The 232,681-nt window shown below is 42.0% G+C and overlaps 3 protein-coding genes and 4 non-coding genes across 12 annotated transcripts; all 7 read right to left on the bottom strand.

Moving 5' to 3' along the window:
• Window positions 1-26,307: 26,307 nt before the first annotated feature.
• On the bottom strand, window positions 26,308-195,854 carry DYM (dymeclin). Of its 5 annotated transcripts, none has more exons than XM_077936496.1 (20): window positions 195,543-195,853; window positions 183,316-183,382; window positions 182,287-182,477; window positions 169,138-169,179; window positions 166,584-166,636; window positions 165,003-165,096; window positions 162,453-162,586; window positions 157,031-157,103; window positions 151,422-151,547; window positions 149,125-149,267; window positions 128,183-128,365; window positions 127,658-127,836; window positions 126,702-126,827; window positions 124,103-124,216; window positions 123,446-123,540; window positions 103,306-103,470; window positions 84,201-84,303; window positions 64,311-64,493; window positions 58,640-58,753; window positions 26,308-28,764 (listed from the first exon to the last, which is right to left on the bottom strand). In XM_077936496.1, the coding sequence occupies exons 3-20, from the start codon at window positions 182,424-182,426 to the stop codon at window positions 28,615-28,617; spliced, it is 2,217 nt and encodes a 738-aa protein (XP_077792622.1). In that variant the 5' UTR covers window positions 182,427-182,477; window positions 183,316-183,382; window positions 195,543-195,853; the 3' UTR covers window positions 26,308-28,614. The 5 variants fall into 5 exon arrangements, with proteins under 5 accessions (XP_077792622.1, XP_077792623.1, XP_077792625.1 ...); XM_077936498.1 differs by lacking the exon at window positions 26,308-28,764 and adding an exon at window positions 35,853-36,049 and having other exon boundaries at window positions 195,543-195,854; XM_077936497.1 differs by lacking the exon at window positions 169,138-169,179.
• Window positions 195,855-200,727: 4,873 nt separating this feature from the next.
• Window positions 200,728-205,372, bottom strand: C11H18orf32 (chromosome 11 C18orf32 homolog). Its single transcript, XM_028749001.2, has 3 exons — window positions 205,264-205,372; window positions 202,342-202,581; window positions 200,728-201,615 (listed from the first exon to the last, which is right to left on the bottom strand). Exons 2-3 carry the CDS (start codon window positions 202,540-202,542, stop codon window positions 201,541-201,543), a joined length of 276 nt encoding a protein of 91 aa, XP_028604834.1. The 5' UTR covers window positions 202,543-202,581; window positions 205,264-205,372; the 3' UTR covers window positions 200,728-201,540.
• A 4,295-nt stretch (window positions 205,373-209,667) lies between these two features.
• On the bottom strand, window positions 209,668-215,190 carry RPL17 (ribosomal protein L17). 2 transcript variants are annotated; one of them, XM_028748999.2, is made up of 7 exons: window positions 215,122-215,190; window positions 213,635-213,687; window positions 213,506-213,546; window positions 212,303-212,437; window positions 211,605-211,703; window positions 210,649-210,840; window positions 209,668-209,758 (listed from the first exon to the last, which is right to left on the bottom strand). In XM_028748999.2, exons 2-7 carry the CDS (start codon window positions 213,672-213,674, stop codon window positions 209,711-209,713), a joined length of 555 nt encoding a protein of 184 aa, XP_028604832.1. In that variant the 5' UTR covers window positions 213,675-213,687; window positions 215,122-215,190; the 3' UTR covers window positions 209,668-209,710. The 2 variants fall into 2 exon arrangements, with proteins under 2 accessions (XP_028604832.1, XP_028604833.1); XM_028749000.2 differs by having other exon boundaries at window positions 215,127-215,150.
• On the bottom strand, window positions 210,970-211,036 carry LOC114606938 (small nucleolar RNA SNORD58). Its single transcript, XR_003709012.2, has one exon. It is a non-coding gene; the product is annotated as a small nucleolar RNA SNORD58 (small nucleolar RNA).
• Window positions 211,771-211,837, bottom strand: LOC114606939 (small nucleolar RNA SNORD58). The gene has a single exon (XR_003709013.2). It is a non-coding gene; the product is annotated as a small nucleolar RNA SNORD58 (small nucleolar RNA).
• On the bottom strand, window positions 212,595-212,662 carry LOC114606940 (small nucleolar RNA SNORD58). The gene has a single exon (XR_003709014.1). It is a non-coding gene; the product is annotated as a small nucleolar RNA SNORD58 (small nucleolar RNA).
• On the bottom strand, window positions 213,773-213,841 carry LOC114606941 (small nucleolar RNA SNORD58). The gene has a single exon (XR_003709015.2). It is a non-coding gene; the product is annotated as a small nucleolar RNA SNORD58 (small nucleolar RNA).
• Window positions 215,191-232,681: the final 17,491 nt, after the last annotated feature.

Below are 232,681 nucleotides of genomic sequence, written 5' to 3'. Positions count from 1 at the left end.
AGAGAAGAAACTAATTTTTTCTTAATTTTAATTTTAAAAACTTCTCCCATTAGATTCACAAAATGTTTAGGGGTATGCATACCCCTGCGTACCCCCAGAAAAAAATCACTGAGTAAACCCAAAGCGGAGTCCCTAAGAGGGTTGAATAGCACCTTGCACACCTTTTTTCTGGCAACTCCTACAGCCAAGCTGCTTCCAAATGTATCGCTCTTTTCCTTTGGACCACATCAGCCAGGCTGGGGGGGTGTGAGTGTCTTGTCACCTGGGACATACATGCTGTCCAGGCTTGCACCCAGGGGAAATTATAGTCATACCTCATGATGAATATGCGTCAGGTTAAGCATTTTCGGGTTGCGCTCCGCAGCGACCCAGAAGTAACAGAACGCGTTACTTCCGAGTTTCGTCGCTCACACATGCGCAGACACTCAAAATGACGTCACGCGCATGTGCGGAAGCGGTGACCCGTGCATGCGCAGTCGCGTGTTACATTCGCTTCAGGATGTGAACGGGGCTCCGGAACGGATCCCGTTCGCATCTAGAGGTACCACTGTATAATTGGTTGCTGCAAACACAAGTTTGACTTTCACCTCCAGAGTTGCACTCCACTGTCTCTTGAGACAGGCGGGTGCCAACATCAAAAATGTAATATCACTTAGGCCTGCTGTGATTGATAGTTCCTAACTTGAATGAAGAACAGCCCAAACCCGACTGAATAACAGTTCAAACATAAGCATAAGCACAATTTAAATCTGTAAGATTGTCTTCTGAGTAAATATGGATCAGGTTGTTAACTGTTTTAGGAGGCTGTTTTGACTAGCAGCGATGGGAAGCTGTAGTTTGTGGCTTGGCACACCTGCTTGAGCTGTCTGGAGTCACCTGTATTTCAAGGCCACTCATTAATTTCTGCTGATTTGCTTGGGACTAACCACTTTCTGGATCATGAAGGTTAATTTTGACGTACCTCAAAGGTGGTGTTGATGCATGGAAGATCCTACTTGCAGGAAGCAGGCAGGACTTCATTATTTTGGCCTCTTCCGGACCTATAAATGTCAATGATTTGAATGAATGGATTCTGCCAGGAGATTTGTCTCAATATAGCTCCTCAACAAGGCAACTGTCAGCTTACCTCCACCAGGCTCTGGCCTCTTCCACCTTTTAGGTTTCGAGGCATCCTTGGAGTTGGTCTTGAAGACAAAGCAACATACATCAGGAGAGCTAATTTTATTCAATTGGTTCCTGTCTCAGAACGGTGCCAGGAGGAAACGTGTCTCCTTTAAAGCTGTCTCTGTTACCGGCTTGTTTGCCGGAATGACTCGGATGGTAATTATACTGCTCTAATATTGACATATTTAAATCGCATCCAAGCAAAACAAATTAATCCCACCCCCCCTACCTTCTTGGCTTTCACGTTTCTGTGGGGACCTTTCATTTAGTTATCTGCAGCATGGCAAACACATCTTCCAATCCTTGTTTACTGTACAGGGTGTCCACATGTTTTGTGCGCAAAGTATGTTAGCAGCAGAGAGGGGGGATGTGATCGGCTGTGCATGAAGGGCATCGTGTGGTCCCCACTGGTATACATGGGCAAGACTGGGCAGATACTAAACCTGCCTGCCGCACAGGGATATGTTGTTTCATAGGAGCCAACTCCTAAGGGCTGAGGTCTCTTTGCTCCCCCAATAAAATAATTGATGAGGCCTGGGGGGCCCAAAGTTGATGGGCATTTCCATTCAAATGGTGTGTGTGTGTGTGTGTGTGTGTGTGTGTGTGTGTGTGTCGCATCTTGTGATTGAATATTCAGGGTGGGGCTTACCAGCCCCCCACCAATATTTTATTCAAGCTGTCACCCCTGCTGTGTTTACTTGTCTAGCTCTAATAATCTGTGTTCTGCTTGTGCCTATATTATTATTAATAATAATTATTAGTATCCCACCCATCTGACTGGGTTGCCCCAGCCACTCTGGGCAGCTTCCAGTATACAGTGGTACCTCGGTTCTCGAATGTCTCCATTGACGAACGTTTCGGAACCTGAACACCGAAAACCCAGAAGTAAATGCTTCCGTTTTCTAACGCGCCTCTGAAGTCGGATGGCTTCCACTGCGTGTTTTTCAATTTTCTCCATTGAAATTGCAGGCAGCCCTTTGCGCCTTGGTTTTCAAACATTTCGGAACTCGAATGGTCTTCCGGAATGGATTACGTTTGAGAACCAAGGTACCACTGTATATAAAAACATAGTAAAACCTTAAACCTTAAAAGCTTCCCTATGCAGGCTATATAGACTAGGCAACCTCCAGATAAGCATAATATGAGTGGCAAGCCAGTTTGTAGAATCACAGAATCATAAAATTGTAGACTTGGAAGGGACCCGGAGGATCATCGAGTCCCAGGAATATATATAACTGTCCATTACAGGGATTCTACCTGCAATCTTGCTGTTATCAGCTCCACACTTTAACCAGCTATCCAATTCTTGGAAGTCCACTCATTATGTTTTGGTTATAAGACTTACAACTTTTTCCCCAAGGGAACCTGGGTTTGAGTATTTACAGCAGAATGAGAACATAAGAAGAGCCTGCTGCAGGAGCCAATGGCCCATCTAGTTCAACATCCTGTTTTCACACAGGCCAGCCAGATGCCTATGGGAAACCAGCGATCAGAACCTGAGCACAAAAGCATCCTCCTCATTTGTGATTATGCGTTCAGAGGCATTATGCCACAGACTGTGGAGGTAGAGCATGGCCAGTGTGGTTGGTAGCTGCTGATAGCCTTAGCATCCCTTCTTCTTCCAGGCTATAGGTGGAGGGTTTACTCTAAATTGAGAAGGTGGGCAATCCAGATTGCCTGGGTGGGACTCTGAAGGCTCAGTCCAGGTCCTGGCAAAGAATGATGGCTGTCCTTGCAGCGGCTCCCTGCTGTACCTTGTGATCTAGCTGGCGATGGAAATTCCCAGTGTTTTGATGTTGGACCGTTTCTGGACCTTGCCTCTTTTGTTGTGACTTCAGACTGTGACCAGACGTTGCTTTTCGGATTGTCCCTGGCAGTGGATTTGGGATTGCCAGATTCAGTTTAATCTAAAGGACAACAGCAGCTAAATTTTGCATGATAGTTCCTGAGATCAAGGAGTGGGTTTCTGTCTGTGCCTGGATACCATTAGGTGCCATTTTGAATCAAGATGGCAGACTGAACCATTGAAAACTGCACTGGTTTTTGGCTTTTTTTGGATTCTTGGGTATGAGGCTGCTAGTGAGTATGAAATATATCACAAACATAGCAGAAGCTTACCAGTTTGTTCTCAGACAGCTTGGTGGTGGTGGTGGTGTCTTACTTTCTCCAAGATCAATTTGTTTTTATCGAATAAGATGCTCGCCTCTTCTAGCTGCCCTGAAACTGCAACAACGAAAGGAAAAAGCCACTTTTAAAAGCCAGGGGATAAAGGAGGAAATGATTAGGAAAAACAGGACTCTGGTGGGAAGAATGAAAAAGCAGGTATCAGGGGCAGCATTAGGTGAAACTGGGGACTTCATTCAGCTTTACAAGAATTCAGTGGGTCAGTTTGTAAATTGCCTCCAGTCTGAGGAATGTGAAAGCTTTGCTCCTGAATTTTGTGCTGCATATGCCTGCCAATGAGGCAGAAACACACTTTTGTTTCTGGCTTGGAAACTGCTGCTATGGATCTCCAGTAATAAAGGAAGCAATAATAATAATATGGATAGCCATGATGGGCATCTTCAAATATCTCAAGGGCTGTCCCACGGAAGATGGAGCAAGCTTGTTTCTCCTGCTCTGGAGGGTAGGACTCAAACCAATGGCTTCATGTTACAAGAGATTCTGACTAAACATCAGGAAGAAATTTCTCCCTCGGGAGCTGGCAGATTCTCCTTCCTTGGAGGTTTCTAAGCAGAGATTGGATGGCCATCTGTCATGGATGCTTTAGTTGAGATTCCTGCATTGCAGGGGGTTGGACTAGATGACCCTCGGTGCCCCTTCCAACTCTACGATTCGAATATTCAGCATTTCCACAGTGGTTTTGTAACGCTGAAAGCACTTCACACCCGTTTATTTCATGGTTCTTCCTTAGGACAATCCCATGAGGTGGGTCGGTGTTCCCCATATTGTTGGTGTGGGTCTGAGACAAAGAGATGGAAGGCCTACCTGAGTACGTGGCTGAAGTGAGAGTCAAAAATGGGGATTTCCCTGATTCACCTTTAGCCTGATCTCCAATACGTGACACCAGCAGTGCTCCTGGCAATCTGCCTGTGATGTTCCCCCAGGAAAGCGTTAAGCGAGAAGGAAAGAACCTTTTGCTTTCTGTTCCTTTGAATGCTGCATCTGTGTGCTAAATAATCAGCCTTAACAGTTAAGGGCTGAGCCTTAACTCTGCGTGCTGTGGGTGGGTGAACAGCGGCAGAAACCACAAGGCTTATCACATCCCAAGCTGATCCGTTCTCCCTTTGGCTAAGATACCAGGAGTACAATAAACATTGGGCAGAATTCAGTGGCTCAGTAGAAAAGCCCTTCAGGCAGAGTGAGCCGGGCAGATCTCTAAATCAAAGTGGCAACTTCTCTCCCCCACCCCAATCCTCAAGAGTCCTTGCTGCTCAAGACAAGTGGCGAATTTCAGGAAAGATTTACAGCACAATCCTATACATCGGGTGAGAAAGCTTTTTCCAGCTGGAGGGCTGCGTTCCTACTGCATGCCTGTGGTGGGCAGGGTCAGAGGCATAAATGGGATGGGGGGGGGGGGAGAGCAACTGATAGGATCCTTAAGCTACATTCCAGCCACAACAAAGCCAGAGGTTTCTACTCTCATGGATCTCTCCATTCTCCACCTAGTCAAAAGAGAGCTGCCCAAGAGGGCTGGTTAGGATCATGAGCTGGGGAATGGCGGTGGTGCCTTTGGGTCAGCGTAGCCTAGAGAGGGACATGGGTGGTGCTGTGGGTTAAGCCACAGAGTCTAGGACTTGCCGATCAGAAGGTCGGCAGTTCGAATCCCTGCGACGGGGTGAGCTCCCGTTGCTCGGTCCCTGCTCCTGCCAACCTAGCAGTTCAAAAGCACGTCAAAGTGCAAGTAGATAAATTGGTATTGCTCCAGCGGGAAGGTAAATGGCGTTTCCGTGCGCTGCTCTGGTTTGCTGGAAGCGGCTTAGTCATGCTGGTCCCATGACCCGGAAGCTGTGCGCCGGCTCCCTCGGCCAATAAAGTGAGATGAGTGCCGCAACCCCAGAGTCGGTCATGACTGGACCTAATGGTCAGGGGTCCCTTTACCTTTAGCCTAGAGAGAGAGACCTGGCCGGCTGCGTTTGGGCTCTGGGCCTGCCTCTCATGTCTATCCTATTGCGTTCAATGGTCCTCACTCCAAAGTAAGTGGATATAGGAGCCTTGGGGGATGCTCACATTGCGCTCCCACTGCTAATTTCTGAAGCCGCATTCCACATGACCCTAACCGCAATCCATATTGATCCTGCAGTTCCTTGGCAAATACTGCTGCTGCATGCATTTTTTCCCCAAGCCAGTTTCAGTCTTCTTAGAAAACTGGAAGTGGGGTCAGTGGTAATCTGAACATACCCTAACAGCCATTGTTCAGGCGCAGATAAATGCAGAAGTGCAGACGGAAGCTTAATGAATAGGAGTTCTGGCGGCAGAGGGATGTCGCAGGGGCATGGAAACCAAAAAGGCCATATGCATCAGGTGAAGATGTCTCCAACCCACCTCTGATGTGAATAACTTTGTACAAATACGGCTCAAGATGCAATTGGAGGGGGTGGGGAATGGCCTCACTTCATTTAAACCCACTAAGGGCAACAGATCCTTGGTTTCTTCCAGTGATAAAGCTGGTGGAACTAGATTCTCATCTGATTGTTATTATTATTTCTTATTTATTGAATTTCTATCCTATACTATTTCTTATTTATTGAATTTCTATACTGCCTTCATCCAAAGATCACAAGGCAGTTTGCAACATCTGATCCATTTTACTACTGATCTTTTGGGTGCCAACAGTGCTGAATTAACCAGTATACAGATTAAGCATGCATTTAAGGCACCAGCAAAGCAGGGGTGGGCGCACACACAGAGAGCTTTCTTTTTTAAAGAAATTGACATTTGACAGTAGTAATCACGGGGAAAACCATAACTTCATTAGACTTCTTGACCCTCCACTGCACACTCTTCCCCTGTTTTTCTGTTCTCTTTTTATTGCTTATCTCCACCGAAACCAGAGGATGTCCTCAGGGGCGTATCTATGGGTGGGCCAAGGGCACAGGCCTGGGCGGGCCCCCTTCAAAAATCACACCTCTCCTTGATGATACAGCTCTTTGCCAAGGGTGCAAGGGAGCCCAGGTATGCCTCTGGTTGCCTACTAACGGCAGTCAAAATAATGCAAGGAAATAAGATCCTGTCATGTGTTGCAGTAAATCTGTTTGTTTGTTTGTTGTTTGTTTGTTTGTTTATACATGTTATTTTATGGTTTAATATTGTTTTTCTTTTGAAATTCCTGGGGAGGAGCACCATAATCTTTTCAGTGCTTAGGGCCTATAATGACATTCATTTGGGTCCTAGGCTAAGAGAGACTTCCTAAAGAACCCCAAGATATGAGAGTTTACTCTGATGGACTTGTCCATCCTTTCCCAAGGGTCTCAGAAAGCCTTTTAAAAAAAGAGTTGTGTGCAATTTATTTTATATTGCACCTTATTTTGTTGAGGTACTGCGCTGACAAAACAGGCAGGATTTCAAACTGGAGCATCCTAGCATTCAAGTCACACAAAAAAGTCAATAAAGAGGCACACCTGGTTGGGGCTAAAAGGAGGGTGCCAGGTTGGGGAAGGCTGTCCTTGATTTAAAATGTTCTCCGTGCAAGCCTCTGTCCCTTTCCTCCCTACTCCGTTTTCCTAACTGAATGAACAGCTTGCTTCCCTTTCTGAACTCGGGTTCTGATTCCGTCTCTGGCCTGACTGCCCTTCGAGGCAGTTCCCGTTACGCTCGAGCCCTAGACTTATGGGGGCCAGGGAGAAAGTACGTGACTTATCTGAGCTGACCGAGAGTGAGAGCCAGCGACAAGGGAGCCAGTAATAAAGGCTGGGAATCATTCCCATAGCACAACCAGGAAGAAAATGCAGACTTCCTGTCTCCTGGTCCTGTGGCTTACAGATGCCAATCTTCTCCAGCCTCTACAAACAGCAAGAATGGGACAAATGACCAATGTGAAGGGGGGGGGGCAGGGAGAATTGTACACAATTTCCCAGGATATAGGGATTGTGTGCGCGCGCACACACACACACACACACACACACACACACACACAGAGCCACACACACAGATCTAACCCTGAACATATTCCCTTGATAACGCCCCATGTTCTCTGTTCCTTTTGCTGTGCGTACAAGATAGTTATTCATTGTGTCTCATCGTTCTGCCAACAAACATACAGCAAAGCACAGACTTTTTGTCCTTACCTTTAAAGTGCTTTGTGTCCTTGCTCTAGCCTCTACTGTTTGCTTTCACTCCTGCCTGCGCCAGGGCTGGTGTTAGGGGTTGGCCTCCCTGGGTGCCTCTCAAAGCTCGCATCACCCCAGTGGGTCCACTTCCAACCCCAGAGCCCCCTGGCCATGTAGAGGAACATCGGAAGCTGCCTCGTAGTGAGTCAGACCATCGCTCCATCTAGCTCAGCAATGTCCACACTGACAGGCAGCGACTCTCTGGGGTCTCAGGCAGGAATAATAATAATAATTTATTATTTCTACCCCGCCCATCTGGCTGGGTTTCCCCAGCCACTCTTGGCGGCTTCAAGAAAATATTAAAATACAGTAATGCATCAAACATTAAAAGCTTCCCTAAACAGGGCTGCCTTCAGATGTCTTCTAAAAGTCTGGTGGTGGTTGTTCTCTTTGACATCTGGTGGGAGGGCGTTCCACAGGGCGGGTACCACCACCGAGAAGGCCCTCTGCCTGGTTCCCTGTAACTTGGCTTCTCGCAGGGAGGGAACCGCCAGAAGGCCTTCGGAGCTGGACCTCAGTGTCTGGGCTGAAAGATGGAGGTGGAGACGTTCCTTCAGGTATACTGGACTGAGGCCATTTAGGGCTTTAAAGGTCAGCACTAACACTTTGGATTGTGCTCGGAAAATGAGCCTTTTCCAATCCTAGCTGGAGATGCTGCTGGGGATCGAAGCTTGGAGCTTGTGCATGCAAAGCAGATGCTTCGTCACGTCCCCAGATGTGCAGGAACACCTTCTCCTTGCCATTGCTGCCAGCTTGCCTGCCTTCTCCAAGACAGAGAGCAGTGGCAGGAGCAAGAACCATAGAATTATAGGATTGTAGAGTTGGAAAGGATCATCTAGCCAAACCCCCTGCAATGCAGGAATCTCAGCTACAGCATCCATGACAGATGGCCATCCAACCTCTGCTTAAAAGCCTCCATTGAAGGAGAGTCTACAACCTCCCAAGGGAGGCAGTTCCGTTGCCGAACAGCCCTTTAGATATTTGGAGATTGCTGAAATATTTCCTCCCCATCTCCTCTTTCCCAGGCTAATCATAATACTCAAAACCCGTTATTTTTGTGAAGTCTCTAGAGCGGTGTTTCCCAAACTTGGTTCTCCAGCAGTTTTTGGACTTCAACTCCCAGCATCCCTAGCTAGAAAGAGCAGTGGTCAGGGATGATGGGAATTGTAGTCCAAAAACCAGTGGAAAGCCAAGTTTGGGAAACAGTGCTCTAGAGGTACAACCTCATTTAGTCTTCACCCCCAAACAAGAGAAAACTGCATGTGAAACTGCATTTCCTTGTCAGTCCTGCTTCCTGTCCCATCCCTCCCCCTTGAGCTACTGTTTTTTATTGCTATTAGGTAGGACCTGCAATAAAAAGTTGCAGCATGGAGTGCCCCTTGTTCAGGTTTCAGCCAGCCAGCTCTGCCCCGCATTCCATTCCACCTCCACCTGATATTCCAGTTTCTCTCCTGATAAGTCAGCATGCTCAGTCCTTACTCCTCTGTGTGGGGAGGGGAGCTTATTTATTTACTAAATATATGTCCCACCCTTCTTCCCTAAGGATCCCAGGGAGGCAAACAACAAGTGATAAAACTATTATTATTATTATTATTATTATTATTATTATTATTATTATTATTATTTTCCAATTGAGATGCAGACTAGGAAAGATCTCACCTTAAAAGGCTTGTTGGGAAAGGTAGATCTTAAATATCCCCCCAAATTCAGCCAAGGCAGTGCCTGTCTAATATTCAAGGGGAGGTCATTCCAAAGGGCAGGAGCCACAACACTAAAGGCCCAATTCCTACACTGTGCAGAATGGACTTCCTGATAAGATGCTCTCTTTCCCTTAGGGTCCCCCCCCCTCATATATTTTTTTCCACCAGACTTTCTCAGGGTGCATATTATGGAAAGCTATGTGCTGGAGGAGACTCTGGAGAGTCCCATGGACTGCAAGAAGATCAAACCTATCCATTCTGAAGGAAATCAGCCCTGAGTGCTCACTGGAAGGACAGATCCTGAAGCTGAGGCTCCAATACTTTGGCCACCTCATGAGAAGAGAAGACTCCCTGGAAAAGACCCTGATGTTGGGAAAGATGGAGGGCACAAGGAGAAGGGGGCGACAGAGGACGAGATGGTTGGACAGTGTTCTTGAAGCTACTAACATGAGTTTGACCAAACTGTGGGAGGCAGTGGAAGACAGGAGTGCCTGGTGTGTCCTGCTCCATGGAGTCAGACACAATTAACGACTAAACAACAACAATGGCTAAATGCAGCTTTGTGGCTTGTTCCCTCACCCCTTGTGTGAAGGGAAGAGCAAAGTAGGGTCACTGGCGCATTGAGCTCATTGACACCCCAACTTTAAGCAGGGGACTCATTGCTCAAAAGCAGCCAATGTGTCTGAAGTGTTTCAAGTGTTCTGCGGTGCTCTGAGCACTAAGTACCATGGTGAATTGTGACTGTTGTTCCCTCTCACCTGTGCCCTTGGCAGCGGAGGCCTTTGTGGTGACGTTGACTTGTTAATTGTTTCATAAATGCCTTTTCTGAGCTGGAAACAGTAACAAGTGAGACCGAGACATGGGTTGGCGCTGCCTTTCGGAGCAGGGCCTATAAAGGCGGATTCCTAGGCCTCACCTGCCTTGTGTTCCTCGCTGTTACCTGAGCAGCTGCCCAGCGCTTGAAAGCACTTGAAACCGATAGCTAATAATAGTGCTTGTGAGCTGGAAATTCCCTGTGGGGAGCTTCTTCATATGGCTGGCATTGCACAGGCTTGCCAAACTGGCACCTTTAATCACCGGTTACTGTTTTTTTATACCAGGTCTAGCCCTGCAAAAGACATGCCATTATAAGCCAGGGTGACTATAAATGTTCCCGGACAATTGATTCAGTGTTAAACGGTGGAGTCGCCTGTCCTTTACTTTATTGAAGAGCTTTTAAATGGCTGTTTGGAAAAAAAGGGGAAATAATCAATGACATCATCTGTCAGTGTCAAGGCAGAGACTGACCCAGTTTAGGGTGTGTTTAGACAACTCAGAACATGCCCCATTTACTTTGTTAGATTCTAGATCAGACCATGGTGCGATGCCGAGTCCAGGATTTAGGGAGAATCTCACAGTGGACCCAAACAGACAAACAACAATTTTATTTTATTTTATTTTATTTTATTTTGTTCCTTCTTGTGTGTGTGTGTAGAGAGAGAGAGAGTGGTACCTCAGGTTACATACGCTTCAGGTTACAGCCTCCGCTAACCCAGAAATACTGCTTCAGGTTAAGAACTTTGCTTCAGGATGAGAACAGAAATTGTGCTCTGGCGGCACGGCAGCAGCAGGAGGCCCCATTAGCTAAAGTGGTGCTTCAGGTTAAGAACAGTTTCAGGTTAAGTACGGACCTCCGGATCGAATTAAGTACTTAACCCGAGGTACCACTGTATGCAGAACATTCATCTTTTGCTCTGTTATTTCGACATTAGCAGGTAGCCCGTGTGGTAGTTATTTCCTTTTATAGCCTCTCTGTGTTAAGAAGGACGAATGTCTCCAAATGGGTTAATCTAATTTGCTTTGCAGGAATACAGCCCACTGCAAGGAGGGGGAATGGATGGTAGGAAGAGGGGACAAAACACAGCACTATTAAAATCGGAAACTTCAACCAAAGTTGCCCAAAGGATATGGAAACTCATCTGGGCTTTGAAGATGCTCATGGGTCCCCGTGACTGTTGGCAAGGCTGCTTTTACGAGCTTCCTGACTGTGAGCTATTTAAGCCCCCTTCAGAATTGGGGGGGGGGGGGCAGCAGGAAAGTGCACCAAAGCTTCTCCTTGCAACACACTTTTAGGAGACTGATGGAGTAACCCACTCGCTCCATGGAGATTTTGGTTAAGAACCGTTTTGTCCCTTACAGAACACAGGAGAAATCTCAGGGACGGAACGCCCCCTGCCATAGCCTTTCATTAATATTTCTTAGGCTGTTGTTTTGAGTATTTTACAGGGGGTTGCCAGGGTTTTTGTTGTTCCTTCTGATATGCTTCATATGATCTTATTAATTTATTTTATACTACTTTGAGAGGAGCTACTGAGCTGCAGTCCAGTCCAGTCCCAGGACTGCAGTGCCATGTGCACTGGGAGTTGTTAGGAAACCCCATTTGCATCCCAGAGCTATAATTCCCCTAGTTCCCTGGGAAGAGGGATTGATTATTAAACCGCTCTGGGAATTGTAGCTCTGTGAGGAGAATGGGGGCCTCCTAACAACTCTCAGCGCCCTTCACAAACTATGGTTCCCAGGTTTCTATGGCTGTTTAAAGTGGAATGATACTGCTTTAAATGCATAGTGCAGTTGTACCCTAAGCTTACACAGTTAAGAAAGTTAATCAGGAGTGGAGTTTATTGCAAAAGGACCATGAGCTCAGTTCTGCTCTTGTACTGAAGACAAATTCCTAGGCTCAGCATATGCTCAGAGACACGTCTCTTTTTAATTTTTAACTGTATGTATTTTGCACCTGGCACCAGTTGGTAGATTTTGGGGTTCTAGTAAAACAATAAAGTAGGTCCAACATGCCTGAAGCTTGGAAGATTGGATTGTAGACTACTTCTGGTGCACTATAGCCTTTCTCTCTTATAGTGAATTAAAAAGATAAAGGTAAAGGACCCCAGACAGTTAAGTCCAGTCGTGACTGACTCTGGGGTTGCGGCGCTCATCTCGCTTTACTGGACGAGGGAGCCGACATTTGTCCGCAGTTTTTCCTGGGCATGTGGCTAGCATGACTAAGCTGCTTCCGGCGAAACCAGAGCAGCACACAGAAACGCCGTTTACCTTCCCACCGGAGCGGTACCTATTTATCTACTTGCACTTTGACGTGCTTTCGAACTGCTAGGTTGGCAGGAGCAGGGACTGAGCAACGGGAGCTCACCCCATTGCGAGGATTCGAACTGCTGACCTTCTGATCAGCAAGCCCTAGGCTCAGTGGTTTAGACCACAGCGCCACCCTATAGTGACTTAGTGGGCTATAATATTTCTCAGTAACAAACTGTTAAGATCACATAAAAATACATAATGTTAGTTAAAATATTTCAGAGAGTGAAATAAATGGCTCTAAGGTTCTGATCTACCTCTAGCAATGTGACCTCCAAGAGAGATGCACAACACTTACTATTTGCATTAGAGGGCACTTCCAGCTGGAAGACAGAGTCTTCCTTCGAAATTTGCACTTCTCTGGATTTTGCAGAATTCATGCTTCATTTGCAAAAGGTTGCACACTCAGTGTCCCTGGCATCTTCAGGCAGGACTGGGTAAGACCTGCTACCCTGGAAAGCTTCTGCCAGCCAGTGAATGCCAGGCTTCCCCAATCTGATGCTTTCCTGCTGTTCTGAACTGCAACCTCCATCAGCCTCAGGCAGCATGGCCAGCATGATGGGAACTGTAGTCCGGGGTTGGAAAGATGTGCACCTCTGGACACACAGGCCCCAGCCAGCATTGCCAGTGGTCGGTGGGATGGGAGTTGCAGTTGGACAACATGTGGAAGGCCACAACTTCCCCCCATCCTTGCTGTAGTCCAAAACTTATGGAGAGCACCAGGTAAATGACCCAGTGGCCTGACTCAGTGTGAATCTGTATGCTAACCCATTGATTTCAGATGTGCAATAAGGAGCTAATGTCCCAAACTACCGTAAGTGAGATGTCTTCAAACACTAATCAAAACAGGGCACCATCTAGTGGCTATTGCAGCCAGCTGAAGATGGTGATGGGACGACCCTGCTGCCCAGAGTAGCACCCAATTCATCAGAAGCACAGGTGTGTTTTTTATTTTAAAAAAGGTCACAATAGATTTGTTAGACCCCGCTCCAACTCAAGCTAGCTGCGAATAAACCTCACTGAAGACACTGGGATAAGTAAATCACAAGTCAATTAGATACCATTTCTTTTAAAAATTCTTTTTAAAGAAAAAAGATATTTATTGTCATTTTCACAAATTTTATAAAACATAAAAATCACAAAAAACAAAAACAAAAATACATACAAAAAAGCAAAAAACCACATGTATAACTTCATTCCCTTATGTTCATGAAACTTACTTTCCCGACCTCCTCATACCTCTCCTTACTGCATTCCATTCTCTAATTAATTCTCTTCAACAAATCCTTCCCTTAGTTTCTATTAAATTTTTGAGCTTTCTTTTCATATATACATAATAATTACAGCTAGCAACCCCTTAATTTCAGAATCAACATCGTCTTAACATTCAGCAATTTTACAGTATTTCTTAAGATAGTCTTTAAATTTCTTCCAATCTTCTTCCGCCATCTCTTTCCCCTGGTCTCGGATTCTGCCAGTCATCTCTGCCAGTCCCATATAGTCTATAACTTTCATCTGCCATTCTTCCATGGTGGGTAGTTCTTCTGTCTTCCAATACTTTGTGATAAGTATTCTTGCTGCTGTTGTAGCATACATAAAAAATGTTCTGTCCTTCTTTAACACCAATTGGCCGACCATACCCAGGAGAAAGGCCTCTGGTTTCTTCAAGAAGGTATATTTAAATACCTTTTTCATTTAATTATAAATCATCTCCCAGAAAGCCTTAATCCTTGGGCACGTCCACCAAAGGTGAAAGAATGTACCTTCAGTCTCTTTACATTTCCAACACTTATTATCAGGCAAGTGGTAAATTTTTGCAAGCTTGACTGGGGTCATGTACCACCTATAAATCATTTTCATAATATTTTCTTTTAAGGCATTACATGCCGTAAATTTTATACCGGTGGTCCATAACCGTTCCCAGTCTTCAAACATGATGTTATGACCAATATCTTGTGCCCACTTAATCATAGCTGATTTAACTGTTTCATCCTGTGTGTTCCATTCCAACAGCAAGTTATACATTTTTGACAAGTTCTTAGTTTTGGACTCTAACAGTTCTGTCTCCAGTTTCGATTTTTCCACCTGGAAACCATTTTTCCTATCAGACCTAAAAACCTCCATTATTTGATAATAGTGAAGCCAGTCTCGCGCTTTATCTTTCAATTTTTCATAACTCTGCAATTTCAATTTATCCCCCTCTTGTTCCACAATTTCACAATATTTCGGCCATTTCGACTCCATATTGAGTTTTTTCATGGCCTTCGCCTCCATTGGAGATAACCACCTGGGCGTTTTGTTTTCAAGCAAATCTTTATATTTAATCCAAACATTATACAGTGCTTTCCTGACAATATGATTTTTAAAGGCTTTGTGAGCTTTAACCTTGTCATACCACAAATATGCATGCCACCCAAAAGTGTTGTTGAACCCTTCTAAATCCAAAATATCTGTATTCTCAAGAAGTAGCCAATCTTTCAACCAGCAAAAAGCTGCTGATTCATAGTAGAGTTTAAAGTCTGGCAGGGCAAATCCCCCCCCTTTCTTTTGCATCAGTTAATATCTTAAATTTTATTCTGGGCTTTTTGCCCTGCCAGACAAATTTAGAAATGTCTTTTTGCCACTTCTTGAAACAATCCATCTTGTCCACAATTTGCAGTGTTTGGAACAAAAACAACATTCTAGGCAATACATTCATTTTTATAGCTGCAATTCGATCCAACAAGGAAAGCTTCAACTTCGACCAGATTTCTAAGTCTTTTTTCACTTCTGTCCAACATTTTTCATAATTGTCTTTAAACAAATTCAAATTTTTAGCTGTCATATTAATCCCCAAATATTTCACTTTCTTAACCACAGTTAAACCTGTCACATTCTGAAACCTCTCCCTTTCAATAGGTTTTAAATTTTTCTCCAAAACCTTAGTTTTAGTTTTGTTCAATTTAAATCCTGCCACTTGACCAAAATCTTGAATTAGTTCTAAAGCCCTTTTTGTACTAGATCTTTTAAAAATTCTCAGTGGTGACCAGCCTTTGTCTTTTAAGGTGACGCTGGACTTTTTGTCAGTCTTGTGGCAATAAGTTTCACGTGCTATTGAAGGCTTGCATATTATTTTATTTGTTCCTTGCCTGTTAGCTGATTAATCAGATGTTTAACTCAGTTTAAGCACATGTGCATATGATGAGAACAGAAATCATAGGTATCTTTTTGGGTGTGCAAATGTGAGAACATAATTTAATAAGCCAAAGCTACCTACTTATGTGTAATAAAAATAATTAAGGTCTCATATATATAATAAATGTTCATAAATGTACCAAGCAAACACGTACATAAATATATAAACCACACGTCTGGAGCAGCACAGGAAGACAGTTCTGAAACCATTTTGACTCCCCAAACTGACCAAATGTTTCTCTGCAAGAAGGGAGGGGGTCAGGGAGCCTTTCCATTGTCTCAGGAATTAAGTGATCACCATCTCAAAGGAATGGCTAGACTACCAGAAAAGGCAATCAGATAAGGCATTATCAGATAACCTGGCAGACAGGAAAAACAACAACATTCAAATTTCTGTTGTAGACCGCCTTTTCTGTGATGTAGGTATGATGTATCTGGGAGGTGGTCTTGGGCTACACCCTTTCTGTGATCTATGTGTGAGGTTTCTGAGGGTGGTCTTGGACTCCAGGGCGGGCAATTTAAAATGTCTATATAAGGGCAGGCACACCTTTGTTCTGGGTCCTCCTCCTTTCTCCTGCGTGTGAGGGGAGCACCCTGTTGCAACAGTTCAATAAAGATCAGGCTTACTAGCTGCTTTGCTTCTCAATAATCTCTGGTTGGCCTCTGTTATTTTCTCCTACCGATGGAGAACCTACTAAGGACTCTATAAGGGCTCTTGTGTCCCCCATAAGGGAATAAGGGCAGATTCTGTTGGAAGTAAAGGTCATATTTAACATTTTAAGTCCCTATTGGGGTAACATAAAATCCCAAAATAATTAAATAATTAAATAAGCCCTTGTAGGTGGACTGAGCAGCAGAGGCAGCTGCTCAGCTGGGCAGCCAATTGTCAGTTATTTAATGTGTAATAATTTGATTTTCTGGCCGAGGTGTGAAAATAATTTGCCCAGTCTTGGGTTCTCTGTGGCTTGGGGCGGAGAATTGCATCTTCATCTCAGGCAACAAAATGTCTTTAGATGGTCCTGCGCAACAGATCAGTCACCCAAAGCTTTAAAAAATATATATATAAAGCACGCTGTGTTCAAAATCCTCTCATTTGCAAATTCCTGTTTAGAGACAGCATATACCTGATGCCAGGTAGAAGCGGTTTCCTTGTCACCAGACCTTGATGGGGGCTAATAAACTGAAGCTCAATCCAGATAAGGCAGAGACACGATTGGGTAATGGTCCAGGGAAGTGGAACTTAAGCCTGCTCTGAATGGGATCTCACTCCCCAAAGGACCACGTTTTCAAGTGTGCGCATCCATGTATGCACTACATTGCTACTGGTGTTCAGATGATATCAACAGCTCTGCAGCACAACTCACCACAGCACCCTTGCCAGGGGGAGACGACCTAGCCATAGTGATATAAAGTAATATCCAGGCGTGATTACTGTAATTCATTGTGTGTGGGGCTTTCCTTATGTGTTCAGAAACTACAACAGCTACAAAATGTAGCTGCTGGATTGTTGAGCAAGACCGGTCACTGTAAATGCAGTCTTAATCACTGTCATATGTAAGCTGCATACAGGAGACTCAATACAAAGAAACTAAAACCAAGTCAAAACTATAAAATCAGAGTTCAATTAAAAAGGCTGTTGGACAGCTCAGTTGACAGAGCATGAGACTCTTAAGCTTAAGGTCATGGGTTTGAGCAAAAGAGTTGTTGTTTAGTCGTTTAGTCGTGTCCGACTCTTCATGACCCCGTGGACCAGAGCACGCCAGGCATTCCTGTCTTCCACTGCCTCCTGCAGTTTGGTCAAACTCATGCTGGTAGCTTCGAGTACACTGTCCAACCATCTCATCCTCTGTCGTCCCCTTCTCCTTGTGCCCTCCATCTTTCCCAACATCAGGGTCTTTTCCAGGGAGTCTTCTCTTCTCATGAGGTGGCCAAAGTATTGGAGTCTCAGCTTCAGGATCTGTCCTTCCAGTGAGCACTCAGGGCTGATTTCCTTAAGAATGGATAGGTTTGATCTTCTTGCAGTCCATGGGACTCTCAAGAGTCTCCTCCAGCACCATAATTCAAAAGAGTACTGCATTACAATTCTGTGATTATAAGACTGTTCTCCACTCAAATATTCCTGCGTTCCAGGGGGCTGGACTAGGTAACTCTTGTGGTCCCTTCCAACCCTACAATTCGTTTACAAAAGGTCTTCAGTAAGCACCAGAAGTTCAACAGAGAGGGGGACTTGTCTGACCTCAACTGGGAAAGAGTTCCACAAAATGGGACCTCCAATACTGAACACAGCTCCTTGTGGATACAAGCTAAGGGGGAACACTAGCAGTGACTCTCCTGAAGACCTCGGTGACTGGGATCAGGGCAAGTTGTTCAGAGCCATGTATACGTGCATATACATTCACACACCAAAGTATCATGTATCAGTAAAACACCTTGAGGCAAACATGGAAAGATGGAAATTTGTCGTACCACTAATTTCCTTTTGAAGGTGCTGTCATTTCCGATACAATTCACCCTCCCTAAGCAGTTACGAGTAACTCTGGGGATGAAAAAATGAGCAAGAGAAGGACACGGGGAGCAATGTCCTCCAGCAGTATCTGGCAAACTGGGCTTCAGGTCCCTTAACTAAATTGAGAGCCAGGGCAGAATGTTGGACTGAGACCTGGGAAACCAGGGTTCTAATCCCCGTTTGGTCAGCAAGCTCACTGGGTGATCTTGGGTCAGTCCACTGCTTCGAAGCCTAATCTACCTCACAGGGGTGTTGTGGGGATTAAATGAAGTGGTGGAGGGAAACCAGGTACACCACTTTGATCTCCTTGATCTAGTTGGGTCAGAGGTCTCAAAGAAGGTGTTTAAATTATTGATGTATACAACAACAACACCCAGAATCTTACACGCACAGAACTAGAAAGACAAGTCCATTGAAAGAAGAATAGCTCCTAAAATTAATGGACTATTCAGAACTTGCAAAGTTAACGGCAAAAATAAGCGATCAATATGATGGATAATTTACAGAAGAGTGGAGGTCTTTTTCGGATTATTTTGGGGGGGAAATATCACAATCAGATTCAATAAAGACAGGATATTAATGCAATAAAACAGGGAGTCAGCAAACTTTTTCAGCGGGGGCCAGTCCACTGTCCCTCAGATCTTGTGGGGGGCCGGACTATTTTTTTTTTTGGGGGGGGAATGAACGAATTCCTATGCCCCACAAATAACCCAGAGATGCATTTTAAATAAAAGCACACATTCTACTCATGTAAAAACACGCTGATTCCTGGACTGTCCGCAGGCTGGATTTAGAAGGCGATTGGGCCGGATCTGGCCCCCAGACCTTAGTTTGCCTACCGCTGGAACAATAATAATAAAATGAACAACATAAAACCATAATGCATAACTGGACCTCGATTCTGTGTTCTGGCCCCATGAAGCAGCAGCAGCCCTGAATTGGTGGAGTCAAAAAGGCAGCAACCTAAATGCCTTATGAAAACACAACGAGGAGCCATCATGCCTTTATAGAGTCATTATATTCCCACCATTTATTCAACCTACTTTGCAAAAACCTCCCACAGAGCTAGGGCCTATTTATAGCCTCTCCCTTTCCCCACAATATTATGTATATTTAAAACTTGGTTGGCGCTCAAGGCAGACATTCCATAAATAGTTACTGTTTACCCACCTACTTTGACAACCTCTTGTTCTGTACACAGAAGGATTCCAAAAACACTTTATTTGGGATACAGACAAAATGGAGACAGTGATTCCTGAACAAGATCAGCTGAAGACATTTGTACAAATTGTTTTGGGGTTGTGATGTTGTCGGCAGGCGTCAAACCTAAAAGATTGTTTCCCCTTGAGCGGTAATAAATAAATAGATTAAAACTTTGGGGTTTAGTTAAAAAAAAAAGTGGGAGGAGGGAGGGAGCATGATAAATGTTTATAAAATTATTCCTGGTATAGTGGGGCGCCCCTTCATGGATCACTGCCTTGCCGTGGCGAAGGGGCTTGAAGAAACTCAGAGAAGCTATGAACTATGCCAAGCAGGGCACACAAGACGAACAGGTCATAGTGGAGAGTTTTGACCAAACGTGATCCACCTGGAGGAGGAACCGGCAAGCAACTCCAGTATCCTTGCCAAGAAAACTCCATGGACAAAGACAACAGGCATATAAAAGTTATGACGCTGGAAGATGAGCCCCTCAGGTCGGAAGGCGTCCAACATGCTACTGGGGAAGAGCGGAGGGCAAGTACAAGTAGATCCAGAGCTGATGAAGTGGCTGGGCCAAAGCCGAAAGGACGCTCAGTTGCGGATATGCCTGGAAGCGAAAGGAAAGTCCAATGCTGTAAAGAAAAATATTGCATAGGAACCTGGAATGTAAGAACCATGAACCTGGGTAAGTTGGAGGTGGTCAAAAATGAGATGGCAAGAATAAATATTGACATCCTGGGCATCAGTGAACTAAAATGGACGGGAATGGGCGAATTCAGTTCGGATGACCATCACATCTACTACTGTGGGCAAGAAACCCGTAAAAGAAATGGAGTGGCCCTCATAGTCAACAAAAGAGTGGTGAAAGCTGTACTGGGATGCAATCTCAAAAATGATAGAATGATCTCGATACGAATCCAAGGCAGACCTTTTAACATCACAGTAATCCAAGTTTATGCCCCAACTACTGGTGCTGAAGAAACTGAAATTGACCAATTCTATGAAGACTTACAACACCTTATAGAAGTGACACCAAAGAAGGATGTTCTTCTCATTATAGGGGACTGGAATGCTAAAGTAGGGAATCAAGAGATAAAAGGAACAACTGGCAAGTTTGGCCTTGGAGATCAAAACGAAGCAGGGCAAAGGCTAATAGAGTTCTGTCAAGAGAACAAGCTGGTCATCACAAACACGCTTTTCCAACAACACAAGAGACGACTCTACACATGGACATCACCAGATGGGCAGCATCGAAATCAGATTGATTATATTCTCTGCAGCCAAAGATGGAGAAGCTCTATACAGTCAGCAAAAACAAGACCTGGAGCTGACTGTGGCTCAGATCATCAGCTTCTTATAGCAAAATTCAAGCTTAAACTGAAGAAAGTAGGAAAAACCACTGGGCCGGTAAGATACAATCTAAGTCAAATCCCTTATGAATACACAGTGGAAGTGACGAACAGGTTTAAGGATTTAGATTTGGTGGACAGAGTGCCTGAAGAACTATGGATGGAGGCTCGTAACATTGTATAGGAGGCAGCAACGAAAACCATCCCAATGAAAAGGAAATGCAAGAAAGCAAAGTGGCTGTCCAACGAGGCCTTACAAATAGCGGAGGAGAGAAGGCAAGCAAAATGCGAGGGAGATAGTGAAAGATACAGGAAATTGAATGCAGATTTCCAAAGAACAGCAAGGAGAGACAAGAAGGCCTTCTTAAACGAGCAATGCAAACAAATAGAGGAAAACAACAGAATGGGAAGAACCAGAGATCTGTTCAAGAAAATTGGAGATATGAAAGGAACATTTCGTACAAAGATTACCATAATAAAAGACAAAAGTGGAAAGGACCTAACAGAAGCAGAAGACATCAAGAAGAGGTGGCAAGAATACACAGAGGAACTATACCAGAAAGAAATGGATGCCTCGTACACCCCAGGCAGTGTGGTTGCTGACCTTGAGCCAGACATCCTGGAAAGTGAAGTCAAATGGGCCTTAGAAAGCACTGCAAATAACAAGGCCAGTGGAAGTGATGGTATTCCAGCTGAACTATTTAAAATTTTAAAAGATGATGCTGTTAAGGTGCTACACTCAATATGCCAGCAAATATGGAAAACTCAGCAGTGGCCAGAAGATTGGAGAAGATCAGTCTACATCCCAATCCCAAAGAAGGGCAGTGCCAAAGAATGCTCCAACTACCGCACAATTGCACTCATTTCACACGCTAGCAAGGTTATGCTTAAAATTCTACAAGGAAGGCTCAAGCAGTATGTGGATCGAGAACTCCCAGAAGTGCAAGCTGGATTTAGAAGAGGCAGAGGAACCAGAGACCAAATTGCAAACATGCGCTGGATTATGGAGAAAGCTAGAGAGTTCCAGAAAGACATCTACTTCTGCTTCATTGACTATGCAAAAGCCTTTGACTGTGTCGACCACAGCAAACTATGGCAAGTTCTTAAAGAAATGGGAGTGCCTGATCACCTCATCTGTCTCCTGAGAAATCTCTATGTGGGACAAGAAGCTACAGTTAGAACTGGATATGGAACAACTGATTGGTTCAAAATTGGGAAAGGAGTACGACAAGGCTGTATTTTGTCTCCCTGCTTATTTAATTTATATGCAGAATACATCATGCGAAAGGCTGGGCTGGATGAATCCCAAGCTGGAATTAAGATTGCCGGAAGAAATATCAACAACCTCAGATATGCAGATGACACAACCTTGATGGCAGAAAGTGAGGAGGAATTAAAGAACCTTTTAATGAGGGTGAAAGAGGAGAGCGCAAAATATGGTCTGAAGCTCAATATCAAAAAAACGAAGATCATGGCCACTGGTCCCATCACCTCCTGGCAAATAGAAGGGGAAGAAATGGAGGCAGTGAGAGATTTTACTTTCTTGGGCTCCATGATCACTGCAGATGGTGACAGCAGCCACGAAATTAAAAGACGCCTGCTTCTTGGGAGAAGGGCAATGACAGGCCTAGACAGCATCTTGAGAAGTAGAGATGTCACCTTGCCAACAAAGGTCCTTATAGTTAAAGCCATGGTCTTCCCAGTAGTGATGTATGGAAGTGAGAGCTGGACCATAAAGAAGGCTGATCGCCGAAGAATTGATGCTTTTGAATTATGGTGCTGGAGAAGACTCTTGAGAGTCCCATGGACGGCAAGAAGATCAAATGCATCCATTCTTAAGGAAATCAGACCTGAGTGCTCACTGGAAGGACAGATCGTGAAGCTGAGGCTCCAGTACTTTGGCCACCTCATGAGAAGAGAAGACTCCCTGGAGAAGACACTGATGCTGGGAAAGATGGAGGGCACAAGGAGAAGGGGGCGACAGAGGACGAGATGGTTGGATAGTGTTTTCGAGGTTACCAGCATGAGGTTGACCAAACTGCGGGAGGTAGTGGAGGACAGAGGTGCCTGGCGTGCTCTGGTCCATGGGGTCACGAAGAGTCGGACACGACTAAACGACTAAACAACAACAAATAGTGGGGCGTGGAGAAGAGATAAACATTCCTCTCTCACAATCCTAGAATTTAGGGGGTCACCCAGACAAGTGGAAAAATCCAGTGGATAGTTCCTTCGTGCAATGAAACAACTTTTTGTGGAGTTCCCTAAAATGGGCTCCAGTTCAGATGAATTAGGAAACTTCATTAAGAATACATCTATCAACATAGCTAAGCAGAAGTTCAATGCTCAGAGGCAGTAGACCTCTCAGTACCCTATACAATGTACAAACAAGAGAATCACAGAATCTTAGAATTGTAATCGGAAGAGACCCAGATAATTATTTCTGCTTGTGAACCTCTGGTCCATGCCTTGTGAACTCTCAGAGGTGTCTGGATTCAGATTACTGGATTATGATTCAGCAAAGATACTCTTAGGCTCTTTAAATCTAAGGGTGTTTTAATCAGTTACTTAAAAACATGAATTTTGTGACATTTTGAATGTCTACAATATTAAAAGTAATGCCAATACAACTTCCATAGGTGCTCTAACTTTAGCAGAGGGACCCTAATGTCCAGTTACATTCAACTAAATCCCATTTGCTTCCCAGAAAACATTCAGAAGGGCTTTCATTTAGATTACCTTGCACAGTGCATCGCTAAAAAGTAGATCCAATGCTGACTTTTTCTGAGTCAGCTCTCTGTGTTAAGTCCCAATACGTTATTTTTTGTTTTGCATAACTAGCTAATTTTGTGCATTCATCTGCTGAGCTGAGCTGAGCTTTTCAAAGGGCTCTCTTTGGATGAAGCAGCTCCACTCTTGGCCTAGCTGGCTCAGTTTTAGAAAATCTTCATAAAACACCAACGCTTTGTAACACTGCGGTCCAATGTTATCTGGGAAAAGCAAACCACTTGGAAGACAAAAATAAGATGCCTGAACTTAGCTGGTGACTCGAATCCAGCTAAAGTTAAGTCTTGATTAACTCCAATTGCAACCAATTGGTTCCATGGGTTTCAACTGAACTAACAGTGCAGTCCCATAGATTATACTAATAAGTGAGTCCCATTGGATTTAGTGGGACTCACTTCCAGGTATGTATAGGATTGCAGTGACAACTAATTTTTGCCGGATCGGAACCAGTGAGGTATACTTCTAAGCTTTTTAGTCACACGAAAGGTTCTGAATACTGATAACAACTGGTTTACTTCTCACTGAGCAAATGGGAGAATGTCTTACTGTCAGAGCTGCCCCTGGTCCCAGCTCACAAAGGACCAACGCCAGTTCCTCTTTATATACAGAAGTCTTTATTGAAGTTCATAATTGGTTTGACAGCCGTGGCGCGCAGCCCTACGTCTGAAACCCTAGACCGTCGAAGCTCCGTCTGAGTCTCCTCCCCCCAGACACCAGTTTAAGACCCTGGCTTTTCTCCACCTCTTCCTCTGCTCCCTTTCCCTCTGGGTCCGCTTGTCCGCCGAGGTCTTGCCCTTCCTCGACTCTTCTGAGGCTGAATCCCCTGAGTCTTCCCCCTCCCTCCGGCGAGCTTTAGGACCTGGTTCCCAATCCGTGCTTTCTGCTGTCCCGCTCGCCTGTACATTTGAACTTGGCGCACGCGCCCAGCCTGCCACCTTCCTTCTGACCGTTATACTGCTCCTGTCGCTGCTTCCCTCTTCGGGTATGCCAGCTGGGCTTGACTCCGCCTCCCTGCTTGCCGGAGGAGACGCTGACTCTGACCTATGGGGCTCTTCCCCCTCACTACGCTCTGGCGGGGAAGCTGGCCCTGATTTCCAGCTACTGCTTTGGGAGTCTCCGCTGGCCCCCTGCTTCTGGTGTGTCCTCCCTGGGACCCCCCTTGCCCTGGCCATCGACGCCCCCTTCTGGGAATCTTCTGATTCACTGGAGAGGCTTATGGAATCTCTCGGGTCACTGTCATTCTGCCCTCCGCTGCCCTCAGATTCTTCCCCTTTGCTCTCCATTTCCTCTCTCCCCTGCGCCTCTGCTCCTGAGCCCCTGACACTTACGTACCCTCTGTCTTCAAAAATAGGCTAGAAATTCACTATTAAAAGAGAAAGCTGAAAAATCATGGAAAAGGGTATGCCTCTGCAGAATCTCCCCTCCCTTTCACCATGGCTATGGTCCTGACTCATAGACACATGCAAAAACACCCCGCTTTGGGTTTCTGATCTGACCAAATGCAAATATTGAAATATGGTTATTTCAGAGTTATTTATTTTAACATCCTGGGCTTTACCTAAATGGTGCCCATGTAACTCTACCAAACCAGAGAGGTGGAGCTGGCGAGTCTGACGTTACTGAGCTGGATAGAACACTGGCCTAAATGTTGCAAGTCTCTCCTTGTGACGTTCTCCAAGCCGAAAATACAGCCCAGCGCTCCCAAGTGATAGGCGGAACACCGGCACTTCTTACTACATAAAACAGAAGAACTGGCAGAAAGCATACAGATGTTTCTAGTTTAAAATCTCCAGCTTTCAGTGAAAGTTGTTTCCTTCTTTGAAAAAAGCTTTTGTTTCAGTAAATGCAATTTTGGAAAAATGAATGGGTGATATGATAGCCATGTTCAAATATATAAGAGGATGTCATATAGAGGAGGGAGAAAGGTTGTTTTCTGCTGCTCCAGAGAAGCAGACACGGAGCAATGGATCCAAACTACAAGAAAGAAGATTCCACCTAAACATTAGGAAGAACTTCCTGACAGTAAGAGCTGTTCGACAGTGGAATTTGCTGCCAAGGAGTGTGGTGGAGTCTCCTTCTTTGGAGGTCTTTAAGCAGAGGCTTGACAACCATATGTCAGGAGTGCTTGATGGTGTTTCCTGCTTGGCAGGGGGTTGGACTCGATGGCCCTGGTGGTCTATTCCAACTCTATGATTCTATGAAAGCGCCCCCCCGACTGTCGAGTTTCCTCTCCCCTCCCTGGAAATGTCTTGGCAATAGGTGAAAATAGGAAGACGCCGATTCTTGAACCTTGAGTGGGTAGGCCAGCTTTCCTCAACCCCCAGTTATTGTTGGACTACAAAGCCCATCATTCCTAGCTAGCAGGACCAACTGAAAAGCAAGAGGGGAGAAGCTGGTGGCCGCACTTCATAAAATCACAGAGTTGCTCAGTGAAAGAAACCCTCTGCTTGAGGATTTTTCTATCTACTAAGCCGCTTTCTGAGCAAAAGCAGAATATAGAAACAAGTCATTTGCACCCTTGGCTCCATTGCTGGGAAACTCCCCATCTTCTCCCTGGGAAACCTTGCTGGGCCCATCATTGTATGCATTTCATTATCAGGTAAATTATATACTGTTTTTGGAGGCCTTTCAGAGATGTCGATTGCCAAGCATGATTTATTACTTTCTGCTGTGACAGGAAGAGCTTTAGTTTTTCCTGACGGGGCTGATGTATCATTGCTAGTGTACTGTTGCTATTACATTGTTTCCAGATTTTAACTGATGCTTTGTTGCTGTTTGGATTGTTTTAATACTTTGTTGTTGCTCCTCTCTGTTTTGGGTAACTTGTAGAAGAAGGTTACACATTACATACATAGCCATTTTCTGGCACTGAACAGGAGCCCTGATTTTGAAATATGATTTCGATAGCGTTTGCCAAAGTGATAAATATTACAGGGAAAAGGGAAGAACTACAGAAAACGCAAAACACTGCAATGCATGGTGCTTTTCCATCCTTTTTATTACTACATGGTAACTTTTCCACACCAAGTACTGAAAAGGATTTCCAAAGATGGTAGTTTATAGATCTGGAGGACACAAAGGAGTATTGATGGATGTACCAGACTGCAGTCTCCAGGACATCAATAGACCTTCATAGTGCCTAAAAGAGTCAACCACACAAGGATTAAGTTCAGTATAAAACCATCTCCTGTCTTGGGCCTATTCTGCTGTTTCAGCAATGAATCATGGCTCCTCCAGTTCTAGGCTTGCTGACCCATATTTAAAATCTGAAAAGAAAGCTCAAGAGTAAAAATGCTTCTTGTCTTGTGACATTCAGCAGCTCAGTGTCATCAGGATGGGACAGCCTGAACTGCAATAACTTGCTTTCTTAATTGACCCTTGCAGACGGCACAAAGGAAACCCTTGTAATTTGGTTATATGATTGATTCCCTCCCAATCTGAAGACCTAGGCAGCCAGCAGGTCCTGCTAGGGATGTAATGGCGAGGATTTCCTGACTACTTTCAATAAGCGACAAGGCCAGAAAAATTAAGAGCGTTCAACGACTTTCAGCATTAGATATCTCACTGTAGTTTGATCCAACTGTTCCAGGCAATCCTCAGAATTTGTTAACTTAGAAGAACACTTTCAAAACATTGGCTTTTCCCAAGATGTGCAGTCGTGCAGTCAACAGTCCTTTATTTAAAGGTTGCAAAAAACATTACAAAGAATTCACCTTCCTTTGACTAATAATATCAAAAACAAAGAAAAGCCCAAGCACAGCATAAAATCATATTTACTCCAGTTTTCAATCACCTTCCAATTTTCTTAATGTCACACTGAAAACGTTGATAATTCAGTCTTCATATTGCCTCTTCCCCAAATCTGTGTCTGTGCAAAGTCCTATGAACTCAGATGCTATGCATTTCTTTCTACATCTGCAATTTTAAATAAATATGACAAGGATTTTAAGTTCCAATTGTGCAGAATGCCATACAGGACCTTGCTTAAGGTGGAAGGACACACGATTCTAACATTTGTCAGGAGGTTGTTGTTTTTTTTTTTTTAAAAAAAGAGCAAAACATTCCACATAAAAAAGAGGTGTGTCACCATCTCCCTCCAATACATAATAAAGTGTGCCACATTTACCATGCTGGGCAAGGTAATATACTAATGTATGTCATCAGTTCCTTTTTCTCTGAAGCCTGGCATGCCGTTCTGTGCATTTGAAGGTAATCACCATAAGCCCACATTCCATGTGAAAAGTTTACATTAAACATTTCCCTCTATTCTCCCCCATTTGCTGGCAAACACAGCATTTGCCCATTCCCTTTAAACCAGGGAGAATGAAAAAGTATATTGTAGGACACTCTTTTTAAACATTCAGAGATGTACGCATAACTGCACATCTCTGGCAAAAACCTGAAAGTACAGTAGGCACACCTCTGTTCTGCTGAATTTTGATCGCTTTCCTGCACCCTTCCAAGGAGTCCATGAAAATGTGTGAAATACAACACCAAAACTCTAGAAATGAATGGGCATGATCCGGTGGGAGAATCACCTGCACAACCCTTATGGAGATGGATACATTTTTTATATTTATTTTTTGCAGACGGCACTCCTTGTGGGCTGCTCTTAATTCTGTTAAACTTTCATTAAGTATTAGTAGCCAGAAAGACAAACTTTTAGTGCCTTATCAAAATCACGCTGAAAATCCTCCCTCATTGTAGGGGTCAACCTTATCAAAATCAAGGATTTATCCTTCCTGCCTCAATATGAAATAGCATTAATGCTGTAATATTTTTAAATTGCATCAGTCAGACGTTTCAGTTCTATACAACGTTAAAGGGGGGAGATTGTTCTGATGATCAGATGAGAAGCCCATAGCAACAACAAAAAAGTAATAATAATAAAAAAAGTGAAGCACAACCAGAAAGCTTGAAGGAAACCAGCTTGCAAATGCTGACTTCTCAAATCAAAATACTTCCCCCCACTTTCCCATTTTACATTTTTGTTCTTAAGTTTTTTAAAAAGCTGCTCATTGCTAACATCTTGCTTTATCACACCCCCCCCAAGCTCAGAGCCGCTGGAAAAAAATCTCTTGGGTTTTTTTGTTTGTTTTTGTTTTTTTACAAATATATAAATAAAAGCATACAATCTTGTGAGAGTTCCCCTATTATTCTGGTTCCTAATAAGCCCCCTGAAAATGGCAATGGGGCAGTACATTAGTAACAAACTTCCTGTTCCATAGGTTGAAGGGATGCATTCTGGGAAGAGGTGGGCGGGCCATGTGTATGTCTCCCCTTCAGCCAGAATCCATAGTAAAGAGCTGGATGTCTTGTGGGCTCCAGTAAAGTGCCACAGCAGAATTGTACACCAGGGACCAGACGTAAGGGATGAAGAACTCCTCAGGTTGCTCCTCTTCCACGTATTTAAACTTCAGCTCTGGGAATTTCTGGAAAGGAAAGGACAAGCAGAGAATGAATGAAAGCCTGAGGGAGACCCGAGAAGTCGAATCATTTCTTGGTGAATGCAACACGCGAGAAAGGAATTAATTCTTCGGGCCTAAAAGGAGCAAGTCGAGGAAGCCGGCAAGCTATTTGCTTTCTTGGAACACAGATCGGCTGCTCGATTCCAAGGTTCTTATGTTTTGTATCTACCCAATGTTCAGAATGCACATTCCAGTGGGAGAATGGCAATTATGCTGCCCTTTGTTCCTCGTAATACTTTCCCATAAAAGTTTATGGGGGGAGGTGGGAGGAGGAGGAGGAGGAGGAGGAGGAGGAGGAGGAGGAGGAGGCTGGCCTTGGGTCTTCTGCGTTGCTTCCGTTCTGCCCAGCCAGCTCCTTCCCTCCCTCTTGTCCTGTAAGCGTTGTCCAAAATGTATCAGTTGCAGAAGCACTCAATACCGCTGCTTGTATTAGCCTTTCGGAAGAAACGCATCAAGAATCTTCCTGCCTTGCTCCTCGCTGGGTCTGGGACCAGCAGTCACTTTCTACAGTCCCTCCCCCTTGGTATTTATTCTGCAGCCACAGCCAAAACCAGGCTTCCTCAACCTGGTATCCTCCAGATATCTGAACTACAAATCCCATCACTCCTGGCCAAGAGCCATGCAAGAGCCACACATGTTATTTCATGTTGGGATGCCCTTAAAGGGGAAAAACAAAAATTAATGAGCCCCCCCTTCCTTTCCTTTTTTTTTTTTTACTGACTTCTAAATACTGCCTGTGTCAAGGGCTTGGCGGGAGTTCAGACAAAAGCCACATTTCAGCCATCAGTTCGAGCGAAGATAAAACACGTCCCACTTCGTTATTTATAATGATGTGGGCAAGGCTAAGTACAAACTGCCGCACTGTGACAGAAGCAGAGTGAGGCTGGCAAATAACAACGGGCAGTGAGAGAAGGCAAAGGCCCAATGGAGAGAGTCAAGACTTGGTCTCCTGGGGGCTGGATCCCATATTATGGAGCGGTCTTAGGCCAGCCGCTTCCTCTCACAAGTCCTCCAATTTATTGTGCTTCAATGAATTAGTTTTTCCCTTTTTGTTATTGCGAACTGCCTTGAGGTGTTCTTTTTTTTAAATGAAGGGAGGTATTGAATTTTCTAAAAAATAATTAAATCCTATCTCCTATCTCCACCTTGTGCCGCCTTCTGCAGTTGCTGTGAGGGTGGGTGACACAGCGCTTGACAGACAAAAGCCTGCCATGCTGCGCCAGAGTTGCTTTTGAGTAAACATGCACAGGGGCCAGGATGTAAAAGTCAAGACCCAAAGACCAGCATGCAATCTGGAACTGCTGACTATATAAAAGAGGCTATCTATGGGCACTTCTAAGTTCCATAAATTCCAATGGGAAAGATTTAGTCACATGCTGGATCGTTCCCTAAATAATGAAGCAAAATAATAAAAATGTCTTCCTGTCAGATGAATACACATGAATACATTGTGGACGAACGGTATGCGCACACGTGTGTTTGTGTCATGACTAAATTAAGTCCCACTGGTTTCAACAGTCTAATTGTGACAAAATCTGGATCTAACTCTCAGATGACCTTCTGAGCAGGCTATCTGTTCTGATCCCCAAGAGGCCACCTTATATATTTCCAGGCAATTATCCTCTTTGTATTGATCAAGCCAGGTGCCAATGTTGGCATCTTGAGACAATGGAAGAGGGCACCATTAGGGATAAAGTCAAAGTGCTGGTGAGTTTCAGTGCCTGCTGTGACTCTAGAGACCAATACAGGGGCTCCCCCAGCAAGAAAGGCAACCCATAGTGCTCATATCATACTTAACGCCAATAAGGTTGAGCTTATAACTTGTAACTGCTGTTTCCTGTGATGTTTTTGCAGCATTAGCAGCACCCAAGTGACCTCTCCGGGACACAAGCCTGGGCAGGATACGTAGGAGTCCTGGGCTGCCCAGGCAACAAGACCTCACTGCAGGCAATTCAGTTTCACTGTCACATGAACTAAACCTGGAGGGAAAGCCCTCTTCTTGTGCCGCCTTTTCTCCAAAATGAAACTGCTCAGTCCAGTCTAAGCCTGCTCACCCCATGCCCTTGTAATGCTAACCTTATTTGCCTAAACAACCACAAGAAGTCCTGTCCCCCCTTCCCGAGAAAAGCTGAGTCTGAGCTGGTGGCTGGAACAGGACTATGTAGCTAGACGGGTCCAAAGTTTACCAGACTGTCTGAGCCACCGAGTCTGCGATAGAATGCAAAACCACGGGAAGTCCCCATGAACAGATGCAAGAGCTGCAGTTTCACTGCTACTTTCGTGCATAACCCCCATAGGCGCCCAAATGATCATGCAGATAGCAGGAGACGATCATAACCCTTTGCTCCAGAGGGTTTAATGCTACTCAGAATCAGAAGGCCACTGCAGTACATTAAAGATCAGCTTACAGCCTCCACCAAGGACCTCCTGTGCTTTGCAGTGCCCTCCTGCTTATCAGTATTTATATATTTAAAATATTTCTCTGCCATCCTTCCACCATTCAGCCTTCAAGACAGCTAGTGTAGAAATGCAGTTCAGGGGGAAGAAAATACAAAACAGATCAGAACAAAAACTAGACTGAAGTTAATTTTTTTAAAACTTCACTGGATTAAAAGAGAAGCTCATTTCAATCAATCAATCAATCAATCAATCAATCAATCTAACCTGATGCTGAAAAGAAAAGGAATAAAAGAAAAGAGGAGTAGGTCAACATCTCTGGGAAGAGAACAGCACAACTTGGGAGCCATGACTGAGAAGCCACACATCAAACCTCAAAAGGTGGGAGCATCAGAGCAGGGTGTCAGATGACCACCATAGCCAATGGGCAGATAGATATGGGAGAAAGTGGTTTCCAGGTAGCTTGGCCCTAGGCTGTTCAAGACTTTATAGGTCAACACCATCTCTTCAAATTGTGTCTGAAAACCAACTGGGAGCCACTGGAGATTTCTGAGCCATGGAGTGATATGTTCCTAGCACAAAAGCCATCCTTGTTGTGTCACATTGTGCTGGAGGTCTGATTCATCTAAGTTCAGGCTAGATCCTTCAGTGTAGCGGCACCTGTCTTGTGAAGCATACTGTCCACTGATGTTAGATAATGGCCAATGTTGCTCACCTTTCGCCAGATGCCAAAAATATAACTACTACTACTACTACTACTACTACTACTACTACTTATTTTTACCCCGCCCATCTGGCTGGGCTTCCCCAGCCACTCTGGGCAGCTTCCAACAAAATATTAAAATACAGTAATGCATCAAACAGAAGCTTCCCTAAACATATATATTCCCTAAAGATATATTTCTACAGGCTTTCCCCCAGCTAGCATTGGATTTCTCTTTGAAAAACTTTTTATCAGCTTTGGTTTGTTGTTATTCATTGTTGTTATATACTATTATGATGTTTGGGACAGTTTGGTGGTCTAGAAATCTTTCAAATACAGTGGTACCTTGGGCTATAGACGCTTCAGGTTACAGACGCTTCAGGTTACAGACTCCACTAACCCAGAAATAGTACCTTGGGTTAAGAACTTTGCTTCAGGATGAGAACAGAAATTGTGCGGCGGTGGTGCGGCAGGCCCCATTAGCTAAAGTGGTACCTCAGGTTAAGAACAGTTTCAGGTTAAGAATGGACCTCCAGAATGAATTAAGTTCTTAACCTGAGGTACCACTGTAGATAAAATACAATGAAAGCAGTGAGTTCCAGTTAAGAACTCAGGTGCTGAATTTTTAATCAGATGGTGCTTCCAAACTGGTTTTTAGAGGCAGTTCCACATACAATCCATTGCAGTAATCTAACCTGGAAGTTACCAAGGCATTGGATAATTATGGCAAGATCATCTTTTTGCAGAAACAGACATAATAGTCTGGCCATGGCTGTTAAGTCGAAGGGGGGCTTAAATATGAGGCCAACGTCTAAAAACAGAAGACGGTGCTAATGAATTTGCGAGGGACAGCTGGAACATGCTCCCTCACCATGCCTCTCATGTGCCAATGTGCCTGTATGCTTGATGTTAGTGAGAAAGGGGTTGTACGTGCACAGGACTCGGACAGGGAAGCTTGACTATAAAGGTAAAGGTAAAGGTACCCCTGCCCGTACGGGCCAGTCTTGCCAGACTCTAGGGTTGTGCGCTCATCTCACTCTATAGGCCGGGAGCCAGCGCTGTCCGCAGACACTTCCGGGTCACGTGGCCAGCGTGACAAGCTGCATCTGGTGAGCCAGCGCAGCACACGGAACGCTGTTTACCTTCCCGCTGGTAAGCGGTCCCTATTTATCTACTTGCACCCGAGGGTGCTTTCGAACTGCTAGGTTGGCAGGCGCTGGGACCGAACGACGGGAGCGCACCCCGCCGCGGGGATTCGAACCGCCGACCATACGATCGGCAAGTCCTAGGCGCTGAGGTTTTACCCACAGCGCCACCCGCTTGACTATAGTTACTTACTAATCCTGAATATGCAGTGGTCAGTGGTCACAATCCTGCCACTTCTGTGTTCAGGAGGAACACATGAAGGGTAGTTGGATTGTGTTCATCCCCATGGGGGATAAAGTGGTCATAAAAGCCGATGCATCTTGTAGCTTTTTTTTTTGATATTCACATTTAAAAACGTATACTTTGAACATGACAAACTTGTGTGTACAGACCCATGTGTGTTGTGCTTTTGGCTAAAGCTCCCTACTGAGCTTTGCACTTAGTGGCAAACACGTTACTGGGGATCACAAGGAGACGGTTGCTGTGCTGGTATCCTGTTTATAGGCTTCCCTGGTGCACTTGGTTGGTCACAGTGGTAGCAGAAAACTGGACTAGGTAGGCCTTTGGTATTCCTATGTTCTTATGAGTTTATTACTGATCCTTATGTGGAATGGTCCCAAGATCCCATGTCTTTGATTTCCACTGTCCCGCTTTCTTTCAACTCTGAACACAGTGAATCTCAGTACAACATACAAGATGTGTTCACTGCTTTCAAGATGCTTATGCCCTTCTCTGCTACAACAGACAAATAATTCATGCTTTTATAAGGAGAAAGTTTAAGTGCCCTGGACAAACCTGTAATATTTTATTTACTTTCAATGGTTTCAATTTGTGCAAAACTAACTGAAAGCAATAAACTCAAACTTTTGCAAACAGCAAGCTGTTCCTTTGAAGGCTCATTCTCTTGCCCAGGCTGTCTGCAGTGGTGCTTGCCATTGTCTTTTCTGGAGTATTAGGCAAGTTGGAGATCCCCCTGAGCCTCACAAGTACACCCCCCTTTTCTGGTTCCACTGGCACTGTTTGCATTGCTTTCCTTTTGCTGCCGACAGAAAGTCGCCGCGACCTGCATCAGCTGAAAATGGGGATGTGATTCGGTTGAAGTGTCCACATGGTATGCAGCTGCAGAGTCTGCCTGATAGTATCTTTATGCCTTTTTTTGGACTTACAGAAGAGACATCAACTGTGGAAAAACTCACAGTCAAGAGAGACAAAGCAGACCAGTGGAAATTTACAGGGCAAAGCAAGTTCTGTCCCCTTTCATCTGCAGGCATGCCTTGACTATAAAGCTCATTAGAGCTTTAATGCTAAATGAGTTTAAAGAGCCAGCCTCGTGGCCATTTCTCACATATACACGGTACTCTCTCGTAGTGCTCCCTAGAAGTTGCTTATGGCTCATAATGGTGCTCAGTGTGCCAGCCTGAGCTGTAGGTAGTTTTGGCACCATATCCTAGCATGGGAAGAAGCACAGCTTAGTAACAGAGCTAATCTTTGCATGCAGACTGTTTCAGACTGTGCAAAACTCATGCTATGGTGGAAAGGGCTATAAAATCAAGAACTCTCAAGCTGAAATCCTATTAGCTGGATCACAGCAGCTGAGATCAATGGAACATGATCACAAATCCCAGACAAGAGATTATTTAGGTAATATGCAGTTCCCTCAATGTTCAGCAGCAACTTCATGAGAACTCCTAGGACTATATCCTAAAACCCCACATGAGAATTTGCCAATTGTGATAGTTACTGGCCTGGCTTTTGAACTCGGCACCCAGTTCACAGGACTACGACTAGTCTGGGAATGCAAATAAACAAGTCTTCTCCAAAGTGTGACAAGCCATCTCATGAAAGCTATATGGAGGTAGTCCAACTAAAGAAACAAATTGCAGATCTGCTGCTTATTTGTGTGGATAACAGTATCAAATCTTGTAAGAAATTTAACACCACGCATCTCTCCTACAAAACGCACACACATATGGGAAAGTGTATTTCATTTATGTATCAAGTAAGGAACTGGTTTTAAGAAAATGTCCTGTACCAAACTGACTTGGTTTGGTTCTTTTAGTCCCACAGCAGAAACATCAGGAATTGGAACAGTATTTAAGACCTTACCCCATCAAACAGATCCCTGGTTAAAAATAATAATCAGTTAATTATACAAGGCCACCTTCAACTATAGTAGAGGATATGATGATAATTTGCAAGGTATGACTCAGTTTCTCTGCTAGTATGAGAAGTAGAAGCAATTACCCATATACAGCGGCAAGGACACTTTTGCCAACTAACCCCAAACCAGAGGGGAAAAGGACAAAGGAGGGAAGAAGACAATAGATAATTTCCACTCCCATTTAATATCAGCCAAACCCCTTTTGTATATTTTAGGAATTAATATTGGATAAGTATGTGATGCAGCTATTTATAGCAATGGACATGCTTTAGTTATATTTGTCAAGTTACAGACATGAAACAATTGGAAAGGAGTCTAGTGCTATGAACTTGCCCCCCCCCTTTTTTTACAGTGTGCCGTCTAAATTATGTCTTTGGGCTGCATTTTCAAGATGGCAGAGAAGACATTAACAAGAGAGGCAGACTGCGGGTGAAAAAACACATAAGGCTTAGCTTGTTACATCCATGTTGGTCTTATAGAACTAAAGTCAAGAGTAGTTTAAGATGAAAGGTCACAATTGCTGCAATTCAATGGACACTTGGGAGAAGCCCCATGGCATGCAATGAGATTTACTTCTGTTTAGCCAGGCACAGGATCAGACTGTTGATAGAAAAGGTAACACATGCTTTTTAGTGCCATTTATTTCAATGGGAGAGTTAAAGCACATTACTTTCCTTTGTCCCACTGAAACTGATAGGAGTAAAAAGTGTTTCAGTTTGGCTGGAACATGCTGAAATGAAACGCCTCATTCAGCTCTTCTTCAGACAAGAAATAGATGAGAATAATCATAACAGAGAATAGTGTGCTGCTTGTTTCATCTCTGAAGGGCAACAAAAAACGATCTGCAAAAAGAAAATCACTCTTATATCTGCTCCAACTCACAAGGCGGAGATATGTACATAAAACACAATTCCATTTACTAGATCATGAGCAAATGAACTTTAAAAATGAACAAAATTCTGCAGGATGCGGACTGGGAAGACATACAAGGCCGTCCAATAATAGAGATCACCTTTGCTACTCTGTGTGCCCTTCATATTCTGGGACAAAGATGGATAAAAGCCCTTTCTAAACAAAAGCATGGAAAGTAGAATTACGTGCTTATGTAACGGAGACTAAAGTGTACACAATCTGGGAAATGGAGAAAGAGGTGTTAACACCGTACAATATTCATTTGGGTCCATGGGGGCAACTCCCTGAAATAAATAGGTCCTTTGTCTTTTTATGTAGGGAATTACGTGGGCATGAGGAATGATTTCATAATGGGATTAGACAGACAAGGGAGGGTTATGCACTACGTGACAGAAATGGTTGACGAGGAAACTGTTTCAAGGCAGACATATTGGGAAACAACTGAGGAAAATGACAAGATCCCTCTAAACAAGCAAGCAATAAACTACTGACTAAAAAACAACCACCATAAAACGGTTCTACTTCCTGACCTTGCTAAAGCATTTGTGACCCCATTTAAGCATACAAAGTGATTGACTGCTCAGACAGATAAGTAAAATCCCTTTGTATGTTTCTGAGTTTGGGGAATTAAAAACTGAAAAACAGAATAATCCCCAGACCTGCATTAACGCAGTCATTGCATATTGTCATCTTGCCCTGCCATACAAAAGGAGATGAGCCTATTAGGGAGCTACTGGGGACAACCCTCACTGACACGAAATGGACATCAATTGCTTCCTGGTGAGGGATTTGAAGAGGACACATCAGCTGGAGGCTATTTTTGGACATGCCATGAAAGCATTGCATGAGCTTTAGAGCTAAAACATCTTCTTATTTCATTTAAATATGAAAAACTTTACAAGGTAGATGATGATTAGTGCCTTAACCTGCACATTAAGCACCTGAAGCGCCAAAGAGAGCAATGGCAAAACAAATTCTCTGCCTGCACCAAGTCCCAATTTCAATCACTGGTGTCTCTTAAGTTTAAAGGACCACAGGGAGCAGAGGAGGAAAAGACCTGTGCCTGAGACCCTGGAGAACCTCAGAGTAGACACCCTATGCTCATAGAATCACAGAATTATAGAACTGGAAGGTAACCCCAAGGCTCATATAATCCAACTCCCTGCAGTCACAGCCAAAACATCCCTGACGCATACTCATCCAAGGTCTGTACTTTCCCAGAAATACCACATGCTATAAACTTGAGCACAAATATTTTGCCCAAAATGGCACCAAAAAGCCAGCACATTTTGCTTGCTCAAGTGACAGTACAGTGAACAAGCCCCATGAAAACCAAGCATGGGCATTTTTGCCTCCCGCCTTTCCTTTGCAAAACAAAGTTCTATGACAATGGGCTGACTTTCTCCCATAGAACTATTACTAAGTAAAACTCTTAACCATTTTGTTGAGATGAACCTCCACTTCATTGCTTGTAAACTTGGCTGGTGACCCCTTTGTCAGCCCAATCCATTCCTTCTGTGCACACATGAAGTTCCACCAAGAACTGTATATGAAACAGTCTTTGGGACTGGATGATGGAATAGTCCTGGGATGCATGGAGCTCCATCCATGGTACTTGAATACGGACAGTTATAGATTGTTGTATGTTGTATGAAAATTATTATTTCAGAAATTTGAATTCATCCCAATGACCATCTCTCTATAAACCTCTCAACTCAATGCCTAAAATAACTTCATTAAAAAACAGGAACATTTACAATAATATTTACATTACCAAATAAAGTTATTTTAGGTTCTGGAGACATGTCTGGCATTAAATGCTACTGATCAACTGTTTTAAAATAGTTTTCCCTTTTTGGGACATTATTAAATATCCATATTCACTTTCTGTTATGTAACAATTTAAATTTCTCTTCCATTTGTTTTAAAAGAAAAAAGTAGTTGCTCGTGATTTAGCAAGAAAATATAATTTTACTTGTAAGGTAAAAAGTAGAGGGCCCTATAATCCAACTATCAACATTTGATTCTACGCATTGGTAGGAATATTTAACTTTTAAGTTGCATAAAAGTCTCACCTAAAATACTGAAAAATAAATGGTTAAAAAACTTCCACTTTAACTACCAAGTCATCATAGGAAATTTCATAGTTATCAGTCATGAAACTGTTTTTGTATCCAAATAAAAAGATTCCATAGGTTCTATTTTTCACCACTGCTTATTTGTTCACTACAAAATATTAGTGTTAAAAGGGGTTAAGCCTAGGCTAAAAAATGATTCATGCTGTTTAGAGAGCAAAATGTTTCAATATTGTTACATAGCTCATCTCTGGAGGCCGAGTAAATCAAGTATCTCATTCCAACATATTCTTGTCCCACCATAGCACTCTTAATGATTTACAGCAATCAAAAAGAGAAACCAATTTCACTGCATAATAATACTGGGACTAAGGATATGTCTGTATTACATACTGAAGCCAGTTTTTAAATTCATTGGTAAACTGTTTAGATGATTTCCTCTGGGAGAACCTTTATCGCTGTAGTCTTATGAGAATTCTAAAAATGCTCACCCAGATCTCTAGCCTCGTCTGGAACAATAATGCTAAGATCCCTTATTTGAAAATCATAGTGTTTAAATAGGCTTAAAGCCAGTTACAACTAGTAGTGTAGACTTGCCCCAGCTAACTATAGAAGTGAGAGGAGGCCACTTGGTAATCTACTTGAAACCTTCAGACATAAATTGAATTATGCATACATAAAATGACAACATGTTACACTGGGATCCAGGCTTTAAAACATTTTTAACAGCAGAAAGTTCCTGATTGGATCTAGGAATTGTGTAAACAGATACTGAAGAAACTGCTATCGAAGATCCACAGCATATTGAAGTCAAGCAGTGTTAGAAGCACAGATATACAAGCCAGTCGCCCACCTTAAACCTAGGTTATGGGCGCAACAACGGAATGTCTAGGCACTCTTTTTTATAACAAGAACCCAGTTTAAATCTGAAATCTTAGGCTCAGTACTGTGCCCAGAGCTCAGAAACGGCTCACGCTAATGAAATTCCCTGTCACAACTTGCACCTTGAACGATGGGCCTTCCGAATACTGAGGTCAAGGTATGCAAAATGGAAATTGGTCCTAATTAACACACACTCCTTCCGCCATCCCCACTGCAATCTCCTTTCATATTCTCTGCCTCAAGAACCAGAAGATTTATGAAAATTTCCATGTTACAACGGAAATGGGGAAAGACGTGGTGGTGGTGGTGTTCATTCTTATTTGTCCCCACCATTCTCTGAGTTGTACAGTATGAACCAGCACTTGGCTTCGGCGTAGCCAGGGATGGTTCCAGTTTCACCACATTTAAACTGCAGAGATTAAGCAGACGGGGCTCCTAAAAGGTGAAAAACCCCTTCCTTGTTTAAAAATAGACTTCTGCGTTTTTGGTTTCACAAAAATCCTTTTCATGCGGAGAGTGGCAAAAGGAATGGCAGCGTGAGTCAGCCTGCATGCTTTTCTAAAAAAGAGGCTCCAGACATGCTTTCACCCAGAACTGGTGCAAAGCAATGATATCATTGCAAAAAGGCCTAAGGAGCCAGAAAGGACAAAGCTGTGGGCAAGTGGGGGTCACACCCAGCACACCAATGCCCATTACCACATCTGGTCTGTTTCAGGAGCTGGAAGGCAATGGGGTCTCTCTCTCTCTCTCTCTCTCTCCACATCTGCCCAGCCACCTCCAGAGCAAAAGCCCCAAATATCTTTCCCAAGCCCATCCCTCCCAACAGACTGGTGCCTAACAGAAACAGAACTCCATGGAACCCGCTTTAAACTTTTTTCTGCATAGATGCAGCCAAAACCGTTCATCAACCCCTGTCCTGTGACCTCTTCTGTACGGTGCCTGAAGGCATGTAACCCGCCCCTCTCTTTTTGCTTATGGAAATGGCGTAGCTTGGCAAAACAAGTGTCCAGCAGTGGCAATAAGTTTCTTAATAAAGTTCTTGATTTTGTACGTTTTAGTCTGAGAAAGCCAGACCTGTAAATATTACAAAATGATAACAATCGCTTAAGAACAAGAGACAGACTTACTGTCACCAGCTGTTAACTTTCTGATCAGGGCAGCCTAGGAAGTGGGTCCTTATCTGTCTTAGTTCAGGACATGCTGACTAACACCCCTATTGAAGCAGCAGACCTTTGGCTCCACAATCTTTGTGTATTGGAAAATGTACGTGGCTGCCTGACATTACTCCCTTCTTAAGTAACTGAAGGTCTCAGAAGTGTTCAGAGAACTGTAATCCGGGTGGAGAAGGCCAGACACTGAAATGGGAGGAAAATCAAATTCATATCCCTGTTCAGAGAAATGAAGATGTATTGCAACAGCAAAGTCTCTGAAAGTTCAACTGTTCCAGGACAGAAAAAGGAAGAAAGAAAAGTGGAGACAGGCGAATAGTGATGGAGTAAGAACATGCATCACACCCTGGGTGGAACGGGTTTAGTTATTTGCTTAAAGATGACTGCATCTTTCCAGAGCCACAGTGTGGAGAGTCATGGGATGCTAACAAGGTTGCTTACGGGTGGCTTGCTCTACCTCTGTATCTCCCCATTCACGGCCTACTGAAAGCCCAGATAAGGGAAGCTCAGCTGCCTTTAGCAACTCCATTATATCTTTCTATGGCTTTCTGGCGCGGCTGATCAGGAGTGCTGGATCACAACTGAATAACTTGAGAGGCGTTCATGAGATAGCTTGAATGCCTCTGCTCATTCCTATGGCTACTGGGAGTTTGCAGCCCAAGATGTAGCTAGTTAATTAAAATCAGTATGTGAAGTTCAGTCCCCTCAAACTGGTCCCCCCCCCCAATACCTGCATCTTAAGAGTTGCCAGGTCAGAGCAGTACAGTGAATGCAGTATTCCCCCATCAGGGTCCATACTTCTGGGTTAGCAGCACTATGTCCCTGTGACTCCCTGCCCTACAATCTTCAGGTTCCCAGCCCTCCCTTGTCTGCTCATTTCCTTCACACCACTCGTGTACAGCCATTTGTTTGAAGTTTTGCCCTCATCAGAGGCTCTTCAGTTCTTCTACTTCATGACTCCACCATGCATTTGTTTCGTTCAGATCCTTGCTTTCCCTTTTATTTAGCTCCAATGGGAACCATTGCTGCTGTCCAGGATGCTGGACAAGATTTCCTTTTGTCTGATGCAGCAGGGCTCTTCTTCTCTACCCGATATCTTGATCACAACACCTCAATTCCATACCTCCCGCCTCCTGCAAGCCTCATTCTTCTATCTTTCCTTCAGGCACCTCAGTTTTAGTAGGCAGTCTGCTCCCTTTCTGCTACTAGGACTCCTTGCCCCTTGGCTTGCCAGGACATATGCCCAGTCTTCAATTTCTCTCTGTGTGGTCTTAGTCTGAGCCAAACTGACAATGTTCTCTCCCCTTTCAAAAGCTGGGCTGCAATATTGCTTAGCTCCCTGAGCAATTGAGCATCTCATGCCAACTCACAAGCACAATCAATCGGCACCAGATGCGCCACCACAAGAACAATATCAATTATTATTGCATTTGTATCCTGACCTTACTACAAAGAGCTCAGAGTAGCACACATGGGGTTCTGTGATGTTATTATCCTCACATACACAAAGTGGTGTGCTGAGCAGATGGAAAATACAAGACAACAAGCAACTTTAAACCATGATTTCCCTACTGCATTTATGGAAGTTCAAATCATGATGCAAGTGCTTAATTATGGTTAATACAAAAAAAAGTTTGCTATGGTGTCTAAATTGATATTTGATTCTCCACACTAGGGTTTCCCAAACTTGGCTCTCCAGCTGTTTTTGGACTACAATTCACATCATCCCTGACCGCTGGACCTGCTAACTATAGATGATGGGAGTTGTACTCCAACAACAGCCAGAGACCTAAGTTTGGGAAACCCTGCACTACACCAATCTGGCTTTCTTCCTAGGGAAGGGAAGACAGATTTTTCCTTTATCTTCCTGGGATCAGCTCTGAGGAAATGGACAGCTTTTTTTTCTTGGTACTTCAGACCTTGATCAGTGTGCATTTGAGGCTGCTACAAAAGATTCTGGGAATGTTTGGATTATGCTGCTATGAAGTAGACCAGTGACAAATAACTTTCTATTAAGTTTCTGTATGACCCAGGTCCTGCAGCCTCTGAGATGACTCAGTGTCTGGCCATGAAAAGGGACTCGATGTGGGCAAGCCTAAACGAAACTGAATGCCAACAAGACTGAAGTAATGATGAGCTCTCTGTATGTTTTGCTCTCCCTTTCCAAGCAGTGAAAAGATCACGATAAGTTCATGGTCAGTTGTTTTTGGAAAACGATGCACTGGGATTTTCTTTGCCATTTGAAGACAGTTTGGAAACTTCAGCTGGTGCAGATTTCAGCGGCTGGGTTGCTCACCAGGGCAAGATGGTTTGAGCATGTAAGCCAACCCTGGCCTGGCTACACTGGCTGCCAATTAGTTTCTGGGCCCAACTCAAAGTGCTGGTTTTGACCTATAAAGCCTTAAACAACAGAGGACCATATTACCACTCCCCGTATGAACCAACCTGGGCCTTGCAATCATCATCTGAGGCCCTTCTTGTGTGGCTCCACTGCAAGAGGTCCGAAGGGTGGCAACACAAGTACGGACCTTTTCTGTGGTGGCTCTCCACTTGTGGAATGCTCTCCCCAGGAAGTCTTGCCTGGTGCTTTCCTTACATATCTTTAGAAAAACATACTTCTTCTCCCAGGCCTGTGTGTGTGCGTGGAGTGGGGTGTCACTGTTTTTGTTAGTTACTATGGTATGCATTTTTGTGTTTTTATATTGTAGAAATTTAAAAGACAAAGACAAACACACACACACACACACTTTTTACAAATCAGGAAGGTTGGGAAAGAAGAATAGGGATGCATCAGTGAGGCCATGCAAATCTGAAATCAGAATCAAGAATAGGTCTCCAGAATTCAGCTAACGCCGAGAACATTAGATTACTTTTGCTGCATGCTATGAGCTTCTAGCATTCATCACAGGCAATACCACTCCTTTCTCAGCTACAAACTATGAGTATGATCTTTCAGGACAATGACATGCATCCCAAGTGGCTGAACAGATGTTACAGGTTGCAAGTTTGCTAGCCTACTGCAGAGAGGCATCACAACCAATAATGCTCACTTTCCACTGGTTATTCACAGTTGTAAGCATGGTAGTCATTGTTCTTACAATTCAAGATGGTGGTATAACCAGCTGAATAATTAGACAATGAGGACTGCATGCCATGATCCAAGGAAGAGAGTTTCAGGCAATGCAAATCCATTCTGTGAAGCACCGAAAGCCTAGTTACAATATACCATGTGGAGCAGTCTTTCAACTGAGCTATATTCAGCAAATCACTTCACTAGGTTCCATTTCTGTATTCTTTGCTGTTATCCAAGACTGAAAGATCTACTGTAGACCTTGCCAGCATAACACTCTGTATATCTTGCTGGTTTAGTGATTTGCTTGCCTTGCTGGTTCACCAGACTGCTTGTCTACCTGCTGGCCCAATAACCTCGGATTCCCTCCTGCTTTGACATGCCTTGCCCAATCTGCAGGACCCAGCCCTAGAAGGATTACACTCACTTTGACCCCATAAGGAACTTTACAAGGACTGTCACCCGACTGGAGAAGTCTTAACTGAATAATTGATTAATCAGTCAAATCTGCCTATGAATAAAAATAGGAAAGGGAAAAAAGGCATTCGTTATTTGTTCTTAGATGATGCCAGCATGTGTCATAGCAGCCTCCATCTTAAAAGGCTGAATCCGCCCTTCTAGGGGTAGAGAGAAGGGAGAAAGTCAGCACCTGCCTTGTTTTGTAAGTGGCTTGTCTGAAAAATAACTAAAAACTGCTGCCTGATTAATTTGGGGGCACATTTTAAGTAATTAAACCACTAATTGCGACTCCACAAATCCAGGGCAGAACACTTGGCATTACACAGTGTCCTCACTCAAGATCCCCATGAAAAGTGTCTGAGGGAAGGTTGCACTGAGATTTGGGGCAGGCAGCAGAAATAGGAGACAACTGCATTCTTTCTGCCTGTTTCATAGGCCATCATAACGAGACACTCCACAATTCTCCCCAAGTCCCTTGGCATGAACAAATGTCTACGTCCGGAGGTACGGTTATGGCAGTAGAAAGCACAACTAATGGCTGGTACTGAAGCAAATTAAAATCTATGGCTCTCCAGATCTAAACCTTTGTGCAATTGACTCCCATTCCTGATTGCATTGCTTAAGAAAGAAAATTTCCCACTGGATTCTGCCTTCTTTAAAAAATACAAAGGGAGGGGTTATTGTGATATATGGCAAGACCTATGGGCCATATCACCTATGCAGCTTTGCAAGGAAATAGGAGGAAACCTCAGTCCTTTGATGGCTGAGGATGTTTCCCTTCCTTAAAGACATAAGTCTATCACTTAAAAGCCCTCAAAAGAAAAGGTCATGTGGCTCTACTTCCTTTGCCCTGGTGTGCTCGAGGTTCGAAGTTCTACCTCAATCAAGTCTGGCCACTTTGGAATAGTTCCAATCTGTTACCAAGCCAACGGTACTTTCTGATTCTCATGTTATTAAAGGGGGGAAATACCTAAATTACCTTTGAAAAGAGACATGGTTTGAATGATCAGGTGGCTGTACTGAGCGAGAATACTTTTGTGAAACCTACAGACCCAAGTTATTATCTACACAAAACATAACACGGCAAGCAGTTACCTTTAATAATTTTGAAATTGAGACACCATGTTCCAAGCCTGAACAAAATTCAATACCCTAAAACCATTCCTCATTTTGTGCATTTACCTTTCATTCCACTGTAATTTACAGTGACATTGTTATTGCTTTTTCGCCATAATTTCCCTTGAATCGCTGCATGATCAAAAGTACTTGCTTAATAAAACCCAGGGCTGGAGAACCAAGTTTTTCTAAATTGCAATAGGCTGAACTAATTTTTATAATGTGTAGAACCTAAATCCATTTGCTCAAAATTGTTGCATGTTCCCCTGTGTTCTGAAAAAGTCAGATAACGACCCGCTTGTCATTATGCAAGATCGAAAGAAGGGTTTAGTGACACTTAAAATCACCCCCTCCTAAAAAGTTGCTCGACCAATCAATGCAAGACAATGTAGAATTATTTAATACTCTGTAGAAAGGCTGGAAGTGGTGATATTGGGGGTGTGCTATCATCCCTCAGAAAGATCTTGAGAAGAATGAATTCAAGTAAGCATCTAAAAGAGGAAATGTAGTACTGTAATGGTGACTTCAACTATTATCATAGAGACTGGCTATATGTGTGTTCCAGTCATGACAAAGGGGTGAAAATTCTAGACACCCTGAATGACTGTGTCCTAGGGCAGGTGTTCTTGGAATCAACCAGAGGGACAAGGATTGCTGGACTTAATTTTGAGTGGCATCTAGAACCTGGTGCAAGACGTTAAGTGAGAGCAGATACCATAGTGCTATTAAGCTAAACATACATGGATGAATCCAAATTAAAATTGAATGCGTGTTTTGTTCTTACACCTGAGAAGTTTTACTTCTAGTGCATAGAAGAGCCTGCCATGCTTCTGTAGGGGTCGTTGCTCTTGGGCTTGCCTCCTGGTTGGAAAAAGGAAGGCTGAGAGCAAAACCCATGCACAAATGCAATAGGCAGTCTCTTCTGATGGAGGACTGTTCCATTGTATTTCTGCATTTGGAGTGACTATGTGGTTTAATCACCTCAAAGCAGAGTAAAAGTCACTCACCCACAGCAGAAATACCATGGACAACCTTGGTACTTTGGGCTCACCAAATCCCTCAAGTGTGTTCAGAAGTAATTAATTTTAATATAAAATTTAATAACAACAACAACAACAACAGAACATGGCCCCATGCAGGAATTATAGGGTGATTTGGGTACAAAACAATGAATTTACTGGCTGACTTGGTATCTGAGCTGCCAGATACATAATGATGATCTTTAAAAATGGAGCTATTTACATGAAGCCTCACAAGGGTGTTGTGTAAATAAGGGCAGTTAAAAGCAAAATGAACCCCAAGATTTATAGAAATTTTATAATAATAAAATCCAATACTAACAGAAAGCAAGCTAAACTGAAACCACTTTCAACTTGACAAAGCTGAGGTATAAAGGTGGGGTTGGAAGAAGGCGGTGTGACCTTTTTGTGCTTTTGATGAAAGCTTCTCATCTCCAGGAATTCTGCTATTAATTTCCCCCCTTCAAATAAAGGGAAGAAGCTATATTAATAAGGCTTGTAATTTTGTTTTTAACAGCTGTGGCGGCTTTGAAAACATGATTTTATAGAATTCTTGACAATGTCAGTGATTAACTGTTTCTCAGGAAGACCGAATCACTTATTTAGCCTTTATTTGAAATGGCTTCATCCCTGTAGGGTCTAGACAATGAGCAAGGCCACTAGTTTGGCACCAGACAAGGACTGCTCTTGTGAGACTCTGTAAATCTCAGAAACTGCAAACTAGACAGCCAAACATCCCCAGCAGGTCACAGGGTAGCTGATTGCAGAAGCGAATGTTAGGAAGATGGGCTGAAGTATACAGAGGATGAGATTCTTAAACTATCCACTGAGTCATCCCTAATAAACAAGAGACAACAACTACATGGCTGTAAAGTAGATTGATTTTTGGATCATATCACATACCAGATGAAAACTAATTAAGGGTGGTGTGTGTTTTTTTGCAAAATTTGGGGAATTCATGTGAGCTGGCATTATGAAAATGATAAGATACAAGCTAAATTTGGAACCCCTAATACTACTATTAGTTACATTAAGGAAGAAGCTAGAAGTTGTTCCTGTAAGTAGTTGGCAAAACACACAAAATTGACAAAAAAGTTATTTAAAAAAACAGATGGGGAGATTGGGTTAAAATGTTTGGGATTTATTAATAATGGAGAAGTTAATGCAATAAATTAGGACACAGGGAGAAGTCAAATAAAGACAAAACTGCAGCCCTCTCTAGGTGTTACTCACATGAAAAAGATCCACATCACATGGCAATGGGCCCACCCATTTCGCCCTGCCCTCAAAGTTGCCCCTGCTGCCACCATCTTGTGGCAAATGTTCTTAAGTGGACAAGTACTCGATGCATGGAGGCTTCTCAGACAATTAGGGGTCTAAACTGCAAATTTGTAAGTATATACTTCAAAGACCTTAGGTATATATACAGGTCATGCAGCACCTATTCCAACAGTCTCATGTCCATGCTGTGCTTTAAGACAATAAAAGATGCACATCTTTTAATCCAGGCATTTTGTATTTCAAAATATATCTCTCATGAGCAAATACTGCCACATTATAAACGGTGCAGATCTGCATAAAATCAGCCTGGTGCAAATTTATACATGTGTGTGCTCCTGAAGAAAACCACTCTCTTTATATATTTAGTACTACGAAACAGTTCCCAAATAGAAAATATTGTGTATGGAATTGGACATTAATGCATAGAATTCATTAGAAATGGGTTTATGCTCTTTATACTCTTCACCTAGACCTTGGCTGTCCGATACCTGATGCCCGTTTAAATTTGTTGATTTCCCCCCCTTATGTATTTTTTAACTGTAATTTTATGTTGTGAACCACTTTGAGATCTATGGGTATGTATGCAATATGCAAATGTAATAAATAATAACCACCATCACCTCAGCTAATACCATTTTTATAAAAGCAGTGGTTTTTAGAAAATTCGAGACTCATGTTTGTAAATCTTTTTTTTAATGCATTTCATAATTAATTATATCTTATATCCGTTTTTACATGGATATCCTAGTGGTCAGGACCAGGTCTACGCCTGCTTTAGGTTAGCAGTGCTGCAGAATAAGGGGCATCCAGACCCTTTTACTGGATCCCTTGTAAAACAGCATTATCAGATTCAGCGTAACTGAGAATATCTGTAGGCTAAAAAGCAACCACGGATCTCTTTTTCCCCCACTCTCCAAATGATGAAAATGACAATGGTTACTGAATGTACATCTCCCAGCAACCTGTGTCCCTGTCAGAGAGACAAATGCCTCTTTGAGAGACCAGATGTCCCTGGGCATCACCTAGTAGCAGACATTCCAGTAGGCTACCTGAATGATTTCCCTCTCACCTGGTCATTACAAGAACTTTAAGAACCTGTGTGCGAGCTTGTTTTCTTTTATTCCTCCCTCCACATCCTTTTGTCTCTGTGTGTCATGTCTTTTAAATTGTAAAGCTGAGGGCACGGATGGTCCTACCACTGATTTTTGTAAGCCACTTAAAGCTTCTTTGGCTGAAGAGTGAGGTAAAAATTACTAAATCAATCACACAGCTACAACAAATTGTCTCGCCTCATCCCACAAACATATAAACAAGACTACCTGCTTTAAAATAGTGTGCAGTCATCCTCCCCTTGCCCCCAATAACCCTCTATGTGCATAATCTGATCTATAGCGACAAAATTTTGTTTAGACTGTTAAACAGAGTGTATTAGCAGGTGAAAGATTTTCAGCTTTGAAGAAGAAATATGTAAGAAAGAAAGGATTCCCAGTTTCAGGGATGAAACTGTTGGGGACATGGAATTATCAATTGGTTTATATCATGAGAATACAGATATTCAAACAAATGTCCTAAATCCTTACAATCTAAACAGAAAAGGTTTTCTTTTCAGACGATGTCAGAAAGAAACTTAGAGCAAGACTAAGCCAGCTAATGTACTCTTGCAGTTTCTGAAGCTAGCAATAAACCAGATTTCGTCAGTGAGGTTTGGCAATACGAGGAATCCTGTAACCAATTTCATTTCCTGATAAATGAATGGTCCACTGGGGAAAGTCAGCCAGAGAGTTTTGGAACTGCTGAGGGCTCAGACGTTGCTGAAGGACTCCTTGAAGGAGCCAGACTGTCTATTGCTTATCACTGCTGAGCCAAAGAGTACCATGCAAAACACTGCAACTGCCAGACTCCATTTAGAGCTCTTACTGAAGGACAATGCAATAGCACTTCACACACGTGTGGTAGCTCTTTAAGAATGCAAAGAGGATGTAACACACTTCCTATAGTGTTGTTCTAAGTCAATGCACTGGAAATGCATGACTGTACAAAACAACACTCTTAGGTGGCTTTATTGCTCATTATTCATTTTAAAAAATAAGCCCCGTATTTTGGGAGCAGGTTCTGAGATGGTACATTTGGATATATGTTTTGCTAGAGAAAAGATGTCCAAAGTTATCGATTTTGAAGCAACAGATAACTGGATTGCTTGGTAGGTTGCTACTTTAATTCCAAAATCCACAAAGATTCTCAAACAACAAAACCTCACCTTCAAAAAGAATAATTGATATATCAGTTTCTGTATGTATGTGTATGAGCCTGATGACCCCTGAAAAGGAGAATATATAAAGTAAAAACAATAAACATCCTATAAAATTCAGGCCCTTCATAACACAAGTACGTTTGGGCTTTGTATGCTAGATTACTAGTTGAATCTGCAGTCAATTAGCTGCACCCTCAAGTTAGAAAAATTCCCAAATTCCCAAGTATAAACTGTTCTACTTATAAAAAGGCACATCCAATAAAACTGTGTGCACAATTCATATAGAACACATTTTTTTCCAGGATCTTTGGTTATTCCTCCAGCCATGTAACAAATATAATTAGGGTGTAACTATTTAGGAGTAAGATCAACAGAAGAATACTGCTGGCTTCCACCACTTGGTTTAACTGGTGTCAGTTTACACACGAATTCATGGCTCATTTCTGATGTACTTAGTACATAGTGCTGGACTGATATATGAGAATTGCCATGGCAGTTCCAGATCTACAGGATTTGGTCAACAGCAAGTAGCCAAGACAGATGTCCTAGAAATTTTATAAGCAGGTTATGACGGTGTTATCAATCACTTGTTGTAAAAGCCTGGAATTTGGTAGTCGAGGTATGGGATCTCTGAACATGCATGCTCCCCTTTTAGCTATCATGGCTAGCAGCCACAGAGAGACCTACCCACCTTGTATTCAACCACAACTTTTTCCAAATGCATTGCTGCTACCTGCCACCACCATTAATTGCGTACTATGTTGATGGCACATTATGCGAAGAAGTCCTTATTTATCTTAAACTGCTGCTTATCAGTTTCTTTTAATGGATTTCCCCATTTCCCTCCCATATTTTTTTCTGCATTCTAACCTACAAAAACAACAAAGAACCCCATGGCACTTTATAAACACATATATTGCAGCTTAAGCTCTTGTAAGCCAAATGTTCTTCATTAGATGTGACAAAACTAATGCCAAAACCTCATCTTTAAGGTGCTTTGGCTGCAAAGAATTGACATGGTTACCCCTCTCAAAACTACTTCGCAACCGTCTTTTCTCTCTCTCCTAAGGTAAAACGGATCCAACTATTTAATTCTTTTTAAGAAAGATGGTCTTGCTTCAGGATCAAACTCCTGTACCCTGAAAACAATTAGTGGTAGCTCATAACCTTTAAGAGCTGCAGTTCTTTAAAATGCTAAGCAATGACGCCTCACATTCTTGGACACTGGACAGGAACAGGGTTGAAGATCTATTTACTCTTGGTCTACAAAGAAAATGTTTTATGGAGGGGGCTCCTTGCCTTGCAAGTTGGAAAGCCAGATAATTGTCTTCCATTGGAGAACTCTGTGGCATGCTTACAGTAAAAACCTGATATTATCTCAAGGAGTTTCAGTGGCAGAAATTCAAGTGCGTCTTGCTAATGCACATTTTCCTGTGTTGCAATCGTGAAGTGATGTTTGCACTCCTTTTCAGTGGGAGAGCCAGAAAAGCATTAGGGCATTTTATAGCTTTAATGCCAAAATGGCATGCAGAATAAAATTGCTCCTTCTTTCTTGCATAGGTCAGCAATGCTAGTAAGTTGTCTTAATTCTTCTCCTACCGAGATGTTCCCCCCCCCCCCTTGACATCGCCTTACCATAAGACAAATCCCACAGTGGGCCCTTCAACCAAATGGAGGTAGAAATGCTGTTTTAAACTCTAGAACTAACTGACAGCTACAGTATAAAAGCAAACCTCAGGTGCTTGAGTTCTCATGTTTAGCCATATTTGAAAAATGAATTTCCTACAGCCCTTCTACGGATTCTACCCCTTCCCTGAAGTCTACATTAATATATGTTGATTTTCAGACTCAGACGATACCTGGGGTGAGGTGGAGTGCATGTCCTCCTTTTCAAATTTTGAGAGTAATATATAACTAAGGTTGCAGTTACAACATGAATGAGCTCTCTTTGGGAGAGTCACACAGAGGTTGTGGATGCCATGATAAACACCATTGCTGTAACATCAAGCAATCCTTTGACCAATATTGTATTTTAACGTAACCAAGACCTTATGTGGAAAAAGGACTTATCTTCATAAGAACAAAATAAACTAATCCTTGGAATGAGAAACAATTAAATAATTCCTTTCAGAGGTTTACTGGAGAAGGTATTTTACTGGGTGTGTTGGTGGCATTTAAAAATTTCAAGAAATCAGAAAAAAAGCTATTATTTTAGTCTATGAACGTTCTAAGTATAAAAAAAGCTATTATTTTAGTCTATGAACGTTCTAAGGGACGCGGGTGGCGCTGTGGGTAAAACCTCAGCGCCTAGGACTTGCCGATCGTCAGGTCGGCAGTTCGAATCCCCGCGGCAGGGTGCGCTCTCGTTGCTCGGTCCCAGCGCCTGCCAACCTAGCAGTTCGAAAGCACCCCCGGGTGCAAGTAGATAAATAGGGACCGTTTACTAGCGGGAAGGTAAATGGCGTTTCCGTGTGCTGCGCTGGCTCGCCAGATGCAGCTTGTCACGCTGGCCATGTGACCCAGAAGTGTCTGCGGACAGCACTGGCCCCCGGCCTCTTAAGCGAGTTGGGCGCGCAACCCCAGAGTCGGACACGACTGGCCTGTACGGGCAGGGGTACCTTTACCTTTTTATGAACGTTCTATAACACCTAGTCAATGTAGACTTAAAAAAATATGTTCAGATTTCAGCTTTGTGGACTGCTGCATGGAAATAATGTTTAATTATTTGTTCTCTTAACCAACAACTTCCTATCAACATATGAAGCTACTTTGTACAGGGTGAGGCCCCCAGTCCATCTACTGCAATATTGTCTACTCCAGGATTGGGGAGCCATTGTTCTTCTGAGGGAAAGTGCATGGAGGACAGTGGGTGAGACCAAAGTCCTGAATGGGTGGGGCCAAAGCATACACACACTGTTGTGTCTCCATTCCTCCCACCCTCTCACAAGTTTTTCTCCATACTGCACTGTGAGAAAGGGACTCTTCCTTCTCGTCTTGCAGCTTGGAAAGACAGCTGGTGGGGCTGGCTCAGTGGAGTGCTCAGGTCTTGCTGCACTAGCTCAAGTCCCTTCACTTCTTCAGCAGCAGCATGGAAGGGGACGGGGATGGCAAACCATTGGCTACTGGGTAGGCAAAGCTGAACCCCTGACTGGCTTCTGTACTGGCTGCTGAGGAAGTGGCTGCTCTCAGCTTGGCTACATGAGATTTAAGCACGAAAGTTATGGTGCTGATGATTGCTTTGTGGTGGACAGAACAGTTTCCAGGGTGGTAAAGGTGATCTTCTCAATAGTAATTCAAATTCATTCTCAACAGCAACGGCTCTTAAGGAATCTTCCTCTCAGAATGTTTGTTTGAAGAATTCCAGAGGTAAAGATTCAGAGTTAGATTTTAGGGGCAAATGCCCACCAAATAGTACCTTGGGTGCCACTTTTATTGCCATTCCAGCTGAGGTGTCCAATGCAGTGCTTTTCTATGCTCTGTTGGACCATTTTCGGTTCATGTGCACAGGACTCCAGCAATAATAATAATAATAATAATAATAATAATAATAATAATAATAATAATAATTTATTTATACCCCACCCTTCCCGGTTCAGGGCAGCTAACAACAAATTTAAAACACTTACTTGATGCTACAAAAAAGGCATAAAATACGGTATAAAGCACAAATAACAATAAAATCAAGAATCAAAAATCAATTTATGATGCAATTGGTGCCCTGCTTCTCTTGTCACCTGCCCATTTTATTTACTTCATACTGCTTGATTTTAAGAAAAAGACAACCCCAAAGCAGCTTGAGAGAGGCAAGCATCGCCCACTGAGAAGCCATAGCTCCTAATAAAATATATGTGTCCCAATTAACTAATTTTCCTGATGGCATCAATTTGACTGTTGCTTTCTGAGAAAATTCTCTCTTGGAGCTGGCATGACTCCTGTATCTTGGGATCAAGAATTTGTTAGTTGTCACTATAATGCTACTTCCATTTGCTATTCATCTCTTTAGCACATCAAAGAAATGGTTTCTTATAAAATACAGGTACACTTTGAAGCCATCAAGCAGGGAAACCAGGCTGTGCATACGTACACATACACACAAACACACAGAGATCAGCATTTTGGATTGTTGGAGACAAAAAGAATCTGCAAAGGAATGGGCTAGAAAAGCACCATTCCTCCCCCACCCCTGGCTTTTAGCCCTATTTTTAAAGAGCAGGCTTTAGTGCTCTGTTAAGCAGAACAAGTTTCAATAAATACTACATACTTCATGCCATGCTGGCAAGGGGCAAGGTAAGAACATATTGGCAAGCATGTTAGAGACATGAAAGAGAAAAGGAAGGAGTAAAAAGCTAGGCAACACACTGCGAAATAAAACTGGGAAATTCAACAGAGGAAAACCATTTGTAAAATAAATGTTTTCTCTTCAAATGGCTTACCAGTGGGAAGTTTCCTTCAAAAGCATTTAAATGTGATCTCTTAAATGTTGCTCATTCTATGAACTCAAATGTCAGCTTCCAGTTAATAACGTCTGGCATTCAGAACAGGTTTTCCCACTTAAAAAAAAAAGTGCAGCTATCTTCTGGCTAACTTCCCTGAAAACCCTGAGATAACTTCCAGACTCCAGACACAGTCTCACTCCTCTCAGGCTCTTAATCCTCAAACTACAGATAATTTCACCCAAAGGGAGGGAGAGAGGAAAAAAAAGACTGTGAACTTGGGGCTGGGGGTGGGGTAGACACTGAAGTCAATTTTCAGTTATCACTCTGATCTTTAAATTACTCTTAATAATAATCTTCTGCAATAAAACAAGGAGCCTGTAATGTGGGCTGCCTGTCTGCAAAGGAGACAGCTCTATCTCTGAATGCTGCGGCTTCCACCTCAAGACCCAGGCGCATTAGCTTCATTTATCTCCTTCCACAGGGTGAGGGAGAAATCCAAGACCTGGTTATTTCAACACCTGCTACTTTATCTCCCACAGCTTCTGCTGGAATCTTCTAAGAAGGCTAATTACCCAGTTTGGACTTTCCCTACCCTGCATAGCGCATGGCCAGGAGCAGACACTTTAAAGCAACAGCTAATTATAATCACGTTTATCTTGAGCAGCAGTCAGGTGAAGATGCGAAGGGAGTTTCCAATTCTCAGACACTTGACTGTCAAACACGTCCTCCACCCTCTTCCTCCCCAATGTGTGCCATGATGCGTCTCTACGCAGGGTTCACTTTGACACCAGATTCCTTCGACAGAACGCCACAACGCTTTGACTGGATCCAAACCAAGAGTTGACCTACTAGCCTAGCACTAAACCTACTAGCCTACTGGCATCTAATCTTCCTCTATGTAGCCTGGGGCCTGCCTACTCCACAAAGTGTGTGACAAACACACATCACATGTGCTCATTGGGAAAGCAAACAAACATCTGACAAATGTATTTAGCTACATCTGCAGTATAAACGCTCTCTTCTCAATTATCCAAACAGCAGAAAATCCTTGTTATCTTAATTCACAGTGTGTTTCCGTGTGGGAGGTTAGTCTGTTTTTCTGAACTGCCAATTGTTGAAGGATTCTGTTCATTCTGATGCAACGTTTTGTGGTCCTTGGTGAGATTCCGCAGAACATACACGTAGAGATATTGGGGATCAGCCCTCTATCTAACTTTTTAGGAATAGGCCAGTGAGTACAATTCTAGATTCATGTTGGGATATAATGATGGCTCCATCTCCAAAAATGTCAAGTGAAAAATCGAATTAACATTCTAGAAGGCCTTCTGTTCTTATAACTGGGTTTCTAACACAGTTCTGCCTTTAGATCTGAGGGTTTTATTATGTTATTTTCATTCTGTAAAATGACCCACATAGTTTCTGAAGGACTTTTTATTCAAATTTGAGAAGGAAAAAAAACTTTCAGGGGTGACAGGAAGTAAAAGAGCATTGGGGAACCTCAGGCCCACAGGTCTACTGAGACCTACCAGGCCTTTCCATCTGTCCCATGTGTAGTTTTCACTAAGCGACATCCACCTGCACATCATCTGATATCAGGTGCAGGGCCATATTATATATGAAGAAAGGTACAGTTTGGTGCCTTTTGAATTTAGAACCCTTTTCCTGAGTTGTACCAAACCAAGTTTTGTGCAGAATAGACCCACTGAAACTGATGGAGCTAAATCAGTCATGTCCATTAAGCTCAAGTGGTATTCAACGAAGTTTTACTCCAGAGCAGACCCAGGAAAAATAATAAGCATGTCTATGTTAGATAAACGCATTGCAGTGGGTCTGCTCTGAGTAAAGCTCAGTTGAACAACATACAAAGGCTCTATGCTGAGTATGACAATCATGGGATACAACACTCTGTCACCAAACTTAAGACACACCCAATTACAGCTTGAGTTAGAAGTGCATTTAGAGTGTGCACTTGAGTCTTTACTTCTTGGCGTTGCTCAAATTCAAGCCCAGCTGCAAGGAAGAATCTGGGAGTATACCCTAAAATATGCTCCTAATACTTCCTTTAATGTTGAATAACCTGGTATCAGGTGAATAACTGGTGAGTCTTGGTGCTGTCAAAATGGGCAGTGGGGGAGTATTACATTTTAAATCTAGGTACCCACCTCTGAAATAAAAGGTAGCAAGCTCCAAAAGTGCTTGCGTACCTTTCTTTTGAAAGTGTGGTATAAAGGTTCCCTATCCAAAAAAACTAAAGTACCGAGTTCTTGCTACAAAGTGCTGCAACCTTAAAGGACTTGATAGCTTACATACCGGAAAACAGAAGGAAATTGGAGACATTGTAGAAGTGATGGGGCCACAAATTTTAACTAGAATTATGGGATCAGAGGTGGACCATGAAATTATTTTATTTAACAAAATTTATATACCACTTGGTTGTAATAAAGCTCTAAGTGGTTTACAAGAATTATTGAGCAATTAAGAAACACCCCTCATTTACCTGGGAAGCCAGTTCACCATCTCAGGCCACTGGACACACTGGTCCAATGGATGAGTTGAATGCATTTGTGCAAAATCCAATTTAGGTAAAAGTAAAGGGACCCCTGACTATTAGGTCCAGTCGTGACCAACTCTGGGGTTGCGGCGCTCATCTCGCTTTATTGGCTGAGGGAGCCGGCGTACAGCTTCCGGGTCATGTGACCAGCATGACTAAGCTGCTTCTGGCGAACCAGAGCAGCGCACGGAAACACCATTTACCTTCCCGCCAGTATTTATCTACTTGCACTTTGACGTGCTTTTGAACTGCTAGGTTGGCAGGAGCAGGGACCGAGGAACGGGAGCTCAGCCCGTCGCGGGGATTCAAACTGCCGACCTTCTGATCAGCAAGTCCTAGACTCTGTGGTTTAACCCACAGTGCCACCTGCGTCCCCAAAATCCAATTTACAATGTCTCAATGTGACAGATGTCCTAGAGAAAACTGACCACAGAATCTGGATCAACCATATTGACATGGATACACCTTGCTGAAAAATGCCAGCTGCAGAGAAGGAAGGCACGTTCTCATTTCCTCACCAAGTGTAGGGGAAAGAGTGAACTATTTGGTCTGGGCTGCTATTTTACATTCCAGTGTGTTTTTAATTTATTTGAGTTCGTTTCCATGCCTCTGAGCTGCAAAACAGGGAAGGTCAAAATGTATATAAATACAACCCACAAATTGCTGAAGAGGGCAGAGACCATCCTGCTGTCTCTTAGTGCAGACCCAGGTCATTGAGCCCGCGCTTCCACAAGAGCTGTCCACCATGAACCACCATTGGCAGGACTGGCAGCAACAGCAGCAAATATGTTCTATGCTTATAATATTTTATTCTCTTGCTAATTATGCTGTTTTAAATATGCTTTTAAAAATGACTTCCTTTAGTAATGTTTTCTTTTGAAAGGTTTAAGAGAAAACTTTTTTTTGTTAACTTTGATGCATCAAATGTGCATTCTGTAGTTTACCTCCTTTGTAACATTTTATTTTGAAATATTTAAAATAATATTTTAGTTTCCTGTTACTTTGTTGGCCTAAATGTATACTTTAATGTTTGACTTTCTTTAGTAATTTTTATTCTGGATTGTTCTATTTGACGTTTTAATGTGTTGTAAACTGCTTTGATGTATTTTTTCTTACATATATAAAGTGGCATAGGAATGAAATGAACAAATAAAGAAATAAAATGAAAAACTATATACAGTGGTACCCTGGTTTTAGAACAGCTTAGTTTATGAACAACTTGGAAATAGAACGCTTGAAACCCAGACGGAGGTGTTCCAGTTTGTGAACTTGCCTTGGAAGCAGAACATGTTCCGCTTCCTGTTGAGTGTGTTCCGTTTGTAAATTGAGACCCCCGCTGCTAATCAGAGGCTTCCTGTTGAGTCTTGTCAGCTGTTGAGTCCTGAGCACCCACACAACACAGAGGTGATTTTTGGAGCTTTTGTTTTTGCTATTTTTTGTGTTTTTGTTTGTGTGGCTTTTTCGGTTTTTTTACTGTGACTTGTTCTTCGTTTTATGGGACTGACTGGTGAGTGTGGCTTGTGACTTTGTTTTTGTGACTTGTTTTTGTGCCTGTGTGGAACACAATTCAGCTACTGATTGATTGATTGATTTTGTGCCTGCAGAAATGAATAAAAGCCTCCCATCCAAACAATGACTATCATCAGTGCACGTAAGAAATATATATATTTTACATTTTTATCATCTACATAAATTCTACAGTATAGTACACTGATTATTGCTTTCATTTTATGGATCAATGGTCTTGTTAGATAGTAAAATTCATGTTAAATTGCTGTTTTAGGGGTTGTTTTTAAAAGTCTGGAACGGATTAATCCATTTTGCATTACTTTCTATGGGAAAACATGCCTTGGTTTTAGAACACTTTGGTTTTGGAACAGACCTCCAGAACGAATTAAGTTTGGGAACCAAGGTACCACTGTAGCTGCAAGACATCTCTAGTAGCAACATGTGCGTATAATTCATTAGGGTTCTTAAAGAAGCACACGGCCACAGAAATGATAATTTCTACACCAATGTTATATAGCCATTCGTTCTTTTTCACAGTATGCTTGCACATTCCATTGTAGATTTAATAATCCATACAAACACCCGGAACTCAAATATAGTAGAACTCTACAGCAGGCAATGCTGTAACCTAAAGAAAGAAAATTATCCTTAAAGCGCTGTTTTGTGGCATGCTACACATTGACTGGTTTTGCTAGCACTCACCCTGAGCCTGTCTTTGGGCAGAGCAACAGCTCCTTGCTTGATGATTTCCAGAACTCTCTCTACAGACAGCTCAGCCCCAGCCTGCTCAATTCTGGAGCTAAAGAAGCTGATCACCTGGAATGGAACAGGGAAATATATTATATATATACACACACATATACTTCTGTCTGTAAATAAGTGAAAGCACAGGTTAATTAAACAATGTCAGGGTATCTGTCAACTAGATTTTTTTTTAAGGATATAGAAACCTACCCAGTTGATTTATGACAGTGAGTCATTTCTTAATTGAGATTCTTCAATTGTCAGGTATAAATGCTAGATTAATAACAGTATTTAGCATTTGTATTCCAGGTAATTTAGGCACTATTATTTCCACATCTTCAGCTTGTTCCTATAAGCTATGATCCTATATACCATGATCCAAAAATGTACATATGCATACTTCAGCAATACTGCATAGCAGCTAAAAGACCGCAAAGTTCAGCGAATTTTCAGCTTCTGCTCCAATCTGCCACATGGCTTTTTTTGACTACTGAAGCAGGAACAAAGTTTCCTAAGAAAACAGGAAATCGCAGGAGTAATGATTGCTTTGGGTTTTTATTTAATCTTCATGATAATTCTCAGAACCATGAAGACTACATTGGCTAGTTTATCTTACACACCAAGGCCTATACGATAATGTTTTGCAATATCACATAAAGGAAGGTAGATCTAGAAATGCCGCTGACACATCTCTAAACATGCAATCGTGAGAAGTTAGGTAGACCTATCTTAAGAAGAGAAACAATGCACATGTCATTGAAGGCAGTTAACATTCCTTTGATAATCGTAGCCAAGGACTAGGAAATGGTTTACTGCATGGCAATAATGTTCTTGGGATGCTTTTGCAATGCAGAGCTAGGCACCCAACTGAAGCTGTTAAGCTTAATTAGGCCCTTACAACCTATTAGTAAAACAAAAGAGAGCTGATGGTTTGATTACTCCAGGATTCAAATGAGACATACTGTTGCTGCAGGCAAGTACAGGAATTCTCTTTTGGAGTAGGGAGACCTGCCAGGCTTGCAAAGAAGACTTTTCAGAATATGCTTAAAGTAGAAAGTGAACAAAATTCAACAGAAAAGCATCCCTTCCTGTAAAGAAATAACTGCTCTGCTGATCCTAATTACTGTCGACTGCAAATCCTAAGCAAATATCTTGTAAAGGTTTTAATTACCACAAACCTTAACCTTAGCAGATCTATCCTTTTGGTAGACCTGTGAGCCAGTACTTCCGTTCTGAGCATCCTCAGAGCTGTTTCCTTGAAGGCCACACCTCCAACAAATTCAAAGCACATAGGTGGGTGAGGCCACCTAGTTTCTTTTCACCACCTCCATTCTCTTTCTTCCCCCTACCTCTCTCCTTCCCATTAAGAGTGCTTAAAGCATTTCACATACATTATCATAGTAATCCAACAATGTATTTGCAAGGTATGTCAGTTTATCCTCATGCTGTGGTGAGAGGGAGGCTGAGTCAGAGAGCAGCTTGCCTAAAACCACCTACTGAGTTTATGGCAAATGTAAGATTTGAACAGTGGACTTTTCATTCATCAATGCTATACAAGCTCTCACTATTATCATCTTTTTGGTGGCAGGTAAAAGTGATGTTTATTAGTGCACTACCAAAGTTTCCTGTGGCTGTTTTGGGGTTGTTTTGTTCTGTTTTTATGGTAGAATGTAGCTGCGTTTAAATTTTCAATGTGTTGGAAGTTTCTTAGAATAATAAATAAAAATAACAATACAAGCCCATGAAAAAGAAGGTAGAGGGTAGACCCACATACACAGATTTGCAGTGTTCAGTGTATCGGTCATGGGAAAGCTACTCTCTAATGGTATCAGATGCTCAGGAATCGCAAGTAACTCCTTATTTTAATGCAACAAGTCTTATTAAGTCCTCATAAATTAACAAATCTGTGTTCGCAGTAAGTTAACATCCTGCCTACAAAGACATCCTTAAGAGTCAACAGCTAGCAACTGCAGCAAACAGCTGTAGTCATTCTTAACTTGTTTGATTTCCTCCCACTTTTTGAAATGCTTTTCAAGTTCCTTATAAGAATTACCCATCTTGCGGGAAGATCCTCAATACAACAAAAATAATAAGTAACCAATTTTGTGTAACATTTAGGATATCAGTACACCATTAACAATTACCAGTAAGAAAGTGCATATCACATCCCTCAAAATGGGAATCCATTCACTTCTGGAACAGGCTTGAGCAGTAAATGAAAACAGAAATCATTCTATTCCTGGTTGCTAAGTGAACCATATGTTTTCTATCTGCACAAAATCAGAGTTGAAGCTCAGTCCCACAAATCCAGGCAGAATTATTCGTATATTATGCAAATAATGTACGAATACCCAAGTTTATGAATATGAGCAGCACAGCATACCTCATTTGTGTAGTTATTTTTTTCCTCTGTACCAGCCAAACTTCCAGGGACAGTTATAGGGTAATGTGCAATCTTCCAGCTGCCCCCTCTTTTACAGCACCAGGGAATACTGACACCCACTTCAACTAGAGAAAAGTGATAGCTCAGACGGTAGAGCATGAGACTCTTAATCTCAAGGTCTTGGGTTCGAGCCCCATTTTGGGCAAAAAGGTTGGACTAGATGATCCTTGCAGTCCCTTTCCAACTCTACAATTCTATGATTCTATATCAGTAAATGTTTTATAGGATGTATGGGAAAGCAGAACAGCTGATGTTCTGGCTTTTTCTTAATTGTTTTAAAGTTATATATTCTGCAAATCTGGTATGATTATTTTAATACATACACACACAAACACACACACACACACACACACACACACACACACACACTTATTTTGATGTAAAACACGCCTGTAGATGGAAAGGCTGGTGGAAAATATCTTAAATAAATATGTTTGAAAAGATTGGAATGGCTTTTGTTTCTTTTTCAAACAGAAATGTCTGGCAAAATATTTCTATAAAATCAGTTTATCAAATAATGGCTGTAATGACATTTGACAGACTGCCTTACTGAAATATTTTAGCTAGACAGTTATTAATAAATTGTGATTTCCAGTGTTTAGTGTAGATCCAGCCTTTTCCAGTTATTGTTATATTTTTGGTTGGCTCTCAGATTCTGCTTTTTTGAGGGCTTTCAGACTTTTTTTTGGCATGTGTTATACAAGTTATCTGACGTTTATTGCACAAATAAGAATGGATGTATTTGTTCCAATAAACTGATGATAATATACCATCATTGCAATTGATGATGATTATTTTCCTATATAGGCTTAGATTGGGGGATTGGATAAAGCATTAGTGATTCATTGGCTGATAATGAATGTTTTAATTAGACATTTTTTAGCTTTTTAAAATATGCTGTTTCAGGTGCCCCTTTTTGGCAGAGAATGCAATGTATAACTGATTAAAACAAGCAAATAAATAAATAAATAAATCTATCTCTCCTGCAGTAATCAGAGTGCCTGCTCTGCCACCTCCTGTCTTGTCTGGTGTCTCTGCAAGAGGAAAAGCAGATATTCTTACCACAGCAGCCTTCAAGAAAAGTATGATATATTTAAAAACCTCCTTTTCCATTGCAGCTGCTGTTCTGTGCCACCTGATAGTTCCACAAGGGCTCATGAGAATAGAATTAGAGGTAAAGGTAAAGGTACCCCTGCCCGTACGGGCCAGTCTTGCCAGACTCTAGGGTTGTGCGCTCATCTCACTCTATAGGCCGGGAGCCAGCGCTGTCTGCAGACACTTCCGAGTCACGTGGCCAGCGTGACAAGCTGCATCTGGCGAGCCAGCGCAGTACACAGAACGCCGTTTACCTTCCCGCTGGTAAGCGGTCCCTATTTATCTACTTGCACCCGAGGGTGCTTTCGAACTGCTAGGTTGGCAGGCGCTGGGACCGAACGACGGGAGCGCACCCCGCCGTGGGGATTCGAACCGCCGACCTTGCGATTGGCAAGTCCTAGTCGCTGAGGTTTTACCCACAGCGCCACCCGCGTCCCTAGAATTAGAAGTTCAGTATAAAAAAACAAAGGCAACTTAAAAACATTTTAAAACTTTAGTGTTGAACTGTTGAACAGCTGACCTGATCAATTCAGAAACACAATAGTTCACCATAGGACTATCTAAATGGGAAGGTCGGGTGGAAGGCTAATAAATTTCATTGCCATCACTCCTTCTGTACACTTTCCAGGAGGGACAGCTGACAACCTGCAGGGGACGAGTTTGGTTCTGAGGCTCCCAGTTGCTTATTTCTAACCTACAGTCAAACTAAACATGACACTGCGATATCTCTGACTGCAGATCTGTAATAAAAGCTGTGGAAGGACCCTCTAAATTCAATGTGCACTACAGCACATATTATTATTTTTTAAAACAAAACAAAAAACAAACCACCTCTCCCTCTTTTCCTGATGGGTATCACTCCCCATGCTGCTGTTTGGCTCTCAGATGAAAAACTTACAGGTACTATCCTACCTCCACAGTCCTTATCAGATTCAGGAGCTCATCTATTAGGGATTATATTTTGGATAGCATTGCCAGTCCAGTTTGATAAGCTGCTTTGTCACTTTCTCAGCTGCTCAGCTGTTTGCACCTTGTGCATCTTAGTAATTAATTCTGGCAAGCCACTAGGTCCCTGAACTTTGACACAAAGAGCTCAGATCTTATACAGTGGTACCTTGGGTTAAGAACTTAATTCGTTCTGGAGGTCCGCTCTTAACCTGAAACTGTTCTTAACCTGAGGTACCAATTTAGCTAATGGGGCCTCCTGCTGCCACTGCCCGATTTCTGTTCTCATCCTGAAGCAAAGTTCTTAACCCGAGGTACTATTTCTGGGTTAGCGGAGTCTGTAACCCGAAGCGTCTGTAACCTGAAGCGCCTGTAACCCGAGGTACCACTGTAAATGTTTCTCTGGACAGATCTAAGATCTCTGGATCTCTAAAAAATAAATTCTCGTAATCGCACATCTGTCTAGTGGTAAAATCTGTGTGCTATGCTTTACTACCATAGTATAGGTAGCATCAGACAGAGAGATGAGACAGCAGGGGTAACTATTGCCTTGGCTACCTGGTCCTCATAACAAGTATGTATGACCTTGAATCTGAATAGCATATTTTCTTCTCCCCCTCCAACCTTTTGTGGGTGTTTGGATATAATGCTGCAGGCATTTATCTGTTTTTTTAATTTCTGTACAATTCCCACAGGATTTAGATGCTTTATACATAAATGACCACTTTCCCCCTGTGCGTATGATGTGAGAACCACATGAATCTGTGCAAAAATGAAATAAAAATACCAATAGCTTTCCACAATGAATGTAACAATTGTAAAAGCAAAATCCACATCTACAAAAAGGAGTTTAAGAACCCAGCAGTTCAAAAGCACGTCAAAGGTCAAGTAGATAAATAGGTACCGCTCCAGCGGGAAGGTAAACGGCGTTTCCGTTTGCTGCTCTGGTTCGCCAGAGGCGGCTTAGTCATGCTGGCCACATGACCTGCGGGGAAGCTGTACACCGGCTCCCTCGGCCAATAAAGGGAGATGAGCACCGCAACCCCAGATTCGTCCGCGACTGGACCTAACAGTCAGGGCTCCCTTTACCTTTTACTATAAAGGGCATTGTAGAAGATCAGTTCGTAAGAGTTTATTTTTACTTACCAGATCTATATTCTGCATTACATCCTGGAAAGAGGGATGAGTTCGAAATTGCTCAAAGAGATCCCGCTTATAAAGCAGTGCATATACTAAGTTAGGGTTATGATGTAGTGAGTTTGTCAAGCAAGAGTTGATTATCTCTAACATCATTCGAATGACTTCTTCAATCACATTCAGGTCCTGTGCCTATAAGAAACAAGCAGAATAGAAAAAAAACATTATCCAGGCACGGTTTTCCAATGGTGATTATCCACAGGCAAACAGACTGTATTTAATCTCGTAGATTCTAAGTAAGTAGTGGCACCTTTTAGCAGACCAATTTACATTGATGTAATTAGCACCTTTACTTATTTTATATGCTTCATTCTGTGGGTCTAATATGGCAATACATCTCAGCCCAACTAGTCTATCCGGCAGCAGTGCTGAAAATTTTCCATTTCAAAAGGTGGATCTTCATACTTCAATGAAGTGTATTATTTTACCATTAAAAAAGAAAAAACCACTATGCTCTGTCATGAAAAACTTTAGTGCCAGCTAGGGCAGACAGTATTGTCTGGGTTCCAGGAAACTCTGTGGCTCCTGGGAAGCTTATCAGTGTTCCTCAGTGATAAGATCAGTAAGGGCAGACAAACTAAAATGGTCAGAAGCAGCTTGATAAAAGTACATGTTATTATTTTATGTAAACCACTGTAGGGATCTTTCTGGGTCAAAGTTGAGGAGAAATATCAAATAAATATCTGGATAAGAATAGTCTAGACATGCTGATCCACAATCTTGTAGCCCATCATCATCATCATCCCACTCTTCTTCATTCAAGGATCAATGGGTGGTTCACAACATAAAAATGAGAACACAAAATATATAGTAAAACAAGAACAAAAACAAGCCAATATCCAACGACCCCCGACTCCTATAAACACACTTTAAAGGCCTTAGCATGTTTAATCAGACAAAGGCCTGGTTACAGAGAAATGTTTTCACCTAGTGCCGAAAGAAATGTAATGAAGGCACAGGGAGAGCATTCAACAAATGGGGAGCCACCACAGAAAAGGCCCGTTCTCATGTTGCCACCCTCTGGGACTCTGCTGGTACAGAACACTGTTGTAGGATGACAGACAGTACCTCAGCATGCAGTCATAGAACACAGATAAAGTTATTTGCCTAACACCTCCTCTCCCGTATCATCTGCCCCAGGCCCTGTGGGATGACATGCAAGAGACGTTTCTTTGGCTCCCTGACTGTGAATTCTGCTTCTGGAAGTTTTAGTGGCAGAGACTCTGATGAGTTTCTGCTGCCAAGCAAAAACATTCTTATTTTTCGAGGCATTTGGGGTGAACCAATGAGGCCACTTTCTGCTTTCAGTATTTTCGGGCTGTTGTTTTCTGTGTTTTAATAATTATTTTATGACATTCTGGAAACCATATTAGGATCACTATAATGGCACCACTTTGGAAATTATGCAGATGGTGTAGGTGCCTCTACATTTTTAATCCCATGTATTCAAGATGACTCAAATTACACTGAGGCTATAAGAATGTGCATGGAAATGTTGTAAGCTTTCTCAGCGGAGAGGAACAATAGGAAGTTATAAGTAATTTCCTTCTTAAATGAAAAGGTAGAGGACTTGTGGAGCCACGAATTCATGTCATTTGTGGTATGAACACCCATTCCTCAAAGCCTCCTCCCCTTGCAGAATTCTAATAAATCTTGGTCAATGGTTATTTAATAACAGGTCTGCATGATACTCTTAACCTCAGAATGGATCATAATACCAAGTAACAGACAAAATAGAATTCTCTCAGAACACAGGAAGAACACTCTGTTTTATGGTCTTATTTACAAGGCTGAGCTATACCCCAATACAGATACCATGAAATAACTCTCCAAGTTCTTCAATGCAAAAACTTACTTGGGGTAAATTTAAACAATGGGCTTCTGGGGAAGGGGATGGGGTTACACAAACAAAGAGTCAAAGACAGTAAGTGGATGAAAGGTGAAATACATGAAGGAAAAACTGCATTTCATTGCTCTCTATACATCAGGCACCTCTACATCTAGACATGGCGTCAGGACAGATATAAACAAGGTTATGAAAACATTTCATGTACATCACCTTGTGTAATAACTTGTGCCGCAGCTTGAAAACAATTGAAACAGATTTTTTTCTCTTTCTCTAAGACAAGACAATGGTTCAAATGAGAAATGCTTTAAAAGCTTTTTTCTCCAATGTAACAGCTGCTCTCCATGCAGAAAGATATATAATTAAACTGGTATTTTTGCACCACATAGTTTGGGCTTTTGTAACAGTTGGGAACCCCTCCCCAAACTACTGAACCTTTTAACTCTGAAATAATTGAGACCAGTGCTGATAAATATCCCAAGATACGGTAATTTTTTTTTAGCTGGCAGCCATTCTTGGAGGCAATTACTGATTTTTAAGACAACACAATAGGCCAGAAGTATGCAGGCAAGATTCTCAAAAATAATCTTTTTCCAGATCATACACCCCAGAAGTTCACAGGCTGTTTTAGGACATATGTATGTGTATATATATATATTTACATACATACAGGGATGCCACCAGCATTTCCTGGGCTCAGTACGTTGTAATGAGTACACTGTACTCCTGCATCCTACTCCTCCCTTACCATCTATTGTCAAGAGCTGCTGCGTATGTACATACATATATTCACTCTGCCTAGCCTACCTCACAAGGTTGTTGCAAATAGAAAAGGTGAAGTGGAGGAAAAACATACACAACCTTGAGCTGTACACTATGAGTCACAGTAGTGTGCCACAAAAACAAAGTCTTGTGAGGCCAAAGCACTTATTCAGCCTTCTTGCTTTATTTCTTCAGAATTCATTGTTTTGGTCTTATCAAATCAAAGGGCAAACTCAGAATAGGCACTCACATAGCAAGAAACAGAGAGGCCAAAATGTTGGCTTCTGCGACAGCTTGTAATTCTTACATACACCTTTACTTTTTGAGAGCATAAAAGTGTGCTTACAATTTTAACCCGGGGAAAAATGGGCCACAGCTATCAGAAATCACATCCAGATATTCTTAAACTACTTGTTCCGGAGCAGCAAGACTAATGGTTCACATCCAGTGTTCAATTTCTCGCCCAACTTCGTTTAGCAGTGCATATAATTTAAAAAATTGTGACATTCTGTTCAACTTCTAAGGAAACTTGGTCTAGTTAGTAAGTATAAGATAGTTTCCTTTATTTTGGGTTATTACGAGAGAAGCATATGTATTTTGTTTGCAGTAATTCTGGGAAGTTTCCAAGAATTTCCAGAATTTCCTGCATTTTTAACAAGAAACTAAAACCTTCCAATAAAAGTGATGTGGGGGAGGAAAGAAGAAAAAGGAAGTGCGCAGAAAGCTGAATTCAGGTCCAAAGCCAACTTTTCAGTGATAAGAGCTCCGTTGTGCGTATGTAACAGATTTGTTGACACACGTACATAATGCTTCCAGACCACACTGAGCTGCCTTAAAGACAGGACATTAAAATAACCATCATCCCCTTTGACCCCATTTGTTTTGCAACTATGAGTAGGACCTGCCTCCTTAATCTGTATCAATTTTAGTGGACCATCAACACACATTCTTTCTGATGAGCCTAGAAGAGTAAGGACTAACGGCCACCAGCCAATGCCTTTGGACAATATTGCCCCATACCAATTCTATTTACAATGACCACATCAAAGCAACTCATCAAAGGAATGTTAGACTAGCCCTCCTGGATCAGACCAAAGGTTCATCTTGCCCAGTAAAGATTGTGGCCAACCAAGTATCTCTGGAAGGTCCACAAGAGGGACATAATGGCAATACTCCTACATGGCGTTTGTTTTCCATCAGCTGGTATTCAGTGGCATTTCTGCATCCAACTGCAGGTATCATGTTTCAACAGACGAAAAGTGTCAAGGAAACTGAGGAGTGAGAACTAATTCTGACACAATATATTCCTCTTCACAACCGCTTTGGGAATGGTTCCTATGAAAGAATACACCTGGAAAACATTACATTATAAGTAGAGAGACATACACACATAGACTGTTCCAGGAACGAACTATGAGCAGGATACTGAATTCCTGCCATCGCCTATTAGAGACCTTCCCTGGGAAATCCACGTAGATTTTCAATTCCAAGATCATATTTTCCACATGGGAACGATTCTAAAGCTGATTGCGTGGAAGCAAATGTTTGAAGAGGCCTTGGGATGCGAAACTATATCTACATGCATATGTCTATGTGTATATATCTAGGCTCCGGCATACACGAATCAGCAAGATGGCGGTGATGGCAATGGTTGTGGCAGGTTTGCAGACCCCATTAAGGTTTGGCAGTACCCACTTCAAACCTCTTAGTGGCTACAAGGATTTATATACACATCAGCTGCCAGAGCAAGTTCAACTAATGTAGGACAGGAGGACTGCACTGCAGAAAAGAAAAAGAAAGACTATCCAAACTTAAATATGTACTTAAAAGATTTTTGAGTGATTAGTGCTGCAGAAGGGAAATAATTCAACATGACTTGATGGAATTCTACTTCTCCATGGGCAATCTCAATTTTCAAGCATTTAAAAAAAGCAGAATTACAACAGAATGCGTTTTTTTAAAGATCATATGTGAATCCTTAATTCCATGTGGAGATGGAAGAATATGAGACAGCGTTCTGCAGAATACGCTGAAGGCCAGTTCAATTCTCAGCAGCAATGGGATTGGGGGGCGGGTGCATGTTTGATGTGCTTGGTACATAAGGACCAGCAATTCTAACACTCCCCTGCCAGATATGATCTGCATTAACAGTGTAGACAAACCACACACAAATGAGAAGTTGGGGAGCAAAAGCATGTTTTATGAAACTAGCAGAACTTGCCTACGCGTGTCAACTCAAAAGTAGCTCCTATTAAGTAAATGTGTGGAGGTCGAGGCCTTTAAAAGTTTGTTGTATTCTGGGGCCCAGGGAGAGGGGACAGGGAAATTCAAGTATTCTCTCTAATTCATGCTTTACCATTTCCAGCAATTAGGAATAAAACTTCTCCGAGCAGCAATATTTTTTTCCTGACTCAGGCCTGGAAAGTTTACAGGAAAGCTTTTCTTTTCTCTCCCCTGCCCCCATGACCCCTGAATTTTTGAATTTTATTGATATTGATGCTGCATTTTATGTTGTATTTTATGCTGTTTTATGCTGTTTTTAAGTCGCATTTTAATCAATGTTTTATATTTGCTGTTAGTTGCCCTGAGCCCGGTTTTTAAACCGGGAAGGGCGGGGTATAAATAAAATTTTATTATTATTATTATTATTATTATTATTATTATTATTATTATTATTAAAAATAAATTTAAAAAGACCATGAACAATCAGGTTAGTTACTTCCAAAACACTGTTCAATCAAACATGAGAAAGGTAATAATGACAAGTAAAGAAGTGAAAAGTGTTTAAGTTGTGTGCAAAAACTGTTTCAATATCATCTTCTAAAAATACAATATAGGGGTTAAATTAGAAAAATCATCTACTTACCATTGCTCAGCCAGTGCACACAATCCAACACAGACTGAAGTACTCACATACCCACTGATATGAATGGACTTAAGCACTCTAAACTTTGCAATGGATTGTGGCCAATGACTTTATTGGGACTGGGAGTATTCTATATACTGGTATATGCATTTCTTGAAGAAAATGTTATCTGGCCATCACTTAAAGAGCTCAATAAACTGCAAAGTATTTACTACTTAATAATACCGTAGTTTTAATCATTTTTATTCTTCATTTTAAATTGGCTATATTAGCAATACATCAGTATAGGTCTTGGTTGTTTTAGAATGAATTCTACTTAAATGTGACGATATTTTGGGTATCCTCGCCCCTCCCCAAATGTATCAAGTCGTAAATAAAATAAAATGATATTTAGACATACAGCATTTTAAGGCTGCAATTGTAGAGACACAAACAGAGCAAGATATTGTACAAAATTGAATGAATGGCACAGTTTTAAACTTATAATATCTAGCTTTGAAGGCATAAGTACTTATCTTTAGGACTGTCCCTCTATTTTACCATTTGTCATTTCGTGTATACATGGACAAAAAAAATATCCACACACAGCATTTACGCCTTCCCTTAAAGGTTTCTCTCAATAGTCCGGTTGAAGGTACAAACAGGAAGGGAAAGTTAGGGCAGATTTGGGAGAGCTGTGATAGCAGGGACACACAACTATTGTTTTAGATTAAGTGTTGTTGTTTATGACATTCCATCTTATTTTAAAAGCTTATTATCCGCAAGATTCGGGATAAGAGCTGAATGAAAATTCAGGCTATTCAACTTCCCGAGTCTAGAGTTAGAAACGAAGACTGGATAAACTGCAGAAAAAATGTTTTGACCCCCCCCTAAAGGAAAGATATAAGAACAGTTCTGATACATCCTTTCCTTTATAGCCATATTTGACACTTTGGAAAAGGAATCAGGTATCTATCCTAATCTATCTATCAGGTGTCTATCAGGTATCTATCCTAGGGAGTTATCAGGTATCTGTCTATCAGGTATCTATCCTAGGGACGCGTGGCGCTGTGGGTTAAACCACAGAGCCTAGGACTTGCCAATCAGAAGGTTGGCGGTTCAAATCCCCACAACGGGGTAAGCTCCCATTGCTCGGTCCCTGCTCCTGCCAACCTAGCATGTCAAAGTGCAAGTAGATAAATAGGTACCGCTCTGACAGGAAGGTAAATGGCGTTTCCGTGCGCTGCTCTGATTCACCAGAAGCGGCTTAGTCATGCTGGCCACATGACCCAGAAGCTGTACGCCGGCTCCCTCGGCCAATAAAGCAAGATGAGCGCCGCAACCCCAGAGTCGGTCATGACTGGACCTAATGGTCAGGGGTCCCCTTACCTTTACCTTATCTATCCTAATGCAATCTGGCTGGGATCCCAACCCCCACCCCACCCCAACAACCCTTTCCCACAAATACACACTGGGGGAAAATGTGTTGCACTTGTGATGGTAAAGTCTCTATTATTGTCTAAGTCAGCCTTCCCCAACCTAGTGCCCTCCAGGTGGCACTATAACAACAACTCCCATCACCTCAATCAGCACAACAAATAATATTTGAAAACAATCTGAACAAACCATGGATAAACTGATCAGAGTTTAGTTCAGGATGACATACTAAACTGTGGTTAATCAAAAATGGAAGTGAAAACTTCTGATCTCCTTGTGGCTGCGTTGAAAGAATGAGCACAGAAGTCCAAGTCTCGCTGCAGCTCATTCCTGTCTGATAAACTACAATATATTGTGATGTTTTAATGTAGCCATTGACTTGAACTAGCCAGGTAATGATGTGAATGCAGACTACTAGTATTATTAAATTGTAAAAGGTGAAATAAAATATGCTGGAAATGACATTGTTTAAGAATAGGATTCAAGGTATGTCTAGACACCAGCTGATTTGAAGAAGAAGAAGAAGAAGAGTTTGGATTTGATATCCCGCCTTTCACTCCCCTTCAGGAGTCTCAAAGCGGCTAACAATCTCCTTTCCCTTCCTCCCCCACAACAAACACCCTGTGAGGTGAGTGAGGCTAAGGGACTTCAGAGAAGTGTGACTGGCCCAAGGTCACCCAGCAGCTGCATGTGGAGGAGCGGGGAAGCGAACCCAGTTCACCAGATTACGTGACTACCGCTCTTAACCACTACACCACAATGGCTCTCGTATAAAACACTTACTGTACACAAGAGCCTGGAAGAGGACACCTGATGCAATGGATACGAACCATGGAGTATCTCTGAACATCTAGCAATGTACATTTTCCATTAATACTTTACAGATCCATGCTGAATAAAGTCAAGATTTCCCAAGCAACAGTAATTTGAACAAACCACAACACCTTTCCAATCATACACACAAGCAAAGAAATTTCACTTGGTTTTACTGATCTAATTTCAAACACATCAACCTACTACGCCAGTCTTTATTTGTAGAGCCGGATTTTCACAGTTGCTCCCCCCCCCCTTTCTTAGATCCTGCACAGTCCAGCAAAGTCATCAGCATCTATAATGGTGCCAGTCCAACTGTGAGCAATTTTGCGTATTAAAAATATCCCAAATATCCTCAATTGTGAGAGAGGGAGTTGCAACATAGAAAAAATTGTTGGCAGCAAGAATGGCCTACCTCCTTCTGGCAAAAGACCCCAAGACCATTCAACTAATGTGCACTCAAGTAGTGTCCTTTGAAAGGTCATGGCAGACTGTCACAGGAAAGATTATTTATTTTCATGTAGGATGTGCTGGACTTCAGATTTTAAGATTTTTTTCCTACCTTGCCCTATGCTGCAAGCCCTTCAAAGGAGCTGAGCCAATGGGCAGCCAGAGACTTGTGGTACTTTGGACGCATGCCAGGCCCTCCAATGCCACAAAAGAGCTCGCAAGTGACTAGTTCCCAATCATTTATTTATTGCATTCATATCCCACTTCTTTCTCCAAGGAGCTCAAGGTGGCATACATGGTTCTCCCCCTCCTCATTTAATCCCCAGAGCAACCCTGTGCTGAGAGTAAGTGACTGGCTTCATGACCAAGTGAGCTTCATGGCCAAGTGAGGATGTGAACCCTGGTCTTTCCAGGTCCTAGTCTGACACTCTAACCACTACACCAAAAGGCCCTCTGTGACATCCAAGACATTAAGGCAGGCATAGGCAAACTCCGGCCCTCCAGATGTTTTGGAACTACAATTCCCATCACCCCTAGCTAACAGGACCAGTGTTCAGGGATGATGGGAATTGTAGTCTCAAAACATCTGGAGGGCCGGAGTTTGCCTATGCCTGCATTAAGGCAATAGCATCAAGTGAAAGAAATTACAAAAATGAGAAGAAATCTAAAGTTTGGGTGGGGGAGTGCAAGAGTATAAAGAGGTTCAAAGACACTCGTGGTCTGTCATACTGATGGCTACTCAGGTGTTTATAATTTGCTGCACAGGGAAAATAAATGAAATGCTAAGGACTTACAATGGGGGATGTCGTGGAGACCTTGCCCTACCTTAGCAGACATGCTTTTTAAAGTGGCAACAGAGTTGAGCTCTGTGGTTTTTGTACATGTGAGAGAAAACCATCACACTGCATTTTGCATACCCACACTGGAGCCACTTAATTACCCTAAAAAAAAATAATCATGTCAGTCTGGGATGGTTGTTAACTCCAAAGTTAAAAGCAACAACTCAAGGCTAAGATTTCTGAAGAACCTTAATTAACAAACTGTAATAAGAAAGAGCCAAGAGAAAAAGAGAGATGAACTGTACAATGCAAAACACACAAAGAGACTGGACTTCATATTTCAGGAAAATCCAATTAAGTTTTTTTCTCCCTCAGGGCAGTGTAACATGAGTTGCTCTATGACTCCGATACACAAGCAAGCAGAAAGAACAGTGTGGGAACTGGAAAAACTCATGATCATGACCACTTCTTTATTTCCCCCAGGCTGTGAGTATGTTGGCAAAAGTAGCAAGCCTGTGGCCTACCCCACCCCAACGCAAGGAAAAGAGAAAAGTTAAAAATGCTAGAAACCAGTTTTAAGTTCTTGAAGTTAAAAGTCAATCTAGTTCCTCTAGAAACAATATTATCACAGTGTGAGAGGAAGACATTCTTATGGAGGCACAACCTACTCTGTGATCATCCCCCAACCTTGCAGGCCAGCTCTTGTGTGGTATTTGGATTAGGGGAGGCCAGAATGTATACTGTGGCCGGTTACTGCTGCGTGCTAAAGAAACACTGAAATAACTATTCTTTTATTGTGATTTGAGTCTCCTCTTCATACACTGAAGCACGTGGTGCAAGTCTGCACAGCTCTGTTGCATCGCTTGTCCTTTAGTCTATCCTCCAGATGAGAAAGAGTTCCATTAATTGAACTGCTCTTCTTACTAGGATAAAGTCTGAGAATGCAAGCTCTAGAACATGGGTTCCACCAAACATGGCTTTTGTTCCTGGCAAAGCTCTGACCAGATTTGGATTTCTCATAATTTCCTGCAACAGTTCCTATCCTTTCTAATCTGTTTGTCTGTTCAACATACATATGTGGACACTTGGCAACATCATAGGAAGTTATTAGCAGCTGATACTATTTATACTGCTAAAGGAAGCTGTACCTTGTCCTTTTCATATACACTAAAGTTCTGGAGTGTTTACCCAGGGAATGGCCGTGGTAGAAGAGTTCAGGCATTGCAGCTAACTAAGGGTGAAGCCAGCAAGGTGAACTAATGGTAACTAACTTGGGTGTGTGCTGGAACATGCATCATAGAGAGGGTTTGTGTACTCATCACTCAGCTGGGCTGTCAACAGCATATTGCACCAATGCTCACTCACATGTCTTCCAGGAACAATTCAAAGTGTTGCTGTTGTTTATTTTAAAAATATATATAAAGCCCGAAAAGGCTAAGAAGGCCCAGAAATTTTAAAGATTCATCACATTCTTGTGCTTACATGTGGGTTATTGGGAATATATTAGACCTGAAATGACACCCATTGTCTTCAAGCGGTAGACTCGTAATCTGGTGAACCGGGTTCGATTCCCCGCTCCTCCACATGCAGCTGCTGGGTGACCTTGGGTCAGTCACACTTCTTTGAAGTCTCTCAGCCCCACTCACCTCACAGAGTGTTTGTTATGGGGGAGGAAGGGAAAGGAAAATGTTAGCCGCTTTGAGACTCCTTCGGGTAGTGATAAAGCAGGATATCAAATCCAAACTCTTCTCTTCTTCAAGGGCTTGATTCAAGGTGCCAGTGATGACTTATATAAATGGGGATCACCTCTATGCGCCATCACAAGCTTTAAGAAATACCTTCTTATATTTACCATCTATATGCCAAGCTGGGACAGCAAGGGTATGAACCTCAGGATCCCTTCCAGGTCTACATTTCTACGATTCTCTGAGGAATTCCACTCGAGACTCACCAAGCCAAGCAAGTGAAAGGAATCTTTTATTCAAAAAGATAACCAAGATCACAGTAAGATTAATGTTTTTTTCTTGGGGTTTTATGACTAACGTAGTTTCTTACCTGAATCTCTTGGGATGGGGGAGTAAATTAATTAAAATAAATCCAATGTTTCCTGCACACTTAGAAAAGTTACAAAAAAGCACACGTTTTGCTGGCATGTGAGAAAACATATAGCATGAAGCCACTGAAACATGTCTGAATAACATGATCAAAATGAAAGAGTTAAGGAACAGAACTGATGTATCTGCCATGGTAATTCTTTGTGCAGGCTGTATAATTCAGAATGCCACTTAAATCCACTGTCTGGAAAAGTAGCCAATGTGGGAAATGGTTCCCTATGGCCATCGCCTCATTATAAATTTGTTATTAATAAAGTAGTAGACGTCTTTGCTGTCTGTGGGCATGATTCTTTAGAGCCCCAGCCAGCACCATCAATGGCAAGGGATGATGGGAATTGAAGTCCAATAATAAGTGGGGGGCACGCAAATGGACAGAGCTGCGCCTTGAGAAGCAAAAGGGGAAGAGCAATCACAGATACAGAATTTAAAAAGAAACTCAAACAAAGTTTTTTAAAATTCTAAGTTTACAAAGACTTTTCAGGCACTGTAGCTGAAACTGCAGCAGTGAAACAGGCAATCTCCTAGGCTCTGACAGGAATACCTGGCTCTGAAGAAGGACCACCTTGGCTCTTTCTCAGTCTAGGCCAGGGGTCAGCAACCCGCGGCTCCAGAGCCGCATGTGGCTCTTTTACACCTTTGCCGCGGCTCCAGGGCGGATACTAGCGAGGGGAGGAGGCGCATTGTGCTCCCCGACACTCCCCACTGTGGCGGGCACTGTACTGGCTGTGACGTCGCATAAGGACGGTGCGTGCGTTAGTCACGCACCATCCCGACGTCACCTTCCTGCCCGCCCGCTACATTGTAAGGGGCATGTACGCTGGTCACTGCATTGAAAGGGGGCATGTATGCTGGTCACTGTTTTGAAGGGGAGTGAAGAACACACACACACAAAAAGGTAACTTGTTAATTTAACTTTTATTTCTATGAGGAGGAGTAATTCTGAGGGGTCAAACAAAGAAATAATAAAAAAGTGACAAAAAAGTTATTTTTATAATGACGAGTTTTGCGGCTCCCAGTTTTTTTTTCTTCGGAAACGGGTCCAAGTGGCTCTTTTTGTCTTAAAGGTTGCAGACCCCTGGTCTAGGCAAAGCAGGGAGGTGGACAACAACCCAGGGAATGGCAGCTGAGCTTGCCCCCCCCCATTCAAAAATTCATCCAGCCCAGGACTTAGTGGCGAGTTGGTGAGCAGCAGTGTCAGGCCTGGGAGGGGGGCTTCTGAGTCCTAGGGCACTCACCCAGTGCCCAACCTCATTGGCTGCTGTTGCCAGGCCTGTATTATCTCCATCTAGCATTTCTCCTCTTCTTCCACCTTTTACATTTTCAGCATTATCCTTGTCCTTTACTTCTCTTTCTTTAACCCAACCCTTCAGGCCCATTCCACATGTAGGCTGCTCCCTCTGGCTGCAGAAGTTCACATGCTTCATGCCAGCAGCATTGCTAGAAACTGACATCAGTGTGGGAGAAGCCCTACTAATGATTCAGAATGGGAGAACATGCCACTTCCTCCTCAGGGATAAATAAATACAACCAGCTCCAATGGCTAGCTGGAGCTGCAAACAAAATCATTTTCAATCGCGTATTCTTCACGAGCTTGCAAAACTTGAGATGCAGATGCAAATGCAGAACTCTCTTTTCAAAATGTGAATGTTCATTCATACAGCAATGGATGGAAGTTTCTTCAACAACTCTTGAAGCAAGAAGCTAGAAAATATGTTTGCTAAGAAGTGTAAAAGTTCAAGATAAATTTGTGGGGAAAGAGGCACCAAAGCCCATTCACAGTATTTCAAGGGAATACTTTGTATATTTGTGGCTTACAAATTTAAGCCTAAACTGATACCCCAAACAATATAGAAGTGGGCAATAGGCAGTGAACAGCAGGACATCTAAAGGATGCACTTTCTCTCAGCAGAGGGGTCTGTGCAAATTCTGCACCAACTACATTGATTTTCAAGTGTCAGGTGCCTGGAACAAGCAAGCACAGCTACAGGCACACCCACAGTACCAGTACACTTCATTAAACCTGCATCTACTACTATTTAAAGCTACCTCGGTAGTGGCGCCTGCCCTGTGGAACACCCTCCCAGCAGATGTCAAGGCAATAAGCAACTATCTTACCTTTAAAAGACATCTGAAGGTGTCTGAATGTTTGATGCTGTATTGTATTTTTAATATTCGGTTGGAAGCCGCCCAGAGTGGCTGGAGAAACCCAGCCAGATGGGCGGGGTATAAATAATATATTATTATTATTATTATTATTATTATTATTATTATTATTATTATTACTACTACTACTACTACTACTACCTGTAGACAATCATTGCTCCTAATTAGACTGGCACAAGAGGATAGGACAACTCTGCTAGTAGGTACCAGGTTACCGAAACACTGAGTATTGAAGCATTTTCTGAAAGGCTGTGTTTGCAAGATGTAAAAATGTAAAACGAAAACTGGTAACAGAATGGGAACACCTATGCTTCCTGGAGGACTATACTGGAGGACTGCCTACTTATTTTGAACATGTGACAAAAAGGATGAAGGTAAAATAAAATAAATAAATACTCCTCAAATTCAACTGTGTATCTCAATAACTTACACCTATTTTAATGGACACAAGGTTGGGGCAATACATGCTGCAATGGAGACTTGTGTGCGTTCAGGACACTATTCTGCACTTCAAGGTCAAACCCCAGCTTTATCCCCACCCACTACACTCATTTTCATGGGGTCAAAAAAGATGCACCAAAAAGATGTAATGTGATTTCTCCTTTCAACACTGAGGTAAAGGTAAAGGGACCCCTGACCATTAGGTCCAGTCGTGACCGACTCTGGGGTTGCGGCGCTCATCTCGCTTTATTGGCTGAGGGAGCCGGCGTACAGCTTCCGGGTCATGTGGCCAGCATGACTAAGCCACTTCTGCAGCGCACGGAAACGCCGTTTACCTTCCCACCGAAGAGGTACCTATTGATCTACTTGCACTTTGACGTTCTTTCGAACTGCTAGGTTGGCAGGAGCAGGGACCGAGCAACAGGAGCTCACCCCGTCATGGGGATTCGAACCGCTGCCCTTCTGATCGGCAAGTTCTAGGCTCTGTGGTTTAACCCACAGCGCCACCCGCGTCCCAACACTGAGGTATCTAAATGAAATATAGCCTGTGTATTTACAGTGTGATTTTCTATGAAGTTTGAACATCTGCTGAATCTTTGCACCTGGTTTTTCTTATTGGGAGCACGAAGAGACCAAGCAACATGCACCCTCTGAAGCAAGGCCTCTCATACACTGTGCTTAATTACTTACATTATAAATCAGGTGAAAATACTGGAGTTATTATTCAGGCACAAATCTTGTGGGCTATTACTCATCCAACCTCCCCTCCACCCAATAAAATATTAGAAAAATTGACCCCAAACCTTTGCTTCTCAACCACAAGTGGCTACTTAAAGCTATTTGTGTAGCTGGTAGACTGTGAGAAAATGAAAATCATTCCGGTTTCACTTTTAGTGAACAAATAGTGTCTGGTCCACAAAACCACTGTCTCAAACTGTCACGTATGGATAGTCTCAGCTGAGACATCATGGGTAAGTTAAGATGGGACTTCTAGAAAACACCACCGAGACAAACCGACTGATAATGCTTTATCTTAACAGATGCAAAGAAGATGTGGTTGTCCCCAAACCAGAGAATGCTGCTGTCTGTCTGCCTCCCTTCCTTGTTTTGCAGCAGACTCTAGAAAAGCACGTATTTTGCACATCATGCCTGGAAAACTACTAAGGTGGACTCGCTTCAGACTGTTTGGAGTCTCTTCTTCAGCTAAGCACAAGTTCAGGAATAAATGTTGCCACAATACAATTTGGGCCTCTGATTTGTCAGGTGAAATAAACAAAAAAATTAGGAGAACCCCTCTATAGACATTATATAAGAGATATGTGTTAACACACATTTAGACATGAAAAGAAAAAGCGAAATACATTGATACTGAAATAACTTTGCAGTCATTTTTATGCACACTACCTATCAGGGATGTGCAATTCCTGCGCAATGAGAGACTCAATTTTATTCAGGTTATATTATGCAAATTGTTAAATTCTGTGCAGACCTGTTTAACAACGCACAGCTCATTTAGCATAAATATATAGCATGCTTTTTCTTCTCAAAAAGTGATTTTTTTAAAAAAAAAAAACAGGAAAGGGGACAAAGATTCAGGAGTCCTGGAAAGGGGCATAAAGTAGGGTATAGAAATTCTCCTATACAGGAAACAGGAAATTTTGCCCAAGCCTTCTCCTTGACTATGAGGAAGGGTTTCACCACAGCTAAGTGGTAGAGCACATGTTCTGAAGTTCCTAAACCATCACCCCCATCAACTCCATGGAAAAGATTTAAGGAATAGCCTCTCAGTTATGGTTAACAATATTTGGCTAGATGGACCATTGGTCTAAAACTGTACAAGGCAGGTCTGCACATCGGCCAAGCCAAATGGATTATCTGACTATGTACTATGGACGGCTGTTTGTTTGACAACCCCCTCCACCACCCATTCTTGAAGTCCTTAAGGTAAAGGTACCCCTGCCCGTACGGGCCAGTTGTATCCGACTCTAAGGTTGTGCGCCCATCTCACTTAAGAGGCCGGGGGCCAGCGCTGTCCGAAGACACTTCCAGGTCATGTGGCCAGCATGACAAGCTGCATCTGGCGAGCCAGCGCAGTACACAGAAACGCCATTTACCTTCCCACTAGTAAGCAGTCCCTATTTATCTACTTGCACCCGGGGGTGCTTTCAAACTGCTAGGTTGGCAGGCGCTGGGACCGAGCAACGGGAGTGTACCCCGCCGCGGGGATTCGAACCGCTGACCTGACGATCCGCAAGTCCTAGGCCCTGAGGTTTTACCCACAGCGCCACCCACGTCCCGCGTCTTGAAGTCCCTAGCAGGCAACAAATACTGGAAAATTATCGTCCTGCTAGTAAGCTCTCAAAAGAACTGCCTACATTCTGTTAAAATGTTCTCTTGAAATTGTGATGTTTAGGAATTTCCACCAAACCAATCCCATTCCACCCTGAAGTAAACCACTGTTACAGCCTGATTCCATACATCTTTACTCAAATGTTCCACTGGGATCAAGAGGGCTTACTCTCTGGTAGGTGTTCCTTGGACTGTGGACTTGGTAAATCCAGACCAGAGTTTGTATTATGTGGTCTAGAAACCTAAGCATACTGAAAACTGTAAGCTCAAAAAGGAGAGCATTCATTCCCGAAATCCATGCTTTTATAGTATTGTTAGTTTGCTTAAAAGATGGCTAACTTTTATGCTATCATTCAGAAACACACCACACATGTCAAACCATGTAAGCGGAAATTAAATATGACTTCTAAAACACAAGTTGCTTTAAGGAACTAAAATAATGTAAGGGAGTAATTTAGCATCTACCAATGCATAAAGACAGTAAGATTACTGGTTTTTTGCTTATTTGCAGGAGGAATGAAATGAAGGGCTATTTATATAGTACTTACTGCTTTGGCTATAATCAAATGTAATAACAAGATAGAACCAAAACAATCTTTTTGTTGAAACCACCTTTGTAATACTACTTTTTAATAACCGACCTAATGGCCAAATTAGAAGGACCCCAACTGAAGCCATTCATCCCACATAAAACAAACATTTCTTTTTCTTCTTAGCTTTGTTTTACTAGCTATATTATTTCCAGATGATGTTGGGGGGGGGGTATAGTTTTTCAAGAGTTAGATGCTTAAACTGGCAGCTGCTTTCTATTTACCATAGACAAATATAAGATGAATCAAAACTGGGGCCTTCCTTGACTCCTTTATGGCGCATTAGCTGAGAAAGAAAGGGAAAGAGAGAAGCATCTCACCCAGCAACTACATAACAGGGTTATTTAGATTATTAATCAAGGGGAGGATACTGAATTACATCAAGAGTTCTGGGCCTGCCAATCAGATTTGCACAGTATATAAGAAAAAAATCAGTCCTCTGGCAGGAAGGAAATTAACTGTGGACTCTAAGAGATATTGTTTAACTTTGTTCACCATTTTAACATGTCCACTTTAGTTTGAGAGGTGGATAAATTTCTCACACCTCAGTTAATACTGAAACCTATTTTATTGGGGTGAAACTTCATGATAAAGCTTTGGATTTTCAGATATAAGAGTACATACCTCTGCACCCCTAGAAGAAGCCTCATGTTATGGTCATGTGATGTTCATTATTGGGCAGTCATATGATCTAAGTGAGACCTAGCTCATTTTGCTAGTTGTGGAACCTCTTTAGTGGGGCAAAAGACAAGGAGTGTACACTTGTGGTATCTATGAAGGTATGGGGATCATGGGCCATGCCCAGCTTTTAAAGCAGGGAATATATAGGAACTGAAATTCAGCAGGGGCTTTCCTTTAAAAAAAATAATCTTGTTATGTGAATTCAATAACTTAATTACAACTCGACAAGCTAAACTTAATAACGGAAAACAAAATTATTATTATACAATCGGAAAGCATGTATATTGTATAACTATTTTTTAAAACTTCCAAAAAAATCAGCAATAGGACACCAAATCTTCATGAACTTTTAAAGTTTTTCCTACCCTAACAATCCAATCCTATGTGTGACTCAGTTTTGTTGCTTGCGTCCTCTGGTATTAGGAGAGGGCTTAAAGAGATATTCCACTGACATTGTGTTTTGAAGGGGCTTTGCCTTTTTATTTGATTATATTTGCTGCTGTGTTGTTTTAAAATTTACTGTTTTTAACTGATTTTGCTCTCAGTCCCTTTGAGTTTTTCCAAAAGAAAACGTAGTATACACCTTTAAAAAATACAGTTGTACTTTGGATCCCGAACGCCTTGGTACTCAGACGTTTTGGCTCCTGAACGCCGCAAACACGGAAGTGATTGTTCTGGTTTGCGAACGTTCTTTGGGGAACGTCCAATGGGGCTTCCGCGGCTTCTGATTGGTTGCACGAGCTTCCTGCAGCCAATCAGAAGCCACACTTTGGATTCCAAACGTTTTGGAAGTTGAATGGACTTCCGGAACAGATTCCGTTCGACTTCCAAGGTACGACTGTAAATAAAAACAGAAGACCCGTCAATGAGAGCTATTTCCAGAGCAGCCTGCATAGGACTGTAGCCTAAGGAGGAAGTTCCACTGTGCTCAGATGGACCAACCTCTCAGTAGTAATGCTTATACTAAAAGATCACAACATGGCAAAAGGAATTCTGTAGTTATGCTAGTGGTTATGTTATGGCTTATTTATATACTGCTTTTTGGCCAAAAGGACCTCAGAGCTCTCTCAATCCACTGACAGACAGTGTGGTGTAGTGGTTGCAGCCTTTCTCAAACTTGGGTCCCCAGGTGTTGTTGGACTACAACTCCCATCATCCTCGACTACTGGTCCTGCTAGCTATGGATGATGGGAGCTGTTGTCCAACATTTAGGGACCTAAATTTGAGAAAGTCTTGGTTAGAGTGTTGACTAGAACTTGGGAGACCCAGAGCCGGATTCACCTTTTGAGTCCTGTTAGCAGAAGCCCTGTGCTTTCCTCCCATTTCTCGCCTACCCCTGGCAACTGACAACAATAATTCAAATTAAACATTGTTGAAGGGCAATAAATGAAAACCAATTACATGCATATGTATGTGAACAAATACACAGTAATAGTATAATCTATTTCATACAGTTGATCGCACTACTTTATGTTAATTGACTCTGGCTTATCGCTGTTGCTTTATAACTGCTTTTACATACCCCACTTTGAGCATCTATTTATTATCTATTTAATTTAAGCACTTCCATAAACCGAATAATATTCTTAAAAATTCTAAGTGGTCTACAGTCGAAAAAACAAATATATAATTCAAACGAAAACACAACCTATTGCCAAAGAAGCAGCAATATTTTAAAAACAACATAAAAGCATATAGAACAAAAATTCAGACAATTCAAACATTCAAAGCAGGATCTAGTTTTATATTTTATATGTCAGGGAAACCCTAGGCACTGGGTTTTGAGACACTGCCCTGTTCTGTAGGGTTTGGTGTTGTGAGTAAAAATTCCCCAGGTGATCTCACTGATCTTAAAGGTCTAAAAAGTGAAGTACATACTTTAAAAATTATGTATATTTTAAAAATTAAAAATATATACCGGTAGTACTTCAACTATGTTATCTTATATACAAACCCATATTTCAAGAAAGGGTTAATACTAATGTGGCTTACATAGGACTCCTCTGTGAGTTTATGGCTGAACTGAGATTTGAATTGGAGACTCCACAGATTATAATTTAAATTCTTAACTCAATATTCCAGCTCTCATCAGCATTCTGGTAATGGCAGGTCTGTACAACAAACATTTGGCATACCCAGAGAAAGTGAATGGCAAACAGAATATGGGTATTATCTGACAATGTTCTCAACCGATAAAATCTTCCTGTGTAAGAGGTTACTCCAAATTGCTTTTGCTATGTGTGGATGGATGCGGGCTAAAAGGCAGCCAACCCAAATTCTGCCCCCCACCCCCTCCCTCATAATGGCAATCAAACTCAAATGTTCAAGAATTGCAAGCTGTCAGACTAAAGTAAATGTCTTAGCTACGAATAGATGTGGTTTTTATTTTGCCATTTGCAAGTGCATTTTTTTAAATTTTCTCAGTGAGTTTCAGACATGATGTCACCAGCAGAGCTTCCTATACTTTGGTGTTGATGGTTGCCAGGTTGTCACACACTTTGATAGACTTCTGCTGGGTTAGGAGATGCTATTTTGACCTGTTCCCTTAATCACTAAGTTTGGTACTCACATAATCCGGAAGCGGAGAGTCATCTGAAGCAAGGGAACTTCTCAAGGATTGTGTGGCTTGCTCCAAAACCTTGTTGTGCTTTTTTGACAACAATGAAAACAAACTGGGGAAGAAGAGGAAGAAAATAAGATTTGCATGTTTATGTCAATTTCTAAAAAGGGTTGTATAAAACAAGACTGCCGATTCAGAAGTGACTCTATCAAATTGTATTGTACATAGGCAACTTTTAAAAAAAGTTTATGAATTGAAAATGGAATTCAGTAACAGACTGGCTTATTTTCATAATGGAACATTTTTTAAATATTTCACAAAACTGACATTGTGTTTTGACAACCAAAAAGAGTAAGTAAGTAACCACTAAGAGCTGATGTAGATGTAACATAATGCTGGCTCATAGCTACAGCTATTTAAAATGCAATTTCAAAGTAGATTTATATGTTTATATTTCATGGGAATATGATATTTACGATGTAAAGATCTAAAGCAAGTACTTTTTGTCAGAGGAAACAGGGAAGAATCCCTTGAGTCATCTTTAAGATAACACTATCAAGCAACTGTCACCAGTTATTGATTATTTTAAAAATTGTATACCATCTTCCCATAACATATTCATGGTGGTTCATAACAGAAATAAAAATACACAAGCATAATCACAAAAACATCAATAGTTAAAACAATTCAAAACTAAAGTGAGCACAGCAACAGCCTACAAAGATAGCTCTGCAGAAAAATTCAATGGAATAAAACTGAGTGCTGATGGGGCCAGGCAGACTTCCTTTTGGGAGATGGTTCCACACCCTGGGTGCCGCAGCTCAAAAGGCCCTGTCTTGGGTACCCATCTGCCATATTTCAGGTGGCAGGTGGGCGCAAGGCAGGGCCACATAAGAGAAGCAAAGTTGTCAAGCAGACTCAAATGAAGGAAGGCAATTTTCCAGGTCCCAGGCCATTTAGGGCTTTAAAGTTCAAAAACTACACCTTGAACTAAGCCCAGAAACAAACTGGCAACCAGTGAAGCTGGTACAAAAGGGGTGTAAAATAATCTGACAAACTGGTTCCATTTCGATCTCTGGCTGCCACTTTTGGAACCAATTGTTGCTCTTGGATTGTCTTCAGAAGACTGTTCCATGTGCAATGCATTAGAGCAGCATAATCTGGAGGTGACTAGAATATGAATGACAGAGGCCAGGTCTGTTTGTTTGTTTTTTTTAAAGGGTGCAGTTGGATTATAAAATGCTGGTAAAAAGCATTGCTGACCATCACTGCTACAAGACCCTCCAAGGTGCCGAGCTGGATCCAAGAGTTTCACTTGCATCACTATGAATACCATCAACCCTACTTACACACCCAAGAAATACAGCACACTTCTGCACACAGTCTTACTCAGGCGGCACTTTATCAAACCACACTCTTTAGAATATTCCTGAATACCGCAGAGACTTGAATGGAAGCTCTGAGATTGTTCTCTAATTTTTGATTTATAGATTGTTGATTCTCTTTCTTACGATCTATATATCACAATATAGCTCCAAAAGACAGAGATATGTTTTATTTAGTCCTTTGTTCACTGTAGTTTAAATAAAGATCTAACATTTAAAAAACCCCAGGCCTAATAATATCCTCAAACCACAAATGCAATTCCCACATGCACCATTGTGAAATGTGCACAGCATTTCAGGGGCTTAACACTGACATTATAATTTATGGGCTATTCATTTCTACAAATCCTTCATGTTATTCAGTAGTGACTGATCACAGAAGTCGGCCTTTCTAGCAATTAATTTTCTAGATATAGTGAGTTCTAGAGATAAATAAGCACCTATTCCTTAACCAGTATGTTTTGCAATTAAAGAAAAGTAAAAAGTCGCGACCTGGGAGGGAGCGCGGAGAACCAGCTCCTGGTTTTCTGGGCGTTGCGGAGGTCCGGGGAGCCGCTAGGGCGCAGCGAACCCGAAAAACCCTTAGGGGGGCACCCTTGGGAGATAGGCCCCCAGCAGCGTGGAGGCGGTCGTGTCACCTCTCCGCACCGACAGGGCGTGAAGACGGAGACCGCTAGCGCAATTGGGGAAAGTTCCGACTCCGCAGCGCGACGCCTCAAGCTCCAGCCAGGAGAGGCGACGGGCCTCCTAAAGAGAAGAAAGGCATCCGCAGTGTGTGGTAGCGTTCACACAGAACGCGTTTCTATTGGAAGCGTAAAGCTAATAGCGGAGCTGCGTGCTGCCCGGTACTTTTTTAGAAGTGTGTATGGGAGTTCACTTGGCGATGGAACTAAGATGGCGCAGATGGAAGTCGGCGGTATGAGGAGGCTTTTTGCAAAGTCTGTCTGAGTGAGTGAACTTTAAGTTATGAAATATGAAGTGAGGTTTACCTGCCTAAAAGAAACCCTAAGAACTATAAAACCACAAAAACAATACAGACGCTAAAGACGTTTGGAGCCTTAACGGATAATAGAGAGTGACTAAGCAGTGGGGGGTAATAGCCAGCTCCTCTGTGTCGTTTACGCTGTTCTTAGCCGCTGTATGCTCTTTGGATTTTAAACTGTTCAAACTGCTTCCCACTTTTATATTTTTCGTAACGGATATAACGAACCTTTGGGTGCTTTTTGGCTGCCCCTGAAAGGAATATAGACCGGTTGTTGAGAACTCTGAGGTGCGGACGGATATAACGAACTTTTGGGTGCTTTTTGGCTGCCCCTGAAAGGAATACAGACTCTGAGGAGCGGACGGATTATTTCAGGAGAGTGGTGGTGGTAAGAGATAAGGAGGAAGCCTCTGCTACCTCTCCTTTTCCTTTTCTTTTCTACCCCTTCCCCTCCCTGTCTGGAGGATTTCCCACCGGCGATTGGATTTGGACTAGAAAGTGGAGAATATATCTTTAAGGCTTGATTGCGGATAGAAAGCTTTACCGCCCCGTGACTCAGGGCTAGCGGGGGAAAGTGGACTGGCGAAAGGGATTTGAAAGATAACGCCGGGACTCAAGGCGGAACCACTCCGCTCCACATCGCCCGTGCCTCCTCCCGGTACCCCTCTCCGAATTTGGACTTTGGAACTTTGGTAGAGACTTTGGCATAGAACCTAGCTCCGGGGGTGCTTGGGGATCTGCGTCTGGGCACAATCCCGAAGAGTCTGGCTATATTTAGAGGGTGAAAACTGCTTTATCTTTGCTTTATTTTTCTGCTCTATTTCTTCTTTGTTTTCGCCTATAATTGCTGACATTTGCTGAAATTTAAGGGAGGGACTTAAGGGGTGAGAAAGCAGGAGAGGGAGGGGAAAGAAATTGGGTGGGATAAATCGGGAATGGCGGGGAAGGATGGAAAGGATGGGAAGAAGGGGGGTGGGACTCCGGGGGAGAGGAAATGGTCCCGCCAGGAAGAAATTAAAGATCTAGACAATCTGTGGGCGAGAATAAAGGAGGAATTTAAACAAAATATATTATGCATGGAAAATAAGCTAGGAGAGGTACAAGAGAGAATTGATAAAAGGATAGAAGGAGCAGTTGGGGAACTCTCGGCTAAAATCCAAGACCTCTCTGTTAAGTCCAGAATAATTGAAGAATCTAACAAGAAATTACAGAAAGAGATGAGGGATCAGAGGAAAGAGACAATGAAGATGAAAGAAGAGTTAAGAGAATTAAGCAGCTCACAAGATAGGATTTGGGACAATCTAGCCATGGCAGAGATGCGACAAAAGCAGCTACATCTGAAATTCAGGGGAGTAGTAGAGGAAAGAAATGAAGATATAAGAGGAAAAATGATTAGAGAACTCTCTAAATGGCTAGATATAAGTGAGGAAGAGTTGGCTCTTTCTATAGAGAATGTTTTCAGGATGTCAAGACCTAAACATTTTAGAACTAACAAATTCTTGGGAGATTGTTTGGTGATTTTTAACTCAGTGGAAATGAAAAACCTAATCTTAAGGAAGAGCTACCATAATAGACTAAGAATTGATGGAAGACCCATTATTATTTACAAAGAAATTCCGGTCAGGTTATTACGTAAAAGAGAGGGATATAAACAGGTGGTAGCTGTTCTGAAGAGAAATGGGATACAATTTAGATGGGAGTTCCCGGAAGGGATTGCTTTCTATTATAAGGACAAGAAATTTAGATTGATGGACACACAGGAGGCCGAGAAGTTTTTGAGAAGGTACGAGAAAGATTTGGGAAGGCCAGAGAATAGGCCTAGGAGCAGGGAGGAAGAGGAGGAGGAGGCGGGAGGAGGAGGAAAGGAGAGAGGGTGGGAGGTGGAGGAGAGGTTGGAGGGAACAGATGAGGAAGATGATGAGGCCGTGGTGGGAGCGGGGACGGCAGAGGAGGGGGAGCTCTCAGGTAATAGAGGCAGTAGAGTCTAGTTCGGGACTCCGGTCAGAGAAACCGTAACAGACGAAGGAAAACAATAACACACAAATTAAATTTTTTATCCTGGAATGTGAATGGGTTGAATGAGAAAGTCAAAAGGAATAAAATTGAGAGAGTATTGAAAAACAAAAATTATGATGTAATTTGCTTCCAGGAAACCCATATTGCGAAGAAACATAAACATATCTTGATGAACAAAAAACTAGGAGTAGAGTTTATTAATTCGGAGGTAAATAAAAAAAAAGGAGTAGTGATATACGTAAAAGAGAAGTGGGATCCCGTACAAATCTGTAAAGATGAAGAAGGAAGAATTTTAGGGATCCAGCTAAATTTCCGGGGGGGGGGGGAATCAATGTTGTGATGGTCTACGCCCCGAATAAAAACAGAGCAGAGTTTTTTGAGAAACTTGAAAGTATTTTATTAGAACTAGAAACGCATAAATTAATCTTGCTTGGGGACATGAATGGTGTCCCAGTACCGGAGCTGGATAGGAACGAAAAGAGAGGGAAGTTAAACAGAGGAAAACTGCCGAAATATTTTAATGACCTAGAGGAAAACCTAGATTTAATCGATGTCTGGAGGTGTAAAAATCCTACTTCTAAACAATTCACTCATTACTCAGAACCACACCAAAGTTGGGGCAGAATTGACCAAATTTGGATGACGAGAAACCTTACTTTAAGGGTAAAGAGATGCGAAATCTTACCCAGGACACTTTCAGACCATTGCGCGTTGGTTATGGAAATTGAAAGTGGGTCCAAGGGACAATATAGGTGGAGGCTGGATGAAAATCTATTGGATATTGACGATGTGAAAGAAAAGGTTAAAGGCACCTTGAAAGATTATTTTGATTTGAATTTGAAGGGGGAACCCACCATAGATATGGTATGGGATGCCAGTAAGACGGTCATGAGGGGTATCTTAATTCAACAAAATAATTATAGGAGGAAACTAAGAGAACAAAAGAAAGAAGAAATCCTTACACAATTGAGAAATTATGAGAGGAAATTGACCACAAATCCAGCAGATGATGAGGCCATCCGTGCCACAAAGGTGCTACAGGCCCAATACTCAGCCATATTAAACCAAGAAACAGACTGGAGAATCAAATATATGAAGCAGAGGTATTTTGAATCGGCAAACAAAATGGGGAAGCTACTCGCGTGGCAGTTGAGAAAGAGGAAAAAGCAAAATGTGATAAGTAAAATAATAATGGAAGATAACATCATAGAAGACCCAGATGAAATAGAAAAAAGGTTTGTTCAATTTTTTGAAAAGTTGTATGAGAGAGGAACGGAAGACAGACTAGAAATTGAAAGATACTTGGAGCAGGATAGAGGAATATACATTCCGGAAGAGGACAGAACACAATTAAATAAGGAAATTACCGTAAATGAAGTTATGGAGGCCATTAATAGGATGAAAAATGGAAAGGCCCCTGGGCCGGATGGTCTGCCCTCAAAATACTATAAAATACTGGGGGAACTCCTTGCTCCGGTGCTTAGAGACGTTATTAATAACATTCTCCAGGGAGGGAAAATTCCCGGTTCCTGGAAGGAGGCATATATAACTCTGGTTCCAAAATCAGAAACTGAGAAAACAGATATAAAAAATTATAGGCCAATCTCTTTGCTTAATAACGATTATAAGATCTTTGCCGATATAATGGCAAGTAGACTTAAGAAGCTATTAATGAAATACATACATAAGGATCAAGCGGGATTCCTTCCTAATCGATACCAGAAAGATAACGTTCGCCATATATTAAATATCATTGAATATCTAGATACAAGGATAGACATCCCAGCAGCACTAATCTTTATAGACGCCGAAAAGGCTTTCGATAACGTCTCCTGGGAGTTCTTATCACTATGTTTGGAAAAGGCAGGTATAGAAGGCCCCTACATGAAAGGTATCAAAGCAATATACTCGGAACAACAGGCCATGCTGATTATAAACAACAACCTGACCAAACCATTTAAGATCGGGAAAGGTACAAGGCAGGGTTGTCCTTTATCCCCCCTGTTATTTATAATGATTTTGGAAGTTATCGCAAACAGAATAAGAGATGCAGGGAGTGTGAAGGGGATAAGAATCGGAAAGAAGGAATTTAAGCTAAAGGCATACGCCGATGACCTAGTCCTATCCTTAGAAGAACCAGTGGACAGTGCATGTAAGATGATAGAATTATTAGAGGAATTTGGCAGACTGTCAGGATTTAGATTAAACAGGAAGAAAACAAAAATTTTAACAAAGAATCTGGCCAATGAGGATAAAACCCAACTGGAACAAAGGACTGGTATAAAAATTGTGAATAAGGTAAAATACTTGGGAATTTGGCTATCTCCGAAAAATATAAATTTGGTTGAAGATAATTACGACAAGATTTGGCAGGAAATTAAAAAAGATCTGGACACCTGGCAGAGGCTGAAGCTGTCATGGACGGGGAGGATGGCGGCGATTAAAATGTGTATCCTTCCAAGGTTACTGTTTTTGTTCCAAAATATCCCGATAATTAAGGGCACCACCCGTTTTAGGAACTGGCAAAAAATTATGACTAAGTTTATATGGCAGGGGAAGAGAGCCAGGATAAAGTTTAAATACTTGACAGACGCAAAAGAGAGAGGGGGTTTCGCGGTACCGAATATAAGGCTATATCACGAGGCAGCTTGTTTAAGCTGGTTAAAGGATTGGGCCACCCTTAAAAATACTGATCTATTGGATTTGGAGGGTTTTGATATTAGGTTTGGGTGGCACGCTTACCTGTGGCAGGAGAAAGGTGAGGTTCACAGAGGGTTTTCTAGTCATATAATTAGAGGTTCACTACTGGAGGTGTGGAATAGATACAAAAAACTGATTGAAAAAGGGACCCCCTGGTGGCTCTCCCCAGTGGATATCATTAAAATAAAAAAACCAAACATGACGGGTGAAAGATGGACCTATGAGGATCTTTTAATTAAGACAGAAGAAGGTTGGAAGGTGAAGTCTTATGACGAGTTGAAAGATAAGATAAAAGAATGGTTACACTTTCACCAGATCAATGCACTGTGGGGGGAGCACAAGAGACAGGGGATGAGGGATAAAAAATCAAGATTTCAGGTGGAAATTTTAGAGAGTAATGATAAACACCTCTCCAAATTATATAGACAATTATTAGAATGGGATACTAGAGAGGACTTGGTGAAGGGCGTGATGGTAAAGTGGGATAGAGACCTTGGACACAATATCGATTACAACAAATGGCAGACACTTTGGAGGAAGGGTATGAAATTTACAGCGTGTGCAACCCTCCGAGAAAACCTAGAGAAAATGATGTACCGCTGGTACCTGACCCCAGCAAAGTTAGGAAAGATGTATAAAACTGTGGATAATAATTGCTGGAGATGCAAAGATAAGATCGGGACCTTTTTCCATATCTGGTGGACCTGTGAGGCAGTGAAGGAATTCTGGGGAAAGATTTATGACGAACTGAAAAAAATCCTAAAATACAACTTCCCCAAAACACCCGAGCTGTTTCTTTTAGGCATGATTGGCGAGGAGATAAAAAAATCAGACCAAACCTTTTTCCAATATGCGATAGCTGCAGCGAGGATCTTAATTGCACAAAAATGGAAATCCCCTGATATGCCTACGACCGGAGAGTGGCAAGTGAAATTATATCAATATATAGAATTAGCGAGATTAACACAGAAAATAAGGCAAAATAATACTACGAAACTTAAAGATGAATGGAAGAAATTTTTAATTTATGTTGAGAACAATATTGGCATTAGTAACACAACAGCAGAAGATAATTAACACCTTCGATGTATAATATTAATGTAAGTTCTACTGCAAAGATTATATAATGATTATGTAATCCTAGACCAAGTTGAACGGAAGTTTGTCTTTTACCGTTTTTCCGTTCTTTTTTTCTTTTCTTTCTTTTTCTCTTTATTTCTGAAGGCGTCTTTTTTTTGTAATCTTTTTTTTCTTTTTTTCTACTTTTTAATTGTATGTATATATGTATTTGATATTTGATGTGTAACGCGAATCTTTTTTCTAATAAATAAATAAAAAAATTAAAAAAAAAGAAAGAAAAAGAAAAGTAAAACAATCTATTTAACTTATGTCCTCCCCAAAGTCACAAGAAACAGTTATTGCAACACATGTTCTATAAACATAAAACTATTAAAGAGTAAGTCACAATATTACTAAGTCAACGCTAAACAACATTTGAGACCCAGAGAGGCTTGAACCTCCAACTTGAGGGCAACATGAGCACCTGCACCAGGATAAGACAGGAGATTGTCTCTAAGAGGCTTTAGATATGATCCATTGAGAGCTCTCATGGCAGGCTCTCTGTGGGTGCTAAACAGCAAAGGGTACCCTTGGCTCAGCTACAAGCTCACCATGCTCTACTATGACACTTTCAGGAGCTGGATTGGTCAGGTTTAAAGGCTGAAGTTTTTTCTTCATAGCAAAAACCTGGTCAGTTTCTGTTTTGTGTCCTGACACTTCCAAGATGCGCAAGGGAGATGTAACATTCCCAAATTGCCTATCCATGGTTAGGAGATCCAGAGTATGCCAGGGGTTCACCCATCCTTCTTCCTTTTCTTTTCAAAGTTAACCATGGGGCAGCTTTTTACCTCCTTCAAACAGCTAACCATGGTCAGTCTTTACACTGAAGAAATAGGCAGGTGGTTAGCTAAACAAAAAGCCACCTGCAGTGGCCACAATCAATTCAGATCATTTGCTGCTCTGTATGAGAAGAGAAAAGTGCCAAGAGAATGCAGCAAAAAAATATTTCAACCCTATATGCACCCAATGATTAAAAAAACATGCTGGTTGACGCTCTTTTATATTGGTTCACGCTCCACCAAGCCAGGAAATTGGATGCTAAGGCTGACATGCCCCATGATCAGTAATGAAGTTGTGCAACGTCACAAATCGTGCTTACTTGCAACTTACCCTCAATACATCCACTCTCAGGCTCAAATCCAGACAGTGTTGGTGAAATGTCTGGGACCAGCAAAAAAAAACCCTTGTTGTCCTGTATTGCTTTGTTAGAGTCTTCCCAATGGTTTGGGAAACAGAGCAAACAAAAGCGGGGGGGGGGGGGCTCTTTGGTGAGGGGTTACAGTAAGGGGGCGGCACATATGCCATTGTGTGGTCTTGTCCACTGAGAAAATTTCTCAAGTTTACAAATATGTCCACACACCCAAAAAGCTTGGCAAATTCTCATTTAACCACTGTACTATACTATCATATTCCATAACTAAAGGAATAGGCATTGCACATGGCATCCAGTATCTGTTCCCTATGCAAACACTGTAGTCCTGGCAAAATGCTCACTTCAAAAATGAATCTGTACACCCCTGCATTATTTCTTCAGTAGGTGCTGCCATACTTTAATAGAGCAGGAACACCATAATAACTTTCCAACTGCTGCTCAGAATTTCACCAAACCAATGAATGACTGTCATCCTCAACAAGCCTACACCAATAGCTTTAACTGAAATCGGAAGGAAATATACGACTTGCTTAACAAGTGGTGTAAAAAGGGTTAAAGTGCACTTTCCAACATGATGGAGATATGGCATTTTTTTACTGGGTCAGTTTGATATTTGTCACATTTGTAGTAGACCCCACTAGGCAGCTCATGTATGCCAAGTTTCAGCTCAACAGATTTTTGCTGTTGTTGGTATTTGCCTTGTGCCCCTTTGATAAAATTCAAGCTGGTCAGAAAGACCAAAACAGCATCCTGATTCGTGTTAGAACGGCTGTGCAAGTTTTTCCATCTTTAAAACCACCATGATCTTTAAAACAAAATATCTGGTGCCCAAGCAGCAGACTAATTAGATTTACATTGTTTTCAATTTATCTGGAAATTAACCTCAGTTCCATAGACGAAACCTGATACAGCCTTTGAAAAACTGAAATAAATCACTGAACAAAAAACAGTTTCTCTTTTGCAAACTAAATTAACCTATGTAAAAGTTTATCATAATTTTCAAGAACAACACATCAATAGGAATCCAAGGTGGATTTAGGTGTCAGTGTTGACCTACAATGATAAACAAAATTGGGCTCTGGATCATACACATATGTATCATGGTCTTGAAAGTTAATGGCCCGTAGATGCCCCATTACTGACTCTTTGCTTAATTCACAATAGTATACAAGGATAATGCCCCCATCAAACTATATTTTGTATGCCTCTGTTGTTTGAGGCTCATGTTCATGTAAAGCAACCTTACCAGGTTGAAAATCAAACTGGTTAGAAGGGGAACAAATTTCACAGCTTCAATTTACTGTGCATAAACCAAACTTAAACACCAACAATGAAAACTATATGGAAAAACATCATGGAGTCCAATACATTTGGGTGTGGGGATTTTTATTCCAGCTTTTTAGGTTAACATCTTATCTGAAAGAAGGCTAAGACCCAGCCCTGACTATGTATTTCAATAATGTGATGTAGATGAATCACTGCACTGGAGAAGCAGGAGGCGGCACCTAAAACGAGATTGTGGAGGCTGAAGAAATTTATGGGCACTGGGAACTAGGGATAGCCAACAGAACAAAGTATTAGGAAAACAGGACACCTATCGTGAAAGGAAAGAGGGAGAGACTGTGCCGGGTTCAATGTTTAAGGGAAGAAACAGATAAAGGAGCTATGGCGGAGATTTGAAAAGTCAAGAAGGGGGAAGGAGGTCTTTCCTCTGCTGGGACTGGTGGATGCTAGAAATAGTCAAAAGTATGCTGAAGATCTCTGTAGTGTCATACCCCTTTCTGAGGCTGAAGCTGTCCTAATCTTTTACTAGACCCCAGGTGTATTTGAGATGTCATCTCTTTTACATTTACTTGTACCCTTTTAGGAGAATTCACTGAGTGAAGGGGGCTTCTGCGATGGGGTGCAACAGGGGTATGTATGTATGTATGTATGTATGTGTATCAAGTAGCAATTGACGTCAAGTTCATCTGGCAAATTTAGTCCCCATGAACAAGCGGCTAACCTCAGTGGCTGATGAGACCCTACAAACTAAAAAGTAATTCAGGGAATAAGCAAGCAGGGGCTGCATACTAGTCTTTTGTCATGGCCAAAGAAGGCTCTTTTAGAAGGTTTGCTCTTTAAGATACACTAGTAAGGTCAAAGAGCACACATTTATACTGCAGTATTAGTATTTATTCTTTACAAATAAGACTATCTTTCTAGAGCAGATAGGGTGTCATTTTATCCCTTTCTAAAGCAGGGCATGCAAAACCAAACTCCATTTGAAGGACTTAAGTCATGCAGTACAGATCTGCCCTGCTGCACCAGGTGAAGATTCTTGCTAGCTACTATGCAATACAGTTGATAAACCGAAAAACATTCAACAGTGTTTCTCACCCAACTAGCATGAATCCGCTACTCTAAATCCCACAAGAAAGGTCTTATTTCAAAGTCTACTGGATTAGTCACTCTATTAACTAGCTGTTCTTTTCCTCTCGCACTCATCTTTCTCTGTGGCAGGATTCTTCTCTTTGTTTTTAACATGTACAATATAGAAACGCAAAAATTCCGAAGCAAGGTCTACTAGTTCACATAAATGCTAACTATCTAATTCCCCTCTCACTAGTACTGTTATGATTATGCATACTTCTTAAACCACCGTGAGAGAATACATTCCAAAACACTGTACTCTAGGATGAACGTTAAGTCACCTGTAATGTAAGGAGCCTTAGCAAATTTAAAATAATGCAATGTCTTACAATACTGAAGCTGGGCAGAATATGGACTGCTCCTGCCATATTTTGTGCAAAATCTATGGTGGAAACAAGAGGCTGTGTGTGCAAAATAATAATCTGAAGAAAATGTAGTTAGTGATTGACACCAGAGTTCATAATTTCTTGGCATGGACTATAGCGCTCAATAAAATGTGATGCTCAATTTTATCATACAAGGTGATTATTATGATTCCTGACATAGTATTCTGCTTAGATTTTAATCCAAGCCAAAAATATATACTCTTCTCTCCCCCAGATACCGACAGCAGGTAGAGGTGAATTACAGGTCTCTCAGTTATCTCTTGCTCTCCTTTCACCCATCCCTGGTGCCTGGAATGCTGCAACAGCTGCAATCCAGACAACATGGGGAAGGGGGCGAGGGAGAGATTCTGATTATGTCATCAGTGGTGATCAGGTTCTACCTGGCTTAGCTCCACCTCTCAGTCACAGCACTGTTTCGGCTGATGCTGCCCTCTCCTAAGTCTACCCACAAATCCACCCCATACCCAACCCCTATCCTAGCCATTATGTGCAGGACTCTAGTTCTGAAGACCTCCATATGCCTTGTGCCCAACCTAGCCCAGGTTGCCTTAATAAAGCATGGACAGTGGATTAGAAGGTGCAAAGGTGCTCAAAATGTGCAAGCCTTTCCTTGTGGCAGCTGTCCCAACACAACTGCATTTCAAATGGATACTTCTTGTAATATGAATACTTTGGTTTATTAGTGCTTTTTAAAACCACATTATTCTTTGTTGAGTCTATTGCGTTAGAAAGTCTAGCTTTTATTTTGAGAATCATGTGAACCTTCACAAATGATTGAATTCTGCTGTCATGTTGGCAATCCAAACGTTTTGCTGTATACCATTTTTTCCCTTAATAAAGAGATCAGAATTTCATTTCATATTAAAATGTTTAGTTTAAGGACATTAGTGAACACAATCCACAAAGGTTCCTACATGCCTGAGCTTCACTTCTCACTGCAAAGAGTTTACATGACAACTAGCCTGCTCATAACTAAGTGGAGTTTAGATTTTGTTTAAAAAAATTAAATTTGCCTCTCTGCAAAACTTCTGGATTGAATAGCTTTTTAAATATATATATGAAATGAATATGTTAATGGAGACTGCCAACCCACAAATATAATCCTGGGCAATGTATTGAAAATAAGAGTTTCTGAACTGACACCAGTCTTTGTTACACTCTTTAACATGCAGACTTGAATTAGTTTCAATTTTCAGAAAAGCATTGTTTTTCGGAAAATATTCATGTTAACTTGGAACAAAAGAGCTATTGGTTTAAAAATAGGAAGCACTGCCAGAAGATACTTTATGGCTCACTTGAAATCCCTCACACACAAACTCTGTTTGTGCTTCAGCAGCTGGTGCTTAAGAACCTTAGGTCTATGGCTTGGTTCGCACTTAATACTAATCTATGTTTTGTTAAGTCTAACCAACCATGCTTTGTTTGAACGTGCAAATCCATGCAGTGGAAGAACTGTGGGTTGTTTCCGCCAACAGAACACCATGTGAAGCCATGTTTGTGTTGGCTTACACTGTTTGTTTTAATAATTGTTTATCATTATGTTCAAACCAAGCAATCTTGCTTAACCATCGTTTGTTTGGCCATCCCAGCCTTGTTGGCTCTTCTGTTGGCTCACGGTTTGCAGAACAAACTACAAATTAGTGTTATATGAGTATGCAGTATCAGCTTTCCATTCAGTCTGGTGCCCTCCAGGTGTTTCAGACTACAACCCCTACTAGTCCCAGCCAGCACAACCTGCCACAATGAAGGATATTTTGCTGGTTAATAATAAACATCAAAAGTGGTAGAATCAAATTCAGTAATCAATGCAAGCTGATCAACAAGTAATAAAGTATATTAAAATAAACAAGGCTGGGGGAATTTAATTGAATTAGTTCTAGCTTTGCTTTGCTTGTTTCTTCTTTTTGTTACCTACCACAAGTCTTTGGGATGGGGGGGTATAAATCAATTCTGTATGCAAAAGGGATTTTTTTGCACAGAATCATCATTTCTAGCCTGCTCAAAATGCCCAAGATTTGCAATATGTTTATAACATTTCTATACCACTTTACACAATTAATAATAATATAATAATAAATTTTTATTTATATCCCACCCTCCCCAGCCGAAGCTGGGCTCAGGGCGGCTAACAACAATCAAAATAGTCCGACATTCTAAAAACATTCATTATAAAATTAATTAAATCAAATTAAATCAAATTAAAATCAAATTAAAATTAAAATTAAAAAAACAAACAAACCTCTAAGTGGATTTATAAAAGTGCCTGAAGTGAGTAGATGGCCAGACAAATGATGCTCAGCACATATTTTAAAACAAGCCCCTTTTAGGGAAAATGCTGTGGACCCAAAGCGCAAGATTAGTAACATCATTTAAAAAAATGCAACCTTGCCTCATACCTTGCCTTTGGCATGATCATGTTTGAATTACTCAAAGAATTTTTTTTGAGAGACTGAATCTGTTGTGTATTAGGGAAGTCGCATTGTGAAAGTAATTTGATGCCATTGCTTTCTTTCTGGTAGTACCTACAAGGCACTGCGAAAGCAAATTTCAGTATCCGGCCTCAGGCAAATACTGCAGTGCAGAATGAAGACTGCAAGCTAAAGATAGGAAGCAGAATATTGTAACTCATAGCTATGTACATATAATAAAGGGGCTCATGGGTGAGCAATATAATCCTTGAAATATTTATTGCAAATATTGAAACAATATAAGCAGTCAGGCACACAGTTATGTTTAAGAACAACAGATTGGTACAGGACCTTTGTACGTAACTATGCATTGAACTGTGGACTATGTTGGCTTGGATCCAGACTTTGCTACTGCCAGTAGGAGCATCACAGAGGGATACTCTGCTCAGGGGATCCTGCTCCTGGTGTAAGCAGAGGTTGGGGTGGGCTTTTGCCAATATCCCCCACCCCCGTTGCAGTCTGTTGCACACTCTGGAGGATTGGGGAACGGGGCAGGGGGAGCTGAAAGGTTGGGGGAATTGCTGCACCCTCCCTTCTCCCTTCACATAATTGTATCAAAATACAGAGCACACAACGGGGTGCGCTCCCGTTGCTCGGTCCCAGCGCCTGCCAACCTAGCAGTTCGAAAGCACTCCCAGGTGCAAGTAGATAAATAGGGACCGCTTACTAGCGGGAAGGTAAACAGCATTTCCGTGTGCTGTGCTGGCTCGCCAGATGCAGCTTGTCACGCTGGCCACGTGACCCGGAAGTGTCTGCGGACAACGCTGGCTTCCGGCCTATAGAGTGAGATGAGCGCACAACCCTAGAGTCTGGCAAGACTGGCCCGTACGGGCAGGGGTACCTTTACCTTTTACTTTTTTACAGAGCACCCAGGAAACTGATTTTATAGCAAACTTCCTGTGAGCTGCCTCCTACTAGTGCAGGCACCACAATGTCAGTAACTCCGTCTACTGTGATCAAACAAGCAAAGAGGCTAATTACCTCTGACGATCAAAACAGATCATCCAATGAATGCGGAAAAGTGCACAAGCAAAAGACACATAGCAATGCTTTTACTCCTACGACACAAGATAACATCACTGAAAGGGAAGGTGTGAAACCTTATCTGGTTCCTGAAATTCTGAATGTGAGCAATCAGCAGATGCATTTGGCTCTCCTATCAAACGTTTCCTGGTGTTATTCACTTTTTATAAACTAAGGCGGGAACCAGGCAGCAGGAAGTAAGCCTGGTTTGTCATGTTCCATGTTTTACTTACAAGCTAATGGAGGGAGGAAAGATGAGAATTGGCAGGTAAGAGGTATAAATTTTAACTCTTTCCCATTAGTCAGTTATAACGTGAAAGTAGCTATTTGGGGGGGAAGCATTTTCGATATTCCTCCCCAACATGCTAGGCTCTTAAACAGGAGGGAAGTCTGGCTGGGAGATATCCGAAGTAAGAATGGTTGTTATAAACTTTTATCATCTCTGTCCTCTTTCTCATTCACGCTCGCAAGTACATCTGCCCGATTCAAGTACATGTGGCTTTGGGAAATTCCACTGCCCAGTTCATTTGTATTTCTGTCCCAAGGTTCTATATCTTCAAATTATATAGACATTTTTGGATATTTTAGTACCTTCGGGTAAATTCTGATGCTTGATACCGGAAATAAGTTTATATCCAACCGTTTTCCATGTATCTTAATGCTATAACTATATGCGCTGAGCAAGAGAGTTTACATTTGGGATGTCTTACAACACACTCTCTTCAGGGAACTGCCCAGGAAGAAAAAGTTGCTCCACTTATCACTTCTTCATCCCCATACTGGGCACTGTCTATCAAAATATGGGTTGAAAGATTTCTTTCTAGCCATCCCACCATCATTTCTTCCTCTGTTCTTTTCCTTTTGGTGGAAACCAGAATTTTGGCTGGCAGTTATGACAGCACACAGCTGTGTCAGGATCTGCCCTCTGCCCAGGTAGTTAAATGCACGAGGTGGTCTTCATTCTGCCTCCTGATGCAGCAACTCTTCCGATCCAAGCCTCAAGCTCCGTCATTCCTAAGCATGCTTCTTTGAATAAAGTTTCCTACTCTTATTTTTAGTCTGAATAGCTTGGTATTCCCTTTACTGTAAGCCACCCAGAGAACTCTTTTGTGGGGTGGCATACAAATTCTGAAAATAAGTACCGTAAATAAAATCACTCCCGCAAACTAGGTTCTCATCTTCCATTAGAAGACTACTCAATAGTTCCTTCTGTTCTAAGAGTGGAAAAGTATTTAACATTGCATGCCACATTTTCCTCCCTTGACAATCAAGCTGGTTTTATTTATGTTTACTGTATGGTCTCTGCGCCATTATATGCTTGCATAGCCAGGACACTGTTATTTCCATTCTGGATGTTCTCCATGTTCTGATCAAATTTTGTCATGCAATTTTTCCCATGTTTCCCCCAAAATTTTGGCACCGGTCATGAAACATTAAAGAATGTGTAAAGCTCGTGTAGCATGAAATTAAATGTACTATTTAAATTGTTCTTTGGGGGTAGGCTCCTATGTATATTGCCTTCAGCATTTCAACAAATTGGAGAGGCAACTCAGAAATGCTGTTAGGGTTTTATCCCAACTAATGCCACCGCTACCTCACGCCTGACTTGACTACGAGATAGAAAAGTTCCAGAGGCAGGATGAGAAAATATATAACAAGCAACAAGGTTTGCTCAATCAATCTCTGCACCGCCGACTTCACCTTTCCTGAAACATGCACCCCAGGAGCTCCAGAAAAAAGAGAGGCAGTTAAACTTGACCTGGTAGCCTAAACCAAGTTCTAAATCTGCCTAACCACTTAAATCTAGCTGTGACTGCTGGTATTTTTCCACTAGTTCAATGAAGGAAAACATGATGCAGGGGCTACTGTAAAACAATGGCAGCTTTGTATCTTATTTCCCCCTCTTCTCACACTAGTCCACTTCACATGCTGCATGTCGTGTGTAGAAAGCAGGGCTGTACCCCTAGTCCCACCCTTTCCACATGTTTGCAGCCATTCGTGCTAAGGAGCAGCAATGCTTCAGCAGTTGCTCACATAACAGAGCAGGATGTTATTGGCACCAATAAGAGGGTGAATCCTCAGGGTGGGACAACTTCCGTTCCACTTGTGAAAGGGGCAGCTGTCTAATGTGATTCAACCACGTCATGTGGTGACAAATAGAGACTTCCCCTTCCTCTACAGGTGGCAGCCAAAACATGGGAGCAAGGAAAAGTATTCCTAGATCATAGTATCATAGAGTTGGAATAGACCACAAGGGCCATCGAGTCCAACCCCCTACCAAGCAGGAAACACCATCAGAGCACTCCTGACATATGGTTGTCAAGCCTCTGCTTAAAGACCTCCAAAGAAGGAGACTCCACCACACTCCTTGGCAGCAAATTCCACTGTCGAACAGCTCTTACTGTCAGGAAGTTCTTCCTAATGTTTAGGTGGAATCTTCTTTCTTGTAGTTTGGATCCATTGCTCCGTGTCCGCTTCTCTGGAGCAGCAGAAAACAACCTTTCTCCCTCCTCTATATGACATCCTTTTATATATTTGAACATGGCTATCATATCACCCCTTAACCTCCTCTTCTCCAGGCTAAACATGCCCAGCTCCCTTAGCCGTTCCTCATAAGGCATCCTTTCCAGGCCTTTGACCATTTTGGTTGCCCTCCTCTGGACACGTTCCGGTTTGTCAGTGACCTTCTTGAACTGTGGTGCCCAGAACTGGACACAGTACTCCAGGTGAGGTCTGACCAGAGCAGATTACAGTGGCACTATTACTTCCCTTGATCTAGATGCTATACTCCTATTGATGAGGCCCAGAATTGCATTGGCTTTTTTAGCTGCCGCGTCACACTGTTGGCTCATTGTGGGATATTGTGGGAGGAGAAGCATATATCCGGGGCTGCTGTTTTAAGAGTAGCTCCATATCTGTCAAAATGTCTGCATTCGTTCTACATCATGATAGGCAAACCCTGTTCAGGCAAACTTCTCTGCAATGATTCACCTTCCCATTCAGGAACTCCCTGGAGGTTTTCAGAGGTTTTCTGGGTACCCCCAAACACAATTTGTAAACCACTGCTTTTCTGCTGCATTGTACCAGTTCACACATGGTGATGGTGAGGCCTAACAGGCACTCCCTCCATGACCTGAGAATGAATTTGGGGATGTGTCACAGAATATTCTGCTATGCTAGGGGGCTCCACAGGTTACTAAAACATGTACATATCCTGTGTATGGAATATTTGCAAAGTAAAGCCATGCTCAGCTTATGGAAAATACAGCTTATACTTTTCTATTGTGAACCCATGTTGGATCTGCAATTTGTACCCCATGTATTATGGAGACATAAAGGGGGGTTGTTAGTAAAAAGTTACTGGTGATCCAGAACCAACCCCCCAAACCCCAATTTATTTCCTTCAACATGCATAGACCAGTCACACGGTGCATGCAGCATGCAGTAAATGGACAGCAGAGGTTAATAACCTGGAAGCATAAGATCTGAGAATGTGAGAACAAGTTAAAGACAGCAGCTCCTCTCCATTGTCACTGAGGCTCGAGAAGCAATGCTGCAGCGTAGAGCAGTGGGAGTGGGGAAAATAGAGTTTGTCCAAGACATATACATATCTCCGCAAGTGGCGGCAGGTGTAACTGCAAGACAAGGGTAAAGGGAGGGAAAAGGGGTGGGGAGGAAAAAGAAAGAGGAATTTTCCTTTAAGAAAGCTACATCCAAACAAGTCAGTGGCAGATGTCAAAGAGCAAAGCAGCAGTTAGAGAATAAAAATAAAGTTGCCAAGGCAGAGAGGGTGGGCAGTCTCTACAACAACCCAGGATGATTTCATTAGTGACGCAAAGGAGGTTGCCGGCTTTGGCAGGGAGGTTGTGTGTAAACACACCAATGTTTGTGGATTTACTTTTCGGGGAAAATTCAAACCACCTTTTCATGAGACTCGAAGACAAATGCTCTTGTGCCAAGATGTAATATAAAATGTTATGGGAACAGTCACACAGCTTGTGTGGTTTTACGCAAACTGCCATCTTCAACTAGAGGAACGAAAAGGCTGAGCTCATTGCTGAGTGAATGCTTTGAGGTTCTCACAACAGCTTTTAGAAACTTAGCAGTTAACAATAACCCAGTTTGCCACAACCGTTAGGGAGTTATGGGGCTGCTGAGTCCTAGAGTCCGTGAATCATCTTAGCATTGCCTTTTAAGTTCTAGAGTTTTGTTTTGTTTTCCAGTGTATATCCGCTTCTATCTTCCTGCTGCACAAACAGAAGCTTCTTGGGGGAAATCACTCAGACATTTGACTCTGTTGTAACTGATCTCTCTCTCACACACATACTCTTCCAGTTCCCAGGATTTGTCACACTGTAATACAACCAAGAAACAGAATCCAGAGAGGGCCTATTCAGATAAAGGAGGGCTGAATAGGAGGAGCACACAAGTTTCAATAGCCAGGTCATGTTCAGGGAGCAGCTTTAACTCCCAGCCCAGTAATGCCATTCATTTGTTATCCCAGCCCAGTTGTATTCATTTAATTTCATCCATGTAGAAAGGTGCCTTATAGGAAATCAGATCACTGGTTCATCTAGATCAGTATTGTCTACATCAGCCTTTGCCAATATGGTGTCTCTCCAGATGTTTTAGACTGTATCAGATGGGAGCTATAGTCCCAAACATTTGGGGTGATAAGGCTAGCAAAGGTAATCTATACTAACTGGGCAGTGTCACTCCCAGGTCTTTCAAAAAGAGTGAGTTCTAGTGCTTCCTGAAGATTCTGGGGATTGTACGTGGGACCTTCCGCATCCAGAACAAATGCTCTACCGATGAGTTACAGCCCTTCCGCCATAATAAGCAACTGGCTGCTAATTATGGAGAAAAGAAAAGCACTGCATTTGACCCTGTGTGACCAAGCGAATACTGGCCTCTCAGGATGAAAAATGCAGGGCTATGCCAACAAGGTCAGCTTGGTCTTCAATGGCTCCCATTAAGTTCCATGGGATACAGTTGAGAGGCAAGGACAGGAGGACCTGCTTCTCACATCAGGATCTGAGATAACCAGGGAGAAATTCAGCTCTTATTCCAAGTATAGTCCCGCACTTTTACCCATCTAGGAGAATGGTAGTCATTCATTCCTAGGGAGAAAAGCCAAGTGCTGTACTTGGGGTTGGGACATTGTTGTAGTGGAGCTGGTAATGAGGTTGGGGACAGGACTGGGATTCTCTGTCCCTTTTCTGTCAATTATTTTGACATTTTTGAGGCTATTTGATTTATTACTAGCTTTATTTATTGCGCTTTGTTGCATGTTTTTATCTTGTGAGCTGCCTCAAGAGGACTTTTACCCTTAAAGGAGGCATAAAAATAGTTCAGTAATAAGTAGCATCACATCACATAGGCAGAGCTATGGAAAATATTTGATTGCCCCAAACTTCGGTTTAGGCTCCCCATCCCCCTAGTTATATTTTGTGAGTTTGGAGATATAATCAGTGGAATGTTGAAGTTAGTCCCTAGGTTTAGCAATTTAAATGGAAATTGGTGTTTGGGTTAGGCAACACTTCTCCATACCCTCAGGAATCAAGGCCCGTATTGGGTCTTTTGCTCTACCCCCCTGGCTGCCCTCATGACATGTAGAAGCCAGCACTGGAGCCAGAAGAAGTCATATTTATCTTGGTGGGATTGCCCTGACTGCAAAACTTCTCTCTCTCTCTCCTTCTCTCACAAATAAAATATAGGCTGGGTTAATGTTTGATATATGTCTGGGCTTTCTGCAAGGCTTCTTAAAACAACCAATTATTTTGCTTCTTGAAAGAACATTATGTACTTAATACCTGCATTTTATTACTAAAACTTATGAAAAGGAAGTTATTAAAGTATAAAAGGAACTTTCCTAGAAGCATTTTCTTTTTCTTAACTCCCAAACCAACCAAGAGGATGCAGCAAGGAGACGTGTGCTACGCACAGCAGACTACAGGCTACACATTTTCCTCTTGCAAACAGTAAAATTAATTCCCAGCTCTATGGCAGTAAAGCATTGAAATGTTTGATATCACCATCTAAAAAGTTAGCATTTGGAATGTCTGGGTAACTGGAGCCTGGGAAATCAACAAGTGTGGTTTGGAGTTTTCCTATTGAAAACAGTTGTTCTTACTTAAGGATGAAACTCTGCCATTTTTGGAGATAATGAAACCAATAAAATATCTCTAGCGCCTTCTTAGTGTATAAAAATTTTCCAGGGTTATGTGCAGTATAAATCTGAAGAGTTATTAGAAAATAAAATATTATCATCTGTTCTATTAAACCAAAGCGGTACCAAAATTCTTTATGTTTTTGAACTACCACTCTATGAGATCAAAGATAAGATCCAAGAAATGCACAGCCAAACCAATATGAAAATAAATTCTCCAGAGAACAATTTTAAAATATTAGGACCACTATTTTCAGAGACTGAGTTAAGTGCAACCAGTCTGTCAGTCACACACCAGTTACTCAAGCACATGTATTCATGTAGTCTTAAAGGGATAAAGCCATACAGAGAGAACATGTTTGAGATCTACAGCACCTCTGTTAAGTAGGTACATTTGTTTGAAGTGTGGATTTCTATTCAGTTTATCCTTCTCTCACCTTTCATACTTGTTTAAATCTACAAGAAACAGCTGGGGGAATCCATGCATAGCTTTTCTGCTGAAGTGTCACCAATATGCTCAAATCTACCTCTTTCCACCTTGATTCCAAGGAGGCAGTGGAGGTACTCAACCAGTATCTGGGGTCAATACAGGAATGGACAAAGGCGAGCAAGCTGAAATTTAATCCAGACAATATGGATGTGCTGCAAGGTGGGAGTTCTGCTAATTAAGGATTGGTTGCATAGCCTATTCTGGATAGAGTTATATTTTCTTGAGGATCAGGTAAACAACTTAGTAGTGCTCCCTGGACCTAATGCTTTCCTAGAATACTCTGGGGTCCCCCCTCTCTTTTTTTGGTTACAAGCAGCTTCAGCTGGTTTACCTTTTCATGTGAAACTGCATACAGCACTGGTCACTGATGCCCTAGTGACATTCAGGTAGGATTCCAGCAGTTCTCTCTACATTGCGCTGTCTTTAGAGACAACGTGGCAACTGCAGGCAGCTGGAAGTGTAGCTTCCAGAATACTGACTGGAGCCCAGACCACATAACATACATCTTATAGAAGATTCATGGCTGCCTATTTAGTTCTTGGCTCAATTGATAAAGTGCTAGTGGTAACCTTCGAAGCTCTAAATGTCCAAGGACTGGGCTATGTCAGGAACTACATTATCACTAACCACCCTTTCCTGATTTTGCTATCAACTGCAGGTGTCCTACTCTATGACCCATCACCACTAGAGATTCAGCGGACCAATATATGGGATTGGGCTTCCTCAGTAATAGCACCCATACACCAGAATGCCCTCCCACTAAATTCAGCTGGTGTGCTCAAGGGCAATTTGTCGAGAGAGGTGTTTATATGATTTCCATGTGCTGTTTCTATTCTGATGCTGCTGCCTCACTATTTTAAGTGTACTTTCTGAAAAACCACTATTTATTGCTATGTGTTTTCCTTTGCAAGCCACTCAGGGCACAAGCAGAATACATGCTTAGCACAATAGCTAACAACACTGACAAGTAGACATTTCATCCTTGACATAATGTGGAATGATTCTTATTCCTTCATGGATATAACACTGATGTTCTGTGGTGTTCTTTTTAAGTTTTAGAGGATTATGTTTCAAATAACTGTCGTTAGCTGCCTTGGACAGCCCATTAGGAGTATAGGTGGGATATAAACATTTTAATAAATGAATAAATACTGGGAGGAAAAGCAAACTACTATTGTTAGAAGAGCTACTCAGACTCAAAATTTAAAAATTTTGAACTAAGGGTCCCTTCAAACATGATAATTTCTAATAGAGAAGGTTCTGTGAAGCCTAAAGAAAAAAGTGTCATTGTTTGAAATGTGGTGAGAAGTACATTTATCAGGCAGCTAAGACGAGGAGCAGTTGAGTAATCACTGTGCTTATTCTGAAAAGATTCAAGAAGATTGTTACAATTCTCACACAGAGAACTAAGTGGCAAAAACATACCTAAGTTGATTAGTGGAATACCACAACCCCTTCTCAGAGGGAAGGATGCCTGCCAAGTTCTTCTGACGCTCCCTAGGTAAAAGTAAAGGTACCCCTGACCGTTAGGTCCAGTCATAGATGACTCTAAGGTTGTGCACTCACCTCGCTCTATAGGCCAAGGGAGCCAGATTTAGTCTGCCGACAGCTTCTGGGTCATGTGGCCAGCATGACTAAGCCGCTTCTGGCGAACCAGAGCAACTCATGGAAACGCCGTTTACCTTCCTGCCAGAGCAGTACCTATTTATCTACTTGCACTTTGATGTGCGTTTGAACTGCTAGGTGGGCAGGAGCTGGGACTGAACAACAGGAGCTCACCCTGTCGTGGGGATTCGAACCGCTGACCTTCTGATCAGCAAGCCCTAGGCTCTGTGGTTTAGACCTCAGCGCCACCCGCTCCCTAGTCAAGAGTTTTATTTGACCAAGTAAGGGGACCATTATGACATGGCCAAGCAAGTCACTTGAAGTTCACAGACCACATTTCCTGCCAAGAGCATCAGTTGTGCTTTTCCACTTGAAACAGGCAAGCAACTTGGGTTAACCCTGGTGTGGAGAGGAGCTGCAGCACTGGCTCCTCTTGCACAGCCCCAGGCTTCTCACTTTACCAGGTGGTGTGAGAAATAGTAGTAATACTGCAGCTTCCAAACCACCAGAGTAAGAACTCCACTTAGTGTGTAAAAAAAGAAGTAAATGCAACCAGTGCAGTACTCTCCTTTTTGAACAATAGTGACCTCAGATAGCGCATGTCAGTAGTAGCAGGAAATTCAAGCTGCTCTCAAGTACTGAAGACAATGAGCTGATGAATCAGGTAGCCCCCGGTTCAAATCCTGTCACAAATTGTAAGCCACACTGTCTACCTAACCCCAGCTTCCCACACCTGCAATATTGAGTTGTTGTACAATTAAATGAATTCATGTGAAGAATTTGAAAGCTTGAAAGAAATGATTATTAATAAATCTCAAATACTTGTCTTTCAGTAGTTAGCATGCTGGGGAGAAAAAACATGAGGGTAGCATATATAGAACTGTACTCATAAAAAGTAAGGTTTTGATTTGCAAGTCTTCAGTACGTATATGCCATGTGTGTCAGATCACTGAAGTTCTCTTAAAACAACAGCCACAAAAACTCAGTCCCTACTAAGCCTGATCATAATATTTAGGTCATATTGTTTCAGCTGCATTGTAAGACCACCATCACACACACACACACACACACACACACACAATATTGTTTGCTATGCAAAACATTTTGGGTCCTAACCACTCCTCTTAAAAACGTAGTTGTCAGGTTGACATGTAACCCGACTTATGCCTTTGTAAAGTACCACAGTGAAAGTAGGGACTTTTAGAAGATACTTAATGTGCAGAATGCTTGCAAATTGCACACATATGTACAAAGGGTGGGTGATGATCAGATGTGGAGGTTTTCAATTTGCCCTGTATTGTGGTAACCCACATTTTGAGAGCAACCCATGGTGATGTTTAAAAAGGAGCAGGAATAAAAAAAGTCCTATAGTTGGCAGTGATGGGGCAAGTTCTTCACCATGCAACCAGTTCCTTGAGGCCAAGCACAACATTTTTCAGACCGGAGGCAGTGGGGGTGGGGAAAGAGAGAGCATATGGCTTGTAGAAAAGCATGATAGGGAATATAAAGAAGTTTGTAAGATTAAGGACATGTGGATTGAAGAGAGACTAACATTTGTGCCAAGCTATGGCCTGGCCACTGGAATCCTTGCCCAGGGCTGTCTACATTGGAAACTACAAATGTAATGGTTACCATTATTCATTTTAAAAATTTATTTCTACCTCATCATTTAGGGCTAGCTCTCACAATGTGTTCAGAGTTTTATCTTCCTGCGTGTAGGTTAACAAAACCTATCTGAGCTCTGCCCTATACGCTCTATTGTTTTGCGTCCCATGATGCAAATGCGGTAGAGGCACATGGTAGATCAAATGCAAGAATGCACAAGCCCCCAGGGTATCAGCATCTCCAGTTAGAACAGCCTCAGGGTTAATAAAGACACAAGCTTTGGATTTGCTTTGGCCAGTCAGAGAGCCACTATGAGAGATCAACAAACAGCCTGACTCAGCACGAGACAGCTTTGTAGATTCATTACTAAGAGCGAAATTGTTAATCTCACCCTTCTTCCAAGGAACTTACGGAAATGTAGATGGAATTATTCCATTTTATATTAACAATAAAAGAAGGCGGGTTAGGCAGGGAGCAGGCTACATTGTTACCCACAGAGCCTCAGGGCAGAGTGAGGCTTTGAATTTTGGTCTCCTCAATGAAAATCTATCACCATTCCCACACTGTCTCTCCCTCTATGTAGATTTTAAGAGTCCCTAATTTTGTTATTACCTGGTTTCTCAAGTCCCCCCTTTGTCACAAAATGCCAACAGAAAAATGATTTCAGAATGGTATACAGTACTGCAACTTCTTTGCATGAAACACTAGGATCCTTAATTGGCCAGCTGGCAAAACAGAAGTTTGCAATCCTTATCAGGTGTGATATAAATAACTTATCTTGTGCAGTAGCAATGGCAGCAACAGGAATACTGGCCCAGAGATATACTTTATCCCAGCAACATGTGGTTAGCTTAGACTATGACACCCATAATTCTCCATTTCTGCTCAGAGATACCTAATTGGTACAAAATTTATTGGACTCCCATTTTCAGTCATTTCCTACGGAGATAACTCTCAGGCCTCCAAATCACTTTGCTTTTCCTTTAGAAAGTAAGCATCCTGCCTATATTAGTGTTTTGTCCATCTGACATACACCATAAATTACCTGGCAAGGGCAAAGTTATTTTTGTGGCCCTTTACACTGCTTAATGTACTTGGTGCTGAATGATGGTTAGATATAAGTAGAACTGTTCTACAGCACAAAAAATTATGGCATGGCTAGTTATACAAAGTTTTGGGGTTGTTGTTTTTGCTGCTGCTACAAAATGCAACTTGATTCAGCTAATGTGCAACTACTTTGATTCAGTTAACATGCAGATACTATAATTCCACAGACGAATCCTTTGAGTATTTAGAAGGTGAAACCAAGCCAGTATTGTAGCATGAAATGAGGTTATTGCTTTTATGAAGCACAGAGTTCTGGCACACAACCGTCTTTTTTAAAAACCAGGGCGTACAACTGCTGATAACTGAAGGTTTGTTCTGCCAAAGACTTAGGGAGAAAATATAACAACATTGGCACTTACTTAACATCTGGGTAAGAGAATTCCAAAGAACTCGTGCTAAAAGCTTGGGCTGAACTCACAGTGGGCTTCATTGCAGGGGCATGTGACACCATCACCATATCTTCATTCACAGGTCTAAATGAATGGGGCTGAGATGTAGGGGGCTTCTCTGTTACTCTGGTTCAGAACAGTATAGGACTTTTATACACCAGCTGTAGAAACTTGAATCTAGCCCAGTAGCAAATTGGCAACCAGCACAGTGCTTTTAATGGGAGTGTCACATATTGTTTATAAGTAGCCCCAAAGAGCAACCATGCAGCAAAGTTTTGCATTAGCTGCAGCTTCCCCATCAAATTCAAGGGCACCCCCATGTAAAGCACATTACAATAACCAAGTCTAAAAGTTACCAACGTGTAGAAAACTGTTACCAACCCTCATACCTACGGGACCGCCTCTCCTGGTATGTCCCACAGAGAAATTTACGGTCTGCAAATAAAAACATCCTAAAGATCCCAGGCCTCAGAGAGGTTAGGCTGGCCTCAACTAGAGCCAGGGCCTTCTCGGCCGCGGCTCCAATCTGGTGGAACGCTCTGTCACAAGAGACTAGGGCCCTGCAGGACCTGACATCCTTCCGCAGGGCCTGCAAGACAGAGCTGTTCCACCAGGCCTTTGGTCAGGGCGCAGCCTGACCCCCTCCTCTGGCAATCGGCAATCGGCAATCTGCACAGAATTTTGCTTGATGGTTGCCATTAATTTGATTTTAATTTGATTTAATTAATTTTATAATGAATGTTTTTAGAATGTCGGACTATTTTGATTGTTGTTAGCCGCCCTGAGCCCAGCTTCGGCTGGGGAGGGCGGGATATAAATAAAAATTATTATTATTATATTATTATCTCTGTCTAGGAATGGTCATAGCTGGCATATCAGCTGAAACAGCCACAACCACTCCTAGAGGCTGAAGTCCCCTGAACCTTTAGGGACAATGCTGCATAAAGCAGTATCTTCAAGGTATGCTCCTGTTCTTTCAGATGCGAGTGCAATCCGATCCAGAATCTACTCAGAACTGGAGAACTACTCACAGAGACTGTCTTGATGGGATTCAGCTGCTGTTTATTGGCACTCATCTAGACCATTACTCAGTCTAGGCACTGGTTCAGGACTTGCACAGCATCTCCTGACTCAATGTTACAGAGAAACAGAGCTGTGTGTCATCCGCATACTTGATGACACCATGCTCCAAATTTCCTAATGACTAGTCCCCACAGCCTTGTATTGATGTTGAATAGCACTGCATACAATATAGTACTCTAAAGCAGTGTTTCCCAACCTTGTGCCTCCAGCTGTTTTTGGACTACAATTCCCATCATCCCTTGCCACTGGTCTTGCTAGTCAGGGATGATGGGAGTTGTAGTTCAAAAACAGCTGGAGGCACAAGGTTGGGAAACACTGCTCTAAAGCACCCCATGGAACATATCTCAGGAGGCTGGAAGGCAATCACCCAATGTTACTTTCTACAATCAGCCCCGTAGATAAGAGCAGAACCACTGTGATACAGTGCTCCCAATTCACAGAGCTGATCTAGCAGGACAAAGGCTTCTGAGAGATCAAGGAGAACAAACAGGGTCACATTCCTCCTGTTTCTTTCCTAATAAGGATGCTCCGCCAGAGCAGAATCAGACCCGCAACTAAGCCTGAGCCTGGATAGAAATAGGTCCAGAAAACCAGTCTCATCCAATAGTGCCAGCAATTGTGGCACCATCATCTTCTCTATCACCTTCCCCCAAAGGGGGCATTGGCAACTTGGTGACAGTTGTCAAGAACCTCTGTGTGCAGGTTGGGTCCTTTAGTACATGCCATTATTTGCATGGTTTCCTAGATGTACTCAACATGCAGGTGAGTGGGTGCATCCTGCATGTTCACCCCAGCTTCTATTTAAATAATACTTTGCTTTTTGAAGAGAAAAAATATATATGTGCCCCTCCCCAATCCTCTGGCTCAGGATGGGTTTTTCGAGTCTTCTATTATCCACATGGGACACAGGTGGCGCTGTGGATTAAACCACAGAGCCTAGGACTTGCCGATCAGAAGGTCGGTGGTTCGAATCCCTGTGACAGGGTGAGCTCCCGTTGCTCGGTCCCAGCTCCTGCCAACCTAGCAGTTCAAAAGCACGTCAAAGTGCAAGTAGATAAATAGGAACCGCTCCGGCGGGAAGGTAAACAGCGTTTCCGTGTGCTGCTCTGGTTCGCCAGAAGCGGCTTAGTCATGCTGGCCACATGACCTGGAAGCTGTCTGTGGACAAACGCCAGCTCCCTCACCCCATAGAGCGAGATGAGCGCCGCAACCCCAGAGTCAGTCACGACTGGACCTAATGGTCAGGGGTCCCTTTACCTTTACCTTTTATCATCTATATGCTTATGTGGTCCTAAAAACACATTTTTCTTTAGTTACTATCACTCTGAGCATAGCAGGGTGCTTGAAGGAAGCACAGAGTAATTTAAGGAAGTTGCCTAAATAAAATTTTGCTTCAATGCAGGCAAGGGCTTCTGAACTTAAATACGACTATTATCCAGTTTGCATGTTTCTGATGCCCACAATTAATAGACACAAATACATAGTCCCATTTGAAAATATGACGGCATTACTTAGCAAAAAAAGGCTAACCATTCATTCTTTGCTGAATGACCAAACTCACATGCATTATCTGAAAATCCCAGACAAATAGTATTGATATTTCAAAAATCAAACAAACATAGGTGATGTTAACAATCTCCTAAGTATCATTGCCATCATTCACTTGTGTATGTCCAAATAGTGGAAAAACAGATCTCTTTTCAGGCATTCATCAGATTAATTTGAGATTATCAATACTCTTACGTGAATGCTGACATTGCAGCCTGAATGTCCAAAATTTGACTAATATTATATGCACTCACTAGAGAGTAAACATCAATGAATTCAATAGGACTTACAAGTAGAGAAGCACAGAATTGCACTGTCACTGTAACATATTAAACAAATGACTACAGGTGCAAAAACCTATGCTTTTCTGAACCCGAATTCCTTAAACATCACCAAATTTAAAGATAAATTCAGATATTAGAGAGCATTGGAATGCTATTATTTAACCTGGCATACACAAATCTAAATAGTGTTTGTGGCTTGAACTGGACAGCACACAAATTAAATTTTAGATGAAAGAATTTATACTTATAGGTTACAAAAACCTATGTGCAGAATATTCCGTAAGAACAATTGGTCCAATCTTCTATCCATGGAAGATTGCCAATGTTAAATGCTACAGATATTAAAGAAAAAGGAAGGAAGTGAGAAATGAAAAACATCTTATCTATTAACCCTATTAAAATAAAATTTGAGTCTTGGCTTTACAAAAAAGGAGGTGATTATACGGGATCAAACCTATATCTCCAGAAAAAGCAAGTGTCATAGAAAGGAAGGCCAAAGAAGATTTATAGATTACGTCCAGACAAAGAACTGCTGAACCATGTTAAGGAAATGTAAAAAGAGAGCTGAGGGGAAGTTATTTTTACAGTATCAACAGGCAAGAACAAAGCACATAAAAAAATTAATCGCCCAGATGTACCAGTTATTTGGAGGGCAAGTAGCCAGAGCAGCTTAGGAAATAATATTATCAAAATTTAGTATTATTTTTATCCTTTGGCTAGACACATGTTTGGTAATACAGAAACACTACAGTGGAATTAAAGGACTTGCTTTCTACAGTTGTTTGTACTAAGACTAACAGTGACCTCTGCAAATCAACAATCTGTGCAAATTGATCAGACACTGGTATTTGCTGTGGCTGATCATTCTGCAAAGGGCCCACTGTTCATCTGGCAATTCTGCATTTCAAGGTCTCATCTACTTTCCAACACATCTTCTGGCTGTGTACAAGCACTCATTTCTGTAGACTGGTAAAAGGAGTAGCTTTCTCCCTTATGGCACCATTTAGAAAGCAAATGTTTCTACATAGCTACAGAAACCTGGAAGAGGAGGAGAGACAACTTCACTGTAGAGAATACAGCTTGTTCAGAGTGGACCAAACCACAATAACGGCTCTCCAGTATCGCTTTAAACCTCTGAAAAAACTTACTCAGTGTGTTTGAGTAGAGACCTTAACTCTGATTAGGCAAAGCCAAAGGTCCTGAACCAAGAATAGGATAAAGTGAGTGCAAATGGAAAAAATGAGATTTCAGCGTTTAGAAGATAAAACGCAAGTAGTCCGAGGAGCAATGACAAAAATATACCATTATACAAATCTATGGTGTGACCACTTTTGGAGTAATGTGGTTGCCTCATCTCAAAAAGGGTATTGCTGAGTTGGAAAAAGTTCAGAAAAGGGCAAGCAAAATGATCAAGGGGACAGAGTGACTCCCTTTTGAAGAAAGGTTGCAGCACTCAGGACTTTTTAGCTTAGGGGAAAGGTGGGTAACAGGAGACATGACAGAAGTTTATAAAATTATGCATGGCATGGAGAAAGTGGACAGAGAAAAGTTTTTCTCCCTCTCTCATAATACTAGAACTCATGGCCATCCACTGAAGCTGAATGTTGGAAGAAAGTACCGTATTTTTCGCTCTATAAGACGCACCAGACCACAGGACGCACCTAGTTTTTGGAGGAGGAAAACAAGAAAAAAAATATTCTGAATCTCAGAAGCCAGAACAGCAAGAGGGATCACTGCGCAGTGAAAGCAGCAATCCCTCTTGCTGTTTTGGCTTCTGTGATAGCTGCACAACCTGCATTCGCTCCATAAGACGCACACACATTTCCCCTTACTTTTTAGGAGGGAAAAAGTGAGTCTTATAGAGCAAAAAATACGGTACTTCTTCATGAAGCACATAGTCAAACTAGGGAACTCGCTGCCCCAGGAGGCAGTGATGGCCACCAACTTGGATGGTTTTATAAGGTAAAGGTAAAGGGACCCCTGACCATTAGGTCCAGTCGTGACCGACTCTGGGGTTGTGGCGCTCATCTCGCTTTACTGGCCGAGGGAGCCGGCGTACAGCTTCCGGGTCATGTGGCCAGCATGACTAAGCCACTTCTGGCGAACCAGAGCAGCGCACAGAAACGCCGTTTACCTTCCTACCTATTTATCTACTTACACTTTGACGTGCTTTCGAACTGCTAGGTTGGCAGGAGCAGGGACCGAGCAATGGGAGCTCATCCCGTTGCAGGGATTCGAACCGCCGACCTTCTGATCGGCAAACCCTAGGCTCTGTGGTTTAACCCACAGCGCCACCCGTGTCCCTGTGGTTTTATAAGAGGATTAGACAAATTCACGGAGGAGAGGGCTATTGATAGCTACTAGCCATGATGGCTACACTCTGCCTCCACAACTGGAGGCAGAAATGTCTCTACATACCAGCTGATAGAAACCAGAGGAGAGGAAAATGCTCTTGTGCTCATGTTCTGTTTGCTGATTTCCCACAGGCACCTGGCTGGCCACTGTGAGAACAGGATGCTGGGCTAAATGGGCCATTTGCCTGCTCCATCAGGCTCCTCTTAGGGTAGGCAACGCATTTCCTTGCCCCTGCTTTTTTGAGTCCCATTCCCAGGGTGACCATTAAGTAAAAAAAGTTAAGGCACATGGAAATTACAAAAAAAATAATTACAGGCATGTTAAGCATTAATACATTTCAGAGAGCATAAGTAAGCGCTGGCAACTGGTCCAGACCAAAGTCATAGTTGCTGTCATATTTCAAAGCCAGATGCGGAACTCAGAGTCTAGATATTTGCCAAAAAATATTCCACAAGGTTTTGTAGCTATCCAAGTCCAACACTGGTAAGCTGCCCATCTAGGCAATCTGTCTAACCTGTGACCCCCTGCCCTCCTGGCTCACAGCACCAATCTAATAGAACTCAGTACAGTTGGATACTTGCACCAGATGGATAATGAGTGTATTAATATCCTACCAGGTGCCTGTTTCTGAATCCCCAGAAGGTTCGATCAGGCTTAACCAGGGTTCAACAGTTTTTCCATGCTGGAAACTATAGTTATTAGCCTAAAACCTTAACTCCATATGTTCCACACGCCAGGACACGAAGCAATTGTCATTTTGACGAGGCAGCTAAATAGCCGAACTTAGTTCACAGGGGAACCATTAAGGCTGTAACAAATGTAAAGGCAGGGTGGTGTGGTTGGTATTATATAAAAGAACTCATGCAGAATCCCTTTAAAGTAGATTGGTTTTTTCAGGAGACCTTTTCTTCCACTATGATCGTTCACCAATACAAACTTCTGCCCTCAATCTGAATAGGCTCCTCATCTTGTTACAATACTTTCCACTAATTGCAGTGACACCTCCCAGAACCGGGGTAGCTAATCAGCTTATAAGATTCACTACAGCTGAACTAGGTCATCACGCTACTACTAATACCACTGGCATATGCTTCTTTCGTTTATGCCTCTCAGGACGCCAAGCATTATTTCTGCATCCCTTTGAATAGGTGCTATCTCACACATAACGGCTGTGCTCATTTAAGCAGCACCTCTTGGTAATTCCACCCTCTTCTAGGGTGGCAACATGGGAGCAGGCATTCTCTGCGACAGCTCCCAAGTGGTGGAACTCCCTTCCCCACAGAGATGAATCTGGCATCTTCATTGTACAGCTTTTGTCATATGCTGAAGATGCAAATCTTTACCCTGGCCTTTAACACCTGAGATGCATGTTTTGGAAAGGCAGCCTAATCTTGTGACTGTGGTTAGTTTTAGACTGTTTTAATATTTAATATTCACTCTTATGGTGAAGCACTGGTAGTGAATTGAAACGATACTGTTAATTAAAATTGAAATAATTCCTCAAAGTTTTTGCAGCAGGGCAAGTTTTACAGTAATGTTTGGTAACTGTATATATGCATGTAACCACTTACCTGGGAGAAAACCCCTTTAAACTCAGTAGGCTTTCTGATAATTATGAATAGGACTGCACTGTTCAGTCACACAATAAAGAACACAGAGCCATACAACACACACAACAAAGCAAGGACACAGGCACAGAGCCTTGCCCACTAACAAAACATTCAGCTCTGTCGTAATCACATTTGCACTTTCTGTAACTTTGGGGCAAATTGAGCAGAAGATAAAAATATTCGTTTATCCATAACTCCCTCACTGTACACCTATTTGCCAGAGGTTTGGCTGGCTTCACCACCTCAGAAGGTGCTACTGTGCCTGCAAATTTCACCCAATTTTGCTTAAATGTTCATAGAATCATAGAGTTGGAATAGACCACAAGGGCCATCGAGTCCAACCCCCTGCCAAGCAGGAAACACCATCAGAGCACTCCTGACATATGGTTGTCAAGCCTCTGCTTAAAGACCTCCAAAGGAGGAGACTCCACCACACTCCTTGGCAGCAAATTCCACTGTCGAACAGCTCTTACTGTCAGGAAGTTCTTCCTAATGTTTAGGTGGAATCTTCTTTCTTGTAGTTTGGATCCATTGCTCCGTGTCCGCTTCTCTGGAGCAGCAGGAAACAACCTTTCTCCCTCCTCTATGTGACATCCTTCTATATATTTGAACATGGCTATCATATCACCCCTTAACCTCCTCTTCTCCAGGCTAAACATGCCCAGCTCCCTTAGCCGTTCCTCATAAGGCATTGTTTCCAGGCCTTTGACCATTTTGGTTGCCCTCCTCTGGACACGTTCCAGTTTGTCAGTGTCCTTCTTGAACTGTGGTGCCCAGAACTGGACACAGTACTCCAGGTGAGGTCTGACCAGAGCAGAATACAGTGGCACTATTACTTCCCTTGATCTAGATGCTATACTCCTATTGATGCAGCCCAGAATTGCATTGGCTTTTTTAGCTGCCGCGTCACACTGTTGGCTCATGTCAAGTTTGTGGTCAACCAAGACTCCTAGATCCTTTTCACATGTACTGCTCTCAAGCCAGGTGTCCCCCATCTTGTATTTGTGCCTCTCATTTTTTTTTGCCCAAGTGCAATACTTTACATTTCTTCCTGTTAAAGTTCATCTTGTTTGTTTTGGCCCAGTTCTCTAATCTGTCAAGGTCGTTTTGAAGTGTGATCCTGTCCTCTGGGGTGTTAGCCACCCCTCCCAGTTTGGTGTCATCTGCAAATTTGATCAGGATGCCCTTGAGTCCATCATCCAAGTGTTATAGGCATTTGTTGATTTTCTCACTGCGATCAACATGTCAGAGGCTTTGAAAAATGAAGCAAAGTGACTCTCCACTTTCTAGTGTGATGTCACTCCAAGGCTTGAAGCGAAGCTGAGACAAACCCCTATCCAACAAGGCAGGTTCCTCAATTAAAGTTCTGTTAGCTCTTAATTCTCTCCTTTATAGAACTGAAAAAAAATGTGCCCCAGTGTCTAGTGGGCATAGAACTCAATTTCTAGTGGGATAGATCTCAATTTCCTAAACATACTGTCAAAATTGACATTCTACACTTGGGTTCAAATTTAAGATATGGTGCTCCTGTGATAACTCTTCTCTTTTAAAATAATATAGGCACCTGCCTGGTTCAGCTAGTAAAACTGAAGCTGGAAATTCTTGGATTAAGTCATTGAATAGGATCCAAGATCAATACTGTGCATGTGTCACTTTTCTACACATGGGCTCTCAAAATATCCTATGTATCCAGAAAGGTGCATTGAGCATCTTCATTGCACAGCTTTTGCTATATGTTGCAGACATACCCCTTTACCCCAGAATTTGACAGTTATTTTGTTTTGTGGGAATTGCCTCTTTTGCTAAATGTATACTGCTTTGTTCTAGTATATTGTTGTAATCCACCCTGGGATCTTATGGTGAAGGGTGGATAAGAAATCTTACATACAAACAAATAAGCAAATAACCTACCAGAACAGCTAGTTTACCTCCAAGTCCTAAACTATTTGTTTTGCCATCTTATGAACATGATTGCCTATACTAAGGTAATTAGCAAGGTAATAATCCTTTTATAGAATCATCTGCCTTTCTGCATCAGCGCATTCTTTAAATATTGAAAAATGAAATGCAATCTACATGTTATGAATAGAATTATAGTTTGGGACTCTATTTACTCTTACATAATCAAGGATGATTCTGATAATGATTAAATTCAACGGCAGTGTCCATCCAAGTAATCTGTTACATCTAATTTCACTGCTAGCAGCTGAGCGTGAGGAAATGATTTACACAAATCTGTCAACATTAATGACTGCAGAATGTGTCAATTACTCTGTGGCATAAAGTTCTATTTTACTGAGGCCCTGGTTGAACTATAAATGACAAGTCTCAGTTCAACCTTTAATCCACAATAGTCTTCATAATTTAAAACTATTGGCAGTCCGTATTCATAGGAGGATTTAAAAAAGCCTCCATAGAAGTTGAATTACTTCTCACATTAAGGAAGGAATTACTAGAGCATCTGGTGAATCTTGAATTATGGCCGTCTGTGCTCTGTCAGCTGTACGGCTAAGTAGATTTTGAGTTGAGAATTCCTAAAGCAATAAAATTAAAGTTGCACTTGCTGATTTTACTTCACCTAAAATAATTCATCATAGTCATGTGTTACCTACAAATATGCTTGCTGCTCAGTTCCACAACCAGGTCTACTGAAAGCTTATAGACCACATTTTCTGTGTCTCAAAAGCCCACTCTCCTAGCCCACTCTCAAAGTAAGGCGATGCTTGTGGTAATAATCCAAGCCACATTTTCTTGAATTGGCTGCTTTAGAAAATAAATATAGTATTTGTCACACCATCATCAATTTTCTTAAAATAAACCGCTTTCAAAATTAAATTGGAATTAACTTTTATTTAACATGTAAGGGTTCCTTGTGCAGGTCCTGCTGCTAGAAACAACTAGCAATCTGGAAAGTCAGAAACATCTATTTACATGGAATGATAACTCTATTATCTATGCGGCAGCTAGACTGGTGACTGGGGGCAGCCGCCGAAACCATATAACACCGGTCTTGAAAGACCTACATTGGCTCCCAGTACGTTTACGAGCACAATTCAAAGTGTTGGTGCTGACTTTTAAAGCCCTAAACGGCCTCGGTCCAGTATACCTGAAGGAGCGTCTCCACCCCCATCATTCTGCCCGGACGCTGAGGTCCAGCGCCGAGGGCCTTCTGGCGGTTCCCTCATTGCAAGAAGCAAAGCTACAGGGAACCAGGCAGAGGGCTTTCTTGGTAGTGGCGCCCGCCCTGTGGAATGCCCTTCCAGCAGATGTCAAAGCGATAAACAACTACCTGACATTCAGAAGACATCTTAAGGGAAGTTTTTAACGTGTGATATTTTACTGTATTTTTGGTTTCTATGGAAGCCGCCCAGAGTGGCTGGGGAGGCCCAGCCAGATGGGCGGGGTATTAATAATAATAATAATAATAATAATAATAAAATAATAATAATAATTACTATTACAGCACTAATCTCCAACTAGAATAAACAGGATCCACCAAGAGACTGTGCTTGGAGGTAAAGTGGGCTGTACTTGCCGTATCACTAGGCCAGTACCATTCTCCTCCCAATCACTATTTCAGGATTTATTTATTTTTAAGAGAGGGATAAAAAGGGGAGAGGGGAAAGGAGAAGCTAAAAACTAATATAAGAACAACAACAACAACAACAACAACAACAACAACAAATTAAAATAGGTGCCTCAATATGCAGGTTAGGTTTGAAGATGGATCCCAGGTCTGGAAAGCTTGAGGACTACTATATTGCAGAACAATCTGAAAGCTAACTGGACAGCAGTTGCGTCACTACCACACCCACAACTACACACAGAGGACAGAGTGGAAGGTGGGGGGGGGGCAGAAATTTGGCATAGCTGTTGGGCCAGGAGTGGGTCTGATGCAGAGGGACCAGTAGATCCCAGGCTAGCTCATCCCCTCCCCCATCTGCTTTATGGTGGGAATCCTGCAGGCAGAATGGAGAGCTCTACACCAAAGGAGTGATGCCGGCAGAACTGTTTGAGGCTCCCGCTGCTCCAAGCGTGATAGATAAGGGTGTGTGTGCATTGCAGTCTTATTTATTTAAATATTTAGTCCTCACCTTACAGAGTAAAAACCTTCCCAAGAGAAAAATAAATTATAATACACAAGTATTAAACCAAGGAAAAACTAAACACAGGAAAAACAATAGAATCTAAGGGATCAGCTCGTAATGTAACAAACATCCTTGAAGGAATTCTGGGTCACAACTGGTCCCAAAGAAAACCCCAGAAAGTACAATGAGGGGGAAATGACTAGCAGGGAAGTTGTTGATTTGGAAGATTTGGGGACAACAGAGCTCAGATTCAAGCAGAAGTTCTGCTGTGCCATCAAAGATGGAAAGAAGTACAAGATACAGGAGAGGCTGTTTATATTACATAGTGACCTCTGCTATTGAGGGACCATGACTTCACGAGAATCTATAATAACCATGCTGGTCTAACACACCAGTATATTTATTTGTCCCATGCCATTCACTAAACAGATTACACAGCACTTTCCCTAGTGTGTCAGCAGTAACAGGCAATATTAGTGTTTGCCAGTGGCAGCGGCTGCCCATTGGGAGTGGTAGGGCAGAAGGGAGGCCAAGAGGAGGTGGCGCCTGAGTCAATGGGAGCCACAGAAAACAAATTCTAGTCCGTCTGTCCCCAATCTCCTCCTTGCTGTGGTCTACAAGAGCAACACAGAGATGGAGGAGGAAGATGACAGGTATGGCCCCCCACTGGACGGCATGCAAGTAAGAAGACAATCAGGGCTCTTCCACACTTACCTTTGCTGCACATTTATCGGCACAGGTCTGGGCTTTCTAGGTGTCCAAGCGTGCCCCAGATCTGCTGCTTTCCCTGTGAAAGCCCGCTCTTTACTGCTCGAATCAAAGCAAACTGCAATCTGAAAAAACTCGAATTGCCATTTGCTCCAATTCAGCGGTAAAGTTCAGGTTTTCCTAGCAAAAGCGACAAGGGAAAAAACCATTCATACACAGACCAGGAAAGCAGAGACCTGTGCCTAGAAAATGCGGGGCAAAAGGTAAATTTGGGTAAGCCCTGTGACTGGTGGGGTAGAGCCCCATTCACCCTTATGGAGCAGCCTTTTGGCCACCTATTCCATGTAGTTAACCATTTTTGGCGGGCACAGGCAGACGTCATTAGCAAGCAGCTAAAGGATAAATGGAGCGCACTGTATTGCAGTTTAAGATTTAACCTAGACTTCATGAAGCTGAACAGAATTTACCTGGGTTCATATTCAAATCTGAGCAATAGGAAATTCAAGTATCTATCCTGCGGAATTTAGGTTGAAGCTAGTTTAAATATTTTGTAAAAGGCTTGTATTTACCTGATGATCCTCTGAGCGGCATACTGATGAAGTGAGCGGAACTGTGCTGACATATTGGCTAAAGCTGCCAAACAATTTGTATGAAGGTATTTGTCCTGTTGGAGATGAGGAGGGGAAAAAACACACACATCAAACTATCCTTTCTGTATACAGCAAGACCTGTCAAAAGGAAATCACTCACCAGTCTAACATCCGTTTACCGGAGGCAAAGTTGCAATGAAGACAAACCCAACTTGTGCTCTGATTTTAGGGATAAGCCTTAGCAACAACTTGTGCAATCATGGCTCAATATGCTTAGGTCTTTTAAGGAATTGTCACTGCATATTTTTAGAGTGTGACTATATATTTAACCCTGGTCAGAAACAAAGCTGAACAACTTTTATTCTTCTTCAGTCCTTAATTTTTATTTTATACGATTTTTTAAAAAAAGGTTTGTAATAATGCAGCTTCTCTTTTCTAAACATGGCAGGTGGGGAATAAAGGGGGGGGGATTCCTAATGGATTTTAAAATAACAACACCAAACTAAAGTGAACAGATCTGTTCAGTCCCTGTGTCTCCAGTGCTAGGAAGGGCCGCTTGGGGATGTGGAGAGGAATTAGCAATTAAAGTTGATCAAATCAAATCTACGTGAAATCAGCCCAAAATACAGTTCTTACCCTTGTTCGTGTCATGTTGTACTGAATAGTCCTTATTACTACTAGTATCAGGAGACTCCCCAGGGAAATTTCTGTTAATACACGTTCTGAGTACCAAGTAATATTTTTCAATATCTGAAATAAAGAAAGGAAAGAGCATATTTGATTGTCTTCCACTGCCTGTTATTATCAGTAATTTAATATATTTGTTTTAAAATCATTTTAATTTTATTACAGTTAAATTTTATCTATGTTATTTTAATTTGTGTAAGACAGCTTAAGTCTTGGTCTGGGGAAAAGGTGGAATGCAAACAAACAAACAAACAAGTATAATAGTGCTGTTCTCTGGAGTATGGCTCCCACCACCACCATCCAAAAGAAAAGACTAGAAATCTCCATGTTTGATGCAGGGCAATTTTAAAGTGGATGCAACCAAAGGATATAGGTTGGACTCCAAAGTTGTTTTTGTCTAGTTTTATAACTGCTTTGAGCTGTATAAATAAACCGAATGAATGAATGATGAAATAAAATCAATCTTTTCAGCAGCTCAGACTTTATGTTCAGACCTGAGACAAATATTGTCTACGAGTGAATCTAATCATGTCACACCATGTGGTCACATCACTACCAGCTATGTCTGGCTCACCAGCTATGATTATTTCTGGACAGAGAGAGTTTTGCCACTCTGACCCATGTGCTGGTAGCCTTGAGGTTGGATTAGGGTAACATGCTCTATGCCAGGGGTAGGCAACCTAAGGCCCGTGGGCCGGATGCGGCCCAATAGCCTTCTCAAGCCGACCTGCGGACGGTCCGGGAATCAGCATGTTTTTACATGAGTAGAATATGTCCTTTTATTTAAAATGTATCTCTGGGTTATTTGTGGGGCATAGGAATTCGTTCATTTAAAAAAAAATATAGAGTCCAGCCCACCAAATGGTCTGAGGGATGGTGGACAGGCCCATGGTTGAAAAAGGTTGTTGACCCCTGCTCTATGCCCTTGAAGGTGACTCGAAAGCTGCAGCTAGTCCAGAATATAGCAGCTCAGTTCCTATCAGCAGCTCCTACTTCAGCATATAACACTAATTTTGAAAGAACTGCGCTGGTTGCCAATATATACAGAGATGTGCATTCAGGATCAGAAGTGCACAAAGACAAACTCACTGACGTCTTGGTTGCCCTTGCGGATGTCATATTAGGTTTACTTAACAGTTGCGGTTTTCATTATTAATAAAACTGGACTCAGTACAGGCATAGGTAGCAGTTTGTCTGAAGCCAATGGCAGAAAGATCTCTTATTTTTGATCTTCTTTCCAAGGAAGCCAAAACCACATTTTCTTTTCAAACAAAAATCTTTTAACCAGACAGGAAAGCTTTTGCGGCTTCTTTGGGGGAACCCAGGAAAGTGTCTATATAATCAGCAATTTATAAAATGGCACTTACTAAAATTAATCTTAAATATCAATAAATAATTGTGGGTGTAATACCACAAAAGGAAAATACATACAGAGATTGGCAAACGCAATGCAGCTATAAAAGGAAGATGTGCAACGAAGGACAGGATGGGAGGCCCATTATGATGCAAAATGTCTTTATTATTTTTATTTTATTTTAGGACAAAAGTTGTGCCTTCCAAAGTTTCAAAGTTGCTAAAATAAACTAGCATAGTTTTTTTAGAGGCCCTCTTGAAAATGGCTACAAAAGATTTCTGTTGCATATATTTTCAATTTATTTTTTTTAAAAAATATGTTTAGAAAAGTATATCCCCACCCCATGCTGAACGAAAAGACTTTCAAAACTGAGGGATACTTCAAAAACAGTTTGCAATATAGTCAGGAGTGGGAAGAATTAAGCTGTTTAAAGGGGGGAAGGGGAATGTTCCTTTGGTCTGCCACAAGTTTCTTCTAGGAACTGAAGGAGTTCCACGAATCCTAGCTATTATGCTTTATTTCATCTACAGACTGCCAATTTTCTAATTTTTCTCATTATAGATAGGTTTGCCCCAATATTCAAAATAAGCATATAAACTGGAGAGTGTGGGGTGGAAGAGTGTGAACAGACAAAACTCAATGATCAGGTCAGAGCGCCTCCATCATTTGGTTTAAAGAAGTGGCTTATAAATAGTTGGATGGATCCAACCTAAGCTCCCTCTGAAATTAAAAAAAACTTAAGATAGTCATGACAAACTTTTCACAGTAATTTCAGTGGGGCCAAAATGGAAATAACAGTCTGAACCCAACCTTATGTTTTGAAATCCATTCATGAACTGCATCACAATTGCAGGCTTAGCCAATAAGACACTGGACATAACTTCTTCCTTTTAGACTCTATATACTGTGTAAAGTAAATCAGTTATGTTATATTTCTCAAATTTGTCATCCGAAATGGACCTGACTCAAGGTGCAATAAGAGTTTCTTGATTAGCCTCAGTATAAAAGGCTTAAGACCTATGAGAAAAGACTAGAGAATCTCAAATGCTTAGGAACAAATTGAATGCATAAAAATCAGCTATGCTGACATGACAACCACCATCAGAGTGAACTTGGCAACAAAAAGACCAAATTCATCTTTATACAGAAGAGCATTTATATTTTAAATTGATTTCTTATAGCTCATAAACTTACCACTTCATGAATGGATCGATTGAAGCCATCATCTTCAGTAAGGATTAACAAAATTATCAGAGCCATGTAAACATGGTGAGAGTTCCTTTCTTCGACATGATAAAGGATCTCAAGAATTGGCAAAACCTTGAAGAGAGGAAAATAGGGATGGAGTAGTTTAGTATTCAAAAGTTCCCAAAACAAACATATACATACACTTTTAGATCCCTCTGATTTTACATAACCATTTTGTTAGTAATTTAATAGCTTCAGAAACAGATGAAAACACACACAACTGACCAAAAATTATTAACTCCCTTTCGTGTGTATGTGTTTTTAAAGCAGTCGGGCGGGGGGGGGGGGAGAGTTAAATAAACTCCTATGAGGAAACATAAAATTCAAATCCTAATAAACAAGACTCTTGGCAGTGCTTTTATGATGGATCATCACATTCTAAATTTCTAGAGCTGACAGAGCTAATAATAATATACATCTAACTCCATCATTCTGGCAGGTAAAGTGGACTGAGTGTGATATTTTATCATTAATATTATCCAACATGAGTTTCAGACAGTTTTGCTGCTTCCATTTAAGAAAAAACATCCTGCAGGGTTCTCCCCATCCAGCAAATTATTTCAATCTCTTTCACAGCAATGAATGGCTAAACAGCATGAACGAGCACACACATGGGTTTTTGAAGATTGAGGGGTGCTATGGTGTTATAATCACTGAAGTAGGGTAAAGTGGGTACCAGGGCTTGGTTGATCCATAGCCAGGTAAATGCATTCTGCATACAATTTAAATACACTTTCCTCCCCCAAAAGTTGTAGATAATGCAACTAGTTATTTGGTAGAAATGATCACTGAAGTGGAGTGGGAATATCTGTGATGGCATACACGAACAAACATTTTACAAGCAAGATCCTCTGTTGAGTATTAGATTGGCAAAGCAGTGGAATAGTCAGTAAAATACTTACCAGATTTTCCATATCTGTTCGAGCCAACATATATGTTCGAACATTGCTGTTCTGATGCAGAAGGATGTACAAAAGAAGGGTTGCTTGATCAGAGTTTTGCTGCTCACACAAAGTGGTATATAAACTGTTAAAATTAATCTGGAAAGTGTGAGGATTTGGTGAAGGAAGAGCAGTGCTATCTGGAGGGGGGGAAAACAAACAGATTGAAAGGGATTCATCTTACTGATTTTGTGATTTCCCCATCGTGAGGTGAGTCTTCAAGGGTTAGTTCAACAGTAGTCAAACTTTTCAGACAATGGACCCACCTTTAGCCCAGACATGCATTTGAGGATCCATTTCTAAATAGTTTTAAAAAAAATAAATCATCATTTATTTCTAAAGTGATAGTGCAGCTGTAATGACCTACTTTGGGTCCTCTTACTGCCAACAAGCCCATAACCAAACTAGGATTCTACTGCAAGGTTCCCAAGTTCAACTCTCTCTTTGATTCTTGACAGATGGATAGGTTTTTAAAAAGGTACATACCTTGTGTGTTCTTGAAGGACATAATAGCTTGTCTGTAAGGGTTTGGTGTATCTGGTGCATCAGTCAGATTTGCTAGCACAAGTAGCAACAGAAGACTTTGATTAGCTAGAGGTGAAGACTCCTCCTGCTGAGGAGCACGCTTGCTGCCCACGCCTCCCAATGTGAACACTGTCCATAGGCCAGCTAAATGGAAGACAGGGATATCTGATTTAGGTTTGGCAGGTAGCCTTGGCTTGCTGTATGAACTGTATATTGAACTCTGATTCAAACTAAGACATTTTAGAGGCCTAGACTTGATATGCAGTCCTATCTGCAGCTCTCTCCAATAGGTTAGAACTTCTTGATCACCAATCCAGAACATATAGAAATAATCTCAAAACTCAGAAATTAACCATCTTCAGTATGCAATTTAAAAGGAGTCACGCAAATTATATCCACATGCAATCTGTTGGTACCATGCTGCGATGCCACTCCCTAGATTCAGCTAGACACTGTGATGAGCTTGTGCCCCAAACTGGGAAGCTGTGCCAGCATAAAACTGCCCAACTATGAATTTATGCCAATGTGGCTACCCAACACAAAGACAAAAGTAGGTGCAGAAAGGGAAGTACAGTGGTACCTCTACTTACGTTCACCTCCGGTTACGTATCCTTCAGGATACGTGCGTGGCAAACCCGGAAGTATTTTTCCGGGTTTCATCGCACGTGCAGAAGCGCTGTATGCTGCATGCGCAGAAGTGCTAAACTGTACCACGTGCATGCACAGAAGCAGCACCTCCAGATATGTACACCGCAGGATCCGACCGGAGCTCCGGAACAGATCCCGTGTGAAACTGGAGGTACCACTGTAGTGGGTTTTTGACACAAGGGTAGTCAGGCCAGTGAATACCCATCATGCCCAGGATCAGTATTAAGAGATTTAGGATTAAGGGGCTGAAGGAACAAGAGAAAGGTAACTCAAACGTAAGAACATAAGAAGAGCTTGATGGATCAGGCCATTGGTCCATCTAATCCAGCATCCTGCTCTCACAGTGGCCAATCAGATGCCTGTGGGAAGCCAGGGAGCACAACAAGAGCACTCTTCCCGCCCATGTTTTTCAGCAACTGGTATTCGGAAACATTTTTGCCTCTAACTGTGGAGATACAGCATAGCCATCATGGCTGGTGGCCATTGATAGCCCTCTCCTCCATGAATTTGCCTAATGATAATTTGTTTGCTTGTCTCCCCCACAGAACACAAAGAAAACCAGTCTTCTAGCTGATATGCTAATTCTGTACATAGGAGAGAGAGAAATTATGGGGTAATATGCAAGCATGACATCCCCTGCTTCTACTCTAAACTGGTACCATCCAGTAAATGCCTACAGAGCAAAAATACAGTTGCAACAAAAGCTACGTCAGAAGACAATATGAACATTTCTCTAAGTGAGATATTCAAAAGAACTGTGTTAGAGTACTAGTGCATCCAGCGTTATTGATTTCTTAGGGACCTTTATAAAAGGCAACATGCTTTGACAAGTGGAAAAGAATAAACAATTTTTAGTGAGCAGCTCAGGAAGCTCAAAACTAAATGAAAAACAAAACAAAACAAAACAAAACAAAACAAAAACTTTATACTGACAGCTCTGTTCTTGAGTTTATGCCATAATAAATTTGTTAGCCTTTAAGGTGCCATAAGATAGTTCTTTTTGAAACAAAATTAAATTATCCTGCATCTGCTGTGCACAAAAAATAATAATTTACAAAGCCAAAGAAGGAAGGTGGCTTTTATCTGTATCAGTGCAATAATAAGTATGGCACTGTTGTGAAAGCCTTTTTCTTTACTAAGCTGCAGAATACATGCAAAACTAACCTTTCCAGTGAAGCCTTTGGCTCAACTCCTTCGTGTAACTAAGTCGATAACTAAGTCTGAGCACATACAATGGAAGCAACCTCATATTGGGTAGTATTCAACTAATTCTGACTCACTGAAATTAATGAACATGGCTAATTAATTGACATAACTAAGTGAAGTTCACTGATTTCAACAGGTCTACTTGAGTAAAATAAGGGATGCGGGTGGCGCTGTGGGTTAAACCACAGAGCCTAGGGCTTGCCAATCAGAAGGTTGGCGGTTTGAATCCCCGCAACGGGGTGAGCTCCCGTTGCTCAGTCCTGCTCCTGCCAACCTAGCAGTTCGAAGGCACGTCAGAGTGCAAGTAGATAAATAGGTACCATTCCAGCGGGAAGGTAAACGGCATTTCCGTGTGCTGCTCTGGTTCGCCAGAAGTGGCTTAGTCATGCTGGCCACATGACCCGGAAGCTGTACGCCGGCTCTCTCGGCCAATAAAGTGAGATGAGCGCTGCAACCCCAGAGTCGGCCACGACTGGACCTAATGGTCAGAGGTCCCTTTACCTTTACCGTGGTACCTCGTGTTAAGTACTTAATTCATTCCGGAGGTCCATTCTTAACCTGAAACTGTTCTTAACCTGAAGCACCACTTTAGCTAATGGAGCCTCCCGCTGCTGCCGCGCCACTAGAGCATGATTTCTGTTCTCATCCTGAAGCAAAGTTCTTAACCCTTAACACAAACTATTTCTGGGTTAGTGGAGTCTGTAACCTGAAGCGTATGTAACCCGAGGTACCACTGTACTTGAGTAAAACTTAGCTGAATACCCATCCATTGGATTCTCTGCTTACACCTGCCTCCTCCCTTTTCTTCCTGTTTCCCATGTTGGGTCCTTAGGGCAGAACCCTTTCTCCTCTTGTACTCTGTAAGTGCCATGCACATTGATGATACATCCACACACACACACGCGCGCACACACACACTAATTTAATTTTGTACTCTTATATAAGCTGGATGAGAACACATCAACAAAAAGAGGGGAAGAAACAGAAGGATAGAACTTTCTTTATGTACGCCACAACAGCAGCAAGAATACTTATTGCAAAGTATTGGAAGACACAAGATCTACCCACCCTGGAAGAATGGCAGATGAAGGTGATGGACTACATGGAACTGGCAGAAATGACCGGCAGAATCCGAGACCAGGGAGAAGAATCGGTGGAAGAATATTGGAAGAAATTTAAAGACTATCTACAGAAATATTGTAAAATTCATGAATGTTAGAATGATGTTGGATAAGAAGTTAAGTGGTTTTTAGCGATAATGCTATAAGGAGTATGAAAAAATGGATTATTAACAGGTAAAAATTTAATGTTACAATATTTTAAGATTAAAGACTAGGATAAACAAAGGGGGAAAGGATTTGCTGAACTAACAAATTGAATTGGAATACAAAAAAGGGAGGTGTGAGGAGGTCCGGGAAACAAGCAAATGAAAAATAAGTAATGGAAAGATGGAATTGTTTTTAACTATTTTTATTTTGTATTTTTCTTTTTTCTTTTTTCTTTTTGTAATACTTTGAAAATCTTAATAAATATCTTTAAAAAAAGAAAGAAAGAAACAGCAAGGCAATGGGAAAGTGCTAGGAGTAATACCTCCTAACTATATAAATACTCCAACAACCCCTTGGGTTTCTGATCTTTCCACTGACTAGTTTTGCCAAAATCACAGAGACTAAAAAACACACTTCATAGGCACACAAACTCTCCTTGAATTAAGCCAATTTGTCAGTTAAATTCCAAAGTCCCTAGAGCTCAGACATATCAGCTTGGCAAGCATAGAAACTAACAGGGCACTGGATAGGTCAATTTAAAAGTAGCTTGTAATTTCAATGCTTGGTGGAATGTGAATCATTATTCTTAAATATTTAGGCATAAGAAAACATGTTGCTCCAGTAGACAATTAGATAATAGACTCTGAAGACTGACAGCGATATCACACACTATTTAAGAAAATGCATGAATTTCTCAGCAATATTTTACAGGCTGTGCGTAATTTAGAATGCAAGCTTAACACAGCGAATGGCATTTGACTAAGATAATTATCCAACACTAGTACGGTATACAGAAGAAAAGACTACTGAAAACTAATTATGAAAGGATCGTTTCTAGGCGACATAAAGTCTGGCAAAACAAAATAAAGCATCCAAGTATTCAAAACTACTGTAGATTGGCTTAGCTCTGACGTATTAAAACATGACAAGTTTTCAGGCACAGCAGATACAAATATGAAGGTTATTTAAGGTTGACATAAATGCAACAAAATAACACAGAACACTTTGGTTCTACCATGCTAAATCCAAGACTAGTACAATAATGGCAAGGGGGTCCAAACAAATTTTGGTGGAAGGGGAGGGCCATTGAAGAGCCATAGTAATGAGGCTCAGCGTCACCTCAGGTACCATTCTAAAATTATAGATGATTTCAGTGTTTCTAAACTACCATATTTTTTGCTCTATAAAACTCACTTTTTCCCTCCTAAAAGGTAAGGGGAAATGTGTGTGCGTCTTAAGGAGCGAATGCAGGCTGCGCAGCTATCCCAGAAGCCAGAACAGCAAGAGGGATCGCTGCTTTCGCTGTGCAGCGATCCCTCTTGTTGTTCTGGCTTCTGAGATTCAGAATATTTCCCCCCCCTCTCCAAAAACTAGGTGCGTCTTATGGTGTGGTGCATCTTATAGAGCGAAAAATAAAAAGTTAGGACACTCTTAGACTTTAAGACCAATTCTATGCCTATATAAGAAGTGAAATTGTTGGGTATTAAAACAAGGCTTTGTCTCAGAAAAGTGTGCACAGAATTGCAGCCATAACTAGGTTAAGATCTTGGGTTACACAGAATGATGGTGCAATGAAGCAGGAATGGAGGGTGCCCCCCCCAAAAAAAATATCGTTAGCCACCTCTGTCTTTAGCACTTTTAAGAACTAGGTCCATGTTTTCAGAGAATGTAAGGTTGGGGGAAGAGTTGTGGGTAATGTGAACACTTGCATACTAATAGTCGTCTTAACTGGGATGGAATAAATACTTTCTGGAGGGTTTTTGTTTTTGTTCTATTATGTATTTTGTATTCTCATTTTGTATTTTTCCGTTGTGGACCGCCCTGGGATCTTCAGATGAAGGGCTGTATGCATATTTAATTATTAATAATATTAATTTAGAATTACAACAATATACTGAGTAAAATTTGTAGGATTTTTAAATATATGGTCCTGATTTTTACAACGTGCCTCACAGCTGTATGTGCCATGCCATCTACCAAAACTATCTGAAACGTAATTACGTACTTTGGACTGTTCAAATTTCTCTGCCTTCCATCTAAGAAAAGTATCCTAAATTAGGTTCTGCAAAAACATTACAGGTTTCCCATTGTGTGCCACATCCTCCTTACCTCTCAGAACTTTCATTAATTTGTCCTGTACTTTTAAAATGAGATTATGTCATCTTGGGGAATGCAGTTGTCTTAGGTTTAGGGCCAACACTGTGATATGCCCATTCTGGTTCACCTTGATCTACCACTAGGTCTGGGGAAAGCACAGACCACCATTCTAGTAGAGAACTCACTATGTCATTGCCTTCCACCAGTTCTAGAATCTCACAGTCAGCTGACCATGGTTTCTCAGATAATCTTGCTTTACTGCAGATTCCACTGAGACAGAATTAACCATTGCAGCTTTCACTATGACAAATTCCTAGATCCAGAGCTTCCAAAGCCACGTACCCTTATTTACTTGATCTATGCAGTTAAGGCTTCAAGGGACAGAAACCCCAAACACCATTCTTCCACTAAGTCTTTGCAGATTTGTTTTAACTGCAATACCTCTTCTAATGGTGTTGTGGCCACCGTTGATATTTTACCCTTTGCTGTTTTTGAGGTATTAGCCACCATACTGTGGGCATGAGCTGAGTCCTGTGTGTCAAATGTTTTGAGTAGACTTACTCTCTTAAAGCTATAGTTTTCCCAGTAGTGAAGTATGGAAGTGAGAGCTGGACCATAAAGAAGGCTGATCGCTGAAGAATTGATGCTTTTGAATTATGGTGCTGGAGGAGACTCTTGAGAGTCCCATGGACTGCAAGAAAATCAAACCTCTCCATTCTTAAGGAAATCAGCCCTGAGTGCTCACTGGAAGGACAGATCGTGAAGCTGAGGCTCCAAGACTTTGGCTACCTCATGAGAAGAAAAGACTCCCTGGAAAAGACCCTGATGTTGGGAAAGATGGAGGGCACAAGGAGAAGGGGAATGCAGAGGACGAGATGGTTGGACAGTGTTCTCGAAGCTACCAGCATGAGTTTGACCAAACTGCGAGAGGCAGTGGAAGACAGGCGTGCCTGGCGTGCTCTGGTCCATGGGGTCATGAAGAGTCGGACACGACTAAATGACTAAACAACAACAACAACAACTGTCTTAAAGTTTGAGTCATGCTCTTCAGTCTGCTGTCCTCCCAGAAACAGACCCTTTCTGGAGAGGACACCTTAACTATTGTGGGATGTTCCCACCTGCAGAAATGATGAAATTCTAGACAAGGTGGAAAACTCCCAAACCATGTTGGCATCTGGTTCCCTGTGCTCATGCACCCAACTTCCCTTTCACTCTTATATATAATCTTTATGTACCTTTTGTAATTCAGTCACTTTTTAAAAAACAAATGCAACACACCACACCATGAATAAAACAGCATACCTTTCACCAGGAATATTTTCATGTACAGTGGTGCCCCGCAAGACGAATGCCTCGCAAGACGAAAAACTCGCTAGACGAAAGGGTTTTCCGTTTTTCGAGCTGCTTCGCAAGACGAAAAAAATTCTGGGTTTGAATTTCTGTGTGCTGGGTGGCTGGGGGAACAGTTGGGGAGGGGTTTGCAAGAATCTGGAAGCTTGTGTGGTTTTTTTCTGCATTTTTATGATTTTTTGTGACCATTGGGCCACTCTGCTGTTTTTTTAAAAAATTTCTGGATTTGAATTTCTGTGTGCTGGGTGGCTGGGGGAACAGTTGGGGAGGGTTTTGCAAGAATCTGGAACGTTGTGTGGTTTTTTTCTGCATTTTTATGATTTTCTGTGACCATTGGGCCACTCTGCTGTTTTTTAAAAAAAATTCTGGGTTTGAATTTTGAAATGCTCTTTACAGTATGTGTGACTTTAAAGAGCACTTAATAAACTCTTATTGTACCAAATTTGGCTTTGTTTGGACTTTTTTTGACCATAGGAACGCATTAATTGATTTTCAATGAAAAAACGAAAAAACTCACGGAACGAATTAATTTCGTCTTGCGAGGCACCACTGTACAGTACTTCATAGCAAAAAATTATAATCCTCAACCTTCATTCCTTATGTGCATGTGACAATTGTAAAATTGTCGTTTTTAGTTAACAGCATGCCAAATAACGGATTGACCAATATCACTGCCAAGCTACCTGAATTTAGCATCCTCCATCAAGCAGCTTCCCAAGTCAGAGCAGAGAGCTGACAGGGTGAGTTAAGCTAGCAAGGTCTTGTGACCGACCCCTGTACATCGCTGGCACCAGCAAGGCTAGACCAAGGCTCCAGCTTCTGAGCCTTGGCATGGCTGCTTCCTGACTGACTGGACATATTTGCTAACCAGCCAACTCTGCTCCGTGTTTTCTCTCCTCAGCTCAGCCGGTCGCTTTTGCCCCTGTAATCACATTTGCCGAAATGGGTTCTTTGCCCAGTCACTTTTAACACATAATTTCAGGCTCCATAAATTTAAACAACCCATATCCTCCCAATATTTAATGGTATCTTTGTTATTAGGATGACATTTGACCCAACTGCATTTCTTTAAGTTGGTTGCCTCATAATAAAAGCCTCTTCTGAGAATTCTTTTTTTTTCTTTTCTAAACCAATAACCTTGAGAAGAAGAAATGTTTTTCAAAGTCAGTCATCAGCATGCTCGGTGGTGCTAAGTTCTACATAAATCACACACCCAAAATAACCCATTTTGAGGGAGGGGGAGAAAATAACAAAAAAGGAGAGAAAAATCTGTTTAGCTGAACTGTTACTGCTTTACTCAACCCATTTGTTGCAAGACAAGCTGTCTATACAACAAGCTCTCAATGTCAATTCCGACTCAAGCCTGACCTTTTCAGCGTCAAGAGAAGCATATTTAGCCTTTTATTTTAACCTACTTCCAAGCTAACAAACATATTTAAAAACTACTCTGTGTCTATCTTGATGAATGCTTTACTTGGAATTAACCTTTTCACCCAAAAAGCAGAAAACTGCATTCCAGGTATATGGGGTGTATTTCAAATACTGAGGTCCACTGTCATTTTCAATGTCAAGGAAAACCAACTCCCCACCCAAAACTGTGTTATACCATATTTTATATTTATGCAATTGTGCTCATTTTGCAATTCATATATATACTTGCTGTTGTGACTGCTGCTACTGCCTTTGTTGCTTCTTTGCTGCCTGAATCATCAATTACGTCTCTCCCCACCCCAATACTAAAGCCACTACATCACTCCTGCTGAATACAGACAGAGGGTGAAAAGAATTAGGGCCTCATTTGTAAACAGGCACCAGATCGTGGTGATTGGAATGTTCCTGGATATTTAAGCAGAGATGGGAAATTAAAAATTACAACCCTTCTAGGTAAGTGTGAAGAAGAGTAGGTCACTGACTTGAACATGAGGCAACACTGAGATACATTGGTTTATCCGTAATATCAACAGAGGCCGTTACTTCTCAGGGTTTCTAGCTTTCTAAGCCCTCAGGGACTGGTTTATCTACTCCTCTTTGACAGCCACAAAATCTGTTTGCATTCATCAGCTAATACAGAGAGAAGACTATTTGGTGAAGCCAGTGGAATGGGGGGGAAAGCACGGGGAACTGTCCATCAAGAACTTTATGGTGGACTAAATATACCTGCACTGGTCCACCTCCACCACCACACACAAAAAAGTCATTGCTTGGGGGGCTATTGCTGAATTGATAGTCAGTGTTGATGCAAAGCATCAGCCATTCACATAGTTTGATTTATCCCAGCCATCAAACGAATAAGCCAGTACGGAGATGGTCTTTTTGGCAAATGTGTCCTCTCTTTAGAACTTGTTCTCAAGAACTGTTCAGCTGATGTCATTATGATTGTCTTTAAGATTCTGGACTAAGTACATTCATGCTTGCCCATGCTAAATTAAACAGATGCATCTTTTTTTCCATGAACTGATTTTATTGTCATCATTGCTGCTGCTTCACACAAAGAGTAAAATTTCCATTTTATTGTTTTTTAAAAATATGCTTATTGATGTGATAATATTTTGCACACCATTCGTAAGGTCAACCTGAAAAGTAGTATATAAAATACCATGAACAAAGGTGCCTGAAATATAGGAAACAGTACAATGCTAAGTATGTTTACTCAAATGTAAGTCCTACTGTGTGAAATAGGATGCACTTCCACATCACATGTGTATTGGTTTGCAGACTTAAGAGTCTCTATCAGGATGAATGTACGTGAATGCAATTATTTTATTTTGTGTTGGGGGGCAGATAGGTGGTTGAGATTCTGCAGGATATCACAACATGTTATAGGGATTCCTCTATCAAGAAAGGGTTGGAAACCCCTGCAACAGACAAATGGGATGGAAAAGAGGGGAAATGTCCAAGCTTAAAAAATGAACAGCAGTGGGTTCAGTAACGAACCCTGAGGATTCCATTTAAATTTTAAGTTGCCCACTTAGCATAAATTCCCTATATGTACCTGTTGCATATTTTGAATTATACACAATAGATTCTTTACAAAAACCAGAAAACAGAAATAAACTCACTACTAAGCATTTGCAATAATTCCAGAATTTTATTTTTTGAAATGGAAGTATTATTCAGTTTTCTGTAAATTAATCTATGATAATTTTATTAAAAGCAATAGATACGAAGATGCTTCAACCATCAGATCTACCATTCCACAAATTTTAACCCATAATGCTGAAACAAATATCAGTGCTACATCTCGACAGCTTGCATAGTTTATGGTTTGTTCATTGCAAAAAAATCAATGGAGGGTACCAAATGTGATAATGTTAAAGGGTAATCTGGGGAGACTCTTGCTCAACCTTCTCAGACACTCAGCCACAGGGGAGAGCCAATAAGGGGAAGTGCTCATCCATTGACTTTTCCAAGAAATTTATCAGTTTCCCTAAGGCCTCTTTTGCAGCATAAAGAAAGGTTATGTTGCCATCTCACTCTGGTTCACAAGTTTAAATTCCCATTGCAGCAACACCCAGAGAGTTTCCTGGTCCCTCAACTAATCTAATAGGAATGTAGCTGGCCTTCAATGGAGCTGGCCAATATAGTGAAGTTCAGCTTCATTAACTACAACATTATCTGTATTATTGTGCAATGACACAGGAACTTTTACTAACTTTTGTTTGTTTGTGAATAGGTGATGTGTCATCATACTGGGGAGGATAGCTGGAAAAGTTCTGAAACCAGAAACAGATGTGCTTGGTTGCTATTAAAGCTCCAAAGATAAAAATACAAAAGGAAATATATTCTCTAAGAAGCTGCAATGACCTTTCTTGACTAGATGGTTCAAATAAAAGAGCTTAATGATGCAGGTCCCTAATATCTGAAAGACCACCTCTTCCCTACAGAACCTCTTAAGTGCTAAGATCAACAGAGGGGCCCCTCTTGGTAGTTCCAGCGCTTTCAGTAGTTGGGTGCAGTGATGGCCTGGGATAGGGCATTCTCTGTGGCAGGTGATAGGTTGTACAAAACCCCCCCTTTAAAGGTGCCTCTGGCACCTTCAATACAGTTTCTGTTGCACACCAAAAACACACCACTATATACTGGTCTTTAACCACAGAGATATGTTTTCAGGACCCACCATATTCCTTTAAGTTGTTTGAAACAGTTTAATATTGAATCTTAAATTGTTGCAAGTTGCAGTGAGGCTCGACAGTGAAGGGCAGCTAATAAATTTAATAAGTAATAAAAATAGCATTAGAAGTAGCATATGCTCTCACACCAACTATGATCAGTTTTCTCCTCGATAAATACCCATTAGTGTTGCATACAACCATAGCAATGGTAAGATCATCTAGGGACCATCCTAGTCAGCTCCCCCCCGTCCCCAGCCAGATGGATAATCTATATTAAGAGAGGCAATGCTATGTTATTATTCTGTTACCCTAACTCTGTTACTTCATATGATGATGATTGCAGGGTCTGGGTTGATTCATATGGGGGGAGGCAGTCCTTGAGGTATTGCAGTCCTCGGCTGTGTAAGGCTTTATAAGTCAAAACCAGCACTTTGAATTGGGCCCAGAAACTAACTGCCACCCAGTGCAGTCAGGCCAGTCTAATATGCTCGAACCATCTTCTCCCAGTGAGCAACCTAGCTGCCAAATTCTGCACCAGATGATGTTTCTGAACCATATTCAGAGGCAGTTTCCAAAGACATCTTTGTGCTCCTGACCAAATGAGCCGGAGGCCAGAGCTTAAAGATTATTTCAGAAGTTTAATTACATCTTAGTAGAAAGCATGGCTGCAAAGGTACAAAGTTCCTTGCTATGGCACTGCACTGGGGAAACGATTCCCACCAGATGTTACATTGGTTCATCTGCCTTATACAGAGTTGTCCATGAGTCAGATGAGGAATTTGCTAAGTAACTGTGATTCCAAAGTCAACACAAGCAGGACCAGGCTGCCCTCTCCCGATTGCAAAGATGTAGCCACAGAACAGTGCCAAGCATCAGAGCTCAGAAGCTTGAAAACATCACAGGATGCCATTGCAACAGCAGCCCTCTGCAGACACCAAGAGTCAAACCTTCAAACAGATTTTCAATAATGCTTAAAATACTCAGTCCTTTACCGAAATCACTGCAAAAAGAACTTCAGAATGCAACAGAGGTAAGCAGGGAGGCGGGTTAGAATAAATAAAAGGCTATTTTAAACAAAGAATTCTCTTTTATAACAGAAAATATTTAGGTGAGCAAAACCTCAAGACAGCAGCTTCTCTAAAGCTGAAGTAGCACAGGGCATTTTTAAAAAAATGGTGCCATCTTCACTGATGCAGCAATATTTTGAAGCAAAACACTTCTCTTTTGCACACACACTCCTATGCCTACCTACCTCTCTGCATGAAAAACACCCAGCCAAGGCCAATATCAGCACCTTGGGCAGCTGCCAAGGCTACCACCTAGGATGGCCCACCACTCAGGCCTATGTCCCAACTTTGCTAAAACAAAATCGAAGTCAGCATGCTGAGAAGTGTCAAGCGGCTAATCTAGCTGCCACTTAAATTTCCCACAATGCCCCAGAGTGACGCTATCCCCATGGGCTTTGTAGGAAACTGAAATGATGACTACACTTGCCTAACCACCACCACAAAAACCCACCAGACCCACCAATGGAAAATAAAGCCCACTGGAGGGAACATTGTCGAGCAACCCCTCAAACCTGGAAAAGATTCAAAGGTCATATTACACTTCTTCTGGAAAAAGCTCCAATACCGTGGTTCCCAAACTTTCCCCCAAATGGACCACTTCAAAATTGCTGATGGTCTTGGCACAAACCAGTAGTGAATGGGGCCTGATGCAAAAATGTGCAGACCAATGAATGTAATTTAGCTTAGTACAGTAGGTGAAGTTTACACACACTCCTCTCTGGCCTTCCAGCCTCCTCCTTCTCTCTTTGGCAATCACTTGTAGCTGAGTAAGATTGCCGTCCAGGAACACGGTCCCAACCGTGAGTCCGTAAATGACTGTGTAGGTCAATTCTGGATCCACAAGTCCTTCCACAGTGGGGACATAGGTTTCCGTGCAGGAGTTGATCATGGTGAGGGTTTGCCAAGCGTGCCTTCCTCTTAGCACGTTTCTCCCTTTCGTCCTGAGTTTGAGCGTCTTCAAAGTCCACAACACCTTTGGAAAAGGCTGTTCTCCAATTGGAGTGCTCGGAGGCCAGTGTTTCCCAATTGTCGGTGTTTATACTATTTTTTTTAGGTTTGCCTTCAGAGTCTTTAAACCTCTTTTGTTGACCACCAGCATTACACTTTCCATTTTTACGCTTGTAATAGAGTAGTTGCTTTGGAAGATGATAATCAGGCATCCGAACAACATTGCCAGTCCAATGAAGTTGATGTTGAAGACTCATCGCTTTAACACTCGTGATCTTTGCTTCTACCAGTACACTGGCATTAGTTTGCCTGTCTTTCCAAGTGATGTGCAAAAATTTTCGGAGACAATGCTGAGAGAATCTTTCGAGGAGGTGGAGATGGCGTTTATAAGTGGTCCATGTTTCACAAGCATACAGTAAGGTTGGTAGTACAATAGCTTTGTAAACAAGCATTTTGGTTTCCCTGTGAATGTCCCGGTCCTCAAACACTCTGCACATCAATTGGGAGAAAGCCACATTCACAGAGCTCAGGCGATGCTGGATTTCGGCATCAATGTTGGCCTTTGTGGAAAGATAACTGCCCAGGTAGGAGACGTGATCGACACTTTCCAATGTTACACCATGGAGTTGGATTTGTGGCACTGCAAAGGGGTTGTTTTGTGCTTGTTGGTGCAGCACTTTGGTTTTTTGGATGTTGAGTTATAGGCCAAGCTTTTCGTAAGCTTCTGCAAAGATATTTAGGATGGTTTGAAGGTCATCCTCTGAGAGGCCACACACTATGTTGTCATCAGCATACTGAAGCTCTGTGACGGAAGTTATGGTAACCTTACTCTTTGCTTTCAGCCTACTCAAGTTAAAGAGCTTTCCATCTGTTCAATATATGATTTCTACCCCGGTGGGGCATTTCCCTTCGACAATGTGTAGGATCACGGCAATGAAAATAATAAATAGGGTTGGGGTGATAACACATCCCTGTTTTAACACCTGATCCCACTAATAATGGTTCACTTTGAGAGCCACTGTTATCTGTGATTGTTCCTGTCATATTATCATGGAGGAGCCGAAGGATCTTCACAAATTTATCTGGGCAGCTGATTTTCAGGACAGTCCACAGGGCAGTATGATTTACAGTGTCAAAGACCTTAGGCCAATAAACGCCATATACTGCCTAAGGACACATTCCACCCAAGTAAAAACACTCAAGGAGGCCATGGCCAGGGGTGGGTGGGAGGACGTGGTCTGGTGAGAGTTCAGAGGGTCAAATAGAGAGGCCTGGCCCTTGGGCATGGGCTTCTCCATCTCTGCAGCATACAATTCCTATCACTAGTCCTTCTTAATACAAACCAGGTGCATGACATATGCAAGACTGTCCCAACTAGGAGCTGCAAGAGAAGTCATTCTCTCACACTGCAATGGGTTCCTGAGAGGAGGCGGCTCTGTTTCGGCTCTGCCCAAGATCTTGCGTAAAAGGGGAAGAGGATATGGCTTGCAAAGCTGGCAAAAAGGTTTAGACCAGCAGTGGCCTTATGTAAAACAGTGACAACCATAATTAATCAGTGCTTCTTCACCTTAATCCCACTTTTCCCCAGTAACGGCATTGCTCTTCCTCCAAATCAGTCACCCTGAACAAGACACTCAAGAAGCCAATAGATTCATGTGCCACAAGTCACCCTACTCTTGCCCAAATGTAGCAGCACAAAGCCCCAAATCAACTCATCTATAACCACCCAACTGGAAGGAGGCAATTAAATTTAATCCGTGACAGCTAAGTAGTTAGTTTTATCCACACACTGTTATTTTGCTAAGCACAGAAACACTATTTTAGTCTTGTTATAATTTGGCTGGGCAAACTTTCACAGAAAGAAGGAAAATGTTTTTGATGGCTTGTTCAAAAGGAAAAACAGCCATTTATCAGAGGTTACGTAAAAAAAAAAATCTCATACTTGTGTTGGAAACTCAAGCTTGGCAGAACATATTTCATTAGAGTTGGTTCTTTTAAAATGTTCACTGAAAAAATAATGTTGTTTGTTATAATCCCGTTAACAGCTTGGCCTAAATTAAAAGAAATAAATGTCAAAGTCGGAAACTTTCCTACATCCTTAACCCAGCCTTTATGTCTAAAAAAACAAATGGGACAAGTAAAAGAAAACTTCCCTCAACCTTCAGATCCAAAAAGGCAAATTAAGACAAATATCCTTACTTGCCATGGCTGTTGCCCAACTTCTGTCAGAACAGATTCCTTAATATTGACATCTGTTGCCATGCCTAGAGAATTGGGAGGGGGGGGCAATTAAAATTACCATGCCCACATGGAAGCTGCCGAAAAGCCCTTTCCTGCTACAGCCCTCCATGCAGCAAGCACAGTGCTTCCAAGCATCCTTGAATCAGCCCAACTGCATATCCATAGTGGGGGCTTCCAGAGATATGCAAACTGGCATGGAGATATTGCGTATGTTTGGGCAGACTCACAGAATCAGAGGCTTTTGAGTGTTACACCACACTCTAAGCTAGAGGATGCAATATTTGGGAGTTAGATCTGCAGGATACAGTAAAAACTGTATATGAATGCAATACCTAAACATATGATTTCTAAATTATCAGAAAGTAAACATTTATTTATTCATGGCACTTGCTGGCTGGGTTTCCAACAAAAAGTTGCCCAAAGCATTCTGAGGTTAAGAATTCCAAAATTCTTCCATGTGGTATGTCAGCTTTGAGACCACAAGGAAGCAGCTTACTCATGTTGCTTGGTTGCTACCTCAACATCAGAAGCCCATTTCTCTCAGAAGGGAAACACAAGCGTACAGTGTTTTCATTGGGGCAGAGCAAAAGTTGTGGGCAAATATTTTACAGCTGAAAAAGTTTGGGAGGCCTGGAATCCCCGGAAGATCCTTAAAAAATTGCTTTCCCCACTTCTGTTCACCGCTCTTCTAAGATGCTGCTTTGATGATGGCACTTCCTGCAGACTACATTATCCTATCAGATATCATATACTGCCAGGGTTATAAAGTCCCCATAGCAGAGGAACTCTGGCACAATGAAAACATCTCCAAGCCAAATCAGAGTGAGGACTATTACCCCCTCTGCACTCTTCAACAGCAGAAGATGTCTGCTCCAATTTGCTTACCTCCTAATAACCGCTGTAACAAGGAGAGGAACGTGCTTCATAGGGGAAGGTTTTTTCCCCATGAAAACACAACCTCCACTTTGACTCAGTGCTAATTGTTATCTTATCATTTCAGAGAGCATGTCATTAAGGCAAGGATCCATAGGTTATTATTTAATGAATTATATTGTATCCCATGCTCCCTCCCTATGGCTGCAATGATTTAATGGCACTGTAACAGGACCACCCGTACCTGTCAACTACCTGGCATCACAATGACATAAGATGACGCAAAGCAATATTTTTTCTGTGGGCTTAGCTCAAGCTGCACCACCAGAGGAAGATAATAATATTTGCGCTTACAGCAAGTCCTGCTTGGGGAAAGGGGTCAGCTGCGCTATGAGTTCCCCACTCAGAACTCTATGGCACAGCTATGCCCAGCGGGCATTCTGTCGCTGATCAGCACTGACAGCAAGTCTTGCTTGCCAAGGAATAACTAGGGGCAAACTTTAAGGTTCCCAATTGTTCACTGGCAGCTATACCTCTAACTTGCTCCACACCTGTGATGACATTTGATGTCAGGCATTGAGCAGGTGGACATGGCTTGCAGAAGACACCTTTGAAGAGCAAACTGGGACCCATGCCAGGCCTAATAATGCTCGCTTGCAGGAGGTTCCTCAACCCTGTCATATAGGAAACTACCTGCTCAGGGATTTTTAAATAGGTAAAGGTAAAGGGACCCCTAACTATTAGGTCCAGTCGTGGCCGACTCTGGGGTTGCGGCGCTCATCTCGCTTTATTGGCCGAGGGAGCCGGTGTACAGCTTCCGGGTCATGTGGCCAGCATGACTAAGCAGCTTCTGGCAAACCAGAGCAGCACACGGAAACGCCGTTTACCTTCCCACCGGAGCGGTACCTATTTATCTACTTGCTAGCAAATAGAGTTCGCAATTTAGCAGACTCAGATATGTTCTTAACTGGGAGAATAAACGCAAGGACTCACGTAGTGAATGATCTGGGAGTGCCCAATGCTGTAGCATCGTTGAAGTTGAGTGTGTGCGGATCTGACTGGTGCTTGGAAGGGGAACCTGACATAAGCTCCTCTGAGCTTTCCGGGGAATAATACAGTAAACGTAAAAAATAAACCATGGTTCAGATGTGTGAAGGGGGAATCCCTTTTGTGTGGCTTGTTCTATTTTCAAAGTTACATTCCAGGCTGACAAAGCAAATCCACATTCTCAATCCCATACATGCGTTGGATTGCTCTATGCCACAGCACTAGCTGGAGTTAACGTTGCAAATTTTGAGCAGCACAAGCAAAAAGTGCATCGTCTTTCTGTTTTTCCAATAATCAAGCTGCATTTGACTCCTTATACACCAAATCTCACCTTTCTTTATGTGGCAGAAATGCCTTAAACACTTTGATACACTTGCCAGAGAAATAATCCACTATCTAAAGTAGGAGGGGAGAAATTCCTGTATTGTCCGGAATCTCTAAAAAGCCCGTCTGGAACAATTTAAGCAATTTATCAGTGATTTGAGAGAAAACAACTACTATTCAATGTCTGAAAGAACAGCATTAGCATGGCAAGTCGATACATGTTTGTAAATTCAACAGAGCCCAGAGGGGTTGTGGGAGGCTGGCTCTTTCCTATCAGCTGTACACTTACTCCAAACAACAAAGAAATGCGCTTTTACTGCCTCCAAGAGGAGAATCAGGTGCACTGTCATGGGCTTGACTGAAAACTTTCCGAGCAAGTAAAAATGAGCCTACTTTTAATGTGCTTGGCAAGGTAGCCCCAGCACAGATTCAACATATAAAAATAGAAGACTCTGCATTACTAGATTACCCACTTCTTTGCAAAGGCTGACAGCCCTCATCATTAGGAGGGAATGAGTATGGGGAGAGAAATAACATGCATATATAGTTGCTGTCGCAGCATTTCCCAAGGTTCTGAAACTGATTGTACCTTCTGCCCTGCCTCCCCAATCCAGCACAAAGTGTCTGTTCCACATCTTAGCACATGGTGATCTTTGTAGAGATGATAGTCATATTGGAATCCAAACCCCAGGGGCACTCGCACCTATAGAATGAGAGCCTATAGGCAATGGTCACTCCAAATATCACTGGAAATGTGTAAGAACCAGCTTGGTGAGAAAGAGGGCCAGTTGTGAATGAACAGATCAGGACAGTGAGAGTCAGTGCGGTGTAGTTGCCAGAGGATTGGACAATGAATGAGTGGGTAACCTTGTGCCGGTCACACAAACTCCATTCTAACCTGTCTCAGGGGTTGCTGTGGGGATAACAGAGTGAGAAATAACCACATATAGCAACTTGAGATCCTTAGAGGAAAGCTGAAATATAAGCAAAGCAAACATTATTTTAAGGGGCTTAGTTAAGCGCAGGCATAGGCAAACTCGGATTCCCATCATCCCTGACCACTGGTCCTGTTAGCTAGGGATGATGGGAGTTGAAGTCCCAAAACATCTGGAGGGCCGAATTTGCCTATGCCTAGTTAAGCGGAACGGGACGGGGGGGGGGAGGTCCTGGTATTATAAGTCCCCAAATTCTATAGCTGATAAAAATGCATCTTTTAGAGTGGGACATACTGGCTGGCCCAAGGCACCCCGTCTCCCCCATCTGGATTTGGGCCAGAAAGAAAGGCAAGGTATGGGTGCATGGGGGTAAGATGAAAGCACACACAATTTGTGACACTCTACATCATTGCTGAGGGGACGCAGGTGGCGCTGTGGGTTAAACCACAGAGCCTAGGACTTGCTGATCAGAAAGTCGGCGGTTCGAATCCCCGCAACAGGGTGAGCTCCCGTTGCTCGGTCCCTGCTCCTGCCAACCTAGCAGTTCGAAAGCACGTCAAAGTGCAAGTAGATAAATAGGTACCACTCTGGCGGGAAAGTAAACGGCATTTCCGTGCACTGCTCTGGTTCGCCAGAAGCGGCTTTGTCATGCTGGCCACATGACCCGGAAGCTGTCTGCGGACAAACACCGGCTCCCTCGGCCTATAGAGTGAGATGAGCGCACAACCCCAGAGTCAGTCACGACTGGACCTAATGGTCAGGGGTACCTTTACCTTTACATCATTGCTGATCAAGGGGGACATCTCTTAAGGCAACAGCCTTAACTTCCAATCAGATTTGTGAGCTGCCAAAGCTACAGGGTTTCCACTATCTGCCTTATATGCAATAATAGTTTAATTCTAGTTCATGCAGATGTATCATGTTTGCATCATAGTACATCCAAGACACTTCACCAAGTCTTTGTTGTTCTCTACTGGCTTGAGACAAGACAATAATGCAAACTGCTAGTATGTTTAAGATTAACATTTTGCTCACCGTGGGGTCTTTAGCAGGGAGGAAGTGCAGACAATCTGCTTTAATTGTTTTTGTTGCAGAAGAGTTACAGACAGGGGAGTGGGGGGAGAGGAAATAAAATGCACATGAAAGCCTTCCTACCACACACAGTACTGTGGTTAGAACTTGTCAGCATTCCTTACAGACACAGAATTGATTCATGCTGAAAACAGATACCCAAAGAGGCAGGGCGTACCAAAAAGTGATTCCTATCAGAAGAGAAGAGAAGGCAAATCTATTCACTTCAAAACTGAGAAAAAGAAGGCTGGGTAGTGTGCAATTATATGGCAAAGAAACTAAGCCGGTACTCAGTACTGAGACATGTAACTGCCATGGCAATGAAAATAACTCCCTGTGCTCACAACTGTTTGCATTTAATGTCTTCAGAATGATTTGGGGGGAAATCCTAGTACAGAGATGTGGTACAAAAGTAGTTAGGACACTTCACATAACCAAAATTGAGGGTTTTAGTCTCACTTTGCATCTCCAGGTATGGGTCCACGATCCAGCGGGATGGAACAATCAGAGTGTTAAAGGTAAAGGGACCCCTGACCATTAGGTCCAGTCGCGGACGACTCTGGGGTTGCGGAGCTCATCTTGCTTTACTGGCCATGGGAGCCAGCGTACAGCTTCTGGGTCATGTGGCCAGCATGACCAAGCCGCTTCTGGCGAACCAGAGCAGTGCACGGAAACGCCGTTTACCTTCCTGCAGTACCTATGTATCTACTTGCACTTTGACGTGCTTTCGAACTGCTAGGTTGGCAGGAGCTGGAACTGAGAAACGGGAGCTCACTATAAGGAATTAAGTATAAATAGATTAATAGAAAATTAAAGGAAAAAATAAGGCAAGAATGTGTTAAGATAATTATAGGATAGAAAACAGAGGAAGATGGAAAGGAATTGCTGAAACAATTAATAGAAGTGGAATACAAAAAGGAAGGTGTGAGGAGGTCGTTGGAAATAAGTGAATGAAAGATATTGAAAATGTTTGAGGTGTTTTTAAACTGTTTTTGTTTGTTTTTGCTTTGTTTTGTTAGTTTAATGTGTTGGTGTTATGTAGTGTTTTTGTATTGTATTTGTATTGTTCTTTTTCTTTTCTTTTCTTTTTTTGTTTGTAGTGTTGTGTTGAAAATGTTGGAAAAGTAATAAATATCTTTTTTTAAAAAAAAGAGAGAGAGAGAAACGGGAGCTCACTCTGTCGCGGGGATTCAAACCGCTGACCTTCTGATCGGCAAGCCCAAGAGGCTCAGAGTGTTAGCTGGACATATAATCAGACACACTTGTAACTATGCCCATGAGGCTTAACTTCAATGGCCTAGAGACAGATCGAGTAGAAATTACTTAGGTAACATAGTGTGTGGAAACAGATAGTAATGAAGGGTACTACCTTTACCGTCCAGTTCTTATAAAGGTCATACCAGTCTCAAAAGAGCATATTTTAGAAGAATGTGTATGTAAACTAAAGTGGAAGCACTGAAGGCAGCAACACACAGAGACTCCAGATTTCCATGCCATCTAATTACTGAAAGGCTTTCCCCCCAGTCTTAGTAAAACCTACAGCACAATCCCTTGCACTCTGCACAGCTTAAGTCCTGGTCCACTTCCGTTTTTCCTACTACCCCCATAAACATAACATTCCTGCAGAAAAGCAAGCAAACCACAGATACAGTAGAATCAAACCCTCAAACGAGAAATGGACAAATACATAGGTAGCACCAGTACATAAAGACTCACTTGCTACTCCTGATGCAATTCCATAAAGCAGTCCTCCTCCGTCTGACTCTGGCTGAAAGACATGTGTCCCTGGGGGAGGACTTCTCTCTTGTCTGATGAAGTTATATAGCAATGTTTTCACAAGTCTGCTGGTATACGGGAGACTGAAAATGCAAAACAGAGCCAGAAATTTTGAATGATTTGGGATGGCACTACAATAAAATTCAGATTTCTTTCTCTCACCATCCTTCTCATTGGGATGTATGACACTACTATGCAATTACATAAAATGCCAGGTTTAAAACAGATTTCTTCCCCTAACTGGCAGTGGGTCAGCAGGAGATACATGTGAGAGCATTGCAATCAAAATAACCATATAACTAGACATTTTTAAAGCCTCTATTTTGAAGGACACCCAACCCCACAATACATTCAAAGATGTGAAAATACGAACAACCTAGAGAGTCACACAAGTAAGCAAAAGCAGGTTAAGGCTTCCTCTTTTCAAACAGCAGTCTTCCATGCCACATGGCAGACTGTTTCTGAAACAATTTATGGTGTGGTACGATGGGGAAGGGATTTGCTGAACAACAGAAAAATGCCGAAAATTTCAAAAGGTGTGCACAATTCTCTGGATCTGTTTGCCTGAAGTTGCTTTCTTAATCCTGGCAAGAGTGCTCACATTTACTTTTTGCAAAATATGTAGTAGTTCAGGTTGTCCAGGCACATTTAAAGATTATTCTAACTGGATTTATCACCACTCCATAAAGGAAGTGAAAACCTTGCAGTTGCCTTCCGCTCCGTTGCACATATTGGTCAATAATATCAATAATCAGCTGAACTTGAACATGACTCAACTGTTTAAATTGGAGGGAAATAGCAGAGGTAACTTCATTCAGAGATGGAAAGGAGATACTGTCTGCTAGGATTCTGTAAAGTCCTTTAGGTAAATGCAGTCTCAGACAACAGATTAGTTAAGTATGGTTTACATTTGACATTATCATCATCTTGATTTAAGCATCAAACTTCCAACTCCCCATCCCCTGACTTATGCAGGATGTATTTATCCACAGAAAGGAAATAACCATCAGATTATATGCTTCCTTGACATATTGACCACACAAGAATATTTTTCTGGCATATGGTGTTGTGACTATGAGAGACTATATATTACTCTCTTCTCTGTGTTTTACAGTAGTGGCAAAAAAGAGGCATGTTTAACATAAATGAAGGCAAGCCACTAAATGTCTTTGGAAAAGCATTGCTGCTAATATTGTGCAAGAAACACTTGGTTGCACATGCACATGGGAGATTATCTATGTCTAGATTCAAATCCTCACTTTATCCATAAAGCTCACTGTCTCACAACCCAACTTTCCTGTAAGCAGTTTCTCAAACGCTTTTTGACTTCGACCCTACCTTCTAAACACACTCCACCCCTGCAAAACCCCAATCTACAGTGGGATCCAGAAATATGAATAAATAAGTTATAGCTGTAAAGAAAATCTGAAAAAAATCCTAGATAATTTGGGAGAGCATACAGGTCTCCTTGACTACCACCCCAAGGCTTTACATTTATTAAAAAAACAATAACCAGTTTATTATTAAAATAAAATTCAGAAAGGGAGTCACGACATTGCATTCTGTGCACAGTTGATCAAAATCCTACTAAAAAAAAGAGAGGCTGGTCTATTTATTTATTTGGAAAAGATGTTATGTATCCCAGGGTGTGGTGAGATTAGTTTTTCAGTGAAGCAGCTCATCTTTCACAAGAGGGACAGGATCAATGGGTTCTGTACTTGCCTCTGACAATCCTCAACATCCAAGCCCCTAACTGCTGAAGGATTTCTCAGCTAACTGCCCACCACCCTACCCCACCCATAGTCACACAGTTTGAGAAATGGTGCCTCAGATGCAAAGAGATGCAGTAAGAATTGTGAAGCACTTTGTACTCTGAAAAAAGTTCTGTATTTTTTTAAAAAATAAAATATAGAATGGCTGAACTTTCTATATTCAACAGGATTCTGCATATGTATTAAAAAGTGGGATTGTATGTAGACACACCCACATGCAAACTATTTCACATTTAGAGTCAGCGTTCTATTTTCACTGCCTTGACACACTTCTATTTAGATGAGCTGAATATTTTCTCATCTCTCCGAGTTGTTAAGATTCAGTTCACTAGGAGTTTGAGAGATACTCTGGCATCCCAACTAAATGAAAGCATTTATAATACTGAAGCGGCAGATACAAGAACTCAGTGAACTCCAATAATGAAAACAATCTATATAGAAAGCAGCATTGTGGTTTGAACATACCATCGACCACGCATGAGGTATTTATGAATGATGCTTTCCCGCAGAATTTCCTTGTGGAACAGTTGGCAGGAGAGGAAAACAACAAAAGTCGTCACAGCTTCTAGAGAAATGCTGTATGTTATGTCTCTGCAAAGAAAAATAGTAAGAGGATTAATGAAAACCAATGAATATATATTTGACAGCTGAATTTTTCAATTATGAGCAAATACTTGAAATTAATGTGTTTGCAATAAGCCTAGAGCAAGGAAGCCCTTGAGAATAAGGAAAGGGCCCCAGCTCCTGTCAACAATGTCACAGAAGCTCTTCCAGATGTATGAAATGAATCAAGAATACACTACAGTGGTACCTCGGGTTACAGACACTTTAGGTTACAGACTCCGCTCACCCAGAAATAGTGCCTCGGGTTAAGAACTTTGCTTCAGGATGAGAACAGAAATTGTGCAGCTGCCGTGTGAGGCCCCATTAGCTAAAGTGGTACCTCAGATTAAGAACAGTTTCAGGTTAAGAACAGACCTCCAGAACGAATTAAGTTCTTAACCCAAGGTACCACTATATTAAATACTGTCCTATTTCTAGCTCCCTCATTGCTTCCAACACCCACCACCCATCTTTTGTTTTATCAAATCACATGGAACTCCATTTATCATTTGTTTTTATTTATTACATTGACATTCCGCCTTTCCTCCAAGAAGTACAAGGTATCATACATTGTTCTCCCCCCGCATCATTTTATCATCACAACTGTCCTACAAGGTAGATTTCACCAGGAGACCTTCATGGCCAAGTGGGGATCTGAACTCCTGCAGAGATCTCCCGGACCCCAATCTAACCAACATTCTAACCACTATACAACACTGTCTCTAATGTATTTGTTTTGCTTTGTCTGACATATGAGGCTTCATTACTACTACTTATAAAACACCCACATTTAGCTAGACCAGCAGTAAGCAACGTAGTGCCCTCCAGATGTTGTCAGACAACAACTCTCATCAACCCCAATCATAGGCCATGCTAGCTATGGATGATGGGCGTTGCTGTCTAGCAACATCAAGAGGGTACCACATTAGCTACCCCTGAGCTATACAGTATGTGAGACCAGCTGCCGCTGCGAAAAAATTATGTCCCTGTGTCACATGACCTCCCTGTAACACACAGGAGCATTTGCCCTGCCCTGCGCCATTATTTCATGTGCTTCTCCACCCAACATCATTATCTGGCAGTGGCAGATGTGGAGACACAACATTTCCATGACTTACAGCAAGGAGAAAGTGATCCTACACGCAGTATAATATGTACATGTGCATAATGTTTAGCTCCAAAAAAAAAAAAAAAGATAATACCTTAGCAAAAGACAAGGAACACTAAGTATACTATTTAGAATATTTCTAAACTGCTCTAAACAGCTCAACATTAAAAAATATCTAAGTGATGTACCATTTAATTGTTCTCTTAAGAGAAAATACTTATTATTATTCAAGAGATGTGTTACAAGCAAGTTTTTAAAGACAAAGGAATTGCCTCTGAAGTTGTACTTGAGTATGTTGTACTTGAAACATGTTAGATATGACAAGAAATTGACATGTTTCTACTATTAAATAAATGTTCTCTAGTATCCCCTTTAAAAGAAATGCATCACAAATCTGTGTACCATCCTTGCGCAGTTTTCTAGTCTCTCTTTTGAAATCTGCATCCTTGTGCTCCATGCAACATCATAAAGTGTCACCTTGTATTACACACTTTTTAATAAACAAGTCTACAGTGGACCCTCCAGATATGAACTTAATTCATTCCGGGGGTCCGTGTGCAACCCAAAAGTTACGTTACCCAAAGGTAACGTGACCCGAGGTACCACTGTACTTGATTCTTACATTCAGCATATAGAATACACCATACAGAAGGGATACATGTATGGTTAATAATTTTCACTTTAGCCTGTATTTTCTGCTTTGCTGATATATGTTGCCAGGATGGCCAAGGTGTTCAGGAAGGTACGTCTTTAGGGTGGTATTCAACTAAGTTTTACTCAGAGTAGACCTATTGAACTTCATGAACCTTAGTCATTTTCATTAATTTCAGTGGATCTACTCTTAGTTGCTTGCTGCCCATACACTGGCCCACCTTACTTATTTAAGCCATTCTAATTTCTTACACCTCAACTTTAACCCAGTTAACTTATTTCACTGGAAGCATTAAGAGTTTTTTAATAAAAGAAATAACTAATTATGATTGTCAGAATTGGTTGTTCCACACTGCAAGTTTCAAATAATACAGGAACAGGGTTTGATTGCCATACTTCCTGAGGATCTACCAGAAAAGGTGAAAGAGGAATTGCCAAAGAGTATAGGTCAGTTTAGAACACTGCAAAGCAAGCTGAGTATCCAATTATCATTTTCAGGGTACGAATACAAGAACTTAATGTGAACCTGATCTTTCCTCTTGGCATAGCTCCCAAAATTAACGCCCACTAATGGCAAACATGCATGCAAAGAATATACTAGTTACAGCCATCCATAAATGTTTGGGAAGCTTCTCAATGTACTTTTTAAAAAATAATAATTGAAAGCAACCGTGACCTCTTCTGCCACCCTCTTCTCCATGGAAAGAACAGGAAATATTTCCAGTTAATTCTCCCACCTCCACAGAACGGAAGGGAGTGCATTCAGAAGCTACAACAGGGAATTAAGATGCCTTGTTTACGAGTCATTTCATGCCTCTGGGTAAGCTTCAGATGGTCAGTATTTTGATTTCTAGAACCTACTTACCATTATATTCAAATAACAAAAAACATTTCAGTTTAATATGATGTGTGTTAAGGGCTTTCTGTTTTCTAACAACAAGCCACAGAACCTAACCCCACTACCACCATTTCTCATACTGGTGGAAAGCAAATCAACCAATTCACCCTTAGCATGACTATAGCTCTACAATTCAACCGTAAAAGTAAAAATTATCATCTATAAGTGATATGAAACATTCATTGAATTATTCTAAATGAAGGATATTTGCATCCTTGCACCAGTCATTGCATAACCACCATCCAAAAAAACCCTACATGATTTACATGACTTGATTTACTCTTATTCCTGAACAAAAAAAAATCCTTCCAGTAGCACCTTAAAGACCAACTAAGTTAGTTCTTGGTATGAGCTTTCGTGTGCATGCACACTTCTTCAGATACACTGAAACAGAATCTGAAGAAGTGTGCATGCACACGAAAGCTCATACCAAGAACTAACTTAGTTGGTCTTTAAGGTGCTACTGGAAAGAATCTTATCAGACATAATAGCAAACCAGCGAATGATCCTTTGCTTTTATGAGATGAGCATGTTCTGTCATCTCCTTCCTTTACACGTGATAACAGACACTTCCTAAGATGGTTAACAAAAAAACACAGCTTGCTATTGCATCCAAACACAGCAAACATATTCTGTTGCATTTGGAAGCAACAGCAAACGATAGTTCCACATTCACCAAGATAGGAAACTTCTAATCTCCTCCCTTTACATATAGAGGGAAGTGGATTAAGATCAAGGTATAACCCTACACCCAGATAGCGGGGACAGATAATAAATAAAACAAATAAAAGCCTCAATGGCCTCTGACTTGTGCAGAAGTCATTCCCACTTCAATCATCAGGGAGGTATCTTAACGGAAGACGCTACTTCTTCCATTCCATATCACAGACTGCTTTGGACACTTATTTCAAAGGTCTCTCACTACCATGCCACATTTTTTAGGGGATGAGGTTGCTGCCGTTCAAGAAATGCGTATCTTCTGCCCTTTGGGCTCCTGGAACTAGATGCATGCAACTCTGCATCCTGGTGATTGATTTTTATAGGGCTTGACTGTGGTTTCAGACTGTTTTCAAATGGAGTGGCCGGCTATCACTCGTCTCCATACGGCTTCCAACAAAGAGAATGATTTATGAATGTGTAACTATTACTCCGTCCTTTCACCTCTCAGCATTTCCTCTAATCTGCCCCAGACAGAAGTATCAGTGTTCCAGGAGGTACCAACAATACCTCTTTGCATCATCAGAATCACTTCTCTAAATCATGCCACAAAATCATTAGACAGCAACTGCCCAAGAATTAATATAATGACGGCAGGACCATGTTTCATGACAGTGAGGTTTCCAAAGAAAACAGCTGGGCCTTTATCGGGATACTAAATGGCTAACCTCATTCCAAGTGAAAAAGAAATCAGCAATGTGAAAAATGAAAAGGCTCCAACAGAGAAACATGAACTTCAACGGCCAATCTAAAAGTTCTGCTGACATTTTTCAGGGCTGGACAGTACAAATACATAAAAATAAGGAGGTAGCTAAATGTAAGGCCAATTAAGATAGCCTCATAACAAATCCACCTTTAGAAAACGAAAAAAACAAACCAATTTAAACCAAAAGATTTGGAATAAAGAACGTACAAAAGGAAAGCAAAGAAAAATGCAACCGCGAAAGCAATGCAACAATGCAACTTTGAAATATTTTTAACACCCCCCTCCACCCACAGAAAGCAGAAACAAACACAGTTTGTGGAGGTACCAACAATGTGCACAACTGAGGCAGGAAGTAGCTACAGAGCTGGAAGCAAAGAGGATTGTGGCAGAGTGGGTGGTGAGAGCTACAGAATGATGTGGCAACAGGGGAGATCTCTGAGCTTCCATTATTATTTGCTAAACCTTTTTAGAAATCTAATGTTAAGGCAACTACCTTATTTCTCGCTCTATAAGATGCACCAGACCACAAGACGCACCTAGTTTTCGAAAGAAAAAAATATATTCTGAATCTCAGAAGCCAGAACAGCAAGAGGGATCACTGTGCAGTGAAAGCAGGAATCCCTCTTGCTGTTCTGGCTTCTGTGATAGCTGCACAGCCTGCATTCGCTCCATAAGACGCACACACATTTCCCCTTACTTTTTAGGAAGGAAAAAGTGAGTCTTATAGAGCAAAAAATACAGTATTTTTGTTTCCTGGCTTCTGAGGGGTTACTTAACCACATCCAGTAAGGCTGGATGGCAATTATATTAAACATATTTATAAACTGTAGCCATGTAGCAAGCACTTCTCAGAGCAGTATAAGTAAAGAGAGAGCAATCCCAGTTCTAATATGCAGGCAAGCTAGGTTTAAAAAACTTTTCTACTGCTTTGCATCAAGTAGTGCTCAAGATAGAATCAAAGAATTGTAGAGTTGGAAGGGACTTCAAGGGTTCTTTAGTCCAATCCCCCGCAGTGCAGGAATCTCAACTAAAGCATCCACGACAGATGGCCATCCAACTTCTGCTTTAAAAACCCCAATGAAGGAGATTCAACCACCTTCAGTCTCATTCAAGGAAGCGGAATATGGTGAGCAGTTGTAGCCCACAACATCTGCAGGGTATGGGGGTACCATGCTGCCTAACACTGACCTATTGCCACACCTTCACCCATGCCCAAAAGATTGCTCCTGGCATTTCAAACAGCAGTTGGTCCAAAATAAATGTCACCATTTATTTTTATTTTTGTAAAACTATTATAAAATTGGCAAACTGTTAGCTGGTTATTTTACTATATCTTCTTAGAAGGCAACTGAAACAGACATTCCATAACTTTTATCATGAAGTTTACTTACAAAAGAGGAATCTCAACAATTAGCTGAATGAGGCAGCACAATAACTCTTCCATAAGGTCTTCACATTCTGATCCTGAAAGAAAACAAAGAAAATCACCATTGCTGGATATTTTGATACTAGCAATCTATTTTGTGTTCTCATTTTGTATTTTTATGTTGTGATCTGCCCTGTGATCTTTGGACATAGCTGTCAAGTGTCCCTTATTTGAAGGGACAGTCCCTTATTACAGCGCCATGTCCCTTAAATGTCCCTTAAATGATGTCCCTTAAATTTCAAAGGAAGCAGCTCCTCTCCCTCCCTCCCTCCCTGCTGGCCAGGGAGGAGGGAGGCTCCAACTGTGTTGCTTGGCTGTGTTGTTCACCCAATAAAAAGTCTAAGAACGACTGGGGGGTGGAGCTTGCATGCCTTGTGTGTGGCTAGTTAATGCAAACTGAGGGGTTTTTTGAATGCTGGACGCCATCTTGTTGCACGTGCTGCTGCAAACTTTGCAGTGCAAAGCCAGACCGGGGAGCCATCTTAAGTTGAGGCTGCATAGGCCTTGTGGTGCATGTGATTCAGATTCTATTCAGTTGAACCTCTGGTTACAAAGTTGGTTGGACAGTGTTCTCGAAGCTACCAGCATGAGTTTGACCAGACTGCAGGAGGACAGGAAGACTGGAGTGCCTGGAACAGGTGAGGCTGCAGGTCCCTTATTTTGGCTGCTGGTCCCTTATTTTCAAATCTGTAAGTTGACAGCTATGTCTTTGGATGAAGGGCTGTATACAAATGTAATTACTAGTAAGAATAAGAATGATCTGCTTTCCCTCCTTGAGAGAAAATTCGTTATTTTCATCCTGATTCCCATTTACTGAAGTTCAAACTCACTGTACCCCTCATGAAAAGCCTTTTAAAAATCTGCTCCAGAATGTAATGTTGAAATTGGGGGGGGGGCCTTCCTGTGAAATTCCAACAAAATTAAACTGAGCCTTCAGATTTTCATTCTTACTACTGGGAACAAACTAAAAGCACGGCAGTTCTTGCTTCTCTGGAAGGTGGTTAGAATCCTGTGTTTCAGTAGAATCATGTCTCGATGAAAGAATGGAAGGAACTGATGGACAGGCAGACAGCAGAGAACAGGAGAGGGGAAAGAAGAGGGGCGAAATGAAGAGACTGAGAAGACAGATCAATTCGGCAATCCCTTGTGTGTCTTGCTTTTCACAACTACCCAAAGCAGGTGACTTTTATTCCTAGTCTACAAAATAGGGAATCTAGCCTAACTTGCCCAAATCCAAGCTTGTCTATGAGAGCAGCTGAACTCTTCCTCAGACTCTGATCTACAAGACCAACACTCTGGTTACTGGTTCACATTAGTTCTCAATAATTATTTATGCTTTATTCTTCAGACTTAAATATTGTAATACTTACATACAAATTTTAAAGCTATACAGATATCAAAGCTTTTTTGGGCTGTGTTCTGTATTGGTTTCATGTTTTGAATCCCAGCACTCTACTAGACTGAGAACCACAGATCTAGAGCAGCATGAGAAGCTCATCTAACTTTTAAGATATATAGCAGAGATGTCTCCTGCCTCAGCTGAGCATCATTTGAGCATTTCAAGAGAAATGAGAGGGCAAGCAGAAAATAAAAATTGGCATTCAAGAGATAAAAGTGTAATTTTTACTGAAAGTTTTCTGTATTGAACTGCATTTGTACATAGATCAATTCATTCATCCATTGGCAGTCAAGCCCCAACCAAAGATGTGTTGCAGCAGTGGCATCGTTGCCCGTTGTCATTGTTGCTTAAGATTTTGTAAGAGAAAGGAAGTGAAAGTCAACAATAAATAGAGGAAAAACAGGAAGAGAGAGAGAGAGAAAGAAAGAAAGAAAGAAAGAAAGAAAGGGAAGCAACATATACAAAGCAAAATTTAAAGTGGGCCCTATGTTTCTGTTTGGGCTTAAAGGCACTGGATCTCAAAAGGTTAAAGACTACCAAGTTTAGTTACCTTAATGGGCAAAACAGGCCAACTGAGACACAATTAACAATTCTTTCAATTTAGTGCTTCCTCACAAAATTACTATCGGCATTGCACAGCTGAGAAAATAAGTAGTGGGAAGTGTGTGTTTTTTCTGAAATACGGTCATTAAGCAAAGACTTTAAAATGTAATTGCTTTCATAGGGTCCAAAGGCAACAAGAATCTTCCCCCACTTCCATTATGTTTACTTGGGGACATGTCAGTCATTTGCATCCACGATTATACATATGTTTTAAGAGAATTTCATAAACCATGAGTTCATAGAACTGGCACAAAGGGACATCATGTGCCATCATCATTAAAGTCTCAGCATTCCAAATGAGGAAATTATCTCAGTTTTATAGAGGGGTAAACCAAAGCAGGAAACAATCAGCTGGCAGAAGATCACAGTGAAGCAGAGATCACCACCAAGAAGGAACTCCAATTTCCTGGCTTCTGGTTCCCTGCTCCTAACCAACAAGACCACACACAAGCACCTTCTTTTTTAAAGATGTCATGCTGTCTATTAAACAAAGCAATTAAATGCCACTTTCTTCAACCAACATACTGCTAAAAATTTTGCTGTCTTCATTAGCATGAATGGGACCAGCTCTAAGGTTTTGTCTGACATACTAATGTGCAGTCAGGGTCTTGATAAAAGAACATTAATGTTCCTTAATGACTAGTAGTGCTTTACTTAATGCCCAAGCTGTCTTTCACCTTTGGAATATTATACTGAACACTCAGAACTAGCATGTGGGGCAGAGAAAGGTACACTGAGTTTTATGGGGGGGGGGGGCAGAGAGCTGAGAGCTTAACTGTTCCAGAAGCCTGAGGTATCCAAACAGCTGCTCTTTGAGAATTCAATGCATAATTTGAAGATTTGCTACATACTGTAGGAATCTTAGTTTCCAATATATTCTGCTTACATACTTGTAAACATTTTTCCCTATTCAAAAATACCATGCCGCCCGTAGCCCAGGGATGGGGAACTTGTAGCCCACCAGATGTTTCCTGGACTTGAACTTTCATCATCCATGACCATGGTCCATGATGGCTGGGGCTGATGTGAGTGGAGTTCAACAACACTAGGAAGACCACAGGTTCCCTATCCCGATCTAGCCCCAGACTTCTCACCTCTGTTGAGACCCGCTGCTTAAATCATCCCCCAACTGTCACCAAGTAGCAGTCATTCCATCAGGCTACATGAACTTTTTACATTTCAGCTGGTAAATTATAAGAACTGTAAAAATCAGTATCTGAGTTGTTTTCCTGCCCTCTTCCCTTCTCATCCCTTTCCCCTTATGTGTCAATTACTTTTGACTATAAGTCTGAGGGCAGGGACTATCTTAGCTTAGATTTTTTAGCTTCAGAGCAGGTTAAAAATACTCAAAAATAATATTAAATATTGATGACACTGCACTTCATCAAGCAAAGGAAGTTAGAAGAGAGAACTCATATGGCATCCTGCATCATTCTCTAATACTGTTTATTTTTTCTCCCCTTAATGTGTAAGGAATGTTGGGCTCTGCTAGAAACATGCAGTTTGGGGGAGAAGACAATTCTGAGAAAGGTGGCTCTTAGAACCTTCCCCCTAGAAAAGTGTTCCATATGGCAGAGCTGCTAGTGGCAGAATTCAGCTTTGTGCATATCTGGTCCCACAAAGCTAATCTGGCTGCTACTCGGGCAGCAGTTCCAGAGATTTTGAATTTCACACAGTTGAGGAGAGACCAGGAAGTTGTACGTGGATTGTAAGAACCTGGCTTCTGTTCCCATTTTTTCTCGTAACTTCTATATAATGCCTTGAGCTACATTACGTAGTCGTAGAGCTTTTGTAATATCACAGATTATGCCAGCAGAAGCGTTTACAGTGTTTCCCCTGCTCTTAAGACAGAAATGGGCTTCCAGAGTGGCCCTGTCTTATTAAGCCTGTATTAAGACAAGGCTTTACCCACATAGAATCTTAAAGGTAAGACAAGAAAAATGTTCTCAGATCTGCTCATACCTCTCACACACATACATGTGTCATCTTACACTTGTGTGCACAGAACTACTAATTTAAGGATCCTTCCTGGACATGACTGTCCACCACAAATGTTATTGCAAGGAACAGGATTACCTTGGAAAGAACAAGTATTGCTTAGAGACCAGGAAGAAAAAGAGGAAGCAAAGGGGGTGAAAGGCATAGCTATGAAAAGAAAAACCCTTGTTTCCATAGTGATTGACAGGGTTGGAGCAAACTTGGAAAAGAGTGACATGCAGCAGCCTGGCCAGCATCAAACCCGTAAGATTGAATAAGTCGGGGACCAAGGTGTTCACAATTATAGGAAAGGGACATCCTAACAAACATGTGCTCTGACATAAAGGGGAACCTCGTTAAGGACAGGGCTGGGTAGAAGGAATATGACAAAAGAGAGCGAGAGAATTGACATTAGCCATAACAATTATGTTTTCCCATCACTAATTTGTCACAGAATAATGAAAGGAGCCTCAGCCAATCAGATCATGCTTTAAGAGGTCTTACTATGCCTGCTGCAGAAATTGGGCTTGTATTTCTCAGGAAATGCAAACAAGGATCCTCACCTTAGTTACTCTGTTTTACTCACAAGAAACAACTAATGACCAAATTAGAGGTGCATTAGATACAACACTGGTTCCAGGGGACAAATTAGGTATACCCATACATGATTCATTACACATATCAGTTATTCTCCTCTTCAGCAGCCACCCTGGGGAGGATCTTTGGTGGTAACAACTGTGGCTTACCCTAATAAAACGATACTGGGCTTCATCTTAACTTCTTCTTGGTTTGCACTATCATCATGCCTTTTGTTCAGAGCAAAGACATACCAAGCACATACTCATAGGGCAAGACCTTGAGCATGTGCAGAGCTCCAGATCAACTGAGGCTCTTTGTAGCAAAAAAGGGAAGGGACTGTGAGAAAGGATGAAAAAAGCGCACAGTACTTGACATTGTTTCTTAGTTGCAAAGTTCTTGTAATGACCAGGTGGAATGGAAAAAGCTCAAGGAAAGGAGAAGCTTGATGGAGCTGATCTCCCAGCTAACAAGATGGAGAGGCCCCTGCAGCCCCATCTTCCCGTCTGCTATATTATGATGTAATGTTTATAGCTTTGTCTAAGTTAGAAGTAAGTATTTCATGCAGCCAGGTTTCTACCATGTAATTAAAGTTTTCACAAGGCTCTGCAGCTATTTCAGTCCAAGTTGTCACTCTCTCCCATCCCATTCCTGTAAACTGTACTACTCTATATTCTAGAAAAACACAGATGGCTATCTTCTGCAAAGTCTATAGATCCATCTTATCTTCCCAACATCTACTGTGTTGTGACATATTTTATGACAGATTTTAACAGAAGTCTTCAGCATATGTGAGACACCATTTGTTCCCTTAAAATTGTTAAACATTTACCATAAGAGCCTGGTGTTTTTTCCTCGTAGGTGAAATGAACTTGCAACTCCTCTTCTGACATTTGACAGATCAACACTTTGAGCAAGCAGCAAATAATGAACAGTGCATTGTGAGTCTGCCAGATAAAGAGGTGGCTAGAAGAGAAACAGAAAATTCAATGGTACATACCTCAAACACATCAAGAATTCTGGTTGCTTTGCAGCAAGCCAAGGACTGCTCCTGTAGGCCACCTTGTATGAATTAAAACTAAGGTATTGTGTGAGTCAAAAATATGCAATATAAGGGTAATAGATATATTTGAACAGGCACGAAGAATAACAGTATTGATACTAAGAATCACTATTGTATATAACATGAGTTTGGTCTCAGGTTTTTCTTGTCCTATTTAGTTTCTAGATATGTCTGTACCTTGAACTTCTTCCCTTCTGCTCAAAATAAAAATCTCTACACCAGTTGCATAATGAAATGTTAGAATGAAGCACTTTTCAGCAATGCAAGAAATTCCATTTTGTTGGAGAAAACAGGGGAAATGGAATGTCACATTTTCTATCCTATCCTAATGTAGTGTATTCAAGAGATAATGCCCAGGATTTAAGACAAATTGAGGTTTAACTGCAAAGCTTCATCAAGCTGGTTTGTAAATACTCCTAAAAATAATCACTTAAGCTGAAAAACAAATGTTTATTTTGCAAACCAGACAGCTGGTGGCACAACATTAGAAGCGATTGCTACATTGTAGATGGAAAAAACACGCACATAAAATAATTGCTAAATCATTATCTTCAACACTAAGCTCCAAGGAATTTTGAGTCACAGACTATAAATGTAAGAAAGCAGCATTGGGAAGCCATTTTTATTGTCTCCCCTTCCCCACCCTCAGCGAAAATTGGGACAGCACTACTCTGTGTAAGGGGTACACAGAGTGTAAGGATTAATACAACCTTATGCAAGCAAATATTTCTTGTGCAACAAGCAGCAAAGTCTGTTAAGACACCGCTGCTTTCCAACATTATTATACCTCATCCCCACAATTATGAGACATGAAAGCAGTTTAACTGGAAATAAGTTATCAGATTAAAGACATCTAGCACACAGGATAACTTGCTGACTATATCTGCAGCCCCAAAATATCTCCCTGAGTGTAACCTCAGCTTCTATTGATGTTACAGACACATAGTACTCGCAGGAAGAAGTTTGTATAAAGTTTAGGTGGATATCGTTCAAGCAACCCACATTCTACAATCCACCATTATGTCGGCAACCATGTTGTGTTGCTCAACTTCATGGGCCTTGGCAGCAGACTGAGCCAGACAGCAGCCAATAAAAACAGAAGGCAGCGCCATGGGCTAGTTACACAATGCAAAACGACTGTCTGACCTTTTCAGCTACTGATGTCAGGATGCATTGCAAACTAGTTAGCATGACCTGCTGAAGGGAGACCAAAAAACAGAGGGCAAAACTTAATTGGTTTGGTATGCGCATCACATTCAAATGCAGCCTTTTCATGCAAGCTGCTGAAATCGCAGGTGCTTCACTGCTGCACCACTCCTGCTGCTTCTGCATCGCCAGGAACTAAGTCCGGCTCAGCATTAAGTCCAAAACTGGGCTCATTGCTTGTTTCTCTCCAAGCAGACCAAGACTTCGTTCTTGCTTACCACTCATGGTTTGTCTGGCAAGAAACAAACCACAAGTCTGGGTTCAGACACAACACTAAACTAGAACGTGGCTGGTTTCCCAGCAGGAGTAGGGGAAGAGCAAAGGGCCCACCATTTCAGCAGTGTACCTGATCACATTTAAACCGGAGTTTAGTTCAACTATGGTTTAAAGTGACATGCAAGTGAGGAAATGGTCATAAATCAAGATACAGTACTCTGGTGAAATTTCATAATAAACCCACTATAAACATAAGACAGGGATACCTAAGGTAATGGGAAATCTGAACAGCTCCCAGACTATTTCCAGCACAGACTGGAATGTAGATTGCATATTCCTTGATTACCCTACCAAGGTATGCTCTATCTGTGCAGAAAAATAGTCTGTGTGCCATTCAGATCTCCCATTTTTCGAAATCTTCAAAACTGGTATATATGTGTGATACCTATATAACAAATCTACTTTTAGCTAACTATTCACAATGGGGGAAATTCCTTATTTGTCAGAAGGCCTTTTTCTTTCTGAAAAATCTACCTATTAGGAAGATTCCATGATTCTGCACACTCATGGATAAAAAGGGAATACGGTAACTTTCTACCAATCTATATTCCTTCATTTTACAATTGTGTAGGTCTGAATGGGACTTGATTTATTTAGCCAGGGCTGCTGTCTACAAGGTCTCAGAACCCACAGCGTACAATATTTATTGACATGAGAGTTTCAGTTTATTAGAAATACTCAAAACCAGACTTGCAGTTAGCTATGCACCCTGGATGGGTAGTATGCCAGTCACATTGCTGATTTCTGAGTACAATAAAATTTACCAGCTGGCTCCCTAGTGCGTACTCAGGCTGGTGAAGCAAAGCTGAACAAAACCCACAAACATGATGCACTTACTTTTGACATTCTGCTGAAATTTTTAACTCTTTGGTTCTAGAAAGGAAGACTTTAATCAGCGCTGTTAGATTTCCTGTTCGAGGATTATTCTCCACTAGGAGGAAGAATTGTACAGGTTACACTTCAGGTTCAAACATTACAGCTGTGATCCTATGTACACTTACTTGACCTAGGAATGTGCCAAACTGAACCCAGTGGTACCTACTTCCTAATGAATGTGCTCAGAATCAAATTGCATAGGGGCAAAATCCAGTATCTGAAGGGTAAGCAAACAAGGGGGCCATGCCATGAGTTGGAGATCAGGGCCAATACAGGCTTTTGGGGCAACCTTTTTGGAGAGCGCATGTAACGTGATCATAGCAGAACTTCCAGGAGTAGCCTCCCACATATGCCTCCCACAAGTATTCATAAAATTCTATAGAATTCAAATTGTTAAGTGTTCTTCATTGGCTTCATGGAACTAGATATTAGGGGGCATAAATGGTGCCTATGAAAAGAGATGCTTCAAGATTTGTACTGAATGGAAGCAGAGCACCACACCACTTTATGCAAACGCATGGAGGGTGCTACAGGCCGTTCGTCTAAATCTAGCCCAAATTTAGAAGTTTCCACAGAATCTATATGTGAGATAGCACAGAGGCCACAAAGTCGAACCAGCATTTCTTACTTAATTGTTGTCCCTACCTCATCTGTAACATTTATCATCTTTATCATCATCAATATGTTAAATTTATGAACTGCAGGTAAAATCTGAACAGGTTACAACCACTTTAAAATATTGTAAACTCTCAAACTGTGAGATCATGCTGTTGTGCATTTTTCTACAACTTCAAGTGGTGACCCATGATGTGAATAGAGGGGTATGGAAGCATCATAACATAAGTAGTTCCTACATGTTCTAAAGAGGGAGGGGAGAATTTAAAACAGATTTGCCATTTGGGGTGTCTCCCATAATATCCAGTTCTGCCATGCCCAGCTAGTAGCCATGACGGTTAAACAGAATCTATAGTATAAGCCAGTCTAAGAGCTCTTTGAAACCATGTGGCAGGACAGAAATTTCAAAATTCATAATTAAGATTTCCAGTATGCCTTCCTCTGATTGATCAAGACACTTCTTAAATTCAAAAGATGTTCTAGACAGGATCAAACATCACAATTTCAAAAAAGGCAGCTAACACTGATTGCAAATTTTATGTATTCCGCCTCTGCTTTATCTCCCACACATATTCTCCTTTGAAAACAGTGCTTTAAAATCCTTTTCTTTTTTAAAAAAGGGGATGAAAAACAACCTGTTCTGCTACTTCTTAATAAAGCTGTACCCAAGCCACTTCCTGTGACAGAACACAAAATAAAGCAAAAACCTGTGAAAACTTTATGTTCAAACAGCACATGCGGGCACAATATGTCTTCATATACCCTTGGGAGTGAAGAGAGGTTTTAAAAAACCATGTACAGAGCACAGATGGGAGATATTAAATGCACCACAGATATAAAGGTTTATATAGAGCAGTGCGATTTACTAGGAACACTGACAGTACGAAGAACATGGAAATAAATGCCATAATCAAAATAGCCTCTTACCTAAAGACTTGCAGACCGAGATAGCAGCTTCTTCCAAAAGCTTTAACTCGGCACTGAAGAAAAAAGAAAAATTGATTAGAGCCAACACTCAATGAGCTTGCCAATTCTGGTAATTAATAAGACATAATCATAAATTTAAAAAAGGAAAGCAGCTAACATCTGTTACTATGAAACATATTGTTCTTATGCACTGCATTCTTAGACCTCCTCCGATCAAAAACACAGGAGTAAGTGAAAATAAAAATATAAACACAATGAAAAAACCATGAATTATAGTACTGTATAGCACAATGCAAACTAAAAACCACCCAATGCCTCTTTGACGCCAACTAAAGACTCACATGTTTTGAACTGCTTTTTTCTATCTTTTTATTTATTATTATTATTCTGCTGGTGGTTTTTGTTGTAGCTGTTAGGGGCTGGATGTTCTTGCATTAGCATGGTTACTGGTTTTATTGATGATTTTGTTGTACTGTGTTGTACTTCACTGTCGTCTGCTTTGAGAGTATTTACTCTTGGCCAAACAAATAAAACCTTGGAAGTGCTACATTATTTACTCAATCACAATAACCCCACAGCATACAGTGGTAGCTCAGGTTACATACGCTTCAGGTTACAGACTCCGCTAACCCAGAAATAGTGCTTCAGGTTAAGAACTTTGCTACAGGATGAGAACAGAAATTGTGCTCCGGTGGCGCGGCAGCAGCAGGAGGCCCCATTAGCTAAAGTGGTGCTTCAGGTTAAGAACAGTTTCAGGTTAAGAATGGACCTCCAGAACAAATTAAGTACTTAACCTGAGGTACCACTGTACACTGGAATCCCAGGCCTGCAGAAAGTAGCTAACAATGGGTAGCTTGTTACTTTGGTGAAATGGCTAGCTAGCATGCCAGTAAGGCAAGTGAGCAAGAATATATGCATTCTATTGACTTCATGACGTCATGCAAACACTAATTTATCTTCTTGGGCTACCTAATTGCATCTGAATAACATTAAATGACAGGCCACTAGCTCCTGAGCTTTTGACTCTTAGGGAACATTTGCCATCTTTTCTGTGTCTATATACAGGACCCAAAGTTTGCTCCTGTTAGATACTGGCCACACCTGTTGGAGCTCTCAGGGTGGCTAACAATAATAAAATAATACAACATTCTAAGAATTTTGCTGACAACATTTGATAGCTATAAATCACCATTTACCCAGAATGTTTAAATTGTGAAGAGTTTCGCCTTTATACTGAAGGTGCTATTCTAATTTTAAAGGTACATCTGCGTGAAAGCTTCCCATCTCACCCCTTTTTTACTAGTGGAAATGTAAGAGGCTATCCCTCTAAAAATACAGGTGGGAATCTATGCCCCTTCAGATGTTGCCCGTCATATCTGTGCATTGGTTGTGCTGTCTGGGCTGATGGAAACTGAACTCCAACATCATCTGGAGGGCCACAGGTGCGACATCCCTAATGTAGATGCACAAACAATGTGTAGTGGGGAAATCGCACATCAACACCACTTATACTGCCCCCACTGATGCGCCTCCAGTGCTGAATCATGTCCTCAGTACATATAAGTGGAAACTAGTAAGGATAGTAAGTGAGCACAATTGTGACCATAGGGTTGTCTCCAAATATATCCAATGGGCAAATCTATGAACACACCAGTGTTTCAGTATCACTCACTGAGTCTGTGACTAAAGTTGAGCTTGATCCCGGGTCATCTTGCAACTATATGTGTCTGAATAAAAAATGGTGGTTGCATTATTACTGTCTCTTTCCCTCTTCCCTCACAGATTTCTGCATTCCAGCATAATCCATCAGTGACCCTGATCAACGGATTGAACTGATCATGCCTACAATCATCAAGTTTATTTAGATGTTGCTTTTCCAACACAAATAAAGCAGCTCACAAGAACACTAAACAAACAATTACTTTAAAAATGTACAACAAAAGCATAACACATAAATATATCCCAGGTCTATGCCCAGGTTTCATCAGGAGGCTTTGATGTAAACTTTTAAAACAGATGCCCCTACTTCCCGGTAGGACCAAGACCATCTGGAAGGCATTTAAATACCTAAATGCCACCGTATGGGTGACTAGAAGCATGGCTCATTCTACTAAAGCTTGCCTCTATGTACCTAGCACTTCTAGAAACATGCAAGCCTGCAAAAGTACAGCCCCTCAAGATCTAGGGCCTGTATCTAAATTAAGAACAGCACAAGGCCTGTCCATAGGCTTAAAATCAAAGGCCTGCAGAAATGCTCATAAGAGGAAATATGCTAGTGTGGAATGGCCACCTTAGTTTTGGGTTTTTTTAAAAAAAATGGAAATGAGTTCTGCCCTAAAAAGTAAGAATTCAAGGACTTCTGCACACACTGCAAAAAGTATACGATGCAGCTCTTAAAGATGTATGCACACATGGTAGAAACCCCAAACCAATGGAATGGATACATATGTTTACATTCACCACCTGAAAAATAGTTATTATACTACACTTTTTATACTTATTTTACAATATCGAAAAGCACAAAAAAAAATCAGGCATCGACTGATTTACTCACATCCAACTGATGTGTGACTGTACACGTGTGCTTTGCAGCAACCTGAAAGTGGCAGGAAAGGGGGAGTAAAGGAGGCAGGGTATAATGAGGCATGGCGGACTTATGCATGCTCCACCGTCATACAAGCCCCAAGCAAATCAGGGGTTGCTTATATTTGCAAGGTAATTTTAATATTTTAATTGATTTTAATCTATTGCATTATATAAAAACATAATTTATGTTCTATTTTCTTATGATATCATACTTACTCCAGGAAAAAGCTCCAAAACAATTACAAATTAACTATTTGTTTTTAAAAACTAATATAGGTTGACCAAAATGTTTCAAATACAAATAACTGTGCACATTTGGGAAGTCTGGACACCACAGCACCACACCATGTTTTGTTAAACCAGCTTTTTCCGTGAGAATTTTCTGTGTGCACCTTTCGGTGGCAATTAATATTTTTGCTACTGTTATTAAGTCTCCAGCTAGTTGTACTTCAAATAACCTAATAGAATATTATGCTCAATGCCCGGTCTATACATTATTTACTTCCCACAACTTATCATTTACAGAGTGCAGACAAGACATAAGGATGGTAAGTAGAAGAGCGCTATTCACTATATTGAGAGGGGTGTTTAATTTATTTTAAAATTACAATCAAAGTCTTGTGCCTCAAAAAGCCAAATTTGCATACATTTGATCACTTTGCATAATTTATATTGCTTTTGCCAGTCTTAGTAAAAAGCAAACAGTCATGCAGGGTATTGAAGCTCTGTTCATGGACACCAGAGATGCTGCTCAGACCTCACCTGGCTTCTAAGGTTCCACTAGGCGTTTCCCTGCACACTTTTAATCTCACCTTCAAACCTAGAAATTTGCTTTTGAAAACGAAAGCCAAGAATCTCAGCATGCTGAAATGCCAAATTTCAAGTAACTGCATTGAGCCATTCAGCATTACACAATGCTTAGGGAAGGAGGTCAGCAAACTTTTTCAGCAGGGGGCCGGTCCACCGTCCCTCAGACCTTGTGGGGGGCCGGACTATATTTTGAAGGGGAAAAAATATGAACAAATTCCTATGCCCCACAAATAACCCAGAGATGCATTTTAAATAAAAGCACACATTCTGCTCATGTAAAAACACCAGCCAGGCCCCACAAATAACCCAGAGATGTATTTTAAATAAAAGGACATATTCTGCTCATGTAAAAACACGCTGATTCCCGGACCGTCTGTGGGCCGGATTTAGAAGGTGATTAGGCCACATCCAGCCCCCGAGCCTTAGTTTGCCTACCCATGGCTTAAGGGGAATGGACATCAGGGGGAAGCCAGTGCTGAGATGCTCTGGAAATTCCTTTCTTCCCAAAATTAAGAGTAGGCTGTTCGCCACCCACTTTGTGTAATCAAAATCTGGAGAAGGTCAAACTGCACTTACCGCAGAAATCCACTTGAGAGCTATCCTGAAGCTCAAGTATTTGCTCATGCAATAATGTCTTTGCACATTCCCAGTGTTGCTATTAAAAATGGGATAGTTATATATCCTCCCCACATGTTGTCAAAGGGATTTCTTACTTTTAGTAGTAGTAGAGGTGCATGCTGAAGCCCCAATCTCTCCAGGGGATTATTATGTAAAGCAAAGTCATTTCAGGGAATTCTGGATTTCCCACTCATCTTCAAGTCAAATTAAGAATTATGGGGATAAGATTCAATAAACTGGCTTATTGTTAAACTGCAAAAACCTCAAAGCGATTTAGAAGAATGTAAAACAGTAAGATTGAGAAAAATGCACAAACATACTTTAATACATGCAAAAGTTAAATCACTAGAACAAATTTAAATTAAATTTGAACCCACATGCCTAATTTTGCACATAACACTAAGCCAGATCATGGTTTAGCTATGGATACTGCAGCAGCAACAAGATCAGGGAAGGAGTGAACAAGCCATTATTTTCATTTTGTACACTAGATTGTTCATGCTTAGCTATGGTTTAGCTTAGTGTTATGTGCAAACATGAGCCTAGCAGCCACCCACAAGAAATACTTACATGTTACATTAATATGGGGGACAGGAGAGCAAAAAGATCCTTCTCACCAACCAATTATTTCCTTCAAATCCCCCCTAGCCATTTTTATTTGTCATTTTCCTTCCATCTGAGATTCAACCACAGAATGAACCCAGATGAGGTAGGAGCATCTACTGGGAAATGTCACCAGGCACAACACCACCCCCATCCTTCCTATCTGATGATTCTCTCCTGTTAAATCACACATATAGCCACAAATGGCATTTATATTAGACAACACACCAGTGTTTTAGTTAATGCCTATTTGCCTATAATTTTAATAAAATAAGTAAAACAGTATTTTGTATGTAGCATTACATTCTGAAACTCTTAATATATGTAATGATTTCTACAGATTTATACACGCCCAACCCCAGGGATATTCAAGACCCCTACCCTCAAAGATTTAACACTTAAACTTAAAACCAAAAACCCAACCAATATTGTTTCTAGCTCTTTTGCTTGCTGAGATACAAGGGAAAATATGCAGACAGTACTCTATACAACTTGTTGGGAAGTCAACCTCTTTCTACCATCCAGAGTTCTGGCCAATGAGCACAATTATAATGGGGTGACTGACAAGCATTTGACACCTTAAAAATGTTCTTAACAGTAAAACATTTAATGTGTTAAAAAACTGTAACAAAATACAGTGGTACCTCGGTTTACATACGCTTCAGGTTACATACACTTCAGGTTACAGACTCCACTAACCCAGAAATAGTACCTCGGGTTAAGAACTTTGCTTCAGGATGAGAACAGAAATCGTGCTCCAGCGGCACAGCAGCAGCTGGAGGCCCCATTAGCTCAAGTGGTGCTTCAGGTTAAGAACAGTTTCAGGTTAAGAACAGACCTCCGGAACGAATTAAGTACTTAACCCGAGGTACCACTGTAGCTGAAATATCAGGTTCTTTGCATTTTGTTTTGTCTTTATCACACTGAAGGGGTTCTCTCCCTCTCTCACACAAACACACAAACATACACATCACATTAGACAAAAATTGCTGGCTCTAAATCTGGAATTATATCCAAAGTTATTCCAGGTAATTGCTTAGAAAGGTTTCCCTAACTTGCCATCCTCCAGGCTGAACAAAGACCCCTGGGGGTTCAACATGCTGTTTTTCCTGCTTGCCCCCAATTTGTTAGCCACCTGGCAGGACACAAAGCACACCTTGTGGGGTACATTTGGTGGGTCACAACTTTATGCACTCTTATTGTATGTCAATCGAGTTAGGAGTGTGCCTTTCGCCTTGGAAATGCCTCCTGAGGATCATGACAAATATTGCCACCACTAATATTTTCAGCAGCGCCGTATCATACAAGCACACAAGTCAACCTACAATATAGACCAGATATAGCTTCACACACGCAAGCAGAACAGGTCCAGTGGAGGCAGGTTATTAATACATAGCTAAGAAGTCTAAAGCATCCTATTGATTACATGCAAGAAGTGTTAAAGCTTCATCTCCTAGGTGGTCCCTTTTCTCAGTCCAAGGAACAGACAGCTATAATTAAAAACAAATGGTAAGAAGAAGAAAAAGGAAGAATGAATGCTTCCCAATCTACACCCATTACAATTCTCTCAATCAGAAAAATCAGGACTTCCCAAATTTCCCCCACATTTTAAAGCAGTCCAGCTGGCGGCTTGTCATCAAGATAGATCACTTCCTGACACCGAATGTTTTTAGGCTACAGATCTGCTAACAAGCTTCTGTGAGAAGCTTTTGAATTTTTATTTTCCCCCTTTTAAAAACAAAGTGTTGCCTTCAAGTGGCACGATGGGCTTATGGTTGCTCAAAACCATATAGCTATGCAAAGTGCTCTTTGCCATTCAATAACCTCTAGTTCTGAAGACCTTGGTCTGAGTGCTCTGTTTTGCAGCCGTAACAGCAGCCTACCTTGTTTTAAAGAGAAATTGACTCATGAGAACTGTACTGTACGCCCACATGTGTAACGTAACAGGGCTGGGAACTAAACGCTGTAGAACAGAAGATGGCAACTTTCTGGTCATGAGCCAAGTGCATCCTGCTGGCAGAAGATATACTTCCACTAGATGAGATGATTACCACAATGCAGTTCGGTTTTACTGTTTTGTTTTCATTGGCATAGAGGTAGCACAACTGAGGTAGCACAATTTAGAAACTAAAAAACAAACAAAAAAACTATGCATTTTTATGTTTTTGCAGAAACATTAATATATTTATGCAATTAATATATTTACCAAGTAAATTAGGAAAAAGATGAAAAACAAATAAAAAGAAGGACCTTTATAAATGGATAAAATATGTAAAAAATATGGTTCCACCTTATCTATACTGTATATATTTCTACCCAGGATGAAACAGTGAAATCTGCTATGATTAAATGGGCACAAGATGTTGGACATAATATTATGATGGCTGACTGGGAACAGTTATGGACCACTGGTATGAAATTTACGGCATGTAATGCCTTAAGAGAGAATATTATGAAAATAATATACAGGTGGTACATGACTCCAGTCAAGCTTGCAAAAATCTATCATTTGCCAGATAATAAATGTTGGAAATGTAAAGAGACTGAAGGTACATTCTTTCACCTTTGGTGGACATGCCCAAAGATTAAGGCTTTCTGGGAGATGATCTATAATGAAATGAAAAAGGTATTTAAATATACCTTCCTGAAGAAACCAGAGGCCTTTCTTCTGGGCATGGTCGGCCAATTGGTGCCAAAGAAGGATAGAACTTTCTTTATGTATGCTACTACAGCAGCAAGAATACTTATTGCAAAGTATTGGAAGACACAAGATTTACCCACTCTGGAAGAATGGCAGATGAAGGTGATGGACTATATGGAACTGGCGGAAATGACTGGCAGAATCCGAGACCAGGGAGAAGAGTCGGTGGAAGAAGATTGGAAGAAATTTAAAGACTATCTACAGAAACACTGCAAAATTAATGAATGTTAGAATGATGTTGGGTTGAAGTTAAGCGGTTTTTAGTAGCAATGTTATAAAGGAATATGTAAAATGGTTTGTTAACAGGTGATAATATAAAGCTATAATATATTAAGATAAAAGATTAAGATAAAATCAAAGAGGGAAAGGATTTGCTGAACTAACTAATTGAACTGGAATACAAAAAAGGGAGGTGTGAGGAGGTCAGGGAAACAAGCAAATGAAAGATAAGATTTGGAAAAACTGATCTGTTTTTAACTGTTTTTACTTTGTATTTTTTTTCTCCCTTATTTTTGTAAAATGTTGAAACTTTAATAAATATCTTTTTTAAAAAATATACTGTATATATTTCTAGAAAGGTAAGTCTGAACAAACTCCATCTTGAAGTTTCTCAATCGTTAGAATGACAAGAATTGCCAACTGCAGCACTTGTAGTCTAGTTATCAGTACTATTCTATTACTAGAAATAAGAGAAGTGGTGGGTTTCAGGTGTAGCCTGATAATCTGAATAGGTTTTGTGCAGATGTATGACTGTAAATTTCTTAACCAAGTTTAATAAATAAGAGGGCTGCAGGCTTGTTTGCTCCCTTATATCACATGTCATTTACCCCTTACATTTAGTATTGTATCTGCACTAATGTTAGCTATGATTAACAGAAGGCTGACTCCTCTTAGCTAAGGTTTTGCAAGTCTGCTTTAAACCCTGGTTAAAGGTCCAAAATTCCCCGAGAGTTGCCTGGCTCTACATACCTGTTTCCCCTGCCCTCCAAAGCAGCACATGTTGGGGTGTAATGGCTGCAACCTATAACTACCGTATTTTTCGCCCCATAGGACGCACTTTTTCCCCTCCAAAAATGAAGGGGAAATGTGTGTGCGTCCTATGGGGCGAATGCAGGCTCTCGCTCTCCAGGCTTTGCGCAGATCTCTGCAAGCCGTGGGAACCCGCGCTGGGCTCCCACGGCTTGTGGAGAGTTGCCTGTTCTGGGGGCTGGGGAAGCTCGGGCTTCCCCCGCCCCAGCCCCGTGCCTGGGGGGGGGGGGAAATACATTCCCCCCCCCTTTATTTCCCCCCCAAAAAACTAGGTGCGCCTTATGGGATGGTGCGTCCTATAGGGCAAAAAATACGGTATTTTGTCTTCATAGTGACAAGACTTTACTCCTTTCCGAATCTTACAAATGCAACCGCATTCCAGATTCTTCTCCATCCATCAGTGGCATTTTCAATTTTTTCGCAATTTCCCAGGTTGAGTAACTGAAAAATTCATCCTACTAACCCTTATTTATTTCACCTGAGTACTCATTAACAAAAAGGTATTTCACTAATTTAACTAAGATGATGTCCCAGTGAATAATTTTAACATTCTCCCTTTACTGAAATCTATATAGCTAAGACCTCCAAGGGGGTATCAATACACAAGTCGTTCAGGAAGCTATGACAACCCTTCCAAGGAAATGCAGAGGCAACTGTCATATAAACAGTAAGAGTTACATTCTGGCGGGGGGGGGGGGGGGAGATAAGCACAAATGGTGGAAAAATTCCCTAAATAATTTTTCTGTTAAGGCGACAGAAGATGAACTATTCTACCTACTTGCACAGAAAATGCACACGCATGTCATCAGCCAAGATTCATGAAGTGGCACAGGAGCAGGAACACAAACACCACCTATTTATTACATTTGCTTTGCACCACAATCCCTACGGAAGCCCTGCTCATGTAAAAAATGAATGAATGAACACCAAGATGGAAACACAGTTTTCTAGTATGGATCCTTTCATTAGCCCACAGAGTGGCACTGTTAGACTTCAAACTGCTTTCCGATTCTGAATAACTAACCTGGGGGAGGACCTGCTATTTAACAGGCAGTGAAAGTTCACTTAGGAGACTGATAGCTGTTCAATAATTTGAACTTAAAGATACAGTAGATTCTGTTAAACTAGACTTAAACAACATTGATTTGGGGCTTAAAATGCAATGTGTTAATAAAATGTTAAATTATCTCACACGCATGTACAGTAAAGACAGGCAACTGGAATTTTTAAAACGAAATCCAGCCAAGCAGGCCCTCCTTCTCCAAAGGACCACACACACACACCAATATACACCTCAGGCACTTTCTCTCAAGATGGAACATGGGTTATGTCTCTTTCAATCACTTTAATCTGCAGGGTGAACACCATGAGGCCTTAAGAGCAGCCCTCCCCTTATGCACAAGCTAAGACAAAGACAAGTGGCAGTGGCCAACTGAAATGTCTAATATACTATCACACAAGCAAGCACACAAACAAGAAAACAACTGAAACATCTACAACTGAAACATCTAAAAGCAATCCCAATACAGTTGGCAGAATGGGAAAGTTATCCACTTAAAATGCTTGGTCATGGTAGGTGCTGAAAAGATAACAGAGAGAATATCTGTTTAAAATTTCACAGGAGGGAATTCCAAAAGCCTGCACCTACAAAGTGCAGTTGGGTATATAAAGGGTAAGACTATCTTGCAGGGAACGTTCCTTTGACCGTAACCTAGGCTGAAGGCTGCATGTGGTGCCTAGTTTATATATCTGAGTTTCGAACACTCCTTTCAGGTATCCTGGTCCCAAGCTGTACACCAAAACCAGCACCGTGAACTGATCCCAAGATGCTGCAGCAGATTTTTGCACTGGCCCCCTCACTGCAGACTGCAGTGAATGTGGATGTTGTGTCAAAATTGCTATGGAGCAGGGGTAAGCAACCCAAGGCCCGGGGGCGGGATAAGACCAAATCGCCTTCTAAATCTGGCCCATGGACGGTCCGTGAATCAGCGTGTTTTTACATGAGCAGAATGTGTCCTTTTATTAAAAATACATCTTTGGCTTATTTGTGGGGCCTGGCTGGTGTTTTTACATGAGTAGAATGTGTGCTTTTATTTGAAATGCATCTCTGGGTTATTTGTGGGGCATAGAAATTCGTTCATTCCCCCCCCCCCCCATATAGTCCGGCCCGAGGGACAGTGGACCGGCCCACGGCTGAAAAAAGGTTGCCGACCCTTCCTATGGAGGGTCTAAAACTCCATGTCCTGGGTAGATGTTAACAGACGTCGGACAATTTGAAAAGCTCCACTGGACAGCCACTTGAGGATGCAATAGAGGCAAAGAAGTGGGTCTTTTTCACTGCCCTCACCATAACACAGTAGGCACAGTTATGTTGTCAGATGTGCTTAGTCAGCTTCACAGCACATCTTTCACCTGCACTAAAGCAGCCATCCAGCCTGTTTCTTTGGCCTTACTTACCCGATATATCAAGGGCTTCAACAGGGTCACTTGCTCTACCTACTGAAACCCCCATCCCACCCGAGCTTTCATGAATTCATTAAGATTCTATTGGTCTCTGGTGAGGACAATTTTAACCTGTTCACCCCAAGCATCTCTTGCTGCTCACACTCTGGACAGGGTTAAGGAGCTCTTTGCCTCATTTTGGGCTGATGCGGAAGCAGCCAATGTTACTGGTTCTTCAAACACTTGCTCAGAAGAAAATATGGTCCCTGTAAAAATTAGTTACAAACCAAGGATCCACAGTTATACTCCAAGAAGAAAAATAGGTGTCTGAAAAATAGCTTGTGAGGTTGAAAAAATCCTGCCTACCATGGGATGGAGGAGAGTTAGCATATCAAAGGAAGACTTGATTTGCCTCAGACATGCAAATACATATTTATACTTAGATGATTGGCAACTGAATATGAGAACTGGCTGCACTGTGTTTCACAGAATATTAAAGATATGTTGGTGTTACGTGTAAGATCAAATACTCAGAAGTGAACAATGAACGTTACAGGCATCAGTATAAAGTCAAGAAGCAAGACTCACGTAATGGCACAACCAGTAGAAATACCGTGAATTAATCCTTCAAGGAACAGCTAGTACTCAGTACTCATTTGCAATGTGCTAACCATTGTTCACCAAAGATGATGGGAGAAAAAGACATTTTCCATAAATGATGCATATATTCCCTACATTTTTTTTTAAAAAAAAGAATGATACTTATCAACAGTAATCTTAGTTTTAACTGATGGGCTTTCAATGCTACTCTTGGGAAAACTTTGCACAATCCTTGATAATTATCTCACACAGCTACTTAATTTTAATTGTTTCTCAACACTGGCAATAATAAGTGACTACACAGTCAAAGTGATGTTAAATTAAGTCAAGAAACATTTACAAGCTTGACATAGAAAATTCACCCTGCCTTGCAGGTTTAAACCACATTCTCCAGGTTGAAGTGAAGGACTCTGGAGCAAAGGTTTCAACAAGTTTACACCTGCTAGGTATGTCAAGGTAAAGCCTGCACCGACAGTGACCAAGATTCCTATTGCTACAAAGCTAAGGAACCAGAACCATTTCCATCTATTGTTTTAGTATTATTAGCCGCCCTGAGCCCGGCTTCGGCTGGGGAGGGCGGGATATAAATAAAAGTTTATTATTATTATTATTATTATTATTATTATTATTATTATTATTATTATTATCATCTATACTACAAGACTCAATAGTGAATATTACTAATATCACTGCTGTTTCTGCACACTTGTGTCTCTCCAAGACAAATGGCAAGGATGCTAGGATCAATGTTCCCTTAAACAAACAATAAGAAATAAACAAGTTACTTATGAAGGAAGTGCTTACCTATGATTAGAGCACAGAATGACTGACTAGTTATGGATAGGGAAGAATGGTTTTCTTTTTTTCCACGGTGGGAGATGGAGAAGTGAAAAAGACAATAGAAGGAGATGGTTTCCAACTTATTAAAGGAGGGCCAAACTGGACAAAACAGCATTCAGTAGCGAAAGGCAGGGCAACTGGTGAGGAGAAGAAGGATTAAGGAAGGAATGGGAAACCTGTGGCCCACCAAATATTGTTGCACTTCAACACTCATTACTCCAGCCAGAATACGCAATATTCAGGGGCAATGGGAGGCATCTTCCAACAACATCTGCAGGACCACAGATTAGCATCAAAGCCACATAAAGGAAATGCATATGGATATTTTTGTTCATTAGTCACACTTGTACTGATTGTGAACTACACCTAGCTCCCATAGACCAAGGGCAATTAACCATGGATCAGGGAAGAGAGATGTACCCCTCAGCTTGTACAGGACCACTCACACAAAGTATTGCTTTATGGAGGGAAGATTGTGAAAAGCTTTCAAATGATACCTTATTTAGACATACCGCATTGTACATACCAGTCTCCTCTCCTCACATACCCATCTAGATAAGACCACTAAAATAGTTTTAAAACCACACCTGTTTAACAATTACACACAATAGCAGAACTGACATGTTAACAACAACAAAAAGGAACACTACAAACGGTGCCTTGAGTGGTATCTACACATGTTAAAAACGTTGTGAAAATGCTTTTTGTTAAAATCGTTTTGCTATAGCTCACAGTTGCCATCTAGTGTCACAACTGTATATTGCAATTTACAACACATTCAAAACGTTTTATTCGCAGCTGCATAGCTGAGTCCCTGAACATTCATTTCAGTTTTCTTCATGCTGGCTGTCAGGGTATCTGAACAAGTGCATATACACACACAGATACAGCTCCATTCTTTTTTTAGAAAAAACAGGCTACGTATTAGGCCAACCTAGCAGATGGGTGAGGGAACAGCAGGTAAAAATTAGCCATGACCAAACAGAGTGGGAACACAGCCCAAAACGCATTTTGAAAGAGTACAAATAGAAAAATGTGCTCACATGTTTGAAACAGTATGTTATTTTGATAAAAGCAGGTTGAAGGCTCGTTGAAATGTACATGCTGAAGGGTTTTATTACTTCCTTGCCCATAGGAGTAGCCTTAACCCACCAAGATACAAATACAAGAGGTGGCCATTTCATGTGGGGGGTTCCATTCCTGGCTCCCGTGGCCCATTTTGTCTTCTCCCAAAAGGACCCGTGCATCGGCGATCACATGTCAATTGGGCACACCGAAAATGGTTGCTGCCTGTACCAGACCACAAAAGTATAGGTGCTAGAGAGGAGAGGGGCAAGCACCCCAACAAGCAAGTAGCTGAATGAAGGAAAGGCACTTAGCACACACAAATGGTAACTGAATCAAACTGGGAATTAAAATAAGGCTGCAATCCTGAACACACTTGCTTGAAAGTTAACTCCATGTCTCTACACATCATTTCCCCTATATGGGCTCACATTGGTACAGTTAGTGGGGGAAATAAACTATGTGTTTGGTCATGAAGACAGCACACATGTGCACATGTTAAGAAGGGGCAAGTGGCAGCAATGAGCACAGATCTGCATGGGGCCAGAAGAAACATTATGTGCCAAGCAGCCATAAGAGTTGGTGAACAGAGCACTTGGTGTTTGTTCAGTAAAATACACGATTAAGTGTTGTATTTATCAGAACTGATGGGGGGAAGGAGTTTGTAAAGCAAATCACGCATTACTATTGTTAAATGAGTAAGAGTTCAACCTTATTTTTAACTTAAGTGAGCAAAGCACTCAAGTTTTGCAGGCTAAGTTATTTTACTGGTAAAGAGATGCAGAAGAGCAGAATGTATTAATGCAGACATTAAAATAAAATCTGACTGGTTCAACCACGATTTACTGCTAGGTGAGTTAGGCTTGTGCACACACTGATACACAAGGTATTTTGTGGTAAACTATAGCTTGCCTGCAAACCAGTCTGAACTGGCTTGCAGGCAAACAAATGTTTATGCAAACCATGGTTTGTCAATTCAGAAGTCACAGAAAACTATGGTCATATCTGTTAAAGGAAAATCAGAGTGTGTGAAAGGAAGAGGAGAGGAGAGTGTGCGTGGATATCTATTTGTGTGTGCTGGGAAGCTGCACCTAAACACAGCTTCATTGTGTAAGAACAAATAGTAAAACAAGACAGGTGAGAGATCATCACACACTTGATAATGTCTATGTGATTTGCATCCATTTTCTGCCTGGAAATTCTATTTATGTAAAAAACACTTTACATCTAAAGTGTGCATTAAGCTACAGTATTTGCATGCTCTCTCAATTGCTTTCCTCTCATGCAGCAGCACCATCTAGTGCTAAGCACAACACAGTGCATTTTTAATCAATTCTCTGTTGCAAATGAATAATTGTTTTGATTAAAAAACACCACTTGGGAACCCAAAATCATGACACTCAAGTAACTCACAGTTGAAAATGAACTTGGCATACACAAATAATACAGTAATATGGCTGAATTCATAGAAAGACTGCAACAATTAAATAAATACACTTTAAGCTCTTTAGATCTTCTATATTTACACCGATAGTTATTGCAAAGAATGAACAGGAATATGCTTTTTCATCTGAGCGTCTAAGAAGACATCCCCAAATTAGTGAATGAGTTCATGACAAGCATGTAAACTTACCTCAACTCCTTTTGTGACACCTGGAAGTACCTTAATCCACAAATAACAGAAAGAAGAATGGCTATTACTGTCACTAGGTAGGGCTGCTAAATCACTGAAAGGCGGCACTTGTGTCTCCCCTCCTTCCACTATTCTATCACTCCCTTCACCCAATCCCCTTTTTCACCTGCTGAAAGGCAAAATCAGAGTCCTGCTTGCTACGGCAGATAAGGAATAAGGTAAAGGTAAAGGTACCCCTGCCCGTACGGGCCAGTCTTGCCAGACTCTAGGGTTGTGCGCTCATCTCACTCTATAGGCCGGGAGCCGGCGCTGTCCGGAGACACTTCCGGGTCACGTGGCCAGCGTGACATCGCTGCTCTGGCGAGCCAGAGCCGCACACGGAAACACCGTTTACCTTCCCGCTAGTAAGCGGTCCCTATTTATCTACTTGCACCCGGGGGTGCTTTCGAACTGCTAGGTTGGCAGGCGCTGGGACCGAACGACAGGAGCGCACCCCGCCGCAGGGATTCGAACCGCAGACCTTTTGATCAGCAAGTCCTAGGTGCTGAGGCTTTAACCCACAGCGCCACCTGCGTCCCTAGATAAGGAATGAGGGTGGGCAAAAAGCACAGTGGCTGCATACTGTATCTGGGCTGAAGAGCTTTTTAAATAAAGAGGCACCATCTGTAGGCAGAGGGCTAGAAACACTAGCTGCAAAATACAAGCAAATGAAAGTCACAACCACCCAAGAACTTCAGACTACTTAAAATCTTTTACACATTTACTAAACACCTTACCTGTTTGTTGGGGTATTAAAGCTAAAAGAGAGCAGTTGATTCCAGAATGGGTCATTCTCAGAGATTCTCTCTCGTCCTGACAATTTTTTTAAGTATTCGTTTTCTGGAAGCTCATTGACGCTGCTGCTACTTGCTCCCATTTTATTATTATTTGGTCTGCACTTTAAAATTTCATGTCACTGAAGGAAAACCTACGAAGAGATTGGGGAGGGGGAATTAAAATGCACTAATAGCACACTTCTTTTTTTGCAGAGAGAGAAATAAAATACTAATTTCATGCCACCCCACCCCCAAAACTGGAGAATTAAACCAGACCAAAAGTTACTGATTTTAATAAAGTGAAATGAATAATCAGAAAATGCAAGTGTTCAGGAATTGTAATAATCTGATATTGTACGGAGATAGTGCTACAGAAAATAAGCTAGTTTTGCTGAATCTTTTTAATGATGTCCAAAACAAAAAACTGAACCCATATAGGAAACTTTTTATGGAAGGCCTTCTCCATTTCAAAAGAGGTTTGCAGTGCAAGGGCTGCTACCAAGAAGCACAATCCCAAAGCCCACTTGAACATGCTGAACTTTGAATCCTTGTCTCCAGCTGCAAGCGTACACAATCCTATTACTTGAAAGTAAGTCCTATTAAACTTAGTGGGACACATTTCTAAGAAGACATGCATAGGACTTCACTCTTATTGAATGAAACAAAGATGCAAGAGGACCACATTATGTTCAGAAATGGAACATGCCAAATGTACTTAGCATTATGTTGACAGAAATCAATATGCTGCCTTTTCACCATCAGTGTTGCAGTAGTTTTGCACAAGGAACAGGCAGCTCAGATTCTTGGCTGTCAATTATGAATACTTTAATCGAAAAGGGGACAACAAAAACTTTTCCAGTTTAACTTTTCTGCTGTCAAATAGCTCTTACCTTCAGAAAGTCCTTCCTGACATGTACACAGAAACCCTCTGCTCAAAAAGGTAGCATCTGAATATCATGAAAGTTTCTGTGTGCCAAAAGACATACTTACCTTTAGAATTTCTGATTGTCTTGCTGAGCAAATCTCATGTTCCCTTTAGAATAGGGCAAAACAGCCACTACAAAATGAAAGATATAGAAAATACAAAGTTATTCAAGCAGCGGTGACAAGATTTCCTATTTTGCTCACTCATATGGCATATTTACACATAGAGAATCAGTCCTCATGGAACACACCTCATCCAGTAAGTTACTAGGAAGTTAATTAGTAACCCTTTCTTACTCACTAATGCATCCTGTTTCATGGCAATTTAATAACTAATGCAAACATCACCATCAAGCCAGTGTTATGCAGGTGTCAAAGAATTTTCTCTCAGTGGTAGGAAGGCACACTAGAAGATCTGAAAGTTATTAATGGCAATAGTTAACTCCCTCCCCCATATCACCCTCTACTTACTTATATTTCACTGTCTAAAGTTGCAGTCCCTTACGCTGTGCCCATTGGTGCCAGAATATCCCCAGACAATTGTGCCGCTGCTGCGTTTTTGTTCTGTTTTTTTAATCCTGGCAAGGCTTGCTTCAAAATAATGTACAGTGGTACCTCACAAGTCGAACGGAATCCGTTCTGGAAGTCCGTTCGGCTTCCAAAACGTTCAGAAGCTGGGCAAGTTGTGTCGGACGTTTGGCTTCCAAAGAACGTTCGCACTCACTTCCGGGTTTGTGGCATTCGGGAGCCAGAACATTCGACTCACAAGGCGTTCAGGATCCAAGGTACAACTGTACTTGCCAGCAGCTGCCGACCATCATTATTTTCCCAGAATGTGAACCCAGAAGGTCAAATTGTTACATTTATTATATAAAGCCCTTAATAGCTTGGAACCAGGTTATTTGTGGGATCATCTTGCCCAATATATGCCCACATAACCACTTTGATGTACAGAACTGAAACTTATGCATGCCACATAATACTCATTTCACACTTGTAATAATTTGTTTTAGTAGCACTTACACTTTGGTACTCCTTGGCTATTAACACCAGGCAAGCACCTTCACTCTACTCTTTTTAGCACATCCTTAAAATATTTTTGTTCTAACAAACCCATCCAGACATACAGAAGTTATGTGTGCTTTATTTCTTTTCAGCAATTCTTGATTTTAATCGCCTTTCAAAAAAACCAAAATTTTGTTTTTAACTGTGAGCCAGAGGGCCATCGAGTCTTTGTTAAACTGCTTAGCTGGGGGGCAGGAAGTCTCTGCAGGTAATTTCAGCTGGAGCAATATATTGCCAGCTCAAAACGTCTGAAACCGGTCTCACGATCTGGACGCCACACAAGTTTATGACAAGTTACCAATATATTGTCCAGGTCTAGAAATAGGTAATCAAGCCTTTATTCCCTCCCAGTCTACCTGTGAACTCAATGTGTGAGGAGGTCTAAGCTCAGTGCTCCAGCCACATGGCTTTTACAAGCCTCTCTCACATCCCTATAGCAATAGTTTAGGAACTTTTACCATTCTGGAACTAAGCTACGTTTTACTGCCTGTGCAACTTTTGTAACTGATATATGGAAAGACACGTGAAACTGACTACTAGCTTGCCAACAGTACATGTGAAAACAATCTAGGGATATTAATAGACCACAAGCTTAACATGAGTCAATAGAGTGGCGCAGCTAACGCTAACGCTATTCTAGGCTGCATCAACAGAAAGTGTTCAGGTCAATGAAGTCATAGTACCACTCTAGTCTGCCTTGGTCGCACCACACCTAGAATACTGTTTCCAGTTCTGTACACCACAATTTAAGAAGGATATTGACAAACTGGAACATGTGCAGAGGAGGGCAGCGAAGATGATTTAGGGTTTGGAAACGAAGCCTTATAAGGAATGGTTGAAGGAGCTGGGTATGTTTAGCCTAGAAAATGTTGTTGTTCAAATATCTAAAGGACTGTCCCATGGAAGAGGACGCAAGCTTGTTTTCTCCTGCTCAGGAAGCTTCAAGTTACAAGAAAGGAGATTCCATCAGGAATAACTTTCTGAAGGCAAGAGCTATTTGACAGTGGAACAGACTTCTTCAGACAGTGGTGGACTTGGAGGTTTTTTCCTTGGAGGTTTTTTAGCAAAGACTGGATGGCCATTCCTGCATTGCAAGGGTTGGACTAGATGATCCTCAGGGTTTGTAAGTAAATCTATCAAACATGTGGTCTTTTCCTTTGCTGGGGGAAGAGGGAAAGTCTGGAAGGAACTTTTAAAGGGAGAAAGTGTAAAACTCACTTAGAAGGTTTTACAGCCTATATTTCCATACTTTAACTTGCTGCTTATTTTGTGATTTGGTGATTTTAAATCTCTGCTGGAGTTCTCTCAACAAATAGTACTTGCCCGTAACTTGAATCTTGGCATCCAGGAATTTTCTTCTTTTTATATTTTTTCTTGAAACAACACTTCAAGAATTGTTAAGTCTATACAAACATTACACCCAAAAACTGCTATACTGGCTGCTGAGTAGCTACGATTGATGGCATTTGGGGTTTAAATGCTTGGCAGAAGTTGAACTTAACACTGATTTCCTATTGGAGCAGCACACTTTCTGGATGCAATACCACTGAGACTCTAGAGTTTGGAAAATAAGAAAGCTACATTTATTACAGAAGATACATGTTTGATAGAACTAGGCTCTTTCCTATCTAGCATATGCAAAAAGCCATGCTTGCTGTTTCATTTCAAGTATGTCTGTTCTACAGAGAAGCATGGAGGAAGGAGGAGGGAAGGAAGGGAGGTCAGCTCAGCAACCCTAAGAATCAGTCTAACACTGAAGGAAGTTCAATGGTTCAACAAGTCAGCACCAGGATAGTGTAGGAAACTTGGAGGCCCCTCTCTATCTATCCTTCTTATGCAGGTACAGCAGCCTACAGCATAAGTGGAGTTGAAACGGACATTTCCAACACTAACTGCAACTATAACCTAATGTTTTGCAACACATTATTCTGCAATCAAATGATTGCCTAAAGTCTGCCACAAATGCTTACAGTTATAATGCAAGTCTTCTTCAAAGACAATGTTGCTTGAGTATGGTGGCTGCCCATCCACTTCTACATTACAAAGTATATGTACAGTAATTTCAATTCCCTATCAATTCATTTAATTTCACCCTGCCATATGCCTCACTACCTATTTTAAATTACCATGAACCAGTACCACATTTTTGCAAGTTTGCAAAGTGTAGCAGTTGTCACAGAATACTGTGGCATGATGTTAGAATACATTTTATCTGAAATTTTAATCTAGGGTGGTGCCTTTGCTGTTTTTGTTTATTTGTTTAATGAAAATACCTAGCTTCTATGTAAAGTCTACTTGGATATTCTGAGATTTCATTATTTTGATGCTGCACTAGAATAGCAGAAATGTTCAAGCCAGATGCCTTCATTTTATGCATCTCCATTGACTGAACAACTATCCTGTTTTCCTATATCTTAGGAATTCACCTACATATACATCTTTAAATTCAGGTTTCTGCACTACTTTATGAGCTACCCTAAAAGTTAATCATTATGACACAGCAGGAAAAAGTCATGAGTAGAAAGGAATCATTGCCATGTAAAACTCTTAACAATATCACTTTGACTTTCAGTCATACAAGTTAGAAAGCTGCCCATCCTATTTGCTTTCTGCTCACTGTCAGGGCATAAGCTAGGAAGACAAGTTACAACAAATGGTAAACTTCCAAATCCATAGTCAAAAATCATTAAAGTCAAACTTGAGCAAATCCACCATGACATGCCCTGTGGCTGCTACTACTTTTCCAGAATACCTATTAAATATTTTGGCACATGCACACAGACATATAATAACCCAGTTATCTGGATGCTTTTGCTTTTGACATGTTTATGACTTGACAGAAAAATACTGATAATCATGATGAGATGGATGCACAAGGAGGGAGGGTTTCTACATTGCAAGGTCTTCTCGGAAGAGGGGCACATGTAGCTGTGGTATACCTATCACACAGGATCAGGCCATCCATTTTCAGGATGCAGGCAGCTTTAACCTTCCTATGAAGTTGCCTTGCATGCTCCATTTAAGTTTGTTCTATCTATTCTGACTGGTAGAGTCTCTCCTAAGACTCGTGCACAGGTCATTCCTGGCCCTACTGAAATTCTTTGCACTGGAGATAGGACTGAAGCAAGGGACCTCTGCATACAAAGCCCATGCTCCAGCACTGAATTACGACCCTCATGCAACAGTGCCCCCACTCCCAAATGTAGTACTTTGCCTGCCTCTCCCCCATGGTGGGGAATGGGAAGAAACTAAGGGGTGCACTCAAGACACACCACTGGAGTTATGGGGCTAAACTGGCTCCAGGTCACTAACAATAAAGCCTACTCTTTAACACATAACTCAATGCTAGATTCTGCTTCTTGATTACAGGGCAATCCTATACATGATTGCTCAGCAGAAAGTCCCATTGAGTTCAATGAGACTTAGAACTAATCTATACAGTACTGGTGAGTTACAGTGGAACCTCTACTCACAGACATAATCAGTTCTGGAGGTCCGTCTGTAAGTCGATCCAGGTTGCTGGTAGAAGCGCCATTGTGCGCAGGCACATTTGGTGGCAACATGCTTCTGCGCATGTACAGATGGCGGCAGCCGCTTCTGCGTGTGTGCAAACGGCAGAAGCCACTTCTGCATGTGCACGAATCGCGGCAAACCCGGTATTTACTTCCGGGTTTGCCGCGGTCGCTACTTGGATCGGGCCCAAGTAGACGTGGTGGTAAGTACAGGTTCTACTGTATAACATTATAAATGTGTTATAAAAATGTGACACCGGGGGCGCTGTACAGTAGTAAACAGAAAATTGCATTGTGAGCTATATAACTTTTTTTATTATCATTTTTTTAGATCAGTGTAGATCCAGCCTTCCTCCCCAGTATTAAATAGGACTGCTCTCTTAAGAGTGTGACAGAACATTTGAGAATTGGTATTGTACATATCTCTAGATAATATTCAGCTTAACTCAATTACCTAACATCAGGAACACCCTGCAGTGTCTTCACCAGACATACATCTCTGACTAAGCAGACCTGAAGAACTTAAGTGGTGTTATATAGAGAACAGCTGAAGAAATACTACAAAATACACTTATTTGTAAACCAGACTGAGCAACAGGGGGCCTGGCAGTAGAAAGGAACACAAAAATAATGACATCTGCCATGTAAAAAAAGGATTTGAAGGGAAATCAGGCAACAGATGCTCACAGAACAACCACTTCCAAAATGCTATTCTACTTTGTCCTATCAACTGTAATTGTGCAAGGTATTTCTCAGTATCTGTCCAATGTATATTACTCTGCCTTCCTTCTTGCAAGGACCTTCAGGTGGCATGAACAGGGCTCCCTCCCCACCCCACATTTTATCTTCTCAACATGGTTTAGGGTAGAGAAACCAGGATACAAACTGAGTCTAGGCTGCCCAGTGAAGTTTCAAGGCCTCCTACAGATAGCTCAGTTGGTTAAAGCATTTTGCTGATAACACCAAGGTTGCAGGTTTGATCGCCATGTGGGACAGCTGCATATTCCTGCATTGCAGGGGATTGGACTAGATGATCCTCAGGGTACCTTCCAACTCTACAATTCTCTGATTCACGCCATAATAAATTTGTTAAGTCTTTAAAGTGCCACAAGGTTTTTTGTTCTTTTTGCTGCAACAAACTAAGACAAGCTACCTTACTAGAAATTGCTTATAAGGGCTGTTAAGATTCTGGCGGTGAGAAAATAAGATTGCATGCTGTTCCTGAATAAAACATATGGAAGAAAGTAGGACACAGAAGCAACACAACTGTCCACCTCCTTTCCTTTGGAGTGTTATCTCTTCAGTATGGAAAGCAAACTGTTGTATCCACAAATTTTTCGGCGTAATTTGGCTGGAAAGCAGCTTAAAGGCAAGTGCAGTATCCCTGGAAACGAAGGTAGATATGGTTCTCAGACTGATATATGGCGGCCTTTGCCAGTTACTTGTGCCCTCAAATTTTATCTGCAGCAAGTAGGATTGTGCCTTTAGGACTGTATACCTACACTTGCTACCCTCACCACAGGTAGAAAAAAACAAGGGCACTGAGAGATCCCACATTCAGATAAATACAGGGCTTCCATGGACTCATAATAAGGGGAAGAAGGGAAGATGTTACCCTAAGGAGAAGCACACATGAACAGGCCCTAAAATTCTGGAAATAAGTACAGTGGTACCTTGGGTTAAGAACTTAATTCGTTCTGGAGGTCCGTTCTTAACCTGAAACTGTTCTTAACCTGAGGTACCACTTTAGCTAATGGGGCCTCCTGCTGCCGCCGCCGTGCAATTTCTGTTCTCATCCTGAAGCAAAGTTCTTAACCCGAGGTACTATTTCTGGGTTAGAGGAGTCTGTAACCTGAAGTGTCTGTAACCTGAAGCGTCTGTAACCCAAGGTACCACTGTACTGGGCAAAAGCAACCTGGCACATTCCAAGCTTGTGGGATTCTGAGACTTAACATACATTTTACCTTTGGGTTATGAGTGTGCATGCTGCTGCTTATGAGAATTTCATTCTTAGCATCTTTTATCTACTACCCTTTTTTCTTGAGCCCTGAATACCAAAGTTAAAAAATGTAATTTGTTAAGCAATGAAATGCAAATAAAACCATTACGCCAACACTACAAAGCAGATGCAACACTTTTGCTCCCAAGTGCATAAAGGAATAGTAAAGTCAAATAGTTTCTCATTCCTCCAGTAGCAAGTCTGCAGGAATGGAAGAAGTTAAGCAATTAGAAGACCATCACAGACTCAGAGAGTCAAGCTCACCGTAGCATATATAGCCCTAGAGGAAAAGGCAATACACACCATCAAATCTTCTCTGCCGAATTAAAAAACTATGAAGAGTACCTCAGGATACAAAAATGCAGAAATTGTAAAGCCTTTCACAGTGGTATACACATTTTACCAGCTGGCCTTTGGCAATAAACTGTTAGTTCTGCTATCTGCAATTGAGCTAGCAAGATAACCTATTAAGAGCACCATGAGCGACAATGGAAATATAAGCTACCAAGTTACTGGGAGCCTGAGCAGAAATTGTGAATTATGTAGTCATATTACCATAGTGCTACAGGACACCATATACACAGTATGCCTCCATAATGAGCAAGTGTATGCTTTGAGTATTTTATGAACTAGTACCGGATACAAGTATTCAGCAAGTTTATACAAACTGTTCAGGAAAGGTGTATTTAAGATGTATTAAACTGTTTCCTTTCCCTGCTGAGAATGTGTACAATAAATTAATCTGGATGTAGAAAAGAACTGGAAATAGATATCACTATCTGCTCAATCACATTGCCTAGTAAACTACAAAACTAGAAAAGGCACAAAAAAGACTACAGTACTCAGAAACATTACGAAGCACTCTCAAACTGAAAATGGTTCTTTATGATCTTACTCTACAGAAAGAGCTTTACTCTTCAGAAAAAGAAAGTTGCAAGACAGCCACCTTACCAGGATATCTTATGTCCAGGTGTGTTTTGCTACTGGGATGGGTCCAATTGCGACCACAGGGGCATTTCTGGATGCCAGGATGACACCTGACATCTCCATCGGGCTGGCCCCATCAGCTTTTAAGCAGAAGAGCTTATTTATTGCATTTATACCCCACCTTTTTCTCCAATGGGTACATGGCTCACCCGCCTCACCAGTTAATCCCTACAACGGCCCTGTGAGGTAGGTTAAGAGGCTGTGACTGACTGTCACCCAGTGAGCTTCATGACAAGAGTGGGGATTTGAACCCTGATCTCCCAGTTCCTATCTGACACACTAACCACTACACCACACTGGCTTCCTAGAGTTCTTCTACTATGGGGGCAGCTATATAAATTAACTAGTTGAACAAATATGGGGAAAGCAAAATGTCACTTGGAGAAGGATCTGAAATATTTTCCTTGAAGCTTTCATTTGTTTTAATCCCGGATTGTTTTATTTGATGTTCTAATGTGTTGTGAACCACTTTGAGATGTTTTTTCTTTAAAATATAAAGCAGTATAGAAATGAAAATGAATAATGATGATGATAATTTTAAAATATCATTGCAAAAAATATAAAGGTGCCTAGACATACTGTTGTGGCGACTGTAACTTCGGTTTAAGATGCCATTTGCTGATTAGCTTACACATCTGAGTTTCTAACACTGCTTAAGTCTCTGAGGAAACACTGTGGGGACAAGCACTGGCGTAGTAAACATTCTGAAAGAATCAAATACAAGCTCAAGTGCAAAATCTCAGAATAACCACCCACCAGGAAGGAAAGACTGAGGCAAATAATACAGCTTGCAGTGGACATTCACCCCAGTATACACCAGTTCTAAAACAGTAGGTAAATTTTGATGCTCCTTACTTAGTGTGCAGGCTGCGTACAATGACCATTCCATATACACAACTCACAATGTGTTCATTGTCTACAAAGCACTGAAACCCCAAATCCAGTAACAACTGTATCACCATAACTGGAACTTTTCTACTGTGGTGGTGCTGGAAATTCAAGAACTTTGTATAGAATGGTAATAGTTTCTCTCTCATAATGGACCATGTTTACAAAATGCCCTTCCTCCTGGATACTCAGGGGAATATATATGGTGGAATATTTTGCACACATTCTCACAACTGTCCTAGTAAATAGGTGATGTTGAGAGACTAAGTCTGGCCCAAGGTCAAGAACCTAAGCTCCAAGACCAAACGTCGCTGCAAATGTGTCTTGCAGTCTCTTCTTCTGTCATATCAAGCACACTATAGACAAAAGAACTTTAACTAGAACACCACTCTGAATCCATTCACTTTTAGAGTCACAGTAAGTAACGGTCTGTTCTTATCAGTATGATGGCTCTGTAAGGTTATCTGGAACAGAAGCTGTAAAATAAGATAGCTGGAACACAGGTCATAACCCAAGCAGACCATAGAATGAGATGTATCTTACTCAGGCAAGGAAATACTAAGGAGTGTTGTTATGTGATTAGCACTTCTACACCCATTGCCCTTCACATCAACACACCTAGGTGAAAATAGAATAACCTGAAATGTTACAATATTTTTAGACATGGTCTAAACCTAATCATGGTTAAACGCTGGTAGCAATGTTAACTGCAGTTAAGCAAACCTTTCTACAACTAGGATTGGAAACTAGGTTTTGCACACCCATGTCTAAGGAACACAATGTCATGAAGGTCTATTTTCATCTGCAAGTGGGATGCGTGAGAGAAATTACCATAAATCAAGATTATGATCCCAATAGCAGTTATTCTATTTTAGGAGTTGTTATACCAGCCTCCCATCTCCAGACTGATGCTTTTCCATTTAACTGCATATTGTGATGAGGAAGCAGCATTTGAAAAACTGGCAAACTTCATCATATTTGGCACCAGCACACCTCAATAAGGTTTACCCCTAGGTCCACACTCCCTACCTTACTCAGACTACAGATTTAGCAATGAACCAACTATCATTGATACCATTAACTTTCAAAAGAAAGCAGTTTGCTATCAGCCCCATTTTCTCTGCCTCATAAACATTTCTACAATTATGCTAGATCACAGTACCATGCCCTGCATATATGCTCTTACTTACAGGAATTTATCTTTGAAATTCAGTACTGGCAAGTTCAAAACTTACTGTCAGGCATAATCAAGGACACACCCAAGGTATGGTCAGAAGGTACCTGAAGGAGATACCTTGCTGAAGCAAAACAGGTTTCTGTCTGGACGGTTAAGTCCAGTCAAATGCGACTATGGAGTGCGGCACTCATCTCACTTTCAGGCCGAGGGAGCCAGCATGTGGCCAGCTGTCCAAGTCATGTGGTCAGCATGACTAAACTGCTTCAGGTGCAACGGAACACTGTGACGGAAGCCAGAGCACACAGAAACACCGTTTACCTTCCCGACAGAGCACCTGGTGTGCTTTTGAACTGCTAGGTCTGCACTCTGCAGTTTAGCTAGTGCCTGTATGGGCAACCACCTAAGAACACCATTTATCCATTTATCCTTGCCCTTCACGGTGAAAGAAATGAGGTATACTTTAAAAAAGCAAACGAACTGACTGCACTCCCTATTAATTAACCCACCACTCACCTTGCTTTTATTATAAATAAAATTTATTATTATTATTATTGCTCATATACATGTTAAAGCTGATAAAGGGAATATTTTTTTTTAAAAAAATGCTCTAGCTACCCAGATGGATACCTCAATAGCAGGTAGTACAGATATAGTCTATTTAACCACCTTGTTATATTTACAATAAGAGTGGTTAGAAAAACAGGTACTTCTTCTTTCTAAAGCAAAGAATCATACAAGAGAAGCCCACAAAACTAAGGGGGTAATTTACTCTAGATTAACACAGGACACAAGCCGGTGCACATGTACCCAAGAGCTAGACTCACTTAACACTGGAGGACCTCACTCCTGAATAAGCCTGCATAAGACTATCAGTGTGTGAGAGAAACATGCTGTGTGCACTATATAAAGTGGGAGGAGGTATATCTGTGTGTGCAGGGGAAACTTATTCAGTTGCCCCTTCTTGAGTTGGGTATCCCCTAGCCATCACCGCCACCAGAAGTTCTGGGATAGCTTAGTTGGTAGAGCATGAGACTCTTAATCTCAGGGCCGTGGGTTCAAAATATTCCCGCATTGCAGGGGGGTTGGACTAGATGATCCTAGTGGTCCCTTCCAACTCTACAATTCTATGATTCCTCAGCACCAATCCATAGAAATTGTAGACAGGGATGGGCTTTGGTCTTTCAAATTTCAGCAGCGTCCTGTGAGAGTCAAAAAACTCAGCATCCCCCTGCCTCTCAATTCACTATGTCATAGTTGCGATGCCTGGCAGCACCCGCTAGGCTCAGCACTCAGTGCGACGGCAGAACCAGTCACGCTGCCCTAAATCCACATCTGTTGTAGAGTTTGGAGGGACCACGAGTGTCATCTAGTCCAACCCCCTTCAGTGCAGGAATATTTTGCCCAACATGGGGCTCGACCCACAACCCTGAGATTCAGAGCGACAGAGCCCCGTGCTTTATCGACCGAGCTATTCCTTAAAACAACAGCCTTCTTTAGGCATGCAGCTGCAGGCATGTTTCCAACCTTTAAACATTGAATGCCCTTAATTGCTCATTTTCAACTGTGCATTTCTTCTTCTTTAAATTACTGGTAGCTTTAACACTTCCTGTAGAGAGCCATGTTTCCCAATGTGGGGCAGTTTGATGGGGGGGGGCAATTCGAGAATGACTTATTATCAGTTAATGGCTTCTTAGGCTTCCTCCACGTGAATAGGAGCTCACTTTTTGAATAATAAGAATTGTATGTCACAGAGGAGGGGCCATCAGGGCCGGATTTAGATTTGATGAGGCCCTCAGCTACTGAAGGTAATGGGGCCCTTTATATGTCCAGCTGTCCTTTGCCAACAACAAATTGTCGCTGTTTTGTGTGTTGAATATATGCTATATGGTAATTTATGGACCTAATCGGTATCTAAAGCCATTTGCACATAACAAAATATGTATTTTATCAAAGTAATTGTTGAACTGAAATACAATTAAGAAGTATATTAACAGTGAAAAATAATTAAGAAGCATATTAACAGAGAAATAATGATTAAGCTCTAACTTAAAATGATTTTTTATTCATAACAAACTTTATAATGAAATGATTTTAGAATGTATCATTTTACTGTTGTTAGCCGCTCTGAGCCCGGCTTTGCCTGGGGAGTGCAGGATATAAATAAAATGTTATTATTATTTTATTAATAATGCAAACACACTGACATTTGGCAATAACAAAAGTTCCTTTAGAAACACATTTTTCCCCGTTAATTTTTTCTGGGGCCCCCAAGAGTGTGGGAGCCTAAGCTACAGCTTGTTTTAGCTTATATGTAAATTTGGCACTGGGGGTGGGGATCAGGATTTTAGAGATGCTTAGGTGGGGTACAGCCCCCCCCCCAAAGGTTGGGATCCACTGTAGAGGCAAATGTCTATCTATAGAGCAGCATATAACTATATAAATAAGCCACCTCTCTCCCCTCCCCCCCCCCGACCCCTCGTGCCCCCAAACTCACCTGACCTCCCCACCAACTGTCATGGCTATAAAAAGGGGCCCCTCCCCTCATCCCTGCGACACACGAAGGGCTGTCCTCCCGTCCCTCCCGGCCTCAGAGAGGGGATGCTAAGCAGGGGAGCCCTGCATGAAGCTGAGGGAGGAGGAGGAGGAGGAGGCGGCCGCGACTCACCGGGCTCCGAGAAAGGGGTGGGCTGGGTCGGTAGGTAGGGGGAGTGCGGGAACGGAAACTGACGCTCCCCTCCGGCGGCGCCCCGCGGGATTCTCCTCAGGGACTCTTTTGCTTGCGCGCCTCCGCGGCTCGCTCGCGTGAGGGGGGAGAGAGAGAAAGCGCGGCCCCGCCTCTTCTACATTTGTGGGAGGGGGAGGGCTACGTACGCAGTCGGGCGCGCGCCCGCGAGCGAACCTTTCAAGTCAGTCAGCCGCTCGGAACTCAAACCGCCTCCATCTTTCCACGTCGTCGCAGCCGTCGCCTGAGAGAAGCGAGGGGGCGGGGACGGAATCGGTCACGTGCGCTTGCCACGCCTCTCCCAGAGTCCCGCCCCCCCGCTTCATTTTGCAAAGCGGAGAAGAAGCGAAAGCGGGCTTTGAGGCGACCGAAGTGTATGCTGGGAGATGTAGTCCCAACCCGAAGACGGACTCTACGCAGGCCACTCTAGGAGGGGGATGCTTCGGCCGCCAACTACGCTGTGGAACTCCCTGCCTCTTGATATATCAAGCGGGCACTTCCGCTGTTTTGTTTTGAGAGCCTGCTAAAGGCGTGCTTGTTTGCTTAGAAATGCTGGTGTGAATTTGAATCCGTTTCAGTATTTTTTACAATTTGTCAGGCTCTAGCGTCTTGTTTCCCCGCCCCCCCGTTTTTATCTTTTTGTAAGCCGCTTTGATGGTCGTTGCTTTTTACAATAAAGGAGCGTATAAATGTTGTTAGATAAATAAAATTTTTATTTAAATAAAATAAAATATAATAAATTATAATTATAATAAAATAAATAAAATATTTATTTATACCTCACCTTTTTCCCTGATGGGAAATATACCGCCACAATGATGCCACCCCTGTGCCATTTCTTCCTGGTTTTTTTGTACGCTGCCAGATGTTTGGGTTCCTGTTAAGCGGCAATCTTATGGTTCCTACTTATTTACTTTGATAATGGTTTTTATGTGAGCTTCTATATTTGTATGATTCTTGAGCGACTCCTTGGTGGCAGTGGGATGCAGTGGTTTTTATCCTGGATTTTTCATGTACAATATATTCAAATGAACATCATAGTGAGATTTACTTTCAGGAAAAGATGTAGTAGGATGGGCCTCTGCAGACAATCCTAGCTTTTGAGACACACAGGTGCTAACTTACAAGATTTAGTTGGTGTGTCATGATGACTAGAAGGAATCTGCAAACTTGGGTTCCTCTGCACCATAAAGGAAACATCCGAAGTATGGGTAACAACAGAACCCCCTTATTAAATTCTGTTTTCAACACTATTTAGCATTTATTTTTAGATCAATGATGTGATCTAATACACACACAAAAGGTTCCATACACAGAAATCTTGTAGTCCATTCTAGACTTAGTTTTTGTAATTTTCTGTAGCGGAGTCTGAAAGGCCTGAATTTAAGTGTCAAGATAGATCACAAGCCTTATTAAGTGTAGTACTTTGTTCTGAGCTTCAACATACTTAATCAGTGCCTTTTACCCTGCATCTTACAGTCTTATCAAGTTTCCATTAATTCAAATGGCTACATTAAGGGAAAATTAAATTAAACCAAGGCATGAATAATTCTGCCCTCCTTTTTTATGAGATAATCAAAATAGCCTTTGGGTGGAAACAGAACTATTCTAAACATTAAAGTAGTCAAATTTTAATCGTATGCAAAGGTATACAAAAAGGAAAGAAAAACAGCAGCTGTGGTTTGTGAAGAACGTGCTACTGCTGCTACCAGTTTGTAACAAAATGTTGACAATGTGCCAAGTCTACACAACAAAGGCAATTGCATCAACTAGACTTAATTAAAAACTATACTCTCAATATTACTTCTCATGCCAGTCCTGTCATAAAAGGATGCATCTGTCCACACTGTCCCCCATCTCTGAAGTTGAGAATACAAGAAGAAGAAGAGTTTGGATTTGATATCCCGCCTTTCACTCCCCTTCAGGAGTCTCCAAGCGGCTCACATTCTCCTTTCCCTTCCTCCCCCACAACAAACACTCTGTGAGGTGAGTGGGGCTGAGAGACTTCAGAGAAGTGTGACTGGCCCAAGGTCACCCAGCAGCTGCATGTGGAGGAGCGGGGAATCAAACCCGGTTCCCCAGATTACGAGACTACCGCTCTTAACCACTACACCACACTGGCTCTCACTAAACAACTAAACAACAAACAAATTCTGAGATTCTTGCTTATGAGCAAAGGTTAGTTTCATGATGGTAGTTTCAGTAACTGATCCTAAGCATAGTATTAATACTATTGCTATTTATGAATCCTTTCCCATGAAGCATTTCACAATACAGTCAAATTTCAGTTGTCAAACTTAATCCATTCCAGAAGCCCGTTCGGCTTCCAAAATGTTCGACAACTGAGGCACGGCTTCTGATTGTTTGCAGAAGCTTCCTGCACTCAAGCGGAAGCCGCGTCGGATGTTCGGCTTCCAAAAAATGTTCAAAAATCAGAGCATTTACTTCTGGGTTTTCGGTGTTCAGAAACCAAAACATTCCGAAACTGAGGCATTCAGGAGCTAGGGTTTGACTGTATCACAAAAACATATGTAAAACAACCGCATGTATATACACACACACACACACACAATTTCAAATCCAAGGCTGACACCGAGATAAAGATCTAACCTTCGTAGGTTTGGTGAAAGAGAAAAGGCACTGAAAAAGACAAGAGAGGCAGCGCCTGATATGCAGAAACAGGAAGGAGTTCCAAAGCAGAGGGGCCACCACAGTAAAGGTCCAATTCCAACATTGTACGGAATGGACCTCTTGATGAGAAGGTCCATCTGCAGTGGGCCCTTTCTTTGCTAAGTACAGTGATACGTTGGGTATATAAAGGGCGAGATGTTCTTTTAGCTGTCCTGGTCCCAACTCATGTAGGACTTCATGCACCAGTACAAGCACCGTGAGCTGAACCAAGTAGCGAACTGGTAGCATGTACAATTCTTTCAGTAGTAGCATAACATAGCATAGTAGCCAAGCTGCCACATTTCACACTACCTGCAGTTTCCAGGTGACATTGCAGTAATCTCGAAGTCACCAGCGCTTGAATGACATTGGGCAGACTATCACAGTCCAGAATTGGTAGTAACACTCTTACCAGCTGAATTCTGTTTCCTAAGGATACTTCTTCTAGCCCTTCTCTGTCAAAACTTCTGTCACCAGGCAGACAGTGTTGTTGCTTGACCTTCTGAAACCCTCGGAGTAAGGAACAGAGCTCTCTCTTTTTATCCATGATGCTGGCCTTCTCCTTGCTGCTTTTGGTGTGGTGTAGTGGTTAAGAGCGGTAGTCTCGTAATCTGGTGAACTGGGTTTGCTTCCCCACTCCTCCACATGCAGCTGCTGGGTGACCTTGGGCCAGTCACATTTCTTTGAAGTCTCTCAGCCCCACTCACCTCACAGAGTGTTGGTTTTGGGGGGAGGAAGGGAAAGGAGAATGTTAGCCGCTTTGAGACTCCTTCGGGTAGTGATAAAGCGGGATATCAAATCCAAACTCTTCTCTTCTTCGGTGTTGTTCTGTTGCTTATTTGACTCTCTTGGATCGTATGCTTGAATCGTTATGCTCATTAGCCACCTTGGAGCGCTTATGGCACAAAAGGTGGGATATGCAAGTTTTAATAAATACCATGTTTGGGAATTGCAGCCCAAGTATCCAGATCGTGGTCTGAATGGAGATTTAAATGAGACCTGCACTTGCTACTCCAGGCACTGGGAAAGCTCAGGCCTTCCTTTCATTTCCACACAGGCCTTTGATCTCTCCCCTTCACCCTGGTTGTTACTTGGATCCAATATGATCTCACTTCATGGAAGAACTTTTTGTTGGAAGGCTCCCCACTTCACAATCTGAGCTTACAGATGCTTCAGAGGTCCAGTTGCCACCTTCAGAGGCTGATTCAACACACACATACACCCCCCAAAAGCCCACCTCCTTCTCCAGTATGGAAGCTATGTGGAATTATGTTAGAACATCTTTGACTTGCGCATATACTCTGAAGACCTTCTCATTCCTTCCTGGGTCTCAGAGTTCCATTTTACTCAACCCCTGTATGAGACCAAACACTTTTTCAATTTTAGCTTGGGCTATACTGTGCATGTGACAAGTTATCAAACTCTCACACGGCTATTTTGCCTGCCACCTCTCATCCCCTATTAGAAGGGCCTACTGAACTGTCATTTGTGCTTACAGCAAATCACATAAATACAGGTTGAAAGAACTGTCCAGCCAGAGCTGTGTAATTTAGTCCCAATACTGTCCCTCCTAACCTTTTCAGTAACCTAAATTGAGGGCTTAATTTGGTTGCATAAAGGAAACAAATTTTACTTTACCAAAAGAGAAAGGAAGGTCTTTACTTGCAGAATTTAAGACTGCAATTCTGAACCTATTGACTCGTGCAAAAACTGAATACACTATTACCTCCTTACTGGGCAAAGGGCTTCAATCCTCATCTCCTTAATACCCAACACAGGGAGCGAAATACAGATTAGAGTACCCCCTTTCCACTTCAGTCTGCTGAGAAGTTTCTACACGCTGCAGAGGAATCTGGAACATGTTCTAAAAACCCCTCTCAAGTCCATGCCCAGGACTATTCTAGCACTGCTATTATTTCACGTAACACAAATACAGGCTCCAGAACACAGCTAACACCCTCTTGGACAACTCTGCATCGTGGAGGAAATCAGCAACAGTGAACATACGGTACTGTTTCTCTGCTGATGCCAACCTTACCCATTACAGCAGGGATGGGAAACCTATGTTGCTCCAGATGTTGTTGGACCACGGCTCCCATCAGCTCTACCAAACATGGCCAATGGTCAGGTATGATGGGAATTTCAGTCCAACAACATATGGCAGGACAAAGGTTACTCAACCCTGATTTATGGATTCAGGGCTGAATTAGGATTTGAGCCCACGTCAACCAGACTCAAGAGGAACACCCATATGGCCTTTTGCAGGAGCCACTTAAGGAGAAGTCATCTAAAGCCCATCTTGCCTGCCCCTTGCCACCCCCCAGTAATATAACTATTTCCGTTTTTATTTTTATGGTGCAGTGTAGTTGCAATGCGACTCTTTGGTTCTCTTGACTTGGGTCATTAAGTCCCCGATCTCCCATTCACACAACTCTAAGAAGGGCAAAATTAGATCCACGAGCATAGAAAACATGTCTTAATAAGAATGCCAGCCTTCAGTTGTAAAAGCAAAACCTTTAGATTTTATTTAGAGTAATTCTGAATCCAATGTCAACGTTGCCAACCAAAATACAGCAGTTTGCACACAGATCTATTTTTATATTGTTATTATTTTAAGAAAAACATTCTTTTTCCACCTTCAGAAATAAGGGCAAATTGCCTGGTCTTAATTAATGGCAGAGAATACGATTATATTTCCCATAACAGGGCTACCGCCCCTATGATCGTGTCTACTCACACAAAGTTTGCTTCATCATATCTGCAATATCAGGAGGAATGCCAAACAATGCATAGTTTTGCAGGGTTGGGTTTAGAAAAAGTGAATTAACAGCTATTAATATTTATTATTAGTGTCTTGAGTATTTACAGTGCTGTTCTCTTCAACTATAATACCTAGGTCATTTAGCTTTTTAAAGACAAGCATATAAGAAGTTGTGTGGAAGTTGAGTTCCAGGAAGTTCTTTGAAACAAGTCACAATTTTGACAGTTACACAGCAGTGTAAAAAACTGGAGCCTAAAATGCTAACACCATAAACTGCACTGCATTGGAAAAGGTTCTCCTGTACTGAGAATGTCAGGCAGAGCAAGACAACATGTTAAATCTTTTTCAGCTACAAAGAAAATAGCATCCTAAATTTTCCTAGGTGTCTGCCTGTGTGTATGCAGATTCCAAGTTTCCTTTCAGAAAAAAAGTGCAATTAAATTTCCAGGTGGGAACAGCATCATCAGCTCATTTTCCTAAAGCAACCACGATCCCACAGCACAAGCTTACTTAATCAGTCTTTTTCTCAGAAACCCCTGGTGGACCACTTTCAGCAAATCCATTTACGATGCCGTTGCTTTCAGTCTGAAACACACACAGAGAGAAAATACATTTAAATACATGTTCAGAGGGACGCGGGTGGCGCTGTGGTCTAAAGCCACTGAGCCTAGGGCTTGCCGATCGGAAGGTCGGCGGTTCGAATCCCTGCGACGGGGTGTGCTCCCGTTGCTCAGTCCCTGCTCCTGCCAACCTAGCAGTTCAAAAGCACGTCAAAGTGCAAGTAGATAAATAGGTACCGCTCCAGCGGGAAGGTAAATGGCCTTTCCGTGCGCTGCTCTGGTTTCCCCAGAAGCGGCTTAGTCATGCTGGCCACATGACCCGGAAAAACTGTCTGCGGACAAACATTGGCTCCCTCGGCCAGTAAACCGAGATGAGTCCCGCAACCCCAGAGTCGTTCGCAACTGGACTTAACTGTCAGGGGTCCTTTACCTGTTTACATGTTCAGACATTAGAACCTTTGAGGCTACAAGTTTTTAATTTTGACCGAGACAGCAAGTTTTAACTTCAAAATGAATGGTATATTTACTTTCCATTACTGTTCTGGGACACAGAAGTTCTCTCCAGGGAATGCATGACTACAGCTGTGGTACGGAAAACAGATCAGCAGCTGTTTCTGCTGTACAATCTAGAATGAAGCATCCTAGAAACTGGTGTCCTAGAAATGCTTTCAACTAGCAGAACCACATGATCAACTTGTCCTTCATATGGTGTACACACACAACACATATACAGAGTTTTGCCAATGCTTACTTTAGAATCATCCATGGAGTCGTACAACTCACGCCTATTTTCAGCACTGCCTTTTTGGTCTTTCTTTGCTGTTTCCTGCACTGCTCTCTTTGGCCAAATGCGCTTGATGAAAGGTGAGATGATGGGATACAGATACGGCTCAAGGAACCTTTTATAGACCCACAGCAGAACGGGAATGACTATACAGGGAATGCACACCATTGTTCTTTTCAGGTCCTGCGGCAGAAATGTGCTGGAAGGCTTAAACACAGAAGGGGAAAAAAATTAGCAATTGGGAAACATATTCAGTGGCCTCTGCACCTTGCGAGGAGCTTAAAACTCCAGTTCTGTGCACATTCAGTCCTGTGCACACTCAACTCAGTGGGACATACTTCCAAGCAAACAAACAAAGTACAGAACTGCACAATCAACACAATTTGGCATGGAACGACGAGTCCGTAAATACTGCTTTCTCTTTTCCCGGCAGTTCGGTTTTGTTAGCAGGCAGTAAAGAACGGTGGGGAACAAATAGGAAAGCAAAACACAGGGCTTTTTTTTCGTATGAAAATAAATGGATCTGGGAGTGTGTGCAAATCAATATATATGCTGTACCAATTGGACAGTGTAAATCTAATTCAGAACAGTACCTTGAACAGTCCTTCAAGTTACATGTCAGTCTCAGTTTGGATAGGAAAACAGTTACAGCCTTAAATGACAAAAGCAGCTGGGACACTAGAAATTTTGGGAGTTATCTGTAAGGCAATTCTGAAAAATCCAGCTGCTGCAAAATGAACAGCAACACACCAAAACCTCTTTCTGCCTACTATTCTTAACAGACAATCAGCAAGAACTGATGTGAGTGCGGCTACATAAGAAGAAGAGAAGAGTTTGGATTTGATATCCTGCTTTATCACTACCTGAAGGAGTCTCAAAGCGGCTAACATTCTCCTTTCCCTTCCTCCCCCACAACAAACACTCTGTGAGGTGAGTGGGGCTGAGAGACTTCAGAGAAGTGTGACTAGCCCAAGGTCACCCAGCAGCTGCATGTGGAGGAGCGGGGAAGCGAACCCGGTTCACCAGATTACGAGTCCACCGCTCTTAACCACTACACCACACAGGTTCTCTAAGTAAGCTATAAGCTATACCAACACTCCCAGATACCATAAAGTTTTGTTTTTCTAAGCAATTGGCCCTAGTATTGCAATGTGGTGCTCTCAGGGATGAGCTGGAGGGAAGGAGGAAGGGTCTACTGGGGGGAATGGTGCAAATGATTAGCTAACCAAAAAGAAAGCTTTGATGGATCTGTGCAATGATGTCACTGAGATGTCCACTGGACCAGCTGCAGAACTGGATCAGGTAGACGGCCAAAATGAGAAGGACTAGGGTTAAGCACAGTCTATCCATCTCATAGGATTTTAAACAGGATTTCCTGCTCAGTAGACTCAGGGAAATTTCAGAACTTGTTACTGTGAAAGCAAACTTTTCAGGACAAATTAAATGAGGAGTTAGCAGGAAAAGGTCTGAGAGAAGGCACAGCAAGTAGTTGGCTCATCTAGCAGGCAGCTTACCATTAAGTTGTCTCATAGAGCTGGCAACTCCAAACCAATAGTCTAAATTACAATAATATATTATTGATAAAGCAAAAATACTGTTCCTAGAGTGAAGCAAACAGGTGTTGCTCTCCAAATGGGGCAAGAAGCTGGGTTCTGGGAGACCCTCTGCCCTTTTGGGTTAAGTGTTCACTCCGCAGAATACTACTTTGCACTTTTTTACCAATCACGAGTTTTCCGGAAGGAAAAAGCCCAGCAGCAATCTAGATTTGGTGTGCTTCCTCCAACAAATATTCTTCCTAAACCCCCACCCTACCTCAGTAGGTTTGATCTGCCCACAGGTTTTCGCTAATGATACAAAAATCACATATTTTAAAAATCCCACTGAATTAAATGGGGCTTACTCCCAGGTAAGTGAGGTTAGGATTTTGCTGTTAGGACATATCTGTTTTATTTAGTTAAGAAGAATGACCTTCAATGCATGTTGCTTGTTCTAAATTAAGTCCCAATTTGTTCAAAGGGACTCGCTTTCAAATAGGGTACTGACACTGAGGCCTGAATTAGTGAAGCTATCCATAAACAAGAGACAAATCAGCCAAGAACATACCTATTACGTTTATAACTCAAAGCTTAAACAAACACACAGGTACAGCTTTTACTTTAGTGGAGGCAGAAGACCCTGAAGTTAGTTTACAGGACTGGGGACAGATCTGCCAAAACACACAAATGACAATTTTTTAATCATCTGTTTCTCTTAGCACTATTTGCCTGCTTGCATAAAAACGAAAACACGCCTTGTAAGTCCTATGGTTTAAAGCCCAGAGGATGCAGTTATTGTACAGTACTCAGGTACTGCAAATAAACACATTTTTCCCTACCTGCACTTTTTTTTTTATGCTGAAAACGTTCTTGTTTTGACAAGCCTACCCAGATGCTTAGACAGCTGAGTTGATTTTTTTAATGTTTCGGTGTTTTAACCTTTGTTTTTCAAAGGCGGTCTGCGAATTTCCCCTGGATTTTTCTTGTTTTACCTTTTTCGCAAACCATTTTGTGAAATCAAGTATTTTCACAGAAGGGGGTCGTTTAAAAACCAACACTGGCGCTGTATTTTTCTTACCGCTGCTTTCTTCTTTAAATAAAAAATAGAAAGCCTGTCCTTATAGAGAAAGGAAACGACGGCCTCACTCGATTGAAAGCAACCAATTAAAAATCAATAAGTGAATTAGCATATGCAAATAAGCCACTTGTTTTCGATTTAAGAAAACGGGGACTTTTAAGGGAGGAGAAGGAAGCAAGGAGAGGAAGGCAGGAAAGGGAAAAACCAGCGGCCGCCTCCTCCCCGCCTTGCCCGCCCGCGAGAGCCGCGTCCAGCGCCGACATCGAACCGACCTACCTGCGCGGATCTCCAACGTCCAACTGAGTGCCGGCCGAGGGAGCTCTTCACTTCCGGGAAAGGAACGCGACGTCACTCAGCAAGCTCCAATGGAAGAGCACGTGGCGCGCTGACGTCGTGCGCTCCCTCCTTACGTTCCACCGAGGAGGCCATGACACTAGAGGCAGCGCGGGGTGTGACCGAAGCCCCATTTCTCCGCGAAGCCCCGCCCCCTCCCTCTCCTTATACAGTGGTACCTCAGGTTAAGTACTTAATTCGTTCCGGAGGGCCATTCTTAACCTGAAACTGTTCTTAACCTGAAGCACCACTTTAGCTAATGGGGCCTCCTGCTGCTGCCGCGCCGGAGGAGCACGATTTCTGTTCTCATACTGAAGCAAAGTTCTTAACCTGAAGCACTATTTCTGGGTTAGTGGAGTCTGTAACCTGAAGCATATGTAACCTGAGGTACCACTGTATTGCTGGTTGGATTACTACTGCAACACGTTCTGTGGGCCAGGAAAGCCTGGCTTTGTTGTTGTTTAGTCGTTTAGTCGTGTCCAACTCTTCGTTACCCCATGGACCAGAGCACGCCAGGCACTTCTGTCTTCCACTGCCTCCCGCAGTTTGGTCAAACTCATGCTGGTAGCTTCGAAAACACTATCCTACCATCTTGTCCTCTGTCATCCCCTTCTCCTTGTGCCCTCCATCTTTCCCAACATCAGGGTCTTTTCCAGGGAGTCTTCTCTTCTCATGAGGTGGCCAAAGTATTGGAGCCTCAGCTTCAGGATCTGTCCTTCCAGTGAGCACTCAGGGCTGATTTCCTTAAGAATGGATGCATTTGATCTTCTTGCAGTCCATGGGACTCTCAAGAGTTTCCTCCAGCACCATTATTCAAAAGCATCAATTCTTTGGCAATCAGCCTTCTTTATGGTCCAGCTCTCACTTCCATACATCACTACTGGGAAAACCATAGCTTTAACTATACGGACCTTTGTTGGCAAGGTGATGTCTCTGTTCCCCCCCCCCCCCGCCCCTTCATGGATCACTGCCTTGCCGTGGCGAAGGGGCTTGAATAACTCAGAGAAGCTATGACCTATGCCGTGCAGGGCCACCCAAGATGGACAGGTCATAGTGGAGAGTTTTGACCTAACGTGATCCACCTGGAGCAGGAACCGGCAAGCCACTCCAGTATCCCTGCCAAGAAAACTCCATGGGCAAAGCCTGGCTGCAGCACATCATGGGCTCGCTCCTTGGAGAGCCAGTGTGGTGCAGTGGTTAAGAGCGGTAGTCTCGTAATCTGGGGAACCGGGTTCGCTTCCCCGCTCCACATGCTGCTGCTGGGTGACCTTGGGCCAGTCACACTTCTTTGAAGTCCCTCAGCCTCACTCACCTCACAGAGTCTTTGTTGTGGGGGAGGAAGGGAAAGGAGAATGTTAGCCGCTTTGAGACTCCTTAAAGGGAGTGAAAGGCGGGATATCAAATCCAAACTCCTCTTCTTCTTGCATTAGGGCAGGCTTCCTCAACCTCGGCCCTCCATGTTTTGAGACTACAGTTCCCATCATCCCTGACCACTGGTCCCACTAGCTAGGGATCATGGGAGTTGTAGTCCCAAAACATCTGGAGGGCCGAGGTTGAGGAAGCATGCATTAGGGCTAGATTACTGCAACGCATTCTGTTGAGTTTCCCTTGCAGGCATGCAGTCGATGAAAGACGTCGCAACACAATTGCTGGCGGGAGAAGGGCCTTGGTCAGTGGTATTGGGGCAGCACTGATACTTTGGAATTCCCTGCCTCTTAATATCAGGCAGGCAGCTTCACTGTGTTTCTGCACTTGCTGAAGTCATTTTTATTTCCGAAAGCACAGCCAGATATTTAGAGTTTGTAGTTTTAAGTATCATTCCTCTTCTCCCAGGCCTTTGGCTAATTAAACAATCCACGGCCTTTTAAGCTGTGGGGTGGGGGGTGGGACAGGGATATTGTTTAGTTTAGTATGCATATGCATTTTGTTTTTTACTGTAAAGCACCCTGTGGTCCTCAGATGATGGGCAGTATATAAATTTCATAATAAGGTAATTCTGCAATCCCAAAGAATGACTGTATTTGTATAAAATCTGCCTTAGTAATGACAATACTTCTTCCAGCAGAGCTGTTGTATTGGTTGGCATGCTACAGAACAGAGCTCTGTTCAAAATCTAATGAGCCACATCACTGAATCTATCTTTAAGCTGCTATAGGATCAGATGTTTTCGGGCATGATACTGTCATTTTTTGAGTTGCAAAACAGAGATCAACCAATGCAGCTTCTCATTACAAAACGGTAACAATGGGAAATATTTCATGCATTGAATTTCTGCCTGTCATGTCAACATTAAAGACATGCAGTTTTTCATAGGCACATTATTGAATTTATATACTGCTCTATACCCTCAGGTCTCAGGGCGGTTCACCTGTGTATTAGGATAGCCTTTCTTTAAAGTTCCTGTCCTTAAGAGACACGGTATGTGAAATATGCATGCTCTTCACTGTATGTTTTTATATTGGAAGCCATTGCTCCTAGTAGCTTTTATATAATCACAAACCAGCTATTTTCAGATTATTTTAAACAGAGCTGTTGCAGAAATTCAGCTTTCCGGGTCATGGAGAAAGGCTGGGAAATACATGGTACAAGGGCAGATGCAGCTTTGGTGCAAAATGGAAAATAAAGAGCACTTGTGATACATTATTAAAGAGGCTTGGAGCTTATGTAAGGAACAAATTACGTAACCTATTCAATGAGTTGTAGACACAAAAGTCAAATGAAAATTCAGAACTTTTTAATTAAAAAAACACTGTGGGGGTACCTTCCAACTGCCACATCCCTAACTTCCCTCAAAACCCAACCTAAGTCACTAAAAAGCAAAAAACCTGGAGTAAGTGTAAGTGTAACTGTTCCTTATTAATGGGGGGCACAGAGGGGAGAAAGGAGATACTTTCTACACTTTCATCAGCTGGGTGCATTTTATTCACAATTTTGGTGGTGTGTATATATTACACCATGCCCCATCAATGGGCTCAGTGTATAAAGCAAGCTTAAGATGCAATGTAACTTTACCCCTTTCCCTAAATAACATGCCTACTGCTTGTTCTTTGCCTTTTACATAATCAACTCTTCCCCCCTGTTAGCATGCTGGTTCAAGGCAGCTCAAGCCACAACCTAAAATCCCCCAAACTGGTTATTGGGCTGGTGGCGTGTGTAGGATTGTGCTGCTTGTTAGAGCCGATTGCAAACTTAAGTCTTTAATCAAGACTACAGAGCCATAACTGAAACCAATTTTATTTTTTCAGTTTACCTGCACCTCCCTATGGTGCTATATAAATTTTGATAATTTCTGAGCCTTTCAGGTTAGGGTAACTTATTGAAAGGAGTAATCATTTAGGGCTTCGTCCTAAAGAAATTTAAGTGAAACTTTTATTAACTTAAAACATTAGCAACACACAGCACTTTTTCACAACCAGCAGTCTGTCTTACTTTCATTTTTTAAACAAGCCATTTGTGTATATCAACTCCTCTTCTTATAGTCACATTTTCCGTGTATGTCATGCAAATAATTAACTGACTGAATCAATACTACCAAAAGTGTTCATTTGTGGCTATGATGATGATGGGCAAAGAACAAGGACAAAATGAAACTGTATTCAGTTTCTAAACACAGCAAGCAGCCATGCTTGACTTTCAACCCAGGTTTAATGAACAAATGGGAGAAATAACATATATTATGTGACAGAGAAGCCATTGATAATAATCACTCCGCTCAGTATTTTTCAAGCAAAATATACCTATTTGGACATGTCAGGGAACTGCCATCGGAAGGACAGGAGGTGGAAGGGCTCAATGAGGTTGAGAGAGACTTAGCAGCTGAGGAGGGAACCAGCAGGGGGAGAGAAGGAGCTCCAAGGGAAAGTGAGTTGGAGGGATGGCTCAGAGACACTTCCAGCGAAAACAGTGGGGAGGTTTCAAGACCTCCTATAGGGACACCCACTCCTCGCCGGAAACTGTCGCGCTGAGAGTCCAGAAGACGTGTTTCCGTTAAGGAGCTTTTATGCTGGAAGAGATTCCGTAGGCGCCCACTTTCGGATTCTGCTAGCGACTGACGGAGCCATGCTTGAGGGGCTCCGTCGTAGGCAGAGGTTTGCGGATTTGACCAAACTCTGAGGGACTAGGATTTTACGCACAAGCAGCTCATCATCCCATCACAGGACATCTGGAGGGTTTACATTAACCTGCACGCTTAACTTTAGATGGATGTATTGGTGGTTATTGTATCCTTAATGTGAGGTGGTGGTGGGGTTTTATCATAATCCTAATTATTAAAATATAATAAAGGAAAATAATATTCCTGCTTGTTAAATTTGCAGATAAAAACAATAAATAAAAAAACTTGTGCGGTTAACTTAAAATTTTGTTTTTTATTTGTGAACTGAATAGATGTTTATTCCCGAGCCATCAGTTTCTGCTTCTTCAGTTTCTTTTGAGAGATCTGGGGAGAAAACAAAAGAAATCAGTATCACTTGACCAAAAACATTCACTAAATGCTGAAACCAATTAGAAAACACATTTACCACACAGTATATTTTCCAGAACTTAACTCCAGAGATTATTGTATGTAAGAATCACTGCAATGTATTTATCTATTACCAAGCACAGCTCCAGGAAGAATTACCAGAAAGCAAATAACAGACCATTATTTCCACTGGTAAAGCTCAGTATTTGGGGCAACTACTTATGCTAGAGATAGCCAATAGCAAACACTGTGTCTTCCAGATGTTTTGGACTACAACTCCCATCATCAGACAATTCTCCATGCTGGCTGGGGCTGATAGGAGCTGGGAGTCCAAAAAAATTGGAAGACATAAACACTGGCTACCTCTGACTTGACCATTAAAATTAAAGACACTTCTATCATTCATTTTCCATTACAGACTTCATAATTATGTTCAAGCCCCACAGACAGGTAGACAATAAGTTAAAATAAACATAGAAGCTAAATTTAAGAGACTTATATGCTGTTTTTCGTTTCTGTGTTAAATCCTCCATAGCAGTTTACAATATTTGCAATCACTGTACAGACTTTCACATAAAGTTTTGCTGACTACAAGAATTTTCTTTTGTAAATACTTGCAGAAAATAGTATTAAATACAGCTTTGAAATAACTGACCTAATTACCATTGGAGGGCAACTCTAAAACACAAATTATACCTCTGAACACATCTGAGTTAACATGTATAGGACAGCCCTGATCACTTCTTTAAACAGTTTCCCCTCTTTAAATTACATTCCCAAAATTAAAATCAAGTTCTAGTTATTTTGGTGTCATTTTGGTTATCTGTACAGTTGAGTAGACATTTATTTATTTTAAAAGTTCATACCTTCTTCTTTTGAGCAACTTCCTCTTCTGGCTTAGGGACAATTTGCTCCTTCTCTGTGAGGATCATCTCAATGTGGCAAGGAGAACTCATGTAGGGGTTAATGCGACCATGAGCCCTGTAAGTTCGCCTGCGCATTTTGGGAGCTTTGTTAACCTGAATGTGCTCAATTACCAGAGAGTCTACATCCAGACCCTGCGGGTGGGGGGAAATAAAAAGTTCTCATCACAACCCCATAACAAAATAGGTTTACCTAGTTCAAAGTGAATCACTAACTTTCCTAAACCACACCTGAAAAGTCAACTAGCAATACCAGTAATTACAGTGGCTCAGAATCTTGTGTTTGTTTCATGGTTATTCCAAAGGTGTCCTAAGATAGTCATCACTGCCACCAAAGTCTGTTACATTACACTGTACCCAAGAACCCTCTTTTGCCTTCAACAATCCACCTGTAAATCCCAAGTCTCTTACCAAATACTACTTCATATCCTCAATACCAACTCCACTGAACCAAAGGTGTGTTTTTGCTTTTCAAAATTTGGATTACTACTAGAACTGATAAGGGACGCGAGTGGCACTGTGAGTTAAACCACAGTCTAGGACTTGCTGATCAGAAGGTTGGCGGTTCGAATCCCCGCGACAGGGTGAGCTCCCGTTGCTCGGTCGCTGCTCCTGCCAACCTAGCAGTTTGAAAGCACGTCAAAGTGCAAGTAGATAAATAAGTACCACTCCTGCGGGAAGGTAAACGGCGTTTCCGTGCACTGCTCTGGTTCACCAGAAGTGGCTTAGTCATGCTGGCCACATGACCCGGAAGCTGTACGCCGGCTCCCTCAGCCAATAAAGCGAGATGAGCGCCACAACCCCAGAGTCTGTCACGACTGGACTTGGTGGTCAGGGGTCCCTTTACCTTTACTAGAACTGAAACTTAACCCAACATGACAAGCTGCATGAAATTTTACCTTGAGCTCAGCATTGCTCTCAGCATTTTTAAGCATGTGCAGGAGGAACTCGGCACTCTTTTTTGGCCAACGCCCCTGTGTCCAGCCCCACTGCTTGGCCTGCAAGATGAGAGTTCAGTATGAGTATACTTTTGAAGAAAAATGCTAAACATGATTTGCTTTGAAGGCTGCTCAGAATCAAACGTTCTTTTCACGGTTAATCCAAAGGTGTCCTAAGAAAGTCATCACAGCAACCACAGGCAAGCATAAGAGAACGTGATTCTATCCAACAACTTGAAGGCACTCGTATGTAATTCCCCATAGCAAACTGAAAAACAAGGATTCAATAAACACCAAGTAATGTATCACATCCATTTTCCTAGAATTTTCCAGTTTCTGCCCCCCAAAAGGACTTGCATAGTGACCGTTAGCAATCCAGTTACTGCGAAATTGATATGCTGAAGCAGAGGGACAATGTAGTCCCTGTGTACCAAGTACAGAACACGCTTTCTGGTCATTGACAAACTTCTTCGCAGCTCATTGTGGCTTCAGTTTTTTAACACATGAACTTCCCCACGCATGTTCATCAATATTCACCAGCCTTCATGTTCAAGATATTCTTTGTACAACAGATATCCTCAAACGCTACTGAATGAAATTACTGCCTTTCAAAAAGTTTTCCTCAAATTGCTAACAGTTTTCTCCAAATCCATCCATACCTGGGCACATCTGCCAACGCCACCATTGTAACGACGGAAGGGAACACACTGCTTCTTTAGGGTCACATCCTTCAAGTACTTGGTAGCTTTTCGGATGTGCATACCCTTGATAGCCTGGGCAGTCTCACGTGTGTTCTAAAGGGGTAAAATGACAATTGCATTATTGGTTATTTTCCCATTATGTATGTAGGCTGTAACTATGGTGCCATTTACTTAAGACATAGCCCCAAGCCACTGTTTGTATAATAAGAGTCTGCACTTGTATAGTAACTCTAGCTTAACTATGGAAGTAACTGCTCAGAGCCACTTAGTTGTTTTCATTATGAATCCAAAGGTGTCCTAAGTTGGTCATCACTGCAGTTACATTGATTTCACCACCCCTGAAACAAACATCAATCCCCTTTGATGGTATCAGAATTTCGTACTAATTGTTCAGATGTTCTTAACAGGCCATCTGATCAAGACAAGATTTATTTAAAAGAGCTATCTGGATATTATTTATGACATTATATATCATGGGAAATTCATTTGCTGGGTGTTTGTGTGTGTTACAGAACTCCAGAAAAAAATTCTAATGTAACATCATGCTCTCCTCTTTGCAAGATTTGACATTGCAGAAAGCTGACAAAAGTGAACTGCCTTCTACCTACTGACCAAGGCAACGCAAGACAGAGTCTATACCAAGTGTAATCTCTTCATTCTTCTGATATATATTATATAATCTTGTGCTGCCTTGTTGTTGTTTCAGGATTTATTAGCACTTTACTGTTCTGTTTAAAACTCAGTTAAAAATCAGAGAGAGAGAGATTTGACTAGCCTTGGCAGCCTACCCCAAAATTGTAGTCACTAGGACCCTGTGCCTATTATTCCCCTGTTCCTCACCAGTTTTGAACCAGGAAGGGTGGCTTGCTAGTTTGAGTACCTAGGCAACACAGCAGCCAGGACAGTCCCCATTACCACCAATTCTTGAAAGTGGGATGTTAGGTAGAGAATGACAACTTGTTTTGTGCAGCACAACAAGCTTTACAATAAAGTGTATATGGCCAGGTGATGTTTAGAAAATCTGATGTGACGATCTTGTGATTAAGCACCATAATCTATGAATTCTGCTTCCATCAAATTACAGTGTGGTCCACTCCACACCCACTCCTTGTTTTTTTTTTTTTTTTTTTGGGGGGGGGGTCAAAGTAAGATTTCACATACCTTAAAATGAACACGAAGGTTGGACCCCCTTGACTTGCATGCTGTGGGGAGAAGGGATAAAAAATGATAATTCTGAAAGTTTTGGTAATCACTGAAGTATGAGACACGTACCATAAGAAAAATACTTACATTTTGTGGGGTTCTCCGGATCAAGTGAGTAGCGGACCATTTTCAGAGCTTACCTAGAGGGGGAGGGGGGAACGAATATATCTTTCAGTATTGTAGCCATAAATTACACACACTCTCCAAATTGCTGTTTAGAAAAAAGCTGCTCAGAAGAATGTGATTATTTTCATAATTTAATCCAAAGGTGTCCTAAGATAGTCATCAGTGCAGCCTCCATTTTTACAACAATATTTTCGAACTATGTACCACTTAACCACCTTTTTGCAATACATACATATTCAAGGTTCATTCCCCCCTTGCTATTTGCCACCCTATAGTGTAATTAAAATAAGATAATGTGCCATTAGAAGGTAAGGAGATACTATTGCCCTGTAAGAGTGATTGTGCCCCATTTCAAGTACATACATAACAAATGCACAATAAATCACAACACTTGATGGCTTGCAATCCTTTCTCCTGGTAGCCCAAATAATAATAACCCTCCGCTGCCTTCCTCCACCACCAAAAGCAGTGACAAATTACACATAAGTATGGTGTTCCTGGACTGCACTGCAAAAGGCCCTGCTGCATTTCAGAAGCCCACAGTACCACCCCTTCAAAAACATGCCCATCCATATTTGAAGCAACCATGTGGCCTCCCAAACACGGGGGGGGGGGGGAGTGGTTCCCCTATGAATCTGCAACACTTGCTCCTTTTTTTCTTTCAGGCCGGCAAAGAGGAGAATCCCAACTTTCATTTCACTTTTAATTTGTATATTGCCTTTCTACATTACTATACTCAAGGCAGTTTACAAGCTGAAGAAACAGCAATGTCTACAGCAGAATCCACGCACCTTGTAACCATCCGATCCAAAAAAAGCCATAACGTTAAACAACTTGCATCATATAAAGTCGTATTCAATAACCCCTTGGAATACAACAGTACACAAAGCAAATAATAAAGCAGAAAATCACCCGTAGCAATTACAGTAAGCTATAATCAATAAAAAATAACAGCAAGTCACAATGCACCAAAAGCCGCAGTGCATACAAGACCATGTAAAAGTATCAAATTGAGAAACAAAGGCACACAACTTATGAAATTCTCATTTTTAAACCCCTGAGTTTATCTTGCCTTCCCACTTAACCCACCCAAGGATGAGCCAAAAATACGAGGCCTACTTGCAGAAAACCTATAAAACTGATTCCCTCCCCATCTGTTTCTCCCACGACCCACTTGCATTTCCAAAGGCAGGGCTTCCACATCCGGGGTTTTCAGAATCCCCAGCCGCTTGCAGAGGCCATTTTTTTCCCCTACCGCCCCTACCCGGACTTCTCCGGGCGCCCGAATTTCAATCTTCCCCGCCCCAAAGAACGGAAATACTGTGGCGGGCGAACAGCTATTCGCCTCCCTTCTCCATCTAAGGAGGGCTTCTGGGGGCCCGTGCCGGGATGGAGGCCCGCGGCGGCGGATACCAGCCAAGGCCCAAAGCTGCCGCCATCAAACTCACCTTACAGCCACAGCTACCGCCGGGGAAAAGGAAGGGCGAAGGATTCTGGGAAGCCTTCCTGCCGCTTCCGGGTCTCGCGAGAAGACGCCGCAAACGCGAGTTCGACAGTTAAGGGAGCGGGAAGGAATTGCACAGGCGGGCGTGAAACGAAGAAGGCGCCCAGGCACCGTTCATAAAGTGCTATAGATTAGAACACATAAAACGGAGAGAGAGAGAGAGAGAGAGAGAGAGAGAGAGAGAAATATTTTTACATTTATACTCTGCGAAAAAATCCAACTCAAAGGTGCATACAAATCAAAATATAATCAAAACAATTCAGTTTTTAAAAAGTCTTAACATTCAGTTAAATATAACCAAACATCAATGATATGTGTCTATATACAAGGGAAAGCTTTTTTTCCAAATCACTTATGCTGAGCAATATTAGCATAAATGCCATGGTGCTGCTATTTTAGTCCAATGCAAATTCAGTCCTATCAGATCATTGAGGTCTGTTTCCAAATAGTCTCAGTTTTTAATTGTCTCTTCATATCTGATTTCCAATTTTAACACCTTTCTCTTCTTGGAATAGAATATGCTTCTGGTGACACCAAGGCTGAAACTTGGTTTTTCCTCTGACTTTCTGTGTCTTTGGTAGCAACACAGCATAAATTCTATACGTAATGCCTTTCCTGACATCAGTCAATCATTCATTTTATTTGTATGCTACTTCCCCCAAGTTAAAAACCATGCTCAAGGCGGCTTACAATATAATTAAACCTTTCCCCTCCTTCCATGACCTCTCCTTACCATGTAGCCATGCTGAGGGAAAGTTTCACCTCTTAAATTTCTGCTTGTCCACATACCAGTTAAAGGCTTAGAAATCCTACCATTTATAAGCAAGACAGACCCAGTATCAGTGGATTTCTTTTATTCTGTAAAGTGAGCTAGCACAGGTGCTCAAGCAATTAACCAGCATTACTGACAGACTTGTTTACATTTTAAAAATTCTATTCTGCCTTTCCTCCAGAATTGGCTTTGGGTGTGGCTTATTATTCATTTTAAACAAATTTAAACAATGCAAAAACACACATTAGAACTGACCTAATGTGACCTAAAAACAAACACAGAGCAGCAACAGTAAACAGCAGTTAAAATATAACAGGTTTTTATTATTTGCCATTATTTGCTTTGGAAGAAAGGATATTTTGAATCTGACAACATTGGCATCAGAGGAAAGTGGCTGGGGAGAGAATTCCATAGGGCACCACCACAGAAAAGGCTCTGCCTTTTGAGCCACCCAGTTCACTTTACCATTCCTGGGGGGCTGCACAATTTTCTGTACTGTCTTTTGGAAAGTGATACCCTTTGCATACTGATGGTCAGAGAGAGGAAATAAACCATTTTTACACTGGCAGTTCCCCATTTGTGGAATGCCTAGCTTGGTGAGGTGAGCTTCCTTCATTGAATTTCGGGATAGTTAATGTAAAGAAATCCTGTCTATCTAGGCATATGATGGCTGAAAGACGTTGTCATGGCAATCCTAAACTGAGTGCTTTTAAAAATGTTTTATTGTGGATGTGCTTGCCACCCTGGGCTCTTTTGGCAGAAAGGGCAGGATAGAATAATAATAATAATAATAATAATAATAATAATAATAATAATAATACTGTTATGAGATTGTGGGTGTCAGACTCCCCTAAATTCCAAGGTCCCACGGCTGTTAGAATTTAATCAAGGCTTGGGAAGTTAAACCGAATGCCAGACTCCTAATCCCTGGACCCAGATTTCCGTGTTCAGGAGATCGCCTGGGCCAAAGTGTTCCATAAAAAGTAAAAAGCTGGAGGCTGAGTGAGGAAGGCCTTACCTGCACGTGAGGTCATCAAGGTGTGTGTTTGTGTGTGTGCAGCAAAGGATGGTTGGGTTGGTAATTGGAAGTAGAAAAGACAGAAACACATGATTACGCTCTTTGTGAGAATTCAGTGCTATGGCATCAGACAATATCCACCTGCCTACACATCCACAGACCTAACAGGTAACCAGCATCTGAGGGAGGGATAATGCTGGGAGCCCTTCCATCTTAAACTCAGCTTACATCTGTGTGTAAATAAAACCAAGTATCACAAAGACATCACAGTCTCCAGTGACCTTCATACCCAAGGCATGCACTGGGACCCCTGAAATCTCTCACCGTTCAGAGATTGGGGTGCACATAACAATAGTTTTCTAGATAAGAAACAATTAAGCAATGCAGTGCAAGTAAAAAAAATAAAAATCAGGCAAAGCCAAGCCACCAGGTGGAGCTGTTTGCTATTGTCTTGACAGCTTGAAGAAAATCTGCATAATTTGGATGCAGAAACAGAAATTATGTCTCTTTCACATCACTCTTTCTTTTCCATACTGAAGAAGGCAAAGTGCAAATAAATTTAATGATGCTCCTCCGAATCCTTGCACTTGATTAACGTGTGATTACTTTTTGCTTATTTCTAGCAGAAATAGCTAACAGCCTAAGATGGTCAGAATCCATAGAGCTTCATTTGATGAAACCAAAAGCTTGCATTATACACAGCCCGTTCTCCCAGACTTCTGTTTTTGGAAACATAGATCCCGGGATCCAGTAATTAATCTGGCTGTTCTGCGACTCACTAAGCTGACCACCACCAGGGCCCTGATGTAGCTCAATGGGGTAAGTGATTGGGAAGGCTCTGGGAATTTCACCTTTATCTCCCCGCAGGGAAATAGCGTGGTGGATTATATTATGATACCCATGAAAATGACGCCCTAAGTGGCTGAGTTTTACATTGGTGATCCTATGCTCAGTGACCATCTCCCTCTACATTGTAAATTTGTCTTTCCATCGAGGAAGACAGAACAGTCAATTAATCTGTCCCCTCAGGAATCGAGTTAACGAGCATACACTATCTCTTTTCCAAAGTTTGGTGAATTCTGGTTGTGTGATCCATTTGTTCTCGGGTAGAGAAAGGTGAACTTTCCCCTGATGTTGGAGCCACTCGGTTTGAGGAATTTATTGATATTTTAATAACGGAACTGTCCCATTTGCACCTGTTTAGGCCACCTAAGATGAGAGGGATTGGCGATTGGACTGACAAAGAAACCATAGCAATTAAAACCGAGGTTAGGAGAATCTATAGAGAGTTCAGAGAGACGAGCAGCTCTGGATTGCCTGACATTTACTTCTCCAGATCCCGACAACTCAGGGAAACTATACAGCTCAGCCGGACAAGATATAATCAGGCATGCTGCCATACGCTACTTTCAGCCATCCTAACGAAAGATCATAAGAAATTTTGGAAGGCTGTAGAAGACTCCCCACAGACACAGGATGATTCGCTGACATTGAGGGCTTTCTTCTCTCCCTGCTACTCTTTTTAAGCCAACAAATAAACATACAAAAGCGGGAACTCTCAGGATCCTTGTGGAATCTATGCAGCCCTGTTTCTCCCAGCCCTGAAGCCCTACAATTATACAATTTAGAACAGATCGGTCCTTGTACACCCCCTGGTGGAGCTTTATTTCACATGCTTCTAAAGTTGATTTTCAGCAGTTCGGAAAATTTGTGTCGGTGACAGACAGGCAAGATCTCACACGGTGGTGGTTGTTCATATTTGAACTGTTTTGAAAGCTGTATACACTTTTCCCTTTTGGTTTTTAATGGATGTTGCGTTGTTTTTCAGGTGTGACTAAAGGTAAAGGGTAAAGGGACCCCTGACCATTAGGTCCAGTCGCAGATGACTCTGGGGTTGCGGCGCTCATCTCGCTTTATTGGCAGAGGGAACTGGCGTACAGCTTCTGGGTCATGTGGCCAGCATGACTAAGCCGCTTCTGGCGAACCAGAGCAGCGCACGGAAGCGCCGTTTACCTTCCTGCCAGAGTGGTACCTATTTATCTACTTGCACTTTGATGTGCTTTCGAACTGCTAGGTTGGCAGGAGCAGGGACCGAGCAACGGGAGCTCACCCTGTCACGGGGATTCGAACCGCCAACCTTCTGATCAGCAAGCCCTAGGCTCTGTGGTTTAACCCTATTTTCCGTCCTTTCTTCAAATCTTACCAGAGCGAGTGCCCAGCTTCTTAACTGCCCTTTTACTATATCAGGAGAATTTGTGGCTAGCTCTTTCTCCCAGGCACTGAGCTCCAGAGTTCATGAACTTGGGTTAATAGGTTATTTGATTTCAGCTTAAGAAACTCGCACAGTTTTCCTATTATGAACTCAGCCTTCCCATCACTTATGCATAGTAAAATAGAGTTAAGTCGTTAGGTTCAGGATTACAACCTTAACAAGTGGATTTCCATCATTTTGTTATTATTCTTCCTGTAATAATAATAATAATAATACTCATCCGGCCATTCCACGTACTTCCTTTTGACCCCCCCTTGTCAAGTATCTCAATCCCTGGAGAGAGACTGCAATTATTCTGCTAGTGAAATTGAACTTCACTGACTTCAGTAGGGGGTCAATTGACGCAAAGGCATTTCTGAACAACATAGCCTTGAGGTCCAGCGAAAATAATGTTTGGCAATACACATATGTGTTAGCTAATGCAAGTTAATTATCAATCACTCTAAATACTAACAGAGTGTGTATGTTTTTCTTAATAGGATCATAGAAGAGTAGAGTTGGAAGGGACCCCGAGGGTCATCTAGTCCAACCCCCTGCAATGCAGGAATCTCAACCAAAGCTTCGGACTGGAACATAATACCTGTTACTCCTTTGCATATGCATTTCTTCCTGTGCAGTGTAGTGGCCAATATCTTACAATTTTGGGGAAATACAACTAATATCTCCTAGATTTATTTATTATTATTTATTTATTGAATAAATAACCTGACTGGAAGAGTCCGCGACTAGAAGGAGGAGGAGTACCAGGAAGAATGGATGAAATTTAAAGACTATCTACTTAAATATGTTAAGATAACTTAATTGGGAAAACTTGCAAATATCAGATAGGCTTAGGAATGAAAAATGTAATGTTAGAGATTAATATGTTTAAAGTTAAACGAGATGGTTGACTAATGGTTTTCTAAAATCTTTTCTAATTGTGCATTTTATTACTATAATTATTGCTATAAATTCAAATCTTAAATGCGACTATTCTTAATTCTCTTCACAAGAATTTATATAATACTCCTTACAAAACTTCTTTTAACCCTACAAATGATGTTAATTGATTATGTTTCCAAATATATTGTAAACCTCTTCCATTCTCTTAGGAAAGTCTGGTCTTGCTGATTCCGAATTTTCCCAGTTAGACTCGCCATCTCTGCATAGTTCCTCAGTTTCTCTTGCCACTCTTCTTTAGCTTGTAATTCTTCTTGCTTCTATCATTGGGCTAATAGAGTCCTTGCAGTTGTCACATATAAAAACAGTTTTTTTAAAAAATCATTTTAATGATTTTTTGTACCTACAATACCCAGTAGAAAGGCTTCTGGTTTTTAAACAAATGTATATTTCAACATTTTTTTTCATTTTGTTATAAATCATTTCCCAGAAGTAGTTCACTTTCCACCCTGAACATTCTCACATAGATGACCAGGAGATCATTGCATGCCCCTTTTCCACCAGCCTTCTTGCAAGCTCCATAGCCTATGCTCCATAGCCAGCATGGAAATAATTTTGATTAATTTCAATAGGTCTACTATGATAATGACGAATGTTGGATACAGCCCATACCCACTTTTGACTTTCAGGCATCTCCTAAAGACTTATTTATTATTATTATTAATGGCAACAGGTCTAGGTAGTTGTTCAAAAATTTTTTAGTGGCCAGTCATTTTAATTATTGTTCTGTATTGCTTTTAAAGATTTCTGTTGTTGCTGCTGCTGCTGCTGTTGTGCACCAGCCTGATGTTTGCAAGAGGGCAGTATACAAATAGTTCCATAAGTAAAATAAATATGCAACAGCGGCTTTCACATTTTCAAGTCTCAGAAAAACGTTGTCCAAAGTCCATGGATAGCAGCATGGTCTTTACAGCAAAGGTGGAGAAGCTGGAAACCTTGAGCAAATACTCGTGCAGGCACACCCTCCAAACGCTTTTGCACAAGTCAGCTTTAAGGCTTCTGCCAATAAAAACATTGGGAGCTTTCGGTCCTTAAAATTCCCGTTTCCTAGAAACCCACTGAACATGCCTGTTAAACTTAAAGCACGGCATAATGTTTTCTAGTGCACACAAGGCTAGTCTCAGTGTAGCCCTTTGTGGTTGCATAAGCAGCAGGGAAATGCGTAGCAAAAGCAAAGTATGAGCTCAGCAGCTTCCCTAAAGACTGATATTCCAACAAACTTTGTCTAGAGATCTTATCCTCATGATTGTCTGGTTCCCACCCACTTGCACACGCCCTAGATTCCAGGGCTCAGAATAACATCAGAAATATTCCTTGCTTGGCTGATTTGCAGGAATATGATCCTGCAAAGTGCTTCAGTAGGTGCAATATGGGACCAAATGTCATTATTATTATTATTATTATTATTATTTCCATCATCATCTAGACTTGCTAGCTGCATTCCCCCCCCCCCAAGGTCTCCAAGTGACTTACAACACATTAAAAATGCAAATATTAATATGAATAAATACATACTATAAAACCACAGCAAACTGTAGGTAGGGGATGAGGCAATTTATTAGGTATCCTGGTCCCAAGCTGTACAGGGCTTTGCACCAATGCTAGCACCTTGATCAGTGAATGCTCAGTTCAGCAACCCAGCATTTATTTCCACATTTTAGGCTTGGTTTCTTGAGTGCAAGGGGTTTTAATGGATGTTTCTGTTCAAGCCATTGTTTCAACGATATATACATGTGATATTTTGTGATGGCCAACTGAACAAATGTTTTTATACAGTGCAATCTTGTAAGAAGCAAATTCCATTGAGGCTGACTCCCTGGAAAGTGAGTACACAGAATTGCAGCCTTCTAGAAAGGTGGCTGTGTGAAGATTTGCCCATTGGTGGTTATTTAATATTAGGGATGTTGGACCAAAACTGTCAACCGTCCCTTATTTGGCGGGAAACTCCCTTATCCCAGCGCCGTTTCCCGCTGCTGTCCCAGATTGATGATGCCCCTTAAATTTCCCAGGTTTCAAAGGAAGCAGCTCCTCTCCCTCCCTCCCTGCTGGCCAGGGAGGAGGGAGGCTCCAACTGTGTTGCTTGGCTGTGTTGCTCACCCAATAAGGAGTCTAAGAACTTGTGTCGATCAAATCGGTCGCGTTGCCTGGGGACTTGCCTTTGCTCAGCGCTTCCCAGCGGAGAGGTGACGGTGGTTTTCCTTGCTGCATCCCCTTTGCCGGGTTGCTGCGCTGTGGGAACCACTGCTTGAGGCTTCGTTTAGCTCCTGGTTGACTAAAATCCCTTATTTTGGCTGCTGATCCCTTATTTTCGAGGCTGCTGGTCCCTTATTTTCAAATCTGTAAGTTGACAGCTATGTGTCGGACTGACCCAGATGGACAGACCATTAGGAATGTAAGAGGGTGGAATCAGGGCAGGAGAAGGTTCCTTTCTCATGCGGCACTTTAAAATTGGAAGGAATTCAAAATGTTGTGGGTAAGCAAGAGAGAGACGAATGACACTGGGGGTCATAGGAGCCACCTCCTAGGGGCTGTGGGGGCTTTGCCCCCCACAATAAAATATCTGAGGGGGCTGGGTCCCCCAAATGTTTATGGGCATTCCCATTCAAATGGCATGTGCACACGGTGTCATGTGATATTGTGGGTCAGAGCTTTCCTGGGCCCCCACAATATTTTATTCAACCCCTGCAGGGCATGCTTCCAAGCAACCTGATTATTGAGTATTATTGATTATTGATTTGTTTGCAGGGAATTAGATAGCATTGGCTATTTAACGAGAATTCATTCTGATTTGTTTGTGGAGCTATTCGATGGTGTTGCGTCAAAGCAAATATGATCCCATGCTTCCCAATGGATTTTCCATTTCACTTTCCTCTTTGCAAAAATGTTTGATCTTTTGGGGAAGCAGGTGTGCTGGACCAGACCTCCCAATCAACTACAACTGCACAAACTGAACTTGCTGGTAGGTGAATGAATCCCACCTGAAAATAACAATAGTCTATAGGCGTCTGAGCATTTACAAAAACCACTCTCCCTAAGGTAAGGATCACAGCTGGCCAGCAATTTGGATTCAGGGCCTGCTTGGTGACAAAATAACATTTACCCAACAATGGAAGCAATTTCTGAGGTGATACCATTTAGACCAGTCTTCCTCAGCCTGGTGACGTCCAACTGTTGTGGACAACTTCCACCAGCCCCAAATAGACCTTTTTTAAAACCAGCCAGAGCCCTGATGGAAACAGAAGACCAGAACATTTTTTGGGCACGAGGTTGGTGAAAGCTGTTCTAATTTCTATAAAATGACTGTGCATAATAATAACCGCTTGGGTAGTTGCTTCTCAAAAGGGTATTGTAATGAGAGGGAACTTAATTTTGCTTCTCATATTATGCATGTGTATGCTTGTCCAACGCCACGGGATTCAATGTCTATATTGAGATTTGAACCAGGGATTTTCCAGCTTAGCCGCTATACATCAGCTGCATATTAATTCCATAGATCTCTGCTACAGTGGTACCTCGGGTTAAGAACTTAATTCGTTCTGGAGGTCCGTTCTTAACCTGAAACTGTTCTTAACCTGAGGTACCACTTTAGCTAATGGGGTCTCCCGTTGCCGCCGCACGTTTTCTGTTCTCATCCTGAAGCAAAGTTCTTAACCCAAGGTACTATTTCTGGGTTAGCAGAGTCTGTAACCTGAAGCGTCTGTAACCTGAAGCATCTGTAATCCGAGGTACCACTGTACTTGCGAACAAATGTTATAAGGTGTGCATCTAAACCCACATGCATGTTCAGCACTCACATGTATTCCTACACACACTCCCACGTGGTTTAGGATCTTTTGCTAGGGTTTGATGTGCATCTGCTATGAATGTGTTTACCTTTAACCATGAAGTACATTCACCAGTGGGATGCTGGTGGCGCTGTGGGTTAAACCACAGAGCCTAGGACTTGCCGATCAGAAGGTCGGCGGTTCGAATCCCCACAACGGGGCGAGCTCCTGTTGCTCGGTCCCTGCTCCTGCCAACCTAGCAGTTTGAAAGCATGTCAAAGTGCACGTAGATAAATAGGTACCCCTCTGGCAGGAAGGTAAACAGCGTTTCCGTGCGCTGCTCTGGTTCGCCAGAAGCGGCTTAGTCATGCTGGCCACATGACCCGGAAGCTGTACGCCGGCTCCCTCGGCCAATAAAGCGAGATGAGCGCCGCAACCCCAGATGGTCAGGGGTCCCTTTACCTTTACATTCACCAGTGGAGTAAAGGAAGATTGATGTACCACTGGAAATGAAAGTGACAGGATATATGGATGCCACACCCTTCTCCTGAGTTTGATCTCGCCGCACACATTGACATTCTGTGGCTCATCACATGGGGCAGTCACATCCAGAACCAATGCTCCCAGTCCTAGGCCCATAAACTCCTGACACCAACCACTAAAGGGAGAGAGGCGCTCAGCTCCCTCCACCCTTTTCTCTTGCACTGCATGTGGTAGCAATCTCTGCAAATACCTCATTTGCAATTTATCTGTTCCCTGCTTTTCTCCAATATTCTTTCAGCGTGTGGAAGCATAAGTAGTGAGCACCCTGCACACACACACCTGACAGTTTTTGAGAAAGGAGACTGGCTGCTTTCTCGCTGCAAGTAAACAGTAGGTAACTGGCTTGCCGTTGAAAGCAACAAATCAGCCCACCTTTGGGCCGACACATGAAAAAAAGGGTGTGGTAATGGTGAGGACTAGGGATACGGGTGGCGCTGTGGGTAAAACCTCAGCGCCTAGGACTTGCCGATCGCATGGTTGGCAGTTCAAATCCCCGCGGCGGGGTGCGCTCCCGTCTTTTGGTCCCAGCGCCTGCCAACCTAGCAGTTCGAAAGCACCTCCGGGTGCAAGTAGATAAATAGGGACCACTTACCAGCGGGAAGGTAAACGGTGTTCCGTGTGCTGCGCTGGCTCGCCAGAGCAGCGATGTCACGCTGACCACGTGACCCGGAAGTGTCTCCGGACAGTGCTGGCCCCCGGCCTCTTGAGTGAGATGGGCGCACAACCCTAGAGTCTGGCAAGACTGGCCCGTACGGGCAGGGGTACCTTTACCTTAATGGTGAGGACAAGGCCGGCCCAACACATTCTGCTGCCTGAGGCGAAGGACAAAATGTCACTGGGTAGTTATAAAGGTGGAAGGCAAGGTGCATGGCACACAGCTCTCCTCTCCAGCAGAAGGGTGTGGTCAAGGAGCTCAGGAGGAAGAGCTGAGGGGCACCACGGCCTCCTAGCATATGCCACCTGAGGCAGTCGCCTCACTCTGCCTAATGGGAGGACTGGCCCCCGGTGAGGAAATGTTTCCGCTTGCTGTTATCTATCAGGTTGGCCAATGGGAGCAATGCCTAATGGGAAGCGCAGCTTTATAAACATAGCAGAAGGGGCTGATCCTCTCTGAGGCTAGTTTACCTTAGCAACCAGAAGCTCCTGTTCCCTGGAAGGAGTCCAACTCAAAGGGTTCCGCGGAGATGCCTGGAGCCAGGTACACAAAGGCATCCCTTCAGGCTTGCAGCCACATTAATGGGAATTAACATTTCCCAGGAATGCAAAGATTTGGTCTTGGCAAACCAATGAGACTGACAAAGTTGCACGGAAGCGATGAGAACATGCAAACTGGCGCCCAAGGATTTAGCTGTGGCCACTGCAGGGAGGCTGGTTTCTTCTCCCAGCACACAAACAATTGCAAAATGCCCAGCTGCAATTGGAGGCATTAACTGAAGGATTGCAGGCTGCAGATCCAGGCAGGTAGCTCAGCTGGTTAGAGCGTGGTGCTGATAATGGCAAGGTCACAGGTTCTATTCTGTGTAGAGAAAGGACTCTATAATACATACCACATTTTTCGCTCCATAAGATGCACCTAGTTTTTAGAGGAGGAAATCAAGAAAAATATTCTGAACGAAACAGTGGATGTATGATTTTCGTGGTTCATGCTGTGGCCACAGACATGATATGTGATTTGACAGTGAGTTTGGGGTAGCCCAATGCAAAAATCCTGAGAATACATAAGGATCTGTGCTTTGTAACCACATTTTTGTGCCATTGCGGCCCCACGAAACAGTGTGTGTGTGATTTTTTTGGTGCAGGCTGTAGCCATGGACATGCTATGTGATCTGATGGTGAATTTGGGGTGACCCAATGCAAAAATCCTGAGGATCCATGGGCTTTTACCTCCCCCCTCCCAGGCAGCCTCCTTTATCTCTAGAGTCCCTTATCTCCCTCCGATCTCTTGCCAAGCGACTGCTCAGCGGCTTAGTTTCACCACCCCCTTCCCTCTTTCTAAAAAAAAAAAAAAAAAAGAGCACAATCTGCTTTTTGCCCCTGGGCAATTCGGCTCCAGGGACCAGGCATTGGCTCCATAAGACGCACAGACATTTCCCCTTACTTTTAAGGAGGAAAAAAGTGTGTTTTATGGAGCGAAAAATACGGTAATTTGCAGTGACCAGAGGGCCCCTCAGTGGCCAAGAGCAATTTAGTTGTTCATCTAGACCAGTGTTTCTCAAATTTGGGTCTCTAGCAGATGTTGGACTCCAACTCTCATCGGCCCCAACCAGCATGGTCAATAGGGAGGGATGCTGGGAATTGTAGTTCTGGAACATCTGGAGGGCCATAGGTTCACAGCCCCTAATCTAGCTGTGTCTTATTTTCCTTGGTCATTGTGTCCCACCACTGCCAAGGAGTTTGCATCCAAAATGGGCAGTGGTAAAAAAAAGCTAATGCTATTCTAGGCTGCATCAACAGAAGTATAGTGTCCAGATCAAAGGAAACAATAGTACAGTGGTACCTCGGGTTAAGTACTTAATTCGTTCTGGAGGTCTGTACTTAACCTGAAACTGTTCTTAACCTGAAGCACCACTGTAGCTAATGGGGCCTTCCACTGCCTCCGCGCCGCCAGAGCATGATTTCTGTTCTCAACCTGAAGCAAAGTTCTTAACCTGAAGCACTATTTCTGGGTTAGCGGAGTCTGTAACGTGAAGCGTATGTAACCTGAGGTACCACTGTACCATTCTATTCTGCCTTGGTCAGACTACACCTGGAGTCCTGTGTCCAGTTCTGGGCACCACAGTTTAATAAGGATGTTGACAAGCTGGAACCTGAGCAGAGGAAGGCAACCAAGATGATCTAGGCCAGGGACTGGAAACCAAGCCTGATGAGAAATGGTTGAAGGAGCGTGGTATCTTTAACCTGGAAGAGAGGAGACTGAGAGGACTTTTGATAGCCATCTTCAAATATCTCAAGGTTTATCTCATGGGTAGGCAAACTAAGGCCTGGGGGGCAGATTCAGCCCAATCCCCGTCTAAATCCGGCCCGCAGTTGGTCCAGGAATCAGTGTGTTTTTACATGAGTAAAGGTAAAGGGACCCTTAATTGTTAGGTCCAGTTGTGACCGACTCTGGGGTTGCGGCGCTCATCTCGCTTTATTGGCCGAGGGAGCCGGCGTACAGCTTCTGGGTCATGTGGCCAGCATGACTAAGCCACTTCTGGTGAACCGGAGCAGCGCACGGAAATGCCGTTTACCTTCCCACCAGAGCGGTACCTATTTATCTACTTGCACTTTGACCTGCTTTCGAACTGCTAGGTTGGCAGGAGCAGGGACCGAGCATCGGGAGCTCACCTCGTCACGGGGATTCGAACCGCCGACCTTCTGATTGGCAAGTCCTAGGCTCTGTGGTTTAACCCACAGCGTCACCTGCATCCCGCTTTACATGAGTAGAATGTGTGTTTTTATTTAAAATGCATCTCTGGGTTATTTGTGGAGCATAGGAATTCGTTCATTTTTTTTCAAAATATAGTCCGGCCCCCGACAAGGTCTGAGGGACAGTGGACCGGCCCCCTGCTGAAAAAGTTTGCTGACCCCTGGTTTATCACATGCAAGCAGGAACAACCTTGTTTTCTCCTGCTCTGGAGGGTAGAACTCGAAGCACTGGCTTCAAGTTACATGAGAGGAGATTCAGACTAAACATTGGAGGGGAGAATTCTGACAGTAAAGAGACGTTTGACAGTGGAATGGACTCCCTGGGGATGTTGTGGACTCTCCTTCCTTGGAAGTTCTTAAGAAGAAGTTGGGTGGCCACCTGTCATGGATGCTTTAGTTGAGTTTCCTGCAGTGCCAGGGGTTGGACTAGATGACCCTAGGGGTTCCCAGGGTGATTCTAAGTTCATCCTGCACCCAGCGCAAAACACAATTTTTTTTTTATTTGTATGAAACTAATTATTTGTTCTCCTTCACGGATCACTGCCTTGCCGTGGCGAAGGGGCTTGAATAACTCAGAGACGCTATGAGCTATGCCATGCAGGGCCACCCAAGATACACAGGTCATAGTGGAGAGGTTTGTATAGTTAAAACTATGGTTTTCCCAGTAGTGATGTATGGAAGTGAGAGCTGGACCATAAAGAAGGCTGATCGCCAAAGAATTGATGCTTTTGAATTATGGTGCTGGAGGAGACTCTTGAGAGTCCCATGGACTGCAAGAAGATCAAACCTCTCCATTCTGAAGGAAATCAGCCCTGAGTGCTCACTGGAAGGACAGATCCTGAAGCTGAGGCTCCAATACTTTGGCCAGCTCATGAGAAGAGAAGACTCCCTGGAAAAGACCCTGATGTTGGGAAAGATGGAGGGCACAAGGAGAAGGGGACGACAAAGGACGAGATGGTGGGACAGTGTTCTCGAAGCTACCAGCATGAGTTTGACCAAACTGCGGGAGGCAGTGGAAGACAGGAGTGCCTGGCGTGCTCTGGTCCATGGGGTCACAAAGAGTTGGACACAACTAAATGACTAAACAACAACAACAATTATCTGTTCTCCAAAGGCAACCCTTGTCATTTCAACCTGGCAGTACATTGTGGTTGTCACCTCCCTCCTTCCCACACCTTTCTGGCAGGCTTCTTGTGTCATAGCAGTTGCGCCACAAGCAAGGGCTGAACAAGTGCTATGTCTCCACGCTGGAGGAAACAGCACCTGTTGGGTTTCTGCTTCTGGCACTGCCATTGTGGCTTTTCCTTTCATGCCTTTGCTCACAGCCTCTATTTGCTTTCGAGCCTGCGTCTTTGTTGTCCTTTTTGGGACCCCAGCTTTATGTGCACTGGGAGGTTATTCGCGGTCAAAGCCAGACCCTCCCCCACAACTCCATTCATTCCCTGGCACCTCTCCTCCCCCTGTGGATACTCCCCACTCTCCATCCCAGATTAAATGTGGTGGGGGTCTGGATAGGGAACTTGGCAACCAAAGCCTGATTAAATCCCGATGTCTGCTCTGAGCTCCTTTCTCCACTACCAACAACTTCGTTTCTCTTTCCCTTCCAGTTAAGAAGAAGACGTTTAACAGAACAAGGGGGAAGTGGGAAGGGAAACTGCTGCCTATTTGGATAATAATCTTTTTTTTTTAAAAAAAAAAAAAGAACTTGCTTTTACCCTAAATGTATATGCAAAACAAAAACGAAACAAAAAACCCAACAACAACAACCTGGACAAATATAAACTCAAATATGAAAAGCCCCCAAATGTACAGTTATACTGTAGTTCAGTGTTAACCAACCCGGTGCCCTCCAGATGTGCTCTCCCATCAGCTGGGGTCTGATGGGAGTTAAAATCCAAAACATCTGGAAGGCACCCAAGGGGTGGAGGCTACTATAGTTGATGACTTGACGGAAACTTAATGAAAGTTGTAGAATTGGAAGGGACCCTGAGGACCATCTAGCCCAGTGTTTCTCAACCTGTGGGTCCCCAGATGTTGTTGGACTACAATTCCCATCATTCCTAGCCAGCATGATCAGTGGTCAGGGATGATGGGTGTTGTAGTCCAACAACATCTGGGGACCCACAGGTTGAGAACTGCTGATGCCCACGGGTAGGCAAACTAAGGCCCGGGGGCCAAATCTGGCCCAATCGATTTCTAAATCTGGCCTGTGGACGGTGCAGGAATCAGCGTGTTTTTACATGAGTAATAATAATATAATAATAATTTATTACTTATACCCCGCCCATCTGGCTGGGTCTCCCCAGTCACCCTGGGCAGCTTCCAACTAAGTACAGTGGTACCTCGGGTTACAGACGCTTCAGGTTACATACGCTTCAGGTTACAGACTCCGCTAACCCAGAAATAGTACCTTGGTTTAAGAACTTTGCTTCAGGATGAGAACAGAAATCGTGCTCTAGCGGCGTGGCAGCAGCGGGAGGCCCCGTTAGCTAAAGTGGTGATTCAGGTTAAGAACAGTTTCAGGTTAAGAACGGACCTCCAGAACGAATTAAGTTCTTAACCCAAGGTACCACTGTATTAAAATACAGTGGTCTGTTAAATATTAAAAGCTTTCCTAAACAGGGCTGCCTTCAGATGTCAGAGTAGAATGTGTCCTTTTGTTTAAAATGCATCTCTGGGTTATTTGTGGGGCATAGGAATTCGTTCATTTCCCCCCTTCAAAACATAGTCCGGCCCCCCACAAGGTCTGAAGGACAGTGGACTGGACCCCTGCTGAAAAAGTTCGCTGACCCCTGATCTAGCCCAAGCCCCCTGCAATGCAGGAATATGCAGCTGTCCCATACGGGGATCAAACCTGCAACCTTGGCATTATTAGCAAGCACCATGCTGTAACCAACTGAGCTATCCAGACTACTGACTTCTAAAGCAATCAATAAAGGCACACACAGAGATATTGCCCTTATGCATGGGTAAGTCAGAAATACATCAAACTAACTTCAGTAAGACGCATAGCAGAATCCTATACATGTGCAAATAAGTCCCACAGCTTTCCATGACGCTTATTCTGAGATAAATGGGCAACAGCAGCAACAGCCTATCTCCATTCCCAATGTCATAGAAGGTTGTTCTGACACGCACATCCCTTATTATGAATCTTTTATTCTCCGGTGTTCATGTGATATCGCTCTGCCTAAAGCCCTGTATACAACGTGTGTGTATGTGTGTGATATTGCATATTCCGGCGTGCATGCATGAAATGTGTGCAAGCTATCGCTGCTTGCTGGTGTTAACAGCTGCAAGGAAAAGAGACAAGTCAGAAGTGGGTCACAAGCATACCCTAGTTTTAATATATTATTATTAACCAGAGATTAGAAGATAAGGCTCCTCTTCAATTCCATTTGGGCTTTTCTCATGCAAATGAAGGCTTTTCTTCAAGGGAAGAGGCTCCCACATTTAATATTGTGCACTTAATTTCAGTAATGATCTGTCCAGGAAACCAGAATTGTTCTTCCATACTATCTGAGCACCCTAATTTTTCCTTTGTTTTGTTTGGGGCTGAAGTGTGTGGAACCATAGAGAAAAGCATGGGATTAGCAGATAGCCTAAACCAAGCTCCTTTTCTTTGTTTCTGTTATTATTGTTGTGTCTTTGGCAGAGCTGAGCATTCATCTGCAGTTCGGCACCACAGTGGGGTAGCATCTTCATCCTGAACTCGGTCTATTCCTGAACTTACTCTATTTTCTGTGTTGCATCCCAATCCTTTGTGTGTTTGCTTAGAAAAGTAAGGGTGGCTAAGGGCCCTTCCAGGTTAAGGTTTCCTTGCAGGTGTATTCTGCAATATGTTCCTGATGCAATAACAGTGTGGGATAACCAGCCACATATAACCAACATGCTTAAGTTTAATGCATGGGTAGGCAAACTAAGGCCCAGGGGCTGGATCCGGCCCAACCGCCTTCTAAATCCGGCCCATGGGCTGTCTGGAAATCAGTATGTTTTTACATGAGTAGAATGTGTCCTTTTATTTAAAATGCATCTCTGGGTTGTTTGTGGGGCCTGCCTGGTGTTTTTACATGAGTAGAATGTGCGCTTTTATTTAAAAGGCATCTCTGGGTTATTTGTGGACTATAGGAATTCCTTCATCCCCCCCCTCAAAATATAGTCCACCGTCCACCCCCCAAGGTCTGAGGTACAGTGGACTGGCCCTCTGCTGAAAAAGTTTGCTGACCTCTGATTTAATGAATACATGAAAGGGTTAATACCATAGAGTAAGCTGTCCTGCAAGGCTTAGCTAGGTCACTCCCCCTCTCTTTGGGAGGAAATGTTAATCAAGCCTTTGTCCCCACCCCAACCCGTCTACCTGGGAAGCCCAAGGTGTGAGGCCTGAGCTGGTTGCTCCAAGCTCAGACCACATGGCTCCAACAAGCCATTCTTGTGCTCCTATACTAATAATTCAGGAATTTTCACCACTGTAACTAAGCCAGGTTTTACTGCCTGAGAATTTTTTGGTGACTTTAAATCTCTGCTGGGGTTCTCTCATCAAAGAGTACTTGCCCCAGACTTGGATCTTGGCATCCAGGAATTCTCCTTTCTATAATTTCTATAATTTTGTTTTTGCTACCAGCAAATAGCTGCATGAGTAGTGGGTTTATTCCTCTTTGTTAGATCTTCTGTGATAGTTCCTCAGCACATTATTGCCGTTCATAGAGGCTATAGAGCCCTGAAACATGGAACAGAAATAAACCAAATCATTTGTAGTTTAAGAATTTTGGGGGATTTCAGAGAACACTG

The sequence above is a fragment of the Podarcis muralis genome, chromosome 11 (genome assembly GCF_964188315.1).
Source record: "Podarcis muralis chromosome 11, rPodMur119.hap1.1, whole genome shotgun sequence".
NCBI lineage: Eukaryota > Metazoa > Chordata > Lepidosauria > Squamata > Lacertidae > Podarcis > Podarcis muralis.
This window is presented reverse-complemented; position numbering and strand designations above follow the sequence as displayed.

What these genes read in the sequence shown, in the direction of transcription:
- DYM (XM_077936496.1), bottom strand. Translation starts at nt 182,426, where the DNA reads ATGGGAGCAAGTAGCAGCAGCGTCAATGAGCTTCCAGAAAACGAATAC. An exon ending in TACCTCATGCGTGGTCGATG is followed by an intron (nt 149,268 to 151,421) that starts GTATGTTCAAAC and finishes TTGCATTTTCAG; the next exon opens with TCTCCCGTATACCAGCAGAC. An exon ending in GTCCTTCAAGAACACACAAG is followed by an intron (nt 127,837 to 128,182) that starts GTATGTACCTTT and finishes CCCCCCCTCCAG; the next exon opens with ATAGCACTGCTCTTCCTTCA.
- C11H18orf32 (XM_028749001.2), bottom strand. Translation starts at nt 202,542, where the DNA reads ATGGTGTGCATTCCCTGTATAGTCATTCCCGTTCTGCTGTGGGTCTAT. An exon ending in ACTCCATGGATGATTCTAAA is followed by an intron (nt 201,616 to 202,341) that starts GTAAGCATTGGC and finishes TGTGTGTTTCAG; the next exon opens with ACTGAAAGCAACGGCATCGT.
- RPL17 (XM_028748999.2), bottom strand. Translation starts at nt 213,674, where the DNA reads ATGGTCCGCTACTCACTTGATCCGGAGAACCCCACAAAAT. An exon ending in TCCGGAGAACCCCACAAAAT is followed by an intron (nt 213,547 to 213,634) that starts GTAAGTATTTTT and finishes TTCTCCCCACAG; the next exon opens with CATGCAAGTCAAGGGGGTCC. An exon ending in AGAGCAATGCTGAGCTCAAG is followed by an intron (nt 210,841 to 211,604) that starts GTAAAATTTCAT and finishes CCCCACCCGCAG; the next exon opens with GGTCTGGATGTAGACTCTCT.